Source organism: Carettochelys insculpta, chromosome 21 (genome assembly GCF_033958435.1).
Source record: "Carettochelys insculpta isolate YL-2023 chromosome 21, ASM3395843v1, whole genome shotgun sequence".
NCBI lineage: Eukaryota > Metazoa > Chordata > Testudines > Carettochelyidae > Carettochelys > Carettochelys insculpta.
Window position 1 is genome coordinate 1491081 of NC_134157.1, and position 257367 is coordinate 1748447.

The 257367-nt window shown below is 50.3% G+C and overlaps 4 protein-coding genes across 9 annotated transcripts; 3 read left to right on the plus strand and 1 right to left on the minus strand.

The window, feature by feature from the left end:
- Positions 1 to 2900: 2900 nt before the first annotated feature.
- On the plus strand, positions 2901 to 81887 carry TOR4A (torsin family 4 member A). Of its 4 annotated transcripts, none has more exons than XR_012648370.1 (3): positions 2901 to 2999; positions 32734 to 37363; positions 81837 to 81887. XR_012648370.1 is itself a non-coding variant. In XM_075015608.1 (2 exons), the coding sequence occupies exon 2, from the start codon at positions 32771 to 32773 to the stop codon at positions 34043 to 34045; it is 1275 nt and encodes a 424-aa protein (XP_074871709.1). In that variant the 5' UTR covers positions 2901 to 2999; positions 32734 to 32770; the 3' UTR covers positions 34046 to 40955. The 4 variants fall into 4 exon arrangements, 2 of the variants coding, with proteins under 2 accessions (XP_074871709.1, XP_074871710.1); XR_012648369.1 differs by lacking the exon at positions 81837 to 81887 and adding an exon at positions 39799 to 40953 and having other exon boundaries at positions 32734 to 38680; XM_075015608.1 differs by lacking the exon at positions 81837 to 81887 and having other exon boundaries at positions 32734 to 40955.
- Positions 81888 to 87933: 6046 nt separating this feature from the next.
- On the plus strand, positions 87934 to 186309 carry LOC142023773 (discoidin domain-containing receptor 2-like). 3 transcript variants are annotated; one of them, XM_075015043.1, is made up of 17 exons: positions 87934 to 88223; positions 128737 to 128875; positions 135847 to 135949; positions 142927 to 143155; positions 144657 to 144804; positions 145035 to 145140; positions 145708 to 145894; positions 150026 to 150272; positions 151498 to 151590; positions 152108 to 152265; positions 152529 to 152724; positions 159629 to 159873; positions 160931 to 161052; positions 167712 to 167909; positions 177998 to 178232; positions 180968 to 181117; positions 183961 to 186309. In XM_075015043.1, the coding sequence occupies exons 2-17, from the start codon at positions 128812 to 128814 to the stop codon at positions 184099 to 184101; spliced, it is 2622 nt and encodes an 873-aa protein (XP_074871144.1). In that variant the 5' UTR covers positions 87934 to 88223; positions 128737 to 128811; the 3' UTR covers positions 184102 to 186309. The 3 variants fall into 3 exon arrangements, 2 of the variants coding, with proteins under 2 accessions (XP_074871144.1, XP_074871143.1); XR_012648307.1 differs by lacking the exons at positions 180968 to 181117; positions 183961 to 186309 and adding an exon at positions 173142 to 173300 and having other exon boundaries at positions 88118 to 88223; positions 177998 to 178131; XM_075015042.1 differs by lacking the exon at positions 167712 to 167909 and having other exon boundaries at positions 88118 to 88223.
- Positions 186310 to 195848: 9539 nt separating this feature from the next.
- CIMIP2A (ciliary microtubule inner protein 2A) lies at positions 195849 to 231781 on the plus strand. Its single transcript, XM_075015849.1, has 7 exons — positions 195849 to 195904; positions 201934 to 202148; positions 204032 to 204423; positions 209165 to 209282; positions 210866 to 210960; positions 219478 to 219595; positions 231696 to 231781. The coding sequence occupies exons 1-7, from the start codon at positions 195849 to 195851 to the stop codon at positions 231779 to 231781; spliced, it is 1080 nt and encodes a 359-aa protein (XP_074871950.1).
- Positions 231774 to 233976, minus strand: TUBB4B (tubulin beta 4B class IVb). Its single transcript, XM_075015360.1, has 4 exons — positions 233855 to 233976; positions 233636 to 233744; positions 233451 to 233561; positions 231774 to 233000 (listed from the first exon to the last, which is right to left on the minus strand). The coding sequence occupies exons 1-4, from the start codon at positions 233909 to 233911 to the stop codon at positions 231940 to 231942; spliced, it is 1338 nt and encodes a 445-aa protein (XP_074871461.1). The 5' UTR covers positions 233912 to 233976; the 3' UTR covers positions 231774 to 231939.
- Positions 233977 to 257367: the final 23391 nt, after the last annotated feature.

Sequence of the window (257367 nt, forward strand, 5' to 3'; positions counted from 1 at the left end):
GGTATCTCAAGGAATGGCACTAGCTCATGGACTGGCCATTGAGAGACTCTCAGCTAGAGCTTCTCTTTTACAAAGAGATCCACTCTTGCTTTAAAGACTTCAAGGAATGGCAAGTCCAACCTCTGACCAACAGGAACCTTGAATGTAGGTCACGATTATGGGGAGCGGTGTGGGGCTGCAATTTGGAAAGCAGTGACTCAAAAAAGGGCATTAGAGATCATAGTGCAAACCAGCTCAGTATGAACTTGCAGTGCAGTGGGGTGACTGAGACCCCAAAATGCTCTTGTTTAGCAGTAACGGCAGAGCACTGGGCATTGCAGAGGTCCTGAGGTGCTACAGGTGCCCCTCTACAGAATCTAGTTGACCTGAAGGGCCAGCTGCTGACCTGCATTTCTTCCCTTCAGGACACTGGGACCAGTCAAATGGAACAAAGTACCAGGGGGAAAAATTTTGACGATTAAAAAGAAAGAGCCTGTAGAAGTCTCCCTTAATTAAAGGGCTGCCATCCCAGAACTGCAGCCTACAAAAGCCCATTTTGTCCACACACTACCAGTGGTTCCTGTGTTTTGGGGCAGGTTTACATGATTGAATGCTTGGACTTTAGGGAATGTCCATGGTGTTAATTGGTCAATTAGCTGTAGCTCACAAATAATTAATACACCTGGATCCCTTCCACCCCCTGCCCTGCCTCCAGCCCAAAGTATTTCCTAGGTTAGCTAGCCACGTGGTGGAATTTCCATCCTGAGGGGTTTTAAGGCTGGGCTCAACAAAGTCCTGCTGGGATGATTTAGATGGGATTGGTCCTGCTTTGAGCAGGGCCTTGGACTCAACGACCTCCTGAGGTCTCTTCCAACCCTGTAATTTTATGACTTGATGGTGCTTATGGTGCCAGCATGAATGGCGATCACATAAAGCTGTCCTCTAAAAAGAGAAGCATCACAACCCAGGGCCAGGATCAGGCTGCTCTACAGCTGAAGACCTGATAAGTTCTAGTCCCAGTGTTTCTGGGCAAGGGCTCACCACCCCAGCACAAGTGCGCGGATCATTCACCAGCTCTGGCAGCTAAGGAAAGGTTGTACATCCCCCCAGTAGTGTCTTAAACCATTATGAGTTACAGACCGGAAACGTCTCCAGTTTGGCCAGCTGGAGGCAGACCAATTGGTTTCTCAGGCCTAGTACCAGCAGCCCCATTTCTAATTCCTCTCTGGGTATCTGACAGGTAGCTCTTCTGGGCCAGGGCTCAGCCCCACAGTCCGGGGCCCTCCAGACGTGCAGATACTGTACAGGCCAATTTCTGTGGGGGAAGACCAGGCTGCGAACTCCCCGCTGTGCATGCTCTACCCCAGACCCTTCTGGAGCGCTGCTCCCTTTGAGATGAATACAGTCAGGTCACATGGGCTCCTTTCCTAACTCTAAAAGCAACAAGAAGTCCTGTGGCATCTTATAGACTGACAGATACTTTGGAGCGTGAGCTTTCGTGGGCAAAGACCCACTTCATCAGATGCATGAGTGGGGGGTTCCAGAGGAGAGTTTAAAGAGGGAGTCTCAATCAAGGGGAGGGCCAGAGTTGACAAGGTTTGTTCAGTCCTCCGTGAAGCCGTTGAGGCAATGGCTGACTCTCATGGCAATCCATGGTCCTTAGGAAAGACCCCATGGAGCACATGCCCAGGACGCTGGTGATCCTGGCAGAGCATGGCTAATGCAGGAAAGCCAACGGAGCTCTGCCTTGATGCCTAGCTTCATTCAGAAAGTATTGTCCTTTGCCTTTGAGCTGGGGGCAGCCTCACCCTCGACTACTTTGTGCACTGTTCTTGTGGCACTGTGGTGTATAATGCTGAAGTGAGTGGCTGGTTCTCAGGCCTGTGGTGTGCAGAGCAGTCAGGGTGTGGCTGGTACATGACAACCTCAACTTCCACCATCTGGCTCTACTGTGCCTGTGGAGCAGAGTCAGAGGCACCTGTGACTTGGGACAGCAATGTGCCAATGGAACGCCCCTGCCTCCGGGCACTTAGGAACAGCTAAGCTTCCCAAAAGCCCCAAAGTGCTGTGAGCCCCTGCCGAAGCATGCAGAATGCTGGCTGGGGAACAGGTTGGCCTCTGGCTCTTGACCACAGCGAACCTCTGCAATCAAAGAGAAAGCCAGCTATACTCCCGATAACTGGTGTTAATTTGTGGCTGAGTCTGTTCAATAGTCAGGTACCACCTTCTGCACCTGATCCAGTCTCCAGAGTAAGCCAAACACAGGGCACGTGGCCATTCCCAGAGCGAAGGACAGCTGGATGGGTGTCCCTGGGAACTCGTCAGCCCTGCACAGTCCAACTGGCTGGAGCACTTGTATTTACAGCAGACTGCACCAGAGAGGTCAAACTCTGAATCAGGAGTGCTAAGTTCAGTCCCACGGTGGCCCCCGATCTGCAGAGAGGAGGATGTGGCGAGAGCTGCAATAATGGGAGCTCTCTCTTTTGCAGAACACACTGTGCTGCTAAGTATCACAGGTAGCTGAGTTAGTCTGTATCTTCAAAAACAACAAGAAGTCCTGTGGCACCTTCTAGACTAACCGTCAAAGTGGGTCTTTGCTCACGAAAGCTCATGCTCCAAACTATCTGTTAGTCTGTAAGGTGCCCCAGGACTTCTTGTTGTTTGTGCTGCTAAGGAAAGTGCAGCAGAAGTGCAGGGAGCAGAGTGGGGCTGGACACCGTCCTCAAGCCCTTCCCCAGCACAGTGCAGGCTGGTGGTGCTTTTCCAGGAACGGGTCAGTGGAGTTTTGTTTATGCATGATTTGCATTCTTTGCCTGCCTGCCCAAGCACTCCAGGAAGAGCAGGGGGACTTTATCTCCCGCCCTCAGCAGAGCGCACCGGGAGGGGCGGGGGAGTAGTGGTTTCCTTTTCCCTGATGACTAGCTCAGCGCTGCTTCGTTGTCACCCAGCTCTGGGTCCCTGTTCTGCGCAGCCAAGGAATGGAGGGCCTGAAGGCATAAAGCTTGTCTGGACACTGCAAGGTGAGCCCAGCGGTGGGGTTGGACAGGGGGCAGGTAGAGTGTGTAGGTTTCAACCTCCCTTCTCCACGACCGCACCATAGAAAACTCCCCTGAAAGTTAGAGAGGAGCGTGGGCCAGAGGAGGAGACATGGTGGCCCAAGAGGAAGAGGTGAAGGATTTCCCTTGTCTCCATCCCAGCAGCCCAGCTGGGGTGGGGTCGGGGGGAGGAAAGGAGGAACTGCACTGCCCTCCCCTCCCCCTCTCTCTGAGCAGCTGGGGAGGCTGAGCCATGAGCACCTCAGAGGTGCCTCCAGCTCGAGATCAACATTTGAAAGGTTGATATTGCAAGAAAGATGGAGCGTGGCCATGTGTCATCCACCACAGCACACGGCCCCAGGTCCTGCACCGCCACCCCCACCACAGCACACGGCCCTGGGCCCTGCACCGCCACCCCCTCACCACAGCACACGGCCCTGGGCCCTGCACCGCCACCCCCACCACAGCACATGCCCCTGGGCCCTGCACCGCCACCCCCACCACAGCACACGGCCCTGGGCCCCTCCCCACCACCCCCACCACAGCACACGGCCCTGGGCCCCTCCCCGCCACCCCCACCACAGCACATGCCCCTGGGCCCTGCACCGCCACCCCCACCACAGCACAGGGCCCTGGGCCCTGCACCGCCACCCCCACCACAGCACACGGCCCTGGGCCCCTCCCCGCCACCCCCACCACAGCACACGGCCCTGGGTCCTGCACCGCCACCCCCCACCACAGCACACGGCCCTGGGCCCCTCCCCGCCACCCCCCACCACAGCACACGGCCCTGGGCCCCTCCCCGCCACCCCCACCACAGCACACGGCCCTGGGCCCTGCACTGCCACCCCCACCACAGCACATGCCCCTGGGCCCTGCACCGCCACCCCCACCACAGCACAGGGCCCTGGGCCCCTCCCCGCCACCCCCACCACAGCACACGGCCCTGGGCCCCTCCCCGCCACCCCCACCACAGCACATGCCCCTGGGCCCCTCCCCGCCACCCCCACCACAGCACACGGCCCTGGGCCCTGCACTGCCACCCCCACCACAGCACATGCCCCTGGGCCCTGCACCGCCACCCCCACCACAGCACAGGGCCCTGGGCCCCTCCCCGCCACCCCCACCACAGCACACGGCCCTGGGCCCCTCCCCGCCACCCCCACCACAGCACATGCCCCTGGGCCCCTCCCCGCCACCCCCACCACAGCACACGGCCCTGGGCCCCTCCCCGCCACCCCCCACCACAGCACACGGCCCTGGGCCCCTCCCCGCCACCCCCACCACAGCACACGGCCCTGGGCCCTGCACTGCCACCCCCACCACAGCACATGCCCCTGGGCCCTGCACCGCCACCCCCACCACAGCACAGGGCCCTGGGCCCCTCTCCGCCACCCCCACCACAGCACACGGCCCTGGGCCCCTCCCCGCCACCCCCCACCACAGCACACGGCCCTGGGCCCCTCCCCGCCACCCCCACCACAGCACACGGCCCTGGGCCCTGCACTGCCACCCCCACCACAGCACATGCCCCTGGGCCCTGCACCGCCACCCCCACCACAGCACAGGGCCCTGGGCCCCTCCCCGCCACCCCCACCACAGCACACGGCCCTGGGCCCTGCACTGCCACCCGCACCACAGCACACGGCCCTGGGCCCTGCACCGCCACCCCCACCACAGCACACGGCCCTGGGCCCCTCCCCGCCACCCCCACCACAGCACACGGCCCCGGGTCCTGCACTGCCACCCCCACCACAGCACATGGCCCTGGGCCCCTCCCCGCCACCCCCACCACAGCACATGGCCCTGGGCCCCTCCCCGCCACCCCCACCACAGCACACGGCCCTGGGCCCCTCCCCACCACCCCCACCACAGCACATGCCCCTGGGCCCCTCCCCGCCACCCCCACCACAGCACACGGCCCTGGGCCCTGCACCCCCACCCCCACCACAGCACACGGCCCTGGGCCCTGCACTGCCACCCCCACCACAGCACATGTCCCTGGGCCCCTCCCTGCACCCCCACCACAGCACACGGCCCTGAGCCCCGTTTCTCCTCCCCTGCCTCAGCTCATAGCCCTCAGCACTTCTGCAACGCCCCCAGCTTCAGTGCCCAGCGTCATGCCCTGCTCTATGGTCCCTGCCATAGCACAGGGTTTGGGACCTCCCTCTGCCTCTGCCCTTCGTAGCACAGGTCCCCGGGCCTTGCTCCGCTGCCCCTGTCGTGGCACAGGGCCCCACTCCACTTCCCCCCGCTGGGGCACAGGCCTTGGGCCCTACTCTGCTGTCCCTGGGCTCAGGACAATTCGTGGGGCCTTTTCTGTGTAGTTTTCAGGCCTCTCTGACCCAAGAAAACATTGTCAACCCTCTGACTCCAGACGTTGCATCAGGTTGCAAGCTTGTGTCAGCACAATGGTGCAGTGGTGCAGGCTTCTATGGGCAAGTGGGGTTCTGCAGGGATCAGTACGCGGCTGGGTCTGTGCAAGGTTTTCATGAATGGTTTAGATAATGGCATAGAGAGAGTGCTTATAAGGTTTGCGGGTGATACCAAGCTGGGAGCAGTTGCAATGCCTTGGAGTATGGTATTATAATTCTAAATAGTCTGAGGTAAACAGGATGAAATTCAATACGGAGACATGAAGGACGGCGCGGAGGGAGGAGCATTCAGTTTCGCACATGCACAATGGGAAATGACTGAATGGGAAGGGGTCTCAGGGGGAGCCACATCCATCTGTAGCTTCCTGAAAACCGCAAGCAGTCCTGGAGCGCCTCACAGGCTACCAGGATTATTTACTAGGTAATGAGCTTTCGTGGATAAGACCCACTTCATGAGATTTAGGAAGGACTCTAGCAAGGAGTACCACAGAAAGGGATCTAGGGGTCATAGTGGTCCCCAAGTTAAATGTGAGTCAATAGTGTGGCACTCGGAAAAAAGCCATCATTCTTGGCTGTATGAACAGGAGCGTTGTAAGTGAGACATGAGAAGTGTAACAGGGTCAGGCCAGCAGACCCCGGTAGGAAGGGCGAAAGGCACCTCAGGGTGCAGCCTGAGCTAGGGGAGGAAGGGGAACAGCTGTTTCAGCACACAGGTGAAGGCAAGTGCAATTAAATAATGACAGCCAGCTGATCTCACTGAGCTTTTATAAACCTTCCTAGTCAGGCAAGGAGGTGGGGAGTGAGAGAGGAGGTGGATGAGGTAGGGAAAGCAGTGGAGAGGGAGGCAAGACAAAGAGACCAGAGAGTGTTTGCAAAAGACAGCTGTGGAGGAAGGGGTTCCTGAGCTCCCCTCATTCTGATGACCCTGAAAGCCCTGGCTGTGGTGAGGGGAGGGGAAAAGACTGATCAGCTGGCCTGGGATGGCAGAGGTGGGTGCAGCTTAAACCCTCTAGTCAGAGGGAGAGGTGTGGGACCTGGGCAGGACCTGGGGACATCTTGCCACAGGAGTAATTCTTCAGCTCTGCACTGAGTTGGTGTCAAATGGAGTACTGTGTAGTTCTGTGTGCCACAGTTCAGGAAAGATGGAGAGAACTGGAGATGATCCAGAGAAGAGCAACTAAAATGATAAATGTCTAGAAAACATGACCTAGCAAGGAATTGGGTTTGTTTAGTCTGGAAAAGAGAAGACTGAGAGGGGACATGATAGCAGCTTTTGAGTACCTAGAAGGGTGTTACAAAGATAAGGAGAATAACTTCTCTCTCTCAGTTTCTGATGATGGCATAAGAAGCAATGGGCTTAGATTGCAGAAAGAGAGGTTTAGACTGGACATTAGGAAAAATGCCATAAGTATCAGGCAGGTAAGCACTGGAATAAATTGCTTGAGAATTTTTAAAAGTGGTCTAGACAGACGCTTGTCTGGGATGGTCTAGATGGTGCTGGCCCGGCTGTGAGGAGAGGGACTGGACTCCATGACCTCCCAAGGTTCCAGGGTCTATGTTCTGTGGCACTATGATTCTATGCCATAACCAGCCCCAGCTGTGCAAACATGCACAGGAAGCTCAACGAGAGGGAAGCACGAAAGCTTGCTGTGGGATGACACAGGGAAGTCTGGGGGTCGGCTAGCTGTTCACCTGTGCGTAGCTACTCCCTTCCTCTCTCCTGGTGTCAGGGTGAGGGTAGGAGCAGTCCCACTCCCCTTCTCCACTGTCTTTGAATGAACAAAAACCAGGTGTGAAACCATCCATAGTGGTGTGAAAAGTAAATACTGTGTGTAGGTAGGAGCCTGTTCCATTAGTGTCCAGCCGCTAGCAGAGGGATTGTCTTCAGTGACAACGTGTGTGTAAGCTGTTCCCTCCTGTCGGGCTAGAAATAGGGAGGTACGGAGTCTATTGGTGGGGAGGCCAATGAATGATGAGCCCTGCCCATCAGGCTGGAAATTAGGCATCCTTGTTAGCAGGTTGGGGAAAGAACTTTTGGAGCAGCTCACCAAGGGCTGTGGGGGTTCTTTGTTGCTGGCAGTTTTTAGCTCTGGGGGGAAGTTTTTCTAAAAGCTCTGGTCTAGTTCCAAAGGAATTAATTCCAGGCAGTTGCATGGCTTGTGTTACACTGGCAGTCAGGCTAGGTGGCCCTGGTGGCCCCTTCTGGCATGGGTATCTGTGTATCTATGGACACTGCACTAGTCCTGTTACTTCGTTGTATGGAGAGCAGTCTCATCTCAGCACCAACGTCCCTGCCTTTCACACAGCTTTATTCCCGTTTCTGGCATTGCTGCACATCACTGAGATCAGAAGTACATTTCAGGCCACAAAGGTAACAGCTGGTCCTTGGTCCAAAGGAAGGGTCCCACAGCATTTCCAGTCTCTCCCATGAATGCTATTGCAGAGTCTCTTGCTGTGGTTCTTCATTCACAGCTGGGTTGTGGGGTGAGTCAGAAGGGGCTGGGCTGCAAGCCCGACTGCCTGGGCTTTTGGTGCTCTAGAAATCCTTGTTGTGTGGCTCCAACATTTCCTTTGCTTTTCAAAATGACGAAGACCCAGGCTGGCAGGGTGTCCTGGTGTTGCTCTATCGGCAGAATGGGATTGCGCTCTCATGCCTGGGATTCAAAGTCTATGCAGGTAATATTAGACATCATTTTGAGTCTCAGGGACTTCCACACAGGGCTCCATCTCTGACAATAGTGCTCCAGCCCAGCATTGGCTCAGTGCCTGCACCATTCCTAAACATCCCAGAAGGTGTTCCATGGCCATATTCCCCTGCTCTCTAGACCATAGGACCGTGGTCTGTCTTCTCCCTCACCCTACCAGTTTGACCTATACACATACAGCACCTGTCAACACATACAATAAAAAAAGATCGATTTCATGATGCACTGGCAACCTGTGGAACTCATTGCCAAGGGATACTGCAGAGGGCCAAACTAAAAAAAAAAACACTAAATGAACTCATTAAGGATCAGTCCACCAATGCTACTAGCCAGGATGGGTCTCATTCTCTGATTGCCAGAAGGTGGACATGGACAACAAAGGATGCATCACTGAGTGGTAGCCTGGTGCATTCGTGATCTCTGATTCACCTGTCATTGACCATGGTCAGCAGAGAAGATACTGGCCTGGATGGACCATTGGCCTAATCCTGCAGGGCCATCCTTCTATTATTAATGAAGAATAGAGCATTAACTAGAAGTGAGAGGCGGTGAGGGAAACAATTAGTCACAGCACAAAACAAAATCATAAAATGCAGAACTGGGCCTACACTTATCAGTGGCTACCATTGCTGTCTAAGGGCATTGCCTTCCCTGCAAAGTCCAGTCCTTGGCAGAGTTGGCTGATTGCACAACTCCAGGATCCCACTGTTCACTCACACAAATACATCACACCCTCCCTCTGTCACAGGGTGCTTTTGTTCAGTGGTACTCAGATTTTTGGGGTTTTGGCTTAAGAATGCCAGAGGGTTGCTCTCTCCTGCTTGTATGAGAACTGACCCCAGCCTGGGAATGAATGCATCTCTTCAAAGCTCAAACGCTTTGTTAAGATCAAGACTGTCTAGAAATTTTTGGACAGGGCCTTTTTCTGTTTTGTTAAAGCCCTTTTGAAAGGCCTCCAATCAAACCCCTTTATCTGCTTTATTCTTTTTACAGAGGTCTGTGATAACTAATCAATATCACTAAAACCCTCTGCAAATCTGGCATCCTAGATTCTGCATTTAGGGAACCAATTTGAATTAACACCCCCTGACTTAATGACTAAAATAAGGCTCTTAAGTGGCTCCATTTTGACACCTGAGCCATGAAACCTGCATCTTTGCACCACAATACCCACGTGATTTTGGTGGTCTTGCCAAGTGCTTCTAAGAATGGTGATGTGATATCGTGGAGTCCACATAACAGCGTAATAAGCCTCTGAAACGTGGCTCCTCCCACTGATCAGTCTAAAGAGTAACACTTTAAATACATAAACCCCCAAAACAGTTATGAAGGCCTCACTGCCAGTACAGTATCCCCTGTAAGATCCAAAGAGCTCAGGAATTTTATGCTGACTAATATGTCTAACATGCCATCAGAGTCTCTGAGTCATTGGCATAAGGCAAGAAGCAGGAACTGTGCTAGCATTACATTTTCTGAAGACAATACAGTCTTACAGAGCCATGACAATGGGATATCCACAGTCCATGAGACTCTAATTGCATGAAACCACCTGCTGGGGATGTTTCAACACAGCCATGATTTCTAACCTCTCCTGTGAGATTAACCTTTCACATATATCAGTGTTCTCCAGGGATGTTCAGCCAGGGCTCTGTGCCACCACATCAGTTTGAGGGCCTCCTCTTGCTAACATATAACATTCACAGCAGCCTCACAGCTGTGATAAGCTTTCAGACCATTTATACATGCCGTCTACATGTCAACCTCTCCAAGGGGCTTCTGCACTTAACAAATAAGTTTATTAACTCTCTCTGCAATCCTCAAAAGTTCTCCTCAAGAGTTATGCAGCTTGTGCTGCTTTACTGGGAGTAACATCCATGCTCATTCACCGGTAATCCTGCTGTACAACTCTTCGGCTGTGGCCACACTACCCCCTCATTTTGGAGGGGGCATGCTAATGAGCCACTTTGGCAAATGCTGATGAGGCACTTCCCATTTGATTGTGGGAAAAGGGGCTTTTGAAATCAGGGGGTCATTTCAGAAGGCCCCCAGCTACATGGGCAGCATGTGTTTTGAAACTGGCACTTTTGAAGCGCGTGCAGCTGCTATTATGCTAATGAGGCACTGCATATTCATGAAAGTGCCTCACTAGTATCTGCCAAAGTGGATCTTAGCATGTCCCCTCCGAAAGGAAGGGGTAATGTGGCCACAGCCTTCCTGTGAGGCCTGGATTTTTCTGAGCTCCACCCATCATGGATTGTAGCTCCCCTCTGCTTGGTTATGTATTCGGCTGTGGCCTCCCCCTCTGGTTCAGAACCCTTCTCCTACCAGGAGTCTGTCACAAGACCTAGAGGGCCTCTGCTCTGACCCCCACAAAGGAGGTCAAACTATCAAACCCAATTGGCTTTTGGCTACTTCCCTCGAGGCAAGCTATAGATAAGGCAATCCCTATCTCCAGCGGTTTCATCCACATTCATTCTTTGCATTGGAGTTAAGAGTCAGAGTGGAACTTTCCTCTAGACTCCTTGTCCAGGAGTGGCAGCGGGTAGACAAATTGTTTTACCCCACACCACTTCTTCAGCTGACTAAATATTAGGGGCATAAATTCTGCCCTCTATCTGATAGGTTATCTTTCAAAAAAGCCCTCTGCCACATACTGCATGTAGAGCATCTCCAGCTGGCTCCGCTTTCCACTGGACAGGGCAACTGTCTCTGGATTTCTGGTTGCAAAATCAGTGACTGCTGATTGTCCAATTTTTTGATCACCTGGAAAATGGCCCTATGATATCCATGGCACCCCTGTGGAATGCTTCTTTAATCACAGGTGTGATGTAATCGAAATACCTGGTGATGATTGCTACCACAGGGCACATCATCCTTTGACAGTATATGTGCAAGCCATGCAAAAGAACTGTGTCTTAGGAGGAAAAACGCTCAGACTCCAGAACTGGAAATAGACTGACATGCGGTTGGATAAGCCATGAGAGAAGCTGCAGACTCGAGCACTGCCCATAGATCCTCACCGCCACTGCGAACCACCATCTCTCGAGACCAAAAGGGGCCATAGCAATAGCATAGATGTAAGTTTCGTGCCCGACAATAAACCTTTGCCTTAGCGAGAATGCGAGGTCAACAAATGTTTTTCTTAATTCAAAAGTTCTTTCCCTTCCCAAATGAGCCATCATGTACTAACCTTAATAGATCTGCACAATGATGTCTTTTGAGCGTCACAGACTGTCTGCAGGGCATCCCAGAGCACCTGCTCTTGCTCACGTGGACTTCCTGGTATAACCTGCACTTCTGCATAACAAAATTATCCTGCTTTCCTTATTAGGGGCATCTCTCCCAATAGCCTCCCGTATGCCTCATAGAAAAGGCTCAACATTGTGCTGTGTGGCTAGTATCGCTGGGTTTGTGATCATACCCAGAGCGCTCAGGCAAGAAGGTGATTCTCAACTCCCTGCTCTGCAGACAAAGGTGTCTCTGCCTGCTGCTAAGGTCTCAGTGGTTGCCCTGCCCTCTGTGGGATTCATGTTTGGAACTCAGGAGTTACATTTCCTCTTATGAGTTATAACAAATTGTGAGTTAGAGGTGAGCTCAGTACTAATTATGATGTCTGCTGGAGTCCACAACACCAGCAGAGAAGTACCCTTTAACCTTCCCACTCCAATGCTACTTAAGTGCAGGGTATAGTGGTTTCAGATTTTCCCAGTGAAAGGAATTTTACATTTTCTCCTAGGGGCATTGCATCTTTAACCCCGGATGTCTGCCCATTGAAATCTGCACACGCGATCCCTCCAACCTTGCCCCAGCTTGCCATGCACATTGGCATCTTTGAGAGACTGTCTATCAACCTGCCACAGGTCAGACCAGCAGCGTTCACTAAGGTCCCCTCAGGCAGCTCCATGTTAGTCTGCCATAGACTCATGGAAATGTCAGGGTGGGAGAGACTTTGAGAAGTCACCTCGCCCACTCCCCAGTTCACACATCTCCCTTTGAGTTCGTGCTTAAATTTGATGCATTATCACTTGATCTCAACAGAGGTAGCAATTAGTTCACGCATTAAAAGGGCTGTTTCCCTTCCTTTGGTATTCGTAATGACCTCAGGCAAGACAGTTAGTATCTCCCCCCCCCGACACCGCCCCCCACTTGCAGTTCCATGTATCTGATTTGTCAGTTGTTATTTCATTTTTTTGGACCTCTGTGCTATATACCTGGACTGGAAATGTGATTGATCTGAAGAGGTGGGTTTGTCCCATGAAAGCTCATCACCTAATAAATTATTTCGTTAGCCTTTAAAGTGCTACAGGACTGCTGGTTTGTTTTGTTAGGATACAGACTAACACTGCTCCTCTCTGCTTCTGCTCTTACTAGAATATGTTTCCGTGTATCACTGAGCACTTGGCACTTTGGGGTAATGCTCTTATCAGCCTTGACTCTGCCAAGTTCCTCTAAGCAAGACTTTTCAGTTAGCATAGTTAACCCTGTGTTGTTCAGGCGTGAGGTGCTTATAGCTTTACTGTTCAGGTCTTGAGCTTTGCTGTTAGGCAGTAGGCCTCCAGCCATACACCAAGCCTGATTGTCAGGCCCTCTCCTTACTACGGTAGGCTCCCTTTCCCATTCACTGCACAGAAGTTTCATCATGTGCAATTATTTGGTAGGCAAATTCATCTGTATACCTCACAGTGCTTCGCAGAGGTGGGTATGCAGCTGCATTGTACAGACACGATAGACAAGTATGGAAATTTGACCTCCCCTTTCCAAGCGTGGTTAAGCGTTGGTTTTGTTGTACAGCAGGAGGAGTCTGAGTTTAGTTCTGGTTCTGCCTGCTGTGGCCTTTTGGAGCCTTTATGGTACATCTATGCTGAAATTAAACAACCATGTCTGGCCCATGGCCGCTGACTTGAGTTCATGGGGCTCCAGCTCAGGGTTTGTTTAACTGCAGTGTAGACACTTCAGCTCATAGAAGATGGTGATATCTGGGCACAAAATACATAGGAAGGACAAAGTAAGTGAGGCTGGTGCATTACCTGTGCACGCATTACATCACGTGCATGGAACCAACAAAGTAAAACACTTACATGAATCAAATCTTATCTCTGTGGTACAAGTCCCATGTGTGACTCATAAGAATAGAGCAGTAGGAATAGTAGATCAGGATGGTGCCAGTGACTGTGAAATCCTCATGGAGGTTAAAAAGGCTGCAAAAGTAGAGAACTCAATAAGAATGTGGAGATTTTAACTATCCCCATGAAATGGGTACGTGTCACCTCTGGATGAGATACAGGGAAAAAAATTTCTAGACACCCTCAATGACTGCTTTTTTGAACAGCGAGTCCTGGAACTCACAAGGGGACACACACTAAGGTTTTGTCTACGCTTCTGAATTTAGGCGGCACAGCCTCGGGAGTGCTCTACCATGGCAGTGTGGTCATAGCTCCAGTGCTATAGGAAAGCCACTTTCACAAGCAGCTTAGCTTCCACTGCTGGAAGCCTTTTTAAACTGGTGCTGTACAGTGTTTTAAGTTGCTGCTCTCGGGGAGTAAGGGAGGGTTCACACACCTGAGTGAGAATGTTATAGCACAGTATCTTGCCAGTGTAGAAAAATCCTTAGTCCTAAACAGAGCACAGGAATTGGTCTTAGAGATGAATATGGCTGAACTGCTTGGTAACAGTGACTGCACTGTAATTAAATGTAATATCCTCATAGGGAGGAAAATACCAAAGAAAGCTTCCTTGTAGTATTTAGCTTAAAAAAGGGGAACTGCAGAAAATTGAGGAAGCTAGTTAAACAAAAATTAAAAGAAATAATCACAAGGACAAAATCCCTGAAAGCAGCATGGTAACTATTTAAAAGCACCATACTAGAGGCTCAGACTAAATGTGTACCTAAAAACAAAGAAGCCATGAGAGGATCAGAAAGTGCCACCAGGTCTAAACAGCAGACTGAAAGAGGCGGTTAGAGGCAAGAAGACATTCCTGGTAAGCTGGAAGTTAAATGCTTTTGTGGAAAATAGAAAGGAGGAAAAGCTTTGGCTAGTCAAGGGTAGAAGTATAAATAGGCAGGCCAAAAAGGGAATATGAAAAGCAACTAGCAAAAAACACAAAATCAATCAGCAGATTTTTAAAAAAATATACCAGAAGCAGGAAGCCTGGCAATCCATCAGTGGGGACACTGGATGATTGAAATACTAAAGAAGCCGTGAAGGAAGTTAAGTCATCCCAGAGAAGCTAACACAATTATTTGCTTGAGTTGTCACTGCTGAGGATGAGAGGGAGATTCTCACACCTGAGCCATTCTTTTCAGGTCACAAATCTGAAAAACTGCCCCAGATTCAGGTGGCAATAGAGGAGGTTTTGGAACAAGCAGTTATGTTAAATAGTAATAACTGCCCAGGACTAGATGGTATTCACCCCTGAGCTATGGAGGAATTAAAATATAAAATTACAGAACTACCACCTGTGGTATGTAATCAGTTGCTTATATCAGCCTCTGTGACACATGGCTGGAGGACAGCTAATGTAGCACTGATTTTTGAAAAAAAGGCTCCAGAGGTGATCCTGGCAACTATAAGCTGCCAGTAAGCCTGACTTTGGTACCAGGCAAATTTGGTTGAAGCTAAAATAAAGAACATAATTCTCAGGCACATAGATGAATAGGTTGGAGAAGAGTCAGGTGGATTTTGTAAAGAGAAATCATGCCTCACCAATCTGCTAGAATTCTTTGAGGAGGTTAACAACCATGTGGCCAAGGATAATCTAGTGAATATAATGTACCTGGACTTCCAGAAAGCCTTGGGCAAAATTGCTGCATGAAATGCAAAGAAAAAAGTCATGTGATAAGGCTGACAGCCCTCTTATGGATCAGTGTCTGATTAAAAGACAGGAAACAACCGTAAGGAATAAATGGTCAGTTTTCACCATGGGAAAAGGTAAATATTGGGCTACCCCAGTGATCTGTATGGGGCCAGGGCTATTCAACATATTCACAAACGGGATGGAAAACAAATGAACAGTGAGTGGCAAAGTTCTCAGATGCTACAAAGGTACTGAAGACAGCTAAGTCTAAAGGTGACCAAGAAGAGTTATAAACAGACCTCACTAAACAGGGTGACAAAATGGCAGATGAAATTCAGTGCCAAATAATCCACATTGGAAAACAATCCCAACTAGACAGACGAAATGATGGCTACGTCTACACTAGCCCCAAACTTCAAAATGGCCACGCAAATGGCCATTTCGAAGTTTACTAATGAAGCGCTGAAATGCATATTCAGCGCTTCATTAGCATGCGGGCGGCTGCGGCACTTCGAAATTGACGCGCCTCGCCGCCACATGTCTCGTCCCGATGAGCTGATGGGAATAAGGGGACTTTGAAGTAGGCGGGATCCTTTTGAAAAGGAGCCCCGTGGGGACGAGCCGCGCGGCGGCGAGGCGTGTCAATTTCGAAGTGCTGCAGCCGCCCGCATGCTAATGAAGCGCTGAATATGCATTTCAGCGCTTCATTAGTAAACTTCGAAATGGCCGTTTGCGTGGCCATTTCGAAGTTTGGGGCTAGTGTAGGCACAGCCGATGTGTTCTAAATTACCTGTTATCACCCAAGAAAGAGATCTTCAAGTCATGGTGGATAGTTCTCTGAAAACTTCCACTCAGCATGCAACAGCCTTCTAAAAAACTAATGTAGTGTTAGGAACCATTAGGAAAAATAGCACAAAAACAGCACAGTGCTACTATGTAAACCCATGGTACCTTCAAACCACAAATATACATTTAGGTTCTAGTGGCTCCATGTCAAAAAAGATACACTGGAATTGGAAAATGTACAGAGAAGGCGAACCCAACTGATTATGGGTACGGAAGAGTTTCCTTATGAGCAATGATTTTAAAGAGTGTTCAGCTTAAAAGCGAGATGATTGAGGGGAGATAGGATGGAAGTTTGGAAAATCATGAATGGTGTGGAGAAAGTAAAGAGAGAAGAGTTTACCCTTTCTCGTAACACAAGAACTGGGGGCACCCCATGTAATAGGCAGCAGCTTTAAAACCAACACAAAGCAGTACTTCTTTACGTGGTGCACAATCGGCATGGTGGGGCTTGTTGCCAGGAGGTGTGGTGAAGGCCAAAAAAGTAACTGGGTTTAAAACAGAATGAAGTAAGTCCATGGACAATTGCTCCATTGATAAACTGTATAGTCAATTACTTGGCCACACTTCGGTTCATTATGAAATTCGCTCAAGAGACCAAGAAACCAGTGGCAGGCTGTGTCTACGCTACGAGATAAATTCAATTTAAAACAGTTAGCTTGATATTGCCACTTGACTTGTCTTTACTGTAAATACCATTAGCTTGATTTAGGAAGCACTAATATCGATATCACAATATCACCATTACCTGCTGGGTGTTGTGTCAAGCTCAAATTCACAAGTTCGATTAAAGGCCAGCGTGGAAGTGCCACGTCTTACAATCAAGTTTATTAGTCTCCAGAGATGTCTCATATGTAACCCATGGTGCCCCTCAGTGCTCTGCTCTGGCCGCTGCTCTCCAGTTAATTAGGTAACAGGAAGGTCATGAATTTCAAATTAGGACCAGGAAGCCTGAGGCTGCGGGCTCATATTTGTATGAGAGCCTGAGAAATGTCTTTCTTTCTTTGCTATTAGCGCTGGGAGCACATCTACCCATTATAAATAGCCCTAGCAGGGAGTTTGTGGTTCTGTCTCTACAGCTGGTATTTTTTCCTGCGCTGCCCGCTGCACCACGTGGCAACAAGGCTGTTGTGAGGATTGTTCTTGCATAAGATGCTGAGAAACTTCTTCTCAGGGCTTTATATTTGTGCACAAACCCCTCTCCCTTCCCCACAGGTGCCACACAGTCCAGGTCTTTTCCGTGCTTGGCCACATCACGTGGGTAGCCCTGACCCAATAAAAGGACGTGCTGCCGTTTGGTGCTGAGCTTGTTGCCAGGCAGCACCATGTCATAGACTGTGTGCAGTTAGGGCTCCAAAGGCAGGAAAGATATTCGGGGGCTTGAAGCTGCTGGAGGGAAGTTTCCCCCAGTGGCTGAGATACTGGGGGAGGACCACTTCAACCGACCCCCACTGAAACCCCCCCCACGCCCCCAGCAAGGGACCACAGGGGCTTCCTGCTGCTAGGGGAACGTCTCCCCCGGTGGCTGAGATAGTCAGGAGGACAACTTCAGTTACTTTGGCATTCCAAGCAGCTCTGCAGCTGCAGACCACAGCACCCCCCACACCCTGCCAAAAACATTTTTGGGGGCTTGCTGTCCGTTGCAGGCACCTGCTGGTTTTACCCTTCGGTTATAAAATCTTTTTGCTAACATCTCCTATCTGTCTTCATGCTTTGACCCCCTCAGCAACATGGGGGCAGGGTAGCTGAGATTCCTGTGTGGTTGTAAGTTCAGCGTGTGACATTTCACTGCCATCGCCCGTGTTGGTGACGTCTGTGTAGCAAAGGGGAAGGTCAAAAATTCTTTCTTCCTGGACTTTTCCATCCTCTTTCTTTTAACTTTGAGAACACAGTCCAGGCCCCTGGATTATTTTCAGGGATCACATGCAATGATGGGAGGTGGGACACTCAGTGGATGGCCGGTTGGGAACACAGTCATTGCACAGAAGCCTTATAGTGCACCAGAATGCCAAAGACCCTCCCCTCAACAACAATCTTTTCTGAAAAACTTTCCTATCGTCTCTTTCTTCTCGCTTTTCGTGGTCCCTGTATTATGTTCAATAAAGTCAAAATATTTTTTTCCTAGACTTTTCTATCCTCTCTCTTCTAACTTTGAGAATACAGTCCGGGTCCCTGTATTATTTTCAGGGATCAGATGCAATCACGGGTGCAGGGACACTCAGAGGATGGCCAGTTGAGAATTCAGCTACAGAAGAAAGACGTTCATGTAAACTTTTTTGCCATCTGTGTGGAGGCTCTACTTTTCCTTCCTTTCAATGGGAAAAATTGATGTTTGCTTAGCACAGGAGGGGAATGAGGAAAATATCATGTGGCAAGATGATGTCAAAGACCAGCGAGCATACCCAGAATGCTATGGGGATGAGGGAACTGTGGGATACGTTCCCACAATGCACTACTGCAACAGTCAATGTTTGCCCATTTGAACATGGCAGCAATGACTTGACTTTGTGAGCAGCACGTGGGTGGTGAGGATGGTCAAATTTGAACTTATTCATTCTAGAATTACAAAATCAATGTTAATAAAGTCGAATTATCTCATAGTGTGGACGTAGCCTCAGTCAGGTTTATTGACATGGCATAGGAAAAAGGTTCTGTATGGTACAAATCTCTGAGGAGCTGTTCTGTGCAGTGATGTTACTTTCAACTTATGCAGACGGTTTGCTCTCCAAAGTCACACTTCTAAACTTATCTTTTATGATCTATGTAGTTACCAATAAAAGTTACAATATATGTCATTTTAAACTAGATTCAACCACTTAGCTCTGCTTCTTGTTTTCTGGTGCCAAGGTGTACCTTTTTTCTTTGTTCTGCACTCACCATGTATTCCAGACCATGGCGCACCCTTATCTTTGTTCTGGTACATGCATTCCGGGTACTAAGGGCGAGTGGGGAGGCAGTGAAAACACCTCCTAGGCCTACACAGGCATAAATAGATAGCTGTTGCTATAAGGAAACAATTACATGTTCTGATAATGACAATTTTCTTATCCTTTGAAGCCAAAACTTACCTCAGCAAATGGTAGGTGTTACTGACCTACTGTTAGGGACCCCAGGAGGTAATCAAGTCCAACCCCCTGCACAAAGCAGGACCAACACCCACTAAATCCTCCCACCCAGGACTTTGTCAAGATGGGACTTAAAGACCTCCATGGATGGAGATTCCACCACCTCTCTAGGTAACACATTCCACAGTGTCACCACCCTCCTGGTGAAATAGTTTTTCCTAATATCCAGCGTAGACCTCCCCCACCACAACTTGAGACCTTTGCTCCTCGTTCTGTCATTGGCCACTACTGAAAAAGAGCCTCTGTACATCCTCTTTGGAACCCCACGTCAGGTAAGTGAAGGTGCTAGCAACCCCCACCCCTCTTTTCTGTAGATTAAATAAACCCAAATCCCTCAGCTACTCCTCATAGGTCATGTGCTCCAGCCCCCTCATCATTTTTGTTGCCCTCCGCTAGACTCTCTTCAGGTACATCCCCAGCTTTTTCATAAAGGGGGGCCCAGAATTGGATGCAATACTCCAGGTATGTTATGGGATAGTTAGCGTACATGAATAGGACTATAAGAAAGGTACAGGCTAATCTGTGCTATATAACTGTCATGTTGGCACTTAATAGGTGTACCTAATGCTTAAAATATTTGTAAACAAACTGGCATTTCAAAAAGCAATTGGATTATGACTTGTAAGAATTCTCAGATTTGTTGTGGTTCTTACTAACAAGTTTTGGAGGCGCTATTAAGCCTCATGCTTCTGGCCTTAAACCAATCTCTAACGCTATGCGGGAGGAGGAGGTACCCTAAGGAAAGCAGGGAGATCAACCTACACATGCTAGTTAAAGGTTCCCTACGCTCTGCTCCGGCATGTCAGGCACCGCCGCTGTTGGAGACAGGCTAGCTGGACCATGGTGCTGGAGCTGTCTGCCATTTCTATGTGCTCAGTCTGGTGTCCCCCACCTGCCCTCTCCCCTCAGCCTGTGTGCAGGGCAGGTCATTTTTAGTTTTCTATGTCGCCCTGCTCCTCTGTGCTCTGCTGGGCTGGGCTGGGCTGGGCTGTGTTCTGCTGGGCAAGCCCGTGCCTGTCCTGCTGCTGCCTGGAAGGCTGCCTACCTGAAAGTGGCCTGGGAGGCAGCAGGCTGCTTGGAACGTTGTGCAGGTGGAGCAGCAACAGAGAGAACCGGGAAACATTTGTTTTTGTTCCTATTCCTGCGCCTCCAGACAGACCGAGGCAATAACGTGCCCGTCTCTTGTCTGCACACTGCTCTGTATCATGGCTGCATCCTTCCTGCTGCTCCTTGTGCCCTGAGTGGATACTGCTAGCGACCGAACAGCTTGGAGATCGGGAGCGATACGCAGTGCAGCCTGATGGCAGCCATCAGTGTGTGAATACATGGTCTGTCCTGTGGAGAACATGGGCAGGCCAGCAGCAAACAGAGCTGCAGAATAGGATACAGATAAGGCCGCGTGCAGCTGGGAGAAGGAAATGCAGAGATAGGGGCCACTCCCACTTGTCGTTTCCTCTCTTCTCCCGGACCCAGTCCTTCTGCACAGATGTGCATGTCCGAAGTGGGACAGACAGCGTGCCTGCAGTGAGGGGATCCTCACTCATCCTGCCTGGGACAGCTGCTGCTGCTCCGTTGCCTTGCAGGCAGGGACGAGAAATGAAGCTTTCCCAGTTAGCCCCAGAGGAAGAAGCTTTCTGGTAACTGGTCTCTTGCTCTCATGCTCCTCTGTCCATTCTTTCCTGCTCACTCTCTGAATTGCCTTTTTCTCTTCCAAGGGCCCCATACCAGCAGCTCTACCCCATGGCCAGGTGGGACTCCAGCTCTCTCCAGCCTGCTGCACACACTTGGTGGGGCCATGGCATTCTTCCAACTGCAGCTGAACTCTCAGATCCCAAATCCTGTGATTGTAATGGTGTCTTTGTATGGGCCTGGCATTTCCTCTGGGGCTACCTCCTGATCTCGGCGGGGAGCGGGGGCATGGTGGAGTTCAGAGGTGCAGCAGCTGGGCAACCTTTGCAGCATGTCAGTCCACTCAGAAATAGCTTTTCAGGAAACAAAGCTGGTGCCACCAGAGCCAGATGTGTGCAGATGTTTGTGTCCTGGAGGGACATGTTGCAAGGTTAGGTGCCTTTCTCTGGCACCAACAAGGCAGCTGGGAGAGGGGCTGCGTTCTTGTCCCCAGTTGATGAGGTTGGAGGGGATCCTTCTTGTTCAGTTGTGGGAGTGGTACTCTGCTGGGGCTGGGAGAGCCCCTTGTTCATTGGTCCCTGAGGGTCACTGTTGAACACCTACCAGCACCATCTTTTATCTACTCTCCCCCACCTTTGCCCATCATTTGGCTGATCGCCAAGCCTGACAAGACCTAGTCTGACTTTCTTCCACACCCCCGCCACTACCCCATCTCCTCTGCCAGTCACTTTGAGGGACGCCTGCTTAGTGTCGCCCTCCAGGTCTTTCCTTGGCCCCATCCATCTTCTACTGACCTCCCTTCTCTCCTCATCTCATGTGCTCAGTCCTGCTTCCCCCCATCTTCCTCTGACTTTTTCCCAAAGCACCAGGCCAGCCCTAGTGTCCCCCAGAGGAAGAGAACATCCTTGGCCTCTAGCTGTCTCCAGCTCCTGTCTCCCCATCACTCTAAACTCACGGAAAGAGCTACTGACAACCATTGACTTCTTGTATTCTCCTCCCCTTCCTGCTGGGATGCCCTCCTACCTAGCACCTCCGGTGTTCCAAGACTGGCCTCCCCATCAGACCCCTGCGTGTCTGAGATTCTTCCACTAACCCGCCAGCTGCAGATTTGTTCTAATTCTGAGAGTTTTTAGTTTTTAGTGTTTCCCTTGCATGAAAACTGCCAACTTTTCACTTGTAAGGAATGTGCCAGCAGGAGCTCAATAATGCTGAAGGGTTTGGGGAATGTGTCCTTCAGAGATCATTTGCATGAAAATGCAAAGGTGTGCATTGTGTAAAAAAAGCCTGATGGGAGCAGGTGAAGTAATGAGGTTTCGTCTATTGTAAACAAGTCGTTGTAAAGTCACAATTTATGCTATCACCCTGTGTAAGAATTGTGGAGTCTCACCAATGCTTGAAGTTGTTGTGGGGGTACAGGGCAGTCATCACTGCTGTGTGAGGTATGGATTGCCCAGGGCTCCCTCCATCTAAGCATTGTGAGTTGAAAAAGGTGGGGAGGGCTCGTGGTTGAACCAGCTGGCTGGAAGCCTTTTGGCTACACAGCTTTAAGACTGGTTTGACTAGTTCTCCCCCCGCCCCCCAACTTTTCAAAGGTAGACCTAAAGATGAGTCTATAGTTATTCTGTGAGATCCCCCTTGGTGGATATTGAGATGCTGTGGCTAGGCCCAGAGCTCAATGCCAGTATGAGCTGATATCACTGGTAGCTGAAGCCACAGAGAGCTGGAATCACAGGGTTTTGCCTACAGCAAAACCCACAAGACATCAGTGGGCAGTCGGTGGGGCAGCTGGCAGGGACAAGCAGAACACTGAACCAGCACAAAGGGGGCATTGCCTCAGGTTCAACGAGGGAATGCATCAGGGTGGTGTTTCAGGGCCTGCACAGACTGGACAGAGTTGTAAGTGGGGCATTTGAAGAGGAGTATGGAGAAAGTTTGGGTGTGTGGATTGGCACTTTGCAGTATTGACTGGGGAGCCTGAGAGGCACAGGACACTGTTCAATCTATTTGAGCTGGAACAGTTACTCGAGGGTTGGTTATGAACTCTGGTGTGGTATTTTCCCAAGCTTATGCCATGTGACTTTTCTGCCTCTTTCATTAAAAGTTTCTTTCCTACACTCAGACTCTGTGCTTGTGAGTGGGGAAGCATTACCTCTCCGAGGCGCCCAGGGGGGTGTGAATTTCCCAGGCTACTGGGTGGGGGCTTAAGCGGGTTTTACGTGAGATAGATGAAAAGGAACCCCTAGATGTTGAACCTGGCCCTGGTTGCTGCCGACTCCTTCCGGCAGAAGGGTTACACAGTGAAAATCCAAACATCAAAATCCTGAAGTGTTTTTGAGCAAACCAAAGAATTCCAGAATTTCCAAATCAGATGTTGCCTTTCTCTGATGCTAAGCTTCACCCTCCCATACTGCCACAGGGCTTTCTGGCAGCTGCACCTTGTGAGTCTCATTCCCATTCTCCACTCTGGGCCAGACTTCCTGACCTGACTACAACTCCCACGAGGCTCTGTCGGCAGTTCAGGAGGAGGTTGAAACACTACAATCACGTGATGCACTGCAAGAGGTCAGCAAAAATAAGATACATCAAGGGCAATGTAGGCCACCCTGGGACCCCTGGCCAGAGGGGAACAGGAGGTAGCTGAAGGATGAGGCCCTTGTGACACCAAGGCGATGTGGCAGGCAGACAACTTTGTCAAATCACCTGAGATAAAATGTTTCAGTTCACGTCAACAAACCAAAATATCTTGATCTGAGTTGTCCTGATGTGAAACCTAACATTTCGTTTAGATTTTCCAAGACTTTTGGTTTTCGGCCAACAGATCTTGAATTTTTGAGCTTTTAACAAGTTCCGTGTTCCAGCCAGCTGTACAAATCACCATTTCTCCCCTGAGAATGGCCAGACTGGTACTATTCTGAGATCTAATTCTACCTTGAACCTGAAGATAATAATGCCAGGAGCTGAGACAGTGCTGCCCTAGGGCTCTCCCCCCAGCATTGCCACCACTTCAGCTGAACTGAACATAGCACACTCTTGAAATGCCCTCAAGTAGACGCAGTCACAGAGCAGCTCCTCTTCTTGTTTGGAGCTATAAATTACGTTCTCTTCTCCATTAGTTTCACCAGCCAAGAATGGTTAATTCAGAAACATTTCACTATCCTGCATGGTGATTGGGTCGCTAGCTTTGTGATATTTAAAAATTGGACACTCCGTCGGGAGTGCCAGAACTTCCCACCCCCTGCGTCTTCCCCCCCAAGGCCCCTCCCCTACCTCTTCGCCCTGGGGATCTGCCTCTCTCCTACCTATTCATCCGAGGCCTTGACCCTGTTCAATCCTCTTTTCCCCTTTCCCTTCGCCCCACCACTCAAGTCAGGAGGAACTTGTCTGCACAGCCAGGGCTGGGAGCCCCAGCTCCTGATGCAGGCAGGAGGCAACCTGGCTGAGTAGGGGCTGGTGGGGTGATGATCCATCACCTCTCCCACCCACAGTAACCAAACTTTGGTAGTACTCACTGGACAAAGCCAGTTCCCCTTTTCAGCTGGACTTTCCAGTCTACCTGACCACCCAACCTGTTGAAGGAGCCAATGTCCAAATTTACTTGGATGTGAATTTCAGAGAGGCAGCTGCGATAGTCGGTTTCAGCAAAAACGAGGGGTCCTGTTGAAGACTAACAAATTCATGAGGGCGCAAGCTTTCATGGCCTACAGCTCAGTTTGTCAGATGCATGAAGTGGCAGCTTCAGCATGGCAGGGATTTATAAGTGCATACAAGGATGGAGACATCACCTTATCATGTGGATCAGTACTGACAGGTCTGTTCAGTCAGGGGATGTGTCTCACTTCCCGCGGCTGGTGAGAAGGTGAGAATACCCAAATGAGAAAATTAGTCTTTGCAATGACCTAGCCCTTCCCAGTCCCTATTTAGACCAATTCTGATGGTGTCAGGTTTGTATATAAATTTCAGCTCAACGATTTTATGCTGCAGTTGTCTGTGCTTGAGGTTCTTTTAAATCAATGTTTATTGTGCAAGGTGGCTTTGTTTGGCACATAGAGGGTAATACAAAAATGCAAATAAGTAAAAATGTTTCCAAGGAGCTGTTTTAAGACTTTTAGGTAAAAATTGCAAGTATCTCAAGCTAGATTTACAGTGGTGCTTAGACAGCTAAAGAGACAGAAAGGTGCTTATTGGGAATTTCAAAAGTATCTAAATAAGTTATGCACCTAACTCCCATTGGCTTTCCCTAGCCTGTTTGGTTCGTGAGTTGTCTGTTATGCCTTGTGAAATTGTATCCGCTTGGAGGCAGGGACTGGCGGTTACAATACATTTCATTCAGTGAAATGGCTGAGGCCTTAGGGCTCCACAACAATAGAAATAATAGCAGACCTCCTAGTGCATTTTCAGTGCAGTCCTACTAGGGATTATAATGACAGAAGCTGGAGTTTTGTCAATGTTCAATTCAACTTCTCTGATGTCATCATTTAAAAACAGAAGAGAAGACTGAGGGGTGATTTAAGAGCAGCCTTCAACTTCCTGAAGGGGAGCTCGAAAGAGGAGGGTGAGAAACTGTTCTCAGTGGTGTCAAATAGCAGAACAAGGAGCAATGGTCTGAAGTTACAGAGGGGGAGGTGTAGGTTGGATATTAGGAAAAACTACTTCCCCAGGAGGGTGGTGAAGCACTGGAATGCGTTGCCTAGAGAGGTGGTGGATTCTCCATCCCTCGAGGTTTTTAAGTTCTGGCTTGACAAGGTCCTGGCTGGGATGACTTAGTGGGGGTTGATCCTGCTTTAGGCAGGGGGCTGGACTCGATGAGCTCCTGAGGTCCCTTCCAGCCCTATGATTCTATAAGTCTATGAAAAACTCCTCAGTGACAAAGCTTCTATTGTCACTCTTATCACAGCGTTCCTCAGGCAGGAGGTTCCTGCCTGGGGTTTGCAGGCATAGAGGCAATCTTTGCATGCTTGGAGGGCAGTTTTATTTTCAGAGAGTGGTTGAAAGCTAAAATAGATTGCGTTGCAGCTGGTCATTATTCATTAGTGAGTTTGTTATAACATTGGGTAAAATTTTACTGAACTGTTGAGTTTTGACATTAAAACCAATTAAGCAGTGAATGATAAGAGAAAAAACTGCACATAGTTTAACTAGCTGTAGCAATTCTGGGTAATTCATACTGAGTACCCGAAGCATGTAGTGTTTGGTTTACTAATTAATTTGTTTAGAAATGTCTATTCGAGATTAGAGTCGCAGTTGTCACTCGCCACATGGCGCATGTGACACTGGGGTGTGGAGATTGGCTCTGGGGCTGCATTTGGCTCTTGGAGCCTTTAAACGCGGCTTCTCTTGCAGCTGCACATGAATGCCCCCTGCTCGAACACGCCCCCCGCCCCAAGGCCCTCCCTCTGCCCTGGTGGCTCCCGTGGAGGCCCTCAGCTGCCTAAGCGGCTCTGGTGAGTCGCCGGCATTTACAACAGGAGGGCTGGCAATGCCTGGCTGGGGGGGAGCAGGCGGGTGTTTGTTTGGGGTGGGGCTGAGAGAGCTGTGGTGAATACAGAAGGGTCACAACCACAAGTGTGGCCATCTTTCAGTTCCCAGTGGACACCACTGAATAAGGGAATTATTGTCAATCAATTTTTTTACCATAGAGCTGATGGGCAACTTCTCCATTCTCAGCGCAAATCCCAAATGGGAGTGAGTATTTTTGCAGATTGAGTTCCCTGGCTTGGTCTTTGTGCTGTCCAAACAGAGAGTAGTAAATAGTCCCACCCCCGAAAAGCCTGGTGTCTGAACTCAGACACAGGGTAGGGGAAAAGGCAGAACGCACAGGGTGACCCTAGAAATTTAGGTGCCCTCTGTAGCCCCTCTGTGGGGGCAGCAGGCCCCATGAGGGGGTGGGGCAGCCCTTCTGCAGGAGGGGGGCTGTGCTGAGGGCCATGGGGGGCAGGAGCAGAGCAGGGAGACAGCAGGGTTCAGGCCCATCCCACATTCACCCTCCAGCAGTGGGAAGCAGAGCGACTGGCCCTAGCCTGGTCCTCCTCCCTGGCTTCCAGCCACCTTGCCTGGGGGAAGGGGAGAAAGGGTGGAACGGTGCCCGGCACTCGCCGGTGGCAGGAAGCCAATGCTCAGAGCTGGCTGAGTGGCACACGTGGGGCTCGGTAGCACCACTTACTGCTGCTGTCAGTGAGTGCAGGGCAAGCCCGACCCCTGCCCCTGGTGTTGGCCCCCTGCTAGGCCCCTGGGCCACGTCACTCAGCTCAGGGGAAGGGGTGGGAGGGGCAGGATTGGGGCAGGAGAGTCCTGGGCCTCACCCCTCTCCAGAGACAGCACTGCTGGGCGCAGCCTGCATCAGGAGGGAGATGGGGCTGGCCACCAGAGCCAGTGCTGCCCCATACACAGCACACAGCTGCCGAAGGCACCACTCAATGGTGTCCTACACGGCTGCCTACTTTGCAGATTGGTAGGGACAGCCCTGCTTGTCCCTTCCCTCACATGCTTGTCACCGGAGCTGCCCAAGCCCACAGCTTGGGAAATCGGGAGGGTCCCAGTGAAAGGGAGCTGAGAGCCCCTCAGCCCGCGCAGGGAAGCCTCCATTGCCAGCACATCTAGGAGCCTGTGCAACCTTCTTCTCAACAGAATCTTTCCAGACCATTCAGCTGTTGTAGTGACTGACCCTCCTGGTCTGTCTCTTGGCGTTTCCACGGTTACTCGTAGGCATTTCTCCTAACTGGTTCTGCTGCTTCTAGCAATGACGTAAAGATGACGTTCACCGACACAAGGTCCAGGGGCTCATTTTCCTGGTGATTAATGTTCAGATAGACTGTAGTAGGGTTGGCAACTCTTGCAATTTTGTGTAAAGAATGTGCCAGCAGGAGCTCAATACTGCTACAGATCTGGGGAATGTGTCCTATAGAATGGGGATGGAAAGAAACCTTGAGCTTATCTGCAGTAGGTTCTATTGGCCCTGGATGGTTGAGGATGTATGTAGGAAATGTGAAACATCAGCAGAAGACTCTGCCCACTATCTGTAGAACATCATGACCAGCACACCTTTGGAGATGGTATGCACTGATTTCTTCTCTGTAGAATGGGATAGGAAGAATATTGGAAACATCTTAGTGGTGACCAATCACTGTACCCAGTACACTCAGGCCTATCTCACACATGACCAGAGAGCCACCACCATAGCACGAGTATTGTGGGAAAAGTACTTTCCAGTGTTTGGACTCCCAACTTGGACACACACTGACTCGGGGCAAGACTTTGAGAGTTGCCTCCTGAAGGGGGTGCTGAAGGTGGTAGGAATCAGAAAGTCCAGGACAACCCCTTACCACCCACAAGGTGACCCTCAGCCAGAACTATTTAACCAAACTCTATTGGATATGCTGGTGACGTTGCGCCCTGAGCAGAAGGCAACCTGAAGTCAGCATGTTGCATTTTTGGTGCATGCCTACAATGCCACCAAGAATGCTACCAGAGCCACCTCCCCATATTTGCTGATGTTTGGACGAGAACCCAGACTACTCATAGACCTATGTTTTGGGGTGTCAGCCAATGGAGAAAGCTACAAGACACATCTGCAGTACGTTTCCTGACTAAGGGAAAAACTGTAGGATGTCTACTGTTTGGCTACGGCAGCTGCCCACAAGAGCACAAATCATAACAAACACCAGTATGATGCAAGAGTGTGCCTGCAGGAGCTCCAGCCTGGGGACAGAGTTCTTCTGTGAAATTTAGGTGTTGCTGGTAAACACAAGATTGCTGATAGATAGAAAGCAACACCCTGCTTGGTGGTGGAAAGACTTAGGGACATGCCTGTCTACAGGATTAAACCTGAGACTGGATCAGGTCAAGAAAGACAGTACATGGAAATCTCCTACTGCCCATGGGAGAATTGATTGGTGCCCTTCTGAGGTGGACTATGACATGGGACCGGGGCAAAAGAAAGTGCAAGACCTCATCCACTACCCACACAGGCAGTGGGCACTGTGGGGCTAATGTACCTTTACCCAGCACCTTCAACAGTGACTCTGAAGAGGATGAGGCTCCCATGGAGCCTCTTCGAATGGGCACCAGATCCCAGATCCTATCAAGTGAACATGGGGAAAGTTTAACATCTTCAACGCTAAATCCCAGGGCAGACTTGTTTGGGCCTGTGGCTGGAAACCCTCCTCCCACAACAAGACTAGGCTAGGGTGATGAGTTTGTCCCCTTCACAGACAGTCTGGAGGAGAACCGAGCATGTTTAGATACACCTGAATGAGTGGACGGAATTGATATGCAAGTCGAAGGTGTCACTGATGCCCAGGACATACCTGTGCATGAGGAAGAGACACAAGGGCCTATGCCAGCACAAAGGGAATCCTCAGGAGGGCTCCCCCCTTGCTCCTGTCCTCAGAAGAGGCTCCCACAGCCCCTCTTATGCCCACATTCAATAGGCAAGATAGAGTTATAAAGCTCATAAACAGACTAACTTAGGAGGCACCTTGAGTGGTTAGGGAGGATGTAATCCACCTGGCGCACAGACTTGTGGAAGCCATAGTGGGTTTTCTCAGACCCTTAGAAGGGAATTCGTGTGGATGGTGTAATCAGAAGTGTGATTTGCTGGGACGACAAATTCTCGGCCGCAGGGAGGATGTGAGGAATGTGCCAGCAGGAGCTCAATACTACTGAAGGATTTGGGGAATGTGTCCTATAGAGATCATTTGCATGAAAATGCAAAGATGTATATGTAGTGCCTTGTAAACAAAGCCTGATGGGAGCAAGTGAAGCAATGAAGTTTCATCTATTGTAAACATGTTATTGTAAAGTCACAATTTATGCTATCACCCTGTGTAAGAATTGTGGAGTCTCACCAATGCTTGAAGTTGTTGTGGGGGTACAGGGCAGTCATCACTGCTGTGTGAGATATGGATTGCACAGGGCTCCCTCCATCTAAGCATTGTGAGGTGAAGCGGGGAGGGCTAGTGGTTGAACTAGCTGGCTGGAAGCCTTTTGGCTACACAGCTCTAAGACTGGTTTGACTAGTCATCATCCCCCCACCCCCACTGTTCAAAGGTAGATCTAAAGATGGCTCTGTAGTTATTCTGTGAGAATCCCCCTTGGTGGATACTGAGCTGCTGTGGCTAGGCCCAGAGCTGACTGCCGGTATCAGCTGAAATTGCTGGTAACTGAAGCCATGGAGAGCTAGAATCACAGGTTTTGCCTACAGCAAAACCCACAAGACAGCAGCCAGGTGGGCGGCTGGTAGGAGGAGCTGCGAGCGACCAGCAGGAATGGCTGGCAGGCAGCCAAGGGGGCAGCCGGCAGGGGCAAGTGGAACACCAGGCCAGCACAAAGGGGGCATTGCCTCAGGTTCAACGAGGGAATGCATCAGGGTGGTGTGTCAGGGCCTGCGCGGACTGGACAGAGTTGTAAGTGGGGCATTTGAAGAGGAGTACGGAGAAAGTTTGGGTGTGTGGATTGGCACTTTGCAGTATTGACTGGGGAGCCTGAGAGGCACAGGACACTGCTCAATCCATTTGCACTGGGACAGTTACTCGAGGGTTGGTTACAAACTCTGGGTGTGGTATTTCCCAAGCTTATGCCATGTGACTTTTCTGCCTCTTTCATTAAAAGTTTCTCCTACACTCAGATTCTGTGCTTGTGAGTGGGGAAGCGTTGCGTCTCCGAGGCGCCGGAGGGTGTGAATTTCCCAGGCTACTGGGTGGCGGCTCCAGCGGGTTCTGTGTGAGGTGGATGAAAAGGAACCCCTAGATGTTGAACCCGGCCCTGGCTGCTGCCCACTCCTTCCGGCAGAAGGGTTACATTGTCATGAGTGATAAGGTAATTACTGTTTCCTTAGAGCCCTGGCTCCAGAAGAGAAGTGGGATAGGAAGTGATTTCAGCCTTTCTTCTTAAAGGAAATTCTAGTTTCCAGCTCTTGTGGCTGTGGAGAAAGCTTCAAAACACAATCCCTCATGCACCCCAAGCTCAAAACACAGAAGGTGAAAATAGAACACTACAGCTATTATTTGTACATAAGCTCACAATTTGAAAGCCAATCTCGTGAGCTTTGTTAGGCCTGATTCACCATTTTTGAACATTTGGGGCTGGCAATACAGGTGTTTCTTGTAGGTCTGCGTAACCCAGTTCCTCAAACTCCCTTTGTGCACTCAGTTTGCTGGCTCTCAGCTGGAGGGCTTGAGGGGCTAACCGAGGTGGTGTTACGGTGACACATCTAACAATCGGCACTGTCCAGGGACTAACTAGGAACTCTCAGCGATTTGAACAGCAGAGCCTCTAACAGAAGGAATTGCTGCCGTAAGCCATATTTCATGTGTACGATGTCTCGGCCTTTCGAAAGCAGCTGGAAAGTAACTGGAACGAGGCCAGCAGGCACCTACCTTGGGAGGGGAGGCAGAGGACTGGGCAGACTTCCCCAGCGCTTGCTGTGCCTACAGGCAGTTGCGTTGTCTTCTCATTTAGTGTGTTCTGTGGTGAATGACTCACAATTTACTCTCATGGTAGGGAAGCAAAAACCCTCCTGAAAAAATGCTCTAGAAAGGGGAGAATGAGACATTTCCTGCTTCTGCAAACATAGTGGAAAGAGGCAAAAAGCAGATATATTTTCTGCCCTGGCAAAGAGCCGGGGGCAGAGCAGGCTGAGCTGAGAGCATGACACTCAGGCGGTCTGCTGTGGATTAAAGACCCTCTGCCACCATTCAGGGTGTCTGCAAGGTCATCATAACTGGCACAAACTGGCTTCTTCTGTGGCAGCCTGGGCTCAGGCCATGCATCCACTGGGATGTGGAGAATGAAAGCTCCTCTCCTGCTGGGTGTATGGCCAGGGGAAGGGTAAGAGACACGCCTTGCTTGGGAGGTGAAGTGGGTCAGACGAGGAGGGGCAGCCCCTTGCCGCCTGCTACTTGGCCAAGGTCCTCTTGGCTAATCTGCCCAGTCTCCTATCTCCGTCCCTCCCTCCCGCTGAGGCCCAGTCGGGCTGGCCATTCATCCCAGGACACTCCAGCAATCGGCATAGTCACTGGCCCACACTGTGGCTTATGCTCCTCCCACTAGGGTTACCAGCCCTCCCAGTTTTGCCGGGATCTGCTGGACGGTGGCTCTGTCTCCCAGACCAAACTGGGAGGTTTTGGGCTGCTAAAAGTCCAGCAGTCTGGCGTGGCTTCAGCAGCCTCCCCACCTGCCCTTCCCTGCGCTGCCCGCAGCACTCCTGGGAGCGGCTGGAACATCCCTGCAGCGCTTGGGAAGGGACAAGGGGCTCTGTACTGTCCCTGCCTCCAGCACTGGCTCCGCAGCTCCCATTAGCCAGAAACTGTGGCTGGTGGCAGCTGCGGGGCAGTGCCTGCAGGCAGGGCAGTGTGCAGAGCCCCCTGCTCCTGCCTCAAGGGGCCACATGGCTGTGCTGCTTTCAGTAGCAGCACATGGACCCAGGGCCAGCAAGCAGCCTGCCTTACCCCCTGTGCTGCCAGCTGGGTACTGCCAGGGGCAAACATTGCCCAGATGGATCCTGCCCCCATCAGACCCTCCTGCAACTCAACCGCCTACCCCAGCCCAGAGCCCCTCCTGCACACCAATGCCCTCCCAGAGCTTATACCCCACACCCCTCCTGCAACCCAGCCCACTGCCCAGCCCAGAGCCCCTCCTGCACACCAACGCCATCCCAGAGCCTGCACGTTGCATGCCCTCCTGCACCCCAAGCCCTACCCCAAGCTCAGCCCACACTCTGAATCCCTTGGCCTCAGACCAGAACCCCCATCCTGTCCCATCCCCCAACTCCCTGCCCTAGCCCCATGAATGTGTGGAGAGAGCGGGCGAGAGATGCAGTGAGTAGGGAAGGGGCAGGGTAAGCGGTGAGGCAAGGGCGGTTGGGCTTGTGTGATTAGCCAGCTGGCAACCTTACCTCCTGCAGGGCTGCCCTTCTGCAGTTCTCCACCCCAGCAGTGGTCCCAGCCAGGACGCTCTCCAGCCCTTCAGGCACATCTAGTCCCTATAGCTAAAGGCACTAGAGATGGAGAATCCCCCATTGCCCTTGGTAGATTGCTCCAGCAATTAATCACCCTCACTGCTGAACATTTGTGCTGCCTTCCTCATTACAGTGTGTCTAGTTTTAACTTCCTGCTGTTGGTTCTTGTTCTCCCTTGCTCTGCTAGATAAAAGCACCTGGTATTCTCTACACATGGAGGTATTTATGCACCACGGTCAAGTCACCTGATGCTTTTCCGTCCATGTATTTTCACGCTGTCTTTGTGTTTTTTAGAGAAGACACTCTGAATGGTGTATGAGAGGCAAGCAGGATGGACAAAAGTCAGCCCTGCATCGAGACTCCCATGGCTTCCCGGAAGATCTCTCTGATTTCCTCTCCTATGCGGGCAGTCATCCGTCTGCGACGAAAAGTCGTGAAGAAAAGCCGCCTGCATCTGGACCATACCAGAGAACTCTCTCCAGAGCTGGTCCAAAGTAGGCTTCTTCGAAGGCAGGTTTCCATGAGCCAAACACACCTTTGCCACCCTTCCATGTCCCTCTTTAATCAGGCCAGCTTTGAAAATTCTCAGTACTTCACCTTTGACACCTCTGTGGACCACTCAGCAATGAGTGCGTACAAACGGAAGAAGAAACGCAGGAAGTCCAAGATAGTGTTGTATCCAGAAAGCTCCAAAAAGTACCTTCCAGCCGAGCAAAAGAGTAAAGCAAAGCGCTGCCTTCTGCTGCTCGTTGGCATCATCTTTTTCCAAATACTCAATGCTATTGAGAATCTGGATGACAACCTTCAAAAGTATGACCTAGATGGTCTGGAGAAAACCATGCACCGAGAAGTGTTTGGGCAGAAGGTGGCTGTGGAAAGAATTATGGAATTATTGAATGACTATCTGGCCACCCACATACACAACAAGCCCTTAGTGATCTCCTTCAATGGCCCAACTGGGGTCGGAAAGAGCCACGTTGGTCGGCTGCTAGCTAAGCACTTCCGTTCAGTCATGGGCAATGACTTTGTGCTTCAGTACTTTGTGATGCACCATTGCCCAAATAAAGAGGATGCTCCCGCTTGCCAGTTGGATTTGTCGGAGAAGATTTCTGAGATGGTAACCAGAGCGGAAGTAGAAGAGAAGATACCATTGTTTATTCTGGATGAGGTTGAGCTCATATCGCCGGTCCTGTTGGAGACACTCAGCAGATTTTTCCAGCCCAACCAGACCAATGAGTTCCTCAATGCCATATACATTCTAATCAGCAACATAGGGGGCAGTGAAATCACAACATTTGTCCTCCAGAATTTTTCAACCGACCTTGTGCACCAGCCGGGCAAAATTGAAGAACTTCTGCACATTATCCAGCCTATTCTGATCCACTTCCATCCTCTGTGGAAGTTTGCTGACATCATCCCATTTAGTCCGCTGGAGAAGAGTCATGTCATAAAGTGCTTCTTGGAGGAGATGATGCAGGAAGGGCTGTATCCCGATCAGGTTCACATTGAGAATTTATCCAGTCAGCTCAGCTATTACACTACAGGAGGCAGGGAGTATGCCATAACTGGCTGCAAGCAGGTTGGAGCCAAAGTCAATCTATTGTAGCAGCACATCTAATTAAGACCTGTTCTCAGCACTTTGCAGTCAATGGAGAGTGCCTGGTGCACATGACATGACTGACAGCAGAGTTTGGCCATGAGCTTTGCTCCCCTATTGATTTATCGGACTTTAGTCACTAACCTCCCAACGTCCTCCAAATAATTGCCTGTTGGCTAAGGCCAGGCTGTCTCTGTGAGGCTATGTCTGCAAGACAGTTATAGCCCAGGTCTGAGCTTGGCTCAAGCCAAACTTCCTTGCATCCACAATGTCAATGTGCTCGCCTAGGGCTCAGATCTAGGGTCCTTGGACCCTGAAGGAGTAGGGGATCCAATACCTATTGCTTTCCTGTGTTCATGCAGCCCCAGCTTGACTTGGGTCCCAGAAGTCCTCCAGTCATATCCCAGAGTTCCCAGTGGCAAGGAGGAGCACTGCAGGAAGCCAGCACAGCAGCAAGAGAGACATTCTGCCTGGCTGAGCGCACTCCCTGTTTCTGCGCCAGCTCCGCCTTGCTGGTCTGCTGCGCTTGCCCAGGCGAGGCAGCTGAGTGGATAAGCAGGAGGTGGCTCCTGAGGTCGGCCCTCCCCTGGCTTTGCTGACTCAGAAGCTCTGTGCAGAGTGGTTGTGCTCTCCGTGCCTTGCCCTCGGCCCACGCTGCCCTCCTAGGGCACCCACTTACGCTTAAAATGCAGTGTGGACTCTCAAGCCCAGGTCCCCTGACACAGGTCAGCTGATGAGGCACACTAGCCCCAGACTCACGTGGCTGTTCAGACACAGCCTCCACTCCTACTGTGACCTCTTCCGTGCCCCTTGCACACAGATACCCAGGGCTTTATTCATTGGTGATGTGTCAGACGGTCTAGGAGTTGAGAAGAAATCCCACAGAACATGTCTACAACAGGAGCAATTTAATGGGGAGGTATTTGGGTTGACAGTCTCAGCATTTGGGTCTCGCTTTGTCTTCAAACACAAAACTTTTTTTTTTTTTTTGCCTTTCTGATGTCTGTCTGGACCTTGGATAAAGGCTAGTGGGCGTAAGCGCAGTCTAGCCAGGATGGAGATTATGCCGGCAGCTAGGGGAACCATTTGGAACAGCTGGTGCAGATTGTGTCTTGGGGTTAGTAGCGTGCATCCTTGGGGACTTTTTCTCTGCTGCTGCTTTCGGGTTCCCATGCAGTAGCAGTCTCTTTCCACTGTTGTTGGTTACGTTAGAAGCTGCAGCCTTGTATACTTGATGGGGACCATGCCTTTGACACTTCCAGGCTAGAGTCCTACAATGCACTTTCCATGGGGCTACCCTTGAGAGCTACTCCAAAGAACCAGCCAATGCAGAATGCAATTGCCTGCATGTTAAGAAGGTCTTTCTCATGTGACTTTTGGAATAACTTTACTGCTTGTTTGTTTGTTTCTGAGTAGCTTCCATAGCATTGATTACCTACAGCATAGATTACTAATCTGTCTGTTATCTGTGCCTGTGATACGTGCCACCCACACTTAGCGTTTCAGGTCTTTAAAATATGACCCCAACTGGCAATAGTCTGTTGTCTAACCTTCCTGTGTCTCCATCTAGCTCAAAATCAGCTTGTTGCCTTCATACATCCCTGCAAGTAACTCTCCTTCAACATTCATAGGCAATGGAAGAACTGATAAAAATAACATGTAATTAAATGAAGGTTTGGTGATTTTTTAAAAAATGTAGTTATATAGACCCTATCCTGTTTGTATTGATTTAAGTAGAATAATGTGAAGAAATTCCACTGGACATTCTGAAAAAATATGAGTATATAAAAATTTGGTTTGGACCTTTTTAGAAGGTTTTTTAGTTTTCTAAAAATAAAATTGAAGTAAATTACAAAAAAGAAAAGTAAGTCTGAATCAAACCTCCAGAATGTTTCATTTTAAAAAATATCAAAACTTTTTTTAACTTCTCTTCTGAAATTTCTTGGGTGGGGGTTGCAGGTTCAGCAAAACAGTTCAGTGAATGTAACACAAATTCATGGCCAGTTTCAGTTCATGTAAAACTGCATTTGCCAACACCAAAAACGTTTCAGCAGAAACTTTCCACGCAGCTGTAAATTTCACCCAGGTTCCGATCTCTCTGATTTCAGCCAGAGGATTTTTTCTCATTGCCTCCAGTGGCTGAGAATGAGGCGCGGCGTATCTGTTGCCTGGAAGCACCTTGGAGAGAAGGAAAGACACTGCCTCTTGCTAGTACCGACCACGTGTGCATTTGGGTTCAGGGGAGACCATCACCTCTCCATGGTGAAAGAGCAGCCCTGCGTCCACCGTGAGACTCAGCAGCATTCACTTGCAGTCAGAAGCCAGCGCGCTAGCCTGTGTGATTTAAGGGCTCTTTTCCAGCCGCTGTTCTGAAAACGTGGAATACGCACAATGGGAACTTTCTGAGTTTCCGCTGTAATAATAGGAGCCAGTAAAGAACAAAAGTTAATGTCTGTCTCCATCAGCCCCGACCTTACAATAGGCTATTGCCGCCTGTAGGAGGGACTGCCCACCTCCCTCCACCTTGTGTCGCCCCTTCCTGGCTTTGCTCTGCTGCCTCCAAAGGGTCCCTCGAGCTCATCTTTACTGGCCGCTGCTATGCCTCATTGCCTCGCCCCCTCTCTCTCGCGCCCCTCCCCCACAGCCCTTCCCCCCCAGCTGCCTCAGCCTTCTCACCACATGGGTCCCTGACCCTTCCCAACTCCACTGCTTCGCTCCCTGATGGAACCACCAGCTACACTCACGCCCCCCTGGCCCTGTTGCCTGACCCCTGTTATGCTTACTGTGCTTGGGCTGCTGCCACCACCCCATGCAGCACTCAGACACGGTGATGCCTTCTCCCCATCTTGCAGCACTGCTGGTATCTCATCTGCCACTGCTTTCCTCCACCCAGAGCCTTTCAGCCTCAGGTTCCCACTGCCCGCTGCTCATGATGGTTCTCCCATGGCCTCACTGCAGGACCTGGAGTAAATCGCTGGCTGCCTCAGAGTGTCAGCTCCGGCTCTGTAAGACGGGGGTGCTGTAACAGATGCAGCTCAGGGGGCTAGGGAGGCATTAATGTTTGGAAATCACATAGCAATTCCCAGCTGGGAAGTGCCACAGGCGTGCACAGCTCTGCTGTTCTTTCGTCACCATGAGCAGAGCAGAACTCAGGGTTACAAACACTGGAGTTACAAACTGAGCGACAGCCGCGCTCCTCGGTTGGGCCTGGAAGTACGCAACCAGGCGGCAGCAGAGACGAAACGGAGCAGCGAATGCTGTATGGCACTGCGTGAAATGCAAACTGCTAGAAGACGAAGGAAGAGGGTGGAGACGACCATCTGACAGGTACGGAAACCGCTGAGTCTTAGTGGTGACCAAGCTCCACTCCAGGGCTACTTGTATCTCTGAGATTCTACTGTAGTGCCGGCAAGACCATGGGGTCCTCCCAAAGCCCCCTCCCGCCTCTCCTCCCCCGAGCTCATTGATATGGTGCCCATGCAGTCAGCTGGCAGTTCAGCCAGGAGATCCTGAGGTGAGGTAATCCACTCGGGATGTTACGTGCCGGTCCCTGAGGCTGAGGAATGACATGTAAAGCCCACGGACGGGCACTCAAGAGCTACTTCGCTTCTATGCATGATCCCATCACTCAAGCTGTGTCTACACTATGAGATAAAATCGAATTTAAAGGAGTTAGCTTGATATTAAAATGTCACTGTCTTCACAGGTAATACTATTAGCTCGATTTATTGAGCCGTAATATCAATAACAAAATGTTGATATTACCGGATGGGTATAGCATCACTTTTGAATTTAAAATCTCAGTAAAGGCTAGTGTGGAAGCACCATGTCCTTAATTCAAATTTATTAGTCTCCAGAAGTGTCCTGGATGTATCCCACAAAGTTACGCGGTGACCTTCCCAATATGGCCACTTCCTTGTACACTGCTCTCCATCCAGGTGTGCAGGAAGAAGGTCACAGGAAGCCCATGAATTTTTGATTTGGAATTGGGATTCAGCAGCACCCAACTCTGCAAATATAAAGGGTTCCCATAATAAAAAAAAATTCCTTTGCCCATCGCATCACACCTCATCAGTAGCAACTGCATTGGTAGCCATCTCCTGCAATCCTGATCACTCAGGATAGTGATCTGCCTAGTACGTCTCAGGGTCACAAGAGAGTCCCGGGGGGGACCCATCAGGAGATTATGGATCTTGCGATTTGGGGAGACCAATCGGTGGCAAAGAGGCTTCGCGTGGCCAAGAGAAACGCAGCAATCTATGATGTGAGGTGACCACCCAAGCTTACTCCTGAGACTCAGTGCAATGCTGGGTGAAGGTGAAAGAACTCTGGCAGGCCTATCAAAAAGTCCAGGAAGCCAACCAAAGGTTAGGAATGGGTCCACAGACCTGCTGCTGTTATCAACAGCTGCACATGCTTATGGGGAGCAACCCCATCACGGAGTCCGGTCTTAATTACGACACTTCTGGAGGCCCTGGTATGGAGTTTGGGGTGCCCCAGAGGAAGAGGGCAACGGAGAGGAGGAAGTGGGCAATGAGCAGGGGACCAAGGAAGTTCTTCCTGACAGCCTGGAGCTCTTCACCATACACCTGGAACTGGTCCCCTCCATGCCCGTCCCTGAGCCCCCTGGACCACGCTGTTCAGGTGAGTATTTATTCTGCATTCTAGAAGCTGGTTGGGGGTGGTTGTAAGTATAGGGTTCTGTTTGGGTACAGGTTTGCTATGTTTCTGTGCCCCTCAAAACAGCATGTTAATGTTTCTTGGGATGGAGTGCTTTTCCTTTTTGCAGATCTCCTTGAAGGCCTCATCCAGGCACTCGTATTTTTTACGAGGTTCTTGGGCAGTCCTGACTTGTGGCTTCCACAGTAGCACACCTTGCCATGCCAGGCAACCGGACAGCGATCTGGTGTCATGGGGCCACACAGCATTTTAGCAAATTTTCCAGGCTTTTGGTCACACAGCATGAGCAGGTCTTCTTTATCCATGTCTGTTAGTTTTAGGAAAGTAATGTCTTCTTTGGCAACCTACAGAAGTATGGGAATTTGCATCAGATTTTTTTTCTACCATGCTTCCAGCCCCTTTATAGTTTTCTGCAGCAGCTGTTCCCCACCCCACAGTGCGGTTTGCAGGCTTCTCCCCTCCCATGTCCCTTTCCACCCAGCATTTTTGTTATTTTTCAGGACTCCCTGGCACCACACGGCTGCTTTGCTCTGATGGGTGTCTTCCCTCCCATATTCCTTTCCACACACAGTATTTCCTTTTACTTTTGAGGAATCCCCCACACCCCGCAGATGCTGGGCTCTCCAGGGCATCTACCCTATCCGCATGTCCCTTTCCACCCAGCATTTCTTTGTATTATTTATTGCATGTTTTTTACATTTGTTTTATTTTACATTGAACCCCCTCGCAGCCGTCGATGCAGCTCTAATCGAACCCTTCCCCCCATCCCCTCTACGTGACTTGATCACTGGGGAGGGTTGCTCCAGGAATGGCCAAAATATTTCCCCTTCCCCAGGACACCCACAGGACACCTGGTGGCTGCCTGTGCTTCGCAGCCCTCCCCTTCCCTGAAAAGTGGACAACTGCTTATAGCTTATGGCAAATGACGTATTGTGAAATGCACATTTACTAGCCCACCCTTAATAAGCCTTTAGCAGCCTTCAAAAAAGAAACTTTCCTAGATAGTAGAAACAGAGACCCATTAATTCCATTTGAAAGCATATTATGTGAATTGTATCTTAATTTTGACCTTCACTTTCCAGAGGCAATGCCAGTGGGGGAGAGAGGAACAGAAGGAGAAGAAGTGCAAGCAGGATGTTATCCTGCAGCACGTGGCGTGGAATGAAGCAGAGCACACCCAGCTAACAAAGGACACTGCTCAGTGGTGTCATAGGACAGCTCAGTGGCGTCAGAGTCAAGCTGAGTTGCAACAGAGAATGCTTGACTTACAGCAACAGCAAGTGGAAAAGCACAGCGAGGCTGCGGCAAAGCTCATAACGGTAGTTATGGAGCGAATGGAGGTCCTGCGCTCCAGGCTGCAGCTTCAAAAGGACTCCCAACACAGCAGTGCAGGAGCTGATACCTGCTGCCCAGAGTCCTCTGAGGAGAGGTCACCCACCCACTGTTGTTGTGGTCCATGAATGCAAGGAGGGAGGGCAAGGATAGCCTGCTGCTTCAGCCCCAAAGGCCATTGCAAAAGGCTATTCAAGCACCCTTGAGAAGGTTTCTTTTCCTGGCTACTTAAACCTCTCCTCCACCCAAAATAAAATCATTCCTTTGAGCTCAGTGTGATTTTGTGGCATGCAGGAGTGGTAGGGAACACAAATCATAGTGGGAGTTAGGGGGGGCTGAAGGCACAGCTGCCCACCACTATGCCCAGGTCTGCAGTGGATGCGTAGCACAGGGAACCCGGGCAGGCTGGGGGAGGTCTGAAGGCACAGCTGCCCGCTGATACTCCCAGGTCCGCAGTGGATGCACAGCACAGGGCACTCAGGTAGGTTGAGGGGAGGCTGAAGGCACAGCTGCCCACTGATACTGCCAGGTCCAAAGCAGGCACGTGGCTGAGGGTAGCCGAGCGGCTTGAGGGGTGTCTGAAGGCACAGCTGCACACCACATGCATTCTACATACTGCAATTTAACCCCCTCCCAGCAAGTGAAAGCATTCATTCATTAAGACGGTATGATTTATTGGCATTATGTCAGAGAAATACGTGGGTAGCATGTCTGTTACAGATGATTCATGAAGCTATGTTTTAAACCGTCCCTTATTGCTGCTGCCTCAGTGTGGTTACTGGTGGATGGTTTTATAGGCGGCTGTGAGAAAGTCCTGCCTATGGCCTCTGCTTTGGAATTCCAGATGGATGGGAAGGTCTCCCACCTGGGTTCACAAATGGTGTGCAAAATAGCACCCACTATAATCATGGTGGGAACATTAGTGTCAGAGAGGTCCAAACAGGTAAATAAGCATCTGAACCTCACTTTTAAATGGACAAGGGCACATTCAACCATCATTCTACACCTGCTGAGTCTGCGATGGAAATTTTCCTTGCTGGGGCGCAGGGCTCCTTTGTGGGGCTTCACAAGGCAAGGGAGCAGAGGGTAAGCAGGGTTGCCCAATATAACAGTAGCAATCTCCACGTTGCCAATTGTGATTTTCCAGTTGGGGAAAAAAAGTCCCATCCAGGAGCTTTCTGTACAGGCCAAAACTTTGGAAGACACACGAGTCGTGAACCCTCCCTGACGATCCCACATTGATGTTGGTGGCATGACATGACCTTTGTGATCTACCAACCCCTGCAACGCCATTAGGAAGTATCCTTTTGGTTTATATACTCCAAGACCAGGTGGTCCGGGGCCATGATGGGGATGTGCATGCCATTTATTGGCCCACTGCACTTAGAAAACCCCCTGGGCATCAAAGCCATCCACTATAGCCTGCACCTCTCCCAGGATCATGATCTTCCTGAGTAGATGCCGACAGATTGCATGGGCCACCTGCATCACCACGGACCCCACTGTAGCTCTGCCCACCCTGAATTGATTTGCCACTGACTGGTAACTATTGGGGGTTGCAAACTTCCACAGTGCACTTGCCATTTGCTTCTGAACTATTAAAGTCGGCCTCATTTTTATGTTGCTGTGCTTAAGGGCGGGGGCCAGCACATAAAAACGTTCCATAAAAGCGAACTTGTGCATGCGAAAATTCTGCAACCACCGCTGGTCATGCCGGGACTCCAAAACAACATGGTCCCCCCTCAGTGTGTGCAGGTCTCACAAGTCCAAAACCACTGTTGCGCTGTCACCAGGGCAGCCAGCAGCGCTGACTTGTCGGACCATATTTGTGAGGTTTGCTCTTCCAAACCATTGTTGTCGTCATCAGCAGCAGCAGCAGCAACACCATTGTGATACTGAACTGTTACTGAGCTTTGTAACTGAAGCAAAACTGTGCAACAGCCAGTGTGGTTGCCGAAACAATGTGTGCTGTGAATTGAAGCATTTGGGGACCGCGCTTGTGCTGGAATGCCACAGCAGGAAACGGTGCGATCTCCACTTCATTTTTGCATGGTTACTGGTGCTCTGAATTGTGGGACAGTGTTTTGCATTGTGGGAATCAAACATGAAATGCCCACAAACAGCCTGGGCTAAGGCACTGTGGGATAGGTACCCACAATGCACTGCTCACGCTGTCGAACTTGCACAGGGCAATGGGGACGCGGAAACTCGACAGAAAAAAGGTGAGTTGAATTTCATGAAGCTTTGTGGACATTTAATTCAAATTCATAATAATGATAAATCGAATTTATCTCATAGTGCAGATGCAGCCTCAGCCACCCCTCCATGTCATCAGCGAGACCAGATTTAACCACACAAACAACTCCAGGCGCCAGAACCTGTGACCCCTCCACAAGCACTGCCCCCCTGAACTAATCCAGAGCTGTCTCCAGGCCCCACTTGTGCCCTGATGTCAGCCTTTGAGTGCTGGGGAATTGGTGTGTCCATGAAGAATAGCTACTAGTTAGGTATACGCTCATCCCTTGCTATATGAGCACAATTGGTTCCCAAATTTCTGCTTGTAGGCAAAAACTCCTAAGAGTGACACTAAATATCCATTAAAATACATGTAAAAGTCTCCAATTCATTCCAAGGGCTTGTAACTTGACATAAACCAGTTGTGTTTAGGTACTTTTCCGATGTATTTGAACAGTTTGGCACCAGAAATAGGATGTAGTGTATGTATGTAGAGCAGGGATTCCCAGCCTATGGGTCGAGACCCAAACATGGTCCCATTAGATTTGTTAAAGGTCACCAGCTGGGCAATTTCCAGCTGCTTGTGGCTGTTAAAGAAGCCATTTGCAGTTTGTTAACACTGCTGCGTCAGGCAGATATCTATCAATAGAGATAGGTGCTGGAGACAGCAGCTATCTCTGTCACTAGGGAAAGCAATTACCTTATGCCTAGGTGCTGAAGCCTTAACACTTGAGTTAATTGCTGGGAGCAGGAGGGCTGGGGGAGCCACCCAGCCTAGCAGCCCTGGTGAAGAGGCTGTTGGAGGAGAAGTGTCTAAGGCTGGGGCTGTTGAGGGATGTGGGGTGGGGGGGTCTAAGACTGGGGGCAGTTTGGGGCTGCTCGGGGGAGGGGTGTAAAGCTGGGGGCAGCTTGGGACTGCTGGGTGTGTCTGTGTGTAAGCCTTGGGGCAGTTTGTGGCTGCTGGGGGGAGTCTAAGGCTGGAGGAGGTTTGTGGCTGCTGGGCAGGTTTAAGGCTGGAGGCAGTTTGGGACCATGGGGGGCAGTTAAAACCTGGCCGAGGGTGAGGTCTGCGGGGCGGGCAGGGGGTCTAATACACTAGACCCTGGAGTTACCCAGGGTTGTTCGGGCTAACCCTGTATAACTCGAATTTTCCTGCAAGGGGAGAGGAGCCAGGAACCACCAGGGCTGGTCAGTTTCCTGGCTCCCAGAGTGACAGGAGCTCAGAACCAGGGGCAGGCTGCTTCCAGTCTCCCCATGGCTTGTGGGGCCGGGAAACTGATCTGCTCATGGCTGGTTAGTTTCACGTTCCTGCCATTGCAGGGGAGGGAACCAGCCTAAGAGCTTTCTCCCTCTCTGCCCCCACCAAAGGGCTGTCAGACAGCTGCATGTCTGAGGGAAGGGAGGGTAGAAGGCCCCAGCTGCGGGTCCCCGTGCCCCCAGCCAGGGACCCCACTCATATAAGCAGGGGAAGTTAATTCATATAATGAATAAAGGTGGGTATATATGTGCCTCGTTTTAGTGAGTACTCCTAAGTAACGTACGCATTAAAGGAGGGATGATGTTTACACCAGAACATAAACACAGCCAGATGATTCAGACCCACCAGGCTGTGTGTGTTGGTAGCCCATTAACTTCAGAAGTTTATTATCAATCTCTGTTCAAAACAGTGGTGCAAAGAGACCAGCCAAGAATGCAGCCTCAATGTGTCAGGTGCTGTACACAAATGGAGTAGCAGATGGTCCCAATCCTGAAGTGCCGATGATTGAAGCAGAACAGAGGGAGATGGGCAGGGGAGGGAGTGCAATGCACCAGGGAGGTGAACGGTGGACGGGGAGCAAAGTAAACCTTCCCCTCCTCAGCAAATAGCAGCACAATATTCCCGGTGGGCCAGGGGGACATGTACTTAGACAGAGACCCGCTAAATGGAAGGACAAATGAACGGCAGGGTGCGAGGGGGAAGGACAGCGAAGTGGGGAGCAGGCATGCATTGGGCTTCAGAGTTGGAGCAAACAGACAACTGGGGCAGGGCAGACACTTCTCTGAACAGCCAAAGATCCCTGCTCCAGCGCTGGAGTCCCTGGCTGGCTTCGTGGGGGTTGGCCACCCAGGCTTGGGAATGGGCAGGATGACACCACCCGGGGCTTGAGGAAAAACAGCCTTTGCTTGTTGGTTTTTCCTTTCAGCAATTGGCCCAGCTAGCTGAGGGGCATTGCCTGGGTGCCAGAGCAATTAACAGCAGCGCCTGGCCGCTGCAGGGCAGCGTTCATTCCATGAGGTGCAGCCGGGGCCACACAACTGAAGACGAGCAGCAGCCAGGGTGGGTGTAGAGAAGCCAGAGCCAGCCTGTCCTGCAGCACTCTGTGACCCGGAGACGTGTGGAAAAAGGGAAGAACCTGGACAGATTCTGCTGGCGCCCACTTGCCCCCCGCCTGGGGGTGCAAAGGTTCCTCACTTGTCTCCGCCGACCTGCGGTTCTCCTCAAGCCCTGGCTCACACAAGATGTCCAGGTTCCCCTCCCATCGCCCCCAGCCCTGTGCCTCAGGTGCTCCGTGAAGGCTTTCACCTGAGGCAGGCCAATTCCTGAGCCAGCTGCTCTGGCAACGGAGGAGACAGCCAGCCTCCAAGGCGGTAGGCTGATAACTAGGACCCCTCAGGCTGCTGGCTCCTGAAGGTGAAGGGGCTCCTTTCATCTCCCAGAAGGGAAGCTTCTGGATCAGAGGCAGATTAAGTTTCTGGGGCCCTGAGCCGGCACAAGCAGGGCATCTCCCATGCTGGAACTGTGGCCCTGCCCATCCCCTTCCACCTGTGGTCCTGCGCTCAATCTGTCCCTCCCTTCTGCAGCCTGCCCACATCCCAAGCTCATTCCACGACCTCCCCTGCCACTGGCCCTGCTCCACTCCTCTGCTCTTCCCTTCCCCGTCCCCCACTGCGGCCTGGAGACCAGAGAAGTGCTGGAAGCAAGAGCTCCCTCAGCCTCTGTCCTGCAGCCACTGGCGGCAGCCCCGGGGCCTGGGCCCCATCTGGTAACAGCTCCTCCCGCCCCCGGTGGGAAGGATGGATCGTAACTGCTTCTCTGATTCTTGCCCAGGAACTGCCCCTTTGCAATCGCCGCTCCACTGCCAGCTCTTGTCTACAGCCCTCTGTTGGGAGCCAGGAGACCCTGGCTCACGAGCTGCTCTGGCCGGGAGCAGATGACACGCCGCAGGGTCACCGGAGGTTGTGCCTCACTGGATGCCGAAGGGCGCTGGAGCGCTGCTGCGAAATGAAAGGCAGGGAAAGAATCACAGTCTCAGGGCAGTGACTGAGCTCCCCCAAGCCCGAGGGTGCCATGCCCGGGGGGCAGCCACATGCCACTGCTGGTTCTTAAACCACCGATTATAGGCTAGGCTGCTACATCTTCCCTAGCAGCAGCTGGGCCTGCGCCCAGGGTTTGCCCTTCCCCCTAGGGCTCTGCTGAACTCCATATGCTCCCCTGGTTTCATTGACGGGGCTCTGCCCCCCTTCCGTGTGCTCCAGCATGGCCTTTAGAATCACGATCCGCCTTCCTCGAGGGGTGGGGATCCACTGCCAATCAGCCCAAGTGCTCTGATGTCACACCGAGGGACAGCTCAACTCCCAGCTAAGAGCAGCAGCAAAAGGGAGCCACGAAGTGTAAATGGAACCAAACCAAACCTCACTCAAACGCTTGCTGAGAGTGGCGGTGCTCATGTTCTCTGGCCTTGGCCTCGTGACGAAGCCTTGCTCAGAGTCAAGCCCAGCAGTAAACCCCTGATGATTCGCCGCCCTTTAGAGACTGCCCACGCTGTCAGCATTGACGAACGGATTTGCTGAGCAAAAAGAAGCCGAGAAACTTTGGCTGAAAAGTTGGTTCTGCTGACGCTTAGTTCTGGCCCAGCTCCCTCTCCCACGGGCATGTGCCTTCAGCAGCGAGCAGCTGAACTTGTACAGGGTTCCGCTTCTGGAGCCAGCGGAGGAGACAGACGGAGGCAGGGTGCTCTGCTGAAAACACGTCTGTCTGCAGTGTTGGCTTCCTGATTCCGGCTGCAAAACTGAAACTACCGGGCAAGAGAGGCAGCGCACTGGGGAGCAGGGCATGCACAGAATAGCTGAAGCGGCAGGATATCCATCACCTTTTCCCACCCTGCTTGGAAAGGCTTTCTAAGCACATTCTTGCTGACACAGTAGGCAAACCAACTAAACATTGCAGGGGCACTACTACAGACTTTTAACTGGCCAGGGGTTATTCCAACCCACTCACCAGCTTCAAATGCAGGGGCACAGCTGGCTTTTGCACTGGCTTATGAGGGATAACATTATGCCGGAGGTGTGACAAGGGCCTCAACAACAGGACCAGCTGGTGGCAGTAATCCCTGCCTCAGTGCCGAAGTTTCCTCCATTCAAGTTCAGAGTTGTAACAGCAGGAAGTTCTACTGCAGCATTGCTGGGCTCTGGTACCAACTGAGGCTTCAACTTGTCCATATGTCATCTCCGTAAAAAACCGAACAGGTCCCAGGCATTTTACAAGGTCCCCCCTTACCCATTTCACTCCTCAGCTGTGGGTGTGTCACCACACTAAGGGTCCACCCTGGAAAGAACCATGACAAGTTTCACATCACTGATCAATTTCCATAGCTTGGCATTTGGGGGACTAGCAGGACGTAGCAGGTCCCAATGGCTCCACAAAGAACCTTCAGAAAGAGTTGCCAGTGACTCCTGGCTATTAGCATGTGGCGTGTTCCTGTGGATACACAAGAACTTGTCCAACTGTGGCGGCTGACTCAGAATGGATGTGCTAACATTTGAGACGCTCTTAGGTGTTCGTGAAAAGCATCCCGTTTGTCTGTTTGCAGCAGGATGGGAAAAAGCTGAGCGTGTGTGATTTGTTCCACTTGAAGTTTGGAACTGCCAAAATTCACCAGAACAGAATTAAAAGCCCGTTGTCACTTGTTAATGGTAATGATAAACCAAACTGGCTGAACAGGGTACAACAACGGTCACCGTAGCTGTAGGAGAAGTCATTCTCAAAGCTTTCAGCCATTTGAGTGGGTGTTGACTACAACCAAAAACATATAATCTTCTAAAAGGTAGCAAAGGCCACATGAATCCGGGATCATGCTGACTTTGCTAACACATAGTTCAGTATTTCACCTTCATTTGCGCTAGGCACTGGCCACCAGATATGGCTCCAGGCCATGGCCTTCATCTCTACTATCATAGTCACCAAGTCTGTGGATGCTCCAGGGCTGGAACACTCGTGGAGAAAAATCCTAGAACTGGAAGGGACCTTGAGAGGTCATTGTGTCCAGTCCCTGCTCTCTCAGCAGGACCAGGCACTGTCTAGATCAGTGGTTCCCAAACTTTTTGGCGTCATGCCCCTCCTTTTGATTTCTGAGAAACCCTCAGGCCCCCCATCTCTTCTTTACCCCCATCCAAACGCCTTTAACAAAAATTCAATTCGTAATTTGAAATAAACACAAAAGCTTCATATAAAAATTTGATCTATAAGCACAGATAATTTTTCTTGTGGTTGCCTGGTGCAGCCCCAGCTGACTGGCTGCCTGAGCCCCATGCCAGCCTCCAGAGCTGCCCCCACCAGCCCCCCCACCTGCCTGAGCCCCACACCTCTGGGGTCAGCCACCCGCTCACTCACCAGCCACCGGGCCAGCCATCCACCTGCCTGCTGGCTGCCCAAGCCCCACGCTGCCAGGACCAACTGCCCACCCACCAGCCACTCACACCAGCCGCAGGCCAGCCGCCCCTACCAGCTACTTACCCCAGCTGTGGGCCAGCCTCCTGAGCCACCCGCCCAAGCCCCATGCTGCCAGGGCCAGCCACCCACCCACCCACCATTCTGAGCTGCCCGAGCCCTGTGCTGCTGGGGCCAGCCAGCTGCCCACCAGCCCAGGCTGCTCAAGCCCTATCCTGCTGGGGCCAGCCACCTGCCCACCAGCCCGGGCCGCCCGAGCCCTGTGCTGCTGGGGCCAGCCACCTGCCCACCAGCCCAGGCTGCTCAAGCCCTGTGCTGCTGGGGCCAGCCACCTGCCCACCAGCCCAGGCTCCCCAAGCCTTGTGTTACTGGGGCCAGCCAGCTGCCCACCAGCCAGAGCTGCCCAAGCCCTGTGAGCCGCTCACCTGAGCCCTTCTCCTGCCCTTCCACAAAGCCTGGCACCCTCAGCCCCTCATCTAACCCCATCCTCCTCCTCCTCCTTCCCCCCAACCCACACTCACTTTCACTTGCAGGAGACAGCTGGCTCCACATGGGTCTTTGCCAGTTGCCTGCTTTTATAGTGGCTGCGCTGGGTCACCCACATAAAATGGGAGGGGCTGAGAGTCGGAAGCAAAGGCCAGATCTTTCTTCAGGTGGGGGGGGACGATGGGGGAGGCTGGGTTGCCCTGCACCCCCCCAGGAATTTCTTCTTGCCCTCCAGGGGGCAGCCCCCCAATGTGGGAAACCGTGATCTAGACCATCCCTGAAAGATGTCTGTCTCACCTGCTCATAAAAATCTCCAGTGATGGAGATTCCACAACCTCCCCAGGCAACTTATTCCAGTGTTTAACCACCCTGACAGCTAGGGAGTTTTTCCTAATGTCCAACCTAACCCTCCCTTACTGCGGTTTAAGCCCATTGCTCCTTGTCCCGTCCTCAAAAGCCAAGAAGAACAATTTTTCTCCCTCCATAGCAACTACTGGCAACCAAACTCCCTCTCCTCTCGGGGCTTCCCCCTACGAGCAAACTGACTGATCAGCTTCCCAAAGCTGAGGCTGGAGTGATTTTGGAATGCTCAGTCCCATGCCCCATTCGATGCAGCAATAAGCCACAGATAATTCACGCTGATATGACACAAAATCTGTAAACTGGGGGATCTTTCATCCAAGACTGTAGCTGTAGGACCACTCCCTTCACACGAGAACAGACACCATGCTGTATGGGCGGTGGGCAGCCCAGCCATCAGATTAAGAGGGAGCTCTTCATGTGGTGTTTCCTTGGACTGACGAGAACTTGGGCCTGGCGGGCACAACAGGCCCTCAGCACTGCTGTTCCAGGCCTTCGACGGAGAACTGAATAACAGAAACGAGCTGAATGTAGCAATGCCCATTGTTGCACCTGAGCAGCAGCTCCCGATGGAATGCCATGTTTTAAAGTAACTGGTAATGACCCGCCAGCAGATGGAACTGTGCGGGACTTTCCTGTTCCAAATACAGGGCTGGATGGTTCTCGCTCTGTGTGCACGTAGTTCTCCTCACGCGCAGTGAGGGTCCGTGATGCAAAGGCAGCTGGTGTCTTCACCCCAGTAAGAAAATCACGGGAGAGAATTGCACCTGCAATGGCAATAAAGGCTCAGAATGTGTAAGAACTTTGCTTCCTTAAGTGCACGCTCACTCTCTTAGCCACTCCCATGTTTTCTTCGCTTGTAACCGTTCACGTGAAGGTTCCAGGATGGCTTGAGGTGCCTGCCACAGCCACCACATCCCGGGCAGCCCTGCGGTGGTTGCATGAACAGTCCTATGGATGGGATGTTCCCCCATACTAAGCTTACCCACAGGGCCCAGGGCAGTTTGGGGGCTTACCTGGGGACCTGCAGCTGGTAGGAAATGTCGGGCCCTCTTGTGCTCACCACAGTGCGGGGGGACACTGGAAGAGGAGCAATGCAGTGACCTGCTCCACTCCACCGCCATCTCCCAGCTAGGTCACTCCTCTTCACTGTGACAATGGGAAGTGGGGTGTCCTGGCCCCTACCTCCACTTTCACTTAACAAAGGGGCCTCCAGCCCCTGAACACATGCCCCAGAAATGTGTTAGTTTTTCAGGTTCTACAGGACTCCTTGTTGCTTTTGTTGCATTGATGGCTACTCCATGTTGCTGGATTTTGAACTGTAAGAAAGATCACAGAAATGGGTCCTTTCTTGTGCCATTTTCTGCGGACACCCTCACGTGCCAGCAACTCCTTACCAAGTGCATGGTTAGTGCACTGTTTGCACAGAAACTTCTTACCCTCCCATGGCCTTTTGTCCTGCTGATTCAGCAAGTGAACTTCTCAGTTCATTTAAATTCCAGAAACTCTTTCTCTGCAGGCTCCACAGCAACAGTCTCCTTGATGGTAAGGACAGATAGGTCAACAGCTTCTTCTGGACCTGGTCACTGCATAGTCCAGAAACTAACAAATCAGGAAGGGCATCACTTGATGTTTGTCCAAAACGATAATGCCTGGACAACTTCCTCTGAACAGCAGCAAACTGTGTTATCGGCTCTCAACTTCCCTGATGTCGTTGATACCCTTCTGCTATCATCAATACGGAAGAAGAAAAATGCTCAGGCATTGCAGAAGCATTTGAGTGTACCTAGAAGTTCCATACACTGCTGGGGACAATAGGGTGCCACCATCCCTATACCTTTGGGCCCAGCAAGCGTCAGCAAAGTTGAAACTCGTTGGCCATCTAGAATCGTGTCCCAGGTTACAAATTGTGCAGAACATCCCATGCACAACACCCAGGAGTCCTGGGTTCATGGAACTCACTCACGTTGGCCCTAAAAGGCACCATTTCTCCATTCTCCTGCTGAATGCCATGCCGACAGGATGCCTTTTACACAAGGAATGTGTTCTTTTATACCACGCACTCAGCCTCTCATGGTTGTATGCTTACAGGTTGCTTTGGCTGTATGTGGGCTCCCTCATCTGGCTGGAGACTCTCAGTGCAGGCTAAGGCTGGCTGCAGGTCAGTCAAGACGGCTGCTTCTTCCACTGCACTGCTTTTTAAAACAAAAAGCAGACAAGTAGCACTTTAAAGACTAGCAAAATAGTTTATTAGGTGAGCTTTCGTGGGACAGACCCACTTCTTCAGCCCATAGCCAGACCAGAACAGACTCAATATTTAAGGCACAGAGAACCAAAAACAGTAAGCAAGGAGGACGAATCAGAAAAAAATGATCAAGGTGAGCAAATCAGAGAGTGGAGGAGTGGGCGGGGGAAGGTCAAGAATTAGATTAAGCCAAGTATGCAGATGAGCTCCTATAGTGACTCAGAAAATTCCCATCCCGGTTCAAAGCAGATGCTTTGTATATTGGACAGACTTCTAACTCCCTTAGACAAAGGGTTAATGGGCACAAAACAGACATCAAAACACTCCAGAGCCACAAACCAGTTAGTCAACATTTTAATGGAGTGGACCATTCTGTTAATGACTTAAGAGTATGCGTGTTACTGAAAAAAAAATTTCGCACCGCTATTCAAAGGGAAACAGCCAAGCTGGCTTTTATATTCAAATTCAGCACATTAACACGTGGTTTGAACCGGGATGGGAATTTTCTGAGTCGCTATAGGGGCTCGTCTGTATACTTGGCTTAATCTAATTCTTGACCTTCCCCTCAACCCCTCCACTCTCTGATTTGCTCACCTTGATCATTTTTTTCTGATTCGTCCTCCTTGATTACTGTTTTTGGTTGTCTGTGCCTTAAATATTGAGTCTGTTCTGGTCTGGCTATGGGCTGAGGAAGTGAGTCTGTCCCATGAAAGCTCACCTAAGCTGCGTCTACACGTGCACGCTACTTCGAAGTAGCGGCACCAACTTCGAAGTTAGGTGGCGAGACGTCGAAGTCGCTAACCTCATGAGGAGATAGGAATAGCGCCCTACTTCGACGTTCAACGTCGAAGTAGGGACCGTGTAGACGATCCGCGTCCCGCAACGTCGAAATTGCTGGGTCCTCCATGGCGGCCATCAGCTGGGGGGTTGAGAGATGCTCTCTCTCCAGCCCCTGTGGGGCTCTATGGTCACCGTGGGCAGCAGCCCTTAGCCCAGGGCTTCTGGCTGCTTCTGCAGCAGCTGGGGATCTATGCTGCAGGCACAGGGTCTGCAACCAGTTGTCAGCTCTGTGGATCTTGTGTTGTTTAGTGCAACTGTGTCTGGGAGGGGCCCTTTAAGGGAGCGGCTGGCTGTTGAGTCCGCCCTGTGACCCTGTCTGCAGCTGTGCCTGGCATCCCTATTTCGATGTGTGCTACTTTGACGTGTAGACGTTCCCTCGCTGCGCCTATTTCGATGTTGGGCTGAGCAACGTCGAAGTTGAACATCGACGTTGCCGGCCCTGGAGGACGTGTAGACATTATTCATCGAAATAGACTATTTCGATGTCGCAACATCGAAATAAGCTATTTCGATGTTGGCTGCACATGTAGACATAGCCCTAATGAATTATTTTGTTAGTCTTTAAAGTGCTGCTTGACTGCTTTTTTGTTTTGATAGTATATAGACTAGCACGGCTCCCTCTCGGTTACTATTCTGCACTGCTTTTTGTGTGCACAAGTTGTGGGCAACAGCCTATGCTTCAGTTCAGTCTTTATTTTCCTACTTCTCCTCACTGGCTGGCCGGTTCATGCTGTCCCAGGAGCGCAACCACCAGTCTGTCACCCTGTGCCTCCGGTGATCTTAACCCCCTTTCTAGTAGTTATGTGCTCACTTTTTCCTTCTTGTTCAAGCCCTAGGCCCACCAGACATGTTACAGGTAGACTCCTGCAAATCTCACCCAGCTGCTTTATATCGGCAGGTCCCACAGCTGCAGGTATGGATGTGGAACGCTGTGGCTCATTCTTGCAGCTGTGGATGCGGCGGTAGATACAAATTTTGTGTCTAGCACTCTGCAGTTTGGCAGCTATCCATGTCCGGGGAGTAGACACAGGGCAGATATGTGCAGCTCATTGTTACGGATGTGGTTACAAATTTTGTATCCGGGCAGATGACTCCAGGGATTACCAAATTGCTCATAACACCCAGTCCTGCTGGGGAGTGGCTTGTGGGTGGGGCCCAGGATGAGGCATTTGGGGTACAGGAGGGGGCTCCAGGCTGAGTCCCAGACTCTAGGCATTGGGAAGGGGCTCAGGCAAGCTCACTGTTGGGAGGATGAAGGCGGCAATTGACCTGGGGATTTAAAAGGACCTGGAGTTCCTGGCCACGGTGGCCGTACCTGGGAGCCCCAGACACATTTAAATCACCTGCCCTGATGGTGAGTGACAGTAACCCATGTTCATCAGAATCCTCCCTTTGTGTAGGGCCAGAAGTGTTATTGGCGAGCAAGCAAAGGCTGGGCTTTCCCAGGCGAGACCACAGACACCGAGTTTCACGCCTGGCAGTACATTCCAGCCACCTCCCCTGGGTGGATACAGTTAGGGTTGGGAGATCGTGAGAAGTCATTAAAATCCTGTCCCCCACGCTACGAGCTCAAGGAAGTTGGGAGGGTTGCGCGTGAGATGGATTTGGCCTCCTGTGCCTGTGTGCTGTAAATATTTACACCTGTTATGTGGTTGGCATGGTTACCATTAGTGTTGGGAGCCTGCAGCCAGTGGTACAGGCGTTGGGGAGGGCAGGGACTCCACTCTTTTCTCCTGCTCGAAAGCTGTTTGATTGCTAGCGCTTCTGGAGCCCTGCTTGGTGAATAACCTCTGTGTCAGCCTGTGTCTGTAGAGCTGTGTTCCCTTCTGGACATTTAACTCAACTTCCAGAGGGACCTTGTGGGATGCTTTCCTTCTCGTCTTCCATAGTCCACCCAGCCTTTCTCATTCCTAGGCTCCCCCCAGGCTCTGCAGATTTTGGCTGGGGGATGCATTTAACCAGGATTCCTCAGGGGTGACTGAGGGACTTGCAAATGCTAGTTTTGTGACAGATAATTGATCAGTTATCCCATGGGAGCCCTGTATGTAATTCCAATATACAAGAAAGACAAATGAATATTAGATCTGCTCAGCTCTATTAATAACATGGTCTGGCATCTTGTGGCAAGTTATAAGAACATAAGAACAGGCAGATTGGGTCAAGCAAAAGATCCATCTAGCTCAATGTCCTGTCTTCTGAGAGTGGCCAATGCCAGATGTCCCTGAGGGAATGAACACCCCCTGTCGCCACTCCTAGCCCTCACAAATACCACCTAGGGCAGTGGGTCTCAAACCCCTCCCTTGGAATTTCTTCACACACCCCCACTTTGAGAACCTATGATCTAGGGACACCAGCCCTTCCAATCCCGGCCTCACTGATGAACTTATCCTCCACTAACTTACCTAGTTCTGTTTTGAACACGGTTGTTTTAGAACCCTAGTGTTGACCTGCCCACCCTCCTCTGGAGAGGAGTTCCATAGGTTGACTGTCAAAACAAAAAAGCAATCTGGTAGCACTTTAAAGACTAATAAAATAATTGATTAGGTGGTGAGCTTTCGTGGGACAGACCCACTTCTTCTTCACTTTGGTCTGAAGAAATGGGTCTGTCCCACGAAAGCTCACCACCTAATAAAGTGCTACTGCACTGCTTTTTTGCTTTGATAGAATTTAGACTAACATGGCTACTTCTCCGTTACTATCCAACAGGCGTAGGTTGACTGTGCATTACGTGAAAAAAATGCTTTCGTTTCTTTATTTTAAACCTGATGCCTATTAATTTCATTTGGTGACCCCTACTTCTTGTATTCCGGGAAGGAGTAAGTAACTCTTCTTTATTGGCTTTCTCCACACCAATCATGTTTTTATAGGTCTCTATCATATCTCCCCTTAGTCATCTCTTTTCCCAGCTGAAAAGTCCCAGTCTCTTTAATTTCTCCTTCGGTGGCAGCTGTTCCATACCCCTAATTACTTTTCTTGATCTTTTCCAATTCCAATATATCTTTTTTGAGATGAAGTGATTGTATCTGCATACAGTATTTAGAATGTGGGCAATTTATATAGAGGTAATAAGGTGTTTTCTGTCTTATTATTGATCACTTTCTTCATGATTTCCAGCATTCTGTTTACTCTTTTTGGCCACATCTACAAGGCCCGGCTCATCAGCTCCACTGCCAGCAGAGCCATGCTAAGCAGGCTTCTGTAAATTGCAAATGGCTTCCTGTTTGCATACTCTCGTGGCTAATTAGCATAGCTGTGCAAGATTTCGCTCCTGGTAGAGGGGTCTGCTGGCAGGAAAAAGGCCGTGTAGATGTGCCTCTGCTGGCTAAAACCCGCTCTGTCACCAGTCCCTTATGCCTGAAAATTCAGTTTACCATTTATTCCAAAATCTCTTCTAATGACACCCCAGCCTGGGAAAGTTCTTCAGACTTGTCACCTAAAAAGAATGGCTCAGGTGTGGGAATCTCCCTCATGTCCTCAGCTGTGAAGATGGATGCAAAGAATTCATTTCATTTCTCTTCATGGCTGAGGACGTGAGCTTTTTCCTTTCTTGGTGATTTTTTGTTGTGTTTTGTTTTGTTTTGTTTTGTTTTGTTTTGTTTTAAATCAGGTGGTTTTGGTTTTATATTCAAGAAGTATAAAGAAACTCTGACTCTAAACTCCCTAGCAAACTCCTGTTCGCCCACCCTTTTTTTCCTGCCTTTTGACGGGAGTACCTGACAAGGCTCGCAGGATCACCTAATGATTCTTAAAGACTAACAAAATAATTTATTAGGTGATTTATTAGTCCTTAAAGAGCTACAGGATGGATATTTATTTTGTGAAGATACAGCCTAACAGGGCTCCCTCTCTGTACTGATTCTTAGTTTACTTTTATGACAAACCTTTTGTTATCTTTACAAACAAACTCCCTGCTGCAAAGGTTGTGCTGCTCCCAGCTTCAAATTCATCACCTATCACACAGGCAGTGTTGCAGGTAGAAGCTGTATCTGGGGCTAGGGTAAGTAGACCCCTGGTACAAAATTCAGGGGGGAGGGGCTACAGGACCCTAGGGCTGCGTCTACACGTGCACGCTACTTCGAAGTAGCGGCAGTAACTTCGAAATAGCGCCCGTCACGTCTACACGTGTTGGGCGCTATTTCGAAGTTGAAATCGACGTTAGGCGGCGAGACGTCGAAGTCGCTAACCCCATGAGCGGATGGGAATAGCGCCCTACTTCGACGTTCAACATCGAAGTAGGGACGTGTAGACGATCCGCGTCCCGCAACATCGAAATAGCGGGGTCCTCCATGGCGGCCATCAGCTGGGGGGTTGAGAGATACTCTCTCTCCAGCCCTTGCGGGGCTCTGTGGTCACCATGGGCAGCAGCCCTTAGCCCAGGGCTTCTGGCTGCTGCTGCTGCAGCTGGGGATCCATGCTGCATATACAGGGTCTGCAACTAGTTGTTGGCTCTGTGTATCTTGCACTGTTTAATGAAAGTGTGTCTGGGAGGGGCCCTTTAAGGGAGCGACTTGCTGTTGAGTCCGCCCCGTGACCCTGTCTGCAGCTGTGCCTGGCTCCCTTATTTCGATGTGTGCTACTTTGCCGTGTAGACGTTCCCTCACTGTGCCTATTTCGATGTTGGGCTGAGCAACGTCGAAGTTGAACATCGACGTTGCCAGCCCTGGAGGACGTGTAGACGTTATTCATCGAAATAGCCTATTTCGATGTCGCAACATCGAAATAAGCTATTTCGAAGTTGGGTGCACGTGTAGACGTAGCCTAGGTCTCCCAGGCAGAGGCTCTCAACCAGGGGTGCCTGTACCATGGGGGTACTCAGAGCTCTTCCAGAGGGCACATGACTCGGTCTTTCTCAATCTTTTTTCATGACTAGAAAAATTAGACTTACCTTATGTTCATCTATTTTTTTAATTTATCCTTTGTGCACGAGCAGGGATCTGATGGGAAGTTTATTGCCTAGAGGCCGTTTCGTCCAACAAACCAGTTCCGATTAAGTTGTTTAGACAAATGAGTTGTAATGGTAGAAGAAATGGTGTCTCTGAAAACGGCAGGTACTGGGGGTACTTATAAGCTTTTTTTGAAAAGGGGGTACTTTATGCACAAAGTTTGAGGCAGACTGCTCTAAAGGCACCCCTGCCTGTGTGCTCTCTACCACTCCACCTTCCATCCTGTGAGCTCTTCCCATCCAGACTCTGGAGACTGAACCCCCGCCCACAAGTTCTGTCTGGAGCCAGAGGAAATCCCCCACCCCCAGGTCTGCCAAGCTCTCCCCAGACCAATGGCAATGCCCCTGCAGCCTGAATGCTGAACAAGGGACCTGGAAACGCTTGTCAATGGGGAAGTCCGGAAAGTTTTGTACACATGTCTGAACTTGCTTCTGTCTCCTTGTCACTAGGATGCAGCTGCTCTCGGGAACGAACCCTGGCCTGGGCCTCTGGAGTTCATTTCCTACTCCCTGCTCTGCCCCTAGGCTGCTGGGTGACCCTGGGCCAGGGCGTGGCCACCTGCGGCTCCGACAGCTGCCACTGCTGACTGCATGTGCGGCTCCGGAGGCGGCTACCACTGCTCAGTTTTGTTGTTTAAGCGGTGGCTGCCTCCAGAGCCAGCGCCGGCGGGGAGCCCGGCAGAGGGTGCTGGGGTGAGGTCAGCCTGCAGGAAAGCCAGCAGAGGGGCAGCTGAGCCTGCCCTGCCGGAGTGGCGCAGCCACGCAGAGGAGGCGGGGGAGCAGTGGCCGTGCGCAGAGCTCCTCCGCTAAGCCAGGTAAATCCTGAGTCTGGGGCTGAAGGGGTTAAGCCTGGAGCTACGAGGGGGGTTGCAGGATGGGAGGGTGTGATGGGGTTAGGGGTCCCCAAGCTCTGCACCCCATCTGCAGGCAGGAGTGACTCTCGCTCAGCAGGGAGAACGGGACGTTTGTGAGGCGACAGAGGCCCAGCTCAGCACAGAGGTGTCAGTACAGCCGGCAGAGACAGTCATTCCAACCCAGCCTGGGGAGAGGAGCCTGAGGGGTGCCCCTCTGGGGTGTAGCTTCCCCTCCGCCAGGCTGGCTGCCTCCCCTCTCTCTCCCTCAGCTTGTAACTGCCGCCTCCGATTCAAACCCCCCACAGCTTCCCCCTGCTCTGTGTTCAGGTCAGAGGTGTTAACTGCCAGCTTAGGTTACAGCCCCAGAGGTCATCCCTAGCTGCTGGCTGTGAGCTGCTCTGTCTGTCACAGACACACATCCAGCCTGACTCTCACACACCCGCCCACGACTCCATCACAGGGGGTGAAGCTGGGGGTGGGGGTAACAACTTTCCAGCTGGCAGAAATCATTGTGTGCGCTGTTCTTAAAGTAGGGGTGACAAAACGTACAGTTTGACTGTCTTATTTTTTCTATATTTATTAAGGACGGTCTCTCTTTCACGTGCATTGCGGCTCATGAAGTATTGCTTTTTGTAACTGATTCTGCAAAAATGACTCTTGTCTCCATTTTGGCTGCAGACTCCTGCCTTGGGCAAATCATTCTCTCCCCAGGCCTCAGCTTCCAGATCTGTGATGGGAATAGCCTTACTGAGTGAACGCCTATGCAAAGCACTCAGACGTCTATGCACAAAACTTACGAGACAAAAACAGTCCAGTCCAAGCCAGGGCCTTGGCAGTGAGGCTGGCTTGGCCAGGCAGCTACACAGAAGGTGGCTCTGAATTCCTGCCCTGCTCAGGCTTGGGAAGAAGATCCATTTGCCAGCTGAGGGGTGCTGCCTGGGCTGACTCGTGCAGAACTGCTCAGATGCTTTGCTAGGTCCAATAAGATTTCTCTTGCCTGCACTTGATAGAACAGCTTTGGGCCTTTTTCTCACTTCTCTCTTTGCCTCTTTCTAATCCCCAACGCTAGCTCATAAGCGAGATGAATGGGCAAATTTGTGGCCAATGATTTACTGACTGATGAATGTGCTGTGCTCATATCCTCTTACTCACACGCACTTGGCCAGCCAGATCTCCACGAAGCAGCCAAGGTGGTGGTGTTGGTAGCAGCTTGGTAACTTAGTGACTGAGTGTCCAGCCCAGCCGTGAAGCCTGAGCGTCTGCCTTAGACTGTCCATCACACACAGGCTGTACTAGGCACAATAATGATAAAGGCTGCATGAGCCTCAAGCTCTGTGGATGACTTCAGAACCCAGAAATCTCAAGCCCAGCTCCACAAATGTATTGAAGTAGGATGTGAAGGAATGGTTCCATTCTATTCTAGCCAGCTGGAATGGAAGAGAGACCCTGGGTGTGTCTATGTAAATATAGCTTGCTCCTGCCCTGCATAGGTTTCTTACAGATTCAGCAAATGGAATGGTATTTTGCTCCGAGAACAACAAGATGTCTTGTGGCACCTTATAAACTTACAGATATTTTGGAGCATGAGCTTTTGTGGGCAATGAGCCGCTTCATCAGATGCATGAGTGGGGATGGTGGTTTCAGTGGGGTATTTAAAGAGTGGGGTCCCAGTAAGAGGGAGGGCCAGAGCTGACAAGGTCTATTCAGCAAGGTGGAAATGGCCCAGTATCAACAGCACTTATCAAAAGAGGAAAAAACAAGTCAGATCAGACAGGGGGATGTGAGCCTTCGTCTGAGTCTAGTGGGGAGACATTAGCACCCAGAGCAGAGAAACTGCCATTGCAAGCTGCAAGCCACTCCCAGTCTCTTTTTAATCCATGGTAAATTGAGTCAAATTTGCAAGAGAGAAATCTCTGAGCTGGAAAGGTATAACATGTGGGGTTCCGCATGGGTTTGTATTGGGACCGGTTCTGTTCAATATCTTCATCAATGATTTAGATATTGGCATAGAAAGTACACTTATTAAGTTTGCAGATGATACCAAGCTAGGAGAGGTTGCAACTGCTTGGGAGGATAGGGTCAAAATTCAAAATGATCTGGGCAAATCAGAGAAATGGTCTGAGGTAAACAGAATGACGTTTAATAAAGATAAATGCAAAGTGCTCCACTTAGGAAAAAACAATCAGTTGCACACTTACAGAATGGGAAGCGACTGTCTAGGAAGGAGTACGGCAGAAAGGGATCTAGAAGTTATAGCGGATGACAAGTTAAATATGAGTCAATAGTGTGATGCTGTTGCAAAAAAAGCAAACATGATTCTGGGGTGTATTAACAGGTGTGTTGTGAACAAGACACGAGAAGTCATTCTTCCTCTCTACTCTGCGCTGGTTAGGCCTCAGCTGGAGTATTGTGTCCAGTTCTGGGTCCCGCATTTCAAGAAAGATGTGGAGAAATTGGAAAGGGTCCAGAAAAGAGCAACAAGCATGATCAAAGGTCTAGAGAACACGACCTATGAAGAAAGGCTGAAAGAACTGGGCTTGTTTAGTTTGGAAAAAAGCAGATTAAGGAGGGGACACGATAACAGTTTTCATGTATCTAAAAGGGTGTCCTAAGGAGGAGGGAGAAAATTTGTTCTTCCTGGCCTCTGAGGATAGAACAAGAAGCAATGGGCTTAAACTGCAGCAGCGGAGGTTTAGGTTGGACATTAGGAAAAAGTTCCTAACTGTCAGGGTGGTCAAACACTGGAATAAATTGTCTAGGGAGGTTGTGGAATCTCCATCTCTGGAGCTATTTAAGAACAGGTTAGATAAATGTCTATCAGGGATGGTCTAGACAGTACTTGGTCCTGCCATGAGGGCAGGGGGCTGGACTCGATGACCTCTCAAGGTCCCTTCCAGCCCTAGTATTCTATGATTCTATGATTCATAGTAAAATTCTCTCTGATACCTGGTGACCACCAACCTTGTATGACAAAAGAGATTGAGAAGAGGCGGGGCAACCGGTAGTGCCAGTATCACTATTCAAGCAAGTTAATGAGGTTAAAGATGGCCATTTCTAATCTAGGAGCACCCTTGAGGTGCTGAGAAGATACTACAATATTTGGTGGTGTCCATTCCTTGGGTAAGCAGTGCGTGCGATGTGCCTTAGCAAAGGATGTGCTTCCACATGCCAATGTGGCTTTAACTTCCACCCATGTTACAACCAGAGCAGGAGTTGTAGCAGTGGACTGGAGCCTGCTAGAAAAGTCTTCAGATGGGCATGAAAGTGTATTTATTAGGTTTCACTTCACTCTTCCAACCACAAATAATACTGACTGCCCAGGATCTCATAAAGCACTGGACAGCTTGTGCTTGTCCATCATGATTGTACTCCCCAAAGGAATTTTGAGTCAGTGGTTATCACCAAACTGTTTAAAGTGTCTGACATATCTCAGAGTCGGACAACACCTCCCCCACCCCCCTGCTGTCTGCAAGGAAAAACTTGGTGTGAGTGATTTAACCGGGAGATGCACAACATTTTAAGGACCTTTCACCCAAAAGGCAGCGAACCTGGAAGGAGCACATGCCTGTGTTAGTTTTAACTTAACAGTTGCGTTCGCTCTTTCTGGGTTACTCCCTCTTTTGCCTCATATTCAAGAGAGATCCCAGGTTGCCATTGGACATACTGAGCAAAGAATGCCCCAGGAAGGAAGGAAGAAGTGACCAACCTGAATGACTGGAGCAAAGGTCACAATGAAAGACCGATGATGGCCTGTGAAATTGCTCTCAGTCCAGTCCAGAAGAGTCAAAAGCAGAGAGGTGTTTTAGGGCTCTCTCTGGGGACCATGTACTGGCAGGTAACTGTAAGCACTGAAGGAGGCAGGTGGAAGTCAAGTCTTTACCTGCTGTGGTTGCTCACATTAACCCAGTACTTCCAGTCTGTATTATCCAACCAGAGAAAGGAAGTCCTGTGACAGAGATCAAATGAAACACTGCACTTTTGGCCCAGACAGAAATAATAGGAAGTGTCGAGCACAATGCCGTGGGGAGAAGCAGGCAGATGAGGGTACGGTTCTCATTCTGCAAACTGAGTGCAAAACAGGACAGGGTGGACACCCTGACAAACATGACAGTTCTGTGGGCCCCACAGTTCAGGAAAAATGTGAATGACCTGGAGAAAGTCTAGAGGACAGCAGCAAAAGTGCTGAAAGGTCTAGAAAACGTGACTTAGTGTGGAGGAGCGAAGACTGACATCTGTGATGGAATACTCCTTTGTGTTCATGCCCTGCGAACTAGCTGGGATACACTGCCATGGGCAGTGACTCATCCAGCATTATGACTAGCCCTATAAATAATGCGCTTGCTTGTTCTAACATAGATGCTATGTGGTAATAGTTGGTGATTGACTGCAAACCATGCTTGAAAGATGGATCAATGAACATTTAATCCATCTTAATGATTTTCCCTCCCTCATGATTCATGTGTCTGATACCTGTGAGAGCAATTTAAAAGCCTACTCTTGGTTAGGAGTCAAAGGCTTTATGGTCACCTGCAGGAAATGCTTGTCAACTGAGGCAAGAAGCAATTGAAAACACTGTGAGTCTATCTTCTCTCATTCTGGTTTTCTACATTTAGAAGCAGGTTATTATTGCCCTGCTGGCTGTGCAGAAACAAGGCACTGAAGGGAGTGCCTGGGATTACTGCATAATTACCACCCAGGGGGCACAGTACAGGTTGCTTACTAGAGGTTTTTGCAAAATAGGGGGCAAATATACTGGGATTCCACAGGGAACATGATGCAAACCCAGAACCTTGTTAGATTTCATTAAAGGAATAAGGTCAATGAGAAAGCAGAGACAAAGGGAAAGCATTGAGTGTTCCTGGCTTGGGGTGGGGATTGAGGGAAGGGTCCCACCAGCTTCCCCTGTTTTCCTCGCTATGTATCTATCATAATATTCTTGATTTGTTCGGCCAAGGGGAACTCAGGGAGTCAGAGAGAAGCCGGGGACCAGAACACAAATTGCTAAGCAAAGGATTGAGTATTTTCATCCCTCAGCGAGGGGGTAGCTAAAGCTGGATGAAATGCAGACAGGAAACATTTTCTGGAGGAAAAAATCAGATTTGCCAACACAGGAACCTGTTGCAAAACTTTGTCCACCCTGAGCCACAGGTGACATCAGCATCCTGACTTATCTCCCCCGGGCCCCAAACACTGGCTTCTCCTGGGTGAGCTTGAGACAGACTCTCTAGCTAGGTTTTAAGACCCTACATGAAGCTTAGAGGGAGCCTCGTGAGTTGCAAAGGGGAAGAATTTGGACACTGATTCTAGAGGATTCCAGAAACTCCTCCAGTAATAGCGTTCAGCAGGATGGACCCCCCGCTCTCCCCAAAGGGCTTCAGGGGCGAAGAGCACAGTGATACAAAAAATGAGACTTGTCTGCTCCTCTGCACACATGCACCATAAAGTAAATAGTGCGGCAGGGATTGATTGTTCAGAGCCTCAAAGGGTAAGAATGCTGCCGGTGAGCAAATGACAATGAAAGATACCTGAGCCCACTGCCTCACAAGGCAATCTTTGTGCCTTGATCGCTACCAGGTTTCACCCGGATGGGGACGTGGCAGTAGGCTGGGGTGGGTGGGGGGGGAGGAAGAGCAGAGAGGAGCGAGTGGGGGTTGGCCTGGCCGGGGCAGACATTTTTTTTATTCCTAGGCGAGGCCGACACTACGGGAGGAGACCAATGTAAGTCATGCACCTTCGGCTACGCCACAGCACAGCACAGCTGAAACTGACGTACTTTGATCTATGTGCGGCGGCATCTGCTCTGCCGTGCGTCAACAGGAGGCTCCCGTCGACGCCCTTGGAACGGCTCGTTGAGGTGAAGTGCGTGAGTTCACAAGAGTGCGATCAGTGGTCAGTGTATCACGTCTATTCAGCACTTGAGCAGTCAGTCCCTGCTGAATTGATCACTGCGACCTCAGGAAGCAACGAGCTTTGGGGCCAAATTCCCCTTGTGCTCTTTGAGTAGGTGGGCAGAGCATGGCAGGGGGTGCCAGGAGGTGGGCTGGGTCCAGAGATGGGGGTGGGCGTGAGGGGCTCAGAGCTTGGGAAGGCAGCTAGCTCATGTACGCGCCAACTGGCTGTGGCCATTGGCACCTGGAACAAACCAAACCCTGGCTGCATTTCACAGCATCTGATAGATATCATGGACAACACAAAACAACAGGCAGTCGGGTGGCACCTCTGACACTCATGAGCTTCCATGGGGAAAACCCACTTTATCAGGTGGGATCATGACTAATACAGGGCAATTTAGGATACAGAAAGGTAGATACTGCCTGAGACTCACATGCTGTTCTGGTCCAGTTCAGGCTCTTGTGAGGAGATGAGAGCTTGGATCTCTGGACAATCACCTTCTCGGCTGCCTCGTGGTTGCTGCAGGGTCGCAGACTCCTTGGCCTGGCTGGGGAGTAGCATAGGCAGGGGAAGGCCTTGCCTCTGCTGGGCCTGCCTGCGCTGCTCCTCAGCCCCCGGGCCCCAGCCTGCTGTGGAGATGTCAGAAGCTGGGGCAGGCAGGCTGGGAGCTGCTCCATGCCGCCTGCCCTCTCAGAGTTGGGGCCGGTGCCTCAGCTGCAGGGAGCGGGAGCTTTCTGGCATAGTTGGCAGGCACAGCAAGGGAGGCAGTTCCTGGCTCTCCTCTCCAGTGCTCCAGGGTCGGGGGGGAGGCTGGGGCTGAGCTGCCCACCAGAGCTCCCTGGGTGGGACAGGCTGTAGTGGTGCCACCTGACAGCTCCCTAGAGCTCGGCGGCTAGCTGAGGCAGGCTGCAGTGGTGCCATCCAGGGCAGCAGGGGAGAGGTAGCTCAGTGGTTTGAGCACTGGCCTGCTAAATCCAGGGTTGTGAGCTCAACCCTTGAGGAGCCATTTAGGGATCTGGGGAAAATAGATTGAAGAAAAAAGGAGGGGGGGGGGGTGCTTGGTGCTGCCAAGAGGGCAGGGGACTAGATTCAATGACCTCCCAAGGTCCCTTCCAGCTCTGGGAGATGTGTATCTCCATTCCGATTTATTTAGCTCTCTGAATTGCTGGGACTAACACAGCCAGCTGACTTTCTGGCACTCGGGGGACATGGGAATTAGGGACTGCTCTTTCTGTGCTGGGGGCACTGCCCTGGGCAGGGGGTAAGGGCCAGTGACAGCCGTATTGTGGTGGGGGGCCTGGGCAGGGGCCAGCAGAGACCACAGGGAGGGGTGCAACCGGGCTGTGGTGGACAAGAAAGAACAGAGTCTCGGCCGGGAGGGGTGAGGCTAGGGGAGGACACATGCTCCTTGGTAAACAGACAGGCAAAGATGCATGGGAGAGCTGCTGCTGAGCTGCTGCAAACAAGCCGGGTGCGCACACAAACAGCAGTCTGAACGAATGCCACGTGCAAAGAACTTCACAGTGGATTAGAGAGTTAGTGTCAGTTGCCTTTGCATCCCGGGGGCTGGCTCACGTGAGTGTTCGCTATCTCACAGACTAATCCTCCGGCGTAGACAAGCCCTAGAGGACAAGACGTAGCAGGTATTGAGCATTCCCTCTGCCTTGTTAAGACAAGGTCATCAAAGCTTCATAGACATCATTGCTGAGCCTTTGGCCATTATCCTGAAGACTCTTGGAGATCGGGAGCGATCCCGAATGATTGGACGAAGACAAATGTAGCGCTCATTCTTCAGTGGGGGGCAATGAACATTACGAAGAGGCTGGAGCACATAACCTGGAGGACAGGCTGAGGGATTTGGCTAATTTAGTTTGCGGAAGACTGAGGGTGATTTAATAGCAGCCTTCAGCTTCTTCAAGGGGGCTCTGAAGAAGATGGAGAGAGACTATTCTCAATGGTGTCAGATGGCAGAACAAGGAGCAATGGTCTGAAGTTACAGAAATAGAGGGGTAGGTTGGATATTAAGAAAAACTATTTCCCCAGGAGGGTGGTGAAGCACTGGGATGTGTTCCCTAAGCAGGTGGTGAAATCTCCATCCCTAGAGGTTTTTAAGTCCCAGCTTGACAAGGTCCTGGCTGGGATGACTTAGTTGGGGTTGATCTTGCTTTGGGCAGGGGGCTGGACTAGATGACCCCTGACGTCCCTTCCACCCCTAGGATTCTATGATCTGAAGCTATCATTATACCTGTCCTGCTGAGTGGCTGTTCCTGCCATGCTGGGGCTGCAAAGATACCCACTTCACTCACCTGCCTGGCAGCCCCAAGCTGTGGCATCTCGCTGAAAGAAAGGAGCACACAGCAGCGCTGCTTTGCAGGGAAGTCCCAGTAGTTCAGGTTCTAGCCACAGGCAGTGCTGGTGTGATGTGCAGAGAGCACTGGTGAAATGAGGGGTATTAAGAACCTAGTAGAGTTAATGTCCCTTTTCTTTTAGAGCCCACATACTGCAAAGCAGCATCAGGGCACATTTCCATCCCACCATCTCACCGTCAGGGACCATGTCTAGGGCTGACAGGCGAGTTAACTCAGCATGACTGGCCAGGGCTGGGGGTGTGGTCTTACGTCTCTGCTGATTTTAAATACCCATGAACCCAGGTACTAGTCAGGTGTTGCCGGTAAGTCAGGCCAACTCCTCTCATGACAACTCCACTCAGCAAAATAATCCTTTCTTGCTGGGCTGAGCCTGTCAGCCATGTGATCAATGTGTTCGCCTTCCCCTGCAGTGTGGGACACGGGTCACTAGCTGGGTAGAACTAGAGGAAAGGGCGGAGTCTCTGTAACATGAAGCCTTTAAATCACTGTTTAAGGCCATCAGTAATGCAACCAGCGGGTACGGGTCTATTAGGTGGGTGAGGTTCTATGCAAGAGGTCAGACTAGAAGATCATGATGGTCCTTTCTGGCCTTAAAGTCTGTAAGTCTATGAGCTGCCTCAGACACCTGCAGGCAGAGGCAAGGCGTTGGGGGGGGAGGTCATCGGCTACGTCTACACGTAAACGCTACATCGAAATAGCTTATTTCAATGTAGTGACATCGAAATAGGCTATTTCGATGAATAATGTCTACACGTCCTCCAGGGCTGGCAACGTCGACGTTCAACAGCGACGTTGCGCAGCACCACATCGAAATAGGCGCTGCGAGGGAATGTCTACACGCCAAAGTAGCACACATCGATATAAGGGTGCCAGGCACAGCTGCAGACAGGGTCACAGGGCGGACTCAACAGCAAGCCGCTCCCTTAAAGGGCCCCTCCCAGACACAGTTGCACTAAACAACACAAGATCCACAGAGCCGACAACTGGTTGCAGACCCTGTGCCTGCAGCATGGATCCCCAGCTGCAGCAGCAGCAGCCAGAAGCCCTGGGCTAAGGGCTGCTGCACACGGTGACCATAGAGCCCCACAGGGGCTGGAAAGAGAGCGTCTCTCAACCCCTCAGCTGATGGCCGCCATGGCGGGCCCCGCTATTTCAATGTTGCGGGACGCGCAACGACTACACGTTGAACGTCGAAGTAGGGCGCTATTCCTATCCCCTCATGGGGTTAGCGGCTTCGACGTCTCACCGCTTAACGTCGATGTTAACATCGAAATAGCACCCAACACGTGTAGCCGTGACGGGCGCTATTTCGAAGTTAGTGCCGCTACTTCGAAGTAGCGTGCACGTGTAGACACGGCTATCGTGTGCCACTCACATTTGCTTTTGGTGTGTACCACTTGTACGCAGTAACGCCACTCATCCCAGCTGCTGTGGGGACAACGAAAAAGAACCTCAGGTTTATTAGTATTTTTTTAAATTTCATGACTTTGAATCCAGTCTCAAGCCTTGGGGCTCCCTGATGACTTTGGTGCATGTTGGTTTGGCATCACTGCTACCCTCCCTGCCCTTCTGCCCGGACAGAGTGCTGAGTGGGATTTCATTCCGATAAGGACAGTTTTGAGACCCACCACTCTGATAAAATATATTTGCACAGTGAGTCCTAGGGGTTGCTTGGGTCTGTTCCGTAGCCAAACTATGTTTGCTCTAGGGACTGCTCTGCCCTGATTACATTTAATTGAAATAATTACTTGAATTATCTTGGAGGCAGCATCTTTTGTCTCAAACTTTACGACGCCTTGCAGAAAAACATTACCTGTTAATACTATTTTTAGCCCCTGGGCTGTACCTCAGTATTAAATACTGAGGCAGGGATGTGAGGCTGTCTGCCTGAGGCCTGAACTTCACCTAGCAACTCACCTGGATTCAATCAGGAAGACAAGGGGTGCAAAAATAGCAGAGCCATTCCATCCCCCAGCCTCCCTTGTCCAGCTGCTTGAGTGGTTGGTTGGTGGGCAGTACAGTTGGTTATGTAACAGCACTGTTCTTTGTGTTGCAAGCACGGCCAGCTTGCCTTTAAGAACTATATTTGTATCCCCGCTTTACATAACACAGAAACCAGAGCCTGCCGTCAGCTGATCTCTGGCCACCCCTGCATTCCAGAACCTCACCTTCCAAAACGGAGGGGGCGGGGAACTAACCTTTGGTCACTGCAGCCACCACACCCACAATGCCGTGCCGCTGTGCCCGCTCTGTCCAGCAGCCCATGCTGCCAACCGCACCTGAATGCACTGCCAGGACAGACTGCAGTGCTCAAGACAACCTGCACGGGTATTTTAAAATTTGGCCCTTTGTGGCAAAGGCAGGGTAGGGCCACGAGGCAGATGTCTGTTAAGAAAGGGGACTGGAAGTGTGACCACCAGGGCTCGGAGTGTGGTCTTTTGTCTCTGCTGATTTTAAACACCTATGAACACAGGTACTAGTAGCTGGGGTAGATACATTCAGGTGTTGCTGGTGAGTCAGACCAACTCCTCCCACGACAACTTCACTCAGCAAAAAAATATTTATAGCACAGGTAGGAATGGGGAGTGAGATCAGATAAGCATTCCCCCGAAAGGCACACATCACTGCAGGAGGTCAGCTCTTGGCTTTGCAAGGGTAAATGAAAGCACTGTTATTTTATTGAGCTCCATTTTTTAAAACAAGAGAATCTTCTGAACAAAAGCTCTGGAGGGCTAGAATTTTCAAAGAGGTCCCAAAACTCCCTCTGTGGGCTGTGGCTGCTGAGGAGATGTTGTCTTTCCCTGGCGATAATCTCCTCTCTAGACAACGCATGGTGGAAAGCACGCCAAAGAGTCTGCCCAGGCAGATGCTCACTGGGAAATCTCCAGGTCATTCAACCAAGAGAAGCAGGAAACCGAGGAGAGTGCTGTATCCATCACAGGTGAGGAGATACCTGCCAAGGCAGGAGACAGACTCCACCAAGAGGTGGCTGGTCTTCCTTGCTGGGGTTGTTCTCATGCAAATCTTTACTGAGGATCCTGAGCACGATAAACTGGGCAGTGGCAAAAACCTCAGTGAGCATCAGCCTTGTGCTCCAGCAGCTCTGGGGGATAAATATGCAAATGTGGACTGTGTCCAACAGCTCAGGAGAAGAGATGGCTATTGTAGAAGCTGCATCAGTCACCTTCCTCTGAGATTAGAGGAGCCCAGTGCTCCTGCAAACTGCAGCATATGCATGCCTGTTTGCCTGTTAGACACAAAGACTGATCAGCAAAGAGCCCCAGTACCCAGCAGGGAAGCTGGCCTGCTTCTGCCTGCAGCTAATGGAGACCACTTACCACAGAGAAGGGCCTGGTGGAACTGCTGTTCATTTCAGGAAAGCCAGAACTGAAGTGCTCAAGCAGCTGAAACGGAGGGTAATTAAGGCCAGAGAAAGCGTCATCACCAAGGGTCAGTGCTCTGGAGAGAGCTGTGCAGCTTGTTTGCTGGTGATTCATTTTAAAAGTATAATTAGAGATCAGGTTTCGTAGATAATGTTTCAAGCTGCTCCAGAAGAGGCGAAACGGAGGCATTAGGTTTAGATGTGCATGTCTCAGGTTGTGGTGTGGCACAGGTGTTACGACTGTTAGTTCTCTCAGCAGCTCCACGTAAATCCTCTGGGTTGGGGGCCGACAGCTCCGCTGTTCATATTTTTGAGGTTGGAACAAAGTTCTAGCTCTGGAGAAGTGCATTCGAGTTACAAAAGTGAACGAAGTCCGAGCTGCTTCCATCCTGCTGTAATATTGTTTAAAATAAAAATGTTGAGGTCATTTTCTCTGAGCGGCCCTATGTGTTTTGGGATTAGTATTTTAAAATACAAAATTCTGTAGGTGCTACTCTGTGAAGCTAGTTACATGGACACTAACATTTTTTTCAACAAACTGACCCCGAAGGCCTCATGCACGGATGTACTGCAGATCTGTATCTGCTGGGGTGTGGGGGGCGCTGTGGAGATGACCCTTCAATCCTGCCGTACACGCAAGCAGCCTCACTCCAGCAAGGAATCCCACCTAACTCTGCTTCCTTCATCTGGTTTAGCTTTTCACCAGCCTTTGTCTGAACGATGGCCTCCGTCCGCGTGAGCCATCACACTGCTCCTGTGTAATGCTCCAGAGCCTCAAAGCAGAGAGGTCAGGACAGAGCTTTAGCCTCTAGGACACGCTCCAGATCTGAGTTGCTTTAGGGCAGTTTCGGAACGGTTACTCTTAGGTGCTGCCTGAGCCAACGCTGAGAAGTACCAACGTTCTGTGAATATCAAGCTTAGCTGCTGGCAGAGAGAAGTGAGACGAGGACCTCATCCAAAAGCCCTGTTTTGTTACCTGCTTCATGGAGGCACAGTCCACACCGCCAAAGGGTGGGATGATCAGGGCAGATTAAGAGCAGGTAAGGCCCTGGAACGACAGTCACAAGCCCCCTCCCCCCCACCAATATGTTAAAATATTTACCTAATGTTATTTATGTTTTAAAATCTATTCATGCTCATTACTCAGGAGGCACAATGAAACTACACTTCAGTGAATTTTAAAATCAGAATGACATGTCACATTTCTTGTGTTGCATTCAAGTGAATTGTTTAAACAAAATGGAGTTATGGAGCCTGGGGGCCCTGGCGCAACAGCCTCTTTGCCCTTATGTTAATCTGCCACTGAGAGACTCAACCGCTTTCAACGATCAAGTGTGTCCTCACTGAACTGATAACATGTGCTCCTGAGCACAGCGCCACTTCTGGGGGCGTTTTCAAGTCAATCCGGTCATTGGTTTCAGTTATAATGGCCTTTAAGCCACCTTCCTCCCAGGTCTCATCTGTCTCAGCTCTGCATTAGCTAATAGGTTTGTTACTAACCCTGTTAACCTTCCATAGCATTGATCCGCTTGCCTGTGCTGCACCTGAAGATCTGTTGTGTGATACCATGTGGAATATGTGGAACTCTTCATAATACTGTTAATATCAGTACTGTTAAGCTGCAAGCAATCTTTCCAGCCAAGCCACGGAAACGTTGTGATTTGCTCAGTAGGATACGTTTGTCTATCAGTTTGTATCATCTTTGTGTGGCGAGTTCTGAATGCACGATCTCTCTGTACTCCAAAATGGTGCCACGTTTCTGTGTGACTCCCCTGGGCAGGCAGGTATCGGCACTGCCTAGCCTGTCCATCGAGGTTCATCGGTGGTTAAAAGAAACCCACTAAAAGGCGCCAGAGGTTGCGCATTATGAGTCCATAGGACGTGCAGGGCTGTGCCCATGGACAGGAGACACCAAGTTTTTTCATGCTGTGTGTGATGAGTTATTGTTTTGGGACAAAAGCCCAGAAGCCACGTGGCAAAGATATAAACAGGAGGCTGCATCGTCTCCATTTTGTCTTCTGTCTTGCTCCCTACCTCTGGAGCAGCTTGTCTACAAACTGAAGCCCAGAACCAAGGACTGAATGAGCTATCTAAGCTGTGAATGTGATCCAGAGGGACTTGCAAGCAAGCAAACTGCTAAGAACTTTGAAGTCTTCTGTCTGTATCTGATTGCTTTGCCATTTAACAACTCTTCCACTGTAGTTCTCTGACAATAAATCTTTCGTTGTAGATGCTAAAGCATTGGCTGGTGGCGTGGTGTTCTGGGTAAGATCTGGTGATGTGGCTGGCCCTTTGGGGCTGGAATATTTTGCATAGTGAGCAGAGTCCTCGCCTTATTAGACCTGTGGGTTGATTGGGAGCCAGAGAAGTGGGATGCAATAAAGGAGACTGTGTGACTTCATTTTTAGCTTCTTGAGAACCAGTGTGGGGAATCAGGAGCAGAGACTGGTTGTGAACCTAACTACTGTGTGTTAACCACCAGTTCTGGGAGAATCTGCTTTCCTTGTGGCAGCCTGCCCTGAGATTAGCATTTTCACTGAGGGCTACCCCAGGCACCATGGGTCACACGTTGTAGTGGAGCATAGTCAGTAACTGATGCTCATAATTCTACACCTCATTTGACACGGCTGCCATTTTCCATACGCTACAGTGGGGAACAAGTCAAGGGCTACGCTCAGTAAAGATGGCTGCCGTTTCCCTACAGCCGCGGCTTGCAGAAGTGGGTTTTTCTTCAGTAACGATGATGGTTGTTGTCCTTGTTCCCTGTGGGGCTGAAGTACAAGATACCAAGGACAGCGCAAGGACCATGAAGGAGAGGGAGACAGAGTCAGGGCAGCAAAATGTGCATGTGCGGGAGGGAGACTGAGGCAGTTGAATGGGTTCTAGGAACAGGAGGTGAGCTATGGGAGCAGGAGGGAGATGAGAGGAGGAGGGCGAAGCTCCCCTGCGGCCTGCACCTGAGGCTTGAATGTGTGGCTCTCTGGCCCAGTAATAAGAACACGTGCTTTATTATGGCTGGAAATTAGCCCCTGGGCCACACCCTGGGGTTGCAGAAGGGAAGGCTTAAACCAGCTCCTTTGCACTTGGGAGGACACCAATTTATTGCCCCCCTAACTGTAGCCCCAGGGTAGTTCTAACAAACCTTTCCCTGCTGCACCTTCCTTGCTAGAGCTGTTTCCTGTTCCTGGAGCTCCCACCAAAATGGGGAAAGCCTCTGGCAACAGGGAGGCAGTGAGAATAGTGGATACCAGGGAGTTTCTGGTGTGGCTTTATGCTACTCAGGGAATGTCTACACTACAGAATTAGGTTGATTTTCTAGCACCCCATTTATATTACATGACCCCAAGTCAAGGGTTCATGCACACATCTTCTACAGCCAGAAGTGACCTTGGGAGGTTATCTAGTCTAATCCCATACCCTCTTGGCAGGGCCATGCACCATTCCTGGCATCTATTTGCCCCAATCCCTCAGTGGCCTCCTCAAGGATTGAGCTCACAACGCCACATGTAGCAGGGCAATGCTCAAACCATGGAGCTATCCCTCCCCCTGAAATAGCTACTTGCCCCAGACCCCTAAATGCCCTCCTCAAGGATTGAGCTTACACCCATGGGTTTAGCAGGCTAATGCTTCAGCCACTGAGCTAGCCCTCATGCCCACACATAAAGCTGATGGAATGTGTCCCCATTCACATTGCCAGGTTTGACTTGGTCAGCAATGCACTGTGGGTACCTATCCCATAGTTCTTGCTGCCCTGTTGCATTGTGGGTTTCTCTCCCAGTGTGTGATGGGACAAAAATGCTCCACGGGTGGCTATGGGTGTGTGTCATCAGCATCCCATAATGCATTTCTTTCCTCTTGCTCCCTTTAGAAGCAATGGCAAAAAGTGTTTTTGTGCCCTTTTGATGTATCTGTGCAGGCACCATTGCAAGGCTAGCATGGAATCCATACTTAGAACTGCTGTGATAAGTATTGGGAGCACCTCACACATAGTGCTGTGGTACGTGCAGAAACTCAGCAGCCATCAGAGTGATGAAGACTCCGAGGAGGACATGGGCACATATGAATGTGAGACACTGGAGAGGAGGAATAGGGAGATGCTGGCTGCACTCAATGCTTTCTACACAGTGGAGTGCCAGTTCTGATGCCGTGAAACAACCTCAGCCTGGCGGAACTGGTGGGACCACATTCTTCTGCAGATGTAGAATGATCAGCAGTGGCTACAAAACTTCTGCATGTGTAAGGCCAGGTTCATGGACTTTGCGTGTTACTTTCCCCCACCCTAAAGCGCTGACCTGCTCTGACAGTTTCGAAGCGTGTGGTAATTGCTCTGCAGAAGCTGCAATGCTAGACAACTACCAGTTGGTGGGCAATCAATTTGGAGTGGGTAAATCTACAGTGTGGGTTGCTGTGATCCAGGTAGCCAAGCCCATCAATACCCTTCTGCTACAAAAGATAGTGGTTGTGGGATGTGTACAGGACACAGTGGATGGTTTTGCTGCAGCTGGGCTCCCTAACTTTGGCAGGGCAAGAGATGGAACACACATCCCTATCTTGGCACCAGACCACCTTGCCACAGAGTGCCTAAACTGCGAGGGATGCTCCTCCGTGGTTTTGCAGGTGTTGGTGGATCACAGTGTTCAGGAAAGGTGCATGACGTGAGCATCTTTAGGAACTCTGGTCTGTTTAGAAGGCTCCAGGAATGGGACTTTCTTCCCAGACCAGAAGAATCACCATTGGAGATGTGGAGAAGCCAGCTGTGATTCTGGGTGTCCAAGTTCACCCCTTGCTCCCTTGACTCATGAAGCCATACACTGGCAGCCTGGGCTACAGTGAGGAGCAGTTCAACTGCAGGCTGAGCAAGTGCAGAATGGTGGTAGAATGTGCAGGCAACATTTCCCTCATGGTGGCAGCCTATTGTGTGCTTCATAATTTATGTGAGAACAAGGGGGAAATTTTCATACCAGTCTAGAGGGCCAAGACAGATTGCCTGGCTGGTAATTATGAGCAGCTGGACACCAGGGCAATAAGGAGAGCACAGCGAGGGGCACTACTAATGAGGGAGGCTTTGAAAAACAGCTTTATGGATGACCAGATAGTGACATGACAGTCATGTCTGTTGTTCTTAAGGAGGTCTCCCCTGAATGATGACTAGGAAGGTTATGGAATCTCCATCACTGGAGATATTTAAGAGTAGGTTAAATAGCCATCAGGGGAGTATGGGGATTCAGCCTCAAGTGGAGTACTTGTTGGCAGTATGTCTACACCAGCCAAGGCATCTTTGCACAATAGTATTTTCAGGTTGCTGACTCAAGCAGGTAGATTAGGCAAAATTTTCCCTCAGTTCATCATTCCAAGAAATCCTCATATCTCTTTCTGTGGCACAGATTCTGATGCTGGCCTGAACCCTTCCTTCCTCTGATCTCACTTTGCACTTTGCTGTGATAGTTTCTCTCCTAGGTATGTAATTTCAGTGACACAGAATTTATATTTTTGTTTGTTAAGCCTGCTTAGCTTTGTTAACTATTCCGCTGCATAGGAAAGATAAAAAATATAGCAAACGACTGCCTTGGCTTAACCAGGAGATCGTGCATGATCTCAAAATAAAAAAAAAAAAAAAATCATAAAAAGTGGAAACTGGGACAAATTACAAAGGGGCTGTGTCTATACTAGCCCAAAACTTTGAAATGGCCATGCAAATGGCCATTTCAAAGTTTACTAATGAAGCGCTGAAATACATATTCAGAGCCTCATTAGAATGCCGGCAGCCGCGGCAGTTCGAAACTGATGCAGCTCGCCGCCGTGCGGCTCGTCCAGTCGGGGCTCCTTTTCGAAAGGACCCCGGCAACTTCAAAATCCCCTTATTCCTAACAGCAGATAGGAATATGGAGATTTCGAAGTTGCCGGGGTCCTTTCAAAAAGGAGCCCTGTCTGGATGAGCTGTGCGGCGGCGAGCTGCGTCAATTTCAAAGTGCTGCAGCTGCTGGCATTCTAATGAGGCGCTGAATATGTATTTCAGCTCTTCATTAGTAAACTTCAAAATGGCCATTTGCATGGCCATTTCAAAGTTTTGGGCTACTGTACACACGGCCAGGATGACTATATGCAAACAACACAGGGACGCAGGGGCAAGATTAGAAAGGCAAAGGCACAAAATGAGCTCAAATTATCTATGGGCATAAAGGGAAACAAGAAGACTTTTTATAAATATCTTAGAAGAAAGGGGAAGACCAAGGACAGGGTAGGCCCATTGCTCAGTAAGGAGGGAGAAATAGTAATGGGAAACTTGGAAATGGCAGAGATGCTTAATGACTTCTTTGTTTCTGTCTTCACTGAGAAGTCTGAAGAAGGAATGTCCAACATAGTGAATGCTAGTGGGAAAGGGGGTAGGTTTAGAAAATAAAAATAAAAAAAGAACAAGTTAAAAACACTTAGAAAACTTAGATCTGTGCAAGTCACCAAGGCCTGATGAAATGCATCCTAGAATACTCAAGGACCTGATGGAGCAGGTATCTGAGCCATTAGCTATCATCTTCGGAAAATAATGGGAGACAGGAGAGATTCCAGAAGACTGGAAAAAGGCAAATATAGTGCCCATCTATGAAAAGGGGAATAAGAACAACACAGGAAACTACAGACGAGTCAGTTTAACTTCTGTGCCAGGAAAGATAATGGAATAAGTATTTAAGGAAATCATCTACAAACACCTGGAAGGTGGTAAACCGATAGGGGACAGACAGCATGGATTTGCAAAGAACAAATCATGTCAAACCAATCTGATAGCTTTCTTTGATTGGATAACGAGCCTTGTGGATAAGGGAGAAGTGGTAGATGTGGTACACCTAGACTATAGTAAGGCATTTGATAAGGTCTCGCATGATATTCTTAACAATAAACTAGGCAAACACAACTTAGTTGGGGCTGCTATAAGGTGGGTGCAAAACTGGCTGGATAACTGTACTCAGAGAGGAGTTATTAATGGTTCTCAATCCTGCTGGAAAGGTATAACAAGTGGGGTTCCGTAGGGGTCTGTACTGGGACCAATTCTGTTCAATATCTTCATCAACCATTTAGATATTGGCATAGAAAGTACGCTTATTAAATTTGCAGATGATACCAAGGTAGGAGGGGTTGCAGCTGGATAGGGTCAAAATTCAAAATGATCTGCACAAATTGGAGAAATGGTCTCCAATTGGAGAAATGAGGTAAACCGGATGAAGTTTAATAAAGACAAATGCAAAGTGCTCCACTTACGAACGAACAATCAGTTTCACACATACAGAATGGGAAGTGACTATCTAGGAAGGAGTATGGCAGAAAGGGATCTAGGGGTTATAGTGGACGACAAATTAAATATGAGTCAACAGTGTGATGCTGTTGCAAAAGAAGCAAACATGATTCTGGGTGCATTAACAAATGTGTTGTGAACAAGACATGAGAAGTCATTTTGCCGCTCTACTCTGCACTGTTTAGGCCTCAGCTGGAGTATTGTGTCCAGTTCTGGTCACCGCATTTCAAGAAAGATGTGGAGAAATTGGAAAGGGTCCAGAAAAGAGCAACAAGAATGATCAAAGGTCTAGAGAACATGACCTATGAAGAAAGGCTGAAAGAATTGGGCTTGTTTAGTTTGGAAAAAAGCAGATTAAGGAGGGGACATGATAACGGCTTTCATGTATCTGAAAGGGTGTCCTAAGGAGGAGGGAGAAAATTTGTTCTTCCTGGCCTCTGAGGATAGAACAAGAAGCAATGGGCTTAAACTGCAGCAGCGGAGGTTTAGGTTGGACATTAGGAAAAAGTTCCTAACTGTCAGAGTGGTCAAACACTGGAATAAATTGTCTAGGGAGGTTGTGGAATCTCCATCTCTGGAGATATTTAAGAACAGGTTAGATAAATGTCTATCAGGGATGGTCTAGAAAGTGCTTGGTCCTGCCATGAGGGCAGGGGGCTGGACTCGACAACCTCTCAAGGTCCCTTCCAGTCCTAGAATTCTATGATTCTATGAAATATAGCTGTTTGGAGCCTCTGGGCATGTTCTGCTTTTGCTTTTTCCCAGATCAGAAAGTCACCTATGTAAGCTGAGTATCTCAAGCTATCAAAAAATTGATGCTATTTCCCAGTGAAACACCTCAGGTGCCGAGCACAGCTCAAATGGTAGTTTGCAGAAGCAGTATCTTCCAAAGGAGGCATTGAATGTGAACAACTCTGTGCTCTCTGCCCTTTTTAACCACATCTGCAGAATCCTCTCGACATGCCAAGTGTAGAAAAATACTTGGCATCTGTCATTTCTTCCAAAATGTTTCCCCTCAGTGGTGGCTGAAGGCACTGACTTTCTAGTGTGCCTGGAAGATGCTCAAGCCGTCCCTTCTTGCCCCCACTCCACACCAAGCTCTGCCTCCACTCAACCCCTTTCCCCAAGAATCCACCCCACCTCTTTTTGCCCCATTCTGCCTCTTTCCCCCAAGCAAACCCTAGCCTCACTTCTCCTGCTCCCTGCCAGTGCCTCCTACATGCCTCATGACAGCTGATCCACAGCAGGTGTGAGACACTGGGGGAGAAGGTGCTGATTGAGGGGGCTGCTGCTGGTTGCTGATCACCAGCCTGCACGTCACAAAATCCAAGATGGGTGGTGACAGAGAAAAGCTGATGAAGTCCAATACTACGCTGACACCAAGAAATCCAAGATGTTCTTCAGTGCTATTAAGACTGTATGTGGATCTTCAAAGCCAAGTACTACACCCCTCCTGTCTGCAGATGGCATGACCTTCCTGCGGGAGAAAAGCAGCATCAACAATAGGTGGAGAGAGCATTTCAGCAACCTTCTCAACAGGCCGTCCATTGTCGACCCTGAGGCCCTAGGCCAGATCCCTCAGAAACCCACAACAGACAGTCTTGACCTATCCCCAACAATGGATGAGGTCAAAAAGGCAATCAGCCAGACCAGCTCTGGCAAAGCCCCTAGAATGGATGGGATCCCTGCTGAAATTTTCAAAGTGGCAGGACCAGTGTCACTTGAAGCCTTTCACAGCATTTTGACCAGCATCTGGGAAGTAGACAACATGCCCAAAGAGTAGGGATGCCACAATCATCTTGTTCTCCAAGAACAAGGGCAACAAAGCTGGCTGTGGAAATTACCGGGCCATCTCCCTTCTCGCTACTGCTGGGAAGATCTTGGCTCAAGTCATCCTCAACCATCTGATCCCCAGCATCTCAGAGGAGAACCCACCAGAGGCACAATGCAGTTTCCATGCAGGTTGCAGCACCATTGACATGATCTTTACTGTTTGTCAGGTCCAGAAAAAGTACATAGAGCAGAACTTGGATCTATACTCCATCTTTATAGACCTGACCAAGGCATTTGACTCTGTCAACAGAGCAGCCCTGTAGATTATCCTGTCAAAATTCAGCTTCCTGAAAAGATTTGTTTACCTCATACGCCTGTTCCATGATGACAAGACTGGCTTCGTTCTTTCGAATGGCGAGTCCTCAGATCCATTTGAGATATTCAGTGGTGTGAAGCAAGGGTGCGTGCTGGCCCCAGTTCTATTCAACTTCTTTTTCATGTGCATCCTCAGCCACGCAGTTAGGGACCTGGACCATGGAGTCTGCATAAAGTACAGGCTTGATGGGTCACTTTTCGACCTTCGTCGTATGAATGCTAAAACCAAGAAGCTTGAGAGGCTCATCCTTGGAAATCTTTGCTGACGACTGTGCACTTACGGCACACAAGGAATCTGATCTCCAGCTTATGGTTAACAAGTTTGCTGAAGCCACTCGCCTCTCTGGTTTGACCATCAGCCTAGGAAAGACCAAGGTACTTTCAGCCTGCTCCAGGATCTGCTGTTCTCCCCGCTTCAATCTCTATTGAAGGAACAGAGTTAAAAACTGTGGACGAGTTCAAGTACCTCAGCAGTGTGATTGCCCGTGATGGCTGCCTTGACAAAGAAATCAACGCCAGGCCAACCAGGCACTAGGACGTCTGACAGTGCGAGTGTTAAATCTGCACAATACCTGACAGTCCACTAAGCTGAAAGTGAACAATGCTGTAGCCCTGACCAGTCTCCAGTATCGATGTGAAACCTGGACCTTGTACAGAAAACATGTGAAACTGCTGGAGCGCTTCCACACACGCAGCCTGAGCTCAGTACTGCACATTCGATGGCAGGACAGAGTCACGAACCTGGAAGTCCTGGACAGAGCAGGAACCACAAGCACTGAAGCCATGATTCTGAAAGACCAGCTTCGCTGGATGGGGCATGTCATACGAATGGAGGAGTCAAGAATCCCTAAGCAATTCCTCTACGGTGAACTCTCCCAGGGCAAAAGGAACCAAGGTAGGCCTCCCAAGAGATGAAAATACTGTGTGAAGGCCAATGTTGCTCAGATTGGATTAAAGCAAAAGCAGCTACAGCAGCATGTAGAAGACCTAGCAGGCTGGTGTGCTCTCGTATGACGTGTAGGACAACTTCGAGGAGCAGCGAAGCATACGCCTGACTGATGCTCGTGAGAGGAGGAAAGCAACAGCAGCAGCCGCACAGACAGAGCCAGGACAATTCCCTTGCCCCTACTGTGAACGTCCATGCTATGCAAGGCTTGGACTCCTCAGCCACATGCGAGTCCACAACCAATGAGCCTGAGCAAGCTCAAGATGTCATTGTCGGACACAGACTACCAAGAAGACAATTTTTTCCATGGTTGCTCCAGCCGCTGCACATCCATGGAGTCAGCATCTTTAGAAGAGGACATGCATTTAAATTTGTGGGGCGGAGGTGTTCCGTACATAAGAGAAGGCCTCTTTCTTTTCTCTCTACAGCGATCAGCAAAGGCAGCCGGTCTTGTTTCTTGCACTTGCTATCTGATTCCCAGAGCAAGGAGTCTACCCTGCTCTTCTTTTGGGCTCTGCTGTAGGGAGAGTGGAACCTTTTTGGTGTGACGTGGGGCAAATGGGCTCTCAGCTCTGTTCCATATTCTGTGCAGACCTTCTCCATTACCTGCAAGTATCCTCAATCTCCTCCCCAAGGGTTTTGTTCCTTTGCACCTCTAATGAGTTCCCATCTTTGATGAGACCAAAGTCCTGACACACATCTGACCCAATAACAGGTGGTCTTTTCCCTGGTATTATTGCAAGTTATATCTTTGCTGATTTGTTATTTACCCAGTCATTTAGTTCCAATATAAGTTCGCCACTGTCAGCCTTGAGTTCTTCCAATACCTGTAACTTTTCTTTCAGTGCTAACTATGTTTATGGCAAAACAGTAGATTTATACGCCTGTGCCCAGCTTAAAAGTAATACATGTTTCCATTGCTTTCACATAGACAGTCTACTCACCTTCTGCTGCTGCATTGTTCATTGCTCCCATAGGGGTTCAATCACTGTCCGCTTTGGTCCATTCTCTGGGACCTTCCACAGCCTAAGGAAAATGAGAGTGATGTAGGTGGGGGAGCATGATGGATGGATGGAGGGGGGGATGGTGTCTGCGGGGTGGGGCCTCAGAGAATGCCTAGGGCGAGGGTATTCAGTTTTGTTCAATCGGAAAGTCGGCAGGCCTGTGCTCTGCTGGTGCTGGCACGCTGCTGCAGCTTCATCACTGTGTTTGTATGTTTGCTCATGTGCCAGACATTGGCCTGGTTTCTGGCGTTTGTCACAGCTCCTGAAGCTGCGAGAGCGTTCCTGCCTGACTCTAACATTGCCTTCCTCCCTTATGTCTCTGGTAGTATTTTGGATTTTCTACCATGTCTATAGTGTAAGAATACTGACCAGCCTCCATATGCATCAGTCTAGACTGGTGACTTCCACTGCTTGGAAAATACTAATTGCTTTGCTAATGGCTTATTCTGGGTCCTGCAGCAGCCTCTGAGGGTTTGGAGGTGGGTGGATAAATATCGAATTCCAGATATATGTAAACATGCAGCAAAGGTGAATTTTACACATTTTGGCATGTCTGAAGCAGCTCACCAGGGGGCAGCAGAGCTGGATTTTGAAACAGCTGTCCACCCCAAAGGCTATGAATGGTGAGCGCACACACCTGCAGCTCTGGGGAGACAATGGCTTTGGGGCGTGGGAGCTGACTCGCACTGCACTGCTGACAAAGGGGCACACAGGGAAGCTGAACTCACAGAAGTCCCAGAAGAGATTCTGAGCAGTTTGCAAATATTGGATTGTATTTAAATCAGAACGTGTGCACATATTCCTATGGCCCTCGTCTCTTCTTTATTTTATAGCTGTACGTGGCTGGGGTGGAGGTATAGCACTTGCCTCTTTAATTAGCAGCTCCTAATGGTTAAAATCATTTCAGATTTTCCGTAGAACTGTTTTCTACTAAAAATTTCAGACTTGAAATTGGAAGCCCTGCTGGAAAGGACTGTCCAGCTGGAATCCCACCGGGGCTGACAGGGCCTTGAGCAGAGTCCCTGTGAGCACTGAAGGGGCAGAATGTAAAACAGAGCTGGAGATGTGACTTGAAGTGACTCTTTTATTTCAGTCCTTCTACCAAGAGATGCCGAGGCACTGGCATGTACAGCTCCCAGTGGGACTTAGGCTGTGGAATACCCCTACTATGAGTAAGTTCCAGAGCACCTGCATTTGCCAGAGAGGTTGTTGGAGCACAAGAAGAAGTGGGTGCACTACAGTAAGATGCCTCGATCCTACAGGATACTCTGATGTGTCTATGCAGACAGGAACGCCGCTAGTCTCTCGAACATACCCCTCAATACTGCAGACAGTGGCAGGGGACTGGTTCCAAACACCCTGGTGATCTAGACTCCTCATGCTACAATCTGTAGAAGAACCAAGCCCACTAAAAAAAGAACATCTGAGCTACCACTAGGAGTCCTGAGGTACTAATGAGCAGTGCTTTTCTTGTGGCAGTACACGCCAGTGAAATGCTGTGTCCAGCTCTGAGAGCCGCACCTTGGGAAAGATGTAGACAAATTGGAGAAAGCCCAGAGGGGAGCAACAAGAATGATCAAAGATTTAGAAGACGCAGCCTATGAGGAAAGATTGAAAAAAGCTGATTTGTTTAGTCTGGAGAAAAGAAGCCTGAGGGAGACAGTCATCAGCTACACAAAAGGTCATTATAAAGAAAAGGCTGATAAATTGTTCTCCTTATCCACTAAGAACAGAACGAGAAGAAATGGACTTAAACTGCAGTAATGCCAGTTTAGGTTGGACAGTAAGAAAAAATTCCTTATTTTATAGGTAATTAAGATCTGGAACAAATTACGTAAGGAAGTTGTGCAATGGGTCCCTAGATGTTTTTTTAAGAGCAGGTTTGACCAATCCTTGTTAGGGATGGTCTAGATAATATTTTGTCCTGAGATTTGTTCATGGGATGGGACTAGATAATCTCTCAAGGTCTCCTCCTGTCCTACATTTCTGTGGTTCTATGAACAGATGGAGGAGCCTATGTCAGCTTATTTCTGAGAGACCCTCAAGGAAGCCTTCGGCATTCCTAGCCCAACAGGAAGTCACTTTTGCTCCTGCAACATTCACTTTCAACAGGCATGTCAAGATTTCCAAGTCTGTAGCTTCACAAAAAACAAGTATTCCTGTGCACTTTAAAGGCTAACAATTTTATTGATAGGTAACAGTGAATTAAGTTAAGTGGGATGGGGGCCATTCCTGTGAATATCAAAGGTGCGGAAATTGCCCTTGTAATGTGTAAGATAATTGAGATTCTGTTAAGCCTCAGGTTAAATGTATCCGACTTGCAAATGAATTTCAATTCAGATGTCCCCTTCTGTAGTCTTGAGATAAAACCCTTTTACAGGAGAATGGCAACTTTCAGATCATTTATTGAATGGCCAGGGAGGTTCACGTGTTCCCCTAGATGTGTATCCCAATTCCTGGAGTCTGATTTGTGTCCATTCATCGTTTGGTGCAGGGACTGTCTAGTTTGTCCAATGTCTGTGGCAGAGGGGCATTGCTGGCGCATATCACATTCGTGGATGTGCAGGTGTAGGAGCCCCTGATGATGTGGCTAGATGCAGTGATGGTGTCTCTAATATAGATATGTGCACAGAGCTGGCAGGTTCCAGCAGTGACAGGTGACACCCCCCGACCTTTTCTTCTTCTGCTCCTCCTTCCTTTCCCCACCCACTGTACAAACCCTGGATTCTTATCATCTGCTCCAAATCTGAAGTGGGTCTTACCCATGAAAGCTCATTACTTAATAAATAAAAGTGTTAGTCTTTAAGGCGGGCTCAGCAACCCTCAGCATGGGAGGCAGGAGCTCGGCCTCACCTGTCCTCCCCTGTGCAGCCAGGAACTTGCTCAAAGCCAGGCCACCTGTGGATTAACAGACCAGCTAATGCTACCAACCACCACCTAAATGGTAAAGCTCTGCAGCTTAGTTTATTTATTAATGAAGCTGGTGTTTGTACAACTAATAGTACAGCTATTTAAAAAGTAGCACTGGCACTCGGACTGTACATAGAGGTCAAAAGACAGATTTCAGCCCTCCGCCTCAAAGATTGCTGTAAGGGGCTACAGGCCTGCTTGTTTTTGTGAGGATTGTGGGGGGGGGGGGGAGACTGCCACCCACAGGTTGGGGTAACAGGGGGACACAGGCCCACCCACTCCACTGCATCCCAGCCCAGGGCCTGTTGGCAGCAGTGGTCTGCTGCCAGTGTCAGTGGGGCTCCCTACCAAACCACACTCTTTTACCCCTGGGCCACTTCCATATCTCCCCATCTCCTCATACCTGGTGTAATGCCGCTCAGCTTCTCTAGGTCAGGCGAGGTACCACAGGGAGTAATTCCTCCTCCAGGTTTTCGGGCAGGGGTCCTGGTGGTACAGGCCAATCCTTGGCCTCCTGCTCAAATGCCAGTTGGGTGCCTCTGGGTTCTGCAGTGCCTCAGCCACCATGGGGAGCTCCTCCTCGGGGTCATCTAGCAGGGGTGACGGTGGTCTAGGCCAGTCCTCAGCCTCCTGGACCACAGGATCTTCCACCCAGCCCACAAGCTCACAGCCTCAGTCTGGCCTTCCTGGTGGCTGGGCCCTACTGAGCTCTGGGCTGGGGTTTTTATACTGATAGCTCCATGCCCCCGACCCCTTGCCTCCCAGGCAGGTAAGGGAGCAGGGCTAAATTCTGTTCTCCAGGGTGCAGGGAGGGATTCTTCCCCGTCTGCATCAGGGAGCAGCCACACCTGCTCCCTACACCCTCACAGCCACTCAGGAACTGTACACAAATTCTCTCAGGCCTACCTTGAACCCCAGAAATGTGTGCCTTACACTGCTCAAGACCTCTTTGATCAGAGTAAGCTCACTAATTAGTTTTTCATACCATCACAAGGTGCAAATATGGGGAATAACCTGAGTGGATTCCCCAAACTTCAGTCAAAACCACACTGGCTTAGATAAAACACTAAAATAAGTTTATTAACCCAAAAAGATGGGGATTAAGGCTTTAATAAGAGCTGCAGGCATAGAAGGTCAGAATTGGTTACAAAAAGGAACAAACAATAAAAACTGCAAGTTATTTCCTAACCGTTATCAGTCTAAGTCAAAGCTGAGGCAGTAAAATTTCTCTTATCCAAAAGCCGACAGCAGCCTGTGCTGATTGGAAAGCTGTTCAAGTCAGGACTGTTCCCTCCAGTTCAAACGTTTCTTTACCTTCCAAATGAGCTTGCTGCCTTCGTTACAGGTAGGGGAGAAAAGGTGGCCTGATGATGTCACTGACCCTCATTTGATACTCTCCTTCAGGTGCTGTAACAATGCTTGCTCGTCATGGCGCTAGGCAGCCCTGTCACATACGTGCCCTGCCGTCAGTCCTTCATATAAATTGCAAATTCTCCCTTTGTGTACCAGAGGCTGGGCAGGTTAAGCTTGCATCCACTGTTCCTTCATTATTTCCAAGGACCTGGTCTGCGGGCATTTCCCAGCCACACAGCATCTTTCGTAACAAACATAAACCAAAATCCCATAACTTCATACAGAGTGATGATGTGTAATTTCAGTCACACAGTAATGGTCAACAGAGTATGACTTTTCCAATGTCACCTTACAAGCCACACTTTGTACAAGATTTATCAGTTTTGTAAATGCGGTGCCCATAATAGAGCAGACTGTCCCAGGGGCTTGGGCTTGTTCTATTCTTGTTGTTAAGAGGGACTCCTAGATATTGAACCTGGCCCTTCTAGCTGCCAACACACCAAGCAGAAGGGTTAAGCGGTCAAAGGTCCCCTGAAAGACTAGCACAGTAAAGGGCCTGTGATGCTTGTTTCCTTGGGGATCTCCGAGGCCATGGAAGCTCTTCCATGGGAAGTACAAACACATTTGCCTCCATTGGATGTAACATTTGAAATATGGCAGGGCAGGACTAGAACAGAACTGGGTCCTGCAGCTCAGTTGTGTCTGGGCCGGAGAAGGAGGCAGATGTCTCTCTGAATCCCCTGCAGAACCTGTGACTGGCTTCCAGGAGCGAAGGCACATCCAGCCTGCCTGAGATGTAGGAGATCAGGAAACAGCCAAAAGAAGAGTCGCCTGGCCACTGGACTGAAGTCAACCCTGCACCCCTACACCTTGCTGCCAACTCCCACTCACATGAGGCCAGAAGGCCTTGCTATAGACAACGGTCCCAGCTGTGCCCCATCCATGGGGCCAGAGGCCAAACAGCTGTTGATTGCTCCAGTGAGGAGGCTGGCCCTGTTCTCCTGTGAGGTTCTGTACCAGCCCAGCTGGAGGAGAGGCAGCTCTCTGGAGGCTGTGAGGGCAGTAAGGTGTCTTTCCTGTCGTGGTACCTGCTAGAAGTGTCGCGATGGGACAGGGTACCAACCGGTTTGCACTGCAAGCTCCCCCAGTCTGCATTCTTTCCTAAATGCAGTACCTTACGTGTCTGTGGTGGCTTTCACACTGCCTGTAACCCAGTTCTCCAATGAACCAAGATCCCTCTAAACCTTAGTTCTAGCCTCCGAAGTGTTGCCCCCCCCACATGCCTTGTGCAACCTACACACCCTTCTAGCTAGCCTGCCCAGCCCGCTGCTGCTGCTCTGCAGATGTAAGTGCTGGGAGCAAGGGCAGAGGTCTGATGTCTGCACTCTCAGACCAGGGCAGCAGTACAGCTGCCCCTCCGTGTTGCAGGCCAGGGGTTTTCAACCGGCGTGCTCTAATGCACCGGTGTGCCATTAAAACTGTCCAAAAGTGCAGTGAAATTTCATTCTCCTCACTGTGGCGCTTTGCAGAGCCACCAGGGGACGAGGGGGAATTGATGACCCTGAGCCATCTGGGGCTCAAGGAGAAAGGCTGCCTGAGTCCCAGCTGGTGCGGGGTTAGTCAGTTTTCCCCCCACAGCGGCTCTGCAAAGAGGGGAAGTGCTGACCCCGCAGTAGCCTGTTCCCACTTGCAGGCAGCGGAAATGCTGCTTCCTAGCCCAAGTTGGCTGGCAGGGAGCTCACTCCCCACCGATGTGGCAAGTGGGGAAGGAAGCCTGTTGGGAGCTGGAATATGATATAAATGCTTGTGCCTCCCTCCTCCCACAAGTACAAAGTGGGCGTGTGCCCTGGAATTGGTGTTACTGACAAGGCTGGGAACCACTGGTGTAGACACTATGGGAACAGAAGAGTTTCTCTTAGAGGTGTAGGAACCCTGCCCCTCTGCAAGGGGGTACAGTAAGCTCTTTCCTATCCAACACTCTATCATCCAGGACTCTCAAGGAACTGGCATTTTAACCACAAGTACATTTTAGTTACGATTCCCTAAGTACAGGACAGTGAAAGTCAACACAAATAAACGCAGCCAACGGAGTCTGAGGACCCAACTATCAGAGGGTAGCTGAGTTAGTCTGTATCTTCAAAGGCAACAGGAAGTCCTGTGGCATCTTACAAAGTAAGGCCACATCTACACTTAGAGAGAACTTCGAAACAGCCATGCTAATGACCATTTCGAAGAATACTAATGAGGCGCTGCTGATAGCAATAAGGGGATTACGAAGTTGGTGGGGTCCTTTCTAAAAGGACCCCCATCTGGAAAAGCCACGTGGGAGCAAAATGCAGCAATTGTGAAGTGCCACGGCTGGCGTCATGCTAATGAGGTGCTGAATATTCATTTTGTTAGTAATCTTCAATTTGGCCATTAGCGTGGCCATTTTGAAGTTTTTTGTCAGTGCAGACGTAGCCTTACAGATATTTTGGAGCACAAAGTTCTGTGGGACTTTGCCCACGAAAGCTAATACTCCAAAATAGTTTAGTCTACAAGGTGCCACAGGACTTCTTGTTGCTTTCTAAGGCTCCAGTGTGCAGTACCACTGTTGCTGGTAAATAAAGTCCTCTGCAGACATTTGTGTTTGCTTGTTTGTTAACATGGAACCGGCACACCTAGGTGTGGTTAACTCTCCCATGGAGTGGTACCGAGACCACGCCACAGAGAAAGAATAAATGCCCTCTACCAGCCGAGTTAACCACCCCCTGGCCCTTAGCTCACGCGGTAGAGGCACCTGCACAAAGCTCCCTGGGTTCGCGCCTGCCTGAGGGCACTTACAGACACCTCCTGCGGCGCTGCTGGGGGACCTCCCCATTAGCCAGAGTATCTGACCACGCCGGGGACCTCCCAGGCCCGGGGCTGCCGCACAGGAAGGAGTTTGCTGGCCCACCCCCCTGCTCCGGGTGTGATTTTCACACCCCAGCGGCTGTTCCGGGCTGTCCCTTGGAGTACGGGAGCGGGGCCGACCGCTCAGGGCCCTGCAGCTCCGCGGGGCTGGTCGGGAACCCGGTACCCCGGGGACCGACCGGCCGTCTCCGCGCGGGCGCCCGCCAGCAGCAGCGCTGTTGCTCCGCGAGCGGCTCCGCCCGGCGCCGGAAGGGGGAGGCGGCGCAGAGCGGCGGAGCGCAGCTCGGGGGAGGCGGAGGCAGCGCAGCGCCGAGCCGGAGCCGAGGTAAGAGGCGCCCTGGGGCGGGAGCCGGGGAAATCCGCCCGCGGTCTCCTGCGCTCGTGCTCCGGGCGCTGCGGCGCGATGGGCCCCGGGCTCGCGGGGCGGGCGGCGCCTCCGCGGGGCTGGCTCCGCCGGCGCGGGCCGTGGTCCTGCCCCTGCCCCGTGGGCCAGTCTGGGGGCTCCGCACCGCCCCTGCCTCTCCAGGTCCCCGGCCCGGGCCCGGAGCCGCGCTTCGGCTGCAGGCCTCCCGCTTACCGGACGGCGCTTCCCCGGCGAGGCGGCTGCGGGCCGGGCCGAGGCGCTGCTTGGAGGCGCTGCCCGCCCTCTGGGGCTTGGGGAGGGGAAGCGGCAGCGGCAGCCCCGAGAGGGGACGCACTGCACTGCCCTGTATTGCTGTCACTGCACTGCACTGCACTGAGATTGCTCTCATTTCACCGCACTGCGCTGCAGGGTCCCAGCTCAGCAAGTGGAAGGCCTCCCTTGCGCTCCGAGTGTCAGACTTTGAGGCTGCCTCCCTGGCGTCAGTCGGCGATCGCTGAGCTGAGTCAGTGGCTCAGCACCGCTGCAGGCGGTGGTGCCCCGGCAGCTGCTGGGCTTGTCTTGTGCACGGCCGCGCTGCACCTCTCTTAAGAGCCCCTCACTCTCACAGCCAGACAGGAGAACCCCCAAGGGCCCCAGCCCCGCAGCGCTGCACTGACAAGCGGCTGCTGCCTCCTTGGCATCAGTCAGTGGAAGTACAAGCCCTGCGGTTACCTGCCGGTGTGCAGAACAGGTCATTGTCTACAAGACATTTGACTTGTAGCACCTGCGCTCGAGCTTTCTCTGCAGCCGGCTGTGAAATGCCTGCACTTCCCCCCATGGGTGCACGTTCCCCGGCTGAGCCCCGCTGACGTGAGCAGTTAGAAGACAGCAGCGTGGATGGCAGTCGGCGTGGTGTCACAGAAAGCCGTCTTGTTCAACGGACTCTGACGTGACTCTGCTGAGTTAATAACGGCCCCGGAGCCTGTGGAGTGGTACACGGCTTTTGGCTTAGCACCCACCCCACTTGGAGTAAGAACCGGCCTGGCACGTGTTAAAATCCAGCTAGTCAATCCCTTCACACCCCAGTCACAGGGACGCTCCTCGCTCCTGCTGCTGCTTGGCGCCAGATCTGTGGTTAGCATCAGAGTTGTGCGTGTGCGTGAGGGTGTGCACATGCGGGGGGTGGAATAGCAGTGTGGGAAGCAAACTTACCGGGCTGGCCTGTGGGAAGGTAAGGACCGTGCACCTGGCACCAGCTGGTTCGTGCTCAGGGGGTTAGCAGCACTGCAGGACAGCGGGAGGGGAGACCCCCATCGTCCGTCGCTTTGCTGGATAGCTCTGTACCCTCCACACTCCCTCCCGAATCCTGCCCCACATTTGGGCTCCCGGATCTCACTGCCCCCCCCACCCCCCCGCTTCCTCTCAGCTTCTGGCATTCACCCCATTTGCTCTCCTGGACCCTGACCTCCCTTGTAGTGCCTGGTCCCCTTCCCAACCTCCACCCCTCATGGGGGCATGCAAGCAGCCCTGTAGTACGAAGGGCCCTCTGCTGCAGACACCTAACTAACCTCTTGGTGCTGAGCTGGGGTTAACCCCATCACCAGCTAAAAAAGGGAAGGAGCGTAGTCAGTTGTTCTCTGCCCTGGGGGGTGATTAAGTTGCTGCTTCCAGGCAGCAGGGGTTCAAGCTAGGCCGTGTGAGGAGCGGAGGATGGAGATCCAGAAGAGAGGAGCTGCACGGGGCTCCTGGAGGAAGGTCTGACAGCTTAGGACTGGCTGTGGCCAGAAGGCAGAGTGGCAGGAGCAGACATAATTCTGTGGGGGCGGGGGGGCCCAGAGAGCAGAAAACCTCTGAGTAGAGCCAGGTCTGCGAGGACCAGGGAGGGAGACGTCTGCAAGGGCAAAGGAACAGCTTGGGTGGAATTTAGATTCCCAGCAGGGGAGAGCATGAGCAGCAGGCCAATGGCAAAAGGGAAGAATTGAAGTCAAGACCAGGATGGGCAAAGGGTCCCTTGGAGAGGAGCCCAGGACGGATGAAGGGTTGCTGGTAACCCTGGCCCCGACTGAACTGTTGTGTGGCTCAGCCAGAGGCCTGAGATGCAACCTGTAAGTAAGCCCATTCCTTGCTCTAGGGCAGTCCATGCCTGCCCTCCGCTGAGCAGTCAGGGGCCGTCTGTTCCGCAGGCCCAGCGAGGGTGGAGAAGAGAGCCCCTGGGACTGGTAGCTGCGGCTGAGAAAGGGGCCACCAGAAGGAGGCCGAGTTCCCTGCCATCTGCCTTACCACGTCCAGGCAGAAGAGGACAGTTTAGAGCAATGGTCTCCAAACGGTGGGGTGAGCCCTCTGGGGGCTACGAAGGAGCTCCGGGGCGCAGAGTGGGGCCGGGGCCAGGGCCAGGCCGGTCCTCATGGTGGATGGGGAGAGAAGTCCATGCTTCCAGCCCTGCTCTGCTTCACTCCCCTCTGTACTCTGACCAGTTATGACACTTGCGCAGCTCCGCGCTGCCCCCTGCTCCAGCCCCAGCTCAGCTCTGCCAGTCCCAGCACCTCACCGTCCCCAGTTCCTGCCCCGGCTCTGTCGTCAGCCCGAGGGAGCTGCAGGAAGTCGGCTGACGTCTCTCGCTGGGAACAGGGAGATGTGTTTGGCAACCAGAGGCAGTGGCCACGGTTACGCCCTGGGAGAAGAGAGCTCAGGAATGGCAAAGCCAGGGAGCAGGGGGAGCAAGGGAGGCAGAGGGGGAGCAACAAGGACTAGGCCTGCAGTCGTTGGCTGCTGACAAGAGGGACCCTGAGCTGGGCCCGAGTAGAGGGCGAGGCCAGGTGCCCTCCCAGCCGATGAGGAAGCAGCACCGGCTGGGCAGACCACCTGAGCCCATTTGACACGAGAGATTTGGTGTGTTGAAGGCAGAGCAGGAGAGCGCCCTGTCCGGCCAGGTCACGAGGGGGAGGCTGCAGCGCCCTGTTGGGCCAGGAGAGGGGCTGGAGAGGGAGGAAGAGCAGCAGGGAGTGGACGTGGAAGGGGCTGATTGTGCAGAGCAGCCCGAAGGCGCTGCCCGATCATGAGGAGACCCTGTGGCGGAGCGCAGTCACTGCATGGCAGGTTTTTCCATCCTCAGTCGCTCTCTGAACCCCCTCCCTGAAAAGTGCTCAGAAGCTGACGTGTGGATACCGGAACTGGACGTAGGATTTCAGCAGAGGTTGCAACTATATCAAATACCCCTTTACTGCTCCTTGAGTTCCCCTGTCTGTGCATCCCAGGTCACATCAGCCTGTTCTGCCCCACTGGAGCTAATGTTCAGTTTACAAGTATCCACCATGAACCACAAACTCTTTTCAGTCACTGGCTCCCAAGGTAAAATCTCTGTCGGGCAAGTATGGGCTGCCCTGCTTACCTTTCCCATGTGGGGATTTGAGTTTCTCCTACACTGTTTGTCATGCTCTTGTGAATTTCTCAGTTGCTGTTGGCTTCTGCCAGTCTCAGTGCTCGTCCACCCCCAAGAGGCTGATGTTGTGGGTGGTATTACAGCCATTGTGTGGTTATTGCTGCCAGCTGAAATATGAAGCGCAGCAGGACCAGGCTCGTCGCGTCAGCAGGAGGGTTGCAGGAAATTCTCTAACTTTCCATCTTTGTGAAAGGGTTTTGTTTTCTGAGCTGGAGCAGCTCCTGTTCTGCTTAACAGTGTCACACGCTCAGGCTCTCGGACTGTAGGAGGGGGAAAACATTCGCCTCTCCTTTGCAGCTGTTGTTTCTTTTGCTGGACGGTTCCCATTTGCCCTGCACGCCTCATTAATATCCACCTCCAGGAGTGAATGTGCTTTCCAACGCCGCTCTAAGGAACGCCCAGCAGATCGTAACTCAGGAAACTATCAAGTCACTTTCCAGCTTGCAGCAGACAAGTCACCCAGGAGGGACGTCTCTTTCAGAACCGTGTACGAACTTGGAGGCAGAAATGGGTTTTGGAGGCCAGACTTCTCAGCTCAGGCCTCTTACCCAGAAGACAAAAGAGTCTCATGCTCTGATACCACCAGCATGGGTGTCTTGTTACCAGTGTCAGTTTCACCGTGTTACTTCTCCAGGCCCTTCTCCCAGCGCGTGATGGAGCTGACTCATACCTGAGGAGACGCTTCCTGATTGAAGGTGGCAAACTGTTTCCATAGAGTTTCCACAGTCTTAGGAGCCTGCCCCCACTTCTCCCCCAGGTGGACAGCGACACAGATGACGAGTCCTGTTGATGATTCTTTTGACACCTTCAGCAGTGGTTTCTCCAAAGGGAGCAAGGAATGTATGATTAGCTTCTTTTAATCCCATGTGGGCTGCTGTAATTGAGGGGATCCAGTGTCTTGCAACCAGTGAGCTTTTTGCTGCCCACCAACAAGTACTGCAGGGGCTGCTCCCTGTCACAGGCCACAGTTTGAGACTGGTTTTCCCGGGAGATTCGAAACATCCACAGGGACAGAGCCCTAAAACCTTGTTTCTTCCCTCTCCAGCTTGGGGATCTCATGGATGATATCCAGTCCAGCCTCCTCTGCTGGCCAGCTCCACTTGCTGTGAAGAGCTGCCATCTTCTTGCATGTAGGTCACTCCCGTGAATGGAGGTTTCTCACGTTGCTGGAGCAAGATGCCAGATACTGCTGTGTAGCAGAACCCCATTCTGCTCTGGGTGTCCCTAGTCTCTGATTGCAAGAAGCTGGGCGTGGGTGACCTGCTGGCTCATACGATGGTTGTATGTTCTATGCATTTCATCTGGCACTGGGATATTTGGACCATAGGTCTGAGCCGTTGTGGCTGTTCTTCTTCTGACCACTGGGTCGATTTTCAGGTCTTGGTCCTCATGTTTGAAGGCCTCAGTGAGCTGCACCCAGAATCGGAACCTGGCTGGACCCCTCTTGACGTGCCTGCTTCTCAGGAACTCCTCATTGGTGAAGCGAATACGTGGTGGGCACGGGCCCAGGCAGCTGGCCTGTAACTGCAGTTAACTCCTGTAGGAATGACAAGTCTCAGCGCTGCCAGTTCTTCAGCCTGGTTTTGCACCTAGCAATGCGCAGCCTGTTTGCAGTCACAGCCGGGCGAGACTTCCTTGTCATACCCCAGGTGGTGGGCTTGCAGCAGCGACCTGTGCCCCCTTCTCCTGGGCAGAGAGCTCTGCAATGCCTAGAGTCCCTCTGTGCTGAGGGAGACACTGCCCACACCAGTGCCCCATTCTAGACTGGCAACAATCAGGCATGTTGTGTGCCATGTTTTCACAGTCCGTCACACATCCCTGCCCAGCATGTGAGAAGGAGGTCACACAGTTATGACACGGGAACCTCCTGGCCCTCAGCCCTCTGAGTGGGTGGCCGAGATGCCAGTTAATCACAGAATCCTAGGGCTGGAAGGGACCTCAGGAGGTCGTCTAGTCCAGCTCCCTGCCTAAAGCAGGATCAACCCCAACTAAGTCACCCCAGCCTGGACCCTGTCAAGCCAGGACTTAAAAACCTCTAGGGATGGAGATTCCACCACCCTTCTAGGCAACACATTCCAGTGCTTCACCACCCTCCTGGGGAAGTAAGTTTTCCTAATATCCAACCTACTCTGCTCCTTCTGTAACTTCAGACCATTGCTCCTTGTTCTGCCACGTGTCACCATTGAGGGCAGTTTCTCTCCATCCTCTTCAGGGCCCTCAGCTCTTCATAGAGCTGATATTACTATTTCTGGATATTGCACAGTCTTCCCTGGCAAAGGCCTTATCCCCCTACCCTCAGGGGATGCACCCATCACACCAGTAGGTAACTGAGCTGTTGGACAATGCCATATTATTTGGAGGTGGGACCAGAACCCAGGTCTCTAATGCAGCGGACTCAAATCTCACCCACTCTGATGTGTAATTTGTGTGCCTAATGAGTCCAATTAAGTTCTCACGCAGCTCATGCTGGCAGAGGGTCCCCCTTTCCTGGCCAGACACTCTGTGCTCTGTTTTCCCACTCACCCTCACGGAGTGCAGGGAGGCAGAGCAGTGCAGAAACCACCAGGCCCTAGGTACAGGGTGAGTCCCCTTGGCTTGCGTATTGCCTGGGGCTTGTGGGGGGCAGGGCAGCTGTCCAAGTGAGACGTGGAGAGTCAGTTAGAAGGCAAAGTAAGGACAGGCTCTTTCCCGCACAAGGATGCTGAGGAATGTGAAACTGTGTCGCAGTTCAGGGCGGATGCATCTCCCCCCCCACTTGCAGTGTCAGACTCCTTGGCCATTGCCCCTCTTGGGCGGAAACCCACGTTGCACCCCCTCGAAGCTGAGGCTGCTCCAGTCTGAGCTGGTCCCGGAGCAGGCTCGCTTACCTTTTCTTCGGAGACTGATAAAACATGACTGGCCACACTTGTGTGGCCTTTCTGTGCACAACTGCTTTCTTCTGAAGGTACAGGCGCTACAGAGAAACCCTCTTCCAAACAATAAAGACAGACCCACGCTAATAATCTGAGTTCGCCCCAACTCTAACCTGGGCTCTGGCAGGAGCTGTCCTCCACAACCCCACCCAAGAGGTTTCAGATTCATCTCTTCTTCTGCTTGGAATTAGTGCGCAGTCCTTTTGGGCTTCAGTTGGGTCTGTCCTTCCAGCCCTTCCCTCCATGGGCCATCCCGCAGCTCAGGACGAAGGCCCTGAGCCTGTATGAAATGGAGCTAGTTATCCAAACTGCCTTTCTCTGAGTGGAGGTTCCTGGAGAATCCCGCTGGAGCTCAAGCGTGTGCATCTCGTCTCTCTGGGGGTGGTGGCTCCAGGGGGCTGTTAGTATCTCCCTCCAAAAGGGGAGCTACATATAACTGCACAGCATCAAATACACAGCTTTGTTTTTGTCCAGTGGGTCCTGAAGGGGTTAAGTGAAACCTGACTGCATCAGCTTTGAGTCTGTCCAGTTCATTCAGGGTATTTCAAGAAATTGTTGGCTTTGCATACCAAGCTTAGGGGTCAGCAGCTGCCCTAGACAAGCTAGACCTGGAGAGCCTGATGGGTCCTGTCATGGGGAAGTGTAATAGATGGCTCGGGACTGCGTGGCACACCCAAAAGACTGGGAAAACATTAGGCTGTCCTCTTTAGCTGCTGCTGTGGGTCACCACACTAGAGTGTCTGCTGTTGCTCCCAGCTTCTTTTCACTTGCCTCCTGCTTGTCCCCCAGCAGCTGGCTATGGGGAAGTGAGAAGAACTGTGGCCCAGCTGCAGAAGAGCTGAAGCCAGCAAGGGTCCCTTTGACCTGCCATTCACAGGTGCTGCTGCACCTCTGGCTGGAAGTGGTTTCCATTGGACACAGGGTTTACGCTTGGGTCACTGAGGAGATCACTGTGTATTCCTGGTCACCCCCATTGGCACTGCCAATGGAGGTGAGGACTTGCCTGAAGGAATGGTGTCTGCCTCAGACAAGCCCTTCACAAGCATCCCGGTCCAGAGAGGCATCGCCTCAGCCCCTCTCTTGGGCACAGAAATTTGCGGGAGGCAGATGACAGTTCATGTTTCTATTTCTTTTTGTCGACCCAATGCTAAAGGTGGCTATAACACAGAGGCCCATTGGCAGAGAGTTCCTGTTCTTTGCAAACAATGCTCATCTCATACCTGACAAACCCGCTGCACTAAACACGTCTTGCAGGATATGGGGTATCTGTGATGAGGGGAACCACTTAGCACCTTCACCCCAAAGCCCAAGCCAGATTTGAGAGGGTCTCTGGCCCTGCCAGGAAGCACCCTGGGGACATTAAGAAGCCAAGCAGTCTGCTTCAAGAGGAAAGTGGGAGAGCTTCTCCAAAGCACATCCCCTGAGAGGCTGGAAGTCAGAGTCCCAAAGATCAGGTGTCCTGGTGGAGCCCTCCATCTTCAAGAGCAGCATGGAGAAGCTGGAGAACAACAAGCCGTCCATTACCCAGTTTGATTCCAGCCCTTCTGTGGTTCCCCCAGCATAATATTGGCTTTTGCCGCAGACTTCCTGGTCGTGTTTCAGTGACCAGTTCTTTGCATGGAATAAAACCACAGAAGCAAAGGGATGAAACGTTAACCCCTCCTTAACTGAACCTTCTCTCTGCTTCTTCCCTAGAGGCAAAATGCCCAGCCACAAAGTACCACAGCCCATGGCACGGCCTGAACTCTGCCTGGCAGGGGAAGTCCATGGGCCAAGCACCTCCACGAAGGCAGAGTTAAGGTTACAGTATGTGATCTGTGGCGTATGGCGGTTGTGCTCCTCACACACAATTCATGGGTGAGGGGAGTGTGGAGGTTGTGGAGTCTGGCCAAGATGGGTTATGGAGAGTAGTTCAGACATATTTTAGTAGCCTAGTGAAGAGGTACCCAGCTAAGTTAGGAAAGCTGGTGTCTGTTGTTGTCTCTGCTACTGATTCCCTTTGAACCTTGGGTATATTCCTTCCTCTGGGCCTTTTTTTTTTTCAATTAATAAAATAGCAGTAATGAGATTCAGACCCCTTTTTAAAGTGCTGTGAGAGCTGCCAGTGAGAAGCCCTTTGTAGGGTTGAATTAGCAGCACTCAGCTCATAGGGTCGACAGTAAGGAGACATTTGAGAGCCTCTCTTAAGAAGTTCTCTGATCACCTACGTGGCAGGAGCATCTCTGCTTTGAGAAACTCAGGCACTAGCTTAGCTGAAACCATTTACATTTCTCAGAGAAGAAACAATTTACTCTGCAATCAACAGCATAGTTCTGGGATCCCTGTTCAGGTCCCTTTCAGATAGGCCTGCAGCAGGCTAAGATATAGTATGTATTTCCCATGTCTCACGCTCTTTGTCCTTTGCTGTTCAGATTTTAACCACTGTGCCATTGGAACGTCCCACGTGTCCCCTGCTGCCTGGCCAGTGCGTAGGGAGAGAGCCAGACTTGTCTTCTCCATGCCAGTGCGACCCAGGAGACAATAGAGGTAGAGCAGGGTAAAGCCAGAGCAAGTGAGAGCTGCACCAGGCTGGGATCCTTGAGCTAGCCAGGTTCCAAACCAAGCCTGGTGGGTTGTTATCCCTCACAAGCAAACACAAATTGTTCTCAGGAACAAGAGAGGAGCTGATCTTGGGGGTGGACCACAGGGGTCGCTTCCCGGGGGCAGCCCCACTGAGCAAGTGGTTTCTGTGTGGCTCCCCAGGGTTCCGTCTAGAGAGGAGGGTGCTAGAACTCATGCTGGAGGGACTCCTAGGGACTGGCGTATGTCACTGGATCACACTTCTGGCTCAGCGCGGGTGAGAAAAGGAACCCCAGGGTCTGAAGTTCGCTCTCTTGCTGCCTCGTGGAGCAGGGATCCCAGGAGGCATCTCAGCTCTCAGGTTTTGCCTTCTGTGCTTGGCAGGACTCAGAGCTGAGTTTTAATGGGCGTTTGACAGCAGCAGCGTTCTCTCTTTGTCTTTTCCTGCACGGCCTAACAACAAGGGACAATTGGCCACTGGTCCCCAAGACAGAGAAAGCAAAGTGTCTTACCCCCTGTGGCTCTCACAGATCTAGTCCACGCATCCCGTTTCCCTCCTGGGCTGTACCGGGGAGGCAGTCAGAAAACGGAGGGGAGAGAGCTGCTGCTTGTAAGCACAGCAGCTGCTGGTTGGGAGCCAGGCACAAGACCACAGTGGGCAGTGACTCTGCTTTGCAACGCTTGTAAGTGCTGGGATTCCCTGGCGGAAGTCAGAGGCCAAATAGTACAGGAACCTGAGAGGTGCCCCTGCCAGAAGTCAAAATTGCAGTTAAACAGTCCGCAAGCTGCCCAGGGTTTTAATTGTAGTGTGGAAATCTCCTGCGAAGCCACTGCTAGCTCTTTGCTACGTAAGTCCCCTCCTGCTTTGGTTGTTCTGGAATCGCCGGCAGAAGTGGGTGCCGTTGCGTTGCTTTCTCAGTACAGAACTCTCCCACGTTTGGGGGGTGATTGATTTAAAAGGAGATAAAACATATTTCCACTTGCGTCTGTCGCTTGAGGAGGGAGAGAAACAGAGGGGACCCCTGGAATTAGCGTGTGGGTCTGTGCATGAGATTAGAATTCTCAGTGGAATTCTGCGCCATCACTTGTTTTCCACTTTGGCCATCTTCATTCATTCGTCCTTAACCCAGACCTGACTGGCTTCCCTGGCACCAGGCGTCTGTGCTTGTTCCAAGTCCAAGTTAGTCGGGCAGGTCTATCGCTCGGCGATTGCGTCAAGCTTGTCTTTGTAAAGAACTGTAACTAGAAAAAAATGTGAATTTAGTTCTTCCCAGGTGCCATTATTATTGCTACCCTAATTCTGCAGACAGGAAAGAGGCTCTGGAAGTACATGTAAGATCAAATGGCAAGGCCTGAGGGTGGCAAAAGAAACGCATTACCATCCTTTAGCAAAACAGAAGGATTGTCCAGTAATGGGGATGTGATGCTTTGATCTGTGCCTAGGTCACAGCAGGTGACTCAAAAAGCACAAGTGAAGACAGTACCAGCTGATATTTCATGCAGATGAGAATGACTTGTTTATACTGCTCCTGTGGTACACACTGAAATGTAAGTCTGAGTTTAGAGTCCAGTTGATTTATTTTATAACTATAAGGTACAAGTTGTTTTTAAGTGAGATGAAACTTGGGGAGTACACCAGACAGATCAGACTCCTGCAAGCAGTGTTTCAACCTCTGCCTCCTGACATTTGGCTCATCCACACGGGTCCACATGTCAGGAAACCCTCCCTCTGCCAAGACATCCCTTCTTCCGTGCGGAACAAGGCGTACGGGGATGTCGGCACAATGCTCCCGACATGGCAAACTTCTCCCAAGAGACCTCTGGGCTCCTGCCAGAAGCCTGCAGTTTAGATATAGCCTAAGTATAACCACTAGCAGATGGACAGGGACCTCTGGACCTCAGTGCAGGAGCTTCAACAGTTTGAGCTAAAAGCCAACTGGCTCACAGGCCAGGCTGTTGAGAAGACTCTTTCTTTCTCTCTCTGTGTCAGTGGTCTATGTGCCACTACATCGGTCAGTGAACCACACCCCTGGGTGTGTAGGTTGCATAAGGCAGATAGAAAGCTTGCTAGGTCGTCGGGCTCAACTGGTAGTGATCAACGGCTCTATGTCTGTTTGGCAGCCAGTCAGTTCTGGGGCCAGTACTGTTCAACATCTTTATTAATGGCCTAGATGCAGGGATGGAATGTACACTCGGCAAATCTGCGGATAACATGAAACAAGGGCAGAGGTTGAGGTCCAGGCAGACCCAGACAAATTGGAGGATTGGGTCAAAAGAAATGTGATGTGGTTATGCAAGGACAAGGGCAGAGTCCTGCTCTTAGGATGGACGAATCCCAGGCACTGCTACAGGCTGGGAACCAACTTACTAAGTGGCAGTGCAGCCGAAAAGGCCCTGAGGATTACAGTGGAGGAGAAGCTGGATATGAGTCAAGAGTGTGCCCTTGTAGCCAGGAAGACTAATGGCATATTGGGGTGCATTAGGAGGAGCATTTCCAGCAGATCTAGAGAAGTGATTATTCCCTTTTACTCGGCACTGGTGAGGCTGCATCTGGAGTATTGTGTCCATTTCTGGGGCCCCCATTGTAGAAAGGATGTGGATGCATTGTAGAGAGTCCAGTGGAGGGTAACAAAAATGATTAGGGGGCTGGAGCACATGACTTAAGAGGAGAGCCCGAGGGATTTGGGCTTATTTAGTTTGCAGCAGAGAAGTGTGAGGGGCGCTTTGACAGCAGCCTTCAGCTTCCTGAAGGGGGGTACCCAAGGGGCTGGAGAGAGGCTGTTCTCAGTGGTGACAGATGACAGAACAAGGAGCAATGGTCTCAAGTTGCAGTGGGGTAGGTCTTTGTTCGATATTAGGGAAAGCTGTTTCCCTAGGAGGGTGGTGAAGCCCCAGAAATTGGGCTACCAAGGGAGATGGTAGAATCTCCTTCCCTATAGGTCTTTAAGTCTCAGCTTGACAAACTCGTGGCTGGGATGACATAGTTGAAATTGGTCTTGCTTTCGTCAGTGGGTTGGATTCAATAACCTTCTGAGGTCTCTTCCAACCCTGTGATTCTATGAGTAAGTGCCCATGTCTGGAAATGGAAGTCACAGAGGACGGTCCTCCAAGTGTGAGTGTAAGTACTGCTGTTTGTATCAGAGCAGCTAGCAGAGGGAAGCTCTGCAAATAGGTTCTGACAACAGGCCATGGTCTGTGTTTACTTATTAAGTTCAATGTGTATTTTTCTTACATGAACTAATAGCACCGGGTGAAATGCAGCCACGTGTGTAATGCTGCAGTCATTGTTGAGAGTGTTTTATGGAACTGCTTGAGCTATGCTGTGAAAGACGTGGGATTTGCTACTGATTAATCGGCCGGGCCTGTGCCTGATGTTTTCTGAAACCATGAAGATCTGTGGGTGGCCCGACTGATCAGCTGCAGTCAAGCCAGGCTTTGGCAAAGCCTGCCGAGGTGCTTGTCTCGCCCAGTGGCTAATTTGGGTCTGGTGATTACAATATTGTTGATGATGTTTAAAAACTTAGTTCTGTTCTTCGTGCTTAACTGCACTCTTGGCGTTAGTATTTGTGGTGAAACATTGTGGAGTTATTGAAGAATTTCTACGAAGTCCTTTCAGTAGCTAAACATGCTCTGCAAAATAGACACTGAAAATGGGAGGCGTTGGCCTGTGTTGCTCAGAGTAAGAAGGAATTGTAAAGGGTACTAGGGCTGCAGTAGTAGTAATATTCTGCTAGCTCACTATTCCATTGGGCGGTACGATTATTTTAAACCCAATGTTTGTAGTGTCCAAATGAAGATACTTTATTCCCAGTGTCATTTCTGGTCACAATCTTTGCGTGCTCTTACCCTTTTGAGCTATGTGTCACTGTTGTCTACCAGGTTATTGGGATTTGGATGAGGGATAATTGCCAGAGATTCAATCTGGAAATCCAGACAAGACTAAGGAAATGACTGGAAGTTATGGAAGTACCCAGACAGCTGCTGGAGATTATTCAGCTCCCTTAATTTGGGGCATGAGCCCACTGTTGGCCAATGTATTGGTAGGTGAAGACCCTGTTTCCTCTCAGATACATTTTGGGATTTGTCAGTTAGCCAGGTTGTAATCCATTCAATGTGCACCATGTTAAATTTCTACCATTCTCATCTTGAAATCAAATGCCTTACAGAACCCACGGTATTTCACACAGCACTTTTATCAACCAGCCTTGTAATCGCCTTCAAAAAAATCTTGTTCATTTGACAGGCTCTGTTTTCCATAAACCCTTGTTGAGGGACATTAATTGCATCAAGTCTCATCTCAGCTACTCCATTATCTTCTTCGGAATCAATGTCATACTGACCGACTTCTCAGGCTGTTCCACTTACTTATTACGTTAGCTTTCTTCAAGTCTTCTGGACCTTACCAATATGGCCTTCTTTCATGATTGTGGAACATGGCTCTTGGGGCATCTCGCTGAGTGTTCTTAAACAATCTCTGATTATCAGTAATATTATTCTGTTTAAATTCTCCCTATCAATCATTACCTCATGTGGTAGTGGAGTCAGGTGGTAGAGGATTCAGCAGTAATCTCAGGGGTTTAACTGTGTGTGGGATCTTTGGAGCTTCCTGGGAGTCCTACAGGGAAGTACCAGCTACTTAGGGGATGCGGTAATTACCTTAGAGTGCACTTTTGTCTAATAGTGACCTCACTTCCTGACATATTGTTAAAAACAACCACTTTCACAACTTACGCCATGTCTATCTTACACATTTTGGTCAATGGAGGTTATGTCCCAATAAAACTGGCACAGTTAGTATATCAAGATCAAGGAAGAGGTAGAAGGGATATCTGTGCACGGGTGGAGAATGAACAACTTGAGGTTTGCGGATAATATAGTTATCGTTGAAGAAGATGAAGAGAAGCTAGCGAAAATGCTGCAGGTGCTAAACGAGGAAGGGAAGAGGTGCAGACTGATTATGAACATGGATAAAACAAAAACACTGGTATTTGGAGATAAGGAAATGGGAAGGAAGATCAGTGTAGGTGGGATTGAACTAAAGAACTTAGAGAAGTTCGCATATCTGGGCAGCAGTATAATGTATGATCTAGACCAGCGGTTCCCAACCTTTTCCGAACAGGGACCCATTTTGACAATAACACTACATTTACTCTAACAGCAACGAAGGGTCCTGTGGCACCTTATAGACTAACAGAAAAGTTTTGAGCATGAGCTTTCGTGAGCACAGACTCACTTCATCAGATGCATCTGAAGAAGTGAGTCTGTGCTCACGAAAGCTCATGCTCAAAACTGTTCTGTTAGTCTATAAGGTGCCACAGGACCCTTCGTTGCTGTTACAGATCCAGACTAACACGGCTGCCCCTCTGATACATTTACTCTAGTTGGTCAGAGTTGTGGTGGAAAAACGCTCATCCCCCAATTGCTCCTCCTGGCTTAAACCCCACAATCAGGGGCTTGGGGAGTCACACTCAGGTTCTGGAGGGGGCTAGAGAGGGCTGAGGGAGTCACATTCAGGGGCTAGGAGCCACTTGGGCTGGAGGGGGCTAGGGGTGTCTCACTCAGGGGCTGGAGTGGGCTAGGGGAGCCATACTCAGGCTAGGAGTCACTCAGGGGCTGGAGGGCGCTAGGTGAGGCACAGGGACTGCCAACCCCTGCAGCTGGAAGCCAGCTGGGGCAGAGCCCTGGTCAACAAGTGCCAGCTGCAGGAACCCCAGCCATTTCCTGGGGGGCCTGCAGCCGGGTGCAGAGGGGACCTCCCACCCCTGTGGCTAGAGGCCAGCTGGGGTGCGGAGCCCTGGGCCGGCAGTGCCAGCCACAGGAGCCCTGGCTGGGTGCAGGGGGGACCCCCCCACCCCTGCAGCTGAAGCCAGCTGGGGTGCGGAGCCCTGGGCTGGCAGCAACAGCTGTGGAAGCCCCGACTAGGGACCCCAGCTGGAAGCTGGCACAAGTGCAGATCCTTGTCCAGCTCTCAGCCCCCAGTCCCAGGCATAAGCTTGCCAACCCCCAACTCCCCCCGACCCATCTCACCTGAGCTGGGCGCTCTTCCTTTGGCTCCCTAGCTCTTTGCCCTGTACCTTTTTCACATGCAGGTGGGCACTTCCCTGCCTTGCATGGCTGAAATGGTGCTTAATTTAATTGATTGGTTTAACTGCCTGACGGTTGTTAAGGCAATTAAGAAGTTGAGTACCATTTCAATGTGAATGGCTTCTTAAGAGCCACCCGGGGAGCTGCCCAGCCCAGCCGTTCACCCTTTTAAAATGTAATCGCAACCCATATTTGGGTCACGACCCGTAGTTTGGGAAACCCTGATCTAGACTATAAGAAGGAAATAGTGACTAGAATAGTGAAAACAAGAGTAAGTTTGAAGGCGATGGATAAGATCTGGAAAAGCAAAACGATTAGTTTAGGAATGAAGCTGAGTGTCTTGAGAACATGTGTATTCAGCAGCATGTTGTAGGGATGTGAGACATGGGTGATAAGGAAAGATTCAAAGAGAAGAATATTGGCATTCGAGAGGAGTTATAGAAAGATCTATAGAAAGTATAGAAAGATCCTGAGAATAGGATGGATGCAGAAGGTCACCAATGAGGAATTATATAGGAAGATACATCCAAAAGAGAACCTGCTGCAGAAGGTTATAAAATGGAAGTTAGAGCTATTCAAGCATATCTGCAGAATGAACAATAAACGAAATGTCAAGCCCTGGTATTCAGCATAATGGATCGTTCGAATAGGAGAGGCAGCCGCACAGAGAATGGGTGGATGATACAGTAGATTGGTGCAGGGCTAGTCTACAGAAACTAAGTCACTGCGCACTGGACAGGGAAAGATGGAAGGAAATAGTGGGGGAGGCCTCGGACACCAACGGGATCTGAGCCCCTGGTTGTTGATGGTGATGATGAGTTAGTATATTGGTCAAGTGCATGTATACTTGGCAGCTTGTGGCGGCACTGTGTGCTCTCACCAGGAGTGCTTATATCAGTGCAAAGTGTAGTACACCCCTCTGGTAAGGAATATCAGCATGCAACTCACCATGATGAGGCACAAACTGCCCTCTGGGAAATCTTCACAGTGCATGGTGGAGCAGAGATGAGTTGTGCAAGGATGACTGATCAAGTTCCATCATGCAACTTTCTCCCGTCTATAATGCCCAGTATTGGGTTTACAATGGTGCTGTGCCCAAACTCAGAAGGGGCGCCAGTGCCCATATTATGGACCCACTCCATCCATACTTGGCCCTGAGGCCTCAGCCCTGCTTGGCCTCTTCCCCCGAGGCCTCAGTTGCTGTTTGCGCCTTCCTGCCCCTTTCCCACTGTGCAAGTGGTGGGTGGGGCTGAGGGTGGTAGGGGCCTCCTGGGGAGGAGGCCAGATGGGGTCTTGGGGTGGAGTGCTGAGGGTAGGGCTGTGGTCTGGGCGCCAGCACCCACAATATAGTCTGTCCCTGGTGATGCCGTCTGTATCGTCGCATTTTCACTCATTAAAGTAATCCCACAAATGTGCACAGCATATGTTGCTGTCTGAGATCTCTGACAGAAGCCTGGAGCCCACAGAACTCCACGTTATTGCCTTGAAAGTTGAAAATGCAGGATGAACACTCTTTCGGTGTTTTCAGAGTCGCAGGAAGACGAAAAGCAAAGGGGTCATGAATGTTCCTTTGAGGATGATTTGATGAGTGGCAAAGTGGAGCATGGATGGTGGTGGTGTTCCTGGGACAACTGCAGACAGTGGAGTGGAGTTTCTGGGCCTAAAAATAACCACATCACAATGGAGGTTTGGGGTGGGTTTAACATCTTCTCAAGTTGCAGCTGTTTCACACCCCTAGTCATTTTTGTTGCAATTTTCTGACCCTTTTCCAGTTCCAAGATACCTTTTTGGAGAGGTGGGTGACCTGTGAGCAACATTCAAGATGGGGGCATACCAGGGATCTAGACAGAGGCAATATGATATTATCTGTCTTAATAGCTGTACCTTTCTTAATGATTCCCAATACTGTGTTCAGTTTCTGACTGCTGCTGCATATTGCGTGGATGTTTTCAGAGAACTACACAAAGTGACTCCAAGATTTCCCTCTTCATCAGTAACAGCTAATTTAGACCCCATTAATCATAGAATCCTACAGCTGGAAGAGCCCTCAGGAGGTTCAGCCCCTGCCTAAAGCAGGATCAACCCCAACTAAACCATCCCAGATATGACTGCGTCAAGCCGGGACTTAAAAACCTCTAGGGATGGAGATTCCACCACCTCTCTAGGTGACACATTCCAGTGCTTCACCACCCTCCTGGGGAAATGGTTTTTCGTAATATCCATTGTTTTATATGTATAGTTGGGATATCAGGGAGACAACAGGACCGCACCTGAGCACACTGAAGCAGTGGAGGTGGCTGGGGTAGTGCTTGTGGGATGCGCCTTGAACCAAGATGCTGCCAAATGCTAAAAACTGAGAGCCACCAAGACAGGAGTCTGGGAAAGGGAGAGACTGTTTCAGAAGGCAAGTATGTGTGCCTCAGACCCGGCCTTTCCCTGTCCCCGTCAGTGTAACTGACTCCAGCTCTGGCTGCCATCCCGCCTGCAGCTCTGCAAGTTTGTTCTTACGCAGTCTCCACATCACTCCCTGAAAGGATGGAAGATTGCACAGAAATTGGAGCCCTTTAAAACTGTGCATAATCATAACATGAAGATCAGGCCAGGTACTGGCAGGCTGTCCTGCTCTCCAGGGTTAGGTGGGAGGAGAGATGGCTGAGCTGCATAACCCCCTGGAGAAGAAGAGCAGCTGGAAGTTTAACAAAACCTCTGAAAATTGTGCAGGCCACCAAATTCCCCGAAGACATCTCAGCTTTCCTCGCAGCCTCCTTTAACAAGCTGATTTCTCAGGCTGATTGCTTGCAGATGAGCTCATAGTTTGTATTGTAGGAAAAAGAATCTACACATAGGCTTTAGAGCCAGAAAGATTTAATATGCAAATCACATGGCTGATGTCCACCTGTTTGCAGTGTTGTCATAGTTGCGTTCGTCCCAGATTGGTCCCAGGACACTAGAGAGACAAAGTGAGCAAGGTCATATATTTTATTGGAATGACTTGTATTGGTGAGAGCAAAAAGCTTTGGAGCTCCACAGAACTTTCTCAGGTCTGGGAAAGAGAATGAGGGTATTTCTATTCTAGCAAAGCTTTTTCACCACAACTTTGGTGAGCAATCAAGAAGCGTTTAAAGGAAATCATTGTGTGTTCACATTGTCTTCTACAGTCAACACAGAGCGACCACACTGGAGTAGTTGCATTGACCGTGAAAGCAAAGCACTATGGGTAGCAGTCCCCCAGTTCAGCTCTCCACCTTGTGCCACAAGGTACTATGTGACGGTGGAGGGGATCACAGAGCATCATGGGTCCGGGCTCAATGTCCCATAATGCATAGCTTTCCGTCCCAGCATTCCACGTGCTTCTGTCTTCAGTTTGCAGCGTTTTTCAGTGTTTCTTGTTTTCTGTTTGCCCTTATAGCTCTATCTGCAGGAGTAGATCCTGCGCTGCTCACCTCTGCTCTGCCAGCTGTCATTAGCACATTTTGAATGGCAGTGGCACTATTCTTGAAATTACAAAGGCCTGATGCACTGTCTGACGTGGATATCAGCAACATTGGAATGCTTTTGGCATTCACAGCACAGCTGAAGATGGTATAACGTTGCTTTTGGACTTGGGGAGCTAGCAGTGAGTGGGGGGATCACATTATTCTGCAGGTCTGGGATGACGAGCTCTCAGGGCTGCCTCCTCATTCTGACACTCTGCAGAAAGTGGGGTCCCGCAAAACCTTAAAAAATGCTGGGCCTGTAAAAGGCTTTGCTTAAAAAACTCCTCAGGGTCACAGATTCCCTGATCCTGGAGGGCAGTTGCTGCCATCACCCAACCGAGAAAAAAAAACCCTTTAACCCAGGAAGACACATTTGGGATGTCTCCCTGTGGGGTACCCCAAGCTCTGAACACTCCCCCAGGAGAGAGCTTGGATGCAAAGAACTGCAATCTGATTGCTGGCCTTTCAATCTAAGGCATGAGTATACACACTCTTCCTCAGGGCACCGGAATCTGATCATTTGCTTAAAAAATGTAATTTATTCACAAAACGAGAGAATCAACTCAATCATACCGTTTTAGTACAGGGAATTACTTCCCTGGGATTCATCTGAGAAGTTACAGGTTACAGGAGAGAGAATCAAATCATTAACCAGAGCAACTGAAAAAAGGTTAATCCATGCCAAATTCAAAATAACCATAACCTGATCACATCTAACTAAACGTTTCCCTTCTATTCACATATCTGTGGCTGATTATGAGATCGTCAGGATATATACTGGATTCATTTCAACTGCTTGGAAGCAATCATTTCTCTCTGATCCCTTTGCATCAGCCATGCAGACAGAGAGCCCCCAGGTTGCAATTATTCTCAGTTCAAAGACTTTTCTTTTCCTCCGATTGGCTTACCTGACCACCCACTGCAGAGAGTTGCTACTGTAAGGGTTAACCCTTTCCCTGCATTCATTTCTGACATGAGCAGTGGCTGCAGAAATTTCGGGTGTGGAAGGGCAACTTCCTGGAAGTGTGTGTTGAATGCCCCCAGCTCTGTGACACAAGGATGTCCAATGAGAGCTGCCCTGTCAGTGGAGAAGTGCTTGGCGAGCACAGTGTGGATACTGGCAACTCCAGACTGCTACCCATTGGTTGCAAATCAGTCTGAAGTTGGGAAGTCGACCACTGGGACTGTGTGCAAGGCCACGTGTTGGACCCAGTCCAGCCGGCTGCTGCACGCTAATGGAAGGCAGATATACTGGGCTCTGGATGAACACTTTCCTCTTCCCTGAGTAACCAGGCAGAGCCCAGTGCAGCACAATTAAGCAGGCACCTGGGGCCAATTAAGCACTTGCCAGAAGCAGCTGGCTGATCAGTGCACCTGCACCCCATTAAGGTCTGCCGGGGTTGATTTAAAGGCGGGAGTGCAGGGCAGAGAGTGAAATGGTGCACTGGGTGAGAGCTGAGGATTTCAAACAAGGCCAAGCACTGTGGAGGGGCAGGATGGGCTTGCTCAGGCACCAGAGGAAAAGTACTAGGAGGGAGTCTTAGGGGAAGCAGCCGAGAGAAGAAGCTGCCAGATGGGAGCAGAGCAAGCCCTGTGTATTGCTGCTACCTTAGGATACCTTGACTGGAACCCAAAGTAGAGGGTAGGCCTGGGTTCCCCCAAACCCTCCCCATGCCACTACAGGCTGTCCCCCAAAAAGGCAAACCAGTACTACTGAAGGGTTTTCACCCCAAACTGTGGACAAGCCTGTGACAAGGATGGCTCAGTAGGCTGTGACCCTGGCCTTTAGACAAGGGACAGAGGCAGTGTTGAGGGTCATGGTGAGCCTCTGAGGCAACCACTAATTACCAGATGCACAGGCCCCTCGGGGCACAGCTAGTACCTTGCCACAGCCATTAATCACATCTTCCTGAGACAGACTGTGACTCTTGGCAATGTGCTTGGACTTGGGGATGTCTTTGCAGAAGGGGATTTTTCTAAGGGTGATAGACAGCACAAACACACTGCAATTTTGGCTTTGGACCACATTGCGACAGAGTATATCAAGCAGCAGGGGGACTTTTCCAGGGTTTTGCGAGCACTTGTGAATCACTGGGGATGTTTCACTGACATCAGCGTGGGGTGGTTCGGAAAGGTGAGTGATCAAATATCTTTAGGAACACCGCCCTGTATGGAAACTTGCAAGTGTGGCCTTTCTTTCCAGACCAGAAAATCACCCTAGGGGATGTTTCAGTGCCCCTAGTGATCCTTGGAGACCTGGCATATCCCTTAATGCCATGGATCATGAAGCCATACATAGTAAACCTAGGCAGTAGTAAAGACTGGCTCAACAGCATCTTGAGTAGGTGTGGGATGACCATGGAATGTGCCTTTGGCAAAGTAAAGGAATGCTGGTGGTGCCTTTTTGGCAGTTTGTATCTCAGTGAGGAAAATATTACCATGGTCACAGCCATGTGTTGCATGTTCCATAATATTGGTGAAGGAGAGGCAAAAAGTTGCTTGGGGTGGACTACTGAGGCAGACAACCTAGCTGCTGATTTTGAGCAGGTAGGTCCCAGGGCAATTAGTGGGACATAACATGTAGGTCTCAAGGCCACACTGTGAAGAAGAACATCAGTAATATTAGTTGCTAGGCATGAGAGTCTAGAGCGGGATTGAGTCATAAAATCATATAATCCTAGAGCTGGAGGGGACTTCAGGAGGTCTTCTAGTCCAGCTCCCTGTCTAAAGCAGGATCAACCCCAACTAAATCATCCCAACCAGGACCTTGTCAAGTCAGGACTTAAAAACCTCTAGGGATGGAGATTCCACCACCTCTCTAGGCAACGCATTCCAGTGCTTCAGCACCCTCCTGTTGAAGTAATTTTTCCTAATATCCAACCTACACCTCTCCCTCTTTAGCTTCAGACTATTGCTCCTTGTTCTGCCATTTGACACCACTGAGAACAGTTTCTCATCTTCCTCTTTAGGGCGCCCCTTCAGGAAGTTGAAGGCTGCTATTAAATCACTTCTCAGTCTTCTCTTCTGTAAACTAAACAAGCACAGATCCCTTAGCCTCTCCTCATAGGTCTTGCGCTCCAGACCCTTCATCATTTTTGTTGTCCTCCGCTGAACCTACTCCAGCACATCCACATCCTTTTTATACTGGGGGGCCCAAAACTGGATGCAGTATTCCAAATGTGGCCTCACCATTGCTGAATAGAGGGAAATAACCACTTCTCTAGATCTGCACGAAATGCTCCTCCTAATGCACCCCTATATGCCTTGGCTACAAGGGCACACTGTTTGCTCATATCCAGCCTTTTATCCACCATAACCCCTAGGTCCCTTTCCGCTGTATGGCTGCTTAGTCAGTCAGTTCCAAGTCTATAACAATGCTTGGGATTCTTCCATCCCAAGTGCAGGACTCTACACCTCGGCTTGTTGAACCTCATCAGATTTCTTTTGGCCCAGTCCTCCAATTTATCCAGGTCACTCTGGATCCTCTCTCAACCCTCCAACGTATCTACCTCTCCCTCTAGCTTTACATCGTCTGCAAACTGGCTGAGGGTGCAATCCAGTCCCTCATCCAGATCATTAATAAAGACGTTGAACATTTTGAACAGGTCTGATATGAACATGTTGAAAATGTTGAACAGGCCTGATAGTCAACAAAAGCAACAGAATAAACTTTTGTTTACTGGCTGCTGCCATCTGCTATCATAATGTACAAGGGAACGAACAGTGTGTATCATTCAAGTAGCTTTCCTTTTATTGCCAGCCCCCCTCCCCCCACACACATTGAAAAGCTAAGTTAAATGTACCGGTGGTCTGGTAACATACCAATCTCTTTCTCAACAGCCCTTGACAAACACACATGCTGGCAAACCCTCCCAAGCATGTTGGGTGTCCGCAGTGCTGGGGTCATTGTGTGTAGGAGACAAGCAATGGGAAAGGGTCCTGGGGTACTCCTGGAAGGGGGCATGTTCTAAACTTCCCTACCCTTCCTCGCAGAGGCCAGGGAAATGTTCTTCTTTGGCAATTTCTCTCTTCGGCTTGTATGACAGAGATAATCCTGACTTCACCCCTGGAGCAAGAGGAGGATCTGAATGTCCCAAGGGAGCGAGGAGTTTGGATCCTGGCTGTCGGCCCAAGGCCTGCTCTGTTGTAGAAGCCCTGATCAGATCTGTGCAGATAGGGCTGCGCTGCGTTCTGGAGATTCAGCTGGAATGAGGGATGCACTGTGTCCAAGGGCGGAATGAGACCCATTCTCACCCTTTGTGGCCTCAACAAATGTATTGAGTACCTGAGGTTCCCCATGGTGAGACTGTCAGGTCAGCAACTGACGCTTCCTTAAAGTGTGAACGGTGGACCGACCCCCTCACACCACTCTGTCCCCCAAAGGCCCCACTCCCACACTGCCTCTTTTCCCCCAGGGACCTGCCTTCCACTCACTCCTCTGCCCCAGCCCCACCCCACCACTCGCCCTTACGGCTGATCAGAGTGATTGGGCCCTGGTTCCCCTCTTCCAGCCCAAGTGGTGCCTTCTATCCGAACATGACTGAACCCTTTTGTGTTTCACCTCTCTTGTTCCCATCCTGTGAGTACCACACGAAGGGACAGATTCTAAATAGCCAACATCTATATCCAGACAGCGTGGAAGATATCTTCAGCTGTGCCTCCTCCACAAATACAAGCTTATTCAATGAGCACACAAGCAACGTCAGTAGTGTTCCTCTTTGACCTTTCCACATGGTTGGCCGGCAGGCCAGCCATCTATGGCCCTTCATGTCATTCCACTGTCCTCCTACAGGCCAGAATCACTTCTTGAAGACCATGGTTACTGTGAGGAACGATTTCTCTTCCCCTCAATTTCCTATATGTAAAACAGGGATCATGATCCTTACGTGGCTGGCAGGAGAACCGTGAAGGTAAATTGAAAAGTGTTTATGAGAGGCTCAGTCACCACAGTGAGGAGTGCGCTAATGAAACCGAGGAAGAGAGAAGTACTTCCCTGTTGTGGAAGGGTTTGGCTGGGGAGCAGCAAATAAAGCCTCAGGCCACATAAGGGTAAAAAGAAATTTGAATGTCTGCTTCATCCTCTGAGCAGCATCACCACCCAGGCTCCCGAGGACATCTCACTTATCACGTTTTGCAATGACCATTTCGACCAGGTGCCCCTCCTCACTGGTCTGTTGTTTGCAGGATTGCATTTGGCTAACAGCTTTGGTGCCTCTGGCTGGTTTCGAGGAGCGTGTGCATTTTTGTTAGCAGCTCAGCCGTTTCAGGCTTGAGATTGTTTGGAACTCTTGGATGAAGTCCAGCTATGCTTGATGGCTTTTGTGTTTTGTCAGTAACGTTGCCCCCAAAGGTCCCTGCATGCTAGGTACTGCGTGGATGGATAGGAAGCTGTGTTCCTTGTCCCAGAAGGTTTGCAAAGTGTCAGTTTAAATGTACAGCTTGTTTTTAGCCTGAGGTTTCAAGTGTGGAGCTTTGCAAGTCTGGTGCTTTCAGAACTAACTTTGCTACCCACAGAACATACCAGCAAGTAATTAAAGTGGGCGGAGCTGCTTCCAAGATTTGGAAGCGTGGGCTTGTCAGATGCTAAAGCAGCAAGTCTCTGGGAGATTCTTTGGAAGGGCTCCCAGCACAGATGACGCCTGCTTGGCCTGAGTTGACTTCCCTTCCTGAAGCTTGAGTACTTTGCCGAAGCTGGGCTGCAGGAATGCACAGCTCCAGGCGCTCTGTTCCCAGCGTCTGAAATGGTGCTGCTGAGCAGTTCAGCCAGCGAAAAGATATGGCAGCCAGAGAATTGCGCTGTGTTTGTGGGCGAGAAAGGGGAGAGGATGAGCAGGCAAAGCAAACAATTTGGCCTCTGCCCAAGGACCTCCCTGCCAGAATTTAAAAGGTGGTAGAACAAGGGAGGGCATCTCCCTGAGCCCAATGGATTGACACAGCGAAAAGGGCCAGTCCGTTGGAGTCTCTCTCGGAGTAGCATTTAAGGTGTGAAAATGTTGCACTCATGAATCACAGAGGTCAGCAGACCAATCTGGACGTGTAGCCCAGGCAGCAAACTGAACTTGTAGCTTTCTCTTTTCCTTGGAGGAGAATGTGGCCCGTTCTGGCTGATCATCTCATTTGGAGATGCCCACTGGGCTCAGTGAGGATGCCATGCCAATGGCCAGACCATGAAGCTGTGGTGCAGTGACTGACACATGGGTCTGCCAGGCTGCAGTCCTGTTCTTTTTTCCCTTAAAACTGTGCTGCTGGGATGGACTTTCTGCAATGTCTAGTTATTTCCTCAGAGAAAACTGGGTATTGCAACAGCCCCTGGAGTTGCTAGCAGACCTCCCTGCTTAGCAAGGGCAATAACTGAAGTGCAAACACAGAGTCCAGCTGAGGAGTCGGCTTAAACTCCCAGGCTTCCATAACCAAGAACTTAGTTACTCCTTAGCAAGTTAGACCTCAGTTCTGTTGTGAGAGCTCTGAATTTTGCAGTGCTCTAGTTCAGCAAAGGGGAACTTGTGAGATGGTGCGTGACTTGACTTAAACCTTTGTACTCCGCGTGGAGCATGGGTCATCTATAAGTCTCTTCTATTTCACTCTGTTTTGCGACAAAACTTGTAGCTGACTCCAGGAGTACCCCAGATGTTGTTCTTCAATCTCAGCAGACCTTCTCCACATTACTCTAGGTCCTTCTCGTTTGCGTTCGACTTGCGGTTCCGTGTGAGAGCTTGACAGACTATGCTAGCAGATGGTTTTCTGAGAGTGTGACTGACCTAGCTATCCCCACTTCCTTCAGTCCCATCTCCCTGTGGATTTTGTTGAGATTTTCAGCTCCCATTCATGTCATCATGTTTCCACTTTTCAACATGCCTCTGAGTGCTGTATGGATGCAGAACTGGGTCAGATGCAGTGAGGTATCAGGGGATGGGGTGAGGAGGATAAGGAAGGTTTTCTGCTGAACAGTTAAAGTCTCTTTCCCTTTGTGCAGGGAGGCAGTTTGGGCAGGATTCTGAGAGCCAGCTGCATTCTGCAATCCAGCTGGGATTCCCCAGAGCAACACCAGAGCCTCCACGTACCTGGTTTGTTCCACGCTGATGCCAGGAAAGAGCCGGAGGGTTGCCCTGCTCTCTGGGTCTTTCAAGGCTCTGCTTCCAGCCAGGGAGTTGCAGCAAAGTCATAATTACTGTTCTCAGTTTCTCATCAAGTCTTAGCTTGGGCCTAAGGATCTCCAGGCTGTGTGGGGACTGCCCCCCAGTAGCCCCCTCTGTGGCCTGTAGGCATTCCAAGGGAGGGCAGCTCTGGGTCTGAGGCATGGGAGCCACTTACCTGGTCTTTATGACGGACAAGATTGGCAGAGCCGCAGCCCTGCTGGCCTCTGTCTTGGTGCTGCAGCTGCTACCAGACACCACTCTCAGTATTGTGTCCCTCCTGTTGGCCAGTCCTTCTCTCCTCCCTCCTCCTTCTTCTCCCCCGCTTCCGTGTTCTGGGCAGTCCTGGGATTTCAGGCATTTCCCACTTTCCAGGCACAACCAAACCCTGGCCTTGGTTTAAGTTATGGTGAAAGGAAGCAGCAAGCCAAATTTGCAGTCGTCGCTCATAACTAGGATGAACATCCAGCCTGTATGAGGCAGGACGGTCCCTACTTATTTTTTAAGAGGGCTTAATTGTCCCGTATTTGGGCCTGCCCCCACTGACCTTCTCCGCAGCTGCTGGTGAGAGTCACTTCCCCAAGCCTCGGGGAAGCGGGAGTAGCATGGGTAGCTGCTGTGTCCCTGCCACTTCCCCAGGGTGGGCCAGCAGCTGCTGCTTCCGTGGACTGCCAGGGAGGGCCAATGGCTGCTGCCTCCTTCCCGGATCCCTGGGGCTTGGTGGAACTGGTAGGAATTGCCCCTCTGTCCATATCTCCCTGTCCTACATTAGGGACAGGCAGATATGGTCGCCCAACTCTTAATGGTTTGAGAGGAGTTCTTGAACAAACTCCTGACCAGCATCTGAAGAAGTGAGTTAACTCACGAAAGCTCATGCTCTAAACTTTTCTGTTAGTCTATAAGGTGCCACAGGACCCTTCGTTGCTCTACAGATCCATACTAACACGGCTACCCCTCTGACCCTGGAGTATATGACCTATGAAGAAAGGTTGAGGGAATTGGGTCTATTCAGTCTGCAGAAGAGAAGACTGAGGGGGGACTTGATAACAGCTTTCAACTTACTGAAGGGAGGCTGCAAAGAGGCTGGAGAGAGGCTGTTCACAGTGGTCGTGGATGGCAGAACACGGAACAATGGTCTCAAGTTGCAGTTGGGAAGGTCCAGGTTGAACATTAGGAAAAACTTTTTCACTCGGAGGGTGGTGAAGCATTGGAATGGTTGACCCAGGGAAGTAGTGGAGTCTCCATCCCTGCAGGTGTTTAAGTCTCTCCTCGACAAAGCCCTGGCTGGGCTGATCTGATGGGTTTGGTCCTGCTTAGAGCAGAGGGCTGGACTCGATGGCTTTTTAGGTCTCTTCCAGCTCTATTGTTCTATGATTCTATGAGCAAACATAGCACCAACAGTCAGACACTCTAAAAATATATAGGTAGGTTGAGGGAGCTGGTAGTTGTCAGGAAAACTCCTGGGTTCTGAGGAGCTCTGCATAGCCACATGATTTGTTGCAGGCCTTTAGCATTTAGCAGTGAGGCAGCCCTGTGGCTAGAGAAGTGTCTTTTCTTTGGCTCATGATATTCTGTTCAGGTTTGCTGAGATCTACACTTCAGGTTTCCCTCAGGAATATATTGGCAAGCTACCAACGTAACAGCTGACTATGCACAACCTAAGTGTGAGTTTGCAACACAGTCAAAGCAGCTCCAGCAGAGCACAACACATGATAGTGGGAGCACCTGGGATCTGCCAAAGCCCCAGGGCCCAGGTGTAGAAGACAGAAATAGGCTTTTCTGGACCACCTGCTGCCCAAGACCCAGCATCTGGGCTTAGTGGCACTACAGTCCCTCGCCTTCCCTGGAAAAGTCTCTCCCTGATACCAGCAGATACAATGAATCCTGTAGCTCAGGTAGCAGACGTCTGTGCTACAGAACTAACAGTTCAGGGCTCAGGCCCTGCAGCTGGTGCCTTGTTATGGTGCGCAAGCATCTGAAAATTGGGTTTTCTTCAGCTGGCTCAGGCAAGCTCCATTCAATATCCTGTTGTTTGATCTCATGATCACATACTATTTTTCCATGAGGCAGGGGCCCTCAGGCAGTGCAAGTTGGATGCACAAGCGGTCTGAATTATGAATATATAGTCAACCTAACTATGAATTTCAAGTGACTCATCCTTGACTGAAATAGCAGGAGTTACAAAATGGCTGCTTTTGAGTATATCTAAGGACTCAGCAGAAGCTCAAAGCACAGGATTAATGACATCATAATTGTTGGGTTTCTCTTGAGCTAGGCTAAGGGTACTTGTCCAAATCCCACATAGTTGATGAAAGCCATTTGAATGGCTGAGGTGAGGAAGGCCGTGCTGGGTATTAATTCTGTCAGAGCCAGAGCACACACAATAGCTGTTTTAAACTGGTATAGCTGACGGGACGTCCTGCTGGACGTGGCATGTCGCATTTGTTATTCAGCATTTCCAAAGGATGCTTATTCTGGAAGCCAGTCAGCGTGTCACCTGCTTGCCACCAGAGACTGAAGACTGAGTACAGCTCAGATTCTCCGTTTGGACTTTCTCTCCATTCGCACTCCAGAACTTTGCTTTCTGATGTGGGCTGGATACCATGTCTCCAGGTGAAAGTCAGCCATGCTGTCAAGTTTGTTTGGTTTTGGGTCTGCCTGGGGGACTGAACCTAAAACCATAATCCAGCCTAACTATGTAAGGAGCTTGCTGCAGGTTTGGGAACCCAACAGCACCAGCCACTTCCCTGGACTCAGCCGTCTCGCGCAGAGGTGCACCAGACCCCCTCCCCATGCTCAATTTAGTCTTTGCTGCCCTTCGATTGACTTTGCAAAATGAAAACGAAACGGGCTGTCGCACAGCTGTGTGAAAGCTGTTGCAATATAACTTTACTCATGTGGTGGCATTCCTAGCCACAGCAATGGGCACGGGGATGCATAACGAATGTACGCAGACCTCAGCGCTGTGTTGGTCTTTCCCCCGCTGAGACCGAGAGGAAGAAGCTAAAGTGGCAGTGAGCCAAACATATTTGTTTATCTCCCTCTCCCTGGGGTCAGTACTTCTGACAGCTGTGTTCATTTAATAAGTCCTCTTTTTGTTGTGTGCATTTTTTATGAAGTATATGTTCACGCACACCCTTAAAAAGCAAGAGGGGAAAAAATCCATCCCAGTGCTGCCGGGGCTACACATTCCCATGTAGCTGTGCAACCAGGCCTGTGAGATAAACAGGAGGCTGCCAGCCCGCCCTGTGTTGCAGTCTAAGAGTGCTGACGGGCCAGGCTTGCTCCTGGATTAACATGGGCCCTGCTTCCTGAGCAGGAGAGCTGTGACATGCTGTGGTTTTACTACATCGGATTCAAAGCTTGGCCTGTGGCCAGGCCAGTCTGGGCCAGGTGCCAGCAGAGCAGCCTGAGGGAATGCATTGGAGCAAGGAGGGGGGTAGATGGAATGGGGGAGAGAGCAGAGGAATCCGAGAGGACAGCCTTGCCTAGAAAACAGCTCTGTTTCCATCTGGTCTGTCAGCAGTTGCCATAGGAACAGCGGGGACAAAGGCAGGGTGTAGGGAGGAGCCGGGCAAGCTAGAACATATCATGTGTTCTGGTGGAAAGCTGCAGCCCAGCTGGCTCCATGGAGTTAGCAGTCTGAAGGGTTCAGCGGCTCCCTCTGGTGAGGGGACCCTGAGCGTGGCAGGCAGAGCCTTTCGGCTGTAGTGTGGTGGTTAACTCTCTCTCTCTCTCTCTCTCTCCCTCCTCGCCCTTTAAACCTTTGTGCCCTGTGTTTCTGTTGGTCGTTAAAATGCACGACGGCTCGTGTTTCACAATAACCCTGTAACAGCTTCTCACGTTTGGTGAAAGTCGTTCTTTCTAGCAAAGATTGCAAATCTTGGTAGCGAATGTTTTCCTTGTGCTGGGGTATCCAGCTGGGCCAAAAGCACAGTTCTCTCAGCCTGGCACATGAGAATCCAGAGATGCCTGGCGACTCCCAGGGAATTACGTAAGGGTGAGTTGATTTAAAATGCACACACACAAAAAAAAATAATTGATTTAAATGAACTTATCAAAAAAGCTAAGACTGACTGTGGTGCGAGTGCATTTAATTTTGGAGTAAATCCCATTGAACTCATTGGCACTTTTGTTTTTTGAGAAAACAAACACAGAATGGGGTTCCCATAGAAAAACTGCGCTATGCTGAAGTAAAATAGGGAATAGACCATTACGAATTATGGTCTGTGGCCATGATGTTCCAAAATAAGGGGCATGCATTATGCAGTATGAACTAGCAAAATAGCATTCAGTGGCAACTGGCAACTCTAGATTTCTCTGTCTGCACCTTTCTGCATTGTATACTTGAGTCACAGAGACTAATCCTAGTTAATAAATTAAACAAGCCACAAGGATTAGCTAAATTACACTTTATTTTTTTCTACCTACATCCAACACAGTAAACAGCCTGGGTGCACCTACACTAACCGGCTACTTCGAAGTAGCTGGCACAGCATCGAAATAGCACACCTAGCGTCTACACACGCCGTGTGCTATTTTGGCATTGAAATCAACGTTAGGCGGCAAGACGTCAAAATCGCTATTCCTATCCAAAGATGGGAATAGCGCCCTACTTCGACGTTCAGCATCGAAGTAGGGCATATGTAGATGATCTGCATCCCGCTACATCGAAATAGCGGGGTCCTCCATGGTGGCCATCAGCTGAGGGGTTGAGAGACGCTCTGTCCAGCCCCTGCGGGGCTGTATGGTGGCCACGTGCAGCAGCCCTTAGCACAGGACTTCTGGCGGCTGCTGCTGCTGCTGCTGGGGGTCCATGCAGCGTGCAAGGGGTCTGCAACCGGTTGTCAGCTCTGCAGACCTCGTGCTGTACAGGCCAAGTGTGTCTGGGAGGGCCCCTTTAAGGGAGCGGCTTGCTGTTGCCCCAGAAGGGCTAGTCCAGCCTGTGACCCCATCCGCAGGCTTTGCTGGCCCCTTATTTCGACAGGGAGCACTTGTGTGTGTGTGGACGCTCCGCATTTCCTTCTGGGGCAGCTCCTTTTGACGTTCCCCGTCGCTACTTCGACATTGAACATCGACAGCACCAGCCCTGGAGGACGTGTAGACGATACGCATCGAAGTAGCCTATTTCGATGTTTGTACTTCGAAATAGGATGCTTGGATGTAATGTGCTAGTGTAGACGTAGCTCCTGGGAACTTATTTGTCAAATCACATGTACCCTAAGAGGCACAGAGCGAGTAGATAAGCAGCTGAACGAGGAGGTCAGCCTGAGATGCTGTCGCAAAAAGAGCTCGTGCAATGCTGAGATGCATAAGCAGGTGAACTCAAGCAGAGCAGAGATTTTGCCGCTGTATTTTGCACTGACGTATCCGCTGCCTGAGTGCTGTGTCCAGTTCCAGTGTTCTTCTGTACATGTTTAACATACGAAATCTTCACATAATGACACTCTCTGCTTAGGTGTGATGTATCACTGCTGTGCAGTTCTGCAGGTCTTGAGTGTAGGCTGCACATTATTTTAATTTTATCACAGTGTGTCATTTATATAGAGATTTTATTTTTGTTTGATAGGTTCTGTACTGATCAGTAGTAATTCCAATAGAAATAATCGTGTTTGCGTAGTATTACGTACTGTGACCTTGCAAACAAAGATGAGCACTGTATGTTCTGCATTACTAACCTTAGGCAGATTTTTTCTGAGGAGGAATAATTTTACAGTACAAGTTTTATTATTCAGTATCCCCAAGGAACTGGGAATGCCAAATAATAAAATGTGCCGAATATTTGAGCTCCGACCGTCCCCTCCTCACAGGCCAGTGAATGTGGCGGTTATCCTGGTGCTGGATAACTGGGCTGTTACTGTATACGGTTACCACAGAAGTGCCTTTACTGTGTATTCTGAACGCCGATGCCCAAGAATCTCTTTGCTCAGAACTGATGCCCCAGGAAGCCTGGATATTAAGGGTTCTTCACTTTTTGTTTGATGTCTTTGTTGGTGGTGCCCTGCCCAGTACGATGTAATATTAGTTTACATGCTATGGATTTTAACTCAAATGGTCCCACAATAAAGGGGAGACCCCCACTCCACAATGTTGGGAAGACTGGGTGTATTGATGTGCTGTCACACAACAACTACTTAACTTTCCAGCCAAGAGTGCATTCTGCAGTATCCCCATGCAAAGAATAATCATTTCACGTGTGCTTAAACACTGTTTGAGACAGAACAGCACTAGGAGACTGCACTGGATCATCTAACAGGAAAATCCTGGTGCAACCTTAGCTCTGGAGCAGACTGTGTTAAACCCAGTGCTAGCCTGGAGCATTGTCTGGAAAAATATGCTTTTGATTAGGTTTGGGTGCTGTATGCTGAGCAGTCACAAGGGTAGCCTCAGTCTCTGGCTGTTCATCAAGCGTTATGCAGTCATGCCTCACTAATTACAGTAGGTGTGTTTGCCAGTTCAGAGGACTTTTGGGACCCGACTCTCTGCTGTGTCCATTTATTGTTTTACGAAGAGACTGTCCAGTTTGCCCAATGTATATTGCAGTGGGGCATTGCTGGCATATATTATATGGTGTAGATATGTGAGCAGAGTTGACACCGAGGTTTGTTGCAGGGATTGGTTTCAGATTTAGAGTTACTGTAGAGTTACTCTACACCAGTGATATCATCACAGGACCTAACAACATCAACCACACCATCAGAGACTCATTCACCTGCGTATCTACTAATATAATATATGCCATCATGTGCCAGCAATGCCCCACTGCAATTTACACTGACCACACTGGACAGTCTCTGTGTAAAAGAATAAATGGACGCAAATCAGATATCAGGAACGGTAACATACAAAAACCTGCAGGAGAACACTTCAGTCTCCCAGGACACTCAGTAACAGATGTAAAAGTAGCCGTCCTGCAACAGAAAAACTTCAAAAACAGACTCCAAAGGGAAACTGCAGAGCAGCAATTTATTTGCAAATCTGACACCATCAACCAAGGATTGACCAGAGACTGGGAGTGGTTGGCCAATTACAAAAGCAGTTTCTTCTCTCTTGATGTTCACAGCTCCACAATAGCTTCTGATGATGGGCCACATCATCCCTGACTGAGCTGCCCTTCTCAGCTCTGGCCCTCCTCTTGACTGGGACTCCCTCCTTTTCACAAGCCTATATATTTAGACCCTCTTCTGGAACCCCACCCCCCGTGCATCTGATGAAGCAGGTCTTTGCCCATGAAAGCTTATGCGCCAAAATATTTGTTAATCTGTAAGGTGCCACAGGACTTCTTCTTGTTTTTAGATATACAGACTAACTCAGCTACCCCTTTGTCTCTTGGTTAGGTTGATACCATCTCTTACTAGCAGTCCTTCCTGGAACATCATCTTATGGTTGAAAACTCCAAAGCCGTCTCTCCAACACCACCTGTTCAACCACACATTTACTTCCAAAATTCAACAAACCCTCACGGAGTCTTTTCTTTCAACAGGCAGGATGGAGAAGAACACAGCTTGATTCTTTTTCGCAGTGCCACGTAATCTGCAATGACCCCCTCAGTGTCATTCTTGGTCATTTGCTGGAATAGTGGCCCCTTCTTGCCTCACATCCCTGCTGTGCAGAATCCCACTCTTGACACCATGTTTAGTACTGACAAATCTACAAAGGGGATGCCAAGGGAAGGCAATAAACTGTATTCCAGTCTGTCCTGGGCATCTTCAGCAAACTGCCAGCTACATTAGAAAAACAGCATTTTGGCCAATATCAGTGATGTCAACCAGGAAGAAAGAGACAGGTGTTTTACCGTAAAACAAGAATTAGAATGAGCAAAGTCATTGTTTGACTTGTAATCTGGGCAAAATTGACTTGAAAGTTGATCTGGGTTGAACACTTTCAACAAATGTTGTTTTTGTTGCCATATTCAGTTTTGTCAAGGCCACAAAGTTTAGGACAGGAAGGGTTCTGTGTTCCAGGGCTCTCTGGTCACTTTTGATGAAATAGCATGTGGCCGATTGGCCACCTTTCTGTTCCAAGAAAATGTTTGATAGGTTGTGTTTTCATGACAATGCAGAGTGAAAACACATTCTGAAATCTTGACAGTTGTCTTGAAACAGCCCAGCTGACCTGTGAGAACACAGAGGGGTTGTAATGTGACAGGGTTTCTGGGCACAGCTGAGAAAATCAAACAAGGGTATTTCTGCTTAAAACTGGGCCACTTACAGCCCAGGCTGTGATTTTCTTCCCACTAAGGTAAATCAAACCAGCCACAAAAATACTTCTGCCAAGCCCCTCTGGCCAGCCAGAAGCCAAACAAGCAAACCCACAGATTCTCCAGCTGCTACACAAGCCCCGACCAACAGCCCCAATTATCACATGAGAGGTTATTAAACCTATTTCACCAACTCCACACCAATTCTTAAGTGCCCCAAAGGTCCAGCCATAGATCCATGTCAATATCTACTTGGATCTCACCCAAATCACCAAGTTGCACCAATCTTTTAGAAACTAAAATCTGAAGGTTTATTAACAAAGGAAGAAAGAACAGGGTGAGAGGAAATTGGGTAAAGTGATACATTACATACATCAATTACAGCCATTGATATAGGCCAGCGATGTTCTGTGCTGATTTATTGAAAGTCTCTGAGAACACCCCATGGAGGGGTGTGATCCCAGGTTGCATTGGCTTAATTCATAGAGACTGGAGAACTGAAGATGTACACACACGAACTGGAACCAAGATGGTCACTCCCAGAGCCATCTTACAGTTTTTCTGTAGGGGGAAAAAGTCCTTTCTTCTTCCCATCTGGCGCAGGAAGGTCAGAGTCACCTGACCCAGGTGAGCAGCGGCAAACTGCCTTTGGTTTCTGGTTATGCTAGCACATTCCAGTCCATTTACATAGTATGTGGAATGGAAGTTGGGGCATCGGATCCCAATCCCATAGCTCAGGTGGGCAGCTGTGGCACTTTGCCATTAGTTGGATTCCAGAGGACAAGTCCCAGATTCCTGAGGTGTGTATTGGAGGACGCGTGGGCATCTCCCCTTTGTTTAGTCCATCACCCTGACTGGGGAGGAGACCACGCCTCCCATTGTGTATTCCTGACTCCAGAATATTTCTAATACAGCTAGAGAGCCAGTATCTATAGCTTCACACACAGCCATGGCACTGACATACAAGTAATAGACAGATTCCGGGCATCACCAGCTCCCTTTAGACACCTCACTTGGCCATCCTGCGACAAGGTTCAGTGCCGGTTACATACAATGGTAACATACATGGCTTCCATATCCAGTTTAAAAATCCAGTAACGTCACAGGGCGGTTATATAGCTGGCCCGTGCGCTGTTCACAGAGCCATTTCCCTCTTTGGAACCAGGGCTGTACAGCAGCACAATCCAACCTGTAACCAAGGAGAGAAGCCAGCTCCTCCTGCCAGCACAGTAAGAGACCAACCTGTCCACTGCCCACAGGAGGTGGACTACAGCCACAGAACATCCTGATGCTAGGGTCCAGTTCATTTATAGCAGGAGTTCTGCAGTGACCCCGAAGTCCCACTTGCAGAGAACTTGTTGAAAACGTCTCTCTTCCAGCTTGGCTCCCCAAAGGCACTGGGACATTCCAGCCCTTCACAGTGGCTCTCTGAGGGTGGATGGGACGTAGGAGGGGTCCCAAACACCTCCCATGTCATGCAGATCCAAATAGAAATGTAAACAGCAGCTCCTCCTGTGCCCAGTGTAGGGAATGTACAGGTGAGTCCCACACTCTGCTGGGGCCTGTAGTGGTCTTTGCCTGCATGCAGGGGAGAAGCTGGGCTTGTGTCTCGGACTCGGGGTCTGCTCTGTATGTGGGAGAAAGTTGGTCTCCTCCCTGACCCCAGCAGTTGCATCTACACAGCAGCTAGACATCCATCGCTGCCCTGTGCCAGCCAACTTCTGCTGCAGGGCTGCTTCATAGCCCTGTACGCATCCGGGCTCCATGTGGGACCTGGGATCGAGGATCCCGTGCAGCAGAAAGGTCCCAGAGCTTGGGCCGCAACCCGGAAGTCTGCCCAGCAGCGGACCGGCCCTGCAGCCATGGGGCTTTCTCTGCGGCATGGGCATTCCCCGAGAGTGATGGTTTTTCTGGGGGACTGCACTTTTTCTTGCTTGTGTAATGATTGAAATGGTGAGGCAGTCAGCTGTTAGCAATTAGCAACTTCATCCAGCATCCAGCGCTAATGCTTTCCTGGCCTGGCTCAGGCTGTGCTCTTGCTGGGGGTTTCAGTGCCGCTGTGGGTCTTGCGCTCCGGATATGGCAGTTTCTGTGTGGGCAGATGCGTGACAGCCGGGGGAGCATAAAGGCAACACAAGTACAGCCTGGAGCATTGGACCCAGTGGAGTAGCACTATGTGCAAAGGCTCTCGTGGCCCTTTCCCACAGAAAGAAGCCAGGAGAGAGCAAACCGCGGCTAAAGCTCTTGAGGTGCTGGGCTCAGACCTGGTGAGGACGCTCCCTCCTGCACAGCAACACACGGTCTGCACAGGGATTCCCGCCCCCCAGCTGCCCGGTGACTGTCCCTTGCTAAGCAACAGGCAGCGTCTGGGGCCACCTCAGGCAGAGCCGCAAACGTTGCCTCTCTCATGCAGCGTGTAAGGGTCAGAAACTAAAGCTCTCACCCCGACTCAACAGCAGCAATGCCCCATGGCCAGTGTTCCCTGTGAGCTGCGTGCTTGGGCAGCTGCCCAGGAGTGACTCAGGTGCAACCCAGCTGATTAGCTCCCATGGCCAGCAGCCCATGTTTCTAGTGGTGGTGCGCATCTGCCCAGGCTTTGGTGCACTTAACAAAATTTATTCCACCCATGGGTGGGAAAATTAAGAGGGAACATTTCTCATGGCATTGTCCTGCCTGGCCCACCCAGGACCTGCAGGTGCCCACTGACTGCACCAGCACCACACACCCCAACACCCAAACCAGCAGGAGATCAGACCAACCAGCAAAGGCCCAGCCCCCTGCCCAGAGCTATTCCACTGGCAGAGATATCCCTGTGACAGGCTCTCCCCGAACACAGGCTCAGCAAGCGTTCGCTACAGGGGAAGTGGGAGGGACCAGTCTGAGTGCAGGCAGGAGCCACTGTGCAGCTGACAGGAGCAGAGGGGCTTGGAGCAGAGCAAGCCAAGGCTTAAGAGGAGATTCCGTAAACGCTCAGGAACCCTGAAAGGCACCTCAGCAGTGGATGCTTCAGGAGGAGGGAGAGGCACCAGGGATGTGCTGGCACTCTGGAGCAGCCTGGCAAGTACCAGGGAGCTGGCATGTCACACACACACTCCCCTGTGTCACAGTGTGGTCTCATGTACTGGGGGCGAGAGACTGGTGCTAATGGTACCAGGCCTCGCGGCTCCCCATCCTGCCCACGCACAGGACCTGCAATCACGCCAGAAATTAATGGTGGCGCCATAGTTCTGCCACCTGCCCCGCGCTCTCAAATGGTCGGCCAGCCGGCCTGCCCCTGCTTCACTGCTCCTTCTCGTGCCCAGGCCCCAGCTCTGAGAATGGCCTGGCGATTATTCCCAAGTCTCTTGGCTCCAGTGCCTGGCTTCCCTGATCCCTCCTCCCCACCTCCTCACCGCTTGCCTGGAGACACTGCTGCCTTTTTTCCAGCACCCATGCCGGCTGTGTGTCCAGCCAGCCTGCCTGCCTCCAGACTGCTCCCACAGAATAGCTCTGTGTGCTCCTGGACCACACCGCCTGCTTCCCCCAGCCCCCAAGACTGGCCCTGCTGCTGCCATGAAGGGTGAGGATCCTGCTGGCAGAATTTGTCCTCCACCTTGGCTTCTCCAGGCATCCATGCACATGGGGGCCCCAGAGCCTGAGTGACTGTAGCCTTGAACATCCCAAGTGCCATGCAGCTGAGTCAGGTGTAGATATGCCTGCTCTGATTCTGGCTCCTGCTGGCCCCACAACATTGCGCAGCGCAAGGCAATGGTGACTCGCCTTCGGAGGGGCTCTGAGCAGGAATTGCCAGTGCAGTGGCAAAGATGCTGCAGCTTGGTGCCGTGGGGATTGCAGAGGAGAGGGGAGTACAATGGTGCAGAAAACAAGGTATGAAATTTCCAGTGCATGCCAGGCTGGGGCGAGTCACTTGCCTTGGGAGGAATGACGGTAGCCAGCAAATTATCCGCACACCTGAAACAGGAGGCATGGCTAGACCTACTTGCTCAGCAACTATGAACAAGTCAGTTAGCCTCTGTGTGTCCCAGTTTCTATATTAGTCTGTAAAGGCTGTAGAGACCTACATATGAGATGTGCAAAGAAACAGCCCCATTGTCTAGTCACAAGAGTGTGAGGCACAGAATGGTTGAGTGATTTCCTCCAAGGCCTTGTACGTTAGCCCTGGCCCTGGCACATGGATGCTCCCTTAATTAAAACCCAAAATGTTCATGGTTCCATGAGTAAAAAATTCATCAGCCGTCCGCAGCGTCTCACTCAGTGATGTGGTAGGCATGTGTGTGTTTCAGGAGGTTGACAGACAGTGTTTGACTCTGAAGGGGAAGGTGTGTGAGGAATGAGGGAGCCAGATTTCCTTTGCTTTAGGTTGTCACAATTTTCAGTGATGCCCCTGACCACCTTCTGTGCCTGCCTCTCCCGCCTGGGGTGGGGCGGAACCAGTGTTCCCTCTAATTTTTCCCGCCATGGAAGGGACCCCAAGAGGTCTTCAAGTCCAGTCCTGTGCCTTCCCAGCAGGACTAGGCACCATCTATTTCTTCCCTGTTAGGTATCTATCCCAACTGCTCTTAAATATCTCTCCAATGGTGGAGATTCTACCACCTCCCTTGCATGCATCAAAGCATCCCAAAGTCAGAAAACTCTGCATTTGTGACTGAGTGCCTGAGACTAAAGCTACCACACAGTTTCCCTGATACAAATAATATCCCTTAGTATCTCCTGTGATGTCCGCTGGGTGAGGAAGCATCTAGGGATGTACATACATTTATACTCCCTTTTTTTGGCCCATAATGGCCTTGTGTATCTTTACTGAGGCAGGATTTTGACCTGATCAGGCTCATCTTTCAGAGGGTGGCATTTCATCAACAGGTGCCCTCCAAGCACAAAGGCCTTGGCTGGGGGCAGGACATCACCCTTAGCTAAAGCAAGACGCTGAGCAGTGAACAGCATGACTGTGTTTCCTTTGGCTTCCCCTGCCCTGGGCATGGGTCTGAAAGGGTCAGCTGCAGTCAGCAGCCTCCCAGAAAGGGAAGAGTTTCCATTCTCCTCCACACTGGCCCCAGAGCAGGGCACCCATGCCAGAAAGGGTCAGTGGGCAGCAGTTCCTGGCTTTTGCAGTCAGGTGAGTGCATTTGACAGGGCTCTATCTGCAGTGGAAACGTAGAACCCTCTCTTCTCTTTCTGCTGCACTTCCTCTGTGAGACAGGGAATATTTCCAGGGCCCTCTGGCTGGCAGTTTGGTTTGTCATATCCGTGTCTCGCCCTATGGAACTGGAGCTTTCAAAGTTCACGTGGAAGGGGCCCTGCTTAAAAGTCAGGGCAGGATAAGCACAAGTTCCTGTCTGCATTGCCACATGGCTTCAGTCACATGTGTTCACGGGCCCGAAGCCCTTCTCAGGGCACTGGATCATGGGATTCTGCGACCCAGGCAGCTGTCCCGTATCACCGTTCACCACCCACCCTAGGAAAGTGCTGGAACCGGTGTGGCCAGGTTCTCAAGACATTGCTCAGGAGGTGCTCAGTGCCTGAGTCAGAATGTACATGCACAAGGGGTCAAGGTTGAAGCTGCACAGGTGGCTGTAACTTGAGCTGTGGGTCCTGCAATGAGCAAATGTATTGCTCTGTTAGGCAGCTTTTCCTGGCATGTGCTAGTTTCAGACAGCTGGGAAGCAATCATATTCTTCCTTGTGGAGCAGGGTGTTTGCAGGGCATGCTCAGCAAGTGCTCTCACAACCCTTGCAGCCTGAGCACAGCCTTGCATGCACTGTGTGAGGCAGGGGCTGCCCTCTTGTATTTATGTTTCCAGGGGGAATCATTACAGGGCACAAATACGGCACTGCCAGACTGCTAGTAAAAATCTGGTGGCCATTTGTATCTGCATGCAAGTGCAAATCGTGCACGATTAGGCTACAAGCCAGCTCCCCACACTGCTGCTGGGCTAGAGCAAGAGGGTTTTAGGGAGGACAGAACGGACACGCTCAGAAACAGCAACGCGCTTTTGTTTCCCTTTGAGCACACAGAATGTTGGGTGCAGCAGGCCAAGGAAAGTTCTGGGCTGGAGGGAAAGGCCTGTTGCAAGAGAAACGCAGACCCACAGGGATTTGCCCAGCTCCATTCCACGAGTCGCTTGGCCGCTGCAGGGAGAGCAGATGCTGCAAGGCTTTACGTGCTCAGCTGGTCACTAGATGGCCTGCAGCTGCCCGCAACCAAGGTCACTCTTGGCTCAGCCCTGATGCTCAGCACAGGCTTTGCGGAGTGCAGGTTCTGCCCAGGAAGGTGCTGTGTCCTAGTGCAGTCCTGCCCCTGGTCCAGGGAGGGTTTGCTTCTTTCTCAGAGCTGCGGGAGGTGTGCCTTGCCCTACAGAAGGCGGTGTGATTGCCATGCTTAAAGGAGCGGAGTGAGGGACCTGGCCTGGGTCAGGTGATCTGCTAGGGTTTGTCTGAAGGTGACACTGGTGAGGTGCTGTGCATAGTACCTGGGCCGCTGGGCTGTTAGATGGTGCGTTTCCCACTGCACTGAGTCGCTCCACAGTCAGCACTAGCCGCAGGCCGGTACTAGCATAGCGCACGAGCCCCAGCCAGGAGAGACCTGCGGCTTGTTCCTGTGCAAGCGGGTGCTGCTTCCGGAGTTGAGGCCCATTGCACCATGGCCCGGCGCTGTGGGTCTGCAGCTCCACACGGTCCCTTTGCTTTGTCTTTCAGAAACCTAGATGGCAGCTGCTGGCTGTGACGGATTCACGCCCGACTGACCCACTTCAGCGCCTCCCGTTGCCCACCATGATCCTCTGCATGCTGCTGCTGGCTGCCCTGCCTGAGCCGTCCACTGCTGAAATTAACCCTGGTAGGAAGCCGCCCAGTGTGGGGAGGACCCTCACCTGTTTCCTTGTGTGTCTTAATTCCCTGCTTGTGCTCCATCTCCCAATGGACTCGTTGGTGTGAAGTTACAAGTCTAGTGCCAGAGCAGCTGCCTGTGTGCCCAGCCCCCAGCCGTCCTAGAGTTCGGGGGGCAGACACCCCGTAGAAATCCCAGCTGCATGTTGCACGGGCAGATCCCCTGTCCTGCTGTGCAGCTGGGTCTGCAGCCAGGGAGGCTGTCTCAGCACTGGAAACCCTGCTACCCATCGGCACTCAGTGAGGCAAGTCTCAGCCAGCTCTAGAGGAACTGGGCTTGCTGCAGGAAGCAAATCACCAGACGCAGGCAGGTGGAGAGCTAGGGAGCTGTGGCCAGGAGAAGCGAGAGGCAGGAACAGCAGCAGGAGTGGCAGGCAATACTTACCCAATATGAAGAGTCAGCCCACAGCCTCTTTGGGATGGAGTTAACACCCTCCTGAGCTGCACAGGGCAGCTGCCCCCTCAGGCCAGGAGCCCTAGGCACAAGGCTATAGTCCTGCTAAGCTGACTGGAGCCCTGCGTGCTGTTAGGATCTTTGCTACATACCTCAACACACACGCACGGTTCTGCCAGTGCCCCTCAGGCTGACCTGCAGCACCTCTGCCCTCCCAGCCCCGGGATTCCCTCAGCCCCGGGATTCCCTCACTACCTTCAGGCCTGACTGTGCTCTACCACATACAGCTCTGCGAGCAACCCTGTCTGAGAGCCTGTAGACCCCTGGAGAGCCCAAGGCTGGGTTGCATGCCCTCCCAGCAGCTGGCTAGCATCCTCCAATGCCAACACACCCCTCCCCTGGTAGTGGAGGTCTGCAGTCCCCCCGCACGTCTGCTCATGTCCTTCAGCCAAGGCATGCAGGCCCCTGGCGATCCTGACTCTGGCACCTCCACACACATAAAGCTTCGCTGATGCTGCTCCACCCCTGATCCTGATGTCCCAGCCCTGGATCTCCTCGACACCTCTGCTGGTACCCCCGAGCCCTCATCCACCATTCCTTGCTCACAAGCCCACAACAGACCAGGCCACAGCAAGAGTGGGTTGCTCCAGGCTGCGAAGTAGCTCACAGGCAGCCTGTTTCAGAGCTTTGAATTGTAGCCACACTTTGGGGCCTGCTGTAACTGATCCTGGGGCAAATCCCTGACCCCCAAGAGAAAGCCTGCTCAGCAGCCGAGTAGCCCTGTCCCTCATGGCTTCAGAACTGGAACTCCCACCTGAGCCCCAACATCAGAGTGGTGTCTACACAGCTGTGTTTTGAGGGCTAGCAAGAGCCCCACTGGCCCAAATGCGGGGACTCAGACTGGGAGGCTCACTCCTGTGGGCTCCAAAGTGCAGTGTAGACACACCTCAAGCTGCCTAGAGTCCAAATTTGCCTTTGCCCAAACTGCCCTGGGTTTTGCCTCTGGAGGTGCAGCACGTGGTCCGATCCCCCCACAATTATAATCCGCCAGTTGCATTGTAAGCTTGGTTTTGACAGCTCTTCCCTCTGAAATGTCTCAGATTGGCTCCTCACCCGGAGGAAGGTTTTGGGGGAAGCCTGAGGTGAATTGGGCAAACTGTGAGTGATGGGCCTCAGCAAACTGGTGGTCACTTCAGAAAAGTATCTTTGTTTAGTTTGGTAAAGACTGGCGTCTAGGAGGCCATTTGGGAATCTGAGGGGTTATTAAATGGGAAACTCTTGGACTCCTGGTACACCGGGAAGATTTTTGTGAAATTCTTTGGGGCACATTTTAATCAGACTCAACCTGGGCTCCAGTTTTTGCTTAGCATCAAAGCCAGGTGGAACTTGGTCAAATAGGACACAAGTTACTGTGCGCACGAATGATGGCATTTCATAAATTCCTAGGGCAGGAGGGACCACAGTGTCATCTTGTCTGACCGCTGGCGTAGCACGGTTTTTAGAATTTCTTCCCATGACTTCTGCCTTGAGTCAAATAATGCACAATCATAAGAGCAGATCTTACAGGAAGGCTCCAGACAGCAGGAGATGGAAACCCCGTTCCAGGGGTTAGGCACAGCATCCTCACCTTTGGGTCTCCTTTGGATAAGCTGAACAGATACAGCTCCTTGAGTCTCTCAAGGAGCATCTTCACTGCAGAGCTGTGTTAGCTCTGCATGCATGAGAGTGGCCCAACTGGTGGCCAAGTGCGCTGCGCTCACTTATGCGTCTCACTAGGACTCCTGGGGGCACACGCCATCATTCTTGGAGCTGCGCTGAGCTGAACTGCCCTATGAATTATTTCTCAGTGTGTAGTGGAAGCTTTCCAGCATTTCCGCTCCCGTGGGTGGGAGTGATGTTAGCCCAGCTTGGTGCTGCAGATTTCTCTCCATGGCCTTGTCCAGCCGGGACCGAGGCAGGCATCCAACCTGTGCCAAGTGCTGGCATCAAGGCAGCTTCCGTTTTGGAAAGAGCAGGTTGAGATGCAGCAGGGTCATTTTGGCAGCTGCTTGAGTCCATAAAAAGCATCAGAGTGGTTTACCAAGTGGGAGCAATGGAGGCAGCTCATGCACATTTTAATCGCGGTGGAACCTGCCTGTGCTGACCAGGGCTTCTGGGGCAGGACCACAAGTTCAGAATGGTGCATCTGTCATCATGCAGAACTGGAATGGCTAGCAGTGGAAGCCTAAATTCCTGGAGCTCACGCCCACCCTGCATTGCCAGGGCATCCAGAGGAGCGGGGCAAGATAGGTCCAGAAGTAGGCTGCTGTTGCCATCTGGAAATGCTGTGCCCACGCTGTTGTGGGTTGGTTTGACATTGGCAAGTCCAATGTTGATTCCATTTGTATGACGCTTGCCAGGCAATTGTTGTAGGGACGGTCAGTCTAGAGAATACTTAGTCCTGCCATGAGTGCAGGGGGCTGGACAAGATGACCTCCCCAGGTCCCTGCCAGGGCTGTGATTCTGTGGATTGCCTGTGGGCAAAGACGATGGTAAATGTCCCTGAAATAATAGCTGCCTTTGAGTGACTAGCTTCCCAAACAATGCTGGGCCAGTGTTGACACACACGCTCATTGTCTACACCCAGATATACATGATTCTATAAGCTCGAGAGGATTCATGGTATGCTGACCATAGTCCACCCATAGACGGAGGTTTACGAACACTGAGGTGGGATACACTGGCAGGATGCACCAGGACTTGGTATTCTGGAGTGCTGGCACTTCTGAATTGGAGAAACTGGGACTTTATGTCCCCTGACAGTGTGGATATCAGCGAGGTGTCTTTGCCCAGTGTTATTTTGGGAGATCCTCCGTAGCCTCTACTCCCCTGGCTCTTGAAACCTTGACCTGATGTAAGAACACCTGGTAGAAGGTTTAATTGCACCTTAGGTGGGGGGACAAGATGTAGCTGCTTACAAAGTGAGTTGGGTGCCATTGTGTATAGTCTCATCCATCCTATGGGGCACGTGGTCTGATGAGTATAGGGAGCGCTGTGGCCAGGACTGGGGAGACGACTGTGCTGGCCCTGTACACCCATCCCTGCCCCTGGGTCTAGCAGAGGTGGGGAAATAAAGGCTGCTCCAAGTGGTCACATCATTGGTTTGCAGGGGGAGAGGATGCATGACCACAATGGTGGACTACATCTGTTTATTTACGAGTGCATCGAAAAGTCCTGTGTGACACAAGTCGCACAGCTACTGAGTTGTGCTAGCTTGGTGCAACTGCATGGATTGTACATCTGAGACCTCGTTAAAAATTCTATCTTTGAGCAACTGTTTCCTCTTACTGGTTTCTAAGAACACCGCAAACTAACCCACGCAACAAACCCAACGTGTACACAGAGAGAAAACATGGCAGAGCCGCGTCCCATGTAATGGCATTGCCCACGGTCAGTGTCTCTTTTGCATTCCTTTGGGCGGGCTTACCAGTGGGGTGCTTTGGAGACTGCTCACCCTGAGTACTTCTGTGCACAGTCCGGCAGTCACCACCCGAAGTTGTCCTGTAACTGCAGAACGTTGCAGAGGGGACGTGTGTGCATGGAGTGGCTAGGGCCAGGGTGGGGTGCACCCTGAGAGGGGCTGGTTTGATGTTCCTTCCATTGTCTCTCAGAAAAGTCCCTCTGGTGCTGGTGGTCCCCCATCTGCCCACCACATTTTTCTCCTCTATCTCCAGCATCCTCTCTGATGCAGCTGGTTTGTTGTCCAGTTCACTGAGCTGCCTGACAGACTGGAATGGCCTGGGGCACAGCATCCTGTCCCTATAGCTCTCTGTCAGTGGCCTGCAAGGGGCTGACAGGATGTGCCTCTCAGGACTCTTTTGTGGGAAGGCATTTTCTCCGGCTCTCTGGGCAAGTTCGTGGCTCTGTCCTGCCCCTTCTCTAAGTTTTTCCGACACGTTTTTAAAAATGTGTCTATCCGACAGAAGCCTGTATTCCAGCCTCGGTCTGGCAATGCCATGTGCGCGATACGATCACCTCCCAACTCCTATCCAGTAGTCTCTGGTGTTCGCATCCCAGGTGTACGCACCATATTTGTCCTTTTTGGCACAGCAGGGCACTGGGGGCTCATGTTCAGTTGCTTGTGCACCAGAACAGCTCGATCCTTTTGAGAGTCACTGCCTCCCAGGACACAGTCTCCATTCTCTAGCTACAGGCTCCGTTGTGTCCTCTTTTGTTTGCTGTATTAAGATGCATCTTATTTGGATGCCAGGAAAGCAACCCATCAATATGAGTGCCCTGACCGCCTCATTGTGTTCAGCTCTGCCAGTTGTTTTATCAGGAGTGACTGATGAAAATGTTGTCCAGTGTTGAGTACAGAAACAATCCCTAGAAAATGCCACTAGAAACAATGCTGTTACGTGATGGTGAATCACTGATGACTAATTCTGAGGACTCTCAGGTAGTAGTTCTTAAACCATTTCAGATCTCCATTTTGGACGCTGTCGAGTGCTAGTTTTTCAGTTAGTTACGCATTCCGAGTCAGAGGCCTTACAAAAGTCTATGTGTATTACACATATTCAGTGTAGATGGGGCCATTACTGTTACCTTTGCCCTGCTGTGTAGATTGGCTTCTGACTGTATTTACCTCAGAGCAGACTGTCAGAGGGCAAGGCAGACCCCCACAAACTGGTGGTATTGGCGTATAATTAGTTGCACCAGAGCTTATGATTCGATTTCACCCCACAACACCAAATGTGAACTCCCAGAGTTATGCAGTCGTCTCATAATGGTGTCACAAATAGTCCCCTTAGATGCTGCTGCCCTTCTTCGCTCTCTCTCCCCCCGCCCACCCCCGGCAAGCTGGACTATGTAAAAAGTGACCATTTGCAACACAAGTCATACCACATGTAAGTTGCCCTCATCCCAAGAGACTGGTCACTTGCCTCAGACCGGTTGAGGCTTACACCAAGGACAACACTGGTAGCCAACTCTATCATGAACTAACTGTTTAATAGCTAAGAAAAAGAGAGTTATTGAGAGGTTAAAGCAGGTAAACTATATGTACAAGTGAGTCAGGGTCTACAATCCCAAATAGCAGCAGAGATGTCATACTCTGTCCATTTCTCAAATTGGCTCTCAGGACTATCCAGAATGACTGTGAGGAGCTCCATTTTCTCATGCTTCCATTCTTCTCTGTTAGAATCCAAATAGTTCGAGATGAAGAATTTTTCATTGATTCCATGCTTGTAGCTTCTTTTCACAGAAAACAAGCTGACAGGTCCACATGGCATCTTCCTTGGAGGAACAAGTGAGTTAGGGATGCATTAGAGTCTTCGGCCTCCAGTCATCATACACAATGATCACTTGCCTTGAAATTATTACTTTTCTGTTGAAGTTCTTCATTTGCATTGCACTACACTTCTTTCTTGTTTATAGATCATTTACTGATAGGGTATACGCAAGTAAATGCTTCCTACTACATTAGAGCAGGATACAGATAAGTGAAAACACTGCATGTAACATCCTGTTAGGTTTTCATGATGTTTAAACACCAAATACACTCCTACGTATTTAATAATTGGTTTGATCTCAGAAGTGAATAAGCCTGGGACTTTGACATGAGCTGGCACCTGGTTTACCAGCCTCACAACCCTTATCAAACGCATTTGTTGTCTTATGAATTCAAGTTTGTTTCACTAGAGCTAACATGAAACCATGTTACCTGGCATTAAATATAGCTCCATCCTTTAATTAATTCTTGACAGAATCCTGGGCCAGCTTTCCACTGTTTTGCCCAAGACTGATGTCAGGCTAATGACTCTGCAGTTCCCTAGAGCCCCTTTTTAGAGATGGGCATGGCGTTAGCATGTTTCCAGTGTTCTAGATTATTTCCAGTATCACAAAGCGCATTAGAAATTAACACCAATGGCGCAGACATCTCCTCGGCCAACTACTTTGGAACTCCTGGGCGCAAGTTACTTAGATCTGCTGATGTAAAAATTCTTATCCCTTGCAGATGTTGTTAACCATCACACTTAGGTGCTGGTGGATTGGAAAGTAGTGCATCATCCGCATGGGATTCAAGGACATCGTCCAGCTTCTCTCGAAATCCAGAACAGAAATCGGTAGCAAACACTTCTGCCTTTTCTGGATCATTGCTAACATTTACCATATCCATGTAGCAATGGGAAAATCCTATGGCTTGGTTTATGCAGGCAAACTAGCTGATCACAGTGGTTCCTTCTGACCTTAAAATCTATTAATCTATGCCTGAAGCGTTGTTAGGATTTCTTTTGTTCCTGATATACTTAAAAAAAAATCTCCTTGTCCTTGGTCTTACCAGCTGTGGATTTTTCCCTAATCAGTTTTCCCTTACCAGTTTACTATCCTTCATTCCTTTTATTATCTATTGACTTCTGTCTGCTTCTTCTTTTTCCCATTCTTTATAAAACTGCCATCACTTCTCCTCCTAACCCAGATGGACGTTTAACCAAAATTGTCTTGAGCTTCAAATTAAAAGTCTGGCATTGTTCCTGTTCCCCCTCCAGCAACATGCCGATACCCTTTGGGGATGCATGAAGGGACCATCCGAGATGAAGACATTACGGCCTCCAGTCAGTGGTATGACTCCACAGGACCCCAGTATGCACGGTGAGTCAATCCTTTGCAAAAGCAACCCAACAGCACTCTGGAATATATGCAGTTGGACTGAAAATCTTTTAGCTTATGGTGAACTCCTATTGTCAGGCTTATTAAAACTCACCACCTACCTAGGTGATCATACTCTTACTGTGTTCACATGAAGACATAGGATAAACAGGTGACCAAGGGACTTGTGATTTTCTGGTGGATGCAGGCAATACCAACAGCAGTCTGCATTTCAGGTTGGCTAATGCAGACAGTTTGGATGAAACAGAGCCATACAAAGTCACTCATGCAGATGTCAGAGGGTAGCAAATTTAGTCTGTATCTTTAAAAACAACAAGAAGTCCTGTGACACCTTATAGACTAACAGATATTTTGGAGCAAAAGTTTTCGTGGGCAAAGACCTGCTTCATCTGATGTGTGAGTGCAGGTTCCAGAGAAGGGTCCAAATTTATAGGCCGGTGAAAAGGAGGGGGTCCCTGTCAAGAAGAGGGCCACAGCTGATAAACTTGTCAGAGTTGATAAGCTTGTCAACACACTGTAAAAAGACTAATGACTTACAGTATATTTCAAACCTTACTCCTGACTTATTGTTGTTGATCCATGAATAATTGTGACAATCTGCAACCCTGTTTTTAAAACTATGATAAATTTTTGTGCCCAGCATGGCTTGTGAGGTTTCCTCTGAAAACTCATAGTTCACTGATCATTATTGTTCTCGTAAAATATGTGTGGCAACGTATCATGTGGAGTTATCAACTTACATGGAATGAATGAGACATGTTCCAAGTTTAGAAAAATAGCCGTAAAACAGTTCCTTAGAGGCAAAAGGCAAACTGGCACCTTCCTCAGGTATCAACAAAATCAGACAGCTTATCACCTGGTCACATGACCATTCTTTAGCAGGAAAAAGGGCAGGAGGGAGGAATTTACATCTTTGCAAAGGAACAGCAGAAGGCTCCTGTCCCCACAGACTTTCTGTCTCTTGAACCCCAGTGGGGATGATTCTCAAAGAGGAGGAAAAGTAGAAGAAAGGGGAACACACACCCTGAGTGATTCCTCTTTTCTGTCTCCCCTTGGCATCCACACACCTGAAGAACGAAGGAAATAACTTTGGATTGGGGGAAGGATCCTGACTGAAAGATTCAGGAAGTAGGTTAGCTAGAACATGCAGGGAGAGAGACCTTTGCTTTGAATTCACTCTAGCTTGTTAAGTTAGGCATAAGTTTTGCTGTTTACTTCTTTTGACTTGTAATCAATTCTGACTTCTGTGCCTCATTACTTGTAGTCACTTAAAATCTATCCTTTGTAGTGAATAAATTTGCTTTATTGTTTTACCTGTACTAGTGTGTTTGAACTGAAGTGTTTGGGAATCTCCACATGGGATAATGAGATCGCTGCAGATTATTTTCTATTAATACAGTGTTGGATTTTCTGTTAAGTGGTATTGTCCAGGAGAAGTCTGGACAGTACAAGGCACGCATTGCTGGGGGAATTTGCTGGTGTCACTCTGCAATGTGATTCAAGGTGAGCTGGCTGCAGCACTCCTACAGCATAACGGGGAGTAAGTCAACCAACCAGGAGTAACTCAGTAGCTGGAGACGGTGAAAATAGAGCAGGCTTGGTTGCTCTCACAGGACAGCAGTGCAAACGGCACCCCAGGCTGGAGAGCTGAGGGGACACAGTTGAGATTGTATCCTGGGGGGCGTCACAGTGGAGCAGCAGGGCAGCGCCCATGCACGGCTTGTTGTTTAAGTGAAGTTTCCATTCTGAGCATTGGTGCAGCAATTTAAAGTGGGTCTCAGTGCGGAGGCTGGAGACAGTCACGAGAGGTTCTACTTTGTTCTTTTCTGTTTGCTTATTTTGGGCAAGGGAGCTAAAACGCTAAAGCGTAAAAGTGAGAGACAGGGCACAACTGCAAAGATAGAGCTGGCCAGATTGGCAGCAGCAGGCAAAGAGAACACCAGTGCCAGCTGCGGCTGGGGGAAATGAGACCAAAAGAACCAGCTGCTTCACTAGAAGCTGAAAGCCAAACCCCATAGAAGAGCTATGGAGCTGAGAGGAAGGAAGCTGAAGCCCGTAAAGGAGGCTGAGGAGAAGGAGAGAAAATATCATCTGGAACGCTTAGAAAAATGTGGAAAGATTTCGGAGTGACCAACATCTTCCTCCATAGAGGGAGTCCATAGCTGTGTCTTCTCTCCTGTATTGGAGAGAACTTTGTCACTTTTGAAAAGCTATGTGATTTTTTTCGGATTCCTGAGGACAAGACAGTCCCTACACTGATTGCAAAACTGCCTGGTAAGACTTAGAATGTATTTAATGAAGTGCCAGTTCGGGAAGCTGTGATACATTCTGAATTTGAGGGAACTGTTTTACAAAGGTTCCAGGTTATTCCTGAAGTCTGGGGGGCGAAATTTAGAAATACTAAAAGGAATGCAAGCTTGAGTCACCGTGAATATGTTTATAAAGTGGGTGATCTAATCAGAACTTCTGTGCAAAGCAGAGGGGTCGAGGATTACAGCCTATTGCTTGATTTCATTGCTCAAGAACATTCCTTGAGTATTGCCTGTGGTGTAAATCTCTAAACTTGTAGCAGACATGGCCAAGCAGGTGGCACCAGTGTAACTTTACTGAGCATCTGAAAAATCAGTGCCCCAAGCTGAAAGAAATGTAACCTCAGCCAATCCATATTTGTGCAGCTGTCATCAGCACAGAAGCCCCAGAGGTGCCTACAGTTTGCTTGAGGAGTTTTGTGGGGACTGGTGTGCAGATTTCTCTGGTTAAGCAGAGTGTGGTCCAAGCAACTGACGTTCTCTGACCTAACAGCAGGGCTTGTGGTAGCAGGAGGGTCTAGCATTCCTGTGCTTTACAGAAAGTGCATATGGAGAGGAAAAGTTTAGAAGGTGATTCGGCTGTAAGGGTGCCAGGCCATATCCCCATTGAAATGCTGGTGGGGCATGAACATGAGAGTCAGATCACAGGTCCATCTAGACCAGTGTCCTGTCTTCTGTGATCAGATATGATCTGGTATTTGGCATATGTTTAAGGCTATCAATGCGGCAGTCCATGGCAAAAGGGAATCTCTTGTTGGGATCACAGAGGACAGTAGTAATGTCCCAGAAACGGTGGAGGGAGGTGGGAAAGTCTCTGACTTCTCTGCAGCAGAAGCATCCTGGGTGATTCCCGGTGTGACACCCTGTGTAATAGTCTTTGTATTGTGGGCTGTAGCTATATTAGTCTGTGCTCAGTCCTGCCTCCCTGGTGTCTTTAGGAAAAGGAATGATTAAAGAGAGGAGCACTGAAATACAAAATGCTGCAATGGCTGATGCATGACAACTGTTCACTAGTTATCTCTAGTAGAAGGGAAATCAGGGACCCTGGATTGTGTCCCTCACTCTGGGAGAGGGGTGAGGTTAGAGGTAGAGTAACCACAATGGGCATAGCTGTTCTGAAAAGCATTGTGGTGTGGAGGAGGAGAATGAAACTTGTCATATTAGCGGGGATGTAAAAATACCCAAAAAAGTTACTTGGGTAAAAGTAGAGTTCCCTTGCAACAAATGTATTTAAGTAAAAGTCAAAGTATCCTTCTGGAAAACGACTTTGGTAAAAGGACAAAGATGTTGCATCTTGATAGTACTAAAGCATCCAAAAGTTAAAAATAGCCATCCTCTGGAAATCTGCGGGTACCCGCCTCAGTTATCATAGGGCTCCATTATTTTTCCGTGTATACACACACTCACACGCACGACATAATGTTCATATATATCACTTATGTGTGTGTGTGTATATATGTGTGTGTGTGCGCGCGCGTGTGTGTGTGTACATTATATAGTGGTACTGGACTGCTTTTTTGTTTTGATAATATATAGACTAGCACGGCTTTGTCTCTGTTACTCCTCTGAGTTTAAGTGCCTCATGGGACTGCAAGTCACAACGCTCACACCTCATCTTTCCAGAGAATGAAGAGGGTTTGCAGGTTAAGAGGGGAGCAAAGAAAAATCCTTATCCCTAATCTAATGCAAGGATAACACCCTGCTCAAAGATTTCTCAGGCCAGCGGGGCTTTAAGAAGGCCCCCAACCTGAGAAATTTCAGCACACTGATAAGTACAACTTGTAGTGAGAACGTAAACAAAATCTGAGGGTGTGGCCGGGTCGTCAAGGATTGAATGCAAAGTAAATGTGCTTCAGCCCCCGAGCCAGACCTCACCCACTGTGCCTCATTCCCTAGGGGACCGCGGGAGAGCTGATTTCAGTAACGGTTCTCTCCTCTCCACCCACCCCCTGCCTCACACTGGAGAAGCAGCAGCAACAGCCCCCATCCGCCGCAAAATGTGAGCAAAGCTGCTAAGCCACCCAGGGAAGCCGGAAGACAGAACCAACTGTTGGTGGAGAAGGGGCACCATTAAAAGGTTCCCACCTCAAAACTCAAGTGTCATTTCCCACTCCCCAGTTCGCAGCCGAGTCCTCCTCCTCAGCCGCCCAGTGGCACTATGGAGGCAGAGGGGGTCAGGGTGGACTCAGACATGCTCCACACTGACACACACCCAGAGAGCAGGGTTACTGCAAATCCCCGCCAGCCAGCACACAGAGGGACGCCACACACACAGTAATACCCTCTCCACACACACTCCAAACCCCAGCCAGCCAGAACAGAGAGAACACACCCACTTTTTCAACCCCCAGCAACCTCAGCCGCCCACCTTGTGCCTCTTCCACCACAGCCTGCCCCATCCTCTTCCCAAGGAGCTTCTACGGGGGCCTCCGTCCCACCCACCTTCCTGCTTCTCCCACCAGCACAGAGGACTTACCTGAGACAGAGTCAGTGCTGCAGCTGTTGTCCTCCCTCCCTCCCGGATTTCCCTCCTACCTGACTGGCTTACCTGCGGGCAAAGTCACACGAGACTTTTCAAATGCACCCGCCTCAGCACATCACCTTGTGCTACAGCCTTGGTCAAAGGCTGGCAGATACTGCAAAGATACTGGTTTTGAATGAAAAGCTGTTGATGCTGCTATTGAAAGGCTAGGAAAAAGGTTCTTCTTTGGCGGGGTCATTGTGCGTGTTGGTTGTTTTTTTTTTTCCCAAAAAGGTTGTTGCTGCGTGATGGTTGGGTAACGTGCATGCATAGCTGTGCTTTAGCTCATTGGAATACTGGCTTGTGGGGTGATGAAAGTAGTGAGTAAGTAAATGCTTTCAGAAATGGTAAGTGAGTAAAAAGGGCAGTATTTAAAAAAAAATACTTAAGTGAAAACACAAGGTCAATGGAAAATAAATTACTTGAATAAAGTATAAATCCTGAAAAAATGTACTTGGGTAGTGCAATGAAGTATTTCTGCTTAGTTACTTTACACCTCTGCATGTTAGAAGTCTGGGTCTGCAGGGACCCCACATTAGCTCTCTTAACTCGTTTATCAAATTTAAAAGGATGGGGGGTTGTGCGGCAGCTCTTCCCTGCCTGCCTTCTAGGCTGGCGAGCCTGGCTGCAGTGAAAAATAAGGCAGGGAAGTTCACAGGAATTTTAACACCTCTTAGCAAAGGGGAGGTTTCAACTCCTGTACTTGGAAAGCATTTTCCTGGGCTGCAGAGGGGTTTGGTGAGGCTCTGTTGGGTTGTCATGCTCAGTCAGATAGAGCATCAAGCTTGCCAGGTTCAGCTTGGCACACAGACGTTCACTTATGGTTGTGAAACGCTGTCTAGACAAACTCTCCCAGCATGCAAATGGTATTCAAGGAATCAGTACACGAGGAGCAATGAAGTGGCCAAAGGAGGCTCAGTGATTCCCTGGTCTGTTCACTCCCTCTGGGGCACTGGCACTGGCCACTGGCAGAAGAGGTGGGCCTTTGGTCTGACCCGGTGTGGCTGCTCTTACATTCGTGTGAGAATGAGGCAGAGCCATCCAGCAGTGCAGTCTGCATTCACCACCCTGCCTGGCCCCCGCCCCGCCTGTCTATTGGGTCTTTCCTAACTTCGAGGGTTGGACTCAGCAGCCTCCTGGCAGGGGTTAACACATGGGCTTCTGTTGGCCTGACCTACCGGGCTGGGTCTGACGTTTTGATGTTCTTATATCCTCCCTGAATGTGAACACCGAGCAAAGGCCGTGTTTGAGGTCTGCCCCAAGCAGACGGGGAGAGAAGAGCTGGAACTAAGGTGTGGCAGGGTGGAGTAGGAGTGGAACATAGGAGCAGGCACTGGAAGGCCGCCTGGCTCCTCCCAACCCAAGGCCAAGCAACCAGCTAGGAAGGGCCGCGGGGGGTGGGGGATGTGGGGTGGAGGGGGCATAAGAAACACTAACAGACGAAGAAGAGGCCAGAGCACCGCCTCACTCCTTCCCCCGCCCATGGGACAGAAAAGAGGAGGGATGAAGACCCCAGACTCACGGCCCCCCTGCATGGAACATGAGGGTCAGTTGTAAGGGGTCTGGTGAGGGATATTTGTGCCTGCTGAGGAGGAGGAGGTGGGAGTGGGGAACAGAGCCACAGGCCAGGCTGCGGTGTCAGCGCTGGGAACACACACTGGAAAGCCGACCCTGCTGTGTGGAAACCTATGGAGATGCTGGCTTGAAACTCCCCCTGTTCACAGGGCATTGCCTGCACCTCAGACTGCTGGTCTTCTGCTTTCTGTCTGCGTGACGAGCACCGGGGAGGGGAGAGCCTTCCGACAGAATGGATTTGCCGCCGGTTTGAGGGTTGGTTTTGCGTCACGGCGTATGTGTAGACAGACTGGGCCCCTTCCAGGTGAAAAGCTGACACAGTCTCCTAGGTCTCTTCTACTCAGGCCCGTGAAGTATTGTCAACATCGATGCCGCTGAGCTCTTTGGAGGCAGGGTTGTCAAATGTGCCAGTGTACACAAGGCCTACAGGCCACCAGTGACTATGCCACAGTGTCTACTGTTGTTCTCACGGTCCTCTCCTGCGGGGAGGAGAGCCCAGCGGGCGAGCCCCTTGGGAGGGAGGCCTTCTAGGTGTGTGTCTCTCACCCCACCAGGTTGCAGAGGGAAGAGGGGGATGGAGCGTGGTGCCCAGCAGGCCTGCTGCAGCCAGAGGACGTGCAATTCCTCCAGATCGACCTGCACAAGCTCTTTTTCATCACGCTGATCGGGACGCAGGGACGGCATGCCCGCGCCACTGGCAAAGAGTTCGCCCGTGCCTACCGCCTCGATTACAGCCGCAGTGGGGAGCGCTGGAGCTCCTGGAAGGATCGGCAGGGCAGGCAGGTGGGTACCCCCAGGATTTCCAGGGATCCTATCCGCTCCGTGCAGCCTCGGGGCTTTCCATAGCAGTTGTAACAGCTGCAGAGGCTGGATTCCAGGAGACACGGTGCCCCTTGCCTTTGCCTGCTGCTTGTCACTGGAGCAGCTCACCTCTCGTTCAGTTGTAAGCCTTTCCATGGGCCCTCAAGGGCCTAAGTCCCTGGCCTGCTAGAATATGCAGCAAAAGTCACTATAACTGAGCCACAAGCACCAGCCATTCCTCTCGCCTGACACCAGGTTGCCAGGCTAACCCCATAGTGCCACAAGCATGGAGGCTCAGCCTAGACACGTTGAAATCCAGGTCCAGCACTGAGTGACCACCACCGTTCCACTAGCCAGGGGTGTCTCCTCTCCTCACCGAAACTACACATTCTCTGCTGTCTAGAGTGCCCCACTAAAGCGGCCTTCTCTGGACGGAGAGGGACGTGGTTTGGACGTGGATCAGTAGGTCAAAGAGTGGGTAGGATAGGAGTGGAGGTATGCTGAGTGCCCGTCTGTAAAAAGAGGCAAGGTTGGTTATGGCAGGGGCTGGTCCTCCTCTCAGAACTCCCATCTCAGGCTCTCTCCAGGCTCAGGCAGACAGTGCTACATCGGTTACATCCCGGTCCTGTTTTCAAGATTTTCTTTCACCACCTATGAGAACAAGAGGCCATTTTCTCTTACTGTGGCTGTGATTCGGGTATAATGACCTGACCTCCAGATCCTGGGCCTGGAGGGCCCAGACCTTAATCCAGCACATGGCAGAATACTAACTGGTGCAGGGACGTTCTTCACCACTGGAAATGTTCGGCAGGGTCATCACTAGCTCAGAACACAGTGAGCACTGACTGCCAGCCTGTGAGTCTCTTGTTAATGGACAGTATACCTCCGTGAGAACACAGGGCTCTGTGACAGCTGGCACAAGTCTCTTGCTGCTCTTCATGTTATCAGGTTGTTGCTACCAATAATAATGATTTTTGTTACTTTATCATGGATCACAGCATGAACGGTCTCCAGCGGGCGGGAAGGGGAGTATCTGCTGGTGTATCAGTGAGTTCAGGCCCCGTCAGGCCAGCCATTCTCATCCAAAATAATCTTTTCTTTAAGTCTGTTCACTTCACGGGACTTACACCAGAATTCAGGTTCTCCCTCAGTCTCCAGACTGCGAGCCCAGGTTCTCTCCAGCCCCCATCCTGCGAAGAGCAGTGAGAAGCAGGTTGTGTTGCCCCAGCCCCTTGTCCTGCACAGAGCAGTGTGAGGCTGTGCCATCATGCCAACCTCCACACACAGCAGTGAGGTTCAGCAGCACTGCGCTGCCCTAGTCCCCTGCCATACCCAGAGCCATAAGGGGCTGTGCCCTTGCGGTGATGGAGTCAGGCTTTGTTCGCCAGCTTTTTTCGAAGGTCGTCCTCTCCGGCTGTGCTTCAGCCCATCAGTGTGAGTTCTGCGTCTGGAGCTGGTCACTTAAGTCACCCTCTGCTTTCAGGTGATTCCAGGCAACATTGACACATATGATGTGGCCCTGAAAGACCTGCGGCCCCCCATCATTGCCCGCTATGTCCGGGTGATCCCTGTGACGGAGCTGCCCATGACTGTCTGCATGAGGGTGGAGCTCTACGGATGCCTCTGGTTTGGTAAGGACCCTTTCCATGTTCCCTTCCCCAGGCTGAGCCAGAGTCCTGGCCCCAGCCCTGAAATGGGGACACTAAGGCAGCCCCATGCACACAACGTGAGTGCCATTCTCTTTCTGTGTCATGTTGATCCACGTGTGCTCACATTGAGAGGGAAGAGGAAATCCTGTGGACAGAGAAATGGAGAAGCAGCACATGACGTGTTTTCTCAGATCTGTGGCCTTCTTTTGTAGATGGTTTGGCGTCCTACAGCATCCCTGAAGGAGAGACGATCGCAGCTCCTGGCTCTCCTATTGTTTACCTGAATGACTCAACCTACGATGGCTTCCAGGAGCGCAGGTGGGACCGGCGGCTCTGGTCTTGCCCAGTCACTTAGCGCCTGTTTCTTTTTCAGTCCCTGAACCCATCTCTACATTTGAGTTCCCGAACCCTTCTGGGATCGGCCACTTTGCCAGTGGAGGGCTGCAGTTGTTTCAGTTCCTCTAGCGATGGGTTGGGCAGGTGCTGTCCCTAGTATGCAGACTGCCGTGCATGAGACTCGTGCCCGTCTGGCTGCTGAAGGTTAGCAGGAAAGTCCTGGGTCCCTTGCTGGAGGCAGAAGAGGAAGGGGGCCCTGTAAGACCTCCTCCGGTCTCTGCTTCACGCTGGCCACTTCACTGCATTTTCTTAGATTAAAGGGTTCTCACTGTCCCTCATACAGAACCATGTGTCGAGGAGCAGCTGAGAACATTCAGAAGAGGACTGGGACTAAAACTAGGCCCTTGTCTCTCACAGATGTCATAGGTGTAATGAAATCAACCCTCCCCCGGAACCAAGAGAGGAGCTGGGCTCCAGTCAGACCCAGAAGAGTCTGAGCCTGTTCTTTCTCCACTCTGGGCTGTCTAACCATTAGCCTTTTCTTGCTAGGCACTTGTATGGTGGTCTGGGCCAGCTAACGGATGGGATACTGGGACTGGATGATTTCACACAGAGCCACGAGTACCGGGTGTGGCCAGGGTATGACTATGTTGGCTGGAAGAACGAGAGCTTCAGCACAGGTTCTGTTGAAATGGAGTTTCAATTTGACCGGCAGAGGAACTTCACCTCGATGAAGGTACAGCAGCCTTCCCCTTTCCCCGAGCCTGTTGTATTCATGTGTTTGGGTCTCTGTGGAACACGGGGCCCCAGATGCTCCTCAGCATTCTGGTTCTTGACTGATACCTCCACCCGTGTTCTGTTCCGTAATTATTTTCATAAGAAGAGGCATTGACTGGTTCTGTATGTGGCCGGGAGTGTATTGTAATGAATCACTTTGTTGGCAGCAATATTTGTAGAAGCAGTCAGGCCCCACTTTTCACCTTGCAACTAGCAGCCCCCCTCCACCCCCAGCCTGTCTAATGTCGTACAATCCAATGGAAATCTCAGTTATGTTCATATGAAAATGCGTAAGAAAATGAGTCTGTGGAATGTAAACCTTTATTAATATCGGTATGTAAATGCGAATACACAGACCTAACAACGGTAACATATCTCAACATTTTTAACGAGATGGGTGAGCCTGAGACCCAGCAGCTGATTGTGCTGTGCACAATCCTTACAAACCCCTTACAAAGTTTTGCACCCCCAACAAGAGGGCCCGCACCCGACTTTGCACACCCCTGGTATAACTGACCTGTCTGCCTCAAGGGTTCATAGATTTTAAAACCAGAAGGTACCATTAAAATTATCTAATGTAACTTCCTGCTCAACAAAGACCATGGAAACCTCACCTTGTGATTGCTTCACCCAGCCCAGCAACTGGTGTTGAGTCCAGAGCATGTCCTGTAGAAGGAGAAATCCAGTTCTGGTTTAAGGGCTTTAGGTGACGGAGAATCCACTACATCTTTAAGTAAATCATTCCAGTGGTTAGTTACCCTCAGTATTAAAAAGTACAGGTCATCTCTAGCCTGAAGGTACCTAGCAGCAGCTTCCAGCCATGTCTTTCATGGTATGCCTTTGTTTGCTCAAAGCGCTCATGTTGTCAGAAATCTTCTTATGTACGTACACATAGATCGTGATACAGTTCCCTCATACTCTTCTCTTCATCACACAAAACAGAAAGAGCCTCTCCCGTCTCTTGCTGGAAGGCAGGCTTTCCAGAGGCAGAATCATTCTTGTCGTTCTTTTTTGAATCTTCTCCAATTTTGCAACATCTGTTTTGAAGTGCCCTCACCCAGATTGGACCCCACATTCAGGTAATGGTAATGGCCTCAGGAGTGCCGTGGACAAGGATAATACCACTTCCCTATTTCCACGTGGTATTCCTATGCTTTATACAGCCAAGAATATTGCTAGCCCGTTTTTGGACGCCATCACAAAGGGAGCTCGTGTTCAGCTGGTTTCCAGCACAGCACCTAAAGTCCTGTCTATAATCACTGCTTGCCAGGATACATCCCCCATGTAGTAAATGCGATTGGCTTGGCATTTGGCTCTACAGGAGAATCTCAGAGCTCCAGATGCCTCGGGAGAGGAGGTTGGTTTAACTGAAAGGTTCATAACTGAACTGTGCCTCCACCTCCTGCCCGTAAGTAGCTGTCCTTCATGGGAGGGTGAAAACAGGCAGCCTCTAACACCCTGGCGACAAGGATGATGAGTGGGGCACTCTGAGACACAGTGGCATTCATGGGCCCAGTGCAGGCTGTGGTCATTCAAAACTGAGGTGCTACTCCAGAGCAGACATGGTGGTGGCAGCTCTGTCTCCAGCTCCAGCAGCACACTCTCTAGGCCAGGCTCTGGATACAAAAGCTGCAGCTTCCTTGCAGCATCAGCAGCAAAGGCTGTGACAGCTTCTTAGAATCCCAGGGCTGGAAGGGACCTCAGGATGTCATCTAGTCCAGCCCACTGCCTAAAGCAGGACCAACCCCAACTAAATCATCCCAGCCAGGACTTTAAAAACCTCTAGAGATGGAGATTCCACCACCTCTCTAGGCAACGCATTCCAGTGCTTCACCACCCGCCTGGTGAAACAGTTTTTCCTAATATCCAACCTACACGCCCCCCTCTGTAACTTCAGACCATTGCTCCTTGTTCTGCCATCTGTCACCACTGAGAACAGCCTTGCTCCATCCCCTTTAAAGCCCCCTTCAGGAAGTTGAAAGCTGCTATCAGATCACCCCTTACTCTCCTCTTCTGCAAACTAAATAAGCCCAAATCCCTCAGCAGTTCCTCATAGGTCATGTGCTCCAGCCCCCTAATCACTTTAGTTGCCCTCCGCTGGACCTTCTCCAATGCATCCACATCCTTTCTATACCGGAGGGCCCAGAACTGGACGCAGTGTGCCACATGTGACCTGACCAGTGCTGAATGGAGAGGAATAATAACTTCTCTAGATCTGCTGGAAATGCTCCTCCTAATGCACCCCAATATGCTGTTAGCCTTCTTGGCTAATAAGGACACACTGTTGACTCATATCCAGCCTCTCATCCACTGCAATACCCAGCTCCTTTTGTGCTGTACTACTATTTAGCCAGCTGGTCCCCAGCCAGTGCTTGGGATTCTTCCACTTCAAGTGAAGGACTCTGCACTTGTTCTGTTGAACTTCATCTTTTGGTCCAATCCTCCAATTTGTCTAGGTCACTCTGGACCATATCTCTACCCTCCAATGTATCTGCTTCCACCCTCGCTTAGTGTGATCCACAAATTTCTGAGGGTGCAATCCAACTCCTCATCCAGGTCTTTGATGAAGATGTTGAACAGTGCTGGCCTTAGAACCGATCCCTGGGGCACTCCACGTGATACTGACTGCCGACCAGACATTGAGCCATTGACCACTACCCCTTTGACCTGTCTAAGCCAGCTTTCTGTGCACCTTACAGTGCATGGATCCAATCCATACTGCCTTAACTTATGGGCAAGAATGCTGTGGGAGACTGTATCAAAAGCTGTGCTAATGTCACGGTATGTCACAGCCACTGACTTCTTTCCCTGGCTCAGGCTGAGCTTGCAAACGTGGACCCCTCCTGGCTGAGTGGAGTGTGTGAGAACAGCGCCTGTGGCTGCAGGAAAGTGGTGCAGACCCAGCACTGGTCCTGCTCTGCCTGCCTGGGCCACCTGGGGCTGGCAGCAGGGGCCCACCGCTGTGCCTACAACTCTCAGCATCTTTGCCTCCGAGCCTTCAGTGGTGTCTCCATGCATGGGGACGGGGACAGGCAGTCTAGATGTGCCTACCTTTAATATGCGGTCCAGCCACACTACAGCATGGCGTTTACCTTTTTTGTCTCTGCTGCTGCCTGATTGCTTACTTCTGATTTCTCCTGGTGGCCTGTTGACCTGTGTGTAACCCTGGAGCCCATACCTTGGAGGTTCTACTGTATTAAAAAACGTATTGGCCATGTTTACACTGGCACAAAACTTGGAAATGGCAATGCTAATGGCAATTTCGAAGAGTCCTAATGAGGGGCTGAAATGCATATTCAGTGCCTCATTAGCATGCCACCAGCTGCAGCGCTTCGAAATTGCAGCTTTTCGCTGCAGTGCAGCTGGTCCAGACAGGGGCCCTTTTCAAAAGGACCCCGCCAACTTCAAAATCCCCTCATTCCTATCAGCACATATGCTATGTCCATCTCCATGCTGCCAGAGTAACAGTGGCCAGGAGCCGCAGGCCCTTTTGAATCACTGGGCCCCAGGGCAGTTGCCCCATTTATCCCCCCGTCTCATCCCCCTCCCCCATCGGCAAGCCTGATCATGGAAATGAAATTACTGTGTGGAACTGTCCTGGCTTTACCATTATCTACCATTCCACCCATTTTTGTTTCATTGCATAATTATTAGCCCTGATTTTATATTTTCTTCCAGATCCCTGATAAAGACGTTGAACAGCATTGGCCAAGAGCAAACCCTGCTCACACCTCACTAGAAACATCACTGAATAACGAGTCCCCGTTCATGGTTTTAATCTGTTCACTAGCTACTCTTCCGTTTTTTCTCCATGTGATTTTGTATAATGCGGATTTTTAATAAGGATGCCCGACAGAAATACAAGTATATTACACCTACACCGTTACCCTGTCAACCACATTTGTAATCTCATCAGAAAACAATATCTGATTTGCATTACAAGAACAATTTTAGTTCCTTTAGGCACGTTTTTCTTGCAAGAATTTCAAGTTTATACTGTGCATTGGCAGTGTTTCTAAGGCCTGGTCCTTGTGTCCTGGGGAGCTGGAGGAGAGAACTCAGTGTGGTTGAACCTCTTTTCTCATGCCAGGTGCATTGCAACAACATGTTTTCGAAGGGGGTGAAGATTTTTCAGAAGGTTGAATGTCAGTTCAAACCCCGGCTGATAGCAGAGTGGGAGTCAGAGCCTGTTGGAGTTTCCACCATCTTGGACGACAAAAACCCCAGTGCGAGGTTTGTGACCATCCCCCTGAATCAGCGGGTGGGCAAAGCCATTCTTTGCCAGTTCTACTTTGCTGACACCTGGATGATGATCAGCGAGATTTCCTTCCAGTCTGGTAAGTCCCTTCCTGTGGGAAGCAGGAGGCAGCCGGTGAGAGCCTGACTAGAGATTGTAGCTGGAGGTAGTTGGGGTGGTAGAAGACACAGGGCTGAGGAGCAGGACCCGCAGGAAGCAGTGAGGGGTTAGTGAGGGAGCAGTCAGGGAGCAGCTGGGGAAGAACTGTGCAGCAGGTACAGGGCAGAATGAGAGAGGGGCGTGTGGGGCAGGAAGATATGGGGGGCAGGTAGGGAACGAGCACAGGGCAGGAAGCTGAGGAGCAGGAGCACTGAAGGTCAAGGATGAGCGTGTGACTATCACACAGGCTTTGAGGGTAGTGGGACAGGAAGGCCAAAGGTAGAGCAAAGAAAAGAGATTTTTACTAGTGCTCCTGATTTTCCAGCCAGTCTCCAGCCATGCTGGGGTCTGTCTCGGGGCTTTTGTACTCCTGAAGAACCTCCTTATCAATGAGGGTTAGTTAACACCCCCAGGCTGTGTCTACACTAGCCAAAAACTTCGACATGGCCATGCAAATGGCCATTTCAGAGTTTACTGATGAAGTGCTGAAATACATATTCAGCGCCTCATTAGCATGCGGGCGGCCGCGGCACTTTGACATTGACACGGCTCGTCCAGACGGGGCTCATTTTCGAAAGGACCCCGCCTACTTCGAAGTCCCCTTATTCCCATCTGCTCATAGGAATAAGGGGACTTCGAAGTAGGTGGGGTCCTTTCGAAAAGGAGCCGCGTCTGGACGAGCCGCGCAGCAGCGAGCCACGTCAATTTCGAAGTGCTGCGGCCGCCCACGTGCTAATGAGGCACTGAATGTGTATTTCAGCGCTTCATCAGTAAACTTCAAAATGGCCATTTGCATGGCAATTTCGAAGTTTTTAGCTAGTGTAGACACGGCCCTAAAGCTGCGTCCTGTAACAGGGCAGCCTCCCTTACCTCCTCCTCCTCTCTACTCTGGCCTTCGCCAGGCACTGGGACCAGTTGTGCAGGGCCTGTCCCATGACACCAGTCCCCAAGCCAGGCTCCCTCGCCTGAGCTAGGGTGTGCCAGTGTGGCCCTTACCCAGTGTACTTTCTCTGAGCTGCACGTATAAACAATGGAAGTGCCTAACCCTGGGGCTCCTGGCACAGCTCTGGATGTGACTGCTGAGGCCTTGCTGGGGTCAGAGACCAGAAGCAGAGGCAGCAGCAGGGAGCGTATGACAGACTGACACCTGCTCTTACCTTCCACAGACATGGAGCATGTAAATCCGATCGTGGTCACTCTAGCCACAAGCACAGCAGCAGGGCTGGACGTGGAGTATAACGCTACTGAGGCAGCTTGGGGTAAGGACTCCCCCGACGTGCCAGACTGTACCGATGGATGAACATCCCCTGTGCCTCCTTCCCTGCAGAGCACTGCCTGCTGCACAGGACACACCCCAGCGTCCCGCCACATCCAGCCCAGCCACCCAGGGCTGTCTCTGCCCCTGCCTCAGCACCAGGCATAGCATATGCCAGGCCACTTTAGGGGCGGGAGACCCAGGCACATATGTGCAGCCAACGAAACCTTGAAAGCTACCCCCTGAAATTGAGTCCAGGTTCATTTTTCGCCCTCAGATGAGTTCCGGTAGCCCAAACCCATCATTTCCGAAGGCCAGAGCCACAGGTGACTCCAGAAGCCGCTGCCACCCAGTCATTTGGGTACTTCCAGGACAAGGGCATGTCTGATAATCCCACGTGTAGACAGATCAGCTTTGTCCTGGAAGTTGCCCCGTCCTCTTCCTTGCCAGACGGCTAGCTCGTCAGTGCCAGCCCCACGTCTCATGACTCCCCCTGCTTCTCATTTCCTTCCTCCGCACAGAGACCACTTCTTTTATAACCAGCCCCTGGCTAGGGGAGAAAGCAGATGACTCCAGCACCTCCATCCTGGTCGGCTGCCTGGTGGCCATTATCCTGCTTCTCCTGATCATTATCGTCATCATCCTGTGGAAGCAGTATGTCCAGAAGAGGCTGGAGAAGGTAATGGGTTGGTACTGCTGCACATGGCAGTCTGGGGCCGTGCTGGTATTGCCGAATGCCACGCTAGAGAAGGAAGCTTTGGGGAATCCCTGTTCTGCTTGCTGTGCTGTGGTGTCCCCCATGGACAGGATGCCGTGGTGTCATGGCTCTGCCATGCTGCGCTCCCCACCTTCACATCGTGAGCTCCTCAGCATGAGCAGACCCCATGGAGCCAGGCTCGGGGCCGCTCCGAAGAGCTCAGTGCCTTGTTCTCTCTTCCCAAGGCCCCCCGGCGAATCCTGGAGGAGGATGCCATGGTTCGTCTCTCCTTCTACAGCTACACCATCGTCAACAGCCAGAGCCAGATCCACCAGTCGAATCCCACGTATGAACGGGTCTTCCCACTGGACTTGGAATATCACCAGCCTGCCACGCTGCTCCAGAAGCTGCCAGAACTCTCCCAAAGTGCTGAGGATTCGGGTAAAAGGCCAGCGCGGGGGAGTCAGTGGGGCCCGGAGGGATTTTTCCTGTAGTTTATTTCCTTCCCCTGTTAAACATGTGCCATGGTTCCAGCCAGTGCCCTGGCCGGCGGTTTGGACCACTGCTACTCTGTGCTCTCCTTCCAAAGCCAGGGACAGAACCCAGGAGCCCGGATGTGCACCCGCTACAGCTCCGTAGCCATTAGCTTGTGTGTCACATCCCCCTCTGCTGGCTGTTCCACATAACAGCTAACGGCCCTTTACGTACCATTTCACGGCACCCAGAGCCACGGTCACAGAATCACAGAACACTAGGACTGGAAAGGACCTTGAGAGGTCATCGGATCCAGTCCCCTGCCCTCATGGCAGGACCAAGCACCATCTGGACCGTCCCTGATAGGTATCTGTCTAGCCTGCTCTTACGCATCCCCAGTGATGGGGATTCCACCACCTCCCCAGGCGACTTATTCCAGTTATTTTAGTATTTTGACCACCTGATAGCGAGTACATTTCCCTACAGTCCAACCTAAAACCTCCCTTGCTGCAGTTGAAGCCCCTATTGCTCCTTGCCAGAGGGACCATCTGTCACGGGCCAGTCATTGCAAGTCATGCAAGTACCCCAAAGATTTCAGTTAAATTGGACCATTTCAGTCCTCAGGAGGCTGCACTGTTGTGCGTCACTGGCCGAGAACAAGGCAGAATGAGGAGCCATCAGGGCCTGAGGCAGTGGCAGAGACTTAATTAAATGGGGCACAATCCCTGCAGTTAAGCTGCCTCCCCTACTGCAAGGAAGGTGAACAGCTGCTCTCTTAGCTCACAATCTTAGCCAGGAGTCTGTGCTGTGGGTCTGATTTACTCACTTGATAGGTCACTACAGCTCCATGTGAAAGAATTTCTGGTTTCCCAGGCTTTTTGTGGGAAGTTACTTAATATTTAAAATACATTAAAAGAGTGGTAAGATTGCAAAGTGAACCATTCAGAAGTTCAGAAATGCCGGAATTAAGGCTGCTCGTGCAAACTTAATTTGGTTCCCTGCTGTGCATACATTATCATAGTCTTTAATTACAGATGACTAGATGCTGACTAACGTGATGCCAGTTTTTTAAAAATGCTCCAGAAGAAATCTGGCCGTTATAGGCTGGCACATTAGTTGAAACCATAGTAAAGGACAGAATTGTTAAAAACATATGTGCACATGATTTGTTGGCAAAGGGTTAACAGAGCTTCTGCAGGAGAAATCCTGTGACATGTGAGTAAGAGTGATCCCATGGACATAAGGTACATAGACTTTCAGAAATCCTTTGCTCGGGCCCCTCACCATACGCCCTTAAGGAAAGTAAGCTGTCCTAGGATAAGAAGGAAGGTCCTAATCTGGACCAGTACCTGGTTAAAAGTCAGGAAACAAATGGGCTACGTCTACACTAGCACACTATGTCGAAGTAGCCTATTTCGAAGCAAGGACATCGAAATAGGCTACTTCGATGCATATCGTCTACACATCCTCCAGGGCTGGTGCCATCGACATTCAACGTCGAAGTAACGATGGGGAACTTCGAAAGGAGCTGCCCCGGAAGGAAATGCGGAACGTCCACACACACAAGCTCTCCCCGTCGAAATAAGGGGCAAGAAAAGCCCCAAGCTGCTCCCTTAAAGGGCCCCTCCCAGACACACTTGCCCTGCACAGCACAAGATCCACAGAGCCGACAACCAGTTGCAGACCCTGTGCATGCACATTGGACCCCCAGCTGCAGCAGCAGCAGCCAGAAGCCCTGGGCTAAGGGCTGCTGCACGCGGTGACCATAGAGCCCCGCAGGGGCTGGTCAGAGTGTCTCTCAACCCCTCAGCTGATGGCCACCATGGAGGACCCCGCTATTTCGAAGTAGCAGGACCAGATCGTCTACACGTGCCCTACTTCGACGTTGAACATTGAAGTAGGGCGCTATTCCCACCTTCGTATGGGAATAGCGATTTCGACGTCTCACCTCCTAACGTCGATTTCAATGTCGAAATAGCACACGGTGCATGTAGATGCGACGCATGGTATTTCGACGTTGTGACAGCTACTTCGCAGTAGCTGGCTAGTGCAGACTCACCCATGGTAGGAAAAAATGGCCACTTTTCAGAATGGCAGTATTTTAAAGAAGTCTTACTGAAGCCCCAGGAGCAAACCATCCTGATGCACAGTAAGAAAAGCAAACATGGTAGGCAACCAGCTTGGCTTAACAGGGAAATCCTTGACAAACTCAAGCTCAAAAAGGATGCATATGTGAAGTGGAAACTTGGACAGAAGAGAAAGGAGGAGTATAAATATATGGCTGGAGAATGCCAGGGGTAATCAGGAAAGCAAAAACACGATTGGAACTGCAGCAAGCAAGAAATGTGAAGGGTAACAAGAAGGGTTTCTACAGGCATGTTAACAACAGGAGGGTTATCAGGGAGGGTGTGAGACCATTACTGGATTCGGGAGATAAACTAGTGAAAGATGATGCAGAAAAGGTGAACTACTCAATGCTTTTTTTTGCCTCAGTCTTCACAGACAAGATCAATGCCCAACCTACGGCACTAGGCAATGCAATATGAGATGGTGGGCAGCCCTCGGTGGGGAGAGAACAGGTTAAGAGCTATTTAGAAAAGTTAGAAGTACACAAATCCATGAGTCCAGATGTAATGCATCCAAGGGTACTGGGGGAATTGGCAAATGTCATTGCAGAGCCTTTGACCATTATCTTTGAAAACTCGTGGAGATCAGGAGAGATTCTGGATGACTGGAAAAAGGTAAATATAGCGCCCATCTTTAAAAAAGGAAAGAAGGACAATCCAGAGAACTATAGTTCAGTCATCTTCACCTCAGTACCTGGGAACCTAATGGAGGGGATCCTCAAGGAATCCATTTTGAAGCACTTGGAAGAGGGGAAAGTGATCAAGAATAGTCAACGTGGATTCACCATGGGCAAGTCGTGCCTGACCAATCTGATTAACTTCAGTGATGAGGTGGCTGGCTCTGTGGACATGAGAGAGTCAATGGATGTGATATACCTTGAATTTAGCAAAGCTTTTGATACAGACTTCCACAACATTCTTGCCCATAAGTTAAGGAAGTATGGATTGGATACAAGGACTGTAAGGTGGATAGAAGGCTGGCTTGACGAATGGGCCCAAAGGTTAGTGGTCAATGGCTCACTGTCTGGTTGGCAGCTGGTTTCAAGTGGGGTGCCCCAAAGGTCAGTTCTAGGGCCGGTATTGTTCAATGTCTTTATTAATGACCTGGATGAGGGGATGGGGTGCACCCTCAGAAAATTTGCAGATGACACTTAGCTAGGAGGTCAGGTTGAGACACTGGAGGGTAGGGATGGGGTCCAGAGTGGCCTAGAAAATTGGAGGATTGTGCCAAAGGAAATCTGATGAGGTTCAGCAAGAAGTGCATAGTTCTGCACTTAGGACGGAAGAATCGTAAGCATTGTCACAGGCTGGGGACCAGCTGGCTAAGTAGCAGTGCAGCAGAAAAGGACCTGGGGATTACAGTGAATGAGAGGGTGGCTATGAGTTAACACTGTGCCCTTGTAGCCAAGGTGGCTAGCGGCATGTTGGGGTGCATTAGGAGGAGCATTTCCAGCAAATCTAGAGAAATTATTATTCCCTTTTACTCAGCACTGGTGAGGCCACATCTGCAGTATTGTGTCCAGTTCTGGGGCCCCCAGTATAGGACGAATGTGGACACGTTGGAGAGGGTTCAGCGTACGGCAGTGAAAATGATTAAGGTGCTGGAGCACATGACCTATGAGGAGAGGCTGAGGGATTCGGGCTTATTTAGTTTGCAGAAGAGAAGACTGAGGGTGATTTGACAGCAGCCTTCAGCTTTGTGAAAGAGGGATCTAAAGAGGATGGAGAGAAACTGTTAACAGTAGTGATGGGTGGCAGAACAAGGAGCAATGGTCTGAAGTTACAGAGGGGGAGGTGTAAGTTGGATATTAGGAAAAACTATTTCCCCAGGAGGGTGGGGAAGCACTGGAATGTGTTACCTAGAGAGGAGATGGAATCTCCATCCCTAGAAGTTTTTAAATCCTGGCTTGACATGGTCCTGGCTGGGGTGATTTAGTTGGGGTCAGTCCTGCTTTGGGCAGGGGGCTGGACTCGATGACCTCCTGAGGTCCCTTCCAACCCTAGGACTCTATGATTCTATGATAAGTAGTGGTATCACACTGGGGTCTGTCCTGGGACCAGTGCTGTGCAAGATGTGGAAAAAGGTTGTGAACAGTGATGTGGTAACGTTGGCAGATGATTCAAAAGGATTCAAGAAAGCAGACCTGAGAAGAGCTACAAAGAGATCTCACATAACTGGTTAACGAAATGGCAGATGAAATTCAGTGTTAATAAATGCAAAGTAATGCACATTGGAAAACATAATCCCAACTGTACATTCAAACTGATGGGCTCTCACTTTGCTGTCGGTACTCAGGAAAAAGATGTTCAAGCAATTGTGGATAGTTTTCTGAAAAAGTCAGCTAACTATTCCACAGCACTGGAAAATCTACCAGACCATTAGGAACCATGAGGACAGGGATAGCTAATAAGACAGCCAAAATTCTGACTGGGTTCAAAAAGAGTTGGACGGGTCCGTCGTTTGCCTTTAGCCCGGTTCTTGCTCTGGGTGATCCTAACCCTTGGAGTGCCAGATGCTTGGGGACTAGATGGCAGCAGGTGGATCACTTGACAATTGTCCTGTTCTATTTTTTCCTTCTGGAACACCTGGCATCAGCCACGGTCGGAAGACAGGACATGGGCTAGATGGCCCATTGGTGTGACCCAGTGTAGCTCTTCTTATGTTCTTACATGGTCACATACGCCCTTTCCCACAGGACCCTGGCCTCAGTCAGTGCACAGGAAGGATGGTAAGGGAGAAGGGGCTGTACAGCGTGAGAGGCTGGAGTCCGTATTGTTCCCGCCTTCTACTCAGCAGAAGCTAGAAGGAAGGGTATGAAGAAGGTCAGGAGCTTCAAGCTGTAGGTGTCTCAAGTTGGGTCCGGTCTTGGAAGCATGGCAAAGGACTGGGGATCTTTGTAACATCTGACCTAAATCTCTCTGGGCCTCAGTGCCCCTCTGTCAAATGGGCTTACAGTCATGTTCCCGTGTCTTGGGGAGTGGTGAGGATTAAGTCATGAATGTCTGGGAGGTTCATGTCCTGCAGTGTTGAGCATCACAGCAGCTCCCAGGAGAACATGAATTATTCCCTGGTCAGCGTATGGTGAGCAGCAAATAAGGTGAAAGGCAGCGGACTCAGTGTTCAGGACAAAAGAAGGCTGCCATGTCCCCTGAACACCATCCATCCTGTGCACTTACTGAGCAGTGTAACTCAAGGCTGGCAAAACAAAATGTCCAGCCTGCCGCCCGGGAGCCCTGTGCCCTTTGGGGTAACAGCTATCAGAGGGTAGCTGTCTGGGTCTGTAGCCGCAAAAACAACATGAAGTCCTGTAGCACCTTATAGACTAACAGATATTTTGGAGCATGAGCTTTCGTGGGCAAAGACCCGCTTGGTCAGACGGACGTCAGGGCTCCTGGCTGTGCCCTCGAAGGCAGCTATGATCAGATGAACATTCATGTTTGGTTACACGTGGCGGGGAGGTGAAGATACATGGAGGGGAGCAGTGAGTGAGAGATCAGAGGGCTGGGCCACATTGCCTCCGTGTTGCATGGGAAGGGAGGGAGGGAAGGAAGCTCTTTGACTCTTACAGCAGACAGTTCTGCCTGGATTGACATCACGGGGCTTATATTAGCCAGGGTGCCACAGGAGCACCACACGCCAGGTGGGTCTGTTCACTTTGCTGAGGAGCTGCAAAAAGGAGGCCAGTGGAACTGACAGGCCTGTGATGAGGCTGTGAAAGTTGTGAACTTTATTCATGGTGAGCCCAGTGGACTACGTAAGTGAAGAAAGGGGCGCGTGGCATCGGCAGCTTCCCCACGGCACGTTCACTGGTGTTTGTGGGGGCTGCTCACTAGCATTCCTGGGGGCTGTTCCCTACCGTTCAGCTCAGAGGAGAGGCAGAGGTTTTCCTGGCTGAGCACTTCCGGACTTCGCAAGCTGGGCGGCTTTCCTTTGGTAACGGGGTTTGTCTGGTACATAATTGTAGTGCATTAGATTTATACCAGACTAATAGAAAAGGGACTTACCCAGGCTCTCTGCCTCCCGAAAGCAATGAGTTCACCTTCCTTTCTCTCAGAGAGCTGCCTCTGCCCCGGCCCATGGGGACTGACGTGTCCCACGGTGTGCCCAGAAGGTCAATGGACCTGGGCTATTTCAGCCTGGGGAGCAGCCTCTTCCAGAGCTAGAGCCCCTTCCTGGGTGTGCTGCACCCTGCCCTTTACAATGGAGGCGGAGCAGCACAAATGACCTGTGCACCACAGCTGTGGCAGGCTGGCACAAGGGGCGCTGCTCCCTTCAGCATCCAGGGGAAATTTTAGCTCAAGACCGTTGTGCACCAGGCGAGTTCTTGCCCTGAGCTGAGGGCCGGCACCTGTGGGGTGCGTTGTGGATCTGTCCTGGAGATGGGGAGAGGGGGAGGAGCCCCTGGCTGCATTCCCAGTGCAGCTGGCTCCGCGGTCGGCACCATGGAGCGTTGAGCTGCCCTCTGTCACCCGTGGGGCTGTCCAGTTGTGCTTGGAGTTGGGTGATGGCCATTTAACGCAAGCGAGACACTAACTGGGGCCCTCCACTCACACTTTTGTGGGGATATGGATGTTTGCCCTTTACCAGAGCAAGCCAGTGACAATGAGAGCAGAATCTCCAGCAGGCCCGAGCAGCAAACCTGGGTCTGAGACAAGCTGCCCAGGGTCAGCTCCGGCAGCCGCCTCCACCTGGGGTTCGCAGCAGGCAGGCGTGTGGTACTCACCAGGTCTTTGGTTTTGTTCAGCCTGCAGCGGTGACTATGCGGAGCCCGACCTCACCAAGTCCACCCCACACCAGGGCTTCCAGAACAATGTGCCTCACTACGCGGAGACCGACATCATCAGCCTGCAGGGCGTGACGGGCAATAACATGTACGCTGTGCCGGCCCTCACGGTCGATTCGCTCACCAAGAAGGACATCTCCGTGGGCGAGTTCCCCCGGCAGCAGCTGCGCCTCAAAGAGAAGCTGGGGGAAGGGCAGTTCGGAGAGGTACGGGCACCTTCCCCTGCAGCAGAACGGCCCTGGCACAGCCAGCCTGCCAGGCTCCCTGCCTGCAGTGTCCACCCTGCCCCACACTCTGGTGCTAGGGCAGAGCTCCCGTACCCAAGGAGCTGGAACGACTAGGGATACAGGGGGAGCTGAGGACTGTGGAAACCCTCTTTATAATGGCAGCCACTTCAATGCAGGGGGTGCTGCAGGACCCACTGCGCCCCCAGTTCCAGCACCCGAGCACAGAGCTGCAGCTGACATCCTGGGAGGGGTGTCTGTAGATTTTCTCTTGGTCCCTGCGCTGAGCCAGGGAGCCGGCAGTGCAGACAGACCCCTGCACTGAGAGACCCCGATCTCTGCATTCTCCCTCCGCTGCTTTGTGTCAGGAGCCTTGGGCAGCCTGGCCTGAGCTCCCACAGGCTTGCTCACCATCTCCACAGCCCTGTTCTCCCAGGGCTCCTCAGCCCTGACCACTGCAGTCCTCCGCCTGTTCCCATTTCTCCTTCCCTTTCCCAGCCTCCATCCCTCCTCATTCTCACACTGTCACCATCGACTCCACTTCCTGTCCTCCCCCTCCACTGCCCCCCACCCCCAGTTCTACCTTCTCCCGTTGCCGCCCGCCCCAACCCCGCAAATCCAGAACTCACCTCTGCTGGCTCCCTTCAAGCACCACCGATGGGTCCGGGCCTTTCCGTGCCTGGTGTCCTTCACAGACCACGCAGCCTTCTAGACACTGCCCTGCTAGCTGCACACCTGGTTCCCCCTGCTTCTCCCATGGCTCTGCAGCCAGAGTTCTCCTGCTCTTCCCTCTCTCATGCTGCTCCTTGCGTGTCCCGCTCAAAATCACCCACCAAATAACAAATCTGTTTGCTGAATCCAGGGCCAGTATTTCAAATTTTTCTAATTAGGAAAAGAAAAGAGACAAAACTCCCTGAAATGTACTTTCAAGGCATAATTCAGGCAATGTTAAATAGCATTAGCTGCAGTGGGTTGTGTTCATTCCTCCTCTCTGGCCTGCATGTGTGTGTTCCTGGCTGACGCTCTCTCCCTGTTCCAGGTGCACCTGTGTGAAGCTGATGGCTTATTTGAATTTTTGGGACTCTCCTCCACGGAGCTCACCAGCCAACCAGTTCTCGTGGCGGTGAAAATGCTGAGATCCAACGTCAACAAAACAGCCAGGTAACCACGTGACCCCAAGCAGCAGCAGCAGCAGTCTGAGAATGACACCTGATTCTGCTCTCACATTAGTTGTAAACAGGTCAGCTTTGCTCGCTTCTCAGCAACATAGAATCCAAGGGCTGGGAGGGACCTCAGGAGGTCATCGAGTCCTGTCCCCTGCCCAGAACAGGATCAACCCCAACTAAATCATCCCAGCCAGGACCTTATCAAGCCAGGACTTAAACCTCTAGGGATGGAGATTCCACCACCTCTCTCAGTAACACATTCCAGTGCTTCACCACCCGCCTGGTGAAGTAGTTTTTCCTAATATCCAACCTACACCTCCCCCTCTGTAACTTTAGACCATTGCTCCTTGTTCTGCCATCTGTCACCACTGACAACAGTTTCTCTCCATCATCTTCTGAACCCACCTTCAGGAAGTTGAAGGCTCTTGAATACACTTCAGTCCTCTCTTCTGCACACTAAATAAGCCCAAATCTCTCAGCCTCTCCTCATAGGTCATGTGCTCCAGCCCCTTAAACATTTTCGTTGCCCTCCACTGAACCCTCTCCAATGGCTCTATACTTGGGGGCCCAGAATTGGACGCAATACTCCAGATGTGACCTCACCAGTACAGAGTACAGGTGAATAATAATTTCTGTTGTTCTGCTGGAAATGCTTCTCCTAATGCACACCAATGTACCGTTAGCCATCTTGGCTGCTAGGGCACACTGTTGACTCATATTCATCCTCTCATCCACTGTAATCCCCAGGGTCCATTTTTGCTGCACTACTATTTAACCAGCCGGTCCCCAGCCTGTAACAGTGCTTGGGATTCTTCCATCCCAAGTGCAGGACTCTGCACTTGTCCTTGTTGAACCTCATCACATTTCTTTTGGCCCAATCCTCCAATTTGTCTAGGTCACTCTGGACCCTATCCCTACCCTCCAACATGTCTTTCTGACTCCCTTCCTTAGTGTTAAATTTGCTGAGGGTGCAATCCATCCCCTCATTCAAGTCATTAATAAAGATGTTGAACAATACTGGCCCTTGAACTAGTCCTTGGGTCACTCCACTTGAAACCATCTGCCAACCAGACATTGAGCCATCGATCACTACCCTTTGGGCCTGTCCATCAAGCCAGCTTTCTGTCAGTCTTACAGTCCATGTATCCAATCCATACTGCCTTAGCTTATGGGCAAGAATGTTGTGAGAGACTGTACCAAAAGCTTTGCTAAAGCCAAGGTATATCACATCCATTGACTTTCCCATGTCCACAGAGCCAGTTACCCCATCATAGAATCTAATTAGATTGGTCAAGCATGACTTTCCTTTGATGAATCCATGTTGACTACTCTTGATCATTTTCCCCTCTTCCAAGTGCTCCAAAATGGATTCCTTGAGGATCCCTTCCACAATTTTTCTGGGGACTGAGGTAAGGCTGTCCAGTCTATAGTTCCCTGGATACTACCTCTTTCCTTTTTTAAAGAGGGGCATTACATTTGCCTTTTTCCACTTATCCGCGACCTCTCCCAGTCTCGATGAGTTTTCAAAGATAGTAGCCAAAGGCTCTGCAATTACATCAACCAATTCCCTCAGTTCCCTTGGATGAATTAAATCTGGACCCATGGATTTGTGTGCATCTAGCTTTTCTAAAAGCTCTTAACCTGTTCTTTCCCCACTGAGGGCTGTCCACCTCCTTCCCAAACTGCATTGCCTAGTGCCGTAGTCTGGGAGCTGACCTTGTCCGTGAAACTGAGGCAAAAAAAGTATCAGGTACTTCTGCCTTTCCTAAGCCATCTATCACCAGGTTACTTCCCTCATCCAGTAATAGCCCCTCGCTGATAATCCTCTTATTGTTAACATGCCTGAAGAAACCCTTCTTGTTCCCCTTCAAATTCCTTGCTAGCTACAATTCCAGTTGTACTTTCGCTTCCCTGATTACCCCCGGCATTCTCCAGCCATATATTTATAATCCTCCTAAGTCATCTGTCCAAGTTTCCACTTCTTACATGCATCCTTTTTTAGTTTAAAGTCATAAAGGATTTCCCTGTTAAGCCAAGCTGGTTGCCTACCATGTTTGGTTTTCTTACTGCGCATCCGGATGGTTTGTTCCTGTGAATCATAGAATCATAGAAAATAGAGCTGGAAGAGACCTAAAAAGCCATCGAGTCCAGCCCCCTCTCTAAGCAGGACCAAACCCATCAGATCAGCCCCGTTAGGGCTCTGTCGAGGTGAGACTTAAACACCTCCAGGTCTGGAGACTCCACTACTTCCCTGGGGAGACCATTCCAATGCTTCACCACCCTCCTAGTGAAAAAGTTTTTCCTAATGTTCAACCTGGACCTTTCCAACCACAACTTGAGACCATTGTTCCGTGTTCTGCCATCCGTGACCACTGTGAACAGCCTCTTTGCAACCTCCCTTCAGTAAGCTGAAGGCTGTTATCAAGTCCCCCCAGTCTTCTCTTCTGCAGACTAAACAGTCCCAATTCCCTCAACCTTTCTTCCAAAGTCATATGCTCCAGCCCCCTAATTATGTTGGTCGCCCTCCGCTGGACCCTCTCCAGTGTATCCGCATCCTTCCTATAATTGGGAGCCTTCAGTAAGGCTTCTTTAAAGTACTGCCATTTCTCCTGAACTCCTTTCCCCTTCATATTAGCATCCCCAGGGATCCTGTCCATCAGTTATCTCAGGGAGTCGAAGTCTGCGCTTCTGAAATCAATTGTCTGTATTTTACTGTTCACCTTTCTTCCTTTCGTCAGAATCCTGGAACCCGCCATCTCACGATCACTGCAGCCCAGGTTTTCACCCACTTCTCCTACTAGTTCTTCCCTGTTTGTGAGCAGCAGGTCAAGCTGTGCGTGGCCCCTGGTCAGTTCCTTCAGCACTTGTACCAGGGAGTTATCCCCAACATTCTGCAAAATCTTCCTGGATTGTCTGTGTGCTCCTGTATTGGTCTCCCAACAAATGTCTGGGTGATTAAAGTCTCCCATGAGAACCAGGGCCTGTGATTTGGATGCTTCTCATAGTTGTGTGAAGAAATCCTCATTTACCTCATCTACCTGAAGTGGTGGCCTATAGCAGACACTAACCACAACATCGCCTGTGTTGCTTCCGCTTCTAAGCTTAACCCAAAGACACTCAACTGACTTTTCTCCCTCCATACACTGGAGCTCTGAGCAATCACACTGCTCCCTCACACACAGCACAACTCCTCCTCCTCCTTTTCTCTCGTGTCTGTCCTTCCTGATCCCTCCATGACCGTGCTCCAGTCATGTGAGTAATCTCACCATGTCTCCGTTATTCCAATCACCTCACACTTCTTTCACTGCGCCAGGGCCTCTAATTCTTCCTGTTTGTTTCCCAGGCTTCTCGCATTTACGTACACACACCTTAGATAATAAGCTGATTGGCCTACTTTCTCCGTTTGAATGAGTGGTTCTCCTTTGTTGTATCTTCTTCCTTCCCCACTTGCCTCAGGGCTTGTGTCACCATCCCCTGATGAACATAGTTTAAAGCCCTCCTCACTAGGTTGGCAAACCTGCCCGCAAAAATACTCTTTCCTCTCTTCGGCTACGTCTACACGTGAAGCCTACATCGAAGTAGCCTATTTCAATGTGGCGACATCGAAATAGGCTATTTCGATGAATAACGTCTACACGTCCTCCAGGGCTGGCAACGTCGATGTTCAACATCGACGTTGCGCAGCACCACATCGAAATAGGCGCTGCGAGGGAACGCCTACACGCCACAGTAGCACACATCGAAATAAGGGTGCCAGGCACAGCTGCAGACAGGGTCACAGGGCGGACTCAACAGCCAGCCGCTCCCTTAAAGGGCCCCTCCCAGACACACTTGCACTAAACAGCACAAGATCCACAGAGCCGACAACGAGTTGCAGACCCTGTGCATGCAGCATGAATCCCCCGCTGCAGCAGCAGCAGCCAGAAGCCCTGGGCTAAAGGCTGCTGCACACGGTGACCATAGAGCCCCGCCGGGGCTGGAGAGACAGCGTCTCTCAACCCCGCAGCTGATGGCTGCCATGGAGGACCCCACAATTTCGACGTGGCGGGACGCGGATCATCTACACGGTCCCTACTTCGACGTTGAACGTCGAAGTAGGGCGCTATTCCGATCCCCTCATGAGGTTAGCGACTTCGACGTCTCGCCGCCTAACGTCGAAGTTAACTTCGAAATAGCGCCCGACGCATGTAGCCGCGACGGGTGCTATTTCGAAGTTAGTGCCGCTACTTCGAAGTAGCGTGCACGTGTAGACACAGCCTTCGTTAGCTGGATCCTGTCACTTCTTAGCAATCCTTGTTCCTGAAACAGAATCCCACGGTCAAAGAAACAAAATCCTTCTCTCCAACACCATCTGCTCAACCACACATTTGCTTCCACGATTTGAGGATCTCTACCTGGACCCCGTCCTTCAATAGGAAAGATGGATGAGAACACCACTTGCACTCCATATTCCTTTATCTTCCGTCCCAGAGTTACATAATCCTCAGTGATGTGCTCAAGGTTGTTCTTTTCTGTGTCATTAGTCCCTATATGGAGAAGTAGGAAGGGGTAATAATCCGCAGGTTTCATGATTTTTGGAAGGCCCTCTGTCACATCCTGGATTCTAACTCCTGGTAAGCAGCAAACTTCCTGAGATTCCAGGTCTGGATGGCAGATGGTTGACTCCGTCCCTCTTAGGAGGGAGTTCCTGACCACCACCGCCCTTCTTCTTCTTTTGGGGATGCTGTTCGTAGAACTCCCATCCCTAGGAATACTCATCCCAGGACTTTCAGTCAGTGGGGTCTTTTTCTGATCCCTTCTTTGAGAGGTCTCTGTCACCACATTCTCCACCATGTCACCCATGCAGAGAGCTTGAAAGCAGTTGCTTATCTAGACCGGAATTGGAGATACCAGAATTGGCTTTCTTCTCCTGGAGGTTACATGCTGTCAGTTTTCCTCCTCAGTTTGTACAGCCCTAACTGGCTGTGCAGCCTCCTGGGCCGGCAGGGCTTATGTGGCCTTCTGTTGAGGAACTCTTCACCTCCTCTGATGGACCAGAGAGTTGATATTTGCGCCTCAAGTTCTCTAACCTTCTCTTCCGAGAGGGTCACCACTTTGCACTTGGTACGTACAAAATCCCTTCTGTCTTGTGGGAGGAAGACAAACACGGGACACACTGTGCAGGTCACAACAGCTGACTTGTCATTAGGCTTGTCACTGTCCATTTTCCCTTTCTCCAGACAATTCCCTCAGACGATATTCGTGCCTCCTTGAAGGGCAGAAGAGAAACAAAACTATAAAAAGAAGCCAAATAATAATATGGGGCTCCCCCCAAGATGAAATCCCAGGCAAACTCCCCTAATAGTAGCCCCTGTTTGCAGCTCCCAGCTGGTCATGCTGCCACTGGTTGCTAGCCTCTGGCTTGTGAAGCCTTTTCTCCTTTGGTGAGTCACAGGGGAAGGTGCCCGATCCCCTCTCTCTCTCTCTCTCTCTCTCTCTCTCTCTCACACGCGCGCGGTAACTGCCACAGTAAGTGGAATTCAAATTCAAGCAGACAATCAGCCCAGCAAACTGAAATTCAGATTCAGAAATTCAATTCAAATTCAGTTCAGTGGATCTCTTCCAGATTTGCACTTGTGAAGGTGAGAGGCGATTCAGCCCTGGGTGTGCACACCAGTGGGCAGGTGGTGTATGAATGGGCATTAGAACAGAGGGGGAGCAGCAGGATGTCACTGTTCTCCAGGTTACTGAGTGATGCTAATGAGCCCAGGGCTATAGGTCATCCATGATGGGCAGGTGTGATTAATAATGTCGTATTGTATACTGTCCCTCCTCCATCCAGTAGGGCGCAGTGGGGCTTGGCCTCTCGTGCAGTGCACAGAGATGGGGGAGCAAGTCCAGGAGAGGGCCACGGAGACACGGTGTGGGATGAGTACTCTGAAGAGCGTGTGAGTTATCAGCAATGACATGATAACACGCTTGGCCAGTTAGAGAGAAACTGGACATTTCTGTAGAGAATGGGACCATCTACAGTGACCTGACACCAGAGAAAACCCTCTAGAGTTTATATGGGCATGAGCCGACTTCCAAGTATTGGGGACTGGGAGGAAATGCTTCCAGAGAGCCGGTTTCCCATGAGGGCCTGCACTTGGGTTTCTCGCCCTTTCCTGTGTTGCTGTCAGTGACAGACACTACCCTCCAGGCCCCATGGGCTGGGTCCGTCTGGCAGATCCTAGGAGAAACCATAGAAGTACTGAGCTCTTGATAGAAAAATAACCTGGCCTTATACTGCAGTGATGGAGGCAGGATAGACAGATGTACAGAAACTTTCGCTTCCTGGCTGGTGCTAGTGTCCTCCTGTATCCCTGAGACCTTGACATCACCACATCTGGATTAGCCTCTGCACCTTCTCCCTGACTTCTCCTTTCAGAAGATCTCCCTGCTGGCAGAGTCTGCGTGGCTAAGCCTGCACTGCGGCTACAAAGCAGAATAAAGGGAAATCAGGGGGAAGATAATTCAGGGAGAGAAACGCAAGTGACTCTTCTAGTGACATCAGAGAAACTCCCATCCTTAGTGGTCAGAGCCTGTCTGTCTCCCTCACTGTTCCCAGACTCCTCAAGCAAAGGCAAGGAGGACAGTGTTCAAGGAATTAGACGTGTGCCTTTCTCTTTTAAGAAATGATTTCCTAAAGGAGATCAAGATCATGTCCCGGCTGAAGGACCCCAATATCATCCGTCTGCTGGGTGTGTGCGTGCGTGACGACCCTCTGTGCATGATAACAGAATACATGGAAAACGGAGACCTCAACCAGTTCCTGTCCCAGCGGGAGATCTGCAGTAAATTTGCCATTTCAAACAACATCCCTTGTGTCAGGTAAGAGGAGAAGTTGCAGATTCAGATACAACATCTCAGTGTCCTGAACTTAAAGCGTGTTGAGGTAAAAAAATTCTGACTTGTGTATGAACCAGTTCAGGTTGCTACACATGAAACATCCCGTGAGCATTGGACACCACAGCCCATGCACCGATGTATTCATTTTGCTTGCTACAGATTCTGGCATCTGTGAGCACCTTTAGCAAACCAACACAGCAAACCACTTGGATGCCTCCCAAGGTACCCAAAGTTGGAAGGCTCTTTGCTTCCACCTTTCTGTGCCCCTGTGGGCCAGTCTCCTGATGCCACCAGCCTCTGGCAACACAAATACTACCTAACAGGCTCTGCCGGCTTCACTCCCCCGTACAGGGTAGTGACGGACACACACCAACCTCCATGTCCTCCGAGTGTTTCTCTGGAGGGTCCGACCGCTGCTCCAGTGAACCCGCACAGAACTCTCAGGGCAAGTTGCCACTTAAAACGTTGCAGCTGCACAGCTGCCCTGAGGCCACATCACAGAATCCTAGGGCTGGAAGGGACCTCAGGAGGTCGTCTAGTCCAGCCCCCTGCCTAAAGCAGGATCAACCCCCACTAAGTCATCCCAGCCAGGACCTTGTCCAGCCGGGACTTAAAAATCGCAAGGGGTGGAGAATCCACCACCTCGCTAGGCAACGCATTCCAATGCTTCACCACCTGCCTGGTGAAGTAGTTTTTCCTAATATCCAGCCTACACCTTTCCCTCTTCAACTTCTGACCATTACTCCTTGTTCTGCCATCTGACACCACTGAGAACAGTTTCTCACCCTCCATTTTAGAGCTCCCCTTCAGGAAGTTGAAGGGTGCTATTAAATCACTCCTAAGTCTTCTCTTCTGTAAACTAAACAAGCCCAACTCCCTCAGCCTCTCCTCGTAGGTCTTGTGCTCCAGACCCTTAGTCATTTTTGTTGCCCTTTGCTGAACCTGCTCCAGCAAATCCACATCCTTTTTATACTGGGGGACCCAAAACTGGACACAATATTCCAAATGTGGCCTCACCAGTGCAGAATAAAGAGGAATAACTACTTCTCTAGATCTGCTCGCAGTGCTCCTCCAAATGCATCCTAGTATGCCGTTAGCCTTCTTGGCTACAAGGGCACACTGTTTACTCAGCGTGAAGACGCTCTGTCTACACCGATGAGCGAGAGCTTCTCTCACCAGTGTGGTTATTCCACTGTGCGTTGAGGCAGTAGCTCTGTCAGTGAGGAAAGTTCTCATGCTGACACACACTAGCTACACAGGGATGAGGCCAGTATAACTGTGTCGCTCATGGGTGTGGATGTTTTATACTCCTGTGGGATGTAGTTATATCAATAAAGGTCTGTTTAATCAAGGCGTAAGATTCGGTATGCCACAGGAGTGGCACATGCCAGCGTATGAATTTCAAGTCAGGATTTACTCTCTTTAATGCAGGGCACTTAACATTTGTAGTGAAAACAGGAATAAGCCTATTACCAACAAACAGAGATTTGAATGGCAGTAAGAACCTGGGAAGAGTAAGAAAGTCTTAACACTTTCTAGAACCTCAACTCATCTCGCAAAACAGTCTCCTGTGTCTGACAGGGTAATTTACCCCAAGTCATCGCCTCAGTGTTTTCAGCCAGGATGGCTGAGCCTTTCCTTCCCTACGATCAGACCTGCTGGTTCCTTGTCTTCCCAGACTTGAAGGGTGAAATTGTCCCTTCTCCATGTATTTTGTGCAGTTACAGAACGTTACCAGCCCCTCTTTAGAAATCTGTCTGGGAGTCTCTTTCCCATTGTAAATTCTCAGGCCTGCACGTGGCCCAGGCATCAAACATAACCAGTCTGCATGTACGGGCATTGGGTTTTATGCTGTTTGAGTTGGAGCAGGATCATACAGTGAACAATGGTCTGTTAAAGAGATAGGTGTTTGCCACCTCCTTCCTCATTAGAACCCGTTTATCACCCTCTAGTGACTTGTCTTAACTTATGGGCTTTAAGAACGTAATTTTCTATATACATATGTAGCTCCTAACACATTATCTGTTCAGTCATTTCACAGTGACCATGATGCTTTCAGTAGATACCTTACATGACCCCTTTTGGTGAACGTAGAAAGGCCCGTTAAACTTACATGCCAGGGTGTCCTCTGCCACTTGGCAGCAAGAATTTTTGGGGCACATCTGCTGTAGCTGATATCTGCTAATGTGGACAGTACTGATACCAGTGATAAAGTGAGCACTTTTGAGTGCACAACTAAGAGGCCATGTATTGGAAGGGGGCTTTATTATTCATTCTCTTGCAGTTGTGTGTTTGTGCCAAGTGTGTTATATGTGTGCCAGCCTGAACTATTTCACAACAAGCCTTGTGAGTACTCATTTCCCAGGTTTTTTAAATGTTTAAATTGAGACAAATTGATTTGAGTGTGGGGATTTGGGGTAACCTATGGAAAGAGGATGAAGAAAATTTTATTTCAGAGAGAAGATTTTATCCTATAGAGAAATTTTGTCTGTATGACGGAGAAATTTTGTCTGTACACGAAAGACAGTTTTATCCAACAAAGAGTTTGTTCTTCAGCTACTCGTTAGCGTATAACCTTTCAGTTATAACACATAATGGCTGAAAAAGATACTAAATTCTTTTAAATAACCAGCTACACCAGATCTGCAAAAGATTCATCTGTAATTTTTGTATAGAAATATTTTTCTTAAACAAGCTGACCAAGAAATTCCTTGCGCCATTAAAGCTGATAGTAAATAGATCTTGGAACACTGGAGAAGTTACAGAAAACTGATGGGAAGAATGTTCTGCTGATATTTTAAAGAGTAAACAGGATTACTTGGGTAATCATAGACCCACCAGCCCGCCATTGATCCTGGGCAACATAATGGAACAGCTGATACATTTGATAAAGAATTAATGAAGGATAATGTAATTACTGCCAATCAACATGGATTTACAGAAAATAGATCCAGTCAAAGTAACTTGATATCTATTTTCTATGAGATTACAGGTCTGGTTGATAGAGCAATAGGGCTGATGTTTGGATTTTGGTAAGGCATTTGACTTACTACAGCCTCACATTTTGATTAAAAACCTAGACCAATACAAAATGAACACAGCAAACTTTAGATCGGTTAAAAACTGGCCAACAGGTCTCAAAATGTAATTATAAATGGGTAATTGTCATTTTGGGTGTTTTTTTAATAGGGTCCCGCAGGGATCAGTTCTTGGCCCAGTGCTACTTAACGTTTCTGTATGTGACCTGGAAGAAAATATAAAGTAATTACTGATGACATAACGGTCCTGGACATGATAAATAATGAAGAAGACAGGTCATTGATACAGAGTGATGTGAATTGCTTGGTAAGCTGGGCACAAGTGAACAATATGTACGCCATAGAATCCTAGGGCTGAAGGGATTTCAGGAGTCATCTAGTCCAGACCCGGCACTGAAGCAGGATCAACCCCCACTAAACTGGGAGCTTATAGAATGAGGGATTCCATCCTGGGAAGCACTGACTCTGAAAAAAGACTTGAGCAGTATCGTGGCAGATCATTGGTACGTGAAGTCTCCATACGATTCTCTGGCCAAAAGGACTAATGTGTCCTAGGTACATAAACGGGAGTCTCAGGGTGGAGCAGAGAGGTTAGTTTTCCTCTGGTTTCAGCTCTGGTGGCTTGAATACTGCGGCCCCTGCTGGCGTCTGCAGTTGAAGAAGGATGTTGATGTTTTGGAGAAGGTTTGGAGAATTGCCACAAGACTGATTAAATGGTTGAAAAACCTGCTTAGTAGCAACAGGCGCAAGGAGCCCTGTTTAGTTAGCTTAGGGAGGAGACAGCTAAGCTGTGACTTGACGACACTTTGTAAGTATCTCCATGGGGAACTGCTATTTGATAACGAACTCTTTAATCGAGCAGAAAAATGGAAGTGAGGCACCTAACTCACTGAGGTGCTTTTGTAAGTCTCAAGAGGCCCCTGTGTGTTTGCATCCTTTGGTGCCTTTGTGAATCTGCCCCACCCTGCTTTCAAGAAATGTAGTAACTCTGGTGGTGTAAAGCAGCCTTCGGTTGCCACCTAGAACTGCCTGACTCACTGTCACAGGACCAAATGGCATTTGGAGCCCTCTGTCATTCCACAAGTTCATCCTGTGACAATCAGGGTATTCTTGGAAACCTGGGGCATTCTCAGCAAAATCACGGTGGGGGGCACTTCTCTGGGTCTCTCAGCGTGGGAGCCAAGGAAGTAGGATCACATTCGTCCTTGGTTGGTGTAGTGATAATTAGGGCCTACTAAGACCTACCCCAGCTGGGCACCTGCTTTAGGGGAAGTGGATAAAAGTTCATAACATTTCACAACTTACAACAATAAAAGTTAATGGCAAAAGGTGCAGAAGGGAGAGAGAATGAATTAGTCACAACAGAATGGTCTCCTGGTATACATCAAGGACTGTGTTCAGATCATGCCTGGTAGGTAGACAAGAATTGGGGAACTGAAAATCAATGGACCAACATTGGTGGGTTGGAAATTAGACTCAACGTGTGCACAAAATAATGAAGTGAAGTGCTGAATTGTTGTGCCTAACTCCTCTTTTGGGGTCCTCAGAAAAAGACTTTGGGGGAGAATAAACGAACACAGATCATGGCCGACTGAAAAACAGGAGCCTCTGAAGAAGCAAGTTCCCCCATCCTGGCTGCCACCGCCACCATCTCCTGAGTCCCTCACAATCCACTGTAATGCCACTGGGCCTTTTTAGTCCTCATCCTGCGCAATGTCCTGAGCTGGAGCAGGCCAGAGAGAAGGTTACAAATAACATCACCTCCTCCACCAGCTTCAGTTAAATCCCAAACTGTCAGAGATCAGAGACATTGTCAAACCCTGTCCCCGGAAGCAAGTCCTGTGTTTTCTTTTCCTTTTCTATCCTATATCCCCACTTTCCTATCCCTCGCCTTTTGCCTTCTGTCTAATAAGAGTCTGATAATAAGACTGTATATTTTACAGCACTGCTGGGAGCCTGTGACCAAAAAGGCAGATAAAAGCAGTGCCCTCATCTGTCTGGCTCTGGAGCTAGTTTACCAGACCTCAGAGTGGCTGGTCACACCAGGTGCTGCGCCAGTTACTCTGGCCGGGAGTTGCAAGTAAGAGTTATCACCAGAGACAGAAGCTGCATTTTCTATCTTTGCTGCTCTTTTCTCCCCCAACTTTGTGTGTGTTTGTCTTGGTTTTTCTTTTAGAAAACAGGATCAGACGTCAACAGCAGCAACAATAGCAGCTCCAGGCCAGCTCACCTAACCCTTCCCTTCCCCCCCAAAGAACAGCTCTTGCTCTGTTTAAATACCGTCTAACCTTGTCACATGGAAGAGTTTGCCTTCTAAAACTCTCTTCAGCTACAGGTAAAGGGAAGAGGGGCTATTGTTAAACAGAAAGCTGTGTAGAACACTGTGTGTTTCAACTGTTCTCACTGGTTTTCCTCCTTTTCTTTCTCTTTAATCAAAGGTTGCAGATGCTTAATGGTGTCCTTTGCCTTGGGACTAAGCAGGCCGAGGTCTCTGTACATCAAATCCTGTTTCATGTTGGTCAATGGCAGGGTCATATTAACACCTTTGACTCTTTTTGGAACATTTATTCCATTGACATTAACACAACGTTACATCACCTTCCATATCGGTGACCTCTCTGACCTCTTAGCCGTATGGTTCCTCGTCCTCACCCCATCACTTAACAAGCAGTGCTGGTTCATGCTGCCACACCCCAGAAAAGTCATCCACTTGACCTGGTGCCCCCACCATGGTCTTGCAATGAGTTCAGACTTATCCAGTCACATGCTCTCTTGCAGCCGTTCCCACTCTCTCTGTCACTTGATCCTTCTGGCTATGTCTACACAGAAGTGTAAGCTTACAGCTCAAACCCAGGTGCAAGCCTAAGCTCTCTCTTCCACCTACGCACAAACTTTGCTACACCTGGGTTCTGACCCTGGCACCCACTGGGGTTGGAGGGTCTGAGCCTTTGTCAAGCCAGATCCCAGGTTTCAAAGCCTTTTGCTTTGCAGTGTAAATGGGTCCCACTGGACTTGTCCTCTGGGAGCCTTCCCTGTGAGGGAAGATTGAAAAAATTGGGCTAGTTTAGGCTGGAAATGAGAAGACCGAGAGTCGACATGATAACGGCTTTCGCGTACCTAAAAGAGTGTTACAAGGAGGAGGGAGAAAAATTATTCTCCTTAACCTTTGAGGATAGGACAAGAAGCCTGGGCTTAAACTGCAGCCAGGGAGATTCAGGCTGAATGTTAGGAAAAGCTCCCTGTCAGGATGGTTAAACACTGGAATAATCGCTTATGTTTTGCAGCACTGCTGGCAGCCAGTGACCAAAGAAAGCAGTGTCTTCAACTGGCTGGCTCTGGGGTGGGGCATTGTGGATCTCTGTCCTTGGAGATGTTTAAGAGTGGGTTAGACAGACATCTATCTGGGTGGTCTCGACGATATGTGGTTCTGCGAGGAGGGCAGGAGACTGGACTTGATGACCTCTCAAGGTCCCTTCAAGTTCTGTCATTGTACAGTTCCACGCTGCTCCACCAAGGGCTGAGCAGCTCTGTTTTGAGAGGGCACCAAGGTGTGTGAGATATGGGTGTTTGGACTTAATCCCATGTAGTGCAGTCAGGTGCGGTAGCCCCAGGTTCACCAATTCCTGACCTGGGTTTACCAAGTTCTGCTACCTAGGGCTTGCGCTGCACTGCAGACAAACCCTCAGTGACTTTCACTGCGTCAGTGCTGATAATTTCTCTGCGGCTCTCAACTCTGCTCCCTGTATTCTCATCCCCTTTTTCCCTGCTGGTTGTTGATTGTTGCTGTTCTGTGCTCCCCTCCCCACTTGCATCCTTCACCACCATGCCAGGCCCAGCCCTGCCACACCCCCAATATCCTGCAGTCCTGCTCTCGTGCTGCACAGCACCTCTGGCAGGAGCCCTGGGACCATGTCAGCAACTTGCTTCTTCCTTGTGCTATCTTCCTGTGCCAAGCAGCTCTACTTCTCCAGCCCGATCCAGCTCCACACCAACAACTCTAGCTGACTGACTCAACCCTCAGATCCTTCCCCTTGGCCCCTCTTCCTAGACAGGATCTAGCAAATTTCTTGCAAGAGAACATTGGCTAAGCAAGACATGGCCTTGCCTTTCCCTCCTACAGCTTGGGACTCCTTCTCCCTAGTCACAGACACAGAATGTTCTCACCTTCTCTTCCCACTATCCCTGTTCACTTGCACCCATCCACATCCCCTCCCTAATGCTTCTTGTTGGCTCTCCGTCACCTCGGGCTCAGTCCCCACACAATACACACATTTTCATCTCTTCTGTCTTAAGAACACCCCCCATGACCCGCTGACCTCTCCACTGCGTCTCCTCTCCACTGCTAAGCTCAGCACTCTGTTTACAATCAGTTTCCTCCAATCCCATCCCAGACCCTCCTCAGTCCATTTTATGCACCTTGTGTCTGCTGAGCCCAGCCTCACCCAAGTCACTAGTGACCTCTGTCGAGCCAAAGCTCGGAGCCAACGTTCCATCTTCACCCTCCTCTGCTGCTTCTGGCACCACTGACCTTCCCTGTCCCTTGCCCCTGCAACTCTGTCCTCTTTTGATTCTCCTCCTGCCTCTCCGATCATCCCTCGGGAGGCCCTCCTCATGCCCCCTGCTGCTGCCGGGGGGTTCCATAGACTCTGCCCTTTGTTCCTGTTCCTTGTCCCCCAGTACCTTATCCGTGGGTAATCGCTGTGCTGACGAGGCTTAGACCTCCCCTCTTCGCCAGACCTGTCGTCTTCTGTCCGTCCTGAAGTCTCAGCCTGTCTCGCCAGCATTTCTAGCTGCAGGGCGTAGTAAATATGGCTAACACAGAGCCCCTGATCCCACCACTGCCCAACCCTTTCTGCTACCTCCTGTCTCAGTCACTGTGGACAGCACCACGCTGCCTGTCGCTCAGACCCAGAACCAGGGTATAACCTTCCTCTCAGCCCTCTCTGTAGGTCCTCACATCCAGCTGTCTGAATCTTGCCCTTCCTCACCCCTGCCGTCTCTGAGGAACAGCCCTTCCCTTCCAGCCACACCAGTCGGACGGGTGTCCGGACTCCCATCCACTCACATCTGGCAGGCGGTAACACCTGTCTCTGGGACCTTGACAGATGCAAACTTCCCCCACTCTGAGCCATTCTGAATGCCATGTTCCTACCTACTGCTTTCATCTTGCTGCCATCTTGTCACCATTTGCTACCCCTCCCCGCCCTCCCATTATCTCATGCACAACCTCTTTGGCTTCACTCTCAGGGCCCTTCATGATTAATCCCCGCTCAGCTTCATGACTTATCCCTGCGCATGAATCAGCTCTCATTTGCTCCTGGGAGGTCCATTCCCTCCCCTCCCCCGCTGCTGCCAACACCAGCCTTCCCCGCCTGCCTGGCGATGGTTGGCTGCTGATGTGTTGAGACCATGGCCTGTCCTGTAGATGAGCACTGTCTCTTTGTTTCTTTGGGGGCCCCTGCCTGTCTGTCCATGTGTTGTCTTGTCTAATGCTCTGATTGCAAACTCTTGGGGCAGGAACGTTCTTTGTTCTGTTTGTACAGCGCCTTGCACCACGGGGCCCTGGTCCAGGGCACTGCAAGAGGTGCCCTGCTCACTGATGTTGCTGCGTCACGAAGAAGGCAGCAAGCTGAGCTGTGACCAATGAAACACTTTGGATGGGGGGGCTCTGAGGTTTACAGTGTGATTGGGAGGACACGAGCAGAAGGGGCAGGAAACCAGGAAAGCTCAGCGAGTGACACAGGGCGGAGGAGGGAAGGCTGCAGGGGAACCTCCTGTTGCTCTGAGCCGGTGGGACAGGTATACTTGGCCAGGAAGGAATAAATACACTGGTGGAGCCAATGCAACAGCCTGGTGTGCGTTTGTGCCACATCCCACCCCAAATGGCCGGGCAGCACCTGGCCACAGCAGAGGGGCTGCAGGAAGACCGTGACTGCTTCTGAGAATCCAGGGACTTGCTCAGAAGCCCAGGGATGCTTGTGGCAGAGCCTGTGATAGGACCCGTCTTTCCAGGGCCCTGCCTCACCTACACCTTCTCTTTCCAAAGGCCTTGCTTCAGTCCCTCCTCTCCCCATTGCTGGCATGGTTGAGACAGGGACCTCTAGCACAACCCGCACGTGGTCCTGTCTTTACAGCTGTGCCATAGTGCATGTGCCCAGGGGGCAGGGTTAAGGGCATGAAATGGGTAAATAGGTCTCTCCAGAGCCAGGTGACAGTGGTAGTCGGGGCGCCTTCCCCTTTCTCTGCCCTGGAAGTACACGAGCTGTTCCGCAAGACCGGACAGTGTGCTGGTTAGGGCCAGGTTCACCGGCACTCCCGTCTGGCTGCACATCCGATGACTTCGACGCTTAAGCCCCACCCAGCACCCATCAGTCGGGGCAGCTTTCCCAATAGTGTTGAGCTACATTTTCAAGTGACCAGCCCCTACCATTGAGGCCACATGTCAGAATGGCCCAGCACCCAGAGCTGAGCTTCCTTGGGCATCTGGCAGCTTATTTTAGTGATCAAAACGCAGCTGAGGGCTCTGGAGAATCTGGCCCAGGGCTGTAAAATCCTTGATTGTGGTTTCTCGGCAGCTCAGGGTGGGTCGACACTACTGCTGGGAGAGCGAGCGTGTCACACTAGCAGGGCTCAGCTACTGTGCTTAGCACAGCAGGGTGGACATTGCCGCTTGGCCCTACCAGAGCCCTGGGTCTGCCCTTGGGTGGCAGGCCAGGCTTCCGCCTGTCAGCAACAGCCACAGTGCGCTTGTGAGTGTGCTGCTTGTCTAGCTGGGCAGACAGGCTGGCTCCCAGTTGCAGTGTGGAGGTGTCCAAGGGATCCAGCTGGCGGGCATGGCCGGTCTGCCGCGGCCGGCCACCTCTCTTCGGAAATGGCAGGTTGTTCAGTGGGAGCTTGCAGGTTACACTGACCACAATAAGGAGGGACGTGGGAGTGAAGTGACACCACTGAGCATGCAGCAGGCAAGAGTCTCCCATTGGGAACAGTCAAGGAAACTCCCCTTTGATGTCCTGTTGTTTCTTTTAAATGCAGCTATTCCAACCTGCTGTTCATGGCCACCCAGATCGCCTCGGGAATGAAGTATTTGGCCTCCCTGAACTTTGTGCACAGAGACCTGGCCACCCGCAACTGCCTGGTGGGGAACAGCTACACCATCAAGATTGCAGACTTTGGAATGAGCAGGAACCTGTACAGCGGGGACTACTACCGGATCCAGGGCAGAGCCGTGCTGCCCATCCGCTGGATGGCCTGGGAAAGTATCCTCCTGGTAGGGCACCCTTTCCCTCTGCTTTCTCTCCGTGCCCCCCGGCTGGGGTGTGTGTGCGCGCTTCGGACAGGAACTGGCACAACAGCACGTCTCCTTTTCTCGGCTGGTTGTCTCCTTTCCTAATCAACAGGGCCCTGCCAGCCAGCTGTACCCCTCATCCGGTTGTCCCTGTGGTAGCTGCATGCATCCCGAACTGCTCTCATTCTGTCCCAGGCAGACTGCAGTGTTCCACGCGACTGCGCCAACTCCACGGTTAATGAACACCCGGGCAAAAAGGGACCCTGGCAGCTCTGGGCAGAACTGCCAAGCGGGCCATTAAAAGTCTGGCCAGCCGGGCCAGGGTAGGTTCCCTATTTGCCCTGGCTCTGTGCAACTCCCAGAAGTGGCTGACTTGTCCCTGCAGCTCCCAAGCTGAGGCTTGAGTGTCTGAAGGCTGTGTTTATGTTCCTGAATGCTACAGGTCTCCCACTGGCTCTGAGCAAGCCACCTCCCCCGGCCCCAGTTTATCGGTTGCCAAAAACTGGGAGGGAGGGAGGGAGCGAGATCTTTTCCCTCTTTCTCCACTCACTGGCTGAAACCGCATTTTAAGTATTTCAGCTGGAACAGGTCTGACCTTCTCTGTGCCAGCGAGACTGGTGCCTCAGTTTCCCCAGCTGGTCAGTATGTTTAGCTGAACCAAACGCTCCCCCTGCTCTGCCGTAAGCACCGTTTGGAGCACACTCTAGGCCTGGGGGAAGCTGTTCCACTGTGCTACCTAACCAGTGTTGCCGAGGCCAGAAGTTTGGACCTGGGTATCCCACCCTGCCTCTGCATGGCCTAGCCAACGAGCTAGAGTCACTCCCGTGCTCGCTTGCTCTCTAATCCAATGACTCTTCAGTTGTTTAATCCACAGTGCAGCAGCCTCAGCAGGAGTGACTGAAGGGGCCCCAGGTCAGCCTAGGCCAGAGCCGCGTGGTTCATGCACTGAGCAGAGCAGCAGGAGGTTCCTGCTCAGTCTTTTCTCCCCTTCAGGCTGAGGGGGAAATTGGACCTGAGTCTGCCAGGTCCCGGGTGGTGTGCTAGTGCCTGGGCTAAGAGCTGCCAGGTGGCCGCTGCCAGCCCTGCCTCTTCCAGCGGTTCGGTGGGGAGCGAGGCTGGTGCCTAAGGGCCCCACAGCCGCAAGTCTCAAAGCCTGAGTCAGCCAATGGGCTCCTGGAGCTTGCGCTGAGGAGCTACGAGTAGCAGCGTGGAGGGTCCCAGCCAGCCTGGCGCCTGGGCTCTCAGCCCCGGCAGGGGTGTGTGCCAGAGCTCCCAGACAGGCATTTCGCTGCAGCCTGAGAAGGGAAAGGCTTAAAGCACACCCCTCTCCTCAGCATGTGCCAGGGCCCCGGCGGCACCCCACCTAGCGAGCTGCTTTTGTGACCTGAATTCCAAGGCCTGCCTCTCCCACTTCTTGCATGGGAGCTTTGTGAGTCAGGGTGGTGGTCCCATGATTTGCTCAGGGTCACGGCTTCCAAGGGCCTTTGTGGGTCTGGAGGCAGCGGAGGCACTATTGAAAGTCCCAGGCAGAGCCTGTCTGCCCGTTAGGCACCTGAATGCCTTAGAAAACCTGCCCCAAAGCAGCGGTCCCTGTGAGCTGAGCGCTGGGGCCCAGGAGAGGCGGGAGCTGGTTAGCAGAGCACCCGCAGCCACCCTCCAGCGGGCAGCGTGTGTTTCTATCATGGTGCACAGAGCACGTGTTCGGCCCATGGATGGAAAAAATTAGAGGGCTCATGGCCCAAAGTGAATTCCGAGGTAGGAGAGCTGCCAGCAGTCTTGTAGCAAGCTGGGAGGATTCCTAGGGATGGGGACAGGGGCACTGCAGGGCGTCTGATACCCTTTGCCCAGCCAGCCAGGCAGGAGTGAGCTCCACAGGATGCCCCTTACTGTTTTGCCCAGTCCAGTTTTCAAGGTCCCAAGCAATGGGGCTCCCACCTCTTCCCCCTCCAGAGACAGCTCAGCCGCTCACAGGACACCCCTCGTCTTCAGCCGGATTCTCCTTTCTAGCTAGTCTGTCCAGTCGTGCCCTGATACTGCACTTACCGCCGTGCCTAGCAGCTGTTCTCACCCCGAGACACAGGCTGCCCATTCTGTAGATAAACTTCTCCTAGTTTCTCACCACTGCTCCGAGCCACGCTCTCTTCAGCCCAGGGGAATCCTTCCCCCTCCTGCTGGGAGCCCCTGTCAGGCATTTGCCCATTGGGCTCATGTTGGGGTCACCACTAGGCTGGGCTGGGAGGAGCTAGTCGTGAGCTTTTCTCACAGGCCAGGCCTGCCAGCCCCAGCCCTTTCTGCTGCTCTCTTGTGGACTTGTTATTTTTCTGGCAGGGCATTGCCCAGACCTGAGCATAATATTCCAGGCACAGTCACTACGGGGGCAACCCCTGCCCTGCTATTTGACCGTGCATCTCTGTGCAGTCAGAGGCCAAAACCACACTGCTCTCTTGGGCAGCTGTCTCTCACTGCGACCTCAGACCTAATTTCCTGGCTAGCCGAAAAACAAGCAGTGCGGTAGCACCTCACAGACCACCAGATTTATTCATTCACCCGCTTTCGTGGGTAAGACCCACTTCTTCAGGCATCTTACCCACCTCCCGCGTGTGCAGCCGGTGCAGTGAAATGGTCAGATCTCCCCCCAAGTCCTGTCCTAAGCGATGGGCTGAGCACGGAGCAGCCCTGCACACATGGCAGCGGCTGACCTGCTCTTCTCTCCCCAGGGCAAGTTCACCACTGCCAGTGACGTCTGGGCGTTTGGGGTCACGCTCTGGGAGATGTTCACGCTGTGCAAGGAGCAGCCCTACAGCCTCCTCTCGGATGAGCAGGTCATCGAGAACACAGGGGAGTTCTTCCGGAGCCAGGGCAGGCAGGTGAGGCGGAATCCTCTCCCCCTTGGCTCTCCTGAATCTTGCGGGGCTGCTGCCTTTTCCTGGCCTTCAAGCAGCCCTGGCATCCTCTGCCCTTCGTCCCTCACCTCTCCAGCAGCTGCCCTGTCCTCTTCCCCTTCACCTCAGAGAGCTGGGCAGTGTAGGCTCCTCCTCTACCACTCGGCGGAGCCCAGAATGGCCCTGGCCTCGTTGCCCCATCAAAGGGTATTCGGATCTGTCGTACTGCACCCCCAAAAGGGACAGCACTGTGGCTCCGGCCTCACCGCTGGACCTGTGCACAGTATTTAGAGCTACTGCTGCGGTTCAAGGTCAGGGGGAAAAGCCCGTTGAACAATGCCCCTCAGGGCTGCTTCAGTGGGCAGGTGCTTCCAGAGTCTGCTGCAATGCAGGGTGAAGCCTCTGGAACAGAGCCCGAGAGCTGCTGCGCTCCCTCGTTGTCCTGCACGCTGCCCCGGCCGAGGTCTGAGGCGTAGCATCTCCACCGTGATGTGTTGGTTCGCAGAGGGGCCGCCAGAGGGTGAGGGGAGAGGCGGGTTCGAGAGCCCTTCAGCTGAAAGTCTCCTGGTCGGTCCTAGGAGGGTCGGAGCAGCACCCCTCCCCCACTAGGGGAAGCCAAGCCTCCGTTGCTCTGAATCCCTGGGGAAAGCGGGGTCCAAGCAGGCTGCCGCCCTCTCTCCCCTTGGCCTGCCTGGCACAGTTCCTAGGCGCTGCCCCTTCTCCGAAGGGAGCCCCTCAGCGCACCTGCCCCAGTTGCCTAACCTGCTGTCCAAGCTCCAGCTCTCGGTACGGTTTGTCTCTCTTGCGAGTGGAGAGCAGCTGTGAGGCGGTGGGGCGCGTACTCTGCATAGGGTCTAACAGACTTGTGCTCTTTACTTCACCGTGAAAAGCACTGGGGAGCGCAGATGATACAAAGCAGTAAGCATCTGAACCCCCTGTCTCCTCCTCGCTAGACCATCCTGTCCTGGTGATCCTTCGGGGATTCATCTGCGTTGAGGAAGACAGACTGGCCAATCTCCCTCCTAAAAGTGCTTACCCAGCTACGGTCATCCTTCTCCCTCCCGCCCCACGCCTCCTCTTCCTCCCACCCTGCCTCCCCCAGCCTGCTTGTGTTTTTCTTCCATAACCCTCTCCTTGTCACCTGGCCTCTCTTCTTGTGCGGCTGCTAATTTCCCTCCTCCCTTGAGTGATCAGTTCAACTGGTCTTTCTAAGGCTGCAGCTGTTTTTTTAACATAACCTTTGTGAAGAGTGACCTGGGAGGCATTGCAAGTGTGTTGAAGGACAGGGTTATAATTCAAATGATCTAGGAAAACTGGAGAAATGGTATGAAGTCAATTCAATAAGGACACATGCAAAATCCTCCCCCTAGGAAGGAACAATCCGTTGCACACACACAAAGTGGGAATGACTGCCTAGGAAGGCGTCCTGCAGGAAGGGATCTGGGGGTTAAATGTGAGTCAACAGTATAACAAAGTTACAAAACAAGCAAACCTTATTCTGGGATGTTTTAGCAGCAGGGTTGTAAAACATGCAATGCAATTTTTCTGCCCTGCTCTGCACTGGAATACCGTGTCCAGTTCTGGGTGCCACATTTGCGAAAAGCTGGACAAATTGGTAAAAGTCCAGAGAACAGCAACAAAAATGATTAAAGGTCTAGAAAACATGACCTGTGATGCAAGATAAAAAATATTGATATGCTTAGTCTGACAAAGAAGGTTGAGAGATGACATATATCCATAGTAAGTTGTTACAAGGAAGAGGGTGAAAAAATGTTCTTAACTTCTGAGGCTAAGACAGGAATCAATGGGTGTAAATTGTAACCAGGGAGATTTAGGGTGAACATTAGGGCGATGTCTCCACAGCTGCATTATTTTGGAATAAGTTATTCTGCAAGAGGTTTTCCAGAACAGCTTATTCCAAAATAGTGCAGCTACACACAAAATGAATCCTAGAACACTAGGACTGGAAGGGACCTCAAGAGGCCATTGAGTCCAGCCCCCTGCCCCAATGGCAGGACCAAGTACTGTCTACACCATCCCTGATAGACATTTATCTAACTTGTTCTTAAATATCTCCAGCGATGGAGATTCCACAACCTCCCGAGGCAATTTATTCCAATTTGCCCACCCTGACAGTTAGGAACTTTTTCCTAATGTCCGACCTAAACCTCCCTTGCTGCAGTTTAGGTCCATTGAGTTTCATAGTAGTGCTCAGCTATTTCAAAATAGAGCATCCAGACACAATACAGCCTATTTTGAAATAAAGTCCTTGGATGCACTATTGCTTATTTTGAAATAGCCCCTTTTCCCTGTCTGAAATAACTATTTTGGAATAGGCATTGTTCTTCGCAGAACGAGGTTTACCAAAATTTGAAATAAGCCAACTGCTGTTTTGAAATGTTTCTGAAATAGTGGTTGTGTGGTGTAGGTGCTCGCAAAGTTATTTCGGAATAGCTGCTGACTGAATAGCTGACTTTTTTCAGACTTTTCACTGCACAGGAAGTTTGGAAATTTAGGCTTTGTTTTGGTTTGGAACGATTGTTGAAATGTTGAAACGTCTCACCAGAGGAATATCCCATTTTCTGATCAGAGTTCTGTGATAACCTGAGCTGCCAAAACAACCACATGGCTAATGCATGCACCTGTATCTGTTTCCTCCCCGGGGGGCTCAGTGAAACTTTATCCACACAGACAAAATCATCCCGGGCAGTGTTAAGTTAACGCATGGCTGTTCACTGCCTTGTAAAACCTAGAGCAAGGGCAGCCGTCTGTTGTTATAAATAGGGTATTTAATAACACTGAAGAAGTTGTATGTTTCCTTCTTGCAGATCTATCTGTCCCAAACACCTCTGTGTCCCAGTGCTGTGTTTGACCTGATGTTAAAGTGTTGGAGCCGAGATATAAAGGATCGCCCCACTTTCAATATGATTCACCACTTTCTGGTTGAACAAATGGACTGCAACGTTTGACCTGGGAGGAAAAGAGGCCAATAACAGAGAACATGATGATATTGGTGGTGTCCCTTGTTGCCTGTCTCTCCCAAACAGGCGGGCAGGCAGCCCTCCGTCGACACTCCCTTAGACTTCAGTCTCTTTGCAATTGAGATGTCCATGGCAGCTGCTCATTTTCTTGGCCATGGTTTGACACACATGACCAGAGGAATCCTGTCTTATTGGTAGAAGAATCATCTCCTGTTCTGCATATTTTCCTGGAAATACTGTGAGGGGGTTTTCTTGCTACAGACACCTGTGGACAACAAACAAAACTGGAGAAGACTTTACAAGGGACTTCCAGCTCTCCCAGAAGAGATGGGAAGAGAAGGCCAACAGTTCAGGAGCTAGGATTGGAAGAAAGGATCTGGAGAAATAATGTCTGTCGTCTTCTAAAAATCTAGACTTTCTGTGCACATTAGTAAGCAATTCCATACGTCCTTGCTAAAGAAGATAGACTTAGACTTAGACTTAGGTCCGCCTGTGTGCCTGGGCACATTGGGCAACAAGTGCTCTCCAGAGATTTCGGTCTGAAGATAAAGAAGATAACTCTAATGTAACTAACCATAAATGAATAGAAATAGGCAGTGATGAAAGGGACTGGAGAACCAGACAGAGATAAACTGAGAAAGCCTTTGAAGGTAGTATAGGTAGTATGATCAGGGACTGCAGATGATATGGATAGAAGAGTCCAAGTCCATGTTCTTTTATTCCTGTGGTTATTACGCACTGCTTTTGTTACATATGTGCCTTTTTCCCACACTGGATTTTTGTCTTGAAAAATGAATGTCAAAGGTCATAGGAAGATCACTGTAGAAGAGGATCTTTCTCTGGTCTAAGATAAAGGTTGGGGTAGAGGTTTGTGTTGGAAAATAGCTGATACTGTACTACTGTGTCTATGTAGATTTATTATCCTTATGAACTTGTAGCCAGAATGGACTGATGTGCAATGAATCCTGTATAAATACCCATTAATATGAGATGTCTAGGTCAATGCTGTTGTATGCTGGGAGGGAACTCACATTTGGTGGGACTGAATGCGTGAAATCAGAATTGCTGCACCCTTTGCAAGAACCTGAGCAAAAGGGCAAGTGCACCTACCCTCCACCATCTGCCTTCCTGTGCTAGGTGACTTCTCGTCAGCTTGTCAGCCTCTCCATTTCTACTTGACAGGCAGACCATGGGCTTCCTGCCTGACCTGACTGGGAGGTCTCCCACCGGCATCAGTAGGAGAGGCTGATGAGAATGTCATTGCTAGTCCTGCTGCGCTTGCTTTTCCTGCCGTATGCCTCCTACTAAAAATATCTAGTCGCTGAGCTGCCAGTCCCCCCTCAGCTGGATGAGATGACGAGATGCTCTTTCCCAAGGTTTTATAATGTTCTAAAAATCCCTCTGGGGGGGAGGCAGAAAATTCAGATCCCACACGGCCACCCACTTCTTCCATTGCTGATCTATCAGGTGCTGGGTAGGGGGCCCGCTGTACACTTTTTAATGAGCTAAAATGCTTAAGGACCAAAGAAAAACCTCCCCAGATGGAGAAAGTAGAAATTTAGCACTTCCTGTTCCAGACTTTTTAAACACTCATAAAGCACCAAACTGAGCACTGGAGTTAGTCCGAACCGCTCCTGAGTCACAAGCATATTCTGTCCGTCACCAGAGCACATGCTATTGTGACGAGCTCTGTGTGTATTGTGGGGGAGACCATCAGGGAAAAGGGAAGTGCCTTTAGCTACACTCAGAGAATAATTGTGCTAGTAGGAAATCCTGATGCAGAATTGGCCCAAAACTGTCCCATGATGCAGCAGTACATTTCTGCTGTTTCCTTCCTCAGAGATCAAATAGACTGACGTCTGTAACAATGTTAACCAATTAGAACTCAGATGCAAATGGCTGCGTCCTGATTGGCTCTTCTGGAGCTAACAGTTTTTCTTCTTTCAGACAGTCAGTTCAGTTATGCAATTGTTGCTTCCTGGCTAATAGGAAGTAAACAATAGTTTGTTTCTCGATCTCGCCCATCATCTTCACAGCCACAGGCGAGAGCTCTACGTGCTTCTGGTGTAAAACATTCAGAATATGTAAGCGTACGTATAAGGACTTCTTGGGTTTGTTAATGTCAGGCTTTAGTTTCCCTCAGTTTAAATATTGACTCCTACAACATTTGTCTCTCGGATCAATAAATCTTGATAAACTTAACAGAAGTGAATTTCTCCTTATTTGCTCTGGGTCTGCTCTGAGAACATGTTCAGAGCAACATGCTGTAGCTTTGGTATATCAATGGCCGTTTGTGACCTTGGAATGACTATCCACAGGCCATTTCATGAAATGGACACAGGAAAGAATTGTTAAGCACGAGTTGAGAAGAAAGATGTGATGTAGTGGGGGGGGATGTACGTGAGCGACAGGCTGAGCAGCTCACTTTGGCCAGGAATGACCCCCCGACTGTCTGTAACCTAAGCTGGCATATAAAACCTCTGTCCCTGAACAAAGAGCAGAGAGGAACCCAGCTGGTGTGAATCAGGGGCTGGCGGTTAGAAGGTGAGGGGTGAGTTGGAGGGCAGTTAGCCTGTGCTGAGGGGAAAAAAGAAGGGGGCTAGTCCCTAGATGGGACACCCTTCAGACCTCCTCTCCCCAAGCTGGATTGGAATGACTGTCTCTGCCTGCAGTGAGGAAACCTCTGCACGATGCTTTGTCTCTGTCAACAAATAAACTTCCTGTTCTACCTGCTGAGGGAGAGTCACTTCTGGCTGTGGTTAGGGTGCAGTGCTTGGGGACCCCTGAACCCCATGACAACTGGTGGCAGAGTGAGCTCCACTGCACCCATGGATGGGCTTCCAGCACCAACTGACTGAGCACAATAGAAGAAAGAGACTTCATAGAATCATAGAACACTAGGACTGGACGGGACCTCGAGAGGCCATCGAGTCCAGCCCCCTGCCCCAATGGCAGGACCAAGTACTGTCTAAACCATCCCTGATAGACATTTATCTAACCTGCTCTTAAATATCTCCAGCAATGGAGATTCCACAACCTCCCTTGGCAGTTTATTCCACTGGTTGACCACCCTGACAGTTAGGAACTTTTTCCTGATGTCCAACCTAAACCTCCCTTGCTGCAGTTTAAGCCCGTTGCCTCTTGTTCTTTCCTCGGAGGCCAAGGAGAACAAGTTTTCTCCCTCCTCCTTATGACGCCCTTTGAAGATACCTGAAAACCGCTATCATGTCCCCCCTCAATCTTCTTTTTTCCAAACTAAACAAGCCCAGTTCTTTCAGCCTTTCTTCATAGGTCATAGGTCTTATAAGAGCCAGGGGTGCTGGAGGCAGAACAAAGCGATTTTTGGGAGTTGTGGGGTGCTGCAGCTTCGGCTGGTGAGTCTTCACCCAGGGGAATAGTGGAGCAATGGATTGTACCCACCCTATGACGGCAGACCTTGTGGGTCTGTGCAAACAGAAGGGCTTGACTGTGGGGAAAGCGATGAAGGCCCAGCTGATCGCCCAGCTGGAAGAGAATGACCAGTCCAGTGGTCTGGGGCCTGTCCCAGCAGGAAGCAACTGGTCACCTCAGACTCTCAGGCAGGAGGGCAGGGCTGGATTCCCCCAGACAGGTGTGATGCCCACCAGGCCATGCTCTGCTAGCAGTGGTTTGTCCTGGCTGGGGTCCCCCGTGACAGAGCTGCGACGGCTGGAGACCGAGGTGCAACTAAAGGAACTGGAAGGCCGTAGGCAGGAGCGCCAGGACTGAGAGAGACAGTGGGAGGACAAGGAGCGAGACCGGCAGCATGAGCAGACCATGGCAGAGCTGAGAAACCAAGACCCCCCACTGCGGTGAGTGGGGAGAGGGCCAGGAGGCCCGGGACTGGCAGTCACTTTGAGACCCACGTACTGGCCCAGTGTAAGGACATGGGGGACGTGGACGGGCTTCTTAATTCCGAGTGAGTCTGCGAGTTACACCAGGTCCCCCCACAGCCAAATGGCTCCTGCAGCTCACCCCTTGCTGGATCAGACAGCCCCAGAGGTGCTCAAGAAACTGGAGGGGCTGCAGCCTGGCGACTACAAATGAGTCAAACAGGCCCTGCTGCATAATTTCAGGCTGACCCCCGGGACGTACAGGAAGCAGTTCCAGGAGGCACAGAAGGGGCCGGAGGAGACCTATCTAGACCTGGCCTCCCGCACGATGCAATACTACCACAAGTGGGTGTTCGGGACAGGAGCACAGACCATAGAGGACCTGGTTAAGATGGTGGTCCTGGAGCAGTTTTATAGAGTGCGCCCACCTGACCGGAGGATATGACTTGAGGACTGGAAGCCAGAGGACCTACCTGGTACAGGGAAGCTGGCTGATGAGTTCATGGACGTTTGGGTGAGGTTTGAAAGGGAATCCCGGAGGCACAGGGAATCCTGGAGAGCAAAAGAATCCCAGAGAGACTGAGTCCTGGCTGTGCGATGGAGGGAATCAACTACAGGGTGAGCCCAGGAAAGAGGGGCCAGCCATGCTCCCCACCAGATGGCCAACCATGGCCTGGATGGAGCGGCCAGCCCGAGGGACACAGTGAGACCTGGTCTGTTATTGCTGTGGGCAGAAGTGGCATAGACAGGCCCGGTGCCCCAAGTTCCCAGACAAGCCCAATAGGCAGAAGCCTCATGGGGTCTACTGAGAGGGGCCCCAGTGGCCAGAGGAGCCAGCTGCCCAGGAGGGAGAGGCTGGCAATATGTCCTCAGGTTGGGAAGGAAGAGATCCACAGGCCAGCGCCTCCAGGAGACCAGACACCCCAGAGGCGGGTGTCTCTGTGTACCAGTAGGGGAGCAGGGCAGCCCCTGCAGAGCGAGTGCTTCGTGCCCCTGGAGGTGGGGGCAGGAAGGTGATGGGCTTCTGGGACACGGGGGTGGAGGTGACGCTGGTCCAACTTGAGCAAGTGGGCCCAGACCACATGGTGCCCAACACCCAGCCGACCCTGAGGGACACGGACAGGACCCCATTCAAGGTACCAATAGCCTGGGTGTATCCAAAATGGGGGGCTAAGGAGGACCCCAAGAAAATGGGGTGCGCCAGCACTTCCCTATGGCAGTGCTGCTGGGGGGGGGCGGTGTGACCTAGAGGAGTGGCCAGAAGGACCCTACAGTGCTCTGGTCACTACCCATAGCCAGTGTCAGTGAGTTTACGGCCCTGACCCATGGGAGGGCACCATGCAGGGGCACAGGGCCCCCACCCGACAGGCACAGGGCTCAGCAGGGCCAGGACTTGCAGTGGTGGGGAACAGGTCCCTGTCCCATCCCCAGCTGCTGAATTCCAGGCCAAAGTGCAGGCAGACCCCTCCTTGCAGATGCTGAGGGACCAGGCTGGCAGTGGTGCGGCTCAGCCCCTGGGGGGAGGCTGTCAGGAGAGATTCCTGTGGGAGAGGGAATTCCTGTACCAGGAATGGCTTTCCCCAGTGAAAGGAGGATCATGGGGGATCCAATGGCAGCTTGTGGTTCCCCAAAGGTATCTCCCCAGGCTGCTGCCCCTGGCACATCACAGCCCACTCTCGGGGCACCTGGGAATCCAGCACACCCGGCCGAGGCTGCTTCAGACCTTTTATTGGCCAGGGATATTTGCAGCTGTCCAGCGGTACTCTCGGGCCTGCAACTCCTGCCAGAGGGTGGGAAAAACCTGAGACTGGGGACAAGCTGCCAGGAGTCACCTGCCCATCACATAGGAGCCATCTCAGAAGGTAGCAATAGCTACAGTGGGGCCTAAGTCACTCTGCATCTTATCCTCCAAGGTACCTACCTCTTTCCCTAGCTGAGTGTCATCCACGAACTTGCTGAGGGTAGAGTCCACCCCCTCAAGAAGTCGTTACTAACAAGCTCTAAGTTCATACCATAAGTATTTTTGTCTTTGATATATTGGCTCAAAACACGCTTGTTTGCAACGGTAGCTCAGCTAGTTTTCAGCCAAGAGTAGTTCTCCATGTTGGATTGCAGACAGCTATAAATGCTCTGTGTCAGAGGCTTCCCTTGCCCTGCAGACACAGCTGGCCCTCACTGAAGTGGAACTGGCACAGTGGCCCCGTACTGGGAGGAGGACTGGCTTACCTATGCAGGATGTCTGTAACAAATCCCGAAGCCCCTTGTTGATGGCACCAATATTCTGCCACACCTATACCAGGAAAGGAACACTAGCAGCCTAAGGCTGCTGCAGGAGAAGCTGCCAATGAGGGTTCAGGAGGGCCAGATAAAAGAAGTTGCCACACGAGGGATAGTCAGTTCCTTGCTGGACCTAAAGGAGAACAGAGGGAGGTCTAGGCTGACTACAGGTTATTGCAGCACCCTGGACAGCACCGTGCTGGCAGGGACTGCTGCAGTAAGGAAGAGCTCTTGGCTGGCTCCTGGGTCTGAACTTGGATAAGCCCTGTGGCAAAGGTAACACACAGCAAGCGCTGGGTCAATGGAGAAGTGGCCCAGGGAACTGAAAGCCATGTAGTTCAAGGGATATGTTGGCATGTGGCTGCTATGCTTAGGGCCCTCGCGGCAGGAGCCCAGAGGAGTGGGTGGGCCTGGGTCCATCTCCCCCTCCACTGCACTCCCCCCTCCCCAGCCCAGAGGGGAACTGACCTACAGTCGAACAGCAAGGGAGCCTCTGAAGTGGATTGAACTGCTTCATCTGGACAGCCAGAGCCAGAACAGCCCAGGCGGGGAAACCAGTGCCTCCAGGGACGTAGCCTGGGGGCCACAGCCTGAAATCACTGCCACACTCTGACAGCACACGCATGCCTGAGCGGTGTAAGCCATACGCTCCTATTTGATACCAGGTTGATCAGCAAGAGGCAGAGCCATGGAAGGCGAGATCTGATGTGTAGGAGCTGAGCAGATCCAGGCCCTGTGGACACAGTTAATGGCGAAGGAGCACAGGCTGTAGGAGGCCCAGTTCAAGGCACAGCAAAGATGACAGGAGGTCCTTTTCCAACCATAGGAGTGGATACAGAGCTGGTTGGGTCACACACCACCCAAGAAGCCAGGTGGTTATGGGACTGGTGGTCAGTTGGCTCCAGGTTTTTCAAACCTCAGCCTGGACAATGACCCCTGGCTTTTCTTCTGCCTTTGGGCATGTGGCAAAGGCAACAGGCTGGAAGGAACTGATGTGAGGCTGAAGCAGCTTGCTGGGCAGTAAGTGGTGAGTGGGCACATTCTTATCCAGTGAGGAGGGCAACCATTTTGGATTGGCTAGGTCTGACATGAGAGCCATACAGGCACAAAGGCTGGACAGCATTTTTTCCATGCAAAGTGTAGGATCGGATGGTCCTAGAACAATTTTTGGAAGTCCTGCCTGGTGGGGTGCCCAGCTGGGTCTGGTGTGTCCAGCCAGCCTCTGCGGGGGGCAGTTGAGTGAGCTAAGGGCTATGAGGAGGCTGAAGAACAACAACCCAAGTCGCATGCTAGACTAAGACGCACCAGCGGTGGCTCAGGGAAGCCAGCAATGGGAGGAGTCTCAAGGGTGCTAGACTCAGAGGATGGACGACAACAGCAAGGGATCAAGGGAACCCTGCAGTCTATGGGCAGTACCAGTGGGAAGCAACTCGGAGACCTGGCTGTCTGCTACAGGTGTGGCCAGCCCAGAGCTGTTAAAAGGGCCTTACCAGAAATGTGCTGTGAGTACTTAGGCTGTGAGCATGGGACCAGTTGGTGGGGGATCTGACCCAAAGACCAGGGCTAACCCACCAGCGAGAGTGACAGTCAGGCTGGGATGAATGGCAGTGAATCTGGTAGCCTCAGGGTCAGTGGTCCCTGTAAGCTCAGTTCGTGTGTGACTGCCCGGGTGCGGTTCAGGCAATAAGCAGAGTGCCACAGCCAGCAGCAGCTGTTTACTGCTGGTGCGCAGATGCGCATTCCTTGGTGCACATGACAAAATTCATTCCCGGTGTCCATGGAAGATGTTAGAGGGACCATTGTGCAGGGTGTAGGTACATTTTGGAAGGTCAGGTGAAGGCAACTAGGCTGGACTGACACCTCCCAACACACATCTCTTATGGGCATGAGGAGATATGAGTCTAGCCCATGGCAGAATCTGAGCTGGAGGTACAGGGCTGGAGAGCTAGAATCCAGGTCAGCACGATGAAGGGCCTGAGCGCGCCAGCAATGCTGGGGAGCGCCTGGCTGGGTTACTCATCCCACATGGGGGAAATACCTGAACAGCAGCCCAGGATGGAGGGTCTCAGCCCAGAGAAGAAAGAAGACAGAGTAGCTGGGAGCCTGGTTAAGGAGACCCCATGAGTGATACCATGATGCCTGAGACACAAGGAAACTGTAAGAAAGTACAAACAAGAGTTGGAGGAAGCCCACATTTCCCGGGGGAAATCCATCTGGTCTGAGTAGAGCAGGAATTGGCCCAGCTACAGGTGGAAGCCAAACAGCCGAGGGACCACAGCTTGGTTTTGTAGGAATCACTGACCCAGAGTGAGAAGCCTCTGAGGGACAGCATGAGCCCATAGAGACCCAGGCAGAGCTCTGGGGCACCAGGGTGCTATTAAATACCCAGGTGCCTACGTTTCCATTATCTTGGAGGGGTGTTCCAGTCAAATGAGTTGCTCCCCCGCCCCACCAGAAAGCCCAAGTGGCCTGTCTGTGCATCAGCTACCTGTTCCCAGGCACCAGGGAGAACAATCAATTCTCCCTGCCACCCCAGGGTAGCTGTGGCAAGTGCGTAGGCAGAGTCGTACAGCCAGCTAGTAACATTACAGCAAAATTCCCTCATTCAGCATGACGACCACAGCAGCAACAACTAGAGGGGTGGAGGGAACGTTAGAGACAGACAGACAGACAGCCAACACTGCCTTAGCTACGACAGATCAGGAAAGGGCTCTTGGAGTTATAGTGGATAGTTCTCTGAAGACATCCACGCAGTGTGCAGCGGCAGTTAGTAAGGCAAATAGGATGTTAGGAATTATTAAAAAAGGGATCGATAATAAGACAAAAGATATCATACTTCCCCTACATAAAACTATGGTACACCCACATCTTGAGTACTGCGTGCAGATGTGGTCTCCTCACCTCAAAAAAGAGATATTGGCATTAGAAAAGGTTCAGAAAAGGGCGACTAAGATGATTAGGGGCTTGGAACGGGTCCCATATGGGGAGAGGCTAGAGAGACTGGGACTTTTCAGTTTGGAAAAGAGGCGATTGAGGGGCGATATGATAGAGGTATATAAAATCATGAATGGTGTGGAGAAAGTGAATATAGAAAAATTATTTACCTTTTCCCATAATACAAGAACTAGGGGACACCAAATGAAATTGATGGGTAGTAGGTTCAAAACTAATAAAAGGAAATTTTTCTTCACACAGCGCACAGTCAACCTGTGGAACTCCTTGCCGGAGGAGGCTGTGAAGGCCAGGACTCTATTAGGGTTTAAAAAAGAGCTTGATAAATTTTTGCAGGTTAGGTCCATAAATGGCTATTAGCCAGGGATAAAGTATGGTGCCCTAGCCTTCAGAACAAGGGCAAGAGATGGATGGCAGGAGATAAATCACTTGATCGTTGTCTTCTGTTCTCCTTCTCTGGGGCACCTGGCATTGGCCACCGTCGGCAGATGGGATGCTGGGCTGGATGGACCTTTGGTCTGACCCAGTATGGCCATTCTTATGTTCTTATGTTATGTTCTTATGGTTGTCATTGGCAGCTTATGAGGAAGTTCTGGCTCTGACAGGGTGGATCTGAGTCTTCACAAAACTGCCCACGAAGTCCAAGCAAAGCCAGGTGACGAACAGGACTGACTGGGTAGAGCAGGCTGTCCATGTCAAGCCCTGTCTCCTGACTGGAACAGCCTGCACTGCTGTCCTGAGCTAACAAGGGTCTTGGCAGCTTGGTGGGCCTCTGGCAGGGCTCAGGAACTGGGTCTCCAAAAGCCGTGCCTATCCACCTGGCTGTGGCTGCTCGGGGACACTTAAAAGGGTAGCTTCCAGGCTCGTGGAGTCCACAGCAGTGGCACTTAACTGAATGGCCAGCGAAGCAATTTTCCCAGCCCACAAAGCACTGGAACCACCTGTGAAGCATGGCTCTGCTTTGTATGTTTGTAACACAGCACTAAGCTTCAACAGCATGGGACACAACAAACCGCTGGGGCAATTCAGCCTCATGCACAAGGTGGCTCTCTGGTGTGCAGCACCAGCATGCCTTAGATATGCTTGAAAAGCTTTCCTCTTAGGACTCAGATTGCGTGTTAGTGATGCTTGGCGGGGTGTGTGTGTGTGTGTGTGAATGACTCGTTTAAACTCGTTAGCTAACGTGATCTGAAGCACCGTTTAGCATGCTGTATAGACACAGTTTCACAAGGATGGTCTAGATGGTGCTTGTCCCTGCCCTGAGTGCAGGGACTGGACTTGCTGACCTCTCAGGGTTCCTTCCAGTTCTGTGATTCAAATGTTACAATCATGTTACCTGGGTATTTAATAATACAGTAAGCCCTCGAGATATACGCAACCAAGGTGTGTGTGTCTCAGGTTAACATGACTGCTGCCACGACAGGAGTGAGAAACTGCTTCTATCGGGGTGGCAGCCAAGAGTCAGGCTGCCATCCCTGACAGTAGCAGTTTCCTGGTCCCTGGAGTAGCTGGGAGCTGGGAACCAGGTGGCAGCCTGGCTCCCAGCTCCTCTCCTCTTATAGAGCTGGGAAGCTGACTAAAGCAGCAGCCCTGGTCAGTTTCCTGGTTCCAAGGAGTGAAGGGAAGTGGGGAGCCAGGCTGCTCCTGGTTCCCAGCTCCCTTCTACTGGCTGGAGCCAGGAAACTGACCAAGACTGCTGCCCTGCTCAGTTTTCCCAGCTCTGCAAGCAGAGGGGAGCCAGGAGCTAGGCTGTTGCCTGGTTCCCAGCTCCCCTCTGCTTGCAGGACCCAGGAAACTGGCCAGCTCATGCCTACTCAATTTCCTGGATCCCGTAAGTGGCAGGGCACTGGGAACCAAGCAGCAGTCTGTTTTCCGGCTCCTCTCGACTTGCGCGAAAATTTGAGTTACGCAGGCACTGCAGGAATACAACCCCTGCATAACTTGAGGATTTACTGCCTAGGTGAAAGCTATATGACATAGGCTACTACACAACCTGCTAATACAGGTTTAAACTCTCTAGTCTGACACCCTCGGGACCTGACTGGCACCAAACAAGAGAATTTGCCAGATGACAGGTGGTCAGTATTGTCTAGCAGCATTACCAACACCCCCACTGCTTCCTTGGCTCTTAGAAGACATATAGGGTTAAATTCCAGCTAACTAACAGCCCAGAACACTGAGAGCCAGGACTGGTGGCTGGAAACAAGCTTCATGAGACCATAGGCAATTTGGCCACACCCATGATGAGTGGTTTTCCAGCTAACTAAAATCATGCTGGATTGTGGATGTTGCCTGATGACAGCATGCTGGACTAGAGAGGGTCAAGCTGTACAAGGTGTTAAACTGTGTCAGCAGATGTGTTCAAGGGCCTTTCCACATGTAGCTCAAACCAAAGAAAAGCACTTTTATTCATCATCATCATAGACCCTAGGACCACCTCTGAATTTGTCCAGTTGTCTGTGTAGTTGATCCAGAAAATTGAGACGTACAGGCCTCCGTTTGGTTTGAAGTGTAATGAGTGCATTAAATTTTCTGGTACTGCTGCTGGCTAGTGGCAGCTTCACAATGGTTGCCATGGCAGCTGTGTTTAACTTCACCCTGTAGCTGCAGTTGTCTCTTACAAGTTGGAGACCAAAGTACAGATGCCGAGCAACAATGACAGACCCCCAGAAATCCAGCCTCTTCACCCCTGATCCTCACTACATCCCAGGGTGAGTTCTGACTCTCACACCGAGAATTTATCACTTATTCTAGTTGAGAAAGGAACTCGATGTTACCGCGGGAAACGGGAAGGATTGTTTACATTGATTGTGATGTTTTTCCTAATATGATTAAATTCTTTATTTAAAAGTGCATTGACCAAGAAGGCATGGGAACAGTAGTAGAGTAGAACCCCGCGATACGCACACTCATATTGCACGGATCTTGGGTTAATGTAACTCTGAGTGGTGAGGCACTGGCACCTGGCTCTGGGCTGCCCACCTCCCAGGGGAGCCAGGAAACTGACCCAGGCAGCAGCGCTGATCATATTCTGACTCCCACACAGAGAGAGCCTGACTCTGGTTTGCCCACCACTGACAGGAACAGGGAAACTGGTCAGTTTCCTGGCTCCCTGAGTTACACGAAATTTGACTTACATGATGGCTACGTCTACACTAGCCCCAAACTTCAAAATGGCCACACAAATGGCCATTTTGAAGTTTACTAATGAAGCGCTGAAATGCATATTCAGCGCTTCATTAGCACGCGGGCGGCCGCGGCACTTCGAAATTGACGCGCCTCGCCGCCGCGCGTCTCGCCCCAAGAGCTGATGGGAATAAGGGGACTTCGAAGTGTGTGGGATCCTTTCGAAAAGGAGCCCCGTGGGGACGAGCCGCACGGCGGCGAGGCGCGTCAATTTCGAAGTGCTGCGGCCGCCCGCGTGCTAATGAAGCGCTGAATATGCATTTCAGCGCTTCATTAGTAAACTTCGAAATGGCCATTTGTGTGGCCATTTCGAAGTTTGGGGCTAGTGTAGACACAGCCATGGGGTTGCACAAGAAAGCAACCTGCACATGTCAGGGGTCTACTGTATATAATGTAATTAAAGGTGGTATATGCATAAGGGGACCGAACTATGGTCTGGCATTTCTTAACTTGTGAGTGCATGACTTTGCAACTTTAACAGTCTTTTCACATAGCTTTAGTGTGTGCAGTACGCATGCGTGTTTGCCTGGATATTGCGGGAGGGAGGAGAGATACCCTTGTATCCCAAAATAGCAACTGCCATGTGGACATCGCTTCACTGACCACCATCAAACCTATGCATCTGGGGATGCCAGGATCCAGTATGTCATTAACCACATACTTAAAGACTACGTCATAATGAATACACACCAGAGACTGGAATTAAAATAGCACAAGCAACTGGAATGCTGATGTTTCCTAATGTTTGAAGATTTGACTTTGCAGTCTAAATAATGTTCTTTTAAACATCACTTTTTGTGTAGCTATAGGATAGGAATTTTCTTGGATTTTGTTTGTTAATACAGATGTCCTTCAATGGTGTATTGTGGTTTAACTTTCAGGCCTTAGTTTATTTGCTGTAGTTCAGTTCAGTTTAATATTTATTTTTAATACTTTATAGAAGCCAAGGCCACAGGTACGTACTAACTGTGATCAAGTCACCTTTAACCTTCTCTTTGTGAAGATAAATGGATTGAGCTCCGTGAGTCATTCACTACAAGACATGTTTACAGATCTTTTAATGGGCCTTAGAGACATAGTATTACTTGAGGCAAAAGAACAAACAAACCATATAGTCTAACGTTGGCTCTGAACAAAAGCACCAACACAAAAACGGTTTTGTTCATGGTCCAGTGACCTGAACCATAGTAACACGGATATCTGAAATACCAGCTGCCCTGTGAATAATTTGCTTGCTACTTGGTTACAATTTCATTTATTGCACCAAACTTTGGTTCTAGTTGTTGTGACCTTGGGTTGTTCAGAGCAATGTGCTATATTCTGTTCATATACCACCTATCTTTATATTCAGCGTCCTTAACTCTTCGCTGACCCATGTACATTACTATACATGTAGTCAAACTTTTCCTTTGAAACACAAATCAATTATCCATGTGTATTTTATAGGGTCTTACTGGAGTATTTTTATTTCCCTTCTTATAGCAGAAGGGCAGAAATTGTTTAAAGCTAAAAAGCAAATTATCTTCATTCTTAGACCCACAAGTGAACACTGAAGATTTGGAGATTGTCAAATATTCAGTTTTCTCACATGGTGAATAGTGACAGAGAGAGAGCCACGTTAGTCTGTATTCTATCCAAACAAAAAAGCAGTTGAGTAGCACTTTAAACACTAACAAAATAATTTATAAGGGGATGAGCTTTTGTGGGACAGACCCATCTGAAGAAGACTGGTTAGTCTTTAAAGTGCTACCTGACTGCTTTTTAATTTTCTCACAGGGTGAGAGCACAAACCCAAAGTGTGGCGTCACGCTGTTCAAAGTGGGCTGTGACCACAAGTGCCCATTCCAGGGCAGACGTGCCAAACTGTGTCATGTTCTCAAATTAGAGTTGACCAACCCAGTCACAAATGTCAGCTCCTGGGTCACTGTATCAGCTTTACCACTGAGTCACAGGCACTCCCCTTGCCATCTAGGCAAGCTGGAGATCACAATACAGGGTCACACCAAATTCACCAGATTGCTTCCGGTTCTGGGAAAAGAGTCACTTACCCCGGATCAGCTGGAACCTGAGGTCTTACAGGAAAGACTGCAGCCTACCCTTTCATAGATGTTTCAAGACTGATTAGCTAGGAAAAAGAAATGAGCTTTTACAGCTAAAGCTGCAAACACAGACCTGCAAGAGAGGTCACACTGTGGTTTCAAAAGGGACAGAGTTAGTAATCCATCAGACGTGAATGGGTCTTCAGGGCTAGCCTCTGCCAATCAGCTGGGGAGGGTCACTGTGCTTATGCTTAGGAATCTTTGCTGCTCAGAGTCCAAACTCCATAAAAGAAATTCAGTTTCCCCTTGTCATAGGGTGACCATCCATCTGGCTTTGGGTGGGACAGCCCTGTATTAGGGGCGCCACGAAGGCCTACACATTTATTTTGCCAAAGGGGATAATTTGCCCAGTATTCCACCTTTTCCCAGAGCACAGGGGGCTGCCACTTGGTTCTGGCTTTTCACAGCTGGGGGAACCAGGAGCCAGACCAGCACGGCTGCCACTTGTTCCTGGCTCCCCCTGGCTGGGGGAAACTGGGAGCTTCATTGGTGGGGGGCAGCCCTGCTCCCAGCACCCCAAATCATGGACAGTCAAGAGCTGCAGCTTTCCTCCGCAGCGAGGGAGCACCACCCCCCCAGCAGGGTGGCAGCCCTCACAGGACAGGCACAGCCTGACTCCAATGTAAGGTGACCATCTGGCCCATTTTGGCCAGGACAGTGTTATTCTCCCGTGTCCCTTATTTGGCCAGGGAGACAGGTCACCCTACCTTGTCAGGAACTTTTATTCCTCCCTCACCAGAGTCCAGACCTGATGGGATAAGTTTATGTGTAGGTTCCTCCTTCCTGGAGGGAGTCAGGAATGGGATCAACAAGTTTCTGTCTTTTAATGCTACACCATATGTCTGTTGCCTTCAGTGTCTTGTATGCAGGGTAAGCACCTTACCTCAATCATTTTCCTCTCTCGATGGACCAGTTACACAGTTACAAAGGTGCACAATGCAAACACTCATATGACTGTGTACCAGGGGCTATGGACGCTGTCAGTGAACCGACATATGCAGCATCCTACAAGCATTTCCTAAAGTCTAAAGGCGAAATACATTCTTATCAACTTCACACCTATTATCATGATGCTAACACCGGAAAACAAGACCTGTTTCCAGCCAGGTGTTTGTATGTGTTAGCCAGGGCCTGTGCCCTTGGCACCTGGCCTGCCAGCGTGTCACTGACAGAAGTTTCGCATTTCATTATAAAACTAGCTTATGATGTCTGAGGCATTGCCAAAATCAAACTGCCGTAACTCAGCCGGTTTCTCATGCCCATCACTTGCGGAGATTCACATTCACACTGCTACACACACACACACACACACGCTGCGGACAAACTGCCTTACGTGCCTCTGCAGTCTCATTGGCAAACACACACACACTTGCATGCTGAACCAGGCGAGCACTTTCGCAGCCTGTGGGCACACCTTAAGAGCCCGTCCATGCCAAGTGGCAGAGGTGATGTGTGGCAGGGTCATGTTGGGGGTCAAGAGTCCCCCTTCCTCCCCAGTTACATGATGTCACCGGGTTTGTCTCTGCAACACAGCTGAGCCAGTAAGTCAGGAGCTGCACCAGCCAGGGAGAGGCAGGGCTTTAACGCTGCTGGGAGGAACAGCTGCGAGCTCCTCAGAGGAACTTCTGCTTTCCAGGAGCGGCAGCCGTGGAGGGAGGCACGACTCAGCTGTTCTGAGGCTCTGCCCATAGCAGCAGGCAAGGGCTACTTCTGCTCACTGGTCTGTAAATACCCTTCAGGTCTGACACATATCCCACTACCTCATTCCTGGCCTGGCAGTTATCTGCCAAGAGTTATCTGCACGAGGAACGGAAGGTGGGGGTTCCGAGAGTTACGCACTCCTGCTGGAAATACGCTCCAAAGATATGTCTGGGGGCCCAGCTGTTCCATGGGGTGGTGCTAGCCAACCAGAGGCTGATTTCCCACTCTGCATGTGCCTGCAACGTAACCTGAGCATGGGGATACCAAAGCCAACAGGCATCTGCGGTCACCAAGTGGCTGAGGAAACATCCTGGCATCAGGACACTGCAGCATGCCCCAGGCTGACCCCAAGGGAGGACCTCAGGGGTCCGTTTAGCTCTTGAGACAAAGATGATGAACTCTGGGGAATCTGAAAAGCAGACAGGCACCTTTTTTCCTCTTCACTGAGCAGACAAAGAGGTTGGTGCTCTTTGCTCCTGTGAATGGCTAGCTTGCCTGGCTGGCATTTGATAAGTGCCAGGAGGGGGAACCTCCTTCAGGCCAGGCTTGGGGTTAGCCAATGCTCCCACTAATCCTTGTCAGCCATGTGCAGACTTTTTCCATCCCTGCTGGGGGAGTGTGCCACCAACAGCAACCAAATCTGAGCTGTGGGCAGGTGCTAAGCAGCAGGGCAGCGTTCGGATCTCTCCTGAGCCCTGGGGGCTTCTAAGGTGATATGTGGACTCTAGAGAGTTATTTTATCTGTATAAATGTTCTGTTTCTGTTATCACTGTTTAGTACCACTTAAATCTCTGTTATTACACTAATACCTCAGTGGTGATGTACGGCAGAACAAGGAGCAATGGTCTGAAGTTACAGAGGGGGAGGGGGAGGTTGGATATTAGGAAAAACTATTTCACCAGGCGGGCGGTGAAACACTGGAATGCGTTGCCTAGAGAGGTGGTGGAATCTCCATCCCTAGAGGTTTTTAAGTCCTGGCTTGTCAAGGTCCTGGCTGGGATGATTTAGATGGGGTTGATTCTGCTTGAAGCAGGGGGGCTGGACTCAATCACTTCCTGAGGTCCCTTCCAGCCCTAGGATTCTATGATTCTACAAATTCCGGCTAGATTCTGAATCCAGCTCCGTGTTGCACTGAAGTGCAGGATGCATCACAGAATCACAGGGCTGGAAGGGACCTCAGCTGAGTCAACAGGCTGGTTCGTGTTCTGCCTCTGGAGCCAGCAGGCTTGGTAGTTCTGTGGGCAGCCAGTGACAGGGGCAGGAACATTATTGCAGAGGGTTCCGGGACTGAAGTACGCCCAGGCTTATCTGCATAGCAAAGCAAGGAGCAGTAAAGACCTAAAATGCTTGTTGGGCTGCTGGCTAACAGACTGAAACACTGAGGAGCTGACACCCAGTTCAGTAGCTGTAAATTTTGCTCTTGCTGCAACAGAATAAAAAGGTGACTTGGCGTTCTGAACTCCCCGAGAAAGCATATTGCACACCCCCTTACACACTTTCTAGCTGCACGTTTGTGCTTGGCACATAGCAACACACTTGCATGTGCCCACTCACAGCGCTACACAGCTTCATTAGCCAGTCACACACACACGTGCTGCTTGTTCAAACCCTAACAGCCCGGCATTGCACACGCCCTCAGACACATGCGAACATCACAACGCTGCCAATTACTCTGCTTCCGTGCTGAGGCACTGAAACTTTCAAGCCTTTGTCGCTACCAAACCAAAAAACACCCAGCTGTGATTCCTCCTCAGCTATGAGGGGTTCTACCCTCAGCTCCGCTACCAGATTGGAGAAACCTACGGCAAAACCACCTCTCGCCTGCTGACAGACCCCCGGGTTCAGAAGAGCCCTTGCTCTGTGCTGGCCCCTCTGGTAAAGCCGAGGTTCGTAGAGGACTTCAGTGATACAAAACACCCTTCACACCAGAAACTCGATCAACACTACAGTTACCTTCCTGGCTACACTGGTGAGTGAAATGCAGTGCTTTGTGCTAAGCATGACCATGAGGGGAGCTTCGCCCGCTGACCTCTGAGGTTTCCTCTGGGGCCTGGGTTTGTGTGTGTGATATTTAGATCTGTGGGACGTGTTTTCATGGGACAATAAGAGCTGCACAGTTAGTTTCCTGGGGGTCTTATTGCAGCTGCTGGGTGGTGTTGGGGGTTACATGTGCAGGAGAGGGCTGCTGGGGAGCAGGAGTGGGGCCTAGGTGGGACGATCAGGCTGAGGGCAGGGGGCTCTGGATGGGAGGGGTGCAGGAGTGGTCTGAGTGATGGCAGTGCTTACCTGGTGAAGCTCCCCGCCACTGCCTCCCCACTGCTCTGATTGGCTGTCATGTGGCCAATCAGCACGGGGGAGGAAAGCCTCCAACAGCACTGCACTGCCGTTCTCCCAGCTGGGGGACGGGGACCAGTGGTGGTGTGCGGAGCCTGAAGCCACTTTCTGCCCCGAGGGCAGAGCCATGGACCACATCCAGCCCAGCTTGCCTGACTCAGGCCTGTAAGGCTTGGGGCTCCACACTCCCCATCCTGCAGCGGGTTGGATACTGGGGAGCAGAGCCCTGAGTCTTGGGGGGCTGCAGGCCGTGGGTTCCACACCCCTGGTCTAGAATATGCCTCAGAAATGGCCATCTGTGGGTAATGGCTGCTAGGAGATCTGCTTGTGTCTCTGCAGCAGTGCTTTAGCAACCAGCACCCGTAGGTGCTGCCCAGTGGTGGAGGCAGCTCTCAGTAGGTCTGTTTTCTGGGCACTGGGATCTCCCCAGTGCATGCAGGGCTCAGGGACAGACCTTCCCCTGCAGAAACGGGCACTGTCTCCTTCCCCAGATTATGTCCATATGCACATTCATGGGTAGGGCCCTACCAAATTCACAGTCTATTTTGGTCATTTCACAGCCGTGGCATTTTTAAAATCACCCATTTGCTGATTACAGATGTATTTAAATCTGAAATTCTGCGGTGGTGCAATTCTAAGGGTCCCAGCCCAAAAAGTGCTTGGGGAGGGCACTGCAGTACTGCTATTCTTACTTCTGTGCTGCTGCTACTGGTGGTGCTGCTGCCTTCAGAGCTGGGCAGCTGGAGACCAGTGGCTGCTGGCTGGGAACCCAGTTTTGAAGGCAGAGCTACCACCAGCAGCAATATAGAAGTGAGGATAGCATGGTATGGTATTGCCACCCTTATTTCTGGGCTGCTGCCTGCAGAGCTGTGCCTTGAGTCAACAGCCATGACCAGGGCCACTAATGGGGGGGCATCCACAGGTGCTCTGGGACCCTGCAATTTAAAAGGGTCTGGGGGTCCCAATTGCTGTCTCCACTACTGCAGCAGCAGCCAGTGTCCAGAGCCCTTTAAATTGCTCCAGAGCCCTGCGTAGCATCAGCTGGGCAATGAGGGAGGGCTTCTGCCCAGGGCCCTACCCCTTCTGGGGGCCCACAGCCAGGGCCCCTCCTGCCTGCCCAGGTCCTGGTGAATTCCACTGGCTGCCTTGGTGGCCCTGGTCACTACCCTCCAGCCAACCAACTCTAAAGGCAACAGTGCAGAAGTGCAACAGTGCCTTGCCACCGTCACTCCTGTGCTGCTACTCCTGGTGGGGCACTGCCTTCAGAGCTGGGCACCGGGCCAACAGCCACTGCTCTCCGGCCACCCAGCTCTGAAGGCTGCACAGACATAAGAATAGCCTTGTGACCCTCCTGCAACTCCCTTTTGGCCCCCAATCTGAGAAACCCTGGTCACCCTCTGGCAGCTGTGTGGTTGGTATGGTAACACACATGCAATGCTCGATGTCACAGTCCATGGGGAGCTTTTCATGGCCACAAGGTGGTAGGGACCCATCCAAGCACCTTCTTCTGCTTCACAGGGTTCAGGCCCTACCAACATGCCCAGTTTGCAGCAGACCAAACCGCACCGGCCCCTGAAGTAAGACCACCACTGCTAATGCTACTGCCAGCAAAGGAACAACCACCCCGGGTGGACACAGACCCACGTGATGCTACGCAGCTACGTGAGCAGAGAAAATATGTCCCCTGCCACCCTGGCATTAGATTGGCATGTGGGCATGGATGGAAAAGTTCATCCACCCCTCCTGGCAAGCAACTGGCATCTGAGCTGGAGGAGAGGACAGCTCCCTGCCATCCTGACATTGCACTGGCATGTGGGCAGCAAAAGACTCATGGACCCTGCCACCCTGACATTGCACTGTCTTGTGGCCAGGGCTGGAAGAGCTCTCCCTGCCGCCGCGGAACCACACAGGTAGGTGGGCATGGATGGGCGAGAGCAGGGAGTTGCTTTTCTCTGTTACACTGGCTCTTCACAGGGCGAGAGCTGGGTCTAGCTGGCTGTGTGCAGGATGGAGAAGGCCTTCATTCCAGTCCAACGCTCTCCAGGCCTGGGTACACATGAGGGTTTGGGGAGTTCCATGTCACATCTACAGCACTCAGGTGGGCAGACAATGGTGGAAATGCTCTGACCAGGCATGTGGACACAAAGGGTGTTCTTGCTACTGTCCTTACATGGCTCGGGCATGTGAGAGCTGCAGCTGAACAGGGATGGGACGTAATGAAGTCACGCTGCCCCAGTGCAAATACCACAGGGACACATGCGTATGGGTCAGATCTCCATTCTTCTGGCACTCCCGGGCAGGGAGGGAGGGACACTGGAAAGGTAGTGCCCAGGTGTGTGGGCAAACAGGAGAATTTGATGCCTCTCTGTGACTACACACGTCAGAGATTCATAGTTCTGAATGCTGGAAAGCACCCTGATGATCAGCTGGTTTGACCACCTGCATGCCACAGGCCGCAGAAGCTACACAGGCCAGGGATTCCTGCCCTCAGCCCAACAACCTCTGGGTGAGCCAGAGCAGCCCTTTGAGAGAAATACCCAGTCTTGATTCAAACATTCTCATTAATGGAGAATCCACCATGAACTCTCACTGGTTAAACGTGCCCCTTATGTCTCTCCTGTATAAGTGCATACACCCTGTTAGGAGGTGGTTGGAATAACAGAGACTAGCTGGGACAATTCACATAACTGGAGCATGTACATGTAAGGTTATAAACTGTTCAGGAAGGACAGACAGGGGAGAAAAGGAGGAGGAGTTGTGCTGTATGTGAGAGAGCAGTGTCATAGCTCAGAGCTCCAGTATAAGGAGGGAGAAAAGCCAGTTGAGTGTCTTTGGGTTAAGCTTAGAGTCAGAAGCAACAGAGGTGATGTTGGTGTTGGTGACTGCTATAGACTATCAGATCAGGTAGATGAGGTAGATGAGGATTTCTTCGGGCAGCTAAATGAAGCTTCCAAATCACATGCCCTGGTTCTCGTGGGAGACTTTAATCATCCGGACATTTGTTGGGAGACCAATGCAGCAGCACACAGACAATCCAGGAAGTTTTTGGAGAATGTTGGAGATAACTTCCTGGTACAAGTGCTGAAGGAACTGACCAGGGGCCACGCACAGCTTGACCTGCTGCTGACAAACAGGGAAGAAGTAGTAGGAGAAATAGAAGTGGGTGGCAACCTGGGCTGCAGAGATCATGGGGTGGTAGATTTCAGGATCCGGACAAAAGGAAGAAGGGTGAGCAGTAAAATACAGACCCTTGATTTCAAAACAGCAGACTTTGATTCCCTGAAAGAACTGATGAGCAGGATCCCTTGGGAAACGAAGATGAAGGGGAAAAGAGTTCAAGAGAACTGGCAGTAATTTAAAGAAGCCTTACTGAAGGCACAGGAACAAACCATCCCACTGCATAGTAAGAAATGCAAATATGGTAGGCAACCAGCTTGGCTTACAAGGGAAAACCTTGCTCAGCTTAAACTCAAAAAGGATGCATATAAGAAAGGAAAACATGGACAGTTAACTAAGGAGGAGTATAAACATATGGCTGGAGAATGCCAGGGAGTAATCAGGAAAGTGAAAGTACAATTGGAACTGCAGCTGGCAAGGGATGTGAAGAGTAACAAGAAGGGTTTCTCCAGGCATGTTAACAATAAATGGGTTATCAGAGCAGGTGTGGGGCCGTTACTGGATGAGAGAGGTAACCTTTAGATACTGGCATAGACAGTACTCTTATTCAGTCTGCACATGATACCAAGCTAGGAGGGGTTGCAAATGCTTTGGAGGATAGGGTCAAAATTCAAAATGATCTGCACAAACTGAAGAAATGGTCTGAAGTAAACAGGATGAAGTTTAATAAAGTCAAATGCAAAGTGCTCCACTTAGGAAGGAACAATCAGTTTCGCACATACAGAACAGGAAGTGACTGTCTAGGAAGGAGTATGGCAGAAAGGGATCTAGGGGTTATGGTGGATCACAAACTAAATATGAGACAACAGTGTGATGCTGTTGCAAAAAAAGCAAACATGATTCTGGGATGCATTAACTGGTGTGTTGTGAACACGACATGCAAAGTCATTCTTCCGCTCTACTCTGTGCTGGTTAGGCCCCAGCTGGAGTATTGTGTCCAGTTCTGGGGGCCGCAGTTCAAAAAAGATGTGGAGAAACTAAAGAGGGTCCAGAAAAGAGCGACAAGAATGATTAAAGGTCTAGAGAATGTGACCTATGAAAAAAGGTTGAAAGAACTGGGCTTGTTTAGTTTGGAAAAGAGAAGATTGAGGGGAGACATGATGGCAGTTTTCAGGTATGTAATAGGGAGTCATAAGGAGGAAGGAGAGAACTTGTTCTTCTTGGCCTCTGAGGATAGAACAAGAGGCAATGGACTTAAACTGCAGCAAGGGAGGTTTAGGTTGGACATTAGGAAAAAGTTCCTAATTGTCAGGGTGGTCAAACACTGGAATAAATTGCCAAGGGAGGTTGTGAAATTTCCATCTCTAGAGATATTTAAGAGCAGGTTAGATAGATGTCTATCAGGGATGGTCTAGACAGTACTTGGTCCTGCCATGAGGGCACAGGGCTGGACACGATGACCTCTCTATGTTCTTTCCAGTCCTAGCATTCTATGATTCCATGATTCTATGATTCTAATGACAGATGATGTAGGAAAACCTGAAGTACTCAATGCTTTTTTTGCCTCAGTCTTCACAGACAAAGTCAACTCCCACACAACACCCCTAGACAATGCAGTATGGGAAGGTGGAGGGCAGCCATCTGTAGGGGAGGAACAAGTTCTGAGCTATCTAGAAAAACTAGATGTGCACAAATCCATGGGTTTGGATTTAATGCACCCAAGGGTAGTGAGGGAATTGGCAGATGTCATTGCTGAACCTTAGGCCATTATCTTTGAAGACTCTTGGAGATCGGGAGAGATCTCAGATGACTGGAAAAAGGCAAACATTGTGCCCATCTTTAAAAAAGGAAAGAAGGACAATGCAGGGAACTATAGACTGGTCAGCCTTACCTCAATCCCTGGAAATGGAGGGGATCCTCAAGGAATCCATTTTGGAGCACTTGGAAGAGGGGAAAGTGATCAAAAGTCACCAACATGGATTCACCAGGGCCAAGTCCTGTCTGACCAATCTGTTTAGCTTCTATGACAAGGTGACAGGTTCTGTAGACATGGAGAAGTCAGTGCATGTGATATAACTTGACTTCAGCAAAGCTTTTGATGTAGTCTCCCACAACATTCTTGCCCATAAGTTAAGGAAATATGGATTGGATCTTTGGACTATAAGATGGATAGAAAGCTGGCTCGATGGTCAGGCCCAGCAGGTAGCGGTCAATGGCTCAATATCTGGATGGTGGTCAGTTTCAATCTAAGTGCCACAAGGCTCGGTTCTGGGGCTGGTGTTCTTCAACATCTTTATTAGTTACCTGGATGAGGGACTGGATTGCACCCTCAACAAGTTTTCAGATGACACAAAACTAGGGGGAGAGGTAGATACGTTGGAGGGTAGAGAGAGAATCCAGAGTGACCTGGCTAAATTGGAAGACTGGGCCAAAAGAAATTGGAAGAGGTTCAACAAAGAGAAGTGCTGAGTCCTGCACTTGAGACAGAAGAGTCCCCAGCATGGTTACAGGCTGGGGACCGGTTGGCTAAGTAGCCGTGTAGCAGAAAAGGACCTGGGGATTACAGTGGATGAGAAGCTGGATATTAGTCAACAGTGTGTCCTTGTAGCCAAGAAGGCTAACGGCATACTAGGTGCATTAGGAGGAGCATTGTGAGCAGATCCAGAGAAGTGGTTGTTCCCCTCTATTTGGCACTGGTGAAGCCACATCTGGAATATTGTGTCCAGTTTTGCCCCCCACCCTCTCCCGGTATAGAAAGCATGTGGGTTCATTGGAGCAGGTTCAGTGGAGGGCAACAAAAATTATTAGGGGGCTGGAGCACACAATCTATGAGGAGAGGCTGAGAGATTTGGGCTTATTTAGTTTGCAGAAGAGAAGACTGAGGGGCGATTTGATAGCAGTCTTCAGCTTTCTGAAAGGGGGCTCTAAAGAGGATGGAGCAAGATTGTTCTCGATGGTGACAGTTGACAGAATAAGGAGCAATGGTCTGAAGTTACAGAGGAGGAGGTGTAGGCTGGATATTAGGAAAAACTATTTCCCCAGGAGGGTGGTGAAGCACTGGAATGCGTTACTGAGAGATGTGGTAGACTCTCCATCCCTAGAGGTTTTTAAGTCCCTGCTTGACATAGTCCTGGCTGGGATGGTTTAAATGGGGTTGATCCTACTTTAGGTGGGGGGACTGGATTAGATGACCTCCTGAGGTCCCTTCCAGCCCTAGAGTTCTATGATTCTATGATCCTGCATCCCTGACCCTGGTTCTGAGCACCAGTTTATAAAACAGATTTTCAAAAGCTTTGGGCAGTTAATAGCTCCCATTTTCTCAGTTGAGCTCTAAAAAATAGCCCTGGCTTGTCAGTGGACCTGCCACATTAGCAACTCCACACGTGAATCTTTGATTAGTCCAAATGCTAACATACAGCAAAGGCATGAAAAGGGGGCAGCAGATGACGTCCATTGGCTCTGGCAATGTCAGGAGCAGAAGAGACCCCAGAAAGGAAGGTGATATCATTGGCCCTTTTTTTGCTTTGGTTTTAGCCAGCCAGGATTGAGGGAGTGCCTTTGCCGGCAGCGACTGAGACAGTAGATGTGAGCAGATACAATCAGCTCCCAAAGCTGGATGTCCCAAACCTCATCCAACGGAAAGCCATTTCAGGTAGGCAAGAGCAAGGCCACATCCAGGGTCAGCCCACGCAGCTACTCTGCCATTTCACTGCAGCCTGGCCTTTCTCCTCATGCTCTTTTCCCTCTGAAAATCTTCGAGAGGTCTGCCAGTGGCTTCCACTCCATGTGTGTTTTATTACCCACATTTTACAGATAGCGTAACCAAGTCACAGTGGCAGGGTGAGTGGTGCAAGGTCAGCTGGGTAAACAGACCTGTCAAACACTGGTTTGTCTCAGCACCTCCTCATCAGCCGAGCATTGATTATAATCCAAATTCCATTCCCCCTGTCAGGAAGGCCCAGATACAAGAAGTTACTGGGGTGCCTATCTGTCTCTTCAGGTACCTACATTCAACATTAGGTGCCAATGCATTCTCAAACCAACTGCTTACAGATGGTGGGCCCTGCACAAAACCAGCTCAGCCCAGACACCAGCCCGGAGCTAAGGAGCTACTCTGAGCCCAAGCCCTGGTAGCCATGATGTGGGATGCCCAGATTGCCCCATCTCACCTAGGAGAGGGGCCGTAGCTGGTTCGCTGTGCATACCTAAGACCTAGAAACCAGCACAAAAGACAGTCCCCTAGACCAGGCATTTATCTTTGTGCCTTTCCAGGTAGATAGGGAATTCCCCTGGGAAACAGGGACCCAACTTCAAATCCCTGAACTGTTTCCCATATCCCTGGTGAGTCCCATAGCTAGTGGGTCTCCTGGGGTAGGCTTTTTTGAATTTCTCTTGTAGTATTGGTGTATGAGCAATTAAAGATTTTCTTCCCTTCATAGCCTTTGGTTCTTTGACTAATTTTACTCTGAGTGCTTATATCTCCTCTCTTGTCACCCTTCCCTTTCGTTATTAGTGTAACAGCCTCCTAACTACTCCAGACAGCCTGTCTCAGAGATGACAGGTCACCTTCTGCCGAGGTGGGTGGAAGCCATCCAAACTATACAACCCCTCACTGAAGCTTGACCAATCTTCCACAAACCCAAAATACAACTCACAAAAGCTTGTGCCATAATAAAATGATTAGTCTTTCAGGTGTCCCTGGAACTCATTGTTTTTGCTGAACCAGACTAACAGCAACCTGTGAAACCAATATTCTGTAATGTTCATGTTCTCAAAGTGAGAGCACCTAGTCTTCAAATTACCTGAACAATAAACTAAATACTAACACAGACAAATTCAATTCTACATGTTGCATTTTGGAAAATAAATCCATTGCATGAAGTACCATCATGCCAAGGTCCTCGCAAGAGTTGAAGAAGGGGTTGCATCTATATACATTCCACCAACATTAGCAGGGATGAAGTCATTCAGTCACAGCATAGATCACTGTCCCTTCAGCTACAGGAGTAGCTTGTATCAGTGCTACCTTTCTATCCTCAATGTGGACAAGGCCACAAAGGGGAGTGGGCCACTTGCTTTGCCAAAGGGCTCAAGAACTGTTTATAAGCCAGCAGCAGAATGTTGGCCAGCACAATTCTTGGGCCTTTATTCCTTCGTCAGGGAAGATACAGCTAATTCTCCCAAATGGTCCTGCAATGGGTACTGATGTGCTCTCTTTCTTACTCTCCCCCAAAGGTTACACTGGATTCATACCACGCTTCACCTGGATTATGGGTGTTAACTACCTCACGGGAGTTAAAGACGCCATGAATGAATTTGACAGAAATCAGGTAGATTATAGCGACGTGCATTATTTCAGCAAGCTGATTTAGGCCCTGACCCATCCCTCACTGGGAGTCTTTCCTTTGACCATAACAGGAGCTAGAGGTGGGCTCTTGCATATTCAGGATAACACACTCCTAGATGCGAAGCTGAAAAAATGCCATTTGCTGAAACTGATTAGAATGCATGGGAAAGCTGTTCCACTGATCAACTAAGCAGTGCCTGCTAGAGACAAGGTGAGTCAGATAATAGCTTTTATTGAACCAACTTCTGTACGTGGGATAGACAAGCTTCCGCGCTACACAGAGCTCTTCCTGAGATCTGTACAGATCGAAAAAAGAACGTGGTCTGATAAGCGATATTATCTCACTCACTTTGTCTCTCGGATTCCTGGGACTGACATGGCTACACCAACATAGAATTACAACAAGGCTATACAGGTGCTAGAATGTATACAGTAAATCCTGATCACTTGGTCTTTTCCTTTTTTTCCACAGTAACTTGAGTAAATGTAGTGCCTTGCATGTTGAATGGTAACAGAGAGGGAGCCGTAGCTTGAGTAACTACAGCAACTCCACATAAGACCCAGGCTCTGCGGTTCCCACAGCACTCACGCAGACCAGGCCTATCTTGGGAATTTAGGCTGGTATAACTAAGTTGTTAAGAAGTGTCAAAAATCCACCCCCTAGTGATGCAATTATACCAAAGTAATGGCTGGAGGTGGGGGGCTAGCTCAGTGGCTGCTAAACCCAGGGTTGACAGTTCAATCCATTTATGAATCTGGGGCAAATTGATTAAAAAAAAAAATCTGTCAGGGTGATAGATTCTGCTGTGAGCACAGGGGAGTAGGCTCAATGACCTCTCAAGGTCCCTTCTAGCTCTATGAGATAGGCCTGTAGACACTGGTATCTTGATGGGAGGGCTTCTCCAGTCAACATAACCCCTATTTCTCGGGGAGGTGCAGCACCTACCTGGATGGGAGAAGCCTTCCAATCGGCTGTGCTTTGAGTGTAGAGGAGACCTTCCCTTTGTTCTAAGGCAGACCTTCCCTGAATTCGTGAGTTTGGCTTGAAGGAAAACACAGTAAATTTTAAAACTTAAGAGTTTATCTTTCGACTTGAACTCTCACAATTTTCTTACCCTACCAAAAGACTGAAGAGAGATTCCTGGTTGTCATTTTTAATCACTTATTCTTTATCATGAAAAAGGAATAATTTCAGTGTTATCAGCTCCTGTGATGTTATTAAATCCCTAGCACCTGGAATTGAGTGATTACATAATTATATTGGCTTGTATTTAAAGCCTTCATGGCTGCAGAGAAAAGCTTGAAAATGTGACCCAAATGCTTCTAAATGTTCAAAAACCAGAAGGAAAATTAAGAGAATTCCTTTTCATTCAAGCTGTCATGCTTGTGGGAGAACCCACTCAATTTTTGAACGTTTGTGGTTAGCAACCCTGTCATTTATTCTCCCATATGGTATTTCCTGGGCACCATCTTCTCCTTGTATCAGCTCCCTGGGAAATCTGCCCCCTCATTATGTACCAACTTCTCCAATTAACATCATCCCAGTGTAAGTTGCATTATTAAATTAATTAGAGATACACATTTCCTAGAATAGGAAAAGACCTCACCTAGTCCAGTTGCCTGCCCTCTTGGCAGGACTAAGCACCCTTCGAGGCATCTATTTGCTTCAATCCCCCAAATAGCCTCCTAAGGGATTGAGCTCACAACCCCAGCTTTAGCAGGGCAATGCTCAAACCACTGAGCTATCCCTCCCCCTGGTTGGCATGCTTATTCTTGTTACCCACACACCTCCTAGGTGTAGGCCAGTGTCATGATGGCACCTAGACTCCTTTCAGAACTTAAAAACAGATCTCCTCTACAGCCTTAGCTGAGAGCCCCCTGCCTTTCAACTCAAAACGTAGATGCTCCTGCACTAAGCTCTAGAGGTCTCAGGGGCAATTACATTATTATGAATTATTGTTATTGTTACAGTAGTGCCTAGCAGCACCATGTAATGTCCTACCTTCTGCGTTCAGGCCGCTGACCGAGCAGTGGGGTACATGGAGGGCAGTTGCCTCAGGGCCTGGTAGTTCAAAAGGGCCTGGGACGTCAGTTGCCACAGCTGCTGTAGCCTATTGATGGGAGGCTTAAGGAGCATGACCGATGCAGCTTCTCTAAGAGTGAGTTAAGCAGCAGTTCAGTCACTGGCTGTGTGTCTACACCACAGCGAGCTGTCAACAGAAGTTAGTTGACACATGTCCTGACAGAGCCTCTGTCAACAGAATGCGTCCACACCTAATGGAGGCTCCCCCATTGACAGAAAGCGCCCACACACCCCGACCCTTCTGTTGACAGAGTGGGCCGCAGTGACCCAGAAGGCAGGGTCACATAGACACCAAGTCCTTCCCAGGGCAACAGCCCAGCTCTCCCTTAAACGGCACCCCTTGGGCCAAGTTCCCTGTGCATGCCAAGGCTTAAATACCGCTTGGAGGGACAGCAAAGCTAGCACAGGGCTCCCAGGCTTCCTGTGAGAGAGATCCACCTTTCCAGTGAGTCATGCTGCCAGAGCAGCCTCCAGGCTTGCCCTGGCTACACACACGGCTGCTGCAGCTTCTGCCGCATGTCATGCGGCCATTCTTCTCCTCCTCCTACAGAGGGAGGAGCCTGACACCTCCCACGAGGAGGATGCCCTCCTCATTGCTGCATGGAGTTGCTGGCGCCCATGGCTCATCAGGCATGTCTGGCGTTACACCACCAGCTCAGACTGGTGGGACTGGCTGGTGATGGGCGAGCGGGTCAATGAGCAGCGGCACCAGAATTTCTGCATGCGGAATGACACCTTTCCGGAGCTATGCACCTGGCTCACCCTGACCACTGCAGGGAGGACACCCACCTCCAGCTCACCATCTCCTTGGAGAAGAGGGTTGCCATTGCCCTCTGGAAGCAGACTGCCCCGACAGCTACTGATCCATCAGGAACCAGTTTGATGCGGGGGAGTCCATCATCAGTGCCATCCTCATGAAGGTAAGGCACTCCTAGGCTGCAGGGCCTGCCCAGGGGAGGGAGGTATCCTGGTGTGAGGTGGGGAAAGGGAAAGCGGGGAAGCCCCGTCCCTAGGGGACCATGCCATGCTGCCTGCACACATCTCTGCTGCACAGGGGATGGACTTCTGGGAGGTGTCCTGAAGGGCTCAGGAATGGGGCCCAGGGGAATGGGGAACACCCAGGGCCAAAGGCCCAACCACCTCAGTCCCTCACCTGCATATCCTGCCTTCTCTCCACATAGGTCGTGAGGGGCATCAATTCCTTTCTGCTGCAGAGGCTCATCAGCCTGGACAATATTGATGCTGCTGTGGTTGATTTCGATACTCTGGGTTTCCCCAACTGTTTCTTGGCCATCAACGGACCCCAGTGTGGAACAGTTTGTCAACAGGAAGGGATACCACTCCATCGTGATGCAGCCCAATTGACCACCACAGATACTTCGTAGATGTGTAGATTGGGTGGGCCAGCCAGGCACATGATGCAAAGGTGTTCTGCAACTCCAACCTCTTCTGAGAGATGGAGGCAGGCACCATCATACCCTGCAGGGGGCTGGCCATCGAGGATGTGACCCTGCCTCTGTGTATGGTGGGGGACACCACCTACCCCCTTCATGCTCTGGCTCATGCGGCCCTATACCGGATGCCTAGACCCCTGAAAGGAACTCTTTGGTGTGCACCTCAGCTGGGCCTGCATGCACATGGAGCATGACTTCAGCTCTCTGAAGGTTCGTTTTTGGTGTTTAATGACGTGCCTGGACATGGGGGGAGCGCAATGTACCCTGAGCAGTGGGGGCATGCTGCACCATCCACAACCTTCGGGAGGGAAAGGGAGAGTCCTTGCTCTTGGCAGGGGGCCTGCCCATTGGCTGTGCCTATGATGAGCCAGGTACAGCCCCCATCCGCCAGGCCCACTGAGATGGGCTGCAGATCCAGGAGGCCCTGAAGGAACAATTTTCCCAGGGACCACAATAAGCCTCCCCCCCTCACTCCGTAGCACCCCCTGAGGGGGTTTCAGGCCAGCAGCCCCACCCTGTCCCCACCTGGACCCCTCACTTTGCCCACCCATCCCTCTACAAACACCCTCCCCCAATAAAAAGGGACACAGGGATTGTGAACAAATAAACAGTAGTTTTTTAACTGCTGAACTTGTGCACCGAAAACTGTGAACGTGAACTATTTATAAAGTGCAGTGGGGCCAAACTTTGTACAATGTGGTTGGGCCTTGGGACAGGGGTGGCAGACCTCAGTCTAGGATGGTGGTGTGTGGGCCATGACCTCATAGGGGAGTGGGACCACCAGCATCCCTGCCACAGGATTCCCTCCAGCTGTGGGTTCGGGTCCCTGTCAGGGCTGGGTTGGGGCTGGTGGCATGGGGAGGGGCCATGGCAGGGTCAGACTCTGCTGTGGGAGCCTGGAGGGCAGGGGGTTCAGCTGAGGACAGCATCCATCAGGTGAGGTGAGGTCCATGACAGCTGGGGGGAGGTCTGGTGGGGAAAGGGCAGGGGAAGCAGGGGCTGGGGGGGCAGTGGGGGGATCTGGGCAGCAGCGTGAGGGGGGCAGCAGGGCGAGCAGGCACAGCAGGGGAGGGGGCAGTGGGCGGAGCTGAGATAGTGGGCATAGGTGGCTGGGTCAGCTGGTCCCTCCAGCTGGCAGTGGCAGTGTCTAGGTGGGACATCAGCTGGTCCCATGCCTGTGCCTGGCACTCCCAGTCCCCTGCGCCTTGTCAGCCTGCAGCTGCTGCTCCATTGTGTTGACAACCTACCTGAGGTCCCCCAACCCTCCACGCCTTGGCAATGGGCCCACTGCCCAGAGGGCTGCCCATGCCACCACAGAGCTGCACTGCATCCCAGCACCAGTGGGCCTGTGGGTGCATCCAGCTCCGCCCCCTCCCAGGGGCTGGCTGACCCAGGAGGAGCAGTGGGGCTGGCCTGGCCCTCCAACCGTCCATCTGGAAGGGACACAAGGAGGAGACATGGTGAGTCCTTCCCTCCACATGGCCCGCAGGCCCCTCCCATCCTGCCCCTCTGCACACATGCAGCTCTAGGTGCCATCCGCAGGTGCTGCCTGAGTCTTGCAGGCATGGAAGGTCGCAGTCCCCAGTGGTGCGTCTGGGGTTGAGCCCCTGCCCACGTGGCTGTCCCACCCCCAGCCATGTCGGGATAGGCAGGCCTGGCCCTGCTGGCCTCCAGCGAGGCTGGCAGCAGGCTCGTGCCTCTGCCCTACAGCTGCATTGTCGGACAGGGTGGCACCTTGCCTACATGTGCAGGTTCTGGGTTCACAAGCTGGCATTCCAGTCGAGCCAGCCCAGTGGGGATCACAGCATGCCCCACCCATGCCCACCCCCCAGGCCCTGGGGTGTGTGCCCTGTGGGGTACTCACCAGCAGATAGCTTGAAAAAGTCCAGCAAGGCCCCGGAGGGGCCCAACTCCAGGCTGATGATGAATGTCCCCTTGTTGGTCAGGGATGTGGTGTCACCCTCATCACTGGACTGCTACTCCCCCACGTGGGACTCTGGCTCTGATGGGGGGGCCTCCCCAGATGCGTCCAGGGGGCTCATGGTGGGGGAGGTGTCCTCTGCTTGGAAGGGTTCATGTAGCTCCCAGTAATAGGGGCAGCTTGGCCATAATGCCCAACTGGTGGCCTTCATCCCAGGCCTGGGTATATCCTTGCTGCAACTCCTTTATTTTTGCCCAGACCTGCTCCATGGCCCAGGCGGGGTGTCCGTGGGCTGCCAGGACTGTTGTGACCTGGCTGTAGCCTGGGACATTCCTCCTTTTGGCAGCCGGGTCCAGCAGCACTCTCTCTTCAGCCCAGAGGCTGAGCAGGTCCTGGACTTTGGGATCCATCCAGGAGCGTGCACACCTCCTCCTGGCCTGGGCTGTATCCTGGAGCCCCTGTCCCTCCTCCCTGGAGGTGCTGAGGACATCTCTGGTGGGGCGGGAGGCTGCCATTTGTCTGTGCTGGCCACAGGGAGTGGCTGTCAGCAGGCTGCAGGCACACATGCTGTCTGGGCTGCTCACACGCTTCCTACTTCCTGGTACTTCCTGAACTTTAAAGGCTTCCTGGAGAGGCAGAGCATAGATGTCTGCTTGCAGGGGACACAGCGTCTCCTGGCTCCAGGTGGCCAGTGCCATGGAGGATTCCTCTGTCGACAGAAGTCGCCTCCCCCATAAAGCATCTACGCTGTCTTTTTGTCAACAGAAGCGTTATGCCTCGAACATGAGCGACAGAACTCTGCTGAGAAAACTGATGCATTCTGTCAACAGTTTCTCAACAGAACGCATTTGTCGTCATGGCCACTGTGTGTGTGTGTGTGTGTGTGTGTGTGTGTGTGTGTGTGTGAGAGAGAGAGAGAGAGAGAGAGAGAGAGAGAGAGAGAGAGAGAGGTGCAATCTACTTACATAGGGAGCTTTTCAACCTTGCTGACAAACGTATAGCAAGGAAATAGTGGCTGGAAAACATCAATCTTCCTAGCACTGAGGATGAACAGCCATTGGCAGAGTGTACTGAAGAGGGGTGGGCTTACACTGAGGCAATATGTGATGCCAGGATTGGCTAGCTTTCTGAAATCCAGCTTCCTTGGTGGGACCAGGCTGCATGGAAGCATTCAATTTTTTGTTAATAATAGTCAGTAAATGCTGATTTCAGCATACACCACAAACCAATGAAAAAATAATCCCATTGATAAAAGACAAAATCTACAAAGAGGGGAAAAAAAGAAACACAACTTGAGAATATACTAGAATTGGATTTAAAAATATTTTCCTTGTATATTTTAACATGTAACATTGGGAAGCTGTGTTTTGACAGTTGTAAAGCTTTCATTTTAATATCATAATCTACAGTCATTACATAAGTATTGCCATTAAATAATTTCTTGTAACTGTGAATATTTAAATTGATTTAAAAAGCATGAAAATAAACATCCCCTGACATTACAAAATAATAAAAAACCCCTATTCTGGTGCACCTAAACAAGGTAGTTTCCAGTGCTTTGGGATTTGTGGATTTATCACTCCACACACAGGATTGCATGTGTTGTCCCTAAGCATATTAATAACATTTGTATCTCTGTGTGATCACTGGTGAGCAGCTGACCCATATTCACTAGGTGACTCTGTCCTGTATCTTAGCTGCCATCACCCAGTATTCTCTATTTGTTTTCATGAGGATAGGCTGAGGGATTAGGGCTTGTTTAGTTTACAGAAGAGAAGACTGAGGGGTGATTTAATAGCAGCCTTCAACTTCCTGAAGGGGAGCCCTAAAGAGGATGAAGAGAAACTGTTCTCAGTGGTGTCAGATAGCAGAACAAGGAGCAATGATCTGAAGTGACAGAAGGTTGGATATTATGAAAAACTATTTCACCAGGAGGGTGGTGAAGCACTGGAATGCGTTGCCTGCAGAGATGGTGGCATCTCCATCCCTAGAGGTTTTTAAGTCACTGCTTGACAAGGTCCTGGCTGGGATGACTTAGTGGGGGTTGATCCTGCTTTAGTCAGGGAGCTGGACTAGACGACCTCCTGAGGTCCCTTCCAGCCCTAGGATTCTATGATTCTCCTCAAAATCTGGGAAGCCAGAGATACACTCTAGCACCTGGTACTTAGCACATAGCCTCACTTTGAGATGTGACCAGAAGGTGTCTGTGTAACCTGGTAGGACATAGCAAACACAGAGATAGTAAAAATAAAGGTATATTATTTATTGAACTAAGAACAATGTAATCTAACATGGACATGGTAGGGTTAAAGAAATGTTATATACGGAAACCACACATCTTACTCTGTCTGTCTTGAGCATATCCTGCACTTACAAAGATACCTACATATTGTATTACGACCTGATGGTGTGTTGTGTCATCTCTCACCACCAAAACCTGTTGTGGGGTTACTGGGATGGCTTTGGAAGACCTCCACCTTCTCACAGGAATTTCTCCCCCTGAAAGCCCTCCACATGGGACCGTTCTTTAGCTAGGGACACATGAGCTCTCTTCCAGATCCCTCTTCAGAGCCCTGCTAATCCCTCTTCTCTTGGGGCCAGGCTAGCCAGTCTGTCGGATCCTCCTGCTCTCGATGCCCTGTCTCATCACCTCATCCCCAGATCCCCCTCTCTCAAGATTCACTCAACTCTCTCCACATTTGACTGGGTCCCAGAGGCTCCAACATCCTTTCCCTCAAAGGAAGAAGTGGATTGGGGGGAAGGGAGGTGTGGGAGTGTCCCTGGTTTTGTACACCCCCAAGGATGGAAGTCCACAAGGGTTGGGCCAGCCAGGGGCACTGGTGAGCCAGGGATCCCACTTGCTGCAGTCCACTGCACTAGGCTGAGCCTAGTGGTCCACCTGCCCTACTCTAGCTCCCAACCTGACCCTGCTTTAGCATTCGTTTCAGTGTTTGTTTGCTGTGAAAATGTGGGTAACAATTATATTAATTTGTATTGTAACACTCTGAATTTGAAAATAAAAGCCACTATTTGTTCTTTCAGTATATGGTAAGACACCCAGAGTGGAACTTTGGTAAGAGACTACCACAGACATATTGGCCTAATAATAAAATTTACACCAGCGATGGACTGATACCTTTCTACACAGGCTTCGTACCAAGTAAGTTTATTTTCTGTATGAACATGAATCACCAAGATTATTTTTACAATTAATTCATATATGGCCGTCTGAACCTTGGATCACTCATGCAAACACACTGTCTGGGCCACAACAAACAAAGAGATGGTCCATCTGCTAGAGTTTACAATCTAGGTGTGACAAGAGCTGGATGAAACAAATGGTAGAAGCAGAAAGAAATGATGAGTCAGCTCTGGTCAGCAGTACAAGCCATGGTTACAATGCACCTGTTGACTAATCACTATTCTTTTCATTTTTTGGAGATAATATTGCAGAGGAGAGTTTTGAAGATGTGCTTGAAGATGTTTATGAGAAGCCCCTTCCAAGCATGAGAAATATCATTAAAAAGGGCTTCTTTAAGTGGAAAAATAGGTATCATGGGCAGAGCAGAACCCAGAGTCACTGTTGTGATAGTGAACACCAGATGGGTAATGTGGAGATAGGCTGTGAAAGGCCCTATCAGTTAATATGATTAGTTTGTGTTTGATGCTGCTCAGAGGAAGGAACCAACAGAAAGATGTAAACAGGGGTGATAGGAATATTATATAGATGTTTTGAGTGGCTATATGTTGGGCAAGATTGACAAGTATGTTATAGAAATCTAAATGTGAGAGGAAAGTCTGTACAAAAGCTTTAACTGGGTAGATGGGAAAGAAAGATGGGGTCTTAGAGATGTTATGTAAGAAGAAGTGACAAGGTTTACACATGGCCTGGAAGTGAGGACCTCGATGTATTGCTAAGTTGAAAGGAGGACAGAAGTAACATTGACAGTGTCTAAGAAGGAGAGGACAAGGAATGCTCAAGAGCTACACATTCGTATGAGGACTGTCTTGTGTTCTCCAGCAGCGACAAGCAATAACCAGCAGCTACCTAACTAGCAGGTGGCTGGTTATAACGTTAGGACAGATTCCAGGGGCTGTGACAGGGGTACTGGTTGGGAAGTATCGATGGTTGTGGAAACACAGATGATTCAGCAATGGATGTGTGCTACAAGTTGGCAGCAGCTGTTAAAAAGAGGCACAACTGGTAAAGACCTGGCGGCTGAGGACTCATACAAGGGAGGTGGTCAGTGGAGAAATCTGAGTGACAGTCAGTTTGGGTGCTGGAGTGTGCCTTACTGAAAAGTACCTCACTGCAGGTATCCAAAGTGCAGTCTTGCCTTCTTGTTTGCTAGGCAGCCAGGAGTTCTGGTGCCCTTCTCAGTATCTTTTCAATTTTTTAATACATCTTTTGTGAGAAAGTGCAGCCAGAATTGCTATGTAGTAAAGATGTGGGCAGACCATGGATTTATATAGTGGCATTATGTTGTTTACTGTCCTATTATCTTTCCTTGTCGCAATGGTTGTGTTTGTTTTCCTGGCTGGCACTGCATATTGAGCAGGTGTTTTCATACAAATATTCATGATGAGCCCAAGATCTCTTTCTTGCAAGGAAACAGCTAATTTAGACCTCATTTTTTTATATGTATAGTTTGGAGTATGTTTTCCAATGTGCATTGCTTTGCATTTATCATTTGATTTTATCTGCCATTTTGTTGCCTAATCACTCTGTTTTGTGTGATTGATCTGTAACTCTTTGCTTTCAGCTTTGGACTTAATTAGCCTGAGTAACTATGTAATGTCTGCAAATTTTACCACCTCACTGTTCACCCACTTTTATGAATATGCTATACAGTACTAGCCCCAGTACTGATCCTAGCTCCATTTTATAATATAAAATGTAAAAATTAAGAATCTAATGAATGTATGTTAAGATATATAACTACTTTAAATATGCATACATTCTATCCTTTCAGTTAGGTAAAAGCACTGTATTATAATAGCCTTTGAGCATCAATCTTTGTTTAAGAATATAACTCAAAAGCAAAAGATTATGATAGCTTATTTAACGCAGTATTATTAAAATGAAGTCAGCCTGTGTGAAACTGATTTATGTCCCTCTGTCTTTTTCAAGGATACACGCTTAGGCTGTTAAGTTGTTAGGATGTAAAGGACCATAAATGCAATACTGCCCACCCAGGGTGACTTGCTCATGGAGGATGTAAGCCAAGGAGACAGATGACCATTTATATTGTATAGATATTCTAGAGGGAGGACTTCTTTAAGGTTTCCCATGGAAGCCTCTGAGTTAAAATTATAGTGGCTAAGAACCACTGGCTGCAGAAATCTTCAACTGAAGGCTCCCAGTAGAATAGACCTTCCTGTCCAAAAGGTTCAACTTCTTAGTCTCTTTCAATTTGGGGTAGACCTCTGCTGCCCTTGTCTCTCTTTGGCATTTGCTGTGTCCACTCAAAGGGTGTCTGGCCTTGGGAAGGCATACGAGTATTCGTACCAAAGCAAGGGAACAAAATATTTCCATTCTGCCCCCTTTGCAGTGCGTGGGATGGAAGCTGGTGCCTGCCAAAGGTCTTTATGGTGGACGAAATGGTCTTAATAAAAGGCAGGACCAACCTATATGGGCACTCAGAGCTCAGAATGTCTGCCAGTGGGTTTAGGTCCTCAACCACCTCCTCAGCCTGGAACCCCACATTTTGGGAAAGCCTCCTTAAAAGTTCCTGGTGAGCCCTATTGTTCATTGGGAGAAGGGACATAGAGGAGGCCGCCACCACCTCATCCACAGAAGAGTAAGGGATGTCAAACCCCACGTGATTGGCACCTGCTGACTGAGTGGAGACCAGCAGTACCAGGTGGTGGACTTCAGTACTGATCCCTGTCTGGTTCCCAGATTCTACACTGTGTTCAAGGGCTGCAGTGCTGGGTAGACTCACAGTATCGGTGCTGTGCTGCATTGTGGTATCAGTATCATGGGCATCAGAGATGGTGCCAATCCCTGTCATGATACTGGCTAGTATGTACCTGGTTGAGGCAGACTTGGAAGCCCCAAGAATTTGAGCATGAGTCCTCTGCTCCAAAGTGGCCAAGGATGTACGTTCATCACTCCCAACCAGGTCTTTCAGCAAGGGATGATGATGGAGTTCCCCTTCAGTCCAAAACTACAGACACTTTTCTGGAACCTACACCCTGGGCCTGGTGAGAAGCCCAGGAGATCCAAAAAGGCCATTGAGGAGGGGCTTACTACTGCCAGGCCACTGGAATATTCAGGAGAGCACTGTCATCAGGTCCTATGGGATCTGTCTGAGTCTGACTTTGAAGAGAAGACCAAATGAGATGACCAATGGGGTGCCATAGCCTGCAGAGCAGTTGCATCTCCCTGGATGACTGGTGCCAAGGTGAGCGCTCATGTGAATGGTACAATCCTGGGACTTTCTTGGGTCTGCTCCAGAATCGGAAGAAGTGCATCTTTCCCACAAAAGCTCATCACCTAATAAATAATATTAATAATCTTTAATGTGCAACAGGACTGCTTGCTTTGTTTTATGCTTATGTGTGAAATGTGCCTCCACCAGACACTTGACGCAGGAGTTGTGCGAGTTTCCCTTCTCATTGGCATAAACTTCTGGCAGGAAATGCGTGATTTAAAGCCAGGGAAGCACACCCCAACCCCAGGGAAGGGGAAGAGAACAAACAACTCCCCACTACTATTACACTGCTACCAATAGCTAATTACTAAAACTGTCAACTCTCTACACTACAAAGGCTATGTCTACACTAGGACGCTACGTTGAAGTAGGCTATTTCAAAGTAACGACATCGAAATAGGCTACTTCGATGCATATCATCCACACATCCTCCAGGGCTGGGGTCATCGATGTACAACGTCAGAGCAGTGACAGGGAACATCAAAAGGGGCCACCCTGGAAGGAAAAGCAGAGCGTCCACACACACAAGCACCCTCCTTTGAAATAAGGGGCCAAGAAAGCCCGCGGACAGGGTCGCAGAGCAGACTTGCCCTTCCGGGGCAACAGCAAGCCACTCCCTTAAAGGCCCCTCCCAGACACACTCGGCCTGCACTGCATGAGCCTGGCGTTGGTGACACAAGCCTCGCAGACCTTGAGCCCACAGACATGGATGTCCAGCAGCAGCTGGAAGCCCTCCAAGCTGCCTCCCACGGACCAGGCGTCCTGCTAGCCGCCCAGCAGATCCTGGCATGGGAGCCCTCCCCAGGGGCACAAGGGGATGCCCCGGACCATCAGGCCCTCCTGCTCCCCCCCCGCCGGGTGCCCACTGGCTCTGGAGCTACCCCCCAGCACCAAGTGGTGGGAGCACCTGGTTATGGGTGAATGGGATGATGACCAGTGGCTGTGGAACTTCCGCATGAGCCAGCAGACCTTCATGGAGCTCTGCCAGTAGCTCACCCCTGCCTTGACGCATCAGGACACCCGGATGTGGCGCGCCCTCACTGTTGAGAAGAGGGTCGCAATAGCAGTCTGGAAACTGGCCACTCCAGACAGCTACCACTCCATGGGACAGCAGTTTGGCGTTGGCAAGGCCACAGTCGAGGCTGTTGTGATGAAGGTAAGGAGGCCTGGGCCTGAACCCACTGGAGACGGGGTCCTGGGGAGGGGGGCCCTGGTGGGGGGCCTGGGGAGGGGGGCATATTCTGCATACCCTCACAGGCACCCATGTCCTGTCCCCACAGGTGGTGCACGCACTCAATGCCCTGCTGCTGCAGAGGGTCATTCGAGTTGGCGACCTGGACACGGCCGTTGCGGGATTTGCCACCATGGGATTCCCTAACTGCTTTGGGGCCCTCAATAGGACCCACATCCCCATCTGCGCCCCAGACCACAGTGGTGGGTGCTATATGAACAGGAAGGACTATCACTCTGTGGTCCTGCAGGCCACGGTGGACAGTCATGGCCGCTTCCAGGACGCATACGTGGGCTGGCCCGGCTGTACCCATGACGCTCACGTGCTCCGCAATTCAGGACTATGCCGCCAACTGGAGGCGGGGACCTACATCCCCCAGAAGGAGATCCCCCTCTGGGGGACACCACCGTACCCCTCTGCCTTGTGGCGGATGCAGCCTACCTCCTCCAGCCCTGGCTTATGCGCCCCTACACAGGCCATCTCAAAGCCAGCCAGGAGTGCTACAATGCACATCTCAACCGCGCCTACCAAGTGGTCGAGCAGGCCTTCGGGCACCTAAAGGGCCGGTGCGATGCCTCCTCGCCCACCTGGACGTGGGCCTCCCAAACATCCCCCAGGTTGTGGGTGCCTGCTGCACACTCCACAACCTGGTGGAAAGCAAGGGGGAGGCCTTCGTGCGGGGCTGGGTGCTGGACGTCGGAACAGGCTATCCCCAGCTGGCTGCTGCCCCTAGCCACCAGGCCCACCGGGACAGGGTCCGGGTACAGGAGGCCCTGCAGAAGTACTTTGACCAGGGGGCCTAGTGAGCGCCACCCAGGCCATCCCTGGAGGGTCCCCTGTACACCTGCACCCCGCCCCCACTGAAAGCATACGGGACACGGGTTTTTGAAAAATAAAACTGCCTCATTGTTTAAATAACCAAAACCCTCGCCTCTGTGCATATAAAACTAATAACAAACAGCATCATGGAAAATAACTATATACAGGTGGGGACAACTATAATAAACTATATATGGGGGAGCAACTATAATAACTATATACAGGGCAGGGTCAACAATATACATGGGGGAGACGTGGGCAGGCCAGAAATTGGCCCATCATTCCAGGGCAGGGGTGGAAAGGTGCGACCCCTGCCGTGTTGGGGTGGCCAGTCCCCCCCCCACTCAGCCAGGGTCCCCGGCGAGGCCGGCTGGGGGCCAGCAGGACGGGGAGCTACGGCCGAGGCGGGTCCTTGGCCTGGTTGCTGGCCCCAGTGGGTTCATGCCCTGCGGAGCTGGCGGGACATCAGGCGGGACAGCAGGCGGGACGTCAAGTGGGGCGGCAGGAAGGGCAGCATGGAGGGCAACAGGGGGGGAGGGGGCAAGCTGGGCTACCCGGTTAAAGGTGGCCATAAAGTCCCGCCAGGCCTCCCAGCGCCAGGCAGCCTCCCGCTTCTCGAAGTGGAGTCTGCTCCATGATGTCCATCTGGCACTGGAGGGCAGCAGCCACTTCAGGGTCATGCGTGGTGTGCCTCTGGCCCTGGTGGGGGTCGGCCCATCCCCGCACAGGCGGTGACCCCTGGCGGTGGTGGTCCGGGGGTGTCATGGGGGTGCCTGGGACTACGGATGGTGCGGCTCAGGAAACACGGGTGAAGGGAGGCCATGAGTACCCAACCCTGACCCGTGTCCAACCCCCAAGGGGAATCTGGTCCCCATCCCCCATCCCCCCTTGGTGCATGCGGTGACCCTGTGCGTGGCCCCTTCCAGTGGTTCACCCCTCCCACCAGGGGTGGGGCACAGCACTGTCCAAGGTCTGCCTGGGCCTTGGCAGGCTGGGGTACTCTGGGGATGTGGGGGGCCCCCGGTCAAGTGGTGATTCCACCCCATGCCCTGGGGGTGTGCGCCCTGTGGGGTACGTACCCAACAGTCCGCTGCCATAGTCAGGGGAGGCCCATCTGGTGGATGCCCAACTGGAGCCGCGGGAGGGGATGTCCAGCACAAGCTCCCCCTCCTCACTGGACCACTCTGTGGCCAGGGTGGAGGGTCCCAGCTCTGGCCCTGGGGGTGCAGGGCTGGACTCCAGACCCGACCCTGGCTCCGAGGCCTGCTGGGGCTCGTCGGCCGTGGGGGAAGAGGTGTCCCAGGGGCCCAGGATAGCCCTGAGCTCCCGGTAATAGGGGCAAGCAGTGGGGACAGCCCCAGACTGGCTGGCCAAGTCCTGGGCCTGGGTGTAACCCTGCCGCAACTCCTTAACCTTACTCCTGACGTGGTCAGGAGCATGGGCAGGATGACCCTGGGCGGCCAGGCCCTCGGCCAGATGGGTGAACACCTCTGCCTTCTGGCGCTTGCTCCCCATTATGTGGAGCACCTCCTCCTCACCCCAGAGCCCCAGCAGGTCAGAGCTCAGAGTCGGTCCAGGAGGGGCCCCATTTCCTGCCCCATTGACTGGAGGCCTGGAAGCCCTGGGATGGCCCGGGGGGGAGCTCAGGGGGCTGGCTTGCTGCCATGGTCTCCCTCTGGGCCATACAGGGGCACCTCGTGGCATGGCTGCTGCCTGCACGGTATCAGCTTCCTGCTACGGGGTTTCTGGGTCCATGCAGCTTTAAGAACCACTGGGCGCAGAGATCACAGAGCCCCACAGGGGCTGGACAGCACGTCTCCACCTAACAGCTGATTGCTGCTGTGGCGGACCTCGCTATTTTGAAGTAGCGGGACGCGGAACATCTACACGCGTCCTATGTCGATGTTAGACATCGATGTCGGGTGCTATTCCCATCTTCTGATAGGAATAGCGATTCCGACGTCTTGCCGTCTAACTTCAATTTCAACTTCAAAGTAGCGTGTGCCATGTGTAGAAGCGGCACGCGCTATTTCGAAGTTGGGCTTGCTACTTCGACGTTGCATTCTAGCATAGGCACACCTAAAGAGAAGGAACTACCAACTATTTAATGCTACAAAGGGAAGAAAAATGCTTAAAACTCCAACAACAATCACTGTGGGAAGAAGGAACTGAGCAGTGGGAGGGCCAGCTGTAGACTGCATGCACTAACATATCAGTAGCACTGTAAAGGTCTCCCCAGCCAACCTACGGGTGCTGCTATGGGAAAAAAACCTTCTGACAACTGTGCACATGGTGCGCACACACCTACTTGTAATCAACATGAGAAGGCATTCAAAGAACACAAATTTTGTACTTGCATTTCAGTGTATAGTATATACAGCAGTAGAAACAAGCCACTGCCAGTATTTTAATTTGTAACTGAGTTTGCTAGTGCTTTTTATGTAGTCTCCTGTAAAACTGGGCAAATGGCTAGAATTACTTGTATGCCATGGAAGACCTCTGTGTATCCTTGACGTACGCGTACCTGTCACTGAGAACCACTGCATTTAGGTGTGGTAGGAAATGCCCATCCTGCTATTTCCTCAAGAAGCAGAAGTGAGAGAACACTGAACCCTACTATAGCACCTGCAGACCTCCTAAGCAGTTCCACTGGATCATGTGTGAAAATCTAATTTTTATTTTTAATAAAATGTGTATTTCATTATTGATTCATGAACTCCAGTTTAGACAGTGGGCCGCCTTCTATTAATTCCCTATGTGCCTGGCTAGAAGAACCAGCACACCAGTGTGCTGCTCTTTCCTACATGGATCCAACCCAGGGGTCAGCGACCCTTCCAAGGCAGAGTGCCAAAATTTGATCTTTTCACCTCTATGTATGGTCCCAGTGCTGGTGATAATTTTTAATGTCAGTAATTGTCCCATATACAATAGCTTCATTAATAAACAAACTGCAGAGCTTTACCAATTATGTGGTGGTTAGTAGCATTAGCTGGTCTTTTGTTAATCTACAGGCAGCCTGGCTTTGAGCAAGCTGCATGGGGGAAGAGAGGCAGGACTGAGCTCCCACCTCACATGCTGATGAAAATTGTCTGGCCTACCACTCTTCACACCCATGCCAGGGGTTGCTGATCCTTGATCTAACCTGTTGCACTCTTGTGAGTGAGTGTCAGAAGGGGGAAAAGAGCACTGATTTGACTTCTCATCTCAGAATTCATCCCCATAATCCTGCTTCAGAGCAGGTTCAGAAATAAACCTCAGGAATTGCTTCCAAGTATCACCAGTGGGTACGTTTTCCCTGTCCTCAAAGAGGCCAATCTTATTGCCTTCCTTCCCCTATGTAGAATCATCTGGGCCTCTCAAGCACAAGGATGAATTCCCAAAAGCTTCATCCCCTTTCTGGCACATGATCCATGTAAAGCAGATTAATCTGTTTCCCAAGGAGGTCTCAATCAGAGATATAAGCAGTGTTGCAGGGATGACTGTTATTCAGGAGGCAGCGGCGGGGACAGGGGTTTATCTCCAAGTGCTTTCTCCAGTGCTGGAAGTGCCCATGCTGTACTTAATGTTATCTTCCAGCTAGTTCAGAGACCCTATGGCCTCAGTCTCATTCTGGAGGTGAGGAGCTTCTTGCCCCAGAGCTAGTTTTCCCAATGCTACCTACCTCCCACTTTGCCTGGGGAAAGGGAAGCCCAGGGTGATACTCTGCCCCAGACTGAGCTGAGGGAAACTGCACCATCCTCACAGCAGGCCAAGCTCCCAGCCAAGTCACTCAAGAAGAGTGGCACGATACACCACTTTCCTTTTGCCAGTAGGTTTTCTTGGTTCAGCTCTCACCCTGAAGCCTGCAGGGGCACAAGCCACAGCAAATGCTTCAAAAGGAGAACCAGAGCCAAGGAAACAATGTCCCCCGGCACCAAAAGCAATCCTGGGGTCCAGGGGGGAAACAGACAACACTAAACTGAATTTTCAGTTTTATAAGTCTGACATTTCCCTTCAAAAAGCTCTGCAATTCAGAAGCCTACAGGATTTGCCTGGTGCCAAGGAGGGGAAAGGAATAGGACTAGGGCACTTGAAAAATTACTGAGATTCACATCTGAATTCCTTAAGAATGGGATTCTCAAAACCCAGCACATAGCACCACCTAAACTTATTAGACACCATCATAGTAGGAGGTAGAGGACTGCTACGTCCTGCACTTTTCAGGCTTCCTGCCTAAGCCCAGGCTGCAGGGAAGCATCTGTAATTAGGACTCTCACCTATGAGTCCTGGAGTCAGGCTTCTTTGACAAGAAAACTGTTGACCACAGCTCCTAAACTTAGCCCATTAGCTAGGATACTCAGCTGAGCTGGGAAAGACTCCCACATTGTCTTCCCTCTTCCTGATAAAGGGATTTGACTGTGGTTCCTTGGCAGAGTGCCCTAACCCCACTAGATATTTGATTTATAGCTCTATCAGCCTCTTCTGTTGTAGATGGCCTGATTTTTTTTAAAAACATTAGAGCAGGGAGACTATATGACTGGCTCTTTGCTCATCAGGCAAAAAAAAGGGGATGAGAATTCTGGGTCTTCCACACAAGTCCCTTGAATACTGAGCTAAAACTCAAGAGATCTGTGCCCTCCCCCCCATCCCCAGTATTTTCTGTGGAGCTATGCAACATGAGTACACCTATCATTTTAAGGTGCACAGAAGTTAGCAGTTACCTGTCCTCCCCTTATTCATGAATTGGTGTGGACCTTACATGTGTGCCACAAGCAAGACAGAGTGCATATCTACACTTGGAAACTTAAGCAAGAATTGCACTAAGAAATTGTATTGGTATAACATCACTTGTGTTCAAGAAAATAAAACCACCAACTTAAGCAAACTTAACATGATAGCAGCTTTCAACTTCCTGAAGGGGAGCTCTAAAAATAACGTAGAGTGGCTCTCCTCTGTAGTGACTGATGTCAGAAGCAGCAGCAGTGGTAAAGTTAAAAGGAGGAAGTGTAGATTGGATTTTAGGGAAAAAAAACTATTTCACCAGGAGTGGTAAAGCATGGGCATACATTACCTAGAGAGGTGGTAGAATCTCCAACGCCACAGGTTAAGTCCTAGCTTGACAAAGTCCTAGCCAGGATTTAGTTAGGTTGACCCTGCTTTGGGCAGGGGGTTGGCCTCTAATCTCCTGAGGTCCCTTCCAGCCCTAGTATTCTATGAATCCCACATTGCAGTGTGTCATTGACAAAGCTAGAACCTCAGGGGAAAGTCAAGTACTTAAATCTATCTTTAGTGTAAGTGTAGGGCTGTCTTTAGGTGCCTAGTACTAGAGGAGCAGCTGTAGTAGTCTATCCATAATGAGAAGTTCTGTGACACCTTATAACCTAAGATTTTTGGGGGGAGCATAAGCTTTTGTGGGTAAAGACCCACTTCACATACCCAGGAAATTTCTACAGCAAAAACAAAGGCTCGCTAAGTTTAGCTAACTGCAAGATTCAGCGGCAACTGAGATTTTTGCAGTTATCCATCGTGCCCAAATCTGCACCTTGGACACCTACAGTGGGATTTTGGTACATCAGAGTACTGACCTTCATATAGATCAGGCCTCTTCTCACAAGAGCTTAACTTGCTTTCAAGGTTTTTTCCTTGTAATGCTAGATGAAAGCTGAAAAAGGCATCATTGTGCTATTAAAAAGAATCCAGGGTTCACTAGTATTACCCCAAAACTTGTTTCTAAGAGTGCGATTCTTCAATATAAACCAGACTTGAGGGCCTGGGCTCTCCTCCTCCCCAATCCCAGAGCAGCATCTATTTAAAAACAGTACAGCCCTGAGATCCATGCAACACAGGTGCATGGAACTCTGGTTAAGAGTGGCAGGGAGCTAGCACTTAGCTCAGGGCCACCTGCCACTCAGGGGAGGTGGGACACAGACTAGCACAGGAGTGCTGGTCCATGTCCTGGCTCCAGAACATGGCAGGCAGCCCAGAGCCAGGTCACAGATCCCCAAAAATCAGAAGTGCAGGGAAACCAACCAGTGCTGCTCTGCTAGCCAGTTTCCTAGCTCCCCATATGATGAAACATTTGACTTACTAGGGGTTACACAAGAACACAACGTCCACTAAGGCAGGGTCTACTGTACTGGGCAGCATTTGTGAATGATTAGCATGCATGAATTTCTGGCCTTCAGCTGAAAAACAGTTCCCACTCCCCCAACAAAAGTGCAAACATGTAAAGCTACTTGTGTTCTTGAAAGCAAATGTTTAAGAATACAGGATCCTTGCATCCTGCCCCACTAAGACTATGGAAGTTGAGCACAATTTTTGCAGCCATCCTCTATGCTAAAAGCACTGCAGTACATGAGCTATAAACATCTCAGAACTGGAAGGACTTTGACAGGATATTGCATCCTGTCCCCTGCCCTCTCAGCAGGGCCAAGATTCCCCCCATCCATTTGCCCCAGACCCCCCAAACAGCCCCCTTCAAGGACTGAACCCCTAAATTTGGGGTGAGCAGGCCAATGCTCCAACCACTGAGCTATTCCTCCCCCCCCCATTGCAAATATTTAGTAAGTTTACTGCAAGTTACATAAGGAAAATTACACTTTTGACTTTTAACAGATGCACAACTACCCTACACCCAAGCAGTAGCCTTAATTCAGCCCAATGAGCTGACAGACATTGCAAATAGACCATCTTAGCCATCGGACATGTAAAACCCATTTTTGTTCGTGTCTTCTCCAGCTGACATTAAGAGCTAAATAGGCAAAACTAAGTTACTGTATTTTGATGTTTTGCAGCCCTCAGACACAGCTATGCCTTAACATTTGGCAACAGTACCCGCCGAGCCTACCAGAAAAGGCAGACGCAAAACTGCACGATGTGAAAAATGCTTTAATTGTGGTTCCTATACAGCATTTGACATGAAGTCACCAGGAAACTGAAGTAGAAGGTACACAGTAAAGACATGAATAAAGACATTTCTGAATGTGATGGGAAGTCAGACAGCTTTGAACATAATTTACAGGAGCAGCTACTGCAGTTTTATGCTGCTTCCTCCTCAGCTTCCTCCTCAAACTCCCCCTCCTCCTCAGCTGTAGCATCCTGGTACTGCTGATACTCAGATACCAGGTCATTCATATTGCTCTCAGCTTCAGTGAACTCCATCTCATCCATGCCCTCTCCAGTGTACCAATGCAAGAAAGCCTTTCGGCGAAACATAGCAGTGAACTGCTCAGAAATACGCTTAAATAGCTCCTGGATAGCTGTACTGTTACCAATGAACGTAGCAGACATTTTCAGGCCACGAGGTGGAATATCACAGACAGCAGTTTTAACATTATTGGGAATCCATTCAACAAAGTAACTGCTGTTCTTGTTTTGCACATTAAGCATTTGTTCATCCACCTCTTTCATTGACATGCGGCCTCTAAAAACTGCAGCTACAGTGAGATAACGGCCATGACGTGGGTCACATGCAGCCATCATGTTCTTTGCATCAAACATCTGCTGTGTGAGCTCTGGTACAGTTAAAGCACGATATTGTTGGCTCCCACGACTGGTAAGTGGAGCAAACCCAGGCATGAAAAAGTGCAAACGGGGAAAAGGAACCATGTTAACTGCTAGTTTACGCAAGTCAGCATTAAGCTGACCAGGAAAACGCAAGCAGGTGGTAACTCCACTCATGGTTGCTGAAACCAAATGGTTCAGATCACCATATGTGGGAGTAGTTAACTTCAGGGTTCTGAAACAGATGTCATATAGTGCTTCATTATCAATACAATAGGTCTCATCTGTGTTTTCTACAAGTTGGTGTACAGAAAGTGTAGCATTGTAGGGCTCCACTACAGTGTCCGATACTTTAGGAGATGGCACAACACTGAAAGTGTTCATGATCCTGTCAGGATACTCTTCACGAATCTTGCTGATTAAAAGGGTGCCCATACCAGATCCTGTGCCACCACCAAGGGAGTGGGTAAGCTGAAACCCCTGAAGACAATCACAGCTTTCTGCTTCTTTCCTTACAACATCTAACACAGAGTCAACCAATTCTGCACCTTCTGTGTAGTGGCCCTTTGCCCAGTTGTTTCCTGCTCCACTCTGACCTGAAAAAAGTCACATTCATATCAAATAATACATACCATTTGCTTCTAAGGAAAATGAGTAAGCCCCAAATGACTACATGAGGAGACAGCCCTGTCTGCTTCTACTGAATCTCAACTGATAACACTTTATTTGAAGCAAATTATTACATACTAATCTCTAAATTGAAAACAAGACTATTAAAATGAGCACAGCAATAACCCTTTTACTTTAAAGAAGATTAGCTAAGCAGCTACCTGAAAGCACTCCAACTCCTTGCATGGTCATGCTGGTGCAGCCAGAACGCCCCTGTTAAACGTGCGCTCAGACTCTTCCCATTTACCAGCCCCGGGCTAGCTCTCAGCGGGAAAAGAGGGCTCCGCCATTTAACCAAGCTCCTGCCAGTCCCCTTACACACGGCCCCGCAGATCTGCCCTCCGGCCCAAGCCAGGGGCCTGACCCGCCCGCCTTACCGAAGACGAAGTTGTCGGGCCGGAAGATCTGGCCGAAAGGCCCGGAGCGCACCGAGTCCATCGTGCCCGGCTCCAGATCCACCAGCACGGCGCGCGGCACGTACTTGCCACCTGCAAAGGGGAGAGGCGCGTGAGTGCGGGGCCGCCGGCGGGGGCGGGGGGGGCGGCGGCGGGCCGAGCCCTACCCGTGGCCTCGTTGTAGTAGACATTGATGCGCTCCAGCTGCAGGTCGCTATCGCCATGGTAGGTGCCGGTGGGGTCGATGCCGTGCTCGTCGCTGATCACCTCCCAGAACTGCAACAGACACGCGGGCGGTGAGGGCGGGGCCGCCAGCCCCTCCCCCACCGCAGCCGTTACATCCCGCGCCCCCCTCAGCCCGCCGCTGCGGCGGCAACCGAGCTGACCTTGGCCCCGATCTGGTTCCCGCACTGCCCAGCCTGAAGGTGCACGATCTCCCTCATGATGGCGGCGGCACCCTACACCCCACAACTGCAACAGTCACGCAGCGCTCAGCCCAATAGCTGCGTCAGCCAACCGCCACCTCTTATATACCAACGGATTGCGCGCGCAACCGTTTCTGCCCCCGCCCACAGCGACTGCGAGAGCCACTACTGGGCATTCAGAGCGAGGCTCCGCACAACAAAAGCTCCGATCGGCTAAAAAAGATGTCAATCAAGATGCTGATTCCCTCTCATTTGAGATCATCTCTCCATTGGACAGACTTCATACGTCACAATTCGCAGTCTCCCACCTTAGGACACTTGTTATTGGCTCGATTGAATGATTGATGTCGTAGGTGATTGGCTGTTTGCCTCAGCCGTGGACTAATGTCACACTGATTGGATGAAAACAAAGTATCTTAGTAGCCGCTGTTCTAAGGCCCTCTAGGAGCTAGGTGGAGGCTTGCGAGGGGAGGCGTATTCCTGAAAGAATTTACGTACGTTACGTGGCGTAGCGGGTGAGTTAAACCGCACGGGCTACCTGGAGTGCTACGCTATGGCCGTAAAGGGAAGTTTTTGGTTCACTGCCGGGTTGCGGGGGACGCGGAGCAACGGTTACCCTGGAAGCAGCCGAATGTAAACAGCGCAAGCAGGCGCCTTGCCCAGCCCCCAGCACAGCGCTGCCCCCGCAGCTCCCCAGAGCTCACCCCCCCGAACCCTGCATCCCAGGGCCCTCTGTCCCCTTCACTCCGCCCTTCCCCCTGTAGCCCCCTCACTGTGCCCCCAAAGCACCGACCTCCATTTGCTTCCCAGCAGACCCCCATAACTCCGCCCTTCAGCCTGCCCCCCACAGCCCTTCCCCAACAGACCCCCCAGAGCTGGTCGTCACCCTAACCCCCCCACACCTGCCCCTCCTCCGCTCCTATCCCCAATGGAGCCCCCCAACGGCATCCTTCACCTTCGCTCCCTCAACCGTGGCGATCAGCAGAGACCCTCACCCTGGACCCTGTGCCAGAATCACAGAATCCCAGGGCTGGAAGGGAGCTCAGGAGGTCATCGGGTACAACCCCCTGCCTAAAGCAGGACCAACCCCAGCTAATCACCCCAGCCAGGACTTAAAAACCTCGAGGGATGGAGAATCCACCACCTCTCTAGGCAACACATTCCAGTGCTTCACCACCCGCCTGGGGAAGTAATTTTTCGTAATATCCAACCTGCTCCCCTCCTTCTGTAACTTCAGACCCTTGCTCCTTGTTCTGCCGTCTGACACCACTGAGAACAGTTTCTCACCCTCCTTTTTGGAGCTCCCCTCCAGGACGTTGACGGCTGCTATTAAATCACCCCTCAGTCTTCTCTTCTGTAAGCTAAACAAGCCCAAATCCCTCAGCCTCTCCTCATAGGTCTTGTGCTCCAGCCCCTTAGTCATTTTTGTTGCCCTTTGCTGAACCTGCTCTAGCAAATCCACATCCTTTTTGTACTGGGGGACCCAACACTGGATGCAATATTCCCGATGTGGCCTCACCAGAGCTGAATAGAGGGCAATAAGTACTTCTCCAGATCTCCTCAAAGTGTTCCTCCAGATGCACCCTAACTTACTGTTAGCCTTCTTGGCCACAAGGGCACACTATTTACTTATATCCAGCCTTTCATCTACCATAACCCCTAGGTCCCTTTCTGCTGTGCTGCTGCTGAGCCAGTTGGTCCCCAGCCTATAACAATGCTTGGGATTCTTCTGCCCAGTAGCAGGACTCTATGCTTCTCCTTGTTGAACTGCATCAGATTTCTTTTGGCCCCCTCTAGGTCACTTGGGATTCTCTCTCTACCCTCCAATATAATTAGAGAGACACATCTCCTGGAGCTGGAAGGGACCTTGGGAGGTCATCTAGTCCAGTCTCCTGCCCTCTTTGCAGGACCAAGCACCATCCTTGACATCTATTTGCCCCAATCCCTAAATGGCTTCCTCAAGGAAAGAGCTCACAACCCTGGATTTAGCAGGCTAATGCTCAAGCCACTGATCTATCCCTCCGCACAACAGTACCCTTGCCCCACACCCTGCCCCTAACAGCTCCCTTGTGTCCTGATTAGGCTTCCCCATCAGCCACTGCCCCCAACATAGCACCCCACTCACCCTGCCCCACACCAGTCTCTGCCCACCACAGATCTCCCCTTGTAGCTCTGCCCCTAACACTGCTACTCTAACCGAGTCTTCCACTGCCTGTCCCCAGGTCATCATAGCCCCTCCGTTTTACCCCTCACCCTGCCCCACCACAGTCATTGTCCCCAACAAAACCTCCACCCCAACCATGCCTCTCACTCTGTTCCCCAGCTCCTCACAGCCGTGGAACTTAGACTGCCCCTTAATAGCTTTTCCTACAGCTGCACTCGTTGCCCTGTCATTCCTCCACAGTCACAGCCCCACCAAACAGGACTCCTACAGCTCCACCCCCTTTATAAGCAATATGTGGGACTGATATGGCTTGAAAGATTGATTCTTCTGGCCTTCCAAAGTTAGATCTGGTCTATGTTACAGGCTTAGGTCAGTTATAACTATGTTGCTCAGCAATGTAAAAAATCTGCACCCTGAGCAACATAGTTATACTGACCTAATGCCTGGTGTAGACAGCATTATGTTGGCAGGAGAGCTGCTGTTTTCTCTCGGTAAGGTAGATGAATTTCTTTTGTTATACAGCATCTTCATTAAAGCATTGTGGTAGTGATATGGTGGTAGTGATGCATTTTGTCTCAGGGTCCGCACAGTTGAGCCAAGATTCGACATTCCCTTCTTCAACTAAAAATGCTTAAATGGCTAAATGAGGCATTGTTAATCATGTAAGCAAGAGTCTCTTTCTTTCTTTCAGCCTAGCTAACACTTCCAAGTTACCGAACAAGTTACATCCTGCTTTCCTTTGTGAAGTGGCCCATTGCAAATCGAATTAAATCAACAAGAAAAGGGTGGGAAAGGTGCAAGTTAAACCAACTAGAAATGTGGTTGTAAGATCGAAGGTCAAATTAAGTGAACTGTTCACCTGAGGAATCTAAACCACCAGCTTTTGCCCTGAATTGTAAACTATGCATTGTTTCCTGGTAAATCAAATATGCCACAAATGATCTGTCTTCTTGTTCTAAATTAGAATCTGCACATTTGCCTTGTGAGTCAGATCCACATCCTTCCATATGTGGAAAATGTCTCTTGTTCTATTTTAAGTCCTAACTACTGTGAAGTGCTTGGTCTAATCAAAGAACATAGGGAGTATGTCCTCCAAATTTAGAAGAGTATGTAAGTAGAGTCTGAATGAACTCTCCTATGACAGCTAGTTGGGGAGAGGGAGAGACTGCAGAAGCAAACTGTAGTTTACATGAATGCATCTTCTTTGCCTAGATATCCAGTGGACAAGAGTTGTGGAGGTGCAAGTGGTCAATTTGGCTGGAGTTGGGTTACAAATCACTGTAGTAAGCAGTGAAATGTTCTTGTCTTTATTGTCTAAGTAAAGGGGAGCAGAAATGTGCTTAAGTTGTCCCAAATGAGGGGATCACCCTCAGCTGAAATTAAGCCAGGGACTCAAATTCCAGACCCACGTGAAAGCAGAGAGGGGTAGGGACTGGTGTCTTATCTAAGATATGTGACTGTACTGTAAGGGTTGCTGGGTCTGACTTAGTCTGTTCCTCCCCACTATTCAAAAATAGAACTAAATGGGTTCCATGAAGAGCCTTTTGCTACTTCAAGTGCTTAAGAGAATTGGTGATTGCTTGTGGGGGTCAATCTCTGCCCAGCCTCAGAGGTGAATCACAGAATTGGAAGGAATCTTGAGAGGTCACCCAGCCCACTCCCCTGTACTCATGGCAGGAACAAGTGCCATCAGAAGATAACTAAGAGCTGGGTAGAACCTAAAGAGACTGACCTGCAGAAGTCACACTAGAGAGACAAGTGGCAGATGGAATGGCTGTGGGGAGGTGGCAAGTGGAGCAGAACAAGCAGCTAGTCAAGTGGAGAGGAACTGCAGCTGGTGAGATGCCAAGCTGGAACAAGTGCTCAGGTGGTGGCACAAGAAAGGTGCTGCTGTCTTCCCTGGATGGTAGATGAATACATAGAGATGTACCTCTGAGCCTTGGGTCCTCCCTGACCGAGGACAACCACTGTGAGCGGGGTATGGTGAAGGACCAGAGAGGGGCACAAAAAAGGAAATGTTGGTTGTAGAAATCAAGAAGATGAAGCAAGGTACACTTTGTGGTGGGTGTCCAGTCCTGCTTGTGCCATTTTCCCAATTAATGGCAAGTAAATTCCCTCCGTTTGTGAAGAGTTTCTTTTCCATGCTTAGGCCTAGTCTACACTATGTCCCCTTCTCCCCTCCTCCCCACGTCAATCTAAGATTTGTAACTTTAGCTAGACAAATAGAGTAGGATAGCTACTTACTGCGTTGTCATCCATGCAGTTGGCGATGGCAGCTCTCCCATCAACTCTGCCTATTTGTCACATCCTGGTGGAGTACTGGAGTTGACGGAAGAGTGCTTGGAGATCGATTTATTGCGGGTGCAATAAATTGACTGCTGCAGTGATCCATCCACGTTGTAGTGAAGACAGGCCCTTTGGCTCTGTGCATGCAAATGGGGAAGTATTGCCTCTCTGAGGTGCCGTGGCCTGGTGTGTACTTTTCCCAAGTTATTGGGTGGGGACTTGAACCTGTTTTGTGTTTTAATTGTTGTTGTATTGTATCATTGACATGCTTTATGAAATCCTTGGGAAAGAAAAAGGTATAGGATGTTTGTTATGTACCAGTGCCATCTATTGCCTATCAGTGGAAGCTGCAGAGAACCTAAACTGATATCTGGGGACCCAGGTGGTTAGTACATATCCAATCAGAATCAGAGGGTGGTCATAGAATCACAAAGCTGGAAGGGACCTCAAGAGGTCATCGAGTCCAGCCTCCTGCCCAAAGCAGGATCAACCCCAACTAAGTCATCCTAGCCATGAATATGTCAAGCCGGGACTTAAAAACTTTTAGGGATGGAGATTACACCACCTCCCTAGGCCTTCCAAGGAGCCCTGCAACTAGGTCGTATAAACTGAGGTCACCATGTGAAGAAGGGAATTGACTAAATATGGCACAAGAAGCTGCAGACTGTGATCAATGTCTGAACCAGCTATGTGGAAAGTCCCCTATCCCGGAGTTCAGATAGTGAGATTTCATTCCCAAGGTTGTATTTTGCAATATATTCTTTAACACAAATAACTGTATAAAACAAAACAGCAGGAATGTAGCACTTTAAACACCAACAAAATGATTTATTCAGTGATGAGCTTTCCTGGGACATTTCCACTTCATCAGATCAATAGCATTTCCAATACAGACTGGCATCTATGGCTACGTCTACACGTGCAGCCAACATCGAAATAGCTTATTTCGATGTTGCGACATCGAAATAGTCTATTTCGATGAATAACGTCTACACGTCCTCCAGGGCCGGCAACGTCGATGTTCAACTTCGACGTTGCTCAGCCCAACATCGAAATAGGCGCAGCGAGGGAACGTCTACACGTCAAAGTAGCACACATCGAAATAGGGATGCCAGGCACAGCTGCAGACAGGGTCACAGGGCGGACTCAACAGCCAGCCGCTCCCTTAAAGGGCCCCTCCCAGACACAGTTGCACTAAACAACACAAGATACACAGCGCTGACAACTGGTTGCAGACCCTGTGCCTGCAGCATAGATCCCCAGCTGCCGCAGAAGCAGCCAGAAGCCCTGGGCTAAGGGCTGCTGCCCACGGTGACCATAGAGCCCCGCAGGGGCTGGAGAGAGAGCATCTCTCAACCCCCCAGCTGATGGACGCCATGGAGGACCCAGCAATTTTGACGTTGCGGGACGCGGATCGTCTACACGGTCCCTACTTCGATGTTGAACGTCGAAGTAGGGCGCTATTCCTATCTCCTCATGAGGTTAGCGACTTCGACGTCTCGCCGCCTAACGTCGAAGTTGGTGCCGCTACTTCGAAGTAGCGTGCACGTGTAGACGCAGCTTATAAGTACAGAGGTCCAAAAAAACTGCAATAAAAACTGACAAGTACATAGGACTGAAAGAGGGGGATGAGGAGTGGGGGATGTTGCCTGAGATAATTATGAGTATCAAAGGAATGGAAGCAGTCCTTGTAAGGCATGAGGTAATTGTTGTCTCTGTTCACGTCAAATTTGAATACGAACTCCAATTCACAGCTTTCTCTGTGTGATCTGTTTTTAAAGTCTCTTTGTTCTAAGACACAGATTCTCAGGTCTTTAATAGAATGACACACTCCATTGAAGTGTTCATTGACTGGCTTATGTGTATTGAGATTCCAGATGTCTGCTCCGTGTCCATTCATTCTTTGGCGAAGAGTTTGCCCAGTCTGTCCAATGCACATTGTAGGAGGGCATTGTTGGCACACAATGGCCTATGTAATATCAGTCAAAGTACATGAGAATGTGCCTTTGATCTTGTAACTAACATGGTTAGGTCCAGTGATGGTGTCCCCAGAATAAATATGTGGATAAAGTTGACAGTGGGGTTTGTTGAAAGGAAAAGTTCCAGGATTAGTATTACTGTGGTGAAGCCTGTGATTGCTAGTGAGAATTTTTTTTAAGTTGGGAGATTGTCTATAGGAGAGGACAGGCTTGTCACCTAGGGCCTTCCGGAGTGTAGCATCATGATCTAGAATAGGTTGTAGGTTTTTAATGATGGGTTGCAGGGGTTTGAGCTGGGGGCTATAGATGATAAGTGGTGTTCTGTTATTGATCTTCTTGGGCCTATCTTAAAGTAGCTGGTTTGTGGGTATTTGTCTGGCCCTGTCAAACTGTTTTTTTACTTCTCCTGGGGGTAATTAAGTTTTATAAATGTTTGGTAGAGGTCTTGCAGTTTTTAGTCTTGGTTAGTAGGATCAGAGCAGATGCGATTGTATCTAAGGGCTTGACTACAATGATGAATAATGTGGTGTGTGTTGGAGGCATGTAGGTAAAAGTAGCAGTCAGTGGGTTTCCGGTAGAGTGGTGTCAATGTGGCCATTAGTGATTTGTACTGTGATGTCCAGGAAATGTATTCCTTGTGTGGAATAATCAAGGCTGAGATCGATGGTAGCGCGCAGGTTGTTAAAATCTCTGTGGAATTCGTCCAGAGTCTCTTTACTGTGGGTCAAAATAATAAAGATGTCATCTATGTAGTGTAGGTAAAGGTGGGGAGTTACAGGACGAGAGCTAAGGAATCATTGTTCTAAGTTGGCCATAAAAATCTTAGCATACTATGGGGCCATGGGAGTGCTGATCGCAGTGCCACTAATCTGGAAATATAACTTGTCCCCAAATTGGAAATAGCTGTGAGTGAGAACAAAGTTACATAGGTCAGCCACCAGATTTGCAGTGGTAACATCAGAGTTGGTATTCCTGATAGCTTGCAGTCCATCTTCATGTAGAATATTGGTGTAGACACCCTGTACATCCATGGTGGCAAGGATGGAGTTGTCAGGAAGGTTTCCAATGTTTTGTAATTTCCTCAGGAAGTCAGTGGTATCTCAGAGATAGGTAGGAGTGCTGGTGACATAGGGTTTGAGGAGGAATCTCTGTTACAAATAACTGTAGTTTGCTGGGAGACCTCAAATAACCATATTTTACATTTTACCTGCTTTATAAGTCCAAGCCAATTGGCCTGAGAGATTGAAAAGAACCGTTTTAAGTAGTTGCTTCTGATATAGTATTCTAAACATGTCCCATTTGGATAGGGCCATCCCTAGGGGGGCATGGGGCCCAGCACAACCCCTCAGGCCTTGCCCCTCTCTCTGCTCTGTCCCTGCCCTGTCTCCATTCCACCCCTTTTCACAAGACCTGCCCCAGCTGCACTATGCCTCTTCTTGCCGCTGCTCTATCATCTCACCATATCCTTTGCATCCCTTCCCTGAAGCCCCCTCCAGTGAATGCAAACTGGAGTATTACCAGGGGGCCTGGCTTGGAGCAGCAGCGGGAGGCACTCTGTATGGGAGTGGGAGCTGCAGGAAGCTGAGTGACCCAGCAGCCTGCTCTGCTTGGCCTCCCATCTTCCAACCAGGTCGCTCCTCTTCATTCCCAGTCCTGCCTGTCCCCCCATACTCACCCTCCTCTCCCACTCTGCATGTCCCCTGGCCCACCTTCTGCCCCCAGGTGATTTAAAACAGCCTGAAGGCCCCCACCATCAACACCAGCTGTGCAGTGGGGCTACAGAAGCCTCTGGGAAGCCAATGGAAAGATGCAGGGGGGTGGTGCCTGGAGGCAGCAGTGCGCCTGCACCCCGCAATACCCTCTGCCTAGGAGGCACTGTCAAGAGGGGGGATACCCCAGGTAAGCACCCCACACCACACCCTCACACCCTCTCCTGCACTCCTCCCAGAGCCTGCATCCCCCTTTTAAGCCCCCAAACTGCAGCTGGTTTAGGAGGTTTAGGCTGAGTGTTATTATGTTTGAAAAGTTATGGAAGAACTACCATCTGAACTACCAACAAGGATTAGATGTAAAAATAACACAAAACCAGGCATGTAAATCTGCCTGCTTCCCCTTCAACCACTGTCCCCATCCTACTACGAAACAAACAGAACTTCCACCCCACCTAGAGCAGGAGGCCAATGGCTTTCAGAGAGAGAAACAGTTTAAGGACTGCCTAGGTTATGTAATAGATGCCCCCCGACCAGAGCAGCCATGACTGTGTAAACTGGACTGTAGATGTTATGAAGAATGAAATCAAATATATTTGATTTCTATCTGTGCATGGACAGTGTTTTAAATATCATCACATTGCATTGCAGTGCCTCTGCAATTCCATAAGTGGGTCACAGTGGCTTTCTTCTATGAACTCTGGCTCTGCCTTATAATCTCCCATATATTAAACATATCCAGATTACGTAGTTACTAATTATCTTCCAATCACTATTAAGTACTGTGAATATTCAGTATGTAACTTATACAGTGTGCATGCATGAACTTGCTGCTGTCCTTGCTATTTTCATGTTGTTGTTTCTCTTTTCCAAGTGCTTTATTACCATTATACTCTAGTTATGGATATTTAGCCAGGTCACTTTGACCCATTTCTCTGCATACATGTTTTTAAGTGCTTTCCAGTCTTCTACTTCATTTTTCCTAATTGCTTTTTGACAGCACATTCTGTAGATATGTTAAAACAAAAAGACAGCCCAGTAGCACTTTAAGTTATTAGGTTGTGAGCTTTCATGGGACAGAAAGAAGTGGGTCTGTCCTACGAAAGCTCACCACCTAACAAATAATTTTGTTAGCCTTTAAAGTGCTATTGGATTGCCTTTTTGTTTTGATAGAATATAGACTAACACAGCTATCTTTCTGTTACTATGTAGGTATGTTGTTCTTCATTTTGAGCACATCCTTTGTCCTACAGCAGTTTTACACAAGTTTACTCAATCACAGGATGACTTCAGGCAACATTTCACATTTAGCTCAGGGTCTCTGGGCCAAAGCCACTCCTACTGTCCAAACGTATGCGTTAGACATGGCTATTTAATCAATTCTCAATTAAGCTTGTGGATGTAATTAGGATGTGTATATAATGGGTGGTGCATGGCAATGAGCTTGGTGTGTGTAAGTGTGATGGGAGTGTATGCATCTGATAGACGCCCACACCTGAGTTGTGTGCATGTTCTGGGTGCAATTGCATAGCCATCACACATTTGTGCACCCATCACATTCATGGACACCCATCACACAATCATGCCTCTGCCACATGTGTGTATAACCACTATACACTCGCACCCATCACATGCACACCCAGCTATCACAGTGCACATCCATCACATGTAGAGACCCCACAGCATGTGCATAGCCATGACTTGGGCACCCATCACAGGTTCACACATCCATCACCCAGATGTGCATTCTTGTCTCACACATAGAATCACATTAGTGCACACTGATCACATGCAGGCATCCTTTCAGGCTCATGCACCCCTCAAGCACAAGCATGCATCACATTCACAACCTCTCACACATGCCCATTACCAGCACATGCATCCACAGGTGTGAACTCATCAAACGTACATAACCATCACATGTTCATCCATCACAAACGCCTATAAACTTCACATATGCACACATCCATTATGACTGCACATGGCTCACACATCCGTAGCCATCATAGCTGCACACACCCAAGTGTGAACACACGTCTCATGATACACGTCACACACACACACACACATCACGTATGGACCCATCACAATTACGTGCCTCCATCATTTACACTTGCCCAGCATGCGTTATCCCAACCCAGCCCCAGGGCACACAGGTGTTGCAGCTCTCCCAGCCAGCCTGCCCCAGGGTGGGAGCTCCCAACCTGCCTGCCTCCTGACACACTTAGCCCCCTTCAGAGCACTCAGGGTCAACTTCACTTGACCCTAGTTACTTTCTTCCTTTCAGGGAATAGAGATGTTCCTGGGATAATAATGCTTGGCCAGGAGGTGGCACAGTTATGCTATGGAAAGGCAGCAGTGATTCACTACTGCCGCTGAATCATGACACTGGGCTCTTGAGGGCTAACAGGAAATCCCAGCAAACTTGAGAGTCTTTAATCAACAGTCCGTAAACTTCACCTCCCATGAGAATGAGATTAGAAGCAGAGCCCATCCAAAGGGAGCTAGTTCCATGGAGATTGTCCAGCCTGCGTCTCCATTGCATGGCTTATATAAGTTCAGTGTTTCTACCTAGGCCTGGGTCCTGATGCTCAGAGCCCAATGCCCATTGTTTTTTCTTGATTTCAATGGGAATTGGGCTCCTAAATACCTCTGAGGATCTGGGCTTTGGGCTCTTTTGTCCCTTTGGTTGGTGGTTTTTGATTTGCAAACACAGCCCTCTCTTTCCAAGCAAATCCTGTGTATACCTGTAGAACTGAATGACTCCATCTTCCTTGCTTGTCAAAGCTCATGATTAAATGGATAAGAGCAGTGGCACATCCCCTTGAACCAAAGCTATGGGATTCTGTAATGTCTTTTGTACATGCCCTGTTTCAACACAGCTCTTAACTCTGCAATGTAAGATCCTAAGCCAGTGGCATGGGCTACAGATGAAAACAACGCGACAGGTTACTTCTCTGCTGGATACTAGAGGTGCCACAGGCCACAGGCAGCCTAGCTTGTGAGATATTCTTTTATACTTTCACCACTAGGCAGAGATAACCAAGCTTGGAAGGGTTCCAGTGTTCTGTTCTGAAATGAAGTGGCACCAAAAATCGAGGCGCTTTCACCAGCTCCGAAAATTTAGAAGAAACCCACTGAGGAGGACATATGCGATCAAAAGCAGACTGGAGAGAAGGAAAAAAAGAAGGAGGAAAATGTAAAGACAGTATGGCTGCAAAAAGAAGAGCCACATTAATGGAATCATATAGAATGCGATTCTCCACTACTTTGTTACATACAGTTTCACCGCATGTAACTTCATAAACTTCACTGACATTAACTGGTATAACAGAATAGAGAGATGAGGCCAGAAAGTTTGTACTAGTGTCAATGGATTTAAGTTTTTAATATCAACTTTTGACAGTTTTTTTTTATTAAACCTGTGGGTTATGTTTACATTTGCAAACATGCGTACACAAGATCATGAAACAAAAGGGAATAATGTCAGCATCTGATCACATTGAAATTAGAGGTTGAATAGTAACCGAGAGGGAGCCATGCTAGTCTATATACTATCAAAACAAAAAAGCAGTCAAGCAGCACTTTAAAGACTAACAAAATAATTTATTAGGTGAGCTTTCGTGGGACAGACCGGCTGCTGAACTCTCTTTCATATTCAAATTCGACACATTAACACGTGGTTTGAACCGGGATGCAAATTTTCTGGGACATTATAGGGGCTCTTTGGCATACTTGGCTTAATCTAATTCTTGACGCCCCCCCCCTCCCCCCGCCCCTCTACTCTCTGATTTGCTCACCTTGATAATTTTTTTCTGATTTGTCAACTTTGATTACTGTTTTTAGTTCTCTTAAATATTAAGTCTGTTCTGGTATGGTTATGGTCTGAAGAAGTGGGTCTGTCCCATGAAAGCTCACCCAATAAATTATTTTGTTAGTCTTTAAAGTGCTACTTGACTGCTTTTTTGTTTTGAAATTAGAGGGTTTCTGATGGATTTACACTAGTATCAATGGGATCAGGATCTGTCCCAATGGCTCTTAAACTCTTACAATGAGGCCTTTGAAATGAGCTGCCAGATCTACACCATTTTCTCTATTCTTGCTTTAAACCACTGATGCTCTACCGGCTGCCATCAGCTAATGATTCTGCCAAAGATGCTACATTTCACAACAGCTTTACGCTGGAATTTCCAATCCCACCCTACTCTTCTTTTTGCCTTCGGCTATGTGTGCACTGGGGCATTATAGCGGCAGAGCTATGGTGATGCATCAGCAATAGGTAGACGCTTCCTGCACTACATGGCCTCCCAGGGTGGCAGTGGCTAGATTCAAGGGGGTGTTCACTCATCACCCTATCTGTGTCCACACCGGAGGATGGGTTGGCACAGCTACAGTGCTCAGGGGTTGTGAATTTTCACAACCCTGAGTGCCATAGTTATGTCAACCTAACTTTAAAGCGGAGACCAGAGCTCAGTCTTCTCAGTCCCAGTAGGCATGGAATAAAATGGCTCACACTCTGCTCCAAAATTAAGTCAGTGCATTTTCCCAGAGCAGTTAGAGGTACTAATGTTGATGGGGCAAAAGGCAAAAGAAGTGGGGACATCCTGGGCCGAGCTGGGGTTTGAGCTGCAAACTTTGGCCAGAGAACATGTTGCCAAATGCCAGTTGCAAAGGAATCTCAGGAAAGCATCTTTTCATTGTTTTCCAGTGGGGAAAGAGGAGTCAGTGGTTAGGTCAGAGGCGCTCTCTCCCCAGTACGTACTGCCAGAAACAGGATGAGCAGGGGTATGCAAGCTATATGCTCTTCCCTGCATAACTAGCAGGGTGCCCTCTCGCTAACCATCCAGCCACTGCAGCTCCTATCTCCCACCCCATCCCCCTCTTTGCCAAGGCTGGAGTGGAGAGTGCAAGCTGCAGTGGGGAGATTTAGAGACAGTCTGTCTAGGTTTATGTTGTGGTTTTACTTTATGGGCTCAGTGGAAGGGAGGGGGGAAGGAAGGAATCAAGGAAGGAACGTGGGGAGCGAGGAAGTTGGTCCGGGAGTGGAAGCAAATTCCCTGAAGTTTCCAGTGAAGTGAAGCATGGGATGGGATACATGCTTAATCGCTAGACTCTGGGCTAGTGGCTGTACTGAGTGTACTCTCCAGGAGGCATGGCCTAGGAGGAGGCAGAAGTGGCTTCCTACCACCTTCCTGACCCCCAGGTTCTGAAACAGCCCATAGCATGAGGTGGAGCAGCCCCCGGAGGCTGCCTTGTGCTTCCTGCAGCCTTACCTGGGCTGTTTTTTAACTTGGTAGCCCTGTAGTGCTAAGTGAATTAAAGTGCTACAGGCAAATCTCCATTCCTCATTGTGGGCCACTCAGAGGTGGAACGCTCTCCAGATCCTTTGCAGGTCATTTACAGCCCCAGCAATAGCATCTCTAATTATCCAGACCAGGGACTTGACCTAGAAGGGAGATGAATGTCTGTATGAGCAACAGCAATGAAGGGTCCTGTGGCACCTTATAGACTAACAGAAAAGTTTTGAGCATGAGCTTTCGTGAGCACAGACTCACTTCATCAGATGCTGGTCTTGGAAATGTGCAGGGCCAGGTATAAATAAGCCAGAGCAAGAGTGGGGATAACAAGGTTAGCTCAGTCAGCAAGGGTGAGGCTTACTACCAGCAGTTGATCTGGAGGTATGAACACCAAGGGAGGGACTAATGTAGTTAGAGATGTGTCTATAATAAACATTGCAACACAATGGGAGTCTTTTCCCCATATTTATTTAAGGTCCTTATGGTCTCTTGTTCTCAGCCTTCAAGCCTGGTGCAGTTTGCCCAACCCATACCAAGACAAAGCTCCTTGTATACTGTGCAGTGGTTGTTCCAGCTCTGCTGCACACGTGTGAAACATGGACAGCATACAAGCATTATCTGAAGGCAGTTAAACAATATCATCAATGCTACCTCAGGAGAATCTTAAATATCTCTTGGGAGGACAGGTGCATGAACACTGGAGTCCTGGAAGAGTCGAATATGACCAGCACTGAAGCCATTATCATTCGTCAACAGCTTTGTTGGACTGGTCACTTGGTTCAGATGTCTCATGAGCACCTCCCAAAACAGATTCTGTTTTCTGAGTTGGAGGAAGGACAGAGGAGCATTGGGGGCCAGCGAAAGTGATACAAAAATGTGCTGAAGGCACATATGAAAAAGTGCAGTATTGTCGTCGACACTTGGGAGAACCTTGCCCGAGACCGTCCCCAGTGGAGAGTGGTAAGCAGTGAGGGGGTGGTGCAGTTTGAGAGGTCCCGCCACAATGCAGATGAGGAGAGGTGGAAGAGAGGAAAAGAACATCAAAAACTACCCCGGCCCCCCTCCAAGAGCTGCCAACAGCTGCCCCTTCTGTGGTAAGATCTGTGGCTCCAGAATCAGACTGATCAGCCATCAATGGACTCACAGATAGGAGGGTGACATGAAGATGTCCTACTCATTATCGAGTGACTGCCAAGATGACTTATTGCCCCTATTTCTGGTACCTGATTCTGTAACTGGAGTTGGTTTTTTCATCCATTTCACCTCCCTTATGGAGATGGTTTTATGCAAAACAGTAGCAGTGATACAGTAACTAATGTAACTGCTCTATAAAGCCCCTGTTCAGCATCATCAGAGGGCTGCCAGGGAGACAGCACTTAGTCCCAGAGCATGTAAATGATTAAAATAGGCGTAGTTTGGTGACAGCAAAACCCTAATTTATCTGGTGTCTGTTGAGAAGATTCCCCAGTACTGCTTTGTGGATTGGCTTGACAAGTTAAGGCTTAGAAAAAACACATAAATTGAATGTGGTTCCCCAGAATGAGCATTGCTAAGGAAAAACCTCTCTCCTTCTTTACTAAGGGCCATGGACACTGATATTTGGAGGTAGGTGTTTTTTCCATTTTTAGACACCCGATGTCAGCCTGGTCTGGTGTCAAGTGTTTCTAGGTGAGCAGTGGAGCTTGTGAGAAGCAGAGCAAGACAGTGTGTAGAGCACTGGGCTGGGAGACAAGGTATTGTAGGAACTGCTGTCCTAGACCCAAACAGTCCCGTATCCTGTCTCTGATACTGGCCAGTAATGGATGGGTACAAGAAATTCTGAGCTGGACAGTGACAGATACAAGAATGGCGGCTCACACCTTTCAGACATGTGGCTTGTTTTGTGTCATTACTAATGCATTCCTGGCCAGTTCCATCATCAGTATAAAATATCTCTGCCTTTGCTGCAGCTGACTAGGCTCTCAATTTAATCTTATTGCAGTGAGTACCATAAGCTCAGTGTACATTTTTGTGCACCTCTTAACTGTTTGAAATTCGCAGCCTGGGTTCAATACCCAGTTTTGATACTGACTCCACCGGCAACTCATGGTGTCCCTTGGTGCCCCATTTTCCCTACCTGTAAAATGGGAATAATTATATCTACCTTTGTAATGTGCTTTGAGATCTAGATAAGAAAAATGCAGGATAAGAGCCAAGTATTATAATGCGCAGATAAGCACAGCAGGCTGTCACTACATGGTCAGGCAGCCTTTGCTCCATAGTGATCACTCACTCCTCGCCCCACATCTTCCCTTGTCCCTACACCCCAGCTGCTGCTGGAGTGAGTCCTTTCCTGGCTGGTGAAAGAGAGCCCTGAGCGCACACATTCTGGGCAAGGAAAAATGTGAGAAGCCCAGCTCCTGCAGAAGGGGAACGTACACCCAAGGCCTCTGCCAGGGGCTCTGAATCTCAGAAAGGGCAACAGTTCTGCTCGTTATCTACACAGGGGTAAATCAGGAATAATGTTGCTCATGATAATAAAGGGCAATGAAGTTCTAAGATTCCTTCCTAAAATGGCCAGGGAGTCTGCTGCTAAGCCTCTGCCCACATACAAACACGCTACCTCCCTCCATTATTCTCCAGTCCTGCCCACTGAAGAACTGGCAATATTACCCAATGCACCAGCATCACTAGGAATCTGAATGTGCCTTCAAAGACTGGCAGCTCCATGGGGCAGGGGCTTTCTTTTTGTTTTGTGTTTGCACAGCTCCTTGCACAATGGGGGCCAGGCTCACAGCCGCTGCCCCTCAGGTGCTACTGCATTAATACAATGAAATAATCACCATCATCATAATGTTAGCAGCTGAGTGAATCCTTGTTATGAGTTAGCAGTTAAAACCTTGTTGTGTTTGATAGACGTGAATTCACTGTACATTTAACATAGCTGTAAGCAAAGTCCTGCCCAAAGATGTGCGTGAACTCATCCTGGTGCTTTGGGCTGAGTAGTGTGTGTGTGAGCACATGTGGTGAGCAACAGAACATGCAGTAACTGGAAACGGCCAAGGATGCAGAGAGAGGCAAGGGTGAAAAGCAAGAAAGCAAAGCAGTCACTTGTAAGCACGGCCTGCTGCTGAGAAAAGTCAGCTGGAACTCTTAGGTCAGTTGGCTTTGGGGTTAACAGCCAAGAAAGTGATGCTTTTGTTCTTGGTTCCTCCTATTTTCTGAGGAGTAGGATTTGCTACATGGCTGTAAAATAAACACCAAGAAAAGACCAGACTCTCACTTTCTGCTTCGAGATGAACCATCCACAAGATCCTGAAATTTGAACAGTCATAGGGCTAGAAGGGACCTCAGGAGGTCATCTAGTCCAGCCCCCTGCTTCAAGCAGGATCAACCCCAACTAAGACATCCCAGCCAGCGCTTTGTCAAGCCTGGACTTAGAAACTTCTAGGGATGGAGAATCCACCACCTCTCTAGGCAATGCATTCCAGTGCTTCACCATCCGCCTGGTGAAACAGTTTTTCCTAATATCCAACCTACACCTCCCCTTCTGTAACTTCAGACCATTGCTCCTTGTTCTGCCATCTGTCACCACTGAGAACAGCCTTGCTCCATCCCCTTTAAAGCCCCCTTCAGGAAGTTGAAAGCTGCTATCAGATCACCTCTTACTCTCCTCTTCTGCAAACTAAATAAGCCCAAATCCCTCAGCCTACCCTCATAAGTCATGTTCTCTAGCCCCTTAAACATTTTTGTTGCCCTCTGCTGAACCTGCTCCAGCACATCCACATCCTTTTTATTCCAGGGGACCCAAAACTGGACACAGTGTTCCAGATGTGGCCTCACCAGTGCTGAAGAGAGGGGAACAACCACTCTTCTAGATCTGCTCGCAGTGCTCCTCCTAATACACCCTAATATTCTGTTGGCCTTCTTGGCTACAAGGGTATACTGTTTACTCATATCCAGCCTTTCATCCACCATAACCCCAGGTCCATTTCTGCTGTACTGCTGCTTAGCCAGTCAGTCCCCAGCCTATAACAATGCTTGGGATTCTTCCATCCCAGGTGCAGGACTCTACACTTCTCCTTGTTGAACTGCATCAGATTTCTTTTGGCCCAGTCCTCCAATTTATCCATGTCACTCTGGATCCTATCTCTACCTTTCAACATCTCTACCTCTCCCCCTAGCTTAGTGTCATCTGCAAACTTGCTGAGGGTGCAATCCAGTCCCTCATCCAGATCATTAATAAAGATGGTGAACAACACCAGCCCCACAACCAAGCCTTGGGGCACCCCACTTGAAACCAACTGACATCCAGATATTGAGCCATTGACTGCTACCTGTTGGGCCTGACCATCAAGCCAGCTTTCTATCCGTCTTATAGCCCATGGATCCAATCCATACTTCCTCAACTTACGGGCAAGAATGTTGTGGGAGACTGTATCAAATGCTTTGCTGAAGTCAAGGTATATCACATCCACTGACTTCCCCACGTCCACAGAGCCAGTTACCTTGTCATAGAAGCTAATCAGATTGGTCAGGCATGACTTGCCCTTGGTGAAGCCATGTTGACTACTCTTGATTGCTTTCCCCTCTTCCAAGTGCTCCTAAATGGATTCCTTGAGGATCCCCTCCATTATTTTCCCAGGGATTGAGGTATGGCTGACTGGTCTGTTGTTCCCTGGATTGTCCTTCTTTCCTTTTTAAAAGATGGGCACTACATTTGCCTTTTTCCTGTCATCCAGAATCTTTCATGATCTCCAACAGTTTTCAAAGATAATGGCCAAAAGCTCAGCAATGACATCTGCCAATTCCCTCAGTGCCCTTGGCTTCATTAAATCCAGACCCATGCATTTGTGTACATCTAGTTTCTCTAAGTAGCTCTTAACGACTTCCTTCCCCACTGATGGCTGGCCTCCACCTTCCCACACAGCACTGGCTAGCACCGTAGTGTGGGAGCTGTCATTTTCCATGAAGACTGAGGCAAAAAAGCATTGAGTACTTCAGCTTTTCTTACATCATCTATCACTAGGTTACCTCTCTCATCCAGTCATGGCCCTATACCTTCCCTGATAACCCTCTTATTGTTAACATGCCTGGAGAAACCCTTCTTGTTACCCTTCACATTCCTTGCCAGCTGCAGTTCCAATTGTGCTTTCGCGTTCCTGATTACTGCCCAGCATTCTCCAGCCATATATTTATACTCTTCCTTAGTCAACTGTCCAAGTTTCTATTTCTTATATGCATCCTTTTTGAGATTAAGCTGACCAAGGATTTCCCTTGTAAGCCAAGCTGGTTTTCTAACATATTTACATTTCCTATTCTGCAGTGGGATGGTTTGTTCTTGTACCTTCAGTAAGACTTCTTTAAAATACTGTCAGTTCTCTTGAATTCTTTTCCCCTTCATCTTCATTTCACAAGGGATCCTGCTCATCAGTTCTCTCAAGGAGCTGAAGTCTGCTCTTTTGAAATCAAGGGTCTGCAATTTACTGCTCGCCTTTCTTCCTTTTGTCAGGATCCTGAAATCTACCATCTCATGGTTGCTGCAGCCCAGGTTGCCACCTACTTCTATTTCTCCTACTAATTCTTCCCTGTTTGTGAGCAGCAGGTCAAGTTGCACACGGCCCCTGGTCGGTTCCTTCAGCACTTATACAAAAAAGTTATCTCCAACATTCTCCAAAAACTTTCTGGATTGTCTGTGTGCTGCTATATTGGTCTCCCAACAAATGTCCGGATGATTAAAGTCTCCCATGAGAACCAGGGCCTATTATTTGGAAGCTTCTCTTAGCTGTCTGAAGAAATCCTCATCTTCCTCATCTCCCTGATCTGGCTGTCTATAGCACACACCATCTACAACATCACCACTTTTGTTTCTGCCTCTAAGCGTAACCCAAAGACACTCAACTGGCTTTTCTCTCTCCTTATACTGGAGCTCTGAGCAATCCTACTGCTCCCTCACACAGAGCACAACTCCTCCTCCTTTAATCCCGTCTGTCCTTCCTAAACAGTTTGTACCCTTCCATGACTGTGCTCCAGTTACGCGAATTGTTCCACCAAGTCTCCGTTATTCCACCCACCTCATACTTCTTTGACTGTGCCAGGGCCTCTAATTCTTCCTGTTTGTTTTCCAGGCTTCTCGCATTTGTGCAGGATCACTTGGATGGAATGGGGCAGTTTAACTTCTAGTGCCAGTTACCATCTAATGCTGCTGCGCCTGTCACCTGCCCAGTTCGCCCACCCCTCCCCACTGGGCTGGCAGTGGATGGGAGCAGGTTTCCAGCACTTTATGGCAAAGGTGAAAGTAAGCTGTTGGCCCTGGTGCAGTGCACTGGCAAGCAACTGCCCAGTGGGGGTTGGGCTTTGGAGGCTGCTGGCACCTAGGCTGTGTGGTCACTGTGCACACAAGCTCCAGCCCCAGTGCCTGGGCAGTGCAGTCTCTGCCACCCTGGGAATCAGGTGGCTGGGCACTGCAGTCCCCCGTGGTCAGGTGGCTAGGCAGTATGGTTGTTTCTGCCCCCAGGATCCAACAGCACGCCCAACCCCACGCTCTCCCCAACATACCCCTGTCTGAAGCTCCCACCACCACTCTTTGTTTGGAGCCCTCATACTTTCCAACCCCTTGTCCTGACTCCTGCACCCTCATGCACCCCACAGCCCCTGAGCCTGAGCTCCCTGGCACTCCATCCCCCACTTACGTTGCTCACAGGTACTGCCGTATTGAAACTCCCCTCCACACACATACTCTGACCCCCACCCCGGGGAGATTGTGAAAGGCCAGTACCTGTAAGAAATGTAAGTTACTTTCACTCCTGCTCTCTGGGCCCACAGGAGCAAAGTGGGGGATCAAGTAGCCGGCACAACAGAGCCCTTTCCACCATCAGCTGGAGAAGGTGGTGACCTAAGGAAGCAAAGACCTGGAGGTAGGGGGGCTGATCCTTGGGCAGTAGTGAATGGGGGCAAATCCCCATAGCCCCAGGGCAGCAAAGTGGGGAGATCCCAGGGTATCGGTGAGTTGGAGCTGGGTCCCTGGTATCCCAGAGAGCAGGGTGGAGGGGGGATCACAGAGCAGTAAGGAGCAGGGAGCTGATGCCTAGTGCCAGGGGGTGAGGCAGGGCAGTGAGGAGCTGGGGGCCGATGCCCAGTACCAGGGAGGGGTGGAATCACAAAGCAGTGAGATATTGGGGGGCCGATGCCCAATGTTGTGGGTTTCCACAGCAGTGAGATCATAGAATCCTAGGGCTGGAAGGGACCTCAGGAGGTCATCAAGTTCAGCCCACTGCCTGAAGCAGGATCAACCCCAACTAAATCATCCCAGCCATGACTATGTCAAGTCAGGACTTAAAAACCTCTAGGGATGGAGATTCCTCCTCTTCGATAGGTAATGCATTCCAGTGCTTTACCACCCTCCTGGTGGAATAGTTTTTACTAATATCCAACCTACACCTCCCCCCTGTAACTTCAGACCTTTGTTTCTTGTTCTCCCATCTGTCACTACTGAAAACAGCCTCTCTCCATCTTGTTCAGAACCCCGCTTCAGGAAGTTGAAGGCTGCTATCAAACCGCCCCTCACTCTTGTCACCTTCTGCACTTGTCCTTGTTGAACCTCATCAGATTTCTTTTGGCCCAATCTTCCAATTTATCTAGGTCATCCTGGACCCTATCTTTATCCTCTGATGTATCTACCTGTCCCCCTAGTTTAGTATCACTTACAAATTGGCTGAGGATACAGTCCCTCCCCTCATCCAGGTCATTAATAGTAATGTTGAACAATATTGGCCCCAGAACCAATCCTTGGGATACTCCACTTGAAATGGACCACCAACCAGACATGGAGTCATTGATCACTGCGTGTTGGGCCCTACCATCTAGCCAGCTTTCTATCCACCTTATAGTCCATGTATCCAAACCATGCTTCCTTAACTTATGGGCAAGAATGTTGTGGAAGATTGTATCAAAACCTTTGCTGAAGTCAAGATATATCACATCTACTGACTACCCCATGTCCACAGAGCCAGTTACCTCCTCATACAAGTTAATCAGATTGGTCAGGCATGACTGCCCTTGGTGAATCCATGTTGACTACGCTTGATAACTTTCCCCTCTTCCAAGTGCTGCTAAAAGGATTCCTTCAGGATCCGCCCCACCATGATTTTTCTGAGGACTGAGGTAAAGCTGACCATTCTGTAGTTCCCTCTTTTAAAGATGAGCACTACATTTGTCTTTTTCCAATCATCCAGGACCTCTCCCGAGCTCCTCAGGGTTTCAAAGATAATAGCCAAAGGCTCTGCAATGATATCTGCCACTTCCCACAGTATTGTTGGATGCATTAAATTGGGGCCCAGGCATTTGTGTGCATCTAGCTTTTCTAAGTAGCTCTTAACCTGTTCTCGCCCCATCAAGTTTGCCCATCTCCTTCCCATACTGTATTGCTTAGTGCTGTAGTCTGGGGGCTGACCTTGTCCATGAAGATTGAGGCAAAAAAGCTTTGAGTACTTCAGCCTTTCCCACATGATCTGTCACCAGGTTAACTGTCTCATCCAATAATGGCCCCACACCCTCCCTGACCACTCTCTTATTGTTAACATGCCTGTAGAAACCCTTTTTGTTGCCCTGCATATTTCTTGATAGCTGCAGTTCCAACTGTGCTTTCCTTATTATTCCCCGGCGTTCTCCAGCCATATATTTGTACTCCATAGTCATCTGTCCACATTTCCACTTCTTACACACACCCCTTTTGAGTTTAAGCTCACCAGGGTTTCCCTGGAAAGCAAGCTGGTTGCCCGCCATATTTGCTTTTCTTACTGTGCAGCGGGATGGTTTGTTGCCGTGCCTTCAGTAAGACTTCTTTAAAATACTGCCAGTTTCCCTGAACTCCTTTCCCCTTCATATCTTGTTCCCAAGGGATCCTGACCACCAGTTCTCTCAGGGAGTTGAAGTCTGCTCTTCTGAAATCACGTGCCTGTATTTTACTGCTTCCTTTGGTTAGAATCCTTAAATCTACTGTCTAGAGATCGCTGCAACCCAGGTTGCCACCCACTTCTGTTTCACCCACTAATGCTAAAATTCAATACATTGACTCTTGGCCTTAATAGAGATAGCAACTACCTCGCAGATTACAAAACCAGTCTCCCTACCTTTCGTATTTGTACTGATCTCAGGCAGGACACAGCATTTTGCACCCCTCTCCTTCAGTTCTATGTATCTGAGTTGTCAGTTTTCATTTCAATGTTTTTGGCCCTCTCTATTATAAACTCGCCTGTTCTGTACTGGAGATGTTCTGTCTCCAGGTTAAAAGAAGTGGAACTGCCCCACAAAAACTCATCATGTAATAAATTATTTTGTAAGTCTTTAAAGTGCTACCTGACTGCTGGTTTGTTTTATTAGTTCTTCCATGTGTGTGAGCAGCAGGTCAAGTTGTGCACGATCCCTGGTTGGTTCCTTCAGCATTTGTATGAGGAAGTTATCCCCAACATTCTCCAAAAACCTCCTGGATTGTCTGTGTGCTATGGGGGGAACCAATGCCCAGTGCCCCGGGGGGGGGGGGCGTGTCGCAGGGCAGTGAGATGTGGGGAGCCGATGCTCAGTGCCAAAGAGGTCACAGGGCAGGGACATGTTGGGGGGGCCGATGCTCAGTGACGGGGGAGGCAGGGCAGGGCAGGGGGGTGGGGGGGGTCAGTGCCCAGTGCCGGGGGGGGCAGGACAGTGAGATGTGGGGGGGTCAATGCCCAGTGCCGGAGGGGGCAGGGCAGTGAGGTGTGGGGGGGTTGATGCCCAGTGTCTGAGGGGGCACAGCAGTGAGGGGTGGGGGTCCAATGCCCAGTGCCTGGGGGGCAGGGCAGTGAGATGCAGGGGGGGTGATGCCCAGTGCTGGGGGGCAGGGCAGTGAGGTGGGGGGCGATGCCTGGTGCGGGGGGGCAGGGCGGTGAGATACGGGGGGGCAGGGCGGTGAGGTGGGGGGGTGATGCCCGGTGCGGGGGGGCAGGGCGGTGAGATATGGGGGGCGATGCCCGGTGCGGGGGGGCAGGGCGGTGAGATGGGGGGCGATGCCCGGTGCGGGGGGGCA

What these genes read in the sequence shown, in the direction of transcription:
- TUBB4B (XM_075015360.1), bottom strand. Translation starts at nt 233,911, where the DNA reads ATGAGGGAGATCGTGCACCTTCAGGCTGGGCAGTGCGGGAACCAGATC. An exon ending in CTACTACAACGAGGCCACGG is followed by an intron (nt 233,562 to 233,635) that starts GTAGGGCTCGGC and finishes TCCCCTTTGCAG; the next exon opens with GTGGCAAGTACGTGCCGCGC. An exon ending in GCCCGACAACTTCGTCTTCG is followed by an intron (nt 233,001 to 233,450) that starts GTAAGGCGGGCG and finishes GACTTTTTTCAG; the next exon opens with GTCAGAGTGGAGCAGGAAAC.
- TOR4A (XM_075015608.1), top strand. Translation starts at nt 32,771, where the DNA reads ATGGACAAAAGTCAGCCCTGCATCGAGACTCCCATGGCTTCCCGGAAG.
- CIMIP2A (XM_075015849.1), top strand. Translation starts at nt 195,849, where the DNA reads ATGACAGACCCCCAGAAATCCAGCCTCTTCACCCCTGATCCTCACTAC. An exon ending in GATCCTCACTACATCCCAGG is followed by an intron (nt 195,905 to 201,933) that starts GTGAGTTCTGAC and finishes ATTCCTCCTCAG; the next exon opens with CTATGAGGGGTTCTACCCTC. An exon ending in GCCGCCGCGGAACCACACAG is followed by an intron (nt 204,424 to 209,164) that starts GTAGGTGGGCAT and finishes CTTTGGTTTTAG; the next exon opens with CCAGCCAGGATTGAGGGAGT.
- LOC142023773 (XM_075015043.1), top strand. Translation starts at nt 128,812, where the DNA reads ATGATCCTCTGCATGCTGCTGCTGGCTGCCCTGCCTGAGCCGTCCACT. An exon ending in CACTGCTGAAATTAACCCTG is followed by an intron (nt 128,876 to 135,846) that starts GTAGGAAGCCGC and finishes TTCCCCCTCCAG; the next exon opens with CAACATGCCGATACCCTTTG. An exon ending in GATGGCTTCCAGGAGCGCAG is followed by an intron (nt 145,141 to 145,707) that starts GTGGGACCGGCG and finishes TTTTCTTGCTAG; the next exon opens with GCACTTGTATGGTGGTCTGG.